The sequence below is a fragment of the Ranitomeya variabilis genome, chromosome 2 (genome assembly GCF_051348905.1).
Source record: "Ranitomeya variabilis isolate aRanVar5 chromosome 2, aRanVar5.hap1, whole genome shotgun sequence".
Lineage (NCBI taxonomy): Eukaryota > Metazoa > Chordata > Amphibia > Anura > Dendrobatidae > Ranitomeya > Ranitomeya variabilis.
In genome coordinates this window covers 28,573,412-28,861,769 of record NC_135233.1, presented here as the reverse complement: position 1 = coordinate 28,861,769, position 288,358 = coordinate 28,573,412, and the positions used below count along the sequence as shown (strand labels likewise).

Here is a 288,358-nt window from a genome sequence, read left to right as displayed (position 1 = left end):
GAAGTGAAGCTGTGTGCTGCCTCCCTTGTGTAGCTCCCTGCCCTCCTGCCAATATGGATGGGCTGCTTGTTGTCTTCCTCATATCCCTGGGCATGTTCCTGGGCTGCTTTCTCTTGGGTCTGATCCCTTTAGCGGTGAAACTCTCCGAGGTGAGTGCTGTGGTTTGTGCAGGGTGCTGGCAGTGAGGGGTTAATAACTAGTGCAGAGGTTGTGGAATGTTGCCCTGCTGCGGATACAATGTATCTGTGTGTGAAGCTACAATGTGGCAATGTTATTGTAAATAGTAGACCTTGGGATGTGCCAGTCTGTGTGCCCGCCATCATTAGCATCATAGTGAATCAGTCACATTCAGGGCCACCTACTGCTTTCTGGCAATGGATAATGACTAGTGATGAGCGAATATACTCGTTACTCGAGATTTCTCGATCACGCTCGGGGGTCCTCCGAGTGTTTTTAGTGCTCGGAGATTTAGTTTTCTTGCCGCAGCTGAATGATTTACATCTGATAGCCAGCATAAGTACATGTGGGGGTTGCCTGGTTGCTAGGGAATAGTAATGATGCATTTGGGGGGTAAAAAAGTGCCAACAAACTCTATTTATTTCATGCAATTGTTTTTTGGGGATTTTTTTGCAGCATTTTTTATGCAAATTTTCAGCTGCACTTCACAGTACCACCAAAGTCTATATATATAGAAATCTCGTGCACACAGCTCGTTTTTCTTGTCATCAGTATTTTGTACTTTGCAGCGTTTTTTGGACATAGAGCACGTCACGTCTTTCAGCGTTTTTCACCCATTGAAATGAATGGGTGGTGAACAACCACTAAAACGAAAACACCAAAAAACGCAGGCATCAGGTGTTGCTGAGTTTTTTCTGCCAAATCCTGATTCTGTGGAATAGGACTTTTTTTTTTTTCCAACACTAAACTTTATCAGTATGCACAAGAGACAAATCTAGCATGCCAAAACCCAGCAAAAAAAAATAATAACCCAAGAAAAAAACAAGGAAAACCTGCTTCTTTCCTGCCAAGAAATCTGGTTTTGCTGCAGAAAAAAAAAAAGCCGAAAAAAACGCTTAGTGGCTATATTCAGACGTTGAGGCTTTTTTTGTTTGTTTTGTTTTTTTAATGCAAATTTTAAGCTGAGTTTTACAGTATCAGCAAAGTCTCTGAGATGTCAGAAATCTCACGCACACACATTGGTTTTATTTTACTGGCTGATTTGGAAAGCTGCTGCGTTTTCGTGAACTGCAGCATGTCTGGGCACAGGACAGCATGGACGTGATGTGATGAAAACAAAATCGTAGTAATAAGACTACGTTCACACTGTCAGCAGTTTCCATCAGTATTTGTAGCCAAAACCAGGAGTGGGAGATAATTCAGAAGTGGTGACGGGTCTCTATTAGGGTATGTGTCCACGTGCAGGAAACTCTGCGTGTTTGACGCTGCGCAGAGCTGCCGCGTCAAACACGCAGCGTCCAGATGTTACAGCATAGTGGAGGGGATTTTATGAAATCCCGTCTCCACTATGCATGGAAACACACACGCGGCGGCCCTGCGATTCCGGACATGTGGCGCGTCTTTTAAGATCGCAGCATGTCCGTTTACCTTGCGGCGACGCTGCGCCGCCGCAAGTAATAACACAGGGCCCTATGTGTGGGGTGCGATGATGCCGGATGTGTGCAATGAACACATCCGGCATCATCGTGTCACAGAAGGGGGTGGAGCTTAGGTCGGAGGGAGTTTGCCGCTCCGTCCAAACCGCCGGCCATCCTGACCGTGGACACGTACCCTTAGGGTATGTGCACACGTTGCGGATTTCCTGCAGATCTGCAGCGTTTCTGCACAGAAAAAAACGCATATCATTTACAGTACAATGTAAATCAATGGGAAAATAAAAATGCTGTGCAGAAAATTCCTCATGGAATCCGCAGCGGAATAAAAAGAGGACCATGTCACTTCTTTGTGCGTTTCTGCACCCATTCCATAATAGGAGAACACAGGGGTAAAAACGCATGAAATCCACAGGAAAAATGCAAAAAAATCAGCATAAAAAAACGCGCAGATTTTGACCTGCGTTTTCTGCCAAGAGGTTTAGAATCAGCATGGAAAATTCCACAGGCAAATCCGCAATGTGTGCAGATAGGGCCTAAGACTTTTCCTCTGATTGTTCCACTCCTGGTTTTGGCCACAAATACCGCTGTAAAATACTGACCGTGGCCTAAGATTGCACGGCATCATGTGTCTCGCGATATTGAGAATGCGGTATTGCATGCGACGTCGCAGTTATTGATTTGCTGTAGTGGCACATTGCGAGTTGCAAAAGTTTCTAAATATGTTGGATTTTCCGTTGCCACTTGCTCGTGATTCTCACCGTGGACTTTAATGCACAGGTCCCTAAGAAAAGCCCTATAGACTAGAGTATGAGGAGTCCGTGGAAAAAAAAGGGTAGCGACCAAAGCTGACGTGTGACTAAGGCTTAAGCCCCTTTACATAGGCCGACAACAGGGCGTTCGTAATTTGTCTTGTTCCCAATAACAGTGACCATGTGTGAACTGTATGGGGACCAATTACATTAGGGACCGCTCTTCCCCATACGGTTTCTGCGACCTGTGTAAAAGAGTCTCCACGATGGCTTCATCAGCTTCAGTCACGTGAATGTCTCTGTCCAGATTCCCAGCAGAATAGATTGCCTAACAACCAGACAATCCCTGCCTGTGTTGTGGCTGTTTAACAGACGGAAATCATGGAGACTCGAACATATTATTCGAGCACGCCGAAGACACTCGGATAACACACGAGCATGCTCAGATAACACCTGATCCCAGCACACTCGCTCATCACTATCAGGGGGGGAATGACTGCGCTCATAGAGGTCACGACCGGGCCCCTGCAGGTGAGGGCCCTGCCAAAGCCAGTGCAAACTTCAACTGGATGCGCGTCTGCCAGGTGTGTGCGCTGCAATACCCGCTGACGGCCAAGCAGCAGCCAACAGCTGACAATGGGACCCAGGATAAGGGACATATACCAGGAGGAGGGGGGGACATATATACCAGGATAGGCCCTGAATAAAGGATATATATACCAGGATGGGGAACATATGTATTAGAATGGACATATATATCAGGAAGGAGCCCAAGATGGGGGACATTACTACATGGGGGAGGGGTGACACTTGGATTTAGAATACCACAAGGACCCATACATCTGATCAACATGCAACAGTAGGGGGTCCAGGTCCAAATTTTGCACAGGGACCTCTTGGACTCTACACCACTGCCTGGAGTGTAAATTAAATGTAAAAAAAAACCAAATATTTGGTATCACTGCGAATTGAAAAAAATGTGATATTTTCCATAAACTGGAATATCCCTTTAAGTTTGAGTCTTTCATTTTGGGGGTTGCTGCATTGAATTGCGTAGTATCTAAATGAATGTGCCTCTCGGCCAGATGATTGCGGCCAAGAGTCTCAGCCATAACCATGCTTTGGCCTCTCAGGCCCTGTACACTCGAAAACCCACAATTTGGGGAAAATGTATCAAAACTGTCTGTTAATAATAGCAACCAATCACAGCTCGGCTTACATTTTACCAGCATTTTCTAAGAAATGAAAGATGAGATCTGATTGGTTGCTATGGATGACGTTTTTTCTTGTTATTTTAGATGGCTTTGATGACTGAGGCCTATAAGGGCCTAGAGCCTGTTTAGCAGTGAACTGTCTTTGTCGCCCATAGCAACCAATTAGAGCGCAGCTTTCAAATCTTAAATTGCTCTGGTAAAATGAAAGCTGTTCTCTGATTGGTTGCTACAGGCAATAATGACAGTTTTGCTATTACATTTGATAACGATTTATAAAGTTTCTCTAAATGATCATATGTTAGAAGTGTATAATAAACCCATCCGTAGCGCGCAGTGCCCTGTACACCGCCATCTGTCCATAAGGTGGTCAGGGAGCTGGAAGCATCTGTAAAACGACAAGGGGATTATTATAAAGGGCGCTGGTGGTGTATAATCCCATAATCCAGACAGAACAGGTGATGTCCACCCTCCACAGACACCGGTTGCTTATTAGCCAGGACCTCAGGGGAATATTTCACCCTGTGGGACCAAATGTTTGTTCCAAGGTTTATGTCACATTGGAACAGGTGTTATCCCGCCTGTTGTGAATTTAAAGGGAACCTATCACCCCGTTTTTTTCGGTATGAGATAAAAATACTGTTAAATATGGCCTGAGCTGTGCATTACAATAGTGTAGTTTGTGGACCCCGATTCCCTACCTATGCTGCCGAAATACGTTACCAAAGTAGTCATTTTCGCCTGTCAATCAGGCTGGTCAGGTCGGATGGGCGTGGCTTCTTCCCCCAGATATTGCGTAGTTTTCCGTTGGTGGCGTAGTGGTGTGCGCATGTCCAACGTCCCCAATCCTGCACGGGGGGGTGAAAATAGCAGCGATGTCCGTTATTCCATTGGTGGTCGGTGGGCGCGGCCATCTTCCTTTGGCCGCGCGTGCGCAGAAGCGGCGCTCTGCTGGCCGCGGCTTCAGGAAAATGGCCGCGGGATGCCGCGCGTGCGCAGATGGAGATCGCGGCGGCCATTTTCCTGAAGCCGCGGCCAGCAGAGCGCCGCTTCTGCGCACGCGCGGCCAAAGGAAGATGGCCGCGCCCACCGACCACCAATGGAATAACGGACATCGCTGCTATTTTCACCCCCCCGTGCAGGATTGGGGACGTTGGACATGCGCACACCACTACGCCACCAACGGAAAACTACGCAATATCTGGGGGAAGAAGCCACGCCCATCCGACCTGACCAGCCTGATTGACAGGCGAAAATGACTACTTTGGTAACGTATTTCGGCAGCATAGGTGGGGAATCGGGGTCCACAAACTACACTATTGTAATGCACAGCTCAGGCCCTATTTAACAGTATTTTTATCTCATACCGAAAAAAACGGGGTGATAGGTTCCCTTTAAATAAAGGGTGTGTATAATTTTGCAACCGTTTTTTTTTTTTTTAATACTACTGCAATACATCTAAACTGACAAAAAAAAAAAAAAAACCATGACCTTGAAAATATGTATTTTTTTTAACTGAAAGTCTCTCGTTTTGTGTACACAGCTCCTATGCAGCCCCATGTCGCAGAATCACTTCACCTGCCTACTAACAGGGGGTGAGTGTGAAAGTGCGCCCCCAATTTCACAATGACATCTGTTCCCTTACTATAAGAATGAACCCGGGAACGTTGCGGGAGAGACGACCAGGAGATATTTGCTTGTGTAATAGTGGAGTGTGACAGGCGGATTAACGGGTTTGTGTACAGTAATCAGTGGAGCGCGGATGTCAGGCCGGGCAGCGGCTCCTCATGTATACCATCCTGGGTGATTGCCAGGCCATGACACGTGGATGGGGGCATCGACGGACATGGCTGCTGGATCAGACTACTCAAAGTTGTAGTCTGTAACTATAGCGACACACAGTTCTGCAAAAATAGTTGTAAATTTGCGGTTTTTCTTTTTTCTTTTGTTTTATGCACCGGACACATAATAAGGGAGTTGAAAAAGTATATTAAATATTTTAAGGGTACATTTGCACAGTTTTTGGCCGGAATTCCAAGCCAAGATCCACATTTAAAAAAAAAAAAAAAAGCATTTGAATGGGTGAAGCATGTCTATAGTGCACGTTGTATTTTTATTTCCTGCTCAATGTAGAAAAAGCATCATGTCAATTCTTTAGCACGTTTTTGCATGTAAATCGCATCAACGCGCACATTTTAATTGTTTTTTTTGTGCATTTTGGGGCAAGGTTTTTGCCACAGACACAGCAAAAAACTCCCTTTTAGTACACTTCATAGTAGTAGCTTTTATAATGTGTGGGGGTTTTTGTTTTGTTTTGTATACATCATGTTATTGCAGAAAGTTTTCAGCTTTCTCATTACCATTACAGGCAGGATTACAATGACAACTGATAACACAGGATCCACCATTCATACTAGGTGATGTCACAGCTCGCCTCCTCCTCCCCCTGTACAATGACTGATGACACCTCTATATACAGTAGATAACACAGGATTCACCATTCACAATAGGTGATATCACAGCTCACCTCCTCCTCCTGTACAATGACTGATGACACCTCTATATACAGTAGATAACACAGGATCCACCATTCACAATAGGTGAAGTCACAGCTCACCTCCTCCTCCTATACAATGACTGGTAACTCCTCTATATACAGTAGATAACACAGGATCCACCATTCACAATAGGTGATATCACAGCTCACCTCCTCCTGTACAATGACTGATAACACCTCTATATACAGTAGATAACACAGGATCCACCATTCACAATAGGTGATATCACAGCTCACCTCCTCCTCCTGTACAATGACTGATAACACCTCTATATACAGTAGATAACACAGGATCCACCATTCACAATAGGTGATGTCACAGCTCACCTCCTCCTCCTGTACAATGACTGATAACACCTCTGTATACAGTAGATAACACAGGACCCACCATTCACAATAGGTGATGTCACAGCTCACCTTCTCCTCCTGTACAATGACTGATAACACCTCTATATACAGAAGATAACACAGGATCCCCCATTCACAATAGGTGATGTCACAGCTCACCTCTTCCTGTACAATGACTGATAACACCTCTATATACAGTAAATAACACAGGATCTACTATTCACAATAGGTGATGTCACAGCTCACCTCCTCCTCCTGTACAAATACTGATAACACCTCTATATACAGTAGATATATACAGTAGATAATGCAGCATCCACCATTCACAATAGGTGATATCACAGCTCACCTCCTCCTCCTCCTGTAAAATGACTGATAACACCTCTATATACAGTAGATAACACAGGATCCACCATTCACAATAGGTGATGTCACAGCTCACCTCCTCCTCCTCCTGTACAATGACTGATAACACCTCTATATACAGAGCCGTTCTGTCCAGCGTGTCCACATGGACATTCCTTTTCTGAATCCTGCTCATAGAGGTACATATGACCAGGTTTTAAATACATCAGATAGGGATTACATACATTAGCTAGGACTGCTCTGATATGGGTATACCTTGACGTTTGGTAGAGCGGCTTAATATACATTTTTTGCAAAAAACGTATCAACCAAATACCCTGTTTTTTCCATCTTTTTACCAGCACTTGCTGTCTACTGTGATTTTTTTTGCAACAGAGTGTTTTTGGTTTTACTGTGCTTTTTTGTGTTTTCACCTCTATATAGAGTAGATAACACAGGATCCACCATTCACAATAGGTGATGTCACAGCTCACCTCCTCCTCCTGTACAATGACTGATAACACCTCTATATACAGTAGATAACACAGGATCCACCATTCACAATATGTGATGTCACAGCTCACCTCCTCCTCCTGTACAATACCTGATAAACACCTCTATATACAGTAGATAACATAGGATCCACCATTCACTATAGGTGATGTCACAGCTCACCTCCTCCTCCTGTACAATGACTGATAACACAACTATATACAGTAGATAACACAGGATCCGCCATTCACAATAGGTGATATCACAGCTCACCTCCTCCTCCTGTACAATGACTGATAACACCTCTATATACAGCAGATAACACAGGATCCACCATTCACAATAGGTGATATCACAGCTCACCTCCTCCTCCTGTACAATGACTGATAACACCTCTATATACAGTAGATAACACAGGATCCACCATTCACAATAGGTGATATCACAGCTCACCTCCTCCTGTATAATGACTGATAACACCTCTATATACAGCAGATAACACAGGATCCACCATTCACAATAGGTGATATCACAGCTCACCTCCTCCTCCTCCTGTACAATGATTGATAACACACCTTTATAGGCAACTGATAACACAATATCCACAAATCATAATAGATGTCACAGCTCTCCTGCTCCCCCATCCCTTCACAATGACCTTTGCAGTGATTAGATGCTTTAATACAAAAGATAAGGTCAAGAACTGACTATTGTGGCTATCTACATGTGTTGTTTCCTGAAATGCAACCATTGAGGTTAAATATATCGGATTAGTGCATGCTGTTTGTGTTGTATATACACACAAGTGTTCATGTGAACTACACTATTGACTTGCATTGGATCTTGTGCCATCTGTTATGTGAGATTCCTTGTAATTGCTTCTCAATTGATCAGTCTGTAATTTCCCACCCTTCCTTGTTTAGATCCTGAAGTCTTAGCTAATTACTTAGGCGTCTGTATACAATAAATAAACTGGTTTAACCACTGGAAACCAGCTTCCTGGATGAGTGTGATGCATAACGTACATATAATTGGTCTCCGAGCATTTTTTACCATGTGATCACGATGTCGGACCTACAGTCATGCCCGGAGCCGTCTATTTGTCCTGACATCATCTCTGGACTCTGCTGTAAAAATCGGCATATGGCCAGAAGTTGTCCTATCTGGTCAGCTGTGATCTGCTGGCACTGAAAACTCCGGCATCGCAGTTGAGACTGAGCAAGCGATACCTCTGATTTGCTGTAAGTTCTATGCCGTGACTTCTAGTGGGAGATAATGAGCGGGGACCCTCCTCCGGTATGTGAGATGCAGTCATTAGAATGTGTCATTTTATATATAACTAGCAGGAAATGGAATTGCTCATGAATTGCAGGTGATGTCAGGCAGCTGCTGTAAAGCCTGTGTCAATAATTGTACTTTGGAGTTGGCACCTTACAACTAGTCATAAATGTGATCTGTGTCCTGGTAGGTTGTGCCCGCTCCCTCTACACCCCTTCCGCTGCTTTAAAACTGTAACCAAGCAAACATGGAAGGCTGCAAAATATTTGTGCAGGAACACTTTGCACAAAATTCAGCCGCTCTACCTTGCTGTGGTCGCGCAAACAAGTGGGAAACTGGGCTCTGGCGATCCCAATAGTCAGACCCGCACCGATCAAATAAAAAGCATATAATTTGTGTAATCTAGAGTAACCCTTTAGATTCCTCATTATTGAGCACATTATCCTAATTAATAGGTGCCGTGGGTCAATCACCCAGAGCCGCCGTAATAATATAATATTGAATGACCCAGGGCGTCGTATCTATGAAAAGCATCAAAGCTTCATTGTAAAGTCTGTTCTGAAGGTCCGGACTTTGAAGGCGACAAATGAGGAAATCGTCCTTGTGATTATAATATAAAAACGATTTCTATAGAACAAAGCTCAAACCCGACCCTTTTGTTCTCTTCGCCGCACGGACGTACGAGATCTATCAATGGGATTCTGAACATTTCTGACTCTTGCGTCTTTAATTTTTCTCACCATTGCATATAACTACTGCAAGGGCCAATTTACCATAGCTGTCTTCACCCACTTCAGTAGAAATTCGGAGATGAGCGGCTGCCATACTGCCTGGTGCAATTTTTCAGTAGCCGGTAAACTTTTCATCTCCAAGATATCTACAGTAATTTTTTTGTATTGATCTTTTATTTGCTCCAATCTCTGATTTTCTGTCCTAATCTCTTGCAGAAAAAGCTGCAGTTTGTGAGCGTCCTGGGCGCTGGGTTACTCTGTGGGACCGCGCTGGCCATCATCATACCAGAAGGGATTGAACTGCTTGACGGCTCCTCCAAAGGTTAGAAAAACGAATGCTCTGAACTCTTTTGTTGTATCTGGGCAGGATGTTTTATACTTCACTTGGCTGCATCCAACCACCACTAATCTTTCGAGATGTCGGAGTCAGCGCCAGCACAAACAGTCCCCGGGCCGAATCTGTGATGTGAAATATATGCAATTTTTATTTTTTTTAAGCTTTCTCACCGGATAAGAACGAGCATTAGATAACTTCTATACAAATGATAAATCGAGGTTCTAAGTTTCAGCAGTGATCTGATAAGCGGTGCCTGATGAGATTTCTCTTTCTGATTCCGCTGAATTTCGCAGGTTCCCCGGAGAAATGTCTAAATATTGCGCAGAATATGAACCTGACGGAGACTGTGGAGGAGGAGGTAGCCGAGATCAGTTCTGTGCCCCCGCACTTCTTCATCGGGGTCTTCCTGGTCACTGGATTTGTCCTTATGTTCATTGTGGATCAGATCAGCAGCTACTGCTCCTATCATGGTGAGATGATGATGGTGGATTTTGTTGGGAATGAGAAGGTCCCTTATATAGTCCTTGGCGGAGGGGGGGTTCTCCATTTACATGAATGGGAGATACACATATGTCGCCATATTTGGGGTTAAATGTGTCTTGGATCGGGGGACCCTGACTGCTCCATATTGAAATCTTGTTTGTTTTCTTTGTGTAGATCCCCGGACAGGAATGTCGGCCGGTACCAGTATAACAGCCACACTGGGCCTGGTGATCCACGCAGCAGGTGACACATAGTTATGACATGCTTCACATATAATATTCACCTCGTTTAATGCTGCGCCATACATGTCTGAGATGGGAATGCCACTTAAGACATGGACACCTTCAGAGGAAGAGGCATAACTGCAATAGATGCCTAGGGGGCCCAAAAAGTCCCTTTTGGGCTATTTAAAAAGACCAATACTATTAAAGACTTGCTATAATTGGGGACCCCGTGATAACTTTTGCACTGGGGCCTATGAGTTTCAAGTTACGCCACTGTTCAGAGGCTTTTGTTTTCCATAAATGCGTATATTTTAGCCTAAAAATCTAGCCTAAAAATCTTTTTTGCAATTGGATCTCATTTTTAAAAATGTTCAGTTTGCCGTCTATGGTCTCTGTGTTGCACCATCTCTTGCTGGCTACAGAATGAGTCTTCTGAGAATCAGCCAGTGCGTTCATCCTGATGGAGTATTTATCACTGTTTTCTGAAATCCTTTGAGCTGATTTAAGACCTCAGGCTACATGATGGTTAAAGGAGTTCTCCAAGTATGAGATTATATGGAGTTCCTGATATATTTCATACTGCAGCCTGTCAGTACAGGCTGAAGACATACAGCTCCCGAGACCTGTGTCTCAACTGACATGAGCTGTATCACACATACCTCAGTCGGAGGCCTTCAGCACGGCTGTGATATGTGAAGAAATATGTTTTAACCCACGTTGTGCTCAGCAAGGAAATCTCTAGCTTCATCCTCTTTCAGTCTGACCACATTATAGCAGTGCACAGAGACTGACTGCTTCCCAACTAAAAAAAATAGACGTTCAGGAGGATGAAGCTGGAGATAACATCACCCTTTGAGATCAGTAAGGAATAGATATATTTCTTCGCATATAGCAGCCCTGCTTCCAGCTGACTGAGGTATGTGTGATACAACTCATGGCAGTTGAGACACAGGTCTCAGGAGCTGTATGTCTTCAGTCTAACACGTGACTAGGACAGGTTTCAGTTTGAATCATGTAATGTACTCCATTTTATCTCCTTCTCTGAGGACCTCTTTAAGCTGAATCTTGATGTGGCCATAAATCAGCTTAGAGGAGACTCAGAAAACGACAGATAAGAGTTACAAGCGTTCTGTCAGTATGAGTTCATTGATGGATTCTCAGATGATGTACTCGACAGTCTCACTAATTATCATCATCATCCTCAAGGGCCCGAACCCACTCTTTCCTCTTATAACATTTCTTTATTTTTGGCTAATTTTATATATTATGTTTTTTTCATATTGAAATGAATTTATTATGCCTTTTGAAGGAGGTTCCCGCAGCCCTAAAAATGGCTGCCTCATATAATCGAGATCCTGCTGGTACCAATAAAATTTGAAAAATCTCCTAAATTTCTCTAAATCATACGAGACGACAGAAACGGAGAAGTCAAGTCATCATTTAGGGGAAAACTTGTGACAAAAGTGTCCTCTCTACTTCTCTATTCCCATGGCTGTCTTTTGCGATTTAACTCCTCAAGGACAGGATATCCTTTATTTTATGGGTTACTAAACTAAAAAAAATAGTATCCCTGTTTCGGAAGTCTGGAATTACTTAATAATATTATTATTATTATATATTTTTTTTTGTCCCATGGGCAAAATTAAAACAATTAGAAACCCTATAAGGGAATCGGAAATCAGCAGAAGGGGGTCACTCTTATGGAAACTCCATGAATCAGCCAGAGAAGTGAGTGGCTACAAAGAGCATCGGTCACTAGGTGTAATGCTTCATTTCCCCCTGTGGTGGCGCTGCAAGGAATTTTAAATAGATTTTTGTCAGGTTTTCCTTGCAAATTACAACTTTACAAAGTCCTATACGGCCCAAATTAATGTCTATATGCGTCCTTAGAGACATAAAGAGTAACCGTAAAGGCGCCATGCTCCTCTACGACTTCCCTATTATGAACCTGTACAAGATAGGTCTAATAACAGCCAAGGCTTTAATTCTAGATAGGGCCATCCTCAAAAATGAGTGACTGCCCTAGGAGGGCACTAGTGAGGGAGTCAACTTAAAGGCTTCTGAGGTTTCTCCGCAGATTGCCATGGGATTGTATGACTCACTACACTAGAACCACGTAGTCTCCGTGAGTTTCCAAGCTATGTCAGGTGCCATATTTACGTAGCTATTTGGCATCCAAGTGTACCATAACTTGACTTCTTCATGCCCTCAAAGGAATAAAGGCTCCATGCTCCCCTCTGTGTGTGTCATTAAGTCTATACAAAACAGAAGTGTAATATGGCCAAGGTGCGAAAGCCTAAATCTGCTGACTTCAAAAATGACGGACTGTCCTTGGAGGGCACTAGTGAGGAAGCCCTTTATTTTGAGGATTTTTAAAGCTGGATATGGAAGATGCTTCAATACAAAAGCGTAGATACGATTTTGTGTGTTCTGAATGTTGTATATATCTACAGTTTAACTCTAAATCCAATCCTGTACCCAACAGAAACTACCATAATTAACCCAACCAGACCATACTCTGATATTAACAGGAATGGCCTGTTCTTCATAAATTAGGAACAATTACGTGATTAATTCACCTTTATCAGGACCGGATCCTGGTAAATAGGATTATGAGAGTGGATTAATTCGGTAATGACTGCACTTGTTATTATCCCAGGGCCAGGACTCGTATCTTATTATAGCTGCCTGGGACTTACACCTTAAATCAGCCTATTTATCTCCCTCCACACCTGAGGCTTCTACAAAGCTCTTTTGATGGACGTTTTGGCTTCTGTCTGTACTAAAAAAGCGTACTTCTATGCCACATACAAAACATAATTCTCATACAAAAGAGAAGTATTATAGCGGTTATATTCTTGTACATGGGAGCAGTATTATAGTAGTTATATTCTTGTACATAGGAGCAGTATTATAGTAGTTATATTCTTGTACATAGGAGCAGTATTATAGCGGTTATATTCCTGTACATAGGAGCAGTATTATAGTAGTTATATTCTTGTACATAGGGAGCAGTATTATAGTAGTTATATTCTTGTACATAGGAGCAGTATTATAGTAGTTATATTCTTGTACGTAGGAGCAGTATTATAGTAGTTATATTCTTGTACATAGGAGCAGTATTATAGCGGTTATATTCCTGTACATAGGAGCAGTATTATAGTAGTTATATTCTTGTACATAGGGGCAGTATTATAGTAGTTATATTCTTGTACATAGGGGCAGTATTATAGTAGTTATATTCTTGTACATAGGAGCAGTATTATAGTAGTTATATTCTTGTACATAGGAGCAGTATTATAGTAGTTATATTCTTGTACATAGGGGCAGTATTATAGTAGTTATATTCTTGTACATAGGAGCAGTATTATAGTAGTTATATTCTTGTACATAGGGGCAGTATTATAGTAGTTATATTCTTGTACATAGGGGCAGTATTATAGTAGTTATATTCTTGTACATAGGAGCAGTATTATAGTAGTTATATTCTTGTACATAGGAGCAGTATTATAGTAGTTACATTCTTGTACTTAGGGGCAGTATTATAGTAGTTATATTCTTGTATATAGGGGGCAGTATTATAGTAGTTATATTCTTGTACATAGGAGGCAGTATTATAGTAGTTATATTCTTGTACATAGGGGCAGTATTATAGTAGTTATATTCTTGTATATAGGGGGCAGTATTATAGTAGTTATATTCTTGTACATAGGAGCAGTATTATAGTAGTTATATTCTTGTACATAGGAGCAGTATTATAGTAGTTATATTCTTGTACATAGGGGCAGTATTATAGTAGTTATATTCTACACATAGAGGCAGTATTATAGTAGTTATATTCCTGTACATAGGGGGCAGTATTATAGTAGTTATATTCTTGTACATAGGAGCAGTATTATAGTAGTTATATTCTTGTACATAGGGGCAGTATTATAGTAGTTATATTCTACACATAGAGGCAGTATTATAGTAGTTATATTCTTGTACATAGGGGGCAGTATTATAGTAGTTATATTCTTGTACATAGGAGCAGTATTATAGTAGTTATATTCTTGTACATAGGGGCAGTATTATAGTAGTTATATTCTACACATAGAGGCAGTATTATAGTAGTTATATTCTTGTACATAGGGGGCAGTATTATAGTAGTTATATTCTTGTACATAGGAGCAGTATTATAGTAGTTATGTTCTTGTACATAGGAGCAGTATTATAGTAGTTATATTCTTGTACATAGGAGCAGTATTATAGTAGTTACATTCTTGTACTTAGGGGCAGTATTATAGTAGTTATATTCTACACATAGAGGCAGTATTATAGTAGTTATATTCTTGTACATAGGGGGCAGTATTATAGTAGTTATATTCTTGTTCATAGGAGCAGTATTATAGTAGTTATATTCTTGTACATAGGGGCAGTATTATAGTAGTTATATTCTTGTACATAGGAGCAATAGTATAGTAGTTATATTCTTGTACATAGGAGCAGTATTATAGTAGTTATAGTCTTGTACATAGGGGCAGTATTATAGTAATTATATTCTTGTACATAGGAGCAGTATTATAGTAGTTATATTCTTGTACATAGGGGCAGTATTATAGTAGTTATATTCTTGTACATAGGGGCAGTATTATAGTAGTTATATTCTTGTACATAGGGGCAGCATTATAGTAGTTATATTCTTGTACATAGGGGCAGTATTTTTGTAGTAAAATATCTACTGTGTTAGAGTATTACTTAACACAAGATGTTGCAATGCATCTCGCCCTTTTAATCTGTTACCCTTTTTCATCATGATTAACCCATGTGAACATTTTGTAGAATCTTCGGATTTCCCAGAAATAAATTTGAGAAGCATGTCTTCATTATGTACCTAAGCGCTTTTCATTTTGCTCCACAGCTGATGGTGTTGCTCTTGGAGCCGCAGTTGCATCTTCCCAGGTGTCGGTACAAGTCATAGTCTTCTTTGCAGTAATATTACACAAGGTAACCAAAACTTAATTGTAAAAGGTGACTTATAAATAAATAGCTGGCACAATAATCCATGTTGATGTCCCTTTCTTCAGCTTGTTCTAGTGTGTTGTGTATGCCCTGCTTATCTTGGCCTCATCCTTTGCGTTCACCATGCATTAGGTTCTTATGTGGCACAGGCGGGGGTTACTTTTGCTGTAATGGATGTAGTTTATAGTAAGGCATAAAACCTCACCGTGTGTAAATGTTCACTTATTGCACGAATGACCCTAAAACAAGCTAATACGACAAATTAAATATTTCTCATGACTGCATCCAGACGAGTCCTTGGAGTTAGACTGCAATTGATCAAAAACACCCAATGAGTAGGATGCCAACACTTTCTAACAAAGGAAACCATGCGGTTATAGGTATAACGGTTTATACACTACTATAAAGATGGAGTTTTCTGCGAGTAACCATAAATTACTTAATTTTTATTGCCTGAACCAAGATAGGCAGCTTACAGTTTGAAAATACCAAAGGAAAAATGTAGAAATCCAGTGCAGAGCACCGTGCGTGTGAAGCTAGCCTTAGATAACGGTTACCTGATTAAGAGATCGTCCGCCGGCTGTCCCTCCCGAATTCCCTACACACATGAAAGCTCAGCTTGGCCGAATGCTCCTGTGTCCTGTAAGGGGAGAGCGGATTAAGTCACTGCCAAGCCAATGTCCTAATAAATGATTATTATTATTATATGTATACCTAATAAAGATGGCAGTCAAGAACAAGTCTCTTGTACTGCCTGGACCAAGATAAGCAGCAGCAACAGCATCTAAAAGCTTGTAGAAATCCAATGTTGAGCTGAATGGGATGCAATGTATACCTTCTCGCTCTGGGAATAAAGGGTGAGGAGCGGTTCCCTTAAGGACAGCCCCCGAGGATACACAAATGTACTACATGAGAGATTACCCATTCCGTTGTGACGTTTCCTCTGCAGGCGCCAGCGGCCTTTGGCCTGGTCTCGTTTCTCATGCATGCTGGATTGGAGAAAAAGCAAATTCAGAAGCATCTCTTGGCGTTTTCAATAGCCGCTCCGCTCCTTACCATCACGACTTATTTAATTCTTAGTATGGTAAGTGGAAATTGAAGAAGTGAAGACCGATCGGTGACAAGGCAGTAGTAGTAACATCCATCTCGAAGGACGTCCAGGGACTACGCTGAGAACATAAATGATAAGTTGCTGATCACTGGTGGTCCAGCTGCTGGGATCATCCAAGAATGGGACACTGAAGTCTATCTACGGAGCAATGGTCACCCATGTGCATCACCACTCCATGTATTCTGTGTGGACGCTGACCTCAGTCCTACAGGCAACAAATGGAGCGGTGGCCTCAATGTCCGACCATCACTTCAGAGTCGCGTTCTTAAGATGGAATCTCAGCAGATGGATCCTCAGCGATCATCACCTATTCAGCAGTGTGGCTGCGATACTGCTCCAAGCTTGGTGTCCTAAATCCTCCAAACGGCCGCTGTAATCGGTCATGGTCTGACCATATCTCGTTCTAGTGATACGTTCTCTGTAGATGGTTTCTTATCTTAACAGGGAATAGAAACTAGTGATGAGCGAGCATGCAGGGATAAGGTGTTATCTGAGCATGCTTGAGTGCTAACGGAGTGTCTTCAGCATGCTCAAAAAATATGTTTGAGTCCCCACGGCTGATCGGCAGCCACAACACATGCAGAGATTGTCTGTTTGTTAGGTAATCCCTGCATGTGTTATGGCTGTCGAAAAGCCGCAGGGACTCAAACATATCATTCGAGCACCCCGAAGACCCTCGGTTAGCACCAGAGCATGCTCAGATAACACCTCATCCGAGCACATTCGCTCATCACTAATAGAAGAGTAACAAAGTTGATGAAGGTGTATCCCAAGGAGACCTTATCACAGGCCAGTCCTCCAATGTTAACCTTCCCCTAGACCACCACAAACAACAAGACCTCTATTAAAGGCAATTTGTCATCCTAAAATGATCTGCAGTTTTAAAAGATTTTTATGCTAATTTTTTTTTTTCTATTTTGGTAATGTTTTTTTTTTTTTCATATCACAATTTGTTTTATAAAGAAAAACAAAACAGAAGTCTTGCAATTTTCACAATGGCCACTGAACATTAGCAGCAATAGACTGACTCTGATCCTACTTTTTGTATTGAAGCAACTACTGAGCGTGTGCAAAGGTCATTGTGAAGGGAGGAGGAGGAGGTGAGCTATGACATCACCTATTGTGAATGGTGGATCCTGTGTTATCTACTGTATATAGAGGTGTTATCAAGTCATTGTACAGGAGGAGGTGAGCTGTGACATCACCTATTGTGAATGGTGGATCCTGTGTTATCTACTGTATATAGAGGTGTTATCAGTCATTGTACAGGAGTAGGAGGTGAGCTGTGACATCACCTATTGTGAATGGTGGATCCTGTGTTATCTACTGTATATAGAGGTGTTATCAGTCATTGTACAGGAGGAGGAGGAGGTGAGCTGTGACATCACCTATTGTGAATGGTGGATCCTGTGTTATCTACTGTATATAGAGGTGTTATCAGTCATTGTACAGGAGGAGGAGGTGAGCTGTGACATCACCTATTGTGAATGGTGGATCCTGTGTTATCTACTGTATACAGAGGTGTTATCAGTCATTGTACAGGAGGAGGAGGTGAGCTGTGACATCACCTATTGTGAATGGTGGATCCTGTGTTATCTACTGTATACAGAGGTGTTATCAGTCATTGTACAGGAGGAGGAGGTGAGCTGTGACATCACCTATTGTGAATGGTGGATCCTGTGTTATCTACTGTATACAGAGGTGTTATCAGTCATTGTACAGGAGGAGGAGGTGAGCTGTGACATCACCTATTGGGAATGGTGGATCTTGTGTTATATACTGTATATAGAGGTGTTATTGGTCATTGTACAGGAGGAGGAGGTGAGCTGTGACATCACCTATTGTGAATGGTGGATCCTGTGTTAGTTACTGTATATAGAGGAGTTAGCAGTTGTTCTACAGGAGGGGGACGAGTTGTGTTAATAGTCATTGTAATCCTTCCTGTGATGATTATGAGACTTCTGCAAAATCTTCCGTAATGAACAGGAAGTATGAATCTAAAATGACGCCAGTGTGACAATTGCAAGATTTGGCAAACATTTTTTAAAAATACATTGAAGCACAGGTCATTTTTTGATGATATATTCCTTTTTAATATCCCCCAGATGTCCACATATTGCTAAGGGAAGGGATAAGTAAACAAAAAAATACTATTAACTGAGTAAATCACTGGTTGGAATGTGCAGATCTTGACTAATAGGAGATAAAATATTGGGGCCACCAGGGACGACGTATGACGCGGCCAATAGATTGGTCATCAGTGTATAAGGACTGAATAACAGGTTTATTATATACCAGTTTTGGATGAACCGTGAATGACTAATTCTTGTTTTTTCCCCTTTTTGTCACAGACAGGGGGCTCCCTTCAGCACAGACTAAGTGCGACGGGAAACGGAATGTTGTTCTCTGCCGGAACTTTCCTTTACGTGGCGACTGTCCATGTGTTACCAGAGATTAGCGGCAGGGGGCAGCATCAGCACCATGAAACCTCAGAGTACAGACCCCAAGGCCTGGGACTGTTGGAGAGCCTGACGCTGGTGGTCGGAGCCTTTCTCCCGGTGCTGCTTTCCTTAGGACTTCACGACGGATGAAAATGTCTGCGGTGCCTTCCGTCATGTCTCTAGTAGATACTGCACGATAGTGACCGGTGAATGAAGTCTTCAGTCCACGGGGATGAACTTTTTGAATGATGGATTCTATTTTTTTTTTCTAAGCTGTACACGTGGGGAGTTGTAGTGTAATAATGACATGAGAGGCAGTAATCCTAAACCTGACCTTATGGGATAGCCAGGATGTGAGGACAGGCTCTAGAATGATGAGCGAGGACCAATACATATTGTTATTACTTTTATTGAATTTTTTCAGACTAAGTGTGGAAAGTTTATCAAAATGAATACGAGGGAGAAAATTGGAGGAGTTATCCATAACAATTGAGAGGCTGGAAAATTAAAGGGGGTGTCGTAGGGCGATTTTACTCCTGGAATTAGTGGCACAGATGTATAGGTCATGGAACAACAATAAAAATGATACCTGTCTTGTAGTAATCAAATGTACCAGTGCTGAGAAAATCAAACTTTGAATCCACATGCAAATTATCTTTGAAGTGCTTCAGGGCGCGTCGATGCACTTCCAGGTTTATTTGCATGTGCTTAAAAGCTTGATTTCTCCGCAATGGTACATCGGATTTCTACAAGACGCGTATCATTTTTATCGTTGTGCTAGGACGTATACAGCCAGACCACTAGTTTCAGTAGTAAAATAGGCCTGAAGGGTTCCTTTTAAAGGGACCTCCCAGAATTACTGTTTAAGCCATGGCACTCAGTGCTTCATGAAGGGGCCAATCATTTATATACACCTTCCTACCTGCTTGGTTCCCATCTATAGCCACCCTTCTCTGGCTCTATGAAGCCAGAGCTGTCAATCAAAGAAGAAAGGGTGGATAAGTGTATTTAAATCCCTTTAAATTTGTCTCTTTAAGAGCAGAAACTAGATCAATAACAATCAGTAGTAACTGCTGTTCATCAGTGCTCACCTATGATAAGATCAGTAATTCATGTAGAAATGATGGTAAGTGCCGATCTGATGTACTTTGGGTATAAAGATGCATCTTGTCTATTGTTCTCCTCCCTGTATGTTGGTCATAGTAGTGATGGGACAGCAATCTACACTTATACAGGTTTAGGGCTGTCCAGATACTGGATATTTCAACTACAGACTTTGCTGCAAATCCGCAACTAAGTTTTGCTACAGGCTTCACTCCATACATTTCGGGTGCATGCTCATATATTTCTGCACCGATTTCTTTGCCTAGATGTGAAAACTTCATTCACAGTACTGTAAATTGTCTTAGATATGTGGAGTTCTCACGGCTGCTTTGTAGATCCTATTACCCCGCCAACCTCCATGGCTGCTAACTACACTGTATAATACCCAACAGCATGATGCCCTTAATATGCCTCTCTATAGTATGATGTCTCCACAGTCCTCTACTCAGTAGAAGGTCCCTCCCATAGTATGAAGGCCATCACAGCCCCCACACAGAATGAGGGCACCAAAACGGTATATTGGTCTCCTTAGTCCCCCCCTCCCCACAGTCCTCTACTCAGTATAGGGACCCCCATATAGTATGAGGCTCCAATGCAGTATATTGGCCACAACAGCCCCCACACAGAATGAGGACACTCACAGCATACCACTCAGTACGGGGATCCTCACAGTCCCCAACTTAGTATGGGGGTCCTCACAGTTCCCCACAGCCTCCCATACATTATATGGCCCCCCACTCACTATAATGGCCCCAACAACCCTTCGTTCAGTATGATTGGCCCCCACCTTTCACTCATTCAGTATGATTGACCCACCCACAATTACTGACATTTAAAAAAAAGAAATCACTACTCGCTGTGTGAATACAGAGGGTTAAGCGTAGCAGGCGCAATGGAGTGACGTCATCCCACCTGCAGTGCAGTCTCGGACTGACACGCGCATGCTGAATGATTGATGATAGCTCCCTGATCCACCATACTATTCAATGGTATCGGCGTCCTGAGGATGAAGATATTGATGAAATTGTGATGATGGGAGGAGAGAGGGGCCTAGTGCAAAGCGTCAGCTGGCCCTCCAACTCGTGGGCCCCATTGATGTATCATGGAGGAAGTTATACAGCAGTACTGAGCAGTGTAACTGTGAATTCAGCTGTAGAGTGAGGTAAAAGACTTTTTGGAAAGCTCAGCACTGTCTCTGACAGCTTCTGCCTATTTTCACACGCTGCTCCTCACCTCTCCTTCCTCATCCCCTCATTACAGGTTACACCTCCTGTTGTACTCTAACACCTCGCTGGGCTGATAGTCCATCTTGTCCTGCACAAGAAGGATTTGAGCTGTTTTTTTGCAGAGTGAATGGTGAGTTCAGGAGGAAAGGTTGGATGGTGAGAAGACACACAGGTGGAGAAAGAAGCAGGATCCTCTGATAAAATATATTATAAAGTTTCCTTGTACTATTGATTTATGCAAAGTTTTTGGACAGCACAGTTCCTATTTAAAGAGAGTCTGCCAGCACAAAATGTCTGTTCAAACTAAGCAAAGCTGCACCCTTGGCGTCTCCCAGCAGTTCTGTGCACCTTCCCGCCAACTAGTTTTCCATTTATTTGTGTCCTTGTCTGTAAAACCAGAGCTGTCAATCAAGAAAATGGAGGGCCGAGAAAGTCTAAAAGCAAGAGTATGGGAAGCTGCACTCAAATGCTTGGCCACCACAGGGGTGCACCGAGCGTCTGTACTCGTTTAGAACAGTAATTTTGATCTTACAATCTCCCGTTGAATCATATGTGTGCTCATGGACAGTCTCATTTTTTCCAGTTGGAGCGGTGTACTACTTCGTTTCTCCTGTGGAGGCACTGCAGGGAAATCTAACATTTCCTACCAGGTTCATGCTCCGTGATCTCTGATCGGTGGGATTTCCAGTAGCAGGACATCTCGTAGTCAGCTAAGTGTTGGGTTGCCAAAAAAATCACACCCTATCCTCTAAGGCCTTAATTGGTCAAATGGTGCATCCAAAGCCAAATTTCTCAGCAGAAATAATGTTGGCCTTCTAAATGGCGGTCTTGGTCTCTTTGATTACTGATACGAGTATTAGGAGAAAACTAATTTTACGCACAAGATAGAATATGTCAAGTGTACAACTTATAAATTGCCTAACACTTCTGTACTGACTACATGTGATCTCATTAGTTTTATTACATATCTTTGTGTATTATCTACTTCTGGGACCGCCTGTAGGCATTAAACATCTGGGTGGTCCACACTTTACTCTGCACTGACGTTGTCAAATGTCAGTGCAGAGTAAGCAGTTTGTAAGAAGTTGTGGAGGTGTGAGCCAGCTTTCATACTACCCATAGAGAAGGCAAACATGATTTATTAACATCTTTACCTTCATGATTGCTGTGTCCACAATACTAAACTAGCGTTTGTGTATATAAATTGGGTAGCACTGACAGTGCTTCCACCTCCCAACCCAGTGATTGCGATTGCTGGATGTAGGAGCTGCCGGGTTTTGGGATAACTGTGACTGTTATGCTATATTATATATAATAAACATAATGTCTAAATTTGTTCTAATACCACCCCAAAAGTCTAAGACCTTATGAAGGGGAGTTAAAGTGTGTAAAATTAAATAAAAAAAAATCACAAAAAAAAGTCCTATGTATAAAATAAATTAAACATAAAGGCAAACTTTTTTTAGCAGTCCATTGTGGTCGTAAAAAAACCTTAAAAAATATTTTCTATTTTCTACATTTTTACCTGATATCAGCAAAAAAGAATAGAAAAATTAAGCCTTATATATCACAAAAAAGGATATTCAATTAAATGTTGCCCTCAAAGGGAAAAAAATAGATTACCGTAATACCCAAAAATGTGTCTGGTCAGGAATGGGGGGGAAATGGCCGATCCTGAACTTGTTAAAGCTCCCATTTGCTTTGCAAGTTGTGTGAGCTCAGGTTTCCCAGTGATCGCTTCCTTCTTGTCTGGGTGACTACCGTCTGAGTGCATGAGCTGAAGTGACAAAAGGAAGTTACTGCACTTATATTTAAGGCCTTAGGGTGCAATTTGCGGCTCGCAGGGCCCTGGAGCTACCAAGACTGTGTTTCGGGACGGAGGCGTCTCTTTCCCACGCTGCTGAATAGATGATGGTAGGGGAGTATGGAGAGGTGTTTTTTTATTTTTTTTTTATTTTAACCCCTTTCTGACATCTGTCATACATACACGGTGCAATCATGGCGCCTGGTCTAGCATCATCCTGCGGCACAGAAGTATTGGAAGATATTGGATCAGCAATGAGGCAAATAAAAGTTAGTCCTAAATAGGGAAGTAGTTACAAAAAAAAAAAATAATAATAATGTAAAAAATATTTTGCCGCTAAAATCGCTGTTTTGTATCAAATTAAACAAAAAAGTACACGTTTCTTATTGGCACTTCCAAAACGACCCAGGCTATGAAACTGGACCATAACCCATACGATGAATACTGTAAAAAAATAAAAATGACAAAAATGGGCTAAAAATGTGGCCGGTCAATTTTTTTTCTATGTGCGGCCTATTTACCGTGACAAGTTTAGGACCCCGGCTGTTTAGTGATCTCAATAAGAAGTGTGTAATACCTCATTTCCCCTGTGGAGGTGCTGCAGAGGAATAAAGTGCCTTCTACCAGGTTAAAGCCGACGCTGAGGATCTCTGCAGCCAGCACCCTTGTCATTAGCATTTACTCTAGGGATGATCCTAACCATAAGGCATTTCCAAAACGGACAGCCCATTACACTAGGAATCATTTAGTGGTGGCCCTCATTGGTCATGGTATAACGCGGGTAGCCACTTTACGGATTGAGCCACAGAGCCTAAGATGGTGCCCTGCACGGTCAGGGGTCTGACCCCTAAACTTGGAATCATTTAGCTTTGGCTTCTGTGGGCATCCAAGATATAAGACTCCTTACCAATACGACCTTTAGGAGATATTTGTGTCCATTACTGATTTATCTCAGGAGAAATAACCAGAATCGGCTAAAAAAGGTCAAACCACCCGATCACTGAAGACCACCTAGTAATAATAAATTGGTCCAGATTGACAAACAATCATGACGCCGTGCGTTTTATCTTTATTGATATTTATTGATGTTCATCAATGTCCTCATGACTCCAGTTCATAGTCTGTGTTAGGCCAACCTGTCAAAAATTGCTTCTGGGGGCAGCTGAACCCAAAACCCAATTCTAGACTTAGACTTTCTGTTCTTTCAGAAAATCTACATGTACATTAGAAGCATCTAATGAGTGTATGCAAAGTTCATTGTGCGAGGGGGAGGAGGTGAGCTGCGACATCACCTATTGTGAATGGTGGATCCTGTTATCCACTGTATATAGAGGTTTTATCAGTCATTGTACAGGAGGAGGAGGTGAGCTGTGACATCACCTATTGTGAATGGTGAATCCTGTGTTATCTACTGTATATAGAGGTGTCATCAGTCATTGTACAGGAGGAGGTGAGCTGTGATATCACCTATTGTGAATGGTGGATCCTGTGTTATCTACTGTATATAGAGGTGTTATCAGTCATTGTACAGGAGGAGGAGGTGAGCTGCGACATCACCTATTGTGAATGGTGGATCCTGTTATCCACTGTATATAGAGGTGTTATCAGTCATTGTACAGGAGGAGGAGGTGAGCTGTGATATCACCTATTGTGAATGGTGAATCCTGTGTTATCTACTGTATATAGAGGTGTCATCAGTCATTGTACAGGAGGAGGTGAGCTGTGATATCACCTATTGTGAATGGTGGATCCTGTGTTATCTACTGTATATAGAGGTGTTATCAGTCATTGTACAGGAGGAGGAGGTGAGCTGCGACATCACCTATTGTGAATGGTGGATCCTGTTATCCACTGTATATAGAGGTGTTATCAGTCATTGTACAGGAGGAGGAGGTGAGCTGCGACATCACCTATTGTGAATGGTGGATCCTGTGTTATCTACTGTATATAGAGGTGTTATCAGTCATTGTACAGGAGGAGGTGAGCTGTGATATCACCTATTGTGAATGGTGGATCCTGTGTTATCTATTGTATATAGAGGTGTTATCTGTCATTGTACAGGAGGAGGAGGAGGTGAGCTGTGACATCATCTATTGTGAATAGTGGATCCTGTGTTATCTACTGTATATAGAGGTTATCAGTCATTGTACAGGAGGAGGAGGTGAGCTGTGACATCACCTATTGTGAATGGTGGATCCTGTGTTATCTACTGTATATAGAGGTGTTATCAGTCATATTGAGGAGGAGGTGAGCTGTGACATCAGCTCCCTCAATGTCTGTCCACTATTTCATCCTTCTTCTCCGCTAGATTTCTAAAACTTAACATGGACAAAACAGAATTCATCATCTTTCCCCCATCTCACGCGACCCCCCCAACGAACCTATCCATTACAGTAAACGGCTGCCCACTCTCCCCAGTCCCACAAGCTCGCTGCCTCGGGGTAATCCTTGACGCTGATCTCTCCTTCAAACCACATACCCAAGCCCTTTCCACTTCCTGCCGACTTCAACTCAAAAATATTTCACGAATTCGTACATTCCTCAACCAAGAATCTGCAAAAACCCTAGTCCATGCCCTCATCATCTTCCTCCTTGACTACTGTAACCTCCTGCTCTGTGGCCTCCCCTCTAACACTCTCGCACCCCTCCAATCTATTCTAAACTCTGCTGCCCGACTAATCCACCTGTCCCCCGGCTATTCCCCGGCCTCTCCCCTCTGTCAATCCCTTCACTCGCTCCCCATTGCCCAGAGACTCCAGTACAAAACCCTAACCATGACGTACAAAGCCATCCACAACCTGTCTCCTCCATACATCTGTGACCTCGTCTCCCGGTACTTTCCTGCACGCAACCTCCGATCCTCACAAGATCTCCTTCTCTACTCCCCTCTTATCTCCTCTTCCCACAATCGTATACAAGATTTCTTTCGCGTATCACCCCTACTCTGGAACGCTCTACCACAACATATCAGACTCTCTCCTACCATCGAAACCTTCAAAAAGAACCTGAAGACCCACCTCTTCCGACAAGCCTACAACCTGCAGTAACCACCGATCAACCAAACCGCTGCATGACCAGCTCTATCCTCACCTACTGTATTCTCACCCATCCCTTGTAGATTGTGAGCCCTCGCGGGCAGGGTCCTCTCTCCTCCTGTACCAGTTGTGACTTGTATTGATTAAAATTATTGTACTTGTTTTTATTATGTATACCCCCCCCCCTCACATGTAAAGCGCCATGGAATAAATGGCGCTATGACAATAAAAAAAAAATAATAATTATAATAATAATAATAAAAATAATCACCTATTGTGAACGGTGGATCCTGTGTTATCTACTGTATATAGAGGTTATCAGTCATTGTACAGGAGGAGGAGGTGAGCTGTGACATCGCCTATTGTGAATGGTGGATCCTGTGTTATCTACTGTATATAGAGGTATTATCAGTCATTATACAGGAGGAGGAGGAGGAGAGCTATGACATCACCTATTGTTAATGGTGGATCCTGTGTTATCTACTGTAATTATCAGTCATTGTACAGGAGGAGGAGGTGAGCTGTGACATCACCTATTGTGAATGGTGGATCCTGTGTTATCTGTTGTGAATTCTGCTCTTGGGCTCCCTCCGGTGGTTATAAGTGGTAGCGCTGCTGTCTTTGGATCGCAGCATTCATCAGGTGTGTCCACTTATTGCAATTCTGACTGGGCTATTTAGTCTTGCTTGACCCTTTAGTTAGTGCCAGTTGTCCATTGTTTCCTGGAGGATTCACTTCCCTGCCTGGTCTCTCTTGCTTGCTGTTCATTTCAACAAAGATAAGTTCTGGCCTTGTTTTTTGCAGTCCACATGCTGTGGGCCTGATCGTTCAAGTTATTTTCCATGTTTTGTCCAGCTTGGTCTGTATAAGGATTTGTTCAGCCAAGCTGGTGTCTCTGGAGATGCAGATATACCCTCCATGTCTTCAGTTAGATGTGGAGATTTTGTATTTTCTGTGGTGGATATTTTCTAGTGTTTTAATACTGACCGCATAGTACTCTGTCCTATCCTTTCTATTTAGCTAGAAGTGGCCTCCTTTGCTAAATTCTGATTTCAGTCTGCGTATGTTATTTCCCTCTCCTCTCACAGTCAATATTTGGGGGGGGGCTGTCTATCCTTTGGGGATTTTCTCTGAGGCAAGATAGTTTTCCCTTTTCTATCTCTAGGGGTAATTAGTCCTCCGGCTGTGTCGAGATGTCCAGGGAGTGTTAGGTACATTCCACGGCTACTTCTAGTTGCGGTGTTAAGTTCAGGGTCTGCGGTCAGTACAGGTTCCACCTTCTCCAGAGTACGTCTCATGCTGCTCCTAGGCCACCAGATCATAACAGTTATCTACTGTATATAGAGGTGTTATCACTTATCAGTCATTGTACAGGAGGAGGAGGTGAGCTAAAATGCTGGTATCTGCAGTAAACCTTAATAACCCTCTAATATCAAAGCCACATCCATAACTGCCCTGGAGGATGAGAGATGAGGAGCGGTTTGTGGGGGTCCTTGTAGCAAAGAGGTCACAGAAAAAGCTAAAGCACCATTAAATATGAGTGTGACGTGATGTGTGTGCAGCACGGTGGCACAGTGGTTAGCAGTGCAGCCTTGCAGCGCTGGAGTCCTGGGTTCTAATCCCACCCAGGACAACATCTGCAAAGAGTTTGTATGTTCTCTCCGTGTTTGCGTGGGTTTCCTCCGGGTTCTCTGGTTTCCTCCCACATTCCAAAGACATACCGATAGGGAATGTAGATTGTGAGCCCCATTGGGGACAGCGATGATAATGTGTGCAAACTGTAAAGCGCTGCAGAATATGTTGTAATATGTTAGCGCTATATAAAAATAAAGATTATTATTATTATGAGCTGGCGATAGTTGGGGCTCCACTGATAAGCCGCCCGTCCATCCATGTCGTATTTTGCCTTTTGAGATATCTCAGAATTAAAATATTGGATGTGTCTCGCCACTAAAATGTATTTTTCTAATAAAATGTATTATATCATCATCGCCAGAGTCACAGATGTCTGTAGAAAAACGGCACTGTGAACATTATAGCCCCCAAGCCTGTGCCAAGTTCCCCCTATCTTTAGGTACCACATGCTGGGTTTTTTCCCTTCCCTTTACCTAAGTACCAGTAAAATAGTGGTCACCAGTGCTTGCAAAATTCTAGTTACATAGGAGTGTAGAAAATTTAGAAATTGGTCTGTGAGGTTTTTTGTTTTTTTTTTGCACCCATGGGTATAGTGGGAACTTAGTTTACAGTGGGATAAAAAAAAGTATTTAGTCAGCCACCAATTGTGCAAGTTCTCAGACTTAAAAAAATGAGAGAGGCTTGTAATTGACATCATAGGTAGACCACAACTATGAAAGTCAAAATGAGAAAACAAATCCAGAAAATCACCTTGTCTGATTTGGCAAGATTTAATTTTCAAATTGTGGAAAATAAGTATTTGGTCACCTAAAAACATGCTAGACTTCTGGCTCTCACAGACCTGTAACTTCTTCTTTAAGAGGCTCCTCTGTCCTCCACTCATTACCTGTAGTAATGGCTCCTGTTAGAACTTATCAGTATAAAAGACTCCTGTCCACAACCTCAAATAGTCACACTCCAAACTCCACTATGGTGAAGACCAAAGAGCTGTCGAAGGACACCAGAAACAAAATTGTAGCCCTGCACCAGGCTGGGAAGACTGAATCTGCAATAGGCAAGCAGCATGGTGTGATGAAATCAACCGTGGGAGCAATAATAAGAAAATGGAAGACATACAAGACCACTGATAATCTCCCACGATCTGGGGCTCCATGCAAGATTTCATCCTGTGAGGTCAAAATGATCACAAGAACAGTGAGCAAAAATCCCAGAACCACATGGGGGACCTAGTGAATGACCTGCATAGAGCTGGGACTACCGGAACAAAGGCTACCATCAGTAACACACTGCGCCGCCAGGGGCTCAGATCCTGCAGTGCCAGACGTGTCCCCCTGCTTAAGCCGGTACATGTCGGGGCCCATCTGAAGTTTGCTAGAGAGCATTTGGATTATCCAGAAGAGTATTGGGAGAATGTCATATGGTCTGATGAAACCAAAGTAGAACTGTTTGGTAGAAAAAAAACTTGTCGTGTTTGGGGGAGACAGAATGCTGAGTTGCATGAAAAGAACACCATACCTACTGTGAAGCATGAGGGTGGCAACATCATGCTTTGGGGCTGTTTCTCTGCAAGGGACCAGGACGACTGATCCGTGGACATGAAAGAATTAATGAATTAATCAGGCCGTGTATCGTGAGATTTTGAGTGTAGACCTCTTTCCATCAGCAAGGGCATTGAAGATGAAACGTGGATGGGTCTTTCAGCATGATAATGATCCCAAGCACACCGCCAGGGCAACAAAGATGTGGCTTCGTAAGAAGCATATGAAGGTCCTGGAGTGGCCTAGCCAGTCTCCAGATCTCAACCCCATCGAAAACCTTTGGAGGGCGTTGAAAGTCCGTGTTGGCCAGTGACAGGCCCAAAACATCACTGCTCTAGAGGAGATCTGCATGGAGGAATGGGCCAACATACCACCAACAATGTGTGCCAACCTGGTGAAGACTTACAGAAAACGTTTGACCTCTGTCATTGCCAACAAAGGATATATTACAAAACATTGAGATGAACTTTAGTTAACGATCCAAATACTTATTTTCCACCATAATTTGCAAAATCTTGCCAAATCAGACAAGGTGATTTTCTCTCATCTTTTTAAGTGGGGAACTTGAACAATTGATGGCTGACTAAATACTTTCCCCCCCCCCACTGTATATTATAATGTCTTTTCGTTCAGTGGAGCTGTATGATAATATAGAAGGAATTGTAATGACTGCTGCACGCCCAGGGTGGGTCTGGTGAGCCCTTTACTTTTCTTCCTGGTTAAAGGGAACCGGTCATGAAATCTGTTTTATTCTGAAACGCTGCGGTGGTTCAAGGAACATTATACCTTGAAAAGCCATTCAGAGACTGTGTGCCTGAAATGTCCAGTCCAAGATACCGGTCCACTAGGGGATCCCTAGACTGACAGGTATGTGCGTCTGTCTAGTGGAGCAGGGTGCGGAGAAGCCGCCGGGAATCGGCCTTGGAACTAGTCATCCAAGTTGCATAGATCCAAAATGGTCTCTGAAAACCTACGCAGAAGCATTGCGGCAGTCAGTGTCTGACAAGTGGTGGTTCAGGCTCCATGAATCTCAGGACAGGTTGGTTACCTTGAAATAACCTCAGAAAAACTTTCTACATAGGAGCAGAGAACCATGAAAGACCATGTAATCCCCGCAGCCGGGGGCACGTTCCACCTTCCGGCCTTACAGTAGAAACTATCTGGACTATATCAGGGGTTACAGGCTTTTTGTTTTACAGCTGCAAGACCCAAACTCACACGTTTCCACTGAACCAAAATGAGGTTTATATGGTTATATTTTCACTTTAAGGGCAAAGCATGGTCTTCACTAAATGCGACAATGTTATGGATGCTTGCATGTGACAAAATTATTTAACCTATTGAGAGATGGGGGGCTAAACCAGCTACGAGAGGGCTCCGCTGCCAGCTTCATCCATACAGTGAAATTACGTCTTGATATATGCGTTGGCAAGGGTGTACATACTATTGAGACCGCTCTTATGGGGGTCCAGTGAGAAGAGAGTTCCTGCTCTGGTTTCCCAAATCATATGGTGTGAGGTTGTCCAACTCCATAGACCTCTCACGGCTGACATAATTTTGGACATTTATTTTTGGACCCTTATAATGCATCAAAGTCTCGTCAAGCATCCACAGTTTTTGTCTGATTTGCAATAGTATACAGTGGAGAAAATAAGTATTTGATACTCTGCTGATTTTTCAAGTTTTCCCACCTATAAAGAATGGAGAGGTCTTTTAATATTCATGGAAAGTAGACGTCCACTGTGAGACAATCTTAAAAAAAAATTCCTGAAAATCACATTCTAGGATTTTTACATAATTTGCATTTTATTGTATGAAATAAGTATTTGATACAATAAAAAAACCTTAATATTTGTACAGAAACCTTTGTTTGGAATTACAGAGGTCAGATGTTTCCCGTAGTTCCCGTAGAAGTTTGCTCACACTGCAGCAGGGATTTTGGCCCCCTCCTCCATACAGATCTTCTCCAGATCTTTCAGGTTTCGGGGCTGTCGCTGGGCAACATTGCGTTTCTGCCCCTCCAAAGATTTTCTATAGGGTTCAGGTCTGTAGACTGGCTAGGCCACTCCAGAACCTTGAAATGCTTCTTACGGAGCCGCTCCTTAGTTGCCCTGGCTGTGTGTTTTGGGTCATTGTCTTGCTGGAAGACCCATCTTCAAAGCTCTTACTGAAGGAAAGAGGTTGTTAGCCAAAATCTCGCAATACATGACCCCATCCATCCCTCCCTTCAATACGGTGCAGTCGCCCTGTCTCCTTTGCAGAAAAGCATCCCAAAGTATGATTTTTTTTCCCTCCACCATGCTTCACGGTTGGGACGGTGTTCTTGCGGTTGTACTCATGCTTCTTTCTCCAAAAACGGTGAGTGGAGTTGATACCAAAAAGTTCTAGTTTAGTCTCATCTGACCACATGACCTTCTCCCATGCCTCCTCTGGATCATCCAGATGGTCATTGGTGAACTTCAAATGGGCCTAGACATCTGCTGGTGTGAGCAGGGGGACCTTCCGTGCCGTGCAGGATTTTAATCCATGATGGCATAGTGTGTTGCTAACAGTAGTGGTCCCATCTCTCTTACGGTCATTGACTATGTCCTCCAATGTAGTTCTGGGCTGATTCCTGACCTGAAAAATATGCAGTTGGTCTCTGAGGGGTTTTTCTTGCACCCATGGATATAGTGGGAACTTAGTATATATAATAACGTGGTTTCATTCAGTGGAGCTGTATGATAATATAGAGGGGATTGTAATGACTGCTGCACGCCCAGGGTGGGTCTGAGGAGCCCCTCTGCTTCAGATTGTCACCATAAACCTTTTAACTAGTGATGAGCGAATATACTCGTTACTTGAGATTTCTCGAGCACGCTCGGGGGTCCTCTGAGTATTTTTTAGTGCTCGGAGATTTAGTTTTTCTTGCCGCAGCTGAATGATTTACATCTGTTAGCCAGCATAAGTACATGTGGGGATTCTCTAGCAACCAGGCAACCCCCACATGTACTTACTGAAAACCTACGCGGAAGCATTGAGGCAGTCTGTGTCTGACAAGTGGTGCTTCAGGCTCCATGAATCTCATGATGGGTTACCTTGAAATAACCTCAGACTTTTCACATAGGAGCAGAGAACCATGTAAGATCATGGCCACAGCCGGGGGGCACGTTCCACTGATCTGGACTATATCGGAGGTTCCTGTATCTCCACAGGCCGCCACTTTTGTAGCCCCCAATATCCCATCTAACGCTCTGATGCCGGCAATCACTGGGATTTGTCTGCTACTGCAGCGAAACATCTGCTCAGCGGTCACATTACAACGCGGAGATGTGAAATTCAGCACTGTCTTGTGGCAGGTCTTTAAATAATTGAGTCAGGAAACCACAAGATGATGGGGTTTTTCAAGGCCTGGGAAATACACTGACATTTCATCACTTATAGGTGTTTTTTTAATAAATATTTAAAAAGGGTTTCCATTGGCCTGAAATAGGAAAAAAAAAATGAACAAAAAAAAATGTAAACTTTTCACCTTTTCCATAGTCACTAGACCCGACTGTAGACCACAGTGATCGTCTTTAATTAAGGTCTCGCAGCAGCCATTGGACCATGTGGTCACGTGACAGGACATCACTGTGGATCCAATCCTTTTCCAAAAATGATTATTTTTATATCTTTACATTTCAGAGGTTTTTTAGAAAATTATAGGAATCCTGGTTCACCCCTGTACAGGATCTCAGAAAAGAGCAGCAGATGATTCCGGCAATGATACCGTGTGCCGGTGCTGAAGGCCGACCATTGTCCTCCGGCTCTATAAATGTCCGCACCAGTCTCTCTTCTACACAGCTGCTCGTCCAGGGAAAAAATAAGAAAAATCAAACAAAAAAATTCTAGATGAAACTTCTTATTCTTTGATCCCACATTGTCTCATATTAGAATCAAAAGTGGAAGAAACATAGTATTTTTTGGTATCAGACCCCTTTAGCTTTCGACCGTACGGATTTCTGTAAGGCTGCTGTCAATCCCTGACAGCGGCATTTAAGCTGCACAGTCCTGGACGTATGCCGTTCTGGGCAACCAATGGATTGCCACCTGCTGTATGGAAATGGGCAGTATTAATAAATCTGCCCCACTGTTATCAGAAGCAATATAGAATGTGTCCAGCAGATGGCAGTACAGCATTACTATCATTCAGCAGCTGCATGAAAACAAATCAGCAACTCAAATCTTGGAAAGAAAAAAAAATCAAAAAACCGCAGTGTAAGTTACTGTACATAGCAGCACGGAGTCTGTGGTCTGGAAAATCTCCTGCAATAGCAAAGTATATTAACTGTGCAAGTAGAGCGCACAGCAGCGAACCCACACAGAGAGCAACTACCCCTCTGGTGACAGCTGTGCGGACACTGAACAAGCAGGGACTACTGAGAGATTACACTCTAAAGCCAGCAGAATAGTGAGTGCAGCTCTGGAGTATAATACAGGATGTAACTCAGGATCAGTAATGTAATGTATGTACACAGTGACTGCACCAGCAGAATAGTGAGTGCAGCTCTGGGGTATAATATAGGATGTAACTCAGGATCAGTAATGTAATGTATGTACACAGTGACTGCACCAGCAGAATAGTGAGTGCAGCTCTGGGGTATAATACAGGATGTAACTCAGGATCAGCAATGTAATGTATGTACACAGTGACTGCACCAGCAGAATAGTGAGTGCAGCTCTGGAGTATAATACAGGATGTAACTCAGGATCAGTAATGTAATGTATGTACACAGTGACTGCACCAGCAGAATAGTGAGTGCAGCTCTGGAGTATAATACAGGAGGTAACTCAGGATCAGCAATGTAATGTATGTACACAGTGACCGCACCAGCAGAATAGTGAGTGCAGCTCTAGAGTATAATACAGGATGTAACTCAGGACCAGTAATGTAATGTATGTACACAGTGACTGCACCAGCAGAATAGTGAGTGCAGCTCTGGGGTATAATACAGGACGTAACTCAGGATCAGTAATGTATGTACACAGTGACTGCACCAGCAGAATAGTGAGTGCAGCTCTAGAGTATAATACAGGATGTAACTCAGGATCAGTAATGTAATGTATGTACACAGTGACTGCACCAGCAGAATAGTGAGTACAGCTCTGGAGTATAATACAGGATGTAACTCAGGATCAGTAATGTAATGTATGTACACAGTGACTGCACCAGCAGAATAGTGAGTGCAGCTCTGGGGTATAATACAGGATGTAACTCAGGATCAGTAATGTAATGTATGTACACAGTGACTGCACCAGCAGAATAGTGAGTGCAGCTCTGGGGTATAATACAGGACGTAACTCAGGATCAGTAATGTAATGTATGTACACAGTGACTGCACCAGCAGAATAGTGAGTGCAGCTCTGGGGTATAATACAGGATGCAACTCAGGATCAGTAATGTAATGTATGTACACAGTGACTGCACCAGCAGAATAGTGAGTGCATCTCTGGAGTATAATACAGGATGTAACTCAGGATCAGTAATGTAATGTATGTACACAGTGACTGCACCAGCAGAATAGTGAGTGCAGCTCTAGAGTATAATACAGGATGTAACTCAGGATCAGTAATGTATGTACACAGTGACTGCACCAGCAGAATAGTGAGTGCAGCTCTGAAGTATAATACAGGATGTAACTCAGGATCAGTACTGTAATGTATGTACACAGTGACTGCACCAGCAGACTAGTGAGTGCAGCTCTGGAGTATAACACAGGACGTAACTCAGGATCAGTAATGTAATGTATGTACACAGTGACTGCACCAGCAGAATAGTGAGTGCAGCTCTGGGGTATAATACAGGACGTAACTCAGGATCAGTAATGTAATGTATGTACACAGTGACTGCACCAGCAGAATAGTGAGTGCAGCTCTGGGGTATAATACAGGACGTAACTCAGGATCAGTAATGTAATGTATGTACACAGTGACTGCACCAGCAGAATAGTGAGTGCAGCTCTGGGGTATAATACAGGACGTAACTCAGGATCTGTAATGTAATGTATGTACACAGTGACTGCACCAGCAGAATAGTGAGTGCAGCTCTGGGGTATAATACAGGATGCAACTCAGGATCAGTAATGTAATGTATGTACACAGTGACTGCACCAGCAGAATAGTGAGTGCAGCTCTAGAGTATAATACAGGATGTAACTCAGGATCAGTAATGTAATGTATGTACACAGTGACTGCACCAGCAGAATAGTGAGCGCAGCTCTGGGGTATAATACAGGATGTAACTAGGATCAGTAATGTAATGTATGTACACAGTGACTGCAGCAGCAGAATAGTGAGCGCAGCTCTGGAGCATAATACAGGAGGTAACTCAGGAACAGTAATGTAATGTATGTACACAGTGACTGCACCAGCAGAATAGTGAGTGCAGCTCTGGGGTATAATACAGGATGTAACTCAGGATCAGTAATGTAATGTATGTACACAATGACTGCACCAGCAGAATAGTGAGTGCTGCTCTGGGGTATAATACAGGATGTAGCTCAGGATCAGTGTTGTAATGTATGTACACAGTGACTGCACCAGAAGAATAGTGAGTGCAGCTCTGGAGTATAATACAGGATGTAACTCAGGATCAGTACAGGATCAGTAATGTATGTACACAGTGACTGCACCAGCAGAATAGTGAGTGCAGCTCTGGAGTATAATACAGGAGGTAACTCAGGATCAGTAATGTAATGTATGTACACAGTGACTGCACCAGCAGAATAGTGAGCGCAGCTCTGGGGTATAATACAGGATGTAACTCAGGATCAGTAATGTAATGTATGTACACAGTGACTGCACCAGCAGAATAGTGAGTGCAGCTCTAGAGTATAATACAGGATGTAACTCAGGATCAGTAATGTAATGTATGTACACAGTGACTGCACCAGCAGAATAGTGAGTGCAGCTCTAGAGTATAATACAGGATGTAACTCAGGATCAGTAATGTAATGTATGTACACAGTGACTGCACCAGCAGAATAGTGAGCGCAGCTCTGGGGTATAATACAGGATGTAACTAGGATCAGTAATGTAATGTATGTACACAGTGACTGCAGCAGCAGAATAGTGAGCGCAGCTCTGGAGCATAATACAGGAGGTAACTCAGGATCAGTAATGTAATGTATGTACACAGTGACTGCACCAGCAGAATAGAGAGTGCAGCTCTGGAGTATAATACAGGATGTAACTCAGGATCAGTAATGTAATGTATGTACACAGTGACTGCACCAGCAGAATAGAGAGTGCAGCTCTGGAGTATAATACAGGATGTAACTCAGGATCAGTAATGTAATGTATGTACACAGTGACTGCACCAGCAGAATAGTAAGTGCAGCTCTGGGGTGTAATACAGGATGTAACTCAGGATCAGTAATGTATGTACACAGTGACTGCACCAGCAGAATAGTGAGTGCAGCTCTACAGTAAAATGACACAGATTTCACTTTATGCTGATAACAGCAGAACATTTATTGGTTGGATAATTATAAAATAAAGATCTGTAAAATCATCTCTTCTGTTATAATTTCCTAAAGAAATATTAATACAAAATCACAATTCACAATCCTGTATCAAAGTCCATAATGTAATAAATCAGACATTTACTAATGGTTCAGATAACTTTATATCTACATTACTGTGCTGTGGGATAGTCTGTGCAAACCCAGGACGGCTGCATAAGATAACAGTAGATGGCGTCACTGAACCCCAATAATCATATTCCTAGTACAAGATGCTGCTCACCGTTCACCCTCTGGGATCCCCACGGATCTGGAGAAAGAAGGGGCCGCAGCGCTCTCTCCCCTGAACTGTTGTACCCCAGGCAGGTGCTGTGAAGCGTCTCCTCTGCAGAGGATAGACTGGGATGGAGGCAGAGCGCTGCAGATCCGTCCATTCTCAGGTCCTGGAGATCAGATCCCTGACCATCATTTATTGATCCTAACACTATGTCCTGTCTCACTACCTCTTTAATTGTAGTTACACCTTATTTCAGGTTATATTATCATAGTACTGTGCCTCGGGAATACTGATCAATTCAGTGCAGATGAAATAAAAAAAATCTAATTAATTAATTTACTAATATTTAGCTCATTTCAATAGTGCATACAAAATGTCTAAAAACATCTAAACCTTCATGTGTGCCATATATATGTGTTATTTACTACAAATATAAATAGGAAATATAATGTACTGCAGTGCTCATTATTGTCCACTAGATGTCACTATATCAAACTATTGACTAAAACAGAACTGTCTCACTTTACAGCCTGCAGTGAAACGGAAGAATACTTCTAGAAGGGATTGTAGATTCACTAATTATATATCTAATTATTGCAGTACTCACCATTGTCCACTAGATGTCAGTATATAAGGTTATAGCCTAAAACAGAACAGTCTCACTTTACAGCCTACAGTGAAACAGAATTATTTCTTAAAACAGTGCAGATTATAATTATTGCAGTGCTCATTATTGTCCACTAGATGTCAGATTAGGCTATAAACTAAAGAGAACCACCTCCCTTTACAGCCTGCAGTGAAACGGAATAATATCACTAGAAGGGAATGTAGACATGGAATCGCTGCGGTGCCCATGACAGTACTGTGCTCACATACATGTATATGGCTCGTCGATATGTTTGGCTCCGGCTTGCAATAATTACTGCTCTTATTTGTTGGGTTTTGCTTGTGCTGAAAACACAAATCAATGGTCACGGCGGCTCATACGGTAAATAAGAGCATAGAAGCCATTATAATAGAACACAGGATGAAAACATTAAAGAGGCTCTCTAGGAAAACTAAAGCCTATCAGTATCCTATGTGTAGGGGGGAGTCCGACCTGCTGATTAAAGGGCTGCATCTCCTACACTCATTACCAACCACAGCGCCAAACTTTTAGTAGTGGTCATCCATGGTACTGCAACCTGGGACACAATAGTCCCATTCCAGTTACAGGGACTGAGCTGCTGTGAAAAATGGGATAAGGCTTCGATACACCACTAATGTAAGGTGAGGATCTGACCATTCCTCCAACAAGGTCCAATCCGGTCCTCCATGGGAGCCAGTCTCCCCTTCACGTCCGGCATCCTGTGCGCCTCCTAGACCGCAAGATGTCACATGACATCTACTGACTAGGCCTCACGTGACCTCATGATATCAAGGGTCCAAGGAAAGCGCCAGAAGCACCCAGTGTGCCAAGAAAAGTGAAGACCAGCTGCCACGGATGACCGGATTGTACCACGGACCAGGACAGCACAAATCAAATTGCCCAGATAAGGTGTTATCTGAGCATGCTCAGGTGCTAACCGAGTGACTTCTGGGTGGTTGAAAAATATGTTTGAGCCCCTGTGGCTGTTCAACAGCCACAACACATACAGGGATTTCCTAACAAACAGGATGTTGAACAGCCGCAAGACATGCAGCCGCGGGGATTCGAACATATTTTTCAAGCACGGTAAAGTCACTCGATTAGCACCCGAGCATGCTCAGATAACACCTCATCTGAGCGCGTTCGCTCATCACTATTGGCTTTAGTTGGAATTCCCCTTTAACATTCATAACAATTAAAGTCATATAAATGTCTCTCCTTCCAAAACACTCTTTGATGTTGTCAGTTGGAATGCTATTGTTCTGAGGTATCAGCCACTTACACAAGTTCAAAGCCACGTTTTTATACACCAACCGGTCTCTGAGAGCCATTCGCCGGATCGGAGTGGAGCTGAAGTACCTTACACAGCCACAATTAAGTAGGTGGCGCTGTGTCTTTAACTGAAGTGAACCGGCTGCAGTTTTTTTTAAAAGGAGCTGTGTGAATTCAGCCTAAAAGGGTTTCTTCAATTATGTAAATCAGAAGGCCTGTAATTAGGATTACTAGGGGTCCAACCCCCAGAGATGATACATTCATGACTAATCCGAAGGAAATGCCTCAATCTTAACATTCGGCCGTCTCGACTAATCCTAAAAGTCAGGGAGTCAATTTACGTAAAAATTTTCAGCTCTGGGTCTAAAAAAAAAGGTTGGTGCTCGATGTGCATGGAAGTCTAAGATCCGACTATTAAAAGATGAAAATGACTTGTCGGGGCTCTCTCCACCTGCAAAGTTGGATCCATTTCCCGACCTCGTCACCCTTCTCTCCTTTAAGGGAGGCTTTTCATAAAGCTGGCACTTAGCTGGGCCTGCAGGGCCATCTGGTCGAATGTCCTGCTCTTGGTCTGCTCTCGGATTTTATCTCGCATGTGGAAGGAGGCCCTGGCGATCTTCTTCCCCTCCTGGACGGTGGCTTCCTTCTCCTTGAGGAGCTTATCACTTTTCCGGTCTTTGATCCTGATCTGATGCGCTATTTGTTTGCGTTGGTTTTCTTCGTCTTCTTCCAGTTTTTGTTTTAGGATCTGGTGGGCTTTCTCCTTGACGATGTTCAGTTCATGCGTCCGCTCGGATTTACTCTGTAGACTTTTTCCCAAGGAGTCTTTCGCCTGTCGAGTCTTTTGGTTGCTTATCTGGAGCAGCATCTTCTTGTGATTTATTTGCTCTTTTTCCTGCCGTTCTGCCCGGAGTTTCGCCATGACGATCATCGCTTCTTCTCTAGACGCTTTATTTTGGATTTCCTTAAGACGTTCCTCCTGGATCTGCTCGTATATATCCTGGAACCTGCGCTCCTTCTGCCGCATGGACATCCTCTTAGACAGCTCCTCAGCTTTCACCTGGTTGTCCGCCACCTCCTTCAGCCGAGAATGTCGAAGTTTTTCATAATCATTCTTGATTTGGATGTTTTTCTTGTCCTGAAGGTCTTTGATCATCTTAGCCTTGAAGGCTTGCAGCATCCTTTCCTCAAGTAGACGCCCGCCAGTTTCTCTGATGTCTTGCTGTCGCCTCTTCGACTGTAGATCTTCTTGCACTTTCTTCATGCCATCTTTGAGAAGAATCCTCTCTTCAGGAGTCAACATCTTCCAATCCTTGTTATTCTGAGCAGTCAGATAACGGACGGCATCAAGTTGCCAATCGAGCTTAGAGCTTCTCGGGCTTCGTCTATGGTTCTGTGGTCGATCTGTCCAGTCGCGTTTGATCAGAGCATCTCGGATCACTTTCTCTTTGCTCCGGAGGTCGTCCCAGGCTTGCTGGGCTTGTAGCTTCCTCTGCTTTGCCATCTCCTCCTCTTGGTGTTTGAGTAACATCAGGGCGGCGATCTTCTTATCTCTATAGGGCACGGATACCTTGATTTCTTTTCCTACCTTACGGGTAAGATGGCGGATTTGCTCTTCCTGGTAAACCAGGTTTCCATGGCTCATGCTTCTTCGCATATCTCCTTCACCTCTGTGGCCCGTGGTTGCGGGGTTTGGGGAGGTAGCAAAGTTGTAGGAGTCCCAACGATTTGGAGAAGTAACAAGGTTGTAGGGGTCCCAGCGGCTCGGAGAGGAAGCCAAGGTGTAGGGGTCCCGGCGGCTGGTGGTTCTTGTGACCTCCAAGTAGTCCCAGTGATCTGGGGAAGTTGTGGTGCCTCGGTGGTTCCAGGGCTTATGGGCTGTGATGTCTCGGTGATGCCACAGCTTATGGGTTATGGGGTCTCTGTTCTGGGTTCTGGTGTCTCGGTGGCTCGGGGTTGAGTGGTCTTGCTGGTCCCGAGGACTATGGATTGCAGGGTCTTGATGGTTCCAGGGGTTCTGTGAGGTGGAGTCTTTGGGGTCCCAGGGATTATGGATTGTGGGGTCTTGGTAGTGCTGGATTGTGGGGTCTCTGTGATTCGGGGGATTCTGTCCTGTGGGGTCTCTGTGGTTCTGGGTAGAGTGGTCTTGCTGGTCCCGGGGACTATGGATTGCAGGGTCTTGATGGTTTCGGTTTGTGGGGTCTCTGTGATTCAGGGAATTCTGACCTGCGGGGTCTCTGTGGTTCTGTGCATTGGAGGTTGTGGGGTCTTTGTGATTCCGGGTTGCGGGGTCTCGGGGGTCCTGACAGGCAGTGGAGGGCTGAACATGCTGCTCCTGGCTCCTAGCACTTTCCATCAGACTTTTCCTCAGCTCCTGGCACTGCCTCATCTTCCTCTGCCTCTCCATCTCATGAGCCTCATACATCTCTCTGACCTCATGACTGGAGGCCCCGGGCTTTTCGTCCCTCACCTCTCCATAGGACTTGTGCAGCAAATCCACAGGCCGCACTCCAAGCCGAGCACAGGCCTCGAGAGAGTGGGGGCTGGTGAGTACATACCGGCTGTCACCACCGTCCTCGAAATTAGTCAGGTCTAGATGCAGAGAGGGAGATCGTCTGCCGCCCTCCATCACCGCTCGGTCCCCTGTTACTACGACGCCTCAAACGGTTGCCCGGGGTGATAAGGCGACCGTAGGAAGCTTTACTGACGTATGTGGGATACACGTTTGAAAGGCACAGCGCGCCCTCTAGTGGAAGTTGCTAAGAGCGTCGCTTTGGGTGAAGCCTTACTGCGCTTGCGTACAAGTAGATTTTCGAACGATAGAGGGAGAAAGTGTTATAGACTACGTGTAACAGTTGTCTTCTACTATGGGTGACGTAGTCGCCGCCATTTTGCGTGTCTCTTTAGGGATTAACGTAGCCAAAGTAATCTTCTTTGTATTTTTTATATTAATTATATCAAAATGGACATTTTTTTTTCAAGATTCATTTTTATCAATGCAAATACAGCATTCTCTTGGAGCAGCTGCAATCATAGACTTGAATGACATTAGTTGCCAGAGTGATTTGTGTTCAGTAGGCAAAAGAAGCTTTTCTACATATGCCCCACTCCTAAATACTGACCAGGACCCAGCCGGAGGACCCTCATTACCAGTGTCAGGGCGCCCCCATAAATTATGCCGAAGAGCGCCCTCATTAACAGTGTCTGAAGCTCTTAACCCCTTCATGACCAGAGGTATTTTTGCGTTTTCGTTTTTTGCTCCCCTTCTTCCCAGAGCCATAACTTTCTTTCTTTTTCCACCGCCAATATCGCCATGTGAGGGCTTACTTTTTTGCAAGACGAGTTGTACTTTTGAACGACATCATTGGTTTTACCATGTCGTGTACTAGAAAACAGGAGAAAAAATTCCAAGTGCAGTGAAATTGCAAAAAAAAATGCAATCCCACACTTGTTTTGCTTTTTTGCTAGGTTCACGAAATGCTAAAACTGAGCTGCCATTATGATTCTCCAGGTGATTACGAGTTCAGAGACACCAAACATGTCTAGGTTCTTTTTTTCTCTAAGTGGTGAAAAAAAAATTCCAAAAAATTACGCCACTTTCTGATACCCACAGCGTCTCCATTTTTTTGTGATCTCTTTATTGTTTTATTTTGAATGAGGCAAAAGGGGGGTGATTTGAACTTTTACATATTTTATTTTTTTTTACATTTTTAAAAACATTTTTTTTTTCACTTTTGACATGCTTCAATAGTCTCCATGGGAGACTAGAAGCTGCCATAACCCGATCGGCTCTGCTACATACAGGCGATAATCAGATCACCTGCATGTAGCAGAATACCTCACTTGCTATGAGGGCCGACCACCGGGTGGCGCTCAGAGCAATCCGGCAGTTACAACCATAGAGGTCTCCAGGAGACCTCTGGTTGTCATGCCAACCCATCCGTGATCCACGATCACGTGACAGGGGTCAACGATGTGCGGATTTCCGGCGCGATTGCCGGAAATGCATGTTAAATGCCTCTGTCAGTGATTGACAGTGGCATTTAACAGGATAACAGCTGTGGGAGGATCGCAATTCCTCCCGCGGCTGTTAGTGGCACATGTCAGCTGATCAGATCAGCTGTCATGTGCAGGACACTGTGCAGGGTCTTCGCCGGAGCCTGCACCAAACGGGGAAGCGTCCAATGACTGCTGGATCCGTCATTGGTTGTTAAGGGGTTAAAGGGATAATAATAAATTAGGAAAAAAAGGCTGCTTTCTTTTGCTAGTAAGGCTATGTGTGTATGCTGAGTATTTGCTTCCAGAAATTTCTGCAAGGTTTCTGCATCTCTTGGTAGTAAAAATGCACATTGTTTTGTAATGTAATCTTTTGGTTCAGCACCTTTTTTGTCATTCTGATGTAGTGGCATTGGGGTAATGGGATTAGGGCTTGGTGTCAGCATCTCTCATTTACACCAAGCCTTAGATTTAGTAATGAGGAGATGTCAGCCAGACACCCTCTTTACTAGATCGGTAAGTAAAGAGTTAAATAAACACCCGCACACACACACGCCTATGTAGGACCATTAACAGAATCAACCTACTGGCAGAAATCAGCGTGCACCGCGACACCTGTTCATTTTTACAAAAAAAATGAAAACAAAAATGGCGTGGGCTCCAGCGTAATTTTCATAACCAGCAGAGGGCAAGCTGACAGCTGAGGGCTGATGTTAATATTCTGGGAAAGAGCCAATAGCCATAAAGGTTCCCAGGCTATTAATATCAGCACACAGATGTTTGCTTAGCCTTTACTGGCTAGTTTACAGGGGGATCCTAGAAAAAAAAATGTAGGGTCCCCCTTTAAAATTTAACCAGCAAAGGATAGGCAGACACCTGTGGACTGATATTAACAGCCTAGGAAGGAGCCCCCTCCCAGACTAAAAACATCAGCTCTCAGCTGCCCCAGAAATGGCGCATCCATAAGATGCGCTAATTCTGTCACTTATCCTCGCTCTACCCTCTTGCCCTGGTGTGGTGGCAAGTGGGGTGGTAGTTGGTGGGGTTGATGTAACTTTTATATAGTCAGGTGACATCAAGCCCAGAGGTTAGTAATGGAGAGGCGTCTATAAGAATCTCCCATTACTAACCCCATAGTGATATAAAAACACACACTCAGAATAAAGTCCTTTAATTGAAATAATGACACAGACTCCTTTATTGAATCTAAATTAAACCGTACGTCATCGCGCAATGCAGTGACGCCATTGTCTCCTGTAAATCAATTAAAATAATAAACCACAATATTCCTCACCTATCAGGTGAGAAGAAAATAATCCATAACGTCCCACGACGATCCTGATGGCTTTGAGAGCAGTTACTGATGTTACACACAGACACAGGATGTAATCACTCCCGCAGTGTGTAGCACTGAGCTGCCAAGAGAGAGGTCACACATGTTCATCAGCTCCAGTGATCGCATGGCATCAGCTGATGAACTCTATTACCTTTGTGTGCAGCCTGAGGCTGGCTAGAGCAGTCACATCTCCCGATGTGACTGTTCAACAAGTGAGATCGCTGTGGGACACTCTGGATTACGTGGACTATGGCGGATAGGAGAGTATATGGTTGTTAATTATTTTTGATTGTTTACAGGGGACAAGGGCTTCGGGGATTTGTTTTTAGGTAAGTATAATGTGTTTTTTATTTTTATCTGAATATGTATTTAATTATTTCAGATGTTTTATTTATTTATTTATTTTTTTAAGTTTGAGCACAGGCGCCGGCTGTCGAGAGACTACTCCCATCAGCGGTCCTGTATTAACTGTTACCAGTGACAGTAGACGTAGACTGATTGGAGTAATAGTCTCTCATCAGTAGATGTCTGCTGACCTGTGGTAAGCTTTTTACTGCGAGTCACAGTGACATCTGCGGGGTCAAGCTAACATTTGATAGCATGACCCCGCAGCGCTCTGACCGTCGGTACCATTACCACCGATCAGAACCGATGCGCTGGTGTTTCCCACGCTGTCATACAGAAGACAGCATTGGAAACACCATAGGAAGTCCATAAAAACGCAAGCAAAAAACTCAGCAAATCCACAAACATTTTTATACCTGTGTTTTTGCTTCGGATTTGACTGACTCAATTGAAATCAATGGGTGAAAAAAGCTAAAAATCCGCACAAAGAATTGACATGCTGCAGAAAAAACGCACTGCAAATACTCAAAGGAAAATTACTGATCATTTGCACAACAATTCAGGATTCTCATTGAATCAACAATTTTGTTGAAACAGAAGGGGTGTACGGACACCTGACGGGATGTGTGCGGATACCTGTCGGGAGGTGTACAGGTAAATGCCGAGACGTGTATGGACACCTGTCGGGAGGTGTACAAATAAATGCTGAGACGTGTATGGACACCTGTTGGGATATGTACAGGTAAATGCCGAGACGTGTATGGACACCTGTTGAGATGTGTACAGGTACATGCCGAGACGTGTATGGACACCTGTTGGGATGTCTACAGGTAAATGCCGAGACGTGTATGGACACCTGTTGAGATGTGTACAGGTAAATGCAGAGACGTGTATGGACACCTGTTGAGATGTGTACAGGTAAATGCCGAGACGTGTATGGACACCTGTTGAGATGTGTACAGGTAAACGCCGAGACGTGTATGAACACCTGTCGGGATGTGTACAGGTAAATGCCGAGACGTGTATGGACACCTGTCGGGATGTGTACAGGTAAATGCCGAGACGTGTATGGACATCTGTCGGGATGTGTACAGGTAAATGCCGAGACGTGTATGGACATCTGTTGGGATGTGTACAGGTAAATGCCGAGATGTGTATGGACACCTGTCGGGATGTGTACAGGTAAATGCCGAGACGTGTATGGACACCTGTCGAGATGTGTACAGGTAGATGCTGGGACGTGTATGGACACCTGTCGGGATTTGTACAGGTAGATGTCGGGACGTGTATGGACACCTGTCGGGATTTGTACAGGTAGATGTCGGGACGTGTACGGATACCAGTTGGGATGTGTACAGGTAGATGCCGGGACCTGTATGGATACCAGTTGGGATGTGTACAGGTAGATGCCGGGACCTGTATGGATACCAGTTGGGATGTGTACAGGTAGATGCCGGGACCTGTATGGATACCAGTTGGGATGTGTACAGGTAGATGTCTTAATTTGTACGGATACCAGTCGGGATGTGTACAGGTAGATGCCGGAACCTGTACGGATACCAGTCGGGATGTGTACAGGTAGATGCCGGGACCTGTACGGATACCAGTCGGGATGTGTACAGGTAGATGCCGGGACCTGTACGGATACCAGTCGGGATGTGTACAGGTAGATGCCGGAACCTGTACGGATACCAGTCGGGATGTGTACAGGTAGATGCCGGAACCTGTACGGATACCAGTCGGGATGTGTACAGGTAGATGCCGGGACCTGTATGGATACCAGTTGGGATGTGTACAGGTAGATGCCGGGACCTGTATGGATACCAGTTGGGATGTGTACAGGTAGATGTCTTAATTTGTACGGATACCAGTCGGGATGTGTACAGGTAGATGCCGGGACCTGTATGGATACCAGTTGGGATGTGTACAGGTAGATGCCGGGACCTGTACGGATACCAGTTGGGATGTGTACAGGTAGATGTCTTAATTTGTACGGATACCAGTCGGGATGTGTACAGGTAGATGCCGGAACCTGTACGGATACCAGTTGGGATGTGTACAGGTAGATGCCGGGACCTGTACAGATACCAGTCGGGATGTGTACAGGTAGATGCCGGAACCTGTACGGATACCAGTTGGGATGTGTACAGGTAGATGCCGGGATGTGTATGGATACCTGCTGGGGTATCTCTGGTTACCTGCCGGGACGCCTACAGAGAGATGCTGGGAAATGTACAGTTACCTGCAGCCTCATCTTTCAAGGTCATACCCACACAAAAAGGAGTAGCTATTGTTTACCCTGTTCGGAGTCATCTGAATTTCTGCAATGAAACCTATTATTGAATATAAGTGGGGAAACACATCAGTACAGGTGCCGACATACCCAGAGTTGTGGGATCTGTATCTTCACTCCAGGACGAGTTAATGGGAGCATCTTTTGTCTTATTTCCATACACTATGATTGTATTACCACCAGGCTCATTCTGTTATTTTTAGTGATTAGCTGACCTCATTTCTGTATCTCTCCCTGGTACTGTTGTATTGTGTTTATTTTAGGGTCTTCATAGAGTTTTGGTTTTTTAGAGGCAGCCATTGGGGAGCGGGGGTGCCAAACTCCACAGTTAGTAACGGATACGATTATGAGGTTCTTGACAGGGAGCGACCCCATTGAGATCCGGAGGCCGGGTGTACGGAGGCAGCTGAAGACCTGATTAACATTAACACCAGGGGTGGGTTTTTTTTAGCGTCTTTAGTATTTTATTTAGATATTTTATGGGATCACAAATTGATGCTGATTTTCATCTGCAGAAGAAATTTTACAACAGCACATCCGGAACGTGCAAACGTACCCCAACAATGTACAACAGGGAGATCCCTGTCGTGAAGGAACCATCTCATTTCTGAGCGACCCATCGCTACATTTTGTGTGTGCTGTATTCCTGGCAGGACATAATATTATATATAATTGGTAGTGTCCAGCATTTTACTATCCTGTAAGTGCATTATAAAGTGGACGTATACTGCAGAGAACAGTAAGAGGATGAGTAAAAGTACAGAAAGCTTTAGGCCAAGTGAAGCTCAGATGCATCAGCCGCAACAAAGCGCCTTTATCCAGAATTTCTGGACCATAAAATGTCCATGAAAGCTTTTTTTTGCTATTGTCGAGCATTTATCTATGCTAATCGGTGTTATGGCTGTATACCTCTAGGCCGAGGGCGGTACTGCTGGAAAAATCTGCAGCAGAGCCCTAAAAATGATGCACGTATTTCTGCATACGTCTACATACTTTTGGCTTTTGCCATAAATTCCTCTCATTAATCTTCAGTAGACCCACGGAGGCCATGACACCCAACCAGCCTGTGACTCCCTAGCTATTGATAAACTAGATGGGTGACAATTGAGTTGATGGTGATGTTGCCAATTACGTCCTCCTTACACCTCCTGAAAAATAATCCACCTCCAAGAATGTATATGGCAACCCATGTGCAGAGCGGTAGTCGCGACCGAACTGGTGTTCGATTGTGCTCTGGCACTTTACAGACAAGGGGTGTCCCATTCCCAGTGTGCTGTAGGGTGCTGAGTCCGTCTCCCCCGTTCCCCATTTGCTTGTTGCAACAGGCATGGTTTCTTTTACTTCCGTCGCACCCATTGGGGGCGCTATCTGTACTACTGCCCACCCACTGGGCTAATCCTAACCTTAACCACTTCCTATCCCTATGCCATCCTGGTCTATACCCTATGCTGTCCTGAGCTTATCCTTATGCTGTATTCACATTATGCTCTAACACCATAATACATTAGACACACTTCACTTCTAATATAAAAGCGCAATAGAGTAATCGCTCAGTGCGTCTGTTGTCTTCAGGGGCAGAAACGGTACGACAGTCCACAGCCCTACACATGAGCACAGAGGACATTTGCCATCTCTGCTGTAGACACAAATACACACAAAGTTTATTGGGGGGTTTATTTTTGGGGGCGTATTTTAGACCCAACAGCATTGTCATGTGACTAACAAGCAGGACCAGACACAATGAAGGCAGCAGCCGCAAAAGATCAATCATGGTGCCGAAGAATAAGACCCCATAGGTTAGTTTCACACTAGCGTTTGTAGCAGCTGCGGAGGGCTGCGGACTTCCACTCTGAAGCCCCGCCCTCGGCCGCACCTCTACCGCTAGCTCCGCCTATTTCTGCATGCGGCCGGCATGCGGCCTGTGTACCTATCTTTAGCATTAGGTACGCAGGTCGTGCCGCTGTATGCGTTTTGACGATGCGGAAAAAAATGAAATTGCTACAAGCTGCGTTCTACGCTGGTCGCCGCATCGTCAAAACAACGCATGCGGAAGCATCCGCATACAGCGGCACGACCTGCGTACCTAATGTTAAAGATAGGTACACAGGCCGCATGCCGGCCGCATGCAGAAATAGGCGGAGCTAGCGGTGGAGGTGCGGCCAAGGGCGGGGCTTCACGGAGGAAGTCTGCAGCCCTCTGCAGCTGCTACAAACACTAATGTGAAACCGGCCTTAGTGATGCCATATTGGTATGAGAAAAGCCAATTAGGGATTAGGGATTGTGTTATTTGTAAATCACTATATAGAGTAAAGTATGTGCCCCTCCATATTCACTGTTATGATCTGGTGACCTTGGAGCCGCATGAAACTTTCTCTGGAGTCGGTGGAACCTGTACTGACCGCAAATCCTGAACTAACACCGCAACTAGAAGTAGCCGTGGGGTGTGCCTAACAAACCCTAGACACCTCGACACAGCCGGAGGACTAAATACCCCTATAGATGGAAATAGGAATGCTACCTTGCCTCAGAGCAGACCCCCAAAGGATAGGCAGCCCCCCACGAATAATGACTGTGAGTAGGAGAAGAATAGACACACGCAGGTAGAAAACAGGATTTAGCAAAAGAGGCCACTCTAGCTAAATAGGAAAGGATAGGACAGATTACTAGGCGGTCAGTATTAAAACCCTTCCAAAAATATCCACAGCAGATAATACAAAAAGTTCCACAATCTAACTAAAGACATGGAATGTATATCTGCCACTCCAGAGAATCCAACAAGACTGAGAAAATACTGACACAATCTAAGCTGGACAAGAAAACACAAAGAATAGCACTGAATTGTGAAGCACACAGCATGTGTGCCACAGGAAAAAAAAAAAACAGACACTTATCTTTGCTGATTTGGCAGAAAGGTAGGAGGAACCAGGCAGAGGTCAAACACCTCCCAACAACAATTGACAACTGGCAAGGACTAATGAATCCTGCACACCTAAATACCCCAGTCAGAACTGCAATCAGCAGACACACCTGACCAGGACTGCAACCCAGGGACAACTGCATTACCACCTACTACCCCCGGAGGGAACCCAAAAGCAGAATTCACAACAGTACCCTCCCCTTGAGGAGGGGTCACCAAACCCTCACCAGCGCCCCCAGGCCGATCAGGACGAGCCAGATGAAAGGCACGGACCAGATCAGCAGCATGGACATCAGAAGCAAAAACCCAAGAATTATCCTCCTGGCCATAACCCTTCCATTTGACAAGGTACTGAAGCCTCCGCCTCGAAAAACGAGAATCCAAAATCTTCTCAACCACATACTCCAACTCCCCATCAACCAAAACAGGGGCCGGAGGATCAACAGAGGGAACAACTGGCACCACATATTTCCGCAATAAAGACCTATGGAAGACATTATGGATAGCAAAAGAGGCCGGAAGCGCCATCGAAAAGACACCGGATTAATAATCTCAGAAATCCTATAAGGACCAATAAACCGAGGCTTAAACTTAGGGGAAGAGACCTTCATAGGAACATGACGGGAAGACAACCAAACCAAATCCCGAACCCGAAGCCGGGAACCAACACACCGACGACGGTTAGCAAAACATTGAGCCTCCTCCTGAGACAACACCAAATTGTCCACCACATGAGCCCAAATCTGCTGCAACCTGTCAACCACAGAATCCACACCAGTACAGTCAGAAGGCTCAACCTGCCCAGAAGAAAAACGAGGATGAAAACCAAAATTACAAAAAAAAGGCGAAACCAAAGTAGCCGAACTAGCCCGATTATTAAGGGCAAACTCGGCCAATGGCAAAAAGGCCACCCAATCATCCTGATCAGCAGACACAAAGCATCTCAAATAAGTCTCCAAAGTCTGATTAGTTCGCTCGGTCTGGCCATTTGTCTGAGGATGAAATGCAGAAGAAAAAGACAAATCAATGCCCAGCCTAGCACAAAAGGCCCGCCAAAACCTAGAAACAAACTGGCAACCTCTGTCGGACACAATATTCTCCGAAATGCCATGCAAACGAACCACATGCTGAAAAAACAACGGAACCAACTCTGAAGAGGAAGGCAATTTAGGCAAAGGCACCAAATGAACCATCTTAGAAAACCGGTCATAAACAACCCAGATAACCGACATCCTCTGGGAAACCGGAAGATCAGAAATAAAATCCATAGAAATATGCGTCCAGGGCCTCTCAGGGACCGGCAATGGCAAAAGTAACCCACTAGCACGGGAACAACAAGGCTTGGCCCGCGCACAAGTCCCACAGGACTGCACAAAAGAACGCACATCACGTGACAACGAAGGCCACCAAAAGGACATACCAACCAAATCTCTGGTACCAAAAATACCAGGATGACCAGCCAACACAGAACAGTGAACCTGTTGTGAATTCTGTTCTTCGGCTCCCTCCGGTGGTTATAAGTGGTAGCGCTGCTGTCTGTCCTTCACAGCAGTTATCAGGTGTGTCCACTCTGGACTGGGCTATTTAGTCTGGCCTCACCCTTTAGTCAGTGCCAGTTGTCCATTGTATTCTGGAGGATTCACATCCCTTCATGGTTTCTCCTGCTTCCTGGTCATTTCACCAAGATAAGTTCTGCTTGTTTTGCAGCCCACATGTTGTGGGCCTCATTGTTCAGTGTTTTCCATGTTCTTTTGTCTTGTCCAGCTTAATCTGTGTAAGGATTTATGCAGTCAAGCTGGAATCTCTGGAGAGGCAGATATACCCTCCATATCTCTAGTTAGATGTGGAGTTTTTGTATTTTCTGTGGTGGATATTTCCTAGTATTTTAATACTGACCGCATAGTTCTCTGTCCTATCTTTCCTATTTAGTTAGATTGGCCTCCTTTGCTAAATCCTGTTTTCAGCCTGTGTATGTTTTTTCCTCTCCTCTCACAGTCAATATTTGTGGGGGGCTGCCTATCCTTTGGGAATTTTCTCTGAGGCGAGATAGCTTTCCCTTTTCTATCTATAGGGTTAATTAGTCCTCCGGCTGTGTCGAGGTGTCTAGGATCAGTAGGTACATCCCACGGCTACTTCCAGTTGCGGTGTTAGGTTCAGGGTCCGCGGTCAGTATAGATACCACCTTCTCCAGAGTACGTCCAATGCTACTCCTGGGCCACCAGATCATAACAGTACAACTGGCCAACAATGAGTTAATCGCATCTCAGAAGAAGGGAAAGAAAGTGCTGAGTCATTTTTTTTTCTGTACTCTGTTGTGTTTTTTTTTCCCTCTTTACCTCTGGTTGGTTCAGGATTTTGGCGCTGACATGGATGTTCAGGGACTTGCTTCTCGTGTGGATCAACTTGCTGCTAGAGTACAGGGTATTTCCGATTATATCGTTCAGACTCCAGCTTTGGAGCCTAGAATTCCAACTCCTGTTCTGTTTTTTGGGGACAGGTCTAAATTTCTGAGCTTTAAAAATAACTGTAAATTGTTTTTTGCTCTGAAGCCTCGTTCCTCTGGTGTTCCCATCCAGCAGGTTAAAATTGTCATATCTCTGTTGCGTGGCGACCCCCAGGATTGGGCATTTGCCCTGGAACCTGGGAATCCGGCGTTGTTTAATGTAGAAGCCTTTTTTCAGGCGCTTGGGTTATTGTATGATGAACCTAACTCTGTAGAGCATGCTGAGAAAACCTTGTTGGCCCTGTGTCAGGGTCAAGAAGCGGCAGAATCATATTGCCAGAAATTTAGAAAATGGTCTGTACTGACTAAATGGAATGAGGATGCCTTGGCGGCAATCTTCAGAAAGGGTCTTTCTGAATCTGTTAAAGATGTTATGGTGGGGTTCCCCACGCCTGCTGGTCTGAGTGATTCTATGTCTCTGGCCATTCAGATTGATCGGCGCTTGCGCGAGCGCAGAGTTGTGCACACTATGGCATTGTCTTCCGAGCGGAGTCCTGAGCCTATACAATGTGATAGGATTGTGTCTAGAGCTGAACGACAAGGATTCAGACGTCAGAATAGGTTGTGCTTTTACTGCGGCGATTCTGCTCATGTTATTTCTGATTGCCCTAAGCGTGCCAAGAGAATCGCTAATTCCGTTACCATCAGTACTGTACAACCTAAATTTCTGTTATCTGTGACCCTGATCTGCTCATTATCGTCATTCTCTGTCATGGCATTTGTGGATTCAGGCGCCGCTTTAAATTTAATGGACTTAGAATTTGCCAGACGTTGTGGGTTTCCCTTACAGCCTTTGCAGAGTCCTATCCCTTTGAGGGGCATTGATGCTATACCATTGGCTAAAAATAAACCTCAGTTTTGGACACAGTTAACCATGTGCATGGCGCCAGCCCATCAGGAAGATTGTCGTTTTCTGGTGTTGCATAATCTGCATGATGTTATTGTGCTGGGGTTTCCATGGTTACAGGTGCATAATCCGGTGTTAGATTGGAAATCTATGTCTGTGACTAGTTGGGGTTGTCAGGGGGTTCATGATGACGTTTCTTTGATGTCAATTTCCTCCTCCCCCTCTTCTGAGGTTCCAGAGTTTTTGTCAGATTTCCAGGATGTTTTTGATGAGCCCAAGTCCAGTTCCCTTCCACCGCATAGGGACTGTGATTGTGCTATTGACTTGATTCCAGGCTGTAAGTTCCCTAAGGGCCGACTTTTCAACCTGTCTGTGCCAGAACATGCCGCCATGCGGAGTTATGTTAAGGAGTCTTTGGAGAAGGGGCATATTCGGCCATCTTCTTCTCCATTGGGAGCAGGTTTCTTTTTTGTTGCCAAGAAGGATGGCTCCTTGAGACCCTGTATTGATTATCGCCTCTTGAATAAGATCATGGTCAAATTCCAATACCCTTTGCCTTTGCTCTCTGATTTGTTTGCCAGGATTAAGGGTGCTAGTTGGTTTACTAAGATTGACCTTCGAGGGGCATATAATCTTGTTCATATTAAGCAGGGCGACGAATGTTAAACTGCGTTCAATACGCCCGAGGGCCATTTTGAATATCTTGTGATGCCTTTCGGACTCTCTAATGCTCCATCTGTGTTTCAGTCCTTCATGCATGATATATTTCGGAATTATCTTGATAAAATCATGATTGTATATTTGGATGATATTTTGATTTTTTCGGATGATTGGGAGTCTCATGTGAAACAAGTCAGGATGGTATTTCAGATCCTTCGTGATAATGCCTTGTTTGTGAAGGGGTCTAAGTGCCTCTTTGGAGTACAGAAGGTTTCTTTTTTGGGCTTCATTTTTTCTCCCTCATCTATAGAAATGGATCCGGTTAAGGTTCAGGCCATTCATGATTGGATCCAGCCCACTTCTGTGAAGAGCCTTCAGAAATTTTTGGGCTTTGCTAATTTTTATCGCCGTTTCATTGCCAACTCCTCCAGTGTGGTTAAACCCCTGACCAATTTGACGAAGAAAGGCGCTGATGTGACGAATTGGTCCTCTGCGGCCGTTTCTGCCTTTCAGGAGCTTAAACGCCGATTTACTTCTGCCCCTGTGTTGCGTCAGCCGGATGTTTCTCTTCCTTTTCAGGTTGAGGTTGACGCTTCTGAGATTGGGGCAGGGGCCGTTTTGTCTCAGAGGAATTCTGATGGTTCCTTGATGAAACCGTGTGCCTTCTTCTCTCGAAAATTTTCGCCTGCGGAACGCAATTATGATGTCGGTAATCGTGAGTTGTTGGCTATGAAGTGGGCATTTGAGGAGTGGCGACATTGGCTTGAGGGGGCTAAACATCGTATTGTGGTCTTGACCGATCATAAGAATTTGATTTACCTCGAGTCTGCCAAACGGCTGAATCCTAGACAGGCCCGATGGTCCCTGTTTTTCTCCCATTTTGATTTTGTTGTCTCGTATCTTCCCGGTTTCTAAGAATGTTAAGGCTGATGCCCTCTCTAGGAGTTTTTTGCCTGATTCCCCTGGGGTCCTTGAGCCGGTCGGCATTCTGAAGGAGGGGGTGATTCTTTCTGCCATCTCCCCTGATTTACGACGGGTTCTTCAGGAATTTCAGGCTGATAAACCTGACCGCTGTCCAGTGGGGAAACTGTTTGTTCCTGATAGATGGACTAGCAAAGTGATTTCTGAGGTTCACTGTTCTGTGTTGGCTGGCCATCCTGGGATTTTTGGTACCAGAGATTTGGTTAGTAGGTCCTTTTGGTGGCCTTCTTTGTCACGGGATGTGCGCTCCTTTGTGCAGTCCTGTGGGACTTGTGCGCGGGCCAAACCTTGCTGCTCACGCGCCAGTGGGTTGATTTTGCCTTTGCCGGTCCCTGAGAGGCCTTGGACGCATATTTCTATGGATTTTATTTCAGATCTTCCGGTTTCCCAGAGGATGTCTGTTATCTGGGTGGTTTGTGACCGGTTTTCTAAGATGGTTCATTTGGTACCTTTGCCTAAGTTACCTTCCTCTTCTGAGTTGGTTCCGTTGTTTTTTCAGCATGTGGTTCGTTTGCATGGCATTCCGGAGAATATTGTGTCCGATAGAGGTTCCCAGTTTGTTTCCAGGTTTTGGCGAGCCTTTTGTGCTAGGCTGGGCATTGATTTGTCTTTTTCTTCCGCATTTCATCCTCAGACAAATGGCCAAACCGAGCGAACTAACCAGACTTTGGAAACTTATTTGAGATGCTTTGTGTCTGCCGATCAGGATGATTGGGTGGCTTTCTTGCCATTGGCCGAGTTTGCCCTTAATAATCGGGCTAGTTCTGCTACCTTGGTTTCACCTTTTTTTTGTAATTCTGGGTTTCATCCTCGTTTTTCTTCGGGGCAGGTTGAGCCTTCTGATTGTCCTGGGGTGGACTCTGTGGTTGACAGGTTGCAGTGAATTTGGGCTCATGTTGTGGACAATTTGGTCTTGTCTCAGGAGGAGGCTCAGCGTTTTGCTAACCGTCGGCGGCGTGTGGGTTCCCGGCTTCGGGTTGGGGATTTGGTCTGGTTGTCTTCCCGTCATGTTCCTATGAAGGTTTCTTCCCCTAAGTTCAAGCCTCGGTTTATTGGTCCTTATAGGATTTCTGAGATTATCAATCCAGTGTCTTTTCGTTTGGCCCTTCCAGCCTCTTTTTCCATCCACAATGTTTTTCATAGATCTTTGTTGCGGAAATATGTGGTACCCGTCGTTCTCTCTGTTGATCCTCCTGCCCCGGTGTTGATTGATGGGGAGTTGGAGTATGTTGTTGAGAAGATCTTGGATTCTCGTTTTTCAAGGCGGAGGCTTCAGTATCTTGTCAAGTGGAAGGGTTATGGTCAGGAGGATAATTCTTGGGTTGTTGCCTCTGATGTTCATGCTGACGATTTGGTTCGTGCCTTCCATTTGGCTCATCCTGATCAGCCTGGGGGCTCTGGTGAGGGTTCGGTGACCCCTCCTCAAGGGGGGGGTACTGTTGTGAATTCTGTTCTTGGGCTCCCTCCGGTGGTTATAAGTGGTAGCGCTGCTGTCTGTCCTTCACAGCAGTTATCAGGTGTGTCCTCTCTGGACTGGGCTATTTAGTCTGGCCTCACCCTTTAGTCAGTGCCAGTTGTCCATTGTATTCTGGAGGATTCACATCCCTTCATGGTTTCTCCTGATTCCTGGTCTTTTCACCAAGATAAGTTCTGCTTGTTTTGCAGCCCACATGTTGTAGGCCTCATTGTTCAGTGCATTTCATGTTTTTTCTTGTCCAGTTTAATCTGTGTAAGGATTTATGCAGTCAAGCTGGAATCTCTGGAGAGGCAGATCTACCCTCCATATCTTTAGTTAGATGTGGAGTTTTTGTATTTTCTGTGGTGGATATTTCCTAGTATTTTAATACTGACCGCATAGTTTTCTGTCCTATCTTTCCTATTTAGTTAGATTGGCCTCCTTTGCTAAATCCTGTTTTCAGCCTGTGTATGTTTTTTCCTCTCCTCTCACAGTCAATATTTGTGGGGGGCTGCCTATCCTTTGGGAATTTTCTCTGAGGCGAGATAGTTTTCCCTTTTCTATCTATAGGGTTAATTAGTCCTCCGGCTGTGTCGAGGTGTCTAGGATCAGTAGGTACATCCCACGGCTACTTCTAGTTGCGGTGTTAGGTTCAGGGTCCGCGGTCAGTATAGATACCACCTTCTCCAGAGTACGACCAATGCTACTCCTGGGCCACCAGATCATAACAGAACCTCAGAAATCACTCTACTAGTCCATCTGTCAGGAACAAACAATTTCCCCACAGGACAGCGGTCAGGTCTATCAGCCTGAAATTCCTGAAGAACCCGCCGTAAATCAGGGGAAATGGCAGAAAGGACCACCCCTTCTTTCAGAATGCCGACCGGTTCAAGGACCTCAGGAGAATCAGGCAAAAAACTCCTAGAAAGGGCATCAGCATTAATATTCTTAGAACCCGGAAGATACGAAACCACGAAATCAAAACGGGAAAAAAAACAAGGACCATCGAGCCTGTCTAGGACTCAGCCGTTTGGCAGACTCGAGGTAAATCAAATTCTTATGATCGGTCAGGACCACAATACGGTGCTTAGCTCCCTCAAGCCAATGTCGCCACTCCTCAAATGCCCACTTCATAGCCAACAACTCACGATTGCCGACATCATAATTGCATTCAGCAGGCGAAAACTTGCGGGAGAAGAAGGCACACGGTTTCATCAAAGAACCAACAGAATCCCTCTGAGACAAAACGGCCCCTGCCCCAATCTCAGAAGCATCAATCTCAACCTGAAACGGAAGAGAAACATCTGGTTGGCGCAACACCGGAGCAGAAGTAAATCGGCATTTAAGCTCCTGAAAGGCAGAGACAGCCGCAGAGGACCAATTCGCCACATCAGCGCCTTTTTTCGTCAAATCAGTCAAGGGTTTAACCACGCTGGAGAAGTTAGCAATGAAACGGTGATAAAAATTTGCAAAACCCAAAAATTTGGACCTATCACCAAAAAAAAAATCAGGAGTAGAAATCTTCGGCTCTAAAACAGGAGTCTGAACAATATAATCAGAAATACCCTGTACCCTAGCAGCAAGCTGGTCTACACAAGAAGCTAATTCCTGAACATCCATGCTGGCACAAGACTCCTCAGCCACCCATAAATAAATTGGGAAAAGAAGACAAAACAGACTGCAGAAAAAAAAATGGCTCAACACCTTTCTTCCCTTCTTCTGAGATGCATTTAACTCATTATGGGCCAGTTGTACTGTTATGATCTGGTGACCTTGGAGCCGCATGAAACTTTCTCTGGAGTCGGTGGAACCTGTACTGACCGCAAATCCTGAACTAACAACGCAACTAGAAGTAGCCGTGGGGTGTGCCTAACAAACCCTAGACACCTCGACACAGCCGGAGGACTAAATACCCCTATAGATGGAAATAGGAATGCTACCTTGCCTCAGAGCAGACCCCCAAAGGATAGGCAGCCTCCTACGAATAATGACTGTGAGTAGGAGAAGAATAGACACATGCAGGTAGAAAACAGGATTTAGCAAAAGAGGCTACTCTAACTAAATAGGAAAGGATAGGACAGATTACTAGGCGGTCAGTTTTAAAACCCTTCCAAAAATATCCACAGCAGATAATACAAAAAGTTCCACAATCTAACTAAAGACATGGAATGTATATCTGCCACTCCAGAGAATCCAACAAGACTGAGAAAATACTGACACAATCTTAGCTGGACAAGAAAACACAAAGAATAGCACTGAATTGTGAAGCACACAGCATGTGTGCCACAGGAAAAAAAAACCCAGACACTTATCTTTGCTGATTTGGCAGAAAGGCAGGAGGAACCAGGCAGAGGTCAAACACCTCCCAACAACAATTGACAACTGGCAAGGACTAATGAATCCTGCACACCTAAATACCCCAGTCAGAACTGCAATCAGCAGACACACCTGACCAGGACTGCAACCCAGGGACAACTGCATTACCACCTACTACCACCGGAGGGAACCCAAAAGCAGAATTCACAACAATTCACCTCCAGGGGCTTTTCTCACCTCCCATTCTTCACCCATAGACATTAATATGGAGTCGCCAATCTGCAAATATATAACGGCCCCCGCTCTTCTGGGAACGATTTCTATAAGATTTTGGAGGCATCTATGGGAATTTTTGCCCCTTCATCCAGAGGAAAATTTGTGAGGTCAGACCCTGATGTTGGGGGGAGGCCGGGATCACAATCTCCGGTCTAGGTGTTGGATGGGGCTGAGGTCCGGGCTCTGTGCGGCCGCTCATTTTCCCCCTCCATGTCTGTATGGAGCTTGTGCGCTGGGCGCAATCATGGGGAACAGAAAAGGGCGAACCCCAAACTGTTCCCACAAAGCTGAAGCTACAATTGTCCACAATGTCTTGTGCTGACGATTAAGATTTCCCATCAATGGGTCTAAGGGCCCAATGCTGACCCCTGATAACAATCCATAGCATTATCCTCCTCCACAAACTGTACAGGGGGCACAATGCAGTCAGGGGGTAACTTTGTCCATCAAACGCAGATAGAGAAGTGTGATCCATCACTGCACAGAACACGTCTCCTCCAGAGTCCAGTGGTGGCGGCTTTACACCACTCCATCCAATGCTCGGCATTGTGCTTGGTGATGTACGGCTGCATGCAGCTGCTCGGCCATGAAGCTCCCGGCGGGGGTGCAGTGTTTGTGCTGATATTATACCAGAGGAGGTCTGGACTCTGCAGTTCTGGAGAGGGTGATGGGGCTGAATGTTATATACCAGGGGAGATGCGACTGAAGGAAAGAAAAACGGAATTCAGTGATTAAGGCGCGAGTCCAATATTTTTCTCCATATTATGTATATTCATAATAGATGAGGATGATGGGATTAGCATAATGAATCTATACATACTCATACATACTTTATTATATGACTCTTCCCGGCTTTCTACATGTTTCATCCATATATTTCCAGACAAAATGAATTCTACCCATAGAAATGATTAATAAATAATGAGCTGATGTGTCCGGGAGGAAAATGTGGCCAATTGATAATGCAGCGCCCCAGAGTCCTGGTCGTTGCAGTGCTGTGGCTTCGCCGCTAAGGGGAGCCATGGTACGTTCGATGGCACCGAAGGAGTTCCTCCAATCAGGTATCACAGACACCAATATGTTTCACAGCTGGGCCTCCGGGGGGAGCTAAGGGTGCTATTCATTAGGCCACTCCCCACCATAGTGGGTAAACTGGGGGTCAGGCAGGAAGTTAGAGAGAACGCTGACGGGATTGAACGGAGCAACACCCTGTGGCAGGGGGTGTTGTGAAGGGAGAGACTGTAGGGTCTCTGCCAGGGGTGGGATCCTGGCAGAGGCTTGGCATTGAAAGAACGTAATGGGTCCGCGCAGGCTCCTGGAAGCGGCGGGACTCAAGAAAGGACTAGAAGCGAGATAGATTGTGCTGAGTGAGAAACGAGATCAAGCAGAAGGAGAATACCAGCAGGGGTTTTGTTGAAAGAGGCAGCACCCTGCTGAGGCGCAATACCGGTGGCCGGAACGCCGAGGGAGTGGATTAGAATACAGCTTCAAGCCATACTCCAAACAGCGGCAGGACAGTCGGTCTCAGGCGGGCTGTCTACCACATATCACCTATGAAGTCTTGGGGGGCAATTGCGGGAGAGGGGCGACTCTAGGGTCCCGGAAGAACTCCAGGCCTACCTGACAAACGGGTGCCATTCCAACCTGAATACAGGGAAGGGGTGGATTACAGAGGAACATCTAATCGAGTTGTGAGGGAACTTAAGAAACAGACACAACCGTTGTGGGGTTACTTTCCGTGAGCACAGCAGGGAAGGACTACAACACATAGCGCCAGAAGGAAGGCACAGATCTCCACCTGAGAGGAGAACTCTGGAGGTGCCATTGGACCGGCCGGACTTGCGTAGCCTGGTGAACCGTGTTCTGGACTGAGGACTCAGAGATCTCCAGTAAAGAGGTAAAGAGACTGCAACCTGGTGTCCTCGTTATTTACCGCGACTTACACCCCACAACCGCACCGCTACATCGCTACCATTACTACCACCTATTTCACCGGACGTCCCCCACTGACGGACAGGGCCACGGACCGGGTCTAGCCACCGTGACAATCCCGAGACTGAGAACTAGAGGCCCGGCTCCGGGTACCCCCTCGGCCCTGCGGCGGTGTGGGGGCGCGCCGCAGACTTGGCGTCACGAACAGGATCTACTTAAGCCTGAAGAATCAGGTCATGTGTGCCTAGAGACTGTGATTTGTTGTGCTTGGACTGTACTTTATTACAAAGACTGTGCTGCGCCAGTTGCCGCCAAAATCCGCCGCCATTGCAGCGCTGAGGAGAGCGCAGGAAGAGAAGAGGGGCGTGGAGTGGGCGTAGACGAGCTGGAGAGCGCGAAGAATAATGGCCGCCCAGTCTAAATATTTCTGTGCAGTGAGGACGTGTCCGTCAGCAGCAGAGATCCGCCTCCTAATCCTTAATGGGGGGCGGAGGCAGAGAAAACGAAACTGCTCACGCAGGAGAGAGCGGAAAAAAGACCAGGAAGCGACCCACGTGGAGGACGCTATGGCCAGCAGCTCCGAACCCGACAGCGGGGTTGAAGTGGAAGTCTCCCCTGACTACCCGGATGAGCCCAGCAGCCTGTCCTCCGTGGATAACACCAAATTCCTGAGAGCCGAGATGGAGGATTTATATAACCAGCTCCTCCAACTGCATGTAAGAGTCCAGGCCCCGCATCAGGTGGGACCGGCAGTGGATTCCCGGACATCGGAAGAACCAGCGGGACCTGTTGCGGAAAGTGGAATCGTACCAGTGGGTGAGTCCGCCGATCCTGCCCCACCAGCAGAGGGTGTGTTAGTGGGTCCCGTAGCAGCACCACCTCTCCCGGGGACCCATAGACTTCAGCGTCTGTTACCATGGGAGGAAGCCACGGGCATGGAACACCGTATGCGAGCCCCAATCACCCCTACTCCCTTGCCGTGTGAGGTCAGCGCGGAGCGCACGGTGTGCCGCTGGGTGAACCCTGGATCCAATCTCATGGGGTTCCCCGGGGTGGAGACCCAGAAGGGAGAAATGGTACAGGCCCTAAGCTGGGAAGAATACCAGATCCAGCTAGAACAGCGGTGGCGAGAGGAAGAGGAAACACATCAGGCTAAACGGGAGGCCTACCATCAAAAAGATTTGGCGGTCAAGGATCGGGCCCGTAAGGACCCCACCACTCACCAGGCCCCGCGCAGGCAGGGCATCATCACCGTCTTTAAACTCCAAAGAGGCTGGGGCTTCATTAAAGAACCGGGGCTATACGCGGAGGTCTTTGTTAACCGACGGGATGTCGAGTCACACCTTAGAGAGGGTCACCCCGATCGAGACCTCTATCCGGGAGACAGTGTTACCTACACCCGGCATCTTGGGGAAAAGGGGTGGTTCGCTCTGAACGTCTACAAGAAAGAGAAACCAGCCCCTGTGGCCAAAGTGCCGCCGTGTGACCGATCTGTAACTACCCTGGTCGGCCCCACCTGCCTGACCACAGAACTTGCGATCTGCCACCCGATCGCCGCCACCACCGTCGTGCCTAAGGAGGTGCCCCTTCGAGTGACCGATGTTCCGGATGTACCAGCACAGAGAGAAGTGGGGACACAGACCTTGATCGCCGCGCACGACCTGGTCGTGCAACAGACCCGAACCCATGGGGTGTATCTGGCAGCGGGAGTGGACCTGAAACCTGAATTGCAGGGGTCCGCCCGCCAGGTGGCGCCTCATGGAAACTTCTGAAAGAAGAGTAAGATTTCGCTTTGTGAAAATGTAAATAGTTATTGTTTGTTCTTTTAAGTTGCTGCTAAACCTGTCCAGGGTTAATGGATCCCTCTGTTGACCCGGGATCCCCTTTGGTTGTTTTCCTTTTCCTGAAGTTTATACAAGTTTTAAAGTTACATAAACTGCAGTAATCATGGACTGTGCATGATTCGAACTTTCTTTTGTAAATAGTTTGCACCTTCTTAAAGGTGCTCCCTACTGGTTTTAACCAAAGACACTTTGCGAAGATATTTGCCCTATTGGTTTGAGCCAAAGACACTTTGTGAAGATCCCTTTCCTACCGGTTCTAGTTAAAGACACTTTGCGAAGATACCATACCGGAACCTTTGCGTGGGCTGGTAGGCTGAGGAGACGAGCTACCTCAGAAAGACTTGGTCCCCTCTTAAAGGGGATGTGTGAAATTGAACTTGAGAAAGATACTGTTGCAGAACAGTAGTGTGATAATGAAGCTTGAAAAAGAAATGTAACTGTTTTACATGCTAAGTTATATGTGTTGAATTTGTTGAAATGTGAAATCTAAATAATGTTTTGCAAAAAGAAAAGATGCAGAGAGCCCGTAGGGGTAGAGATAGAGATCTGCATAGCTGAAAGTAAGGAAGTAATGATGAAGGTGAGGATAGAAGGTCAACCCTGCGTCCCCATAGAAAGTTACTTTGTTACTAAGGACAGAAGGCGAACCCGTAGGGGTTAGAGAGTGAGTCCTTAAAGGAGCCGAGTAGAGCGGGCTCAGAGTTCTTGAAACGAAAGGAATGTTATGTCTATACTATGTATAGTAGCGAAAGGCAGTAGGCCCTGGCTGAACGGGGCGGTCCTGTAAAAGAAAGGAGAGGCAGTAGGTCTGGTGCCATAGGGACAGGCGGTCCTGCAGGTTCAAAGTAGGAGAATGTGAAGTTACCTTACCCTGTAATGTGATTATAGGAAGGCCTTTGGTAAACTAAGAGTGTATGTTTCTTAAAGGCAATGTTAATTTATTGTTCCAGAATTTGCACTAAGTAGAATACCCGGTTGGGTAACAGGAGTTATGCATAGCCTGTAATTTATAATGTTGACCATGTTTGTAACGTTACAAGTGTCCTCACCTCCCATAAAGGGAAGCCTGTTCAAGTATACTTATCGTTTAGCACTCAACAAAATTGTATGTCTTTTTGCTAATCTGTATTGTTGTTTTTCTTCCCAGTCCCGGAGTACTGTGTTTAACCAGGGGGGAGTGCAGCGCCCCAGAGTCCTGGTCGTTGCAGTGCTGTGGCTTCGCCGCTAAGGGGAGCCATGGTACGTTCGATGGCACCGAAGGAGTTCCTCCAATCAGGTATCACAGACACCAATATGTTTCACAGCTGGGCCTCCGGGGGGAGCTAAGGGTGCTATTCATTAGGCCACTCCCCACCATAGTGGGTAAACTGGGGGTCAGGCAGGAAGTTAGACAGAACGCTGACGGGATTGAACGGAGCAACACCCTGTGGCAGGGGGTGTTGTGAAGGGAGAGACTGTAGGGTCTCTGCCAGGGGTGGGATCCTGGCAGAGGCTTGGCATTGAAAGAACGTAATGGGTCCGCGCAGGCTCCTGGAAGCGGCGGGACTCAAGAAAGGACTAGAAGCGAGATAGATTGTGCTGAGTGAGAAACGAGATCAAGCAGAAGGAGAATACCAGCAGGGGTTTTGTTGAAAGAGGCAGCACCCTGCTGAGGCGCAATACCGGTGGCCGGAACGCCGAGGGAGTGGATTAGAATACAGCTTCAAGCCATACTCCAAACAGCGGCAGGACAGTCGGTCTCAGGCGGGCTGTCTACCACATATCACCTATGAAGTCTTGGGGGGCAATTGCGGGAGAGGGGCGACTCTAGGGTCCCGGAAGAACTCCAGGCCTACCTGACAAACGGGTGCCATTCCAACCTGAATACAGGGAAGGGGTGGATTACAGAGGAACATCTAATCGAGTTGTGAGGGAACTTAAGAAACAGACACAACCGTTGTGGGGTTACTTTCCGTGAGCACAGCAGGGAAGGACTACAACACATAGCGCCAGAAGGAAGGCACAGATCTCCACCTGAGAGGAGAACTCTGGAGGTGCCATTGGACCGGCCGGACTTGCGTAGCCTGGTGAACCGTGTTCTGGACTGAGGACTCAGAGATCTCCAGTAAAGAGGTAAAGAGACTGCAACCTGGTGTCCTCGTTATTTACCGCGACTTACACCCCACAACCGCACCGCTACATCGCTACCATTACTACCACCTATTTCACCGGACGTCCCCCACTGACGGACAGGGCCACGGACCGGGTCTAGCCACCGTGACAACCCCGAGACTGAGAACTAGAGGCCCGGCTCCGGGTACCCCCTCGGCCCTGCGGCGGTGTGGGGGCGCGCCGCAATAAGAAAGCAAAAACATCTATAAGGGCTTGTTTCCACTTGCGAGATACACGTCCATGTCTCGCATGTGAAAACCAAGCTCTGGAGCCGGCACTTAGGAGCGGAGCATGCAGCTCCATGTGTTGCTATGCAGCCGCACGCTCCGCTCCGGAGTGCCAGCGCCACAGCTTGGTTTTCACATGCGAGACACGGACGTATATCTCTCAAGTGGAAACAAGCCCTAATAGGAAGACTGAACCAAAATAATCCAAATTTACCAACATTAGAATCTGAATATTTATAAGTTGCACCCTATCACACCTGGGATTGCACCATTTCAGAGCAAAATTTGCATAAACCCCCTTGAGTAGTCAGGTTGTCAGTTGCGGAGTCTTTTATAACACTTATAGCACATTGTTACACTTGTTTGGGACAAGACAAACCTAACACTTTATCACGACAAGCTACAAAAACCCTCGAAAAGCTGCAATACACATCCAGACCACTAGATGGCCACATAAGACACTTATAGCACAAACATCTCCCAGCAGAGTATCATGAAATTGTGTTTTGTTTTTGTTTCCTTTTCAAATCTTGGGATAAGTTGAGCCAAGAGAAAAGACAAGAAGGACAGGAGTTTCCCTCATTTTGTCTCTTCTCTGATCCATTAGGGAACCATTCTATGAGCGTACACGCCGTCTATAGAAAGTGATTTCCTCTTAACATCAAGGCTCCTTTGTGACCAGTTTTAGTAAGAATATTCTGCAGCATGAGAAGGGCTGTCCAATCCTAAAATTAAATTGAAACGTTTGTAAACTTTTGCAGCCATTTTTATCCCACCGGACCGGTGCATAAAACTTAAGCAACGCCTGGTTTTTTTGCCCCTTGATTGGGCATCTGGACATCAGGACACTTTCTGATAACAATGGTGCACGTGACATTTGGGCAGGGTCGGGTTTGTTATTTTTTTAGATCCCGGAAAGGCTTTTTCAAAGATTTGCCAACTCTTCCCAGAATTTGGAAGGTCTCTCATTTTTCCCGCAGCTCCCTGACGTTCTGGTCGAGTTGGCGACTATGTTGATGTCGGCTCTTCATTGCAACCCCCCATCCATGTCCCTTGCCACAAGCCGTGTTTGTTTTCCTGGACTAGCTGTGATATTGATCTGTGTGATTGCCGCCCTGAGATGAGCAGCCAGAGCTCAATAGGCAGGCAGGGATGGCTGCTCTATCTGCGGATCTCCCCCTGCTGAGAGTTTCTTACTGAGACAGTGTTTTTCATTACATACAAAGCCAAGGGACTTCAATCACTTCTACAATATTCTATCTACAGGGACCACAGAGTCTGAAGTCTAAACCTGATCATCAAATGTTGCCACGCAACATCTAGCAGATGTTTTAATGTGCATTTTTTTGTGCATGTGTTGAAAAGTTCCGCACAATAAGAAGCTTTTAAAAATACAAGTGTTTATAGTTCACATTTTGTTAATTGATAAAAATAAATTAAAATCTAAATCACAGTAAAATTTGATGCCTCCATGATCTCCATCACTTCTTCTCGGTCACTTGTGTAAGAGGGTGGTGCTGTTATGGACAGTAAGGAACACGCTGTCACTTTAAGAGGCTGCACCCCCTTGTCTGGCGTGATGGAATGTTCTGCTTCTCCCCTGCAATAGTCGGTGTGATGAACTGGTCTGGCAGAGTGCAGGTGTGGAGCTGGAGCAGCGTGTGTGAGCTGAGGCTGCTGCAGAGAGGACTTTTTGTGCTGAAAGCTGAAAGAGAGAAGAACTGTGTCCTGACATAGCTGCAAGAGAGCCACGAAGATACAGAGAAAGGGATTTACAGTTTCCAGGAGTATCCCTAGGATCCAGAAGCAAGGAGAAGACCACGCTTCACAGAGCTGACAGAAAGCCATGCGCACCACCATATTAGACTGCTGGGGGCCCCCCTGGGATTGGAGCTGATTCTCCAACATCACCGTGAGTCTGTTCCTGTTTGGTGCACCTGTTAGGGCCTAGTATAGGCTTCAATAGTCAGTACACAGGAGCCATGTGGCCTGCTTAGTAAAGGCCAGGGAGGTTATATGTAGAGTAGCATCATCACTTGTTTATTGTTTACATTTGCTGGTTAGACTTATTTTGAGTCTGTAATAGTTGGAGCACCGTGCTATTTTACGGGAAAGATAATGTTTATAACTCTTGTAAATTGTCTTTTACCATTGTATACCCCTGTTTGCATCTTCCTCATCCACTTCATTACTTGCCTTCCAATAAATCTACCCTTTGTTGTTTGCACCTCATCTTGTGTACAGTAGTCTTCCTACACCGTGGTGGTCCCCTGGCCATCGCTTCAAGTGGCGCTGCGAGCAGGGTACTGTCACCAAGATGGAGGCAGCAGACAGCAATGTCGGGAATGCTAATGTTAATGGAGATGCTGTGGGCATTGGAGGAACCCCTGCAAGGACACTCCCTATGGGCACCATATTTAGTGTGCTACCAAAGTTTGACGGCAAGAATATGCCACTGTCCGACTGGGTGTCCCGGCTGCAAAGCACCCTGAAGATTTATAACATCAGCCCAGACCTCGAAGTGGACATTGCGTTAACTGCCCTAGAGGGGGAAGCCCGTAGAAACGTCTGCCTACAACCAGAACTCACCCGCAGTACCCTGAAGGAGCTAGTGAAGTTCCTGGAAGAGATCTACAGCGAGACTGCTAGCGCCGGACGCCTTCGCGCCAAATTTTTCTCTAGGCTGCAGTGGGAAGAAGAAGGAATTTCTCAGTATGCAACAGCACTGCAAGAAGTGTTAGCAGAGGTGCAGAGAAAGGAGGCGGATGGATTTGGCGGCATGGGCTCTAAAGACCGGATACTCCGGGAGCAATTCATTCTGGGACTGCACAGCACATCCTTGAGGCGAGCACTGTCAGAACGGGTCCGGGCAGATCCGGCTCTTACGTTTCGTCAAATCCTGGCGGAAACAGTGGCCCGAAGTAAGGAAGAGAGCTATGCGTCTGGGGTGATGCGTGTCCAGGGCGCCAATACCAGAGGGGACATAAACCATCAGGAGGTGCTGGTCCAGGTGGTGCAGGACTTGTAGTGGTCCCTTGTCAACGTGCAAGAGAAACTGACCCAGATGGAGAGAAGAGTGGGGGAACTACAACAGTCTGACCCACCGTACTCATGCAACCATTCTTCAGCCCGACCGATAAGGGATCAGTGCGAGCAAGCCCCCTCCCATCAGGCATCGGAGGCACGAGGACAGGCTCGAGGTGCCCCCCGGCGAGGAAGCATACAATGCTGGGAATGTGGAGGACGGAGCACCTTGCCAGAGACTGTCGGAACTATACTCAAGGTCAGCGGAAGCCGCCGTTAAACTACCAACCCCCGCAGTAGTGCGGCACTCTGTGGGGGAGGCGAGAAGAGAGGCCGCTCCATATCATAACGAACACTTGATTGCTGGGAGCCCCATCCTACGTGCTGAATTCGAAGGAGTTCTGGTGGATTGCCTGATAGATACCGGGTCACAAGTGACAACGATGCCTAAAGCGTATTTCAAGCAGCATTTCCAGGACCTGGCCAAGCCAGAAAAAGAGCCATTGATCCGGTTGTTTGCTGCCAACCAACAACCGATCCCGGTCACAGGGGTCGTGTAGATAAATATTCGAATCTGTGGGCAAGAAGTTGGGAGAAAAGGGATCCTGCTAGTCCCTGAGCCTATCAAGGAAGATGTGCCTGTAGTACTGGGAATGAACATCCTACGTGAACTGGATCAGATTATGTTTACCAAACGGGGACCTGGATATTGGAAGAAGGCTACTACACATCAGCCCACTCAAGAAGCCCTTCAACGACTGATCCGCATCTGTGGGACGCAGAAGAGTGTGCCATCTTATCAGACGGTAGGGGACATCAGGGCCCCTGGCAAAGAACCTGTAATCCTACCTCCTGAGCGAGAACCGATAGTATACCTTCCAGTGGGGACTCACCGCAACCTTGACGGGTTGGAAGTGGTTGTTCTGCCTGTGGTAGGCGGAGGGGTGGACCAAGAAGTCATGATAGCTTGTACGATAGCTGTGATCCAGCGAGGACATGTCCCCATAAGAGCTTTGAATGTGGGCCCAGGGGAGGTTACCTTGCCATGAGGGACAGATCTGGCCCTGGTGTACCTACATAAGGGTGAAGTGGTGAGTCAGAAGGAGATGTCTTTATCACCGAAAGAAGGTGCGGGGTGGAACCTAGCAGTTGCTGCAGGGGACGAAGAGATGCCATCCCCGGAGTGGAGTGGACGGGTCATCCTTGACCTAATGGAAGTGGATGTGAAGGCTCTGGGCCTGAGCGTGTGAAAGCAATAGAAACTACGTTGTGGGAAATTCAGGCCGCATTCGCCCGCCATGCTGAAGATTTCGGCTGTACTGAAGCCATCACGCATGAGATACCGACTGGGGAAGCTCGTCCAATTCGAGAACGATACCGGCAGATCCCGCCCAAGATGTATCAAGAGGTGAAAACATTACTGAGGCAGATGCTGGATTCAGGAGTGGTGCAGAGTAGTCAGAGCCCTTGGGCAGCCCCGGTGGTGCTCGTCAAGAAAAAGGATGGGACCATCAGGTTCTGTGTAGATTACAGGAAACTCAATGCCTGCACTGTTCGAGACTCGTACCCGTTGCCCCGCGTCGAGGAATCCTTGACAGCGTTGGGGAAAGCCAAGTACTTCTCCACCCTGGACCTAGCAAGCGGATACTGGCAAGTAGCCGTGGCAGAGAAAGACAAAGAGAAAACCGTCTTCATCCTCCCTATGGGGCTGTTCGAGTTTAACCGGATGCCCTTCGGCCTCTCCAATGCTCCAGGCACATTTCAACAGCTGATGGAAAAGTGTTTGGGAGACTTAAATTTTGAGGCTACCCTGATCTATCTGGATGACATCATTGTGTTTTCGGCCTCATTCGAAGAACACCTTGCCCGGCTTTGACAGGTACTTGGAAGACTGCGGGCTCATAACCTGAAGGTGAAGCCAAAGAAGTGCCACCTCTTCAAGAGAGAGATCGAGTAGCTGGGCCACATAGTCACAAGATGGAGTTCTACCCTCGCCAGAAAAAGTGGCTGCTATCCAGAAGTGGCAAGTCCCTCGAACAGTGAGAGAACTCAAGGCTTTCCTGTGACTCGCTGGGTACTACCGCCGGTTTGATAAAGACTTCGCGAAGGTGGTGGGTCCTCTTAATGAGTTGTTGAGGGGGACCGCTGGAGTGCCGAAGACCCAGCGCATCCTCTGGGCACAGGGACAAGACGAGGCCTTCCAGGCTATAAAGAATGCCCTTATCTCAGCCCCGATTTTGGCTTACGCAGACTTCGATCAACCATTCCTGTTGTACACAGATGGTAGCCTTCATGGACTCGGTGCAGTACTTTCTCAGATACAGGATGGACATCAGAGTCATCGGGTATGCTAGCAGGTCCCTGCGAGACACCGAAAGAAACCCTCACAATTACAGCTCCTTCCGGTTAGAGCTCCTGGCCCTGGTGTGGGCCATGACAGAAAAGTTTTCAGGCTTCCTGACAGGTGCCAAAGTTCAAGTTCGATCAGACAATAATCCCCTGGCCCACCTTGAGAATGCTAAATTGGGGGCCTTGGAACAACGGTGGGTAGCTTGCCTAGCCAAATTCGACTTTACCATCTGTTATCGCTCTGCTACCGAAAACGAAAATGCTGATGGGCTGTCAAGAGTGACTGTGGAGACTACAGTGGGAGATCTTGATGAGCAACTCGAAGAGGAAGAAACCCCAGACTTTCGTAAGTTTAAGCCCCCAATGGTTGCGGCCCAGTCAAGAAGGGAGGCCTGCGCATTACCCCGGTCCCTGGTGAGAACCAATGAGGAATGGGAACACGTTCAGGATGAAGACGAAGGGCTGAGACAGATGAAATGGTGGGTAACTCAAAAGCGTAAGCCTGGCAAACAAGAGAGAGATGATCTGGACTCTGAAATGAGGAGTGTGTTACTCCAGTGGGATAGGCTGTAAGTGCAAGAGTCAGTGCTATATCGTAAGAGGCAACAGCCAAAAGATATGGAAGTAAGGTGGCAAGTGGTCATCCCAGGAAGAATGGCTCAAGAAGTAGCTAAAGAAGCCCACGAATTTGGAGCACACTTCGGCCCCACAAAGACCTACCAATGGTTACAGTGGTATGTGTATTGCCCCCAGTTGGAGTTTGTGGTGGAAGAGGTTTGCCGGCAATGTCGAGTATGTGACCTCCTTAAAAGTACCGAACAGAGGGCACCCATCCAAACCATACAAACTAAGGAACCGCTAGAAGTCTCGATGATCGACTATCTCCTCATGGGACACTCGGCCCGGGGGCTGCAATACTTTTTGGTGATGACCGATCATTTCTCTAAGTTCGCAGTAGTCACTCCGACTAGAGATCAGACTGCGGAATCGGCGTCGCGAGCCATCTGTCAAGACTTCATCCGGGTGTATGGGTGCCCAAAGCGCATCCACTCCGACCAAGGTGCATGTTTCCAAGGCAAGGTGATGGAAGAATTGTATTGTATGTATGGCATCGAGCGGTCCCAGACCACCCCTTACCACCCTCAAGGCAACGGAGCTTGTGAACGCTTCAACCGAACCTTACTTCAAATGCTGACAACATTGGAGGAGGATAAGAAGGCGTGTTGACCAAACTATCTGCTGAAATTGTTCTGGACCTACAACAATCGGGTCCACTCCACCACGGGTTATACCCCCTATCTACTGTTGTTTGGAAGAGCTGGACGAGAGATTGAGCTGAATTTGGAACAGCCAGAGGAGCTGATGGAGCGAACTGTCACCTCATGGGTGAAAGAGCATCGGCAACGATTGCAAACTATACGGCGGTTGGCGGGTCAGCAGCTGCAAGAAAAAGAACATATGGGCCTCAAACTGACTCAAGAGTTACCCCTCCAACTTGGAGACCGAGTATTAGTCAGAGAGAAACGCCCCAAGGGAAAACTAAGTGAGAGATGGGAAGTACAGCCATACAAAGTTATCGAGCGAGTGTATGCTAATGGCCCTGTCTACAAGGTACAGACTGAGACTGGGGCATCCGACCCTAGAGTACTTCACAGAAATATGCTGCGGCCTTGCCGGTCTGAGGTCTGTTCTACGCCATTGTCGCCTGAAGGCGCTACTCCACTTCCTGAATCTGTCATGCCTGATGGTGAAATCGATGATGAGTGGTGGACCGTCCCTGACACAGGAGGGTGTCCTCAGCCGCACAGAGACGGTAATCCCATGGATGTACCAGTACCGCCATGCGAGGACAAGACCAGACAAAAGCTCACAATGTCTCCTGCAACAAGTGTTCCTCTGGAAGATAGTCAAGCCTTGCCTGACAGCCAAGAGCTTCGGAGATCCCAGAGGTCTAATGCAGGGGTTCCACCAGTCCGATATGTAGAACAGTGTGCTCTGTCTGTTTTTGCAACTTTATTGCCTCCTCTATAGGTGCTGTTTCTGCATTGAACGTTACTCCATTACACTTTGACCCTGATGCTGTGATGGCCGAGGACGACCATCATTAAGAAGGGAGACATGTAAGAGGGTGGTGCTGTTATGGACAGTAAGGAACACGCTGTCACTTTAAGAGACTGCACCCCCTTGTCTGGCGTGATGGAATGTTCTGCTTCTCCCCTGCAATAGTTGGTGTGATGAACTAGTCTGGCAGAGTGCAGGTGTGGAGCTGGAGCAGCGTGTGTGAACTGAGGCTGCTGCAAAGAGGACTTTTTGTGCTGAAAGCTGAAAGAGAGAAGAACTGTGTCCTGACATAGCTGCAAGAGAGCCACGAAGATACAGAGAAAGGGATTTACAGTTTCCAGGAGTATCCCTAGGATCCAGAAGCAAGGAGAAGACCACGCTTCACAGAGCTGACAGAAAGCCATGCGCACCACCATATTAGACTGCTGGGGGCCCCCCTGGGACTGGAGCTGATTCTCCAACATCACCGTGAGTTTGTTCCTGTTTGGTGCACCTGTCAGGGCCTAGTGTATGCTTCAATAGTCAGTACACGGGAGCCGTGTGGCCTGCTTATTAAAGGCCAGGGAGGTTATACGTAGAGTAGCATCATCACTTGTTTATTGTATACATTTGCTCGTTAGACATTTTGAGTCTGTAATAGTTGGAGCACCGTGCTATTTTACGGGAAAGATAACATTTATAACTCTTGTAAATTGTCTTTTACCATTGTATACCCCTGTTTGCATCTTCCTCATTCACTTCATCCCTTGCCTTCCAATAAATCTACCCTTTGTTGTTTGAACCTCATCTTGTGTACAGTAGTCTTCCTGCACCGTGGTGGTCCCCCGGCCATCGCTTCACTTGCACACAGGATCTCAGCTGGAGATTGTTCCAAACATCTTGGAGACCTGACCCCAGATCTTGTGTGTATGAGGCTTGTGCGGATCCTTCATGTGATCCCAGACAGACGGGATGATGTGAGATCAGGGCTTCACGATTGGGTCATCACCTCCAGGACTCCTCGTTCTTTATGACATTGGCTGGATGTTGGGGGTTGTTGTTCTGCTATAGAATAAACTTGTAGCCAATCAGACGTCTCCCTGATGATATTACGTGATGGTTAAGTATCTGCCTAGATTTCTCAGCACTGAGGACATCATCACTCATGACCAAATCACCAACTTAATTGTCTGAAATGCAGCCACAAAATGGAAGGACCCTTCATCCGCCGTGTTTCACCGCTGCCGGCAGACCCTCATTATTTTGCCTCTCTCCAGCCCTTAGAAATCAAACTTCCTCAGTCCAGAGACCTGCAGTCATTTTTCTGCACCCCAATTCCTGTGTTTTTGTGCATCGTTGCGTCGCTTGACCTTGTTTCCATGTCCTAGGTATGTGTTTTGAGCTACAATTCTTCCATGATGACGACTTCTGTACAGACGTCTCCAAACTGTAGACGGTGTAGCTTTTTCCTGGCAGCTCTGAGTTGATGGCACTGCTGGACATCTTCTGATTTCAAAAGGAAGGAGCACAATGTGTCTTTCATCTGCTGCACTAAAATTCCTCTGCTGACGATTGTATCTACAGTCCTCAACCGTTCCCATTTTTTGATGCTTCTTTAACCCCTTACCGACCGCCGCCGTACTAGTACGTCCGAGGTCAGAACCCCCGCTATGATGCGGGCTCCGCAGACGATCGAGTTGTGCCAGCTTCTAGCCTCCCATGTAGGTTATTGAAGCATGGCAAAAGTAAAAAAAATGTTTTAAAAAATATGAAAAAAATAAAAAAATATAAAAGTTTAAATCACCCCCCTTTCGCCCCATCCAAAATAAAACAATTAAAAAAAAATCAAATATACACATATTTGGTATCGCCGCGTTCAGAATAGCCCGATCTATCAATAAAAAAAAAAGATTAATCTGGTCGCTAAACGGCGTAGCGAGAAAAAAATTTGAAACGCCAGAATTACGTTTTTTTGGTCGCTGTGACATTGCATTAAAATGCAATAATGGGTGATCAAAAGAACATATATGCACCAAAATGGTATCATTAAAAACATCAGCTCGGCGTGCAAAAAATAAGCCCTCACCCAACCCGAGATCACGAAAAATGGAGGCGCTACATGTATCTGAAAATGGCGCAATTTTTTTTTTTTTTTAAGCAAAGTTTGGAATTTTTTTTCACCACTTAGATAAAAGAGAACCTAGACATGTTTGGTGTCTATGAACTCGTACTGACCTGGAGAATCATAGTGGCAGGTCAGTTTTAGCATTTATTGAATATTTACTTAATTTAGATTTCTTTTGTGGTCATTGGCATCTTGTCTCCTCCAGACCACCTTAACCTAACAAATCTGCCATTGTGTCCAGCTTTACTGATGTGATGGGTTGGTCTACAGGCCTCGGGGCTTGAGTTAGTCCCATGTCCACTGCCACCTCTAAAGCTTGATCATTGCAACCTGTGATTTTTGCATAGATGCCTCCATGATTACACTATTACTACTTTAGTAAAGTCCCTGTCCTGCAAAGCTGGTGAAAGTGGAAAGAAATCCATGGCAGAGAAGAGGTTAGTGGGGCAGAAGAAGTCAGCAATATCATGGAGCTCTGCTCTCCCACTCTTATCACTTATCTGTCCTCCGAAGCTTTGGCTTCCACCACTTGCAGGTCTTGAGCAGTCATTAAATTTGCATGTAATGGCGTGGCCTGGCATATAAATGCATTTTACTGCCAATCCTGATTACTGAGGAAGCTCACCCTGAGATATGAAGACACAAAAAAAGTTGCATGTAACTTTTTTTGCGCGTCGTGTCCGCCATTTTCGACCGCGCATGCGCGGCTGAAACTCCGCCCCCTCCTCCCCGGACATTACAATGGGGAAGCGGAAGCGTTGTAAAACTGCTTCCGCTGCCCACGTCGGGCATTACTTTCACAACGCGCGTCGGCACGTCGGGCCGACACTAGTGTGAAAGAAGCCTTACTTGTTCTCCAGCTTTCCCAAAACAGATGTAACTAAATGGCTGAAGAGCATCAGGTGCAGGTTCAGGTTGGGTACGGATATTGAAGAGTGGGCACGAATGCGCTGGTACAATCTTGCCCTGTGCCAAGGTGCAGTCCGGGCTGAGGGTCCAGTACTTCTTAGGGCCTTGTGCACATGGATTCATTCACTCCGCATCATAGTTATTCATCTCTAGATTCAATGGCGTTTTATATCTACATAACTGTGCAGCTTGATCCTTTAGACACTTTAACCCCGTCCCTGCAAGATCTGTGTGTTGTGGTGTCTGGTCCCATGAAATTAGCATATCTCCAGGCATGGGCGGACATACCGCCTGTTCAACCGGTGCGGCTGCATCGGGGCCCGGAGGCTCCGGTGGGGCCCCTGCAGGGTGGCTAATAATGAGGGCAATCTGGCCAGTTTTTCCGGCCAAGAGGCTCCGGGGGGCCCCTGGCCAGATTGCCCTCGTGCGGCGGGCAGGGAGCAATCCCTGCAGCTCCGCTGCCTGCAAGAGAAAATGGCACCAGAGCGGCTGCTGCAGTGTGAGACAGGAAGCGAGGGCAGGAAGCAGGATGGATCCATTCCCGGCAGCTCTGAATGACATCATCATTCAGCACCGCTGCTGTGCGAGGCAGGAAGCTGCCGGTGATGGTGCGGCTTCAGGATACCGTGCGCAGAAGTGAGGTGTGTGTGTGTGTGTAGAGAGGTGAATGGTGTTTTGCGTGCGTGTGTAGGTGGAGGAGAGGGCAATGATGGGGGTGGTGGGGGAGAAAGCAATGATGGGGGTGGTGGAAAAGGCAATTATGGGGTGGTGGGGGAGGAGGAAATGATGGAGGTGGTGAATGGGCAATAATGGGGGTGGTGGGGTAAAAGACAATGATGTTGGTGGTGAAATGGCAATGATGGGGATAGTGGGGGAGGAGGAAATGATGGAGGTCGTGGAATGGGTAATGATGGGCATATACCGGGGGACACCTCACAAGATTTACTGTATACTGTGAACACCCCACAAGACCTACCTTATACCGGGAACACCCCACAAGACTGTCCATATACCTAAAATACCCCACAAGACCTGCAGTATACGGGGAACACCCCACAAGAGCTGCTGTATACCGGGAACATCCCACAAGACCTGCTGTATACCGGGAACACCCCACAAGACCTGTATACCGGGAATGCCCCACAAGACCTGCTGTATACCGGGAATGCCCCACAAGACCTGCAGTATACCGGGAACATCCCACAAGACCTGCCGTATACCAGGAACACCTCACAAGACCTGCTGTATACCGGGAACACCCCACAAGACCTGCTGTATACCGGGAATGCACTGTAACAACTCTGCTGGCATCACGGCATGGCCTCACATGTCTCACACTATCTTACCCACTGCTCCAGGTCATGTTGTGGTTTCTGTTTCTTGCCAGCACCATGTTCTATGTCTCTGCTCTCCTGCATGCTTCATGGCTGTGTGTGTATAGGGGGCCGGCGCCTGAACTCTCTGGTTCTTATAGGAATCAGGTGCATCTGTCCAATCTGTTCCTGACCAATTACCAAGAGGCCTCCAGTATATAGTGCAGCTCCACCCAGTGGTCTGGGCCTGTGCAATGTGTTAGCTCAGTTAGTGTCTTGCTTCTGAGTTTGCCTGGCCTTTCTCTGAGTTACTCCCTCTCTGGAGGATTTTCTGTGTTATTTCCTTGGTCTTGTTGTCCGCCCACCAGGAGGCAGAATATCCTGGTCCCAGTGTCTTTGTCCTTGTGTCTTGTTCCATTGCCTTGTCTGTACTTAGTCTTACCCCGGTCTCCTAGTCTTTGGCTTCCTTCCCTGTTGTCTTTCCTTGTATTCTCAGTCTGCTTACACTCCGCACTCTTGCAGCTCTGCCTGCTCTGAACCTTTGTTACTTTACCTCTGCTCCTCACTTCTGCGTTTCTGCTCCTTTCTACTCAGCTTATCTTCTGCTGTTGCAGTTATCCCTTGCTGCAGCTTCTCTCCACATTCCTTGTGGCTCTGCTCAGCTTTGCTGCAGAGACCCCTCCCGCAGCTCCTCTCCGCTCCTTGCGGTTCTACCTGGCTCCGCTCCTTGCGGTTCTACCTGGCTCCGCTCCTTGCGGTTCTACCTGGCTCCGCTCCTTGCGGTTCTACCTGGCTCCGCTCCTTGCGGTTCTACCTGGCTCCGCTCCTTGCGGTTCTACCTGGCTCCGCTCCTTGCGGTTCTACCTGGCTCCGCTCCTTGCGGTTCTACCTCCAGCCTGTCTGCTCTTGGCTCCGCCTCCAGCTCTTGGCTCCGCCTCCAGCCTGCCTGCAATTGGCTCCGCCTCCAGCTCTTGGCTCCGCCTCCAGCCTGTCTGCACTTGGCTCCGCCTCCAGCTCTTGGCTCCGCCTCCTGCATTTCTGTTCTTGGCTCTAGCTCCTGTGCTTTCGCTCTGCATCCGCTCTTGCGGTCTTTATCTACTTATTCCTAGGTCCTCGTGTCTGAACAGGTTCTTACCCGTTCTACATACCTGCCTGCAGACCGGTCTCTACCGGTTCTTCCAGTGTACCAGCCGTGCCCGCCTACCTTTCCAGAGAGCCAGCCGTGCCCGCCTACCTTTCCAGAGAGCCAGCCGTGCCCGCCTGCCTGACAGTGTTCCTGTTGTACCCGTCTGCCTGCCTATGTGCCAGCCGTGCCCGCTTGCTTGTCTATGTTCCGTTCCCCGGTGGGATCAGCAGCCACAACCAGACTCCACCCTGGAGTGGTACCTGGTAGCTTCCTATTGCACAAGTCTGACCTCACCATCAGAGGCTCCAGCGAACACCTAGGAAGCTACTTAGTTACGCCCCTTCCAGGGAGGTTTGGTCTGTGGCACAGTGGGGCCACACACCTCCGCACGCCCGCGCCAACCAGTCTGGGCGCGAGTATGACATGCCCCACAAGACCTGCTGTATACCGGGAATGCCCCACAAGACCTGCTGTATACTGGGAACATCCCACAAGACCTGCCGTATACCGGGAACACCTCACAAGACCTGCCGTATACCGGGAACACCCCACAAAACCTGCTGTATACCGGGAAAGCCCCCACAAGACCTGCTGTATACCGGGAATGCCCACACAAGACCTGCCATATACCGGGAATACCTCACAAGACCAGCCGTATACTGGGAACACCCCATAAGATCTGTATACCAGGAACGCCCCACAAGACCTGCCGTATACCGGGAACATCCCACAAGACCTGCTGTATACCGGGAACATCCCACAAGACCTGCCGTATACTGGGAACATCCCACAAGAACTGCTGTATACCGGGAACATCCCACAAGAACTGCTGTATACCGGGAACATCCCACAAGAACTGCTGTATACCGGGAACATCCCACAAGAACTGCTGTATACCGGGACCATCCCACAAGACCTGCCGTATACCGGGAACATCCCACAAGAACTGCTGTATACCGGGAACACCCAACAAGACCTGCCATATACCGGGAACATCCCACAAGACCTGCTGTATACCGGGAACACCCCACAAGACCTGCCGTTTACTGGGAATGCCCCACAAGACCTGCCGTATAGCGGGAACACCCAAGACCTGCTGTATACCGGGAACACCCCACAAGACCTGCTGTATATCGAGAAAACCTCACAAGATTTACCGTATACTGGGAACACCCCACAAGACCTGCTGTATACCGGGAACACCCTACAAGACCTGCTGTATACCGGGAACACCCCACAAGACCTGCTGTATACCGGGAACACCCCACAAGACCTGCTGTATACCGGGAACACCCCACAAGACCTGCTGTATACTGGGAATGCCCCACAAGACCTGCTGTATATCGAGAAAACCTCACAAGATTTACCGTATACTGGGAACACCCCACAAGACCTGCTGTATATCGGGAACACCTCACTAAACCTGATGTTTTTCAGATGCTTTCATCCAGTCATCCAAAAATCACAACTTAACCTTTCACAGAGCCTCTCGGATCCTTCCTTTTACTCCTGCTCATTTTTCCTGCTTCCAACTCTAAGAACTAAGAACTAACTGTTCATTTTCTACCTGATATATCACAGTCCTTGGCAAGTGCCATTGTCATGAGATAATCAGTGGCTTTTATGTTATGATTGGTCTGTGTAGGGTAGACGTCTCTGGGGAGCAAAGGAATATGAGGAGTGCTGCAATGCTCTGCAGCTTGTATACATGTATATACTGCTCTGCACCTTGTATACATGTACAGTATGTAATGTAATGCTCTGCAGCTTGTATACATGTATGTAATGAAATGCTCGGCAGCTTGTATACATGTATGTATTGGAATGCTCGGCAGCTTGTATACAGTGGGTACAGAAAGTATTCAAACCCCTTTACATTTTTCACACTTTGTTTCATTGCAGCCATTGGGTAAATTCAAAAAAGTTAATTTTTTCTCATTAATGTACAGTCTGCACCCCATCTTGACTGAAAAAAAGAAACAGAAATGTAGAAATTTTTGCAAATTTATAAAAAAAAAAAGTAAAACTGAAATATCACATGGCCATAAGTATTCAGACCCTTTGCTCAGTATTGAGTAGAAGCACCTTTTGATCTAGTACAGCCATGAGTCTTCTTGGGAATGATGCCACAAGTTTTTCTCACCTGGATTTGGGGATCCTCTGCCATTCTTCCTTGCAGATCCTCTCCAGTTCCGTCAGGTTGGATGGTGAACGTTGGTGGACGGCCATTTTCAGGTCTCTCCAGAGAAGCTCAGTTGGGTTTAGGTCAGGGCTCTGGCTGGGCCAGTCAAGAATGGTCACAGAGTTGTTCTGAAGCCGCTCCTTTGTTATTTTAGCTGTGTGCTTAGGGTCATTGTCTTGTTGGAAGGTGAACCTTCGGCCAAGTCTGAGGTCCAGAGCACTCTGGAAGAGGTTTTCATCCAGGATATCTCTGTACTTGGCCGCATTCATGTTTCCTTCAATGACAACCAGTCGTCCTGTCCCTGCAGCTGAAAAACACCCCCATAGCATGATGCTGCCACCACCATGTTTCACTGTTGGGATTGTAATGGGCAGGTGATGAGCAGTGTTATGATCTGGTGGCCTAGGAGCGGCATGAGACGTACTCTGGAGAATGTGGTAACTGTACTGACCGCAGACCCTGGACTTAACACCGCAACTAGAAGTAGCCTTGGGATGTACCTACCAATCCTAGACACCTCGACACAGCTGGGGACTAATTAACCCTATAGATGGGAAAACTATCTTGCCTCAGAGAAAATTCCCAAAGGATAGGCAGCCCCCCACAAATATTGACTGTGAGAGGAGAGGAAAAAACATACACAGGCTGAAAACAGAATTTAGCAAAGGAGGCCAATCTAGCTAGATAGAAAAGATAGGACAGAGAACTATGCGGTCAGTATTAAAATACTATGAAATGTCCACCACAGATAATACAAAAAAAACTCCACATCTAACTAAAGATATGGAGGGTAAATCTGCCTCTCCAGAGTTTCCAGCTTGGCTGCATAAATCCTTACACAGATAAAGCTGGATAAGAAAAAACATGCAAAACACTGAACAATGAGGCCCACAACATGTGGGCAGAAAAACAAGCAGAACTTATCTTGTAGAAATGAACTGCAAGCAGGAGCGACCAGGAAGAGATGTGAATCCTCCAGAAACAATGAACAACTGGCACTCACTAAAGGGTGAAGCCAGACTAAATAGCCCCGTCCGAAGTGGACGCACCTGATGACTGCTGTGAAGGACAAACAGCAGCACTACCACTTATAACCACCGGAGGGAGCCCAAGAGCAGAACCCACAACAGAATTCACAACAGAGCAGTGCCTGGTTTTCTCCACACATACCGCTTAGAATTATCACCAAAAAAGGCTATCTTCATCTCATCAGACCAGAGAATCTTATTTCTCATAGTCTGGGAGTCCTTCATGTGTTTTTTAGCAAACTCTATGCGGCTTTCATAAGTCTTGCACTGAGGAGAGGCTTCAGTCGGGCCACTCTGCCATAAAGGCCCGACTGGTGGAGGGCTGCAGTAAGAGTTGACTTTGTGGAGCTTTCTCCCATCTCCCTACTGCATCTCTGGAGCTCAGCCACAGTGATCTTGGGGTTCTTCTTTACCTCTCTCACCAAGGCTCTTCTCCCACGATTGCTCAGTTTGGCTGGACGGCCAGGTCTAGGAAGACTTCTGGTGGTCCCAGACTTCTTCCATTTGAGGATTATGGAGGCCGCTGTGCTCTTAGGAACCTTGAGTACTGCAGAAATTCTGTTGTAACCTTGGCCAGATCTGTGCCTTGCCATAATTCTGTCTCTGAGCTCCTTGGCCAGCTCCTTTGACCTCATGATTCTCATTTGGTCTGACATGCACTGTGAGCTGTGAGGTCTTATACAGACAGGTGTGCGCCTTTCCTAATCAAGTCCTATCAGTTTAATTACACACAGCTGGACTCCAATGAAGGAATAGACCCATCTCAAGGAGGATCACAAGGAAATGGACAGCACATGACTTAAATATGAGTGTCTGAGCAAAGGGTCTGAATATTTATGACCAGTTTTTCAGTTTTTCTTTTTTATGAAATTTGCAAAAAAATTTATATTTCTGGAGGTTTTTTTCAGTCAAGATGGGGTGCAGAGTGTACATTAATGTGAAAAAATGAACTTTTTTGAATTTACCAAATGGCTGCAGTGAAACAAAGAGCGAAAAATGTAAAGGGGTCTGAATACTTTCCGTACCCACTGTATGTAATGCAATGCTCTGCAGCTTGTATACATGTATCTAAACACTGTCTGTATATAATATCTGTATATACTGTCTGTATATAATATCTGTATACACTGTATATATTTTCTGTATATTTTCTGTATATACTGTCTGTATACACTGTATATAATATCTGTATACACTGTATATAATGTCTGTATACACTGTATATACTGTCTGTATAGTTTCTGTATATACTGTCTGTATATAATATCTGTATACACCGTGCCCTGCAGCCATCACCGGCACCTGCACATTGTGGGACCACCAGGACCCTGGAGAGCGACCTGCCTGCGCGCTCCCGAGCGACCACGAGCCCCGGGGGCGCGCCTGCCAGGTGAGCCATAGCCGAGGATGTGACAGTCTGGGGGCAGCACTCACCTCTCCGAGGAGCCCCCGTCCTGAGCTGCTGCAGGTGAGGTGGGGGAGGGGGCTGAGCACTACTCCTGCTGCAGGTGAGATGGGGGAGGGGGCTGCTGGCTGGTGCTGGAGGGGTTAATCTCCCAGTGTCCCCAGTCTTCCCCTTGACCTTATCAGGATGCAATATCCATACAGAGGAGGCAAAGCCATGCATGCCTGATCAGGGAGAGGAGGACCAGCGGCAGCTCCAGTGTATCCCTGTGCATATAAAGAGCAGGCGCTGCATTGTGTCAGTGTGAGCGGAGCTGGGAGCCATGCACCTCTCCCCAATTCTGGAGGCTCATTAACCAGTGAGTGTCCATGCTGCACATGTGTGTTGTGGTGGGGTGGTGGATGGGTCAGTGTGCACCAATGCAGAAGATGAGCTGCTAATCCCCGTGTGTCCTCTGCAGGTCTCTTGCCTGGATGCCTCTGCTCCATGAAAGATGTGTTATGGAATGAGAGGAGGATGGAGAGCAGCAGATCCATTCCAGGGTCAACAGCAACCACAGGCTGTGCTGGCGCTGCTCCTCTGGGTCCAGGTCTCCCTCTGCTTCGGGCCAGTGCAGCTCTCAGTGGGTAAGTGAAGTACCAGCTTCTTATTTGGCCAAAACCTATGGTAGCAGCTGCTGAGATCAGGCACATGGATGCTCTGGGGGCTCTCAGCACATGGGGACAGCACTTTCCTTCACTTCTTATCAGACTACTACAGTTGGGGTGACGCCAGAGAGTAATAGATGGAATTGAAGAACACAGAGTATGCAATACAGAGGGTGCAGATGATGGCAGTGTGATGGTGAAGACCATAGAGTATGGAGAGAAAATACAGAGGGTGCAGATGATGGCAGTGTGAGGGTGTAGACCATAGAGTATGGAGATAAGATACAAAGGGTGCAGATGATGGCAGTGTGAGGGTGTAGACCATAGAGTATGGAGAGAAGATACAAAGGGTGCAGATGATGGCAGTGTGAGGGTGTAGACCATAGAGTATGGAGAGAAGATACATAGGGTGCAGATGATGGCAGTGTGAGGGTGTAGACCATAGAGTATGGAGAGAAGATACAGAGGGTGCAGATGATGGCAGTGTGATGTTGAAGACCATAGAGTATGGAGATAAGATACATAGGGTACAGATGATGGCAGTGTGATGTTGAAGACCATAGAGTATGGAGATAAGATACATAGGGTGCAGATGATGGCAGTGTGAGGGTGTAGACCATAGAGTATGGAGAGAAGATACAGAGGGTGCAGATGATAGCAGTGTGAGAGTGTAGACCATAGAGTATGGAGAGAAGATACAGAGGGTGCAGATGATGGCAGTGTGATGTTGAAGACCATAGAGTATGGAGATAAGATACATAGGGTGCAGATGATGGCAGTGTGAGGGTGTAGACCATAGAGTATGGAGAGAAGATAGAGAGGGTGCAGATGATGGCAGTGTGATGGTGAAGACCATAGAGTATGGAGAGAAGATACAGAGGGTGCAAATGATGGCAGTGTGATGGTGAAGACCACAGAGTGTGGAGAGAAGATACATAGGGTGCAGATGATGGCAGTGTGATGGTGAAGGCCATAGAGTATGGAGAGAAGACACAGAGGGTGCAGATGATGGCAGTGTGAGGGTGAAGACCACAGAGTATGGAGAGAAGACACAGAGGGTGCAGATGATGGCAGTGTGAGGGTGAAGACCACAGAGTATGGAGAGAAGACACAGAGGGTGCAGATGATGGCAGTGTGATGGTGAAGTACCTGCTCCTCTGCCATTGTCTTCTGTGGTCATGTAATGAAATAACATGAATAGGATAGAATGGATGTAACATCTGTATCTGATCAGTGGTAACTGGTGATATGTATTTGTTCTATTGTAACATTACACAGATTCACCCGGCACATGTCACACAATACTGTTCTCATATTATCTTACTATCTTCTATCTATCTATCTATCTATCTATCTATCTATCTATCTATCTATCTAATTATCTATCTATCTATTATCTATCTATTATCTATATAATCTATCTATGATCTATTATCTATCTATCTATTATCTATCTATCTATTATCTATCTATTATCTATTATCTATCTATGATCTATCTATGATCATCTATCTATCTATCTATCTATCTATCTATCTATCTATCTATATATCTATCTATCTATCTATCTATCTATCTGTTCTGTCTATCTAATAAGAAGGAGGAAAATATCAGCACAGTCCTACTGTTTTGGGTGCAATACTTCTGCAAGCAAGCAGCCAAGAAGTCTACACACACACACACACACACACACACACACACACACACACACACACACACACACACACACACACACACACACACACACACACTGTATATATACATACTTTATTTATATATATATATATATATATATATATATATATATATATATATATATATATATATATATATATATATATATATATACTGATAGAACAAAATGACCAGCACATCCAATCTGGTGTGTACTGGTGCCAAATAAAAAAATGTAACTGTAGGAAAAGATAAGGTTGCACCCTGAACTGCTAAGAATGATAACTTTAGAATACTGGAGCTGCATTGCTGCCATAGAAAATAGGAAATTTGTAAATTATGTACAAATGGATATTGGAACAATGAAACTGCAATATTGCTATGAAAAATTTACAGTATGTGTTATCTATCTATCTATCTATCTATCTATCTATCTATCTATCTATCTATCATCTATCTATCTATTATCTATCTATCTATCTATCATCTATGTATTATCTATCTATTATCGATCTATCATATCTATCTATCTATCTATGTATCTATCTATCTGTCTATCTGGTATGTATCTATTATCTTTCTATCTTTTTAGCTATTACAGGATTTAGCATTTTAAGAATTATATATAAAAAAATATATGATTTTATTCACACAGCAATATGTCAGTCCTTGTCTCTGGAACTTTTCTTAAAGGGAACCTGTCAGCAGGATTGTGCTCAGTGACCTACAGACAGTGTCAGGTCTGCGCTGTTATACTGATTACACTGATACCTGGTGATGAAATCCGTCTTGTGGTTGTTGTGTAATCTTTATTTCCAGTTTTGAGTTAATGATAAGCTCGTGCTCCGGGGGCAGCCTGTGGGGGTCTTCATGTGGTGCTCTGATTAGGTATTCATAATGAAGACTGCTGACAGGTCGCTGATCCCTCACTGACCTGCCCCCTAGTTTACATAATGAATATGTGTACATGCTAGAAACAAAACCCTTCTGCAGGCAGGTACTAGCAGTGACACCTGCCCTGTGGCATAATCGCATATGTACTGTGTTTATAATTAACCCCTTTCTGACATCGGACGTACTATCCCGTCGAGGTGGGGTGGGCCCCCATGACCACGGACGGGATAGTACGTCCAGCGCGATCGGCGGCGCTCACGGGGGGAGCGCGGCCGATCGCGGCCGGGTGTCAGCTGCCTATCGCAGCTGACATCCGGCACTATGTGCCAGGAGCGGTCACGGACCGCTCCCGGCACATTAACCCCCGGCACACCGCGATCAAACATGATCGCGATGTGCCGGCGGTGCAGGGAAGCATCGCGCAGGGAGGGGGCTCCCTGCGGGCTTCCCTGAGCCCCCCGCAGCAACGCGATGTGATCGCGTTGCTGCGAGGGTCTTACCTCCCTCCCTGCCTGCTCCAGACCCGGATCCAAGATGGCCGCGGATCCGGGTCCTGCAGGGAGGGAGGTGGCTTCACAGAAGCCTGCTCAGAGCAGGCACTGTGAAGCAGCCTGCACTTCTCTCAGATCGGTGATCTGTCAGAGTGCTATGCAAACTGACAGATCACCGATCTGTATTGTCCCCCCCTGGGGCAAAGTAAAAAAGTTTTAAAAAAAATTTCCAAATGTGTAAAAAAAAAATAAAAAAAAATATTCCAAAATAATGAAAAAAAATATATATATTATTCCCATAAATACATTTCTTTATCTAAATAAAAAAAAAAAAAAACAATAAAAGTACACATATTTAGTATCGCCGCGTCCGTAACGACCCGACCTATAAAACTGGCCCACTAGTTAACCCCTTCAGTAAACACCGTAGGGAAAAAAAAAAAAAACGAGGCAAAAAACAACGCTTTATTATCATACCGCCGAACAAAAAGTGGAATAACACGCGATCAAAAAGACAGATATAAATAACCATGGTACTGCTGAAAGCGTCATCCTGTCCCGCAAATAACGAGCCGCCATACAGCATGATCAGCAAAAAAATAAAAAAGTTATAGTCCTGAGAATAAAGCGATGCAAAAATAATTATTTTTTCCATAAAATAGTTTTTATCGTATAAAAGCGCCAAAACATAAAAAAATAATATAAATGAGGTATCGCTGTAATCGTACTGACCCGAAGAATAAAACTGCTTTATCAATTTTACCAAACGCGGAACAGTATAAACGCCTCCCCCAAAAGAAATTCATGAATAGCTGGTTTTTGGTCATTCTGCCTCACAAAAATCGGAATAAAAAGCGATCAAAAAATGTGACGTGCCCAAAAAGTTACCAATAAAAACGTCAACTCGTCCCGCAAAAAACAAGACCTCACATGACTCTGTGGACCAAAATATGGAAAATTTATAGCTCTCAAAATGTGGTAACGCAAAAAATATTTTTTGCAATAAAAAGCGTCTTTCAGTGTGTGACAGCTGCCAATCATAAAAATCCGTTAAAAAACTCGCTATAAAAGTAAATCAAACCCCCCTTCATCACCCCCTTAGTTAGGGAAAAATAAAAAAAATGTATTTATTTCCATTTTCCCATTAGGGTTAGGGTTAGGGCTAGGGTTGGGGCTAGGGTTAAGGCTACAGTTAGGGTTGGGGCTAAAGTTAGGGTTAGGGTTGGGGCTAAAGTTACGGTTAGAGTTTAGATTACATTTACGGTTGGGAATAGGGTTGGGATTAGGATTAGGGGTGTGTCAGGGTTAGAGGTGTGGTTAGGGTTACTGTTGGGATTAGGGTTAGGGGTGTGTTTGGATTAGGGTTTCAGTTATAATTGGGGGGTTTCCACTGTTTCGGCACATCAGGGGCTCTCCTAACGCGACATGGCGTCCGATCTCAATTCCAGCCAATTCTGCGTTGAAAAAGTAAAACAGTGCTCCTTCCCTTCCGAGCTCTCCCGTGTGCCCAAACAGGGGTTTACCCCAACATATGGGGTATCAGCGTACTCAGGACAAATAGGACAACAACCTTTGGGGTCCAATTTCTCCTGTTACCCCTGGGAAAATACAAAACTGGGAGCTAAAAAATAATTTTTGTGGGAAAAAAAAAGATTTTTTATTTTCACGGCTCTGCGTTATAAACTGTAGTGAAACACTTGGGGGTTCAAAGTTATTACAACACATCTAGATAAGTTCCTTGGGGGGTCTAGTTTCCAAAATGGGGTCACTTGTGCGGGGCTTCTACTGTTTAGGTACATTAGGGGCTCTGCAAACGCAATGTGACGCCTGCAGACCATTCCATCTAAGTCTGCATTCCAAATGGCGCTCCTTCACTTCCGAGCCCTTCCATGCGTCCAAACGGTGGTTCCCCCCACATATGGGGTATCAGCGCACTCAGGACAAATTGTACAACAACTTTTGGGGTCCAATTTCTTCTCTTACCCTTGGGAAAATATAAAATTGGGGGTGAAAAGATAATTTTTGTGAAAAAATATGATTTTTTATTTTTACGGTTCTGCATTATAAACTTCTGTGAAGCACTTGGTGGGTCAAAGTGCTCACCACACCTCTAGATAAGTTCCTTAGGGGGTCTACTTTCCAAAATGGTGTCACTTGTGGGGGGTTTCAATGTTTACGCACATCAAGGGCTCTCCAAACGCAACATGACGTCCCATCTCAATTCCTGTCAATTTTGCATTGAAAAGTCAAACGGCGCTCCTTCCCTTCCGAGGTCTCCCATGCGCCCAAACAGTGGTTTATCCCCACATATGGGGTATCAGCGTACTCAGGACAAATTGTACAACAACTTTTGGGGTCCAATTTCTTCTCTTACCCTTGGGAAAATAAAAAATTGGGGGGCGAAAAATAATTTTTGTGAAAAAATATGATTTTTTATTTTTACGGTTCTGCATTATAAACTTCTGTGAAGCACTTGGTGGGTCAAAGTGCTCACCACACCTCTAGATAAGTTCCTTAGGGGGTCTACTTTCCAAAATGGTGTCACTTGTGGGGGGTTTCAATGTTTAGGCACATCAGGGGCTCCCCAAACGCAACATGGCGTCCCATCTCAATTCCAGTCAATTTTGCATTGAAAAGTCAAATGGCACTCCTTCGCTTCCGAGCTCTGTCATGCGCCCAAACAGTGGTTTACCCCCACATATGGGGTATCGGCGTACTCAGGACAAATTGTACAACAACTTTTGGGGTCCATTTTCTCCTGTTACCCTTGGTAAAATAAAACAAATTGGAGCTGAAGTAAATTTTTTGTGAAAAAAAGTTAAATGTTCATTTTTATTTAAACATTCCAAAAATTCCTGTGAAGCACCAGAAGGGTTAATAAACTTCTTGAATATGGTTTTGAGCACCTTGAGGGGTGCAGTTTTTAGAATGGTGTCACACTTGGGTATTTTCTATCATATAGACCCCTCAAAATGATTTCAAATGAGATGTGGTCCCTAAAAAAAAATGGTGTTGTAAAAATGAGAAATTGCTGGTCAACTTTTAACCCTTATAACTCCCTAACAAAAAAAAATTTTGGTTCCAAAATTGTGCTGATGTAAAGTAGACATGTGGGAAATGTTACTTATTAAGTATTTTGTGTGACATATCTCTGTGATTTAAGGGCATAAAAATTCAAAGTTGGAAAATTGCAAAATTTTCAAAATTTTCGCCAAATTTCCATTTTTTTTGCAAATAAACGCAGGTAATATCAAAGAAATTTTACCACTATCATGAAGTACAATATGTCACGAGAAAACAGTGTCAGAATCGCCAAGATCCGTTGAAGCGTTCCAGAGTTATAACCTCATAAAGGGACAGTGGTCAGAATTGTAAAAATTGGCCCGGTCATTAACGTGCAAACCACCCTTGGGGGTGAAGGGGTTAATATCGTTGATGTTATTCTGATAGTAAAAAAAAATCCATTTGAAAATAGCGCCCGCAGCGCCTGTGCAGTAGCATCTATCGGTGTATATAGAGGTGATCTGAAAGCTGCTCCTGCACAGGCACCAGCGGCGCCATCTTGGAGGAGGAATTTTTTTTTTCCTGTCAGCAGTCTTCATTATGAATACCTAATCAGAGCACCACATGAAGACCCCCGCATGCCGCCCCGGAGCACGAGCCTATCATTAACACAAAACTGAAAATAAAGATTACACAACAACCACAAGACGGATTTCATCATCAGGTATCAGTGTAATCAGTATAACGGTGCAGACCTGACACTGTCTGTAGGTCACTGAGCACAATTCTGCTGACAGGTTCCCTTTAAGCTTGCAAAAGTTCCCAAGATTCTGATCCTGGATGATACTTTTTATGTCAAGGAGCACTTGGTTATATTTCAGGGTCTTGTACACATCTGCATTGAATCTTTTATCTTTCTTTCTTTCTTTCTTTCTTTCTTTCTTTCTTTCTTTCTTTCTTTCTTTCTTTCTTTCTTATCACATCATTTAATAAGATCATTGGGTACTGCACCTTTGCTTGATGGGGGTCCTTAACCATGCTGGGGTGTTGATGTGTGGTTGTGCACACTGCATGTTCGCATTCGGCTTCGGATCGATTGTGTACATCCGGCACCCAAGGCTATTTGCAGATCTGATCACAGCAGTTAAACTTCTTAGATGCCGCTGTCAGTTTTGACAGTGGCATTGTAGAAAATGGAAATGGAGGGATGTGTCCCTTTCAACACCCTCCCCCCCATACTGAAGGCTTGCGCGTGTCTGCCATGTTCGTACACTATTGTATGGGGCTTCCTAGCAATTCGATAATCATTTTACAATATTCTGCAGTATTACAGTATTTAAGTGTATTGCACAAATGATCAAGTGATGTCACGACACAGCTGTCGGGTGACCGGGGACCAGGGGCTCCTTCCCTCACCCTACCACTAGGGGGTGCACTAGCGCGCACAGGGCCACCACCCTTGTCTTATCTCCTGAGTTAGCCCTCTGTTCTCTTCCCCCACCCAGGGAAGAGGGGCACTATTGTGCACCGCAGTACACCAACCTGACAAACAAGGCTACACAAACAAGGGTTCACCGAAAACTCCAAGCATACAAAATATTCACTCACATGTAACAGAGGATTGCACCGAGGCGTGGAGGGGAATAAACAAAAGTAGGGAAGAGAAGGGATTTACCATGCTTACAAATCATGCAACTGTCACAGATAACTCCTCCAAACTCCTTCTCATATCAACACCTCTCCTCCAAGCCATGCAGCAAATGCTAGCTCTGACAAGGATTTGCACCAGGCCCAGATTATAAATGGGAAGGGAGTGGCTAACTGAGCTCAGCTGCGAGCTCAGAGTTTTCTCACATGGCCAATTAACCCCTGTTCTGCCAAAAAGGAATAAACATCATTAAAATGAAGGAGAAGTGCTTCTTCTCAGTAATAGCAATTAGACTATGCGGTCTTCTGGCTCCACACTGTTGCGGTAACCCGTGACAAGTGATTTCAGCTTCACATCACCAATCCAAAACTGAAAAATAATGTATAAATATTTATTATTTATTATATTATTTTATTTATTATATAATTCGTAGCAACCAATCAGAACGCAACTTTCATTTCAGATTTTGCTCTGGAAAAATGAAAAATGAGCTTTGATTGGTTGCTATGGACAGTAAAAAAAGTTCTGATAAATTAGGCCTATTTGAGTTTTGATAGTATTAAATCCCTTAAATCTGAATAAATTATAATTATATGATGCTTGTTTAATAAATCTGCTCCATTTGTCTTCTTTTCCACCCGTTAAAGCGGTTCAGATACATGACCATTTTTGTCCATTAGTTTTGTTTCAGGCAAAAAACAAAAACAAAAAAACGCACCTTGTTTTTTAATCCTCCTGTTTAATTCTTCATTCATTAATTTTCACGGTAAAACCTCGATTCAATTTCAACGTAAAATGTACACGGTCCCAGTATGTTATAGTGTGAACAGATCCTGGGATTTTCCTTGTAACACATCAAATGATTTATTGAGTCGCTAATTAAAAAAACAGTGTGAGGAACGTCTCCAGAAAGTGATGAATCTCCTGGTGGTAATTTCTATGGGAAGACCCTCAGGTATAATGCAGATTATGGCCGCCTGTCAGCTACCAGGTGTGATCTCAATGAATGAATAAATGAACTCCTAGTGATCAGATCATTAACCAACAACTGGATGTATCACAAAAGGAAGGATACAAATGATACACACCAGGCAGCCAGAACATTAAAACTACTAACAGATGATCTGCATAACATTAACTATCTGGTGACTGGCACCAGTCGGAATTGTGAAATATCAGGATAAAAATCACTTTTTATAATCTGATGTGTTGGAAGCAGAAAATTTAGCAAGCGTGAGGATGTGAGTGACACTGACAACAGCCCAATTGTGATGGTGGAGTCAGAGCATGTCCAAAATGAATAGGCTTGTGGGGTCTTGAAGTCTTGTGAGGTGTTCCCGGTATAAAACAGGTCTTGTGGGGTGTTCCTGGTATACAGCAGGTCTTGTGGGGTGTACCTGGTATACAGCAGGTCTTGTGGGGTGTTCTCAGTATACATCAGGTCTTGTGGGGTGTTCCCGATATACAGCAGGTCTTGTGGGGTGTTCTCAGTATACAGCAGGTCTTGTGGGATGTTCCCGGTATACAGCAGGTCTTGTGGGGTGTTCCCGGTATACAGCAGGTCTTGTGAGGTGTTCCCGGTATACGACAGGTCTTGTGAGGTGTTCCCGGTATACAGCAGGTCTTGTGGGATGTTCCCGGTATACAGCAGGTCTTTTGGGGTGTTCCTGGTATACAGCAGGTCTTGTGATGTGTCCCCGGTATACAGCAGGTCTTGTGAGGTGTTCCCGGTATACGGCGGGTCTTGTGGGGTGTTCCCGGTTTACTGCAAGTATTTTTGGGTGTTCCCAGTCTACAGCAGGTCTTGTGAGGTGTTTCCGGTATACAGCAGGTCTTGTGAGGTATTCCAGGTATACAGCAGCTCTTCTGGGGCGTTCCGGTATACAGCAGGTCTTGTTGGGTGTTCCTGGTACACAGCAGGTCTTGTGGGGTGTTCCCAGTATACGGCAGGTCTTGTGGGGTGTTCTCGGTATACGGCAGGTCTTGTGGGGTGTTCCCCATATACAGCAGGTCTTGTGGGGTGTTCCCGGTATACAGCAGGTCCTGTGAGGTGTTCCCGGTATACAGCAGGTCTTGTGGGGTGTTCCGGGTATACAGCAGGTCTTGTGAGGTGCTCCCGGTATACAGCAGGTCTTGTGAGGTGCTCCCAGTATACGGCATGTCTTATGAGATGTTCACGGTATACAGCAGGTCTTTTGTGGTGTTCCCAGTATAAGGCAGGTCTTGTGAGATGTTCCCGGTATACAGCGGGTCTTGCGGGGTGTTCCCGGTATACAGCAGGTCTTGTGGGGTGTTTCCGGTATGCAGCAGGTCTTGTGGAATGTTCCTGGTATACAGCAGGTCTTGTGAGGTGTTCCCGGTATACAGCAGGTCTTGTGGAATGTTCCCGGTATACAGCAGGTCTTGTGAGGTGTTCCCGGTATACAGAAGGTCTTGTGGGGTGTTCCCGGTATACAGCAGGTCTTGTGGGGTGTTCCCGATATACAGCAGGTCTTGTGAGGTGTTCCCGGTATACAGCAGGTCTTGTGAGGTGTTCCCGGTATACAGCAGGTCTTGTGGGGTGTTCCGGGTATACAGCAGGTCTTGTGGGGTGTTCCCGATATACAGCAGGTCTTGTGAGGTGTTCCCGGTATACAGCAGGTCTTGTGAGGTGTTCCCGGTACACAGCAGGTCTTGTGAGGTGTTCCCGGTATACAGCAGGTCTTGTGAGGTGTTCCCGGTATACAGCAGGTCTTGTGGGGTGTTCCCGGTATACAGCAGGTCTTGTGAGGTGTTCCCGGTATACAGCAGGTCTTGTGAGGTGTTCCCGGTACACAGCAGGTCTTGTGAGGTGTTCCCGGTATACAGCAGGTCTTGTGAGGTGTTCCCGGTATGCGGCAGGTCTTGTGGGGTGTTCCCGGTATACAGCAGGTCTTGTGGGGTGTTCCCGATATACAGCAGGTCTTGTGAGGTGTTCCCGGTATACAGCAGGTCTTGTGGGGTGTTCCGGGTATACAGCAGGTCTTGTGGGGTGTTCCCGATATACAGCAGGTCTTGTGAGATGTTTCCGGTATACAGCGGGTCTTGTGAGATGTTCCCGGTATACGGCAGGTCTCAGTATGTCCTGGTTAGTGTGTACCAAAAGTGGTACAAGGAAGGACACCCAGTCAGTTGGTGACAGATCACCTAAGCATTATTCATGTATGTGGATAGTAAATATTCTTCTATTGCTCCTAATCCTAATTTCTTTCCTTCCCACTTATTGCCTCCCTATGACTCTATGATGGATGGTGTTGCCTTTTATATTATGTGCCCTGACATTCTCTTGTTTTGTTCCTTTATGGTAATACATACGTAATATGAGGTTTGTGTGGACGATTCAGCCACTGCAGCATTTTATAGACTATTTTCCTGCTGCTTATTGTTATCGTGGGCCCGGCTGCCCCGTCTCCTCCATGCACTGACTATGCTCCTGCTAATGTTTGCCTCTCTAGCGGTGCCAGCGTCTGATAATGCCACGTTTGATAATTTGCACAAGGGAATCTCCTTCTTACATTAATCTTCATAGAGTTAATTTCCTTCTTCTGCCTCTGAACTGTCGCTGCAGAGCAGATCGCTGCCAATTAGTGGAGAAACCTAATGATGAAAAACTGCCAAATTCTGCAAAAGGTTGGAGGATCAGCGAAATAATAAGGGGATGTGACGGTGGAGAGAAAACAACCATAAGCTTCTGCCTGATGTCCCTGTTGCTGTAGGGTGCACTTATTTTATGTAATGTGAAAGATGCAACAGTGTCTCAGAACCCCCAGCAGTCCAGAAGAGTCGTAGGTATAGGACATGGCGGAAAACAGTTTTAAATGGTCTGAAATGACCTCATGAAGATTGTAAAAGATTCAGATACCAAATGCAGGTTGCATTGTTGTGATCTCACAATTTTACTATGACTTGAGTCAAGTCACAAATCAATGTGTAAATACATATAGGCTGACTACTGTTAACCTTAATAGGGTTGTCTTAGACTAAAATATGTGAAGTGACCGAGGGCAAGTTCGCCCATGTATATCCATGATCTGGCTCAGCAAAACTTCCACACCCAGATTCCATTTTATCAAACATATCTTTACTGTTAAACATTTTCTTAACACAGCGGAACACAATTGTAGACAATACAAAAAATGCCTATTCACAGAATTAACGTGTAATAACAAACTTTCCCTCACTGTCCCTATCCACACGTTACCAGTCTCTTTACTCCAGGAGGTTATCTTCCCACGTCGCAGGCCTGTCTGTCACTGCAGGGATTAAACAAAGCTCCGTCTCTCAGGTCCAGACTGTAGTCCTTGGGGTACGGCAGGTAGGGGTGGAATATTCGGCCTCTGAACAGAGGACCCGCTTACAGTTCGTGGGTTCAGGATCTGTGGAGATGTCACCGCTGAGTGAATATTCGGCCTCTCAACAGAGGACCCGTTTACAGTTCGTGGGTTCAGGATCTGGAAGTCAGCTTTCAAGGGAGAGGGATCATCCAAACAATCTGTTATATCGCATTCACAGGAGGGCACCAGCATATACAGACTTCTCTCTGCACAGAAATTTCCCGGGCTCTCCTTCTCTCTCTCCTTCCTGGTCACATGACACAACAGGGGGGAGCTTAGCCAATACAGTTTGTTTCCCTGTAATCACATTCGGCATAGGTATAACTTCTGGCCACATGGGGGCAGTGTCTGTCACAGATTCTTCTATGTCAATGATAACAGAACAGTCAGAGCCGGCCAGCTCATTACACGCCCCCCCACTTGAAGGTTGGCAGTCCCTGTCAACGACTGACTCCAGGGCGGCGATGGCTGTGGAGGTTGCAGGACCCGGCTGTGAAGAGGGCCACACATATTGGTCTCTGTAGGACTGTCCCGGGGGCACTCCTGCGTTGGTCCTAGCTGTCCGCCTAACGGGTGCTAATCTCTCTCCCCGATCAGTCACTCCACTCTCCGCCCCAGTCGGTAAGTCAGTCGAGGAGGTAAGGGGTTCAGACGCGTCAGTCAGGCGAGCCGGGGTAGGTATGTCTTCTACCTCTACATCCCCGGTGTCGGTGTCTCCCACAGTATTAGTGATATCCATCTCTCTAGGTATCACAGGAGGGGAGTCAGGCTGAGAATGGCAGGGGCGCAACATGTTACGGTGCAGGGTGCGGAGGCTGCCGCTGTCTTCGCCTTGTACTTGATAGACGGGGCCATCAGGGTACGGGTGTCCAATTATTCGATAGACTTCGGTCTCCCACTTGGGCCGGAGTTTTCCTTGCGGTTTCTTTATACGAACTAGGACTAGTTGACCCACACTCAGTAGGTCTTCTTGTACTGGAAGTGGATCAGTGTGGACCTGGTCCTGGATCTGCTGTTCCACCAGCCGGTAGACAGTTTCCATCCTTTGACGGTGTGCTTGTAGCCAGGAAGGATAGGTACCACAGGTGTCTTCATCAGAGTTAGACAGGTGTAGCTCATGGATGCCTTTGCCTGGGCGGCCAAACAGGAGGGTGTAAGGCGTGTATCCGGTGACAGAATGGACTTGATTGTTATAGGCCCACAGCAGTTCTGGGAGGAATCGAGGCCAGTCGGGCTTTTTGTCTTCTGCTAAGGTTCGGATCAGTTGTAAGAGAGTCCGGTTGAAACGTTCACACGCGCCATTCCCTTGTGGATGATACGGGGTGGTCCTGGACTTCTTGATTCCATACATCTGCTGAAGTTCTTCAATGACTCGCCCTTCGAAACACGCCCCCTGATCCGAGTGCAGCCGCTCCGGACACCCGTAGACCCGAACGAAGTGTTGACAGATGGCCTGTGCAGCTGATTCGGCAGTCTGATCTCTGGTAGCAACAGCGACGGCGAATTTCGTGAAGTGGTCCACCATCACCAGACAGTACTGGTAGCCACTATTCGCCGTTCCGATCAACAGATAGTCCACCATCAACAACTCGAGGGGCCTGGATGTGCTAATGGTCTGGACAGGTGCACGCTGCTCAGTAGACTTGTGGAGTTCACATGTACGACAGCTCAGGCAGACGTTTTCAACCAGCTTACGGAGTCCTGAGCAAAAAATGAATTGCTGGGTCCACCGGAGGGTCTTGTCTATGCCGAAGTGGCCGTTCCTTCTGTGGGCTTCAGCCACCATCTCATGGGCTAGCTGCACCGGGACGACAATCTGCAAACATTCTTCCAGCATATGGGATAAAAGGGCCCTGCGATACAAGACTCCATCCTTCACGATCAGCCGATCCCATTGGGCAAGTAGGGCAGAGGCCCTGGTTGATAGTCGGGCTCTTACTTCGGAGGGTGGTTTCTCTTGTGTCTTCACGTACTGTTTCAGTAAGACGTGTTCAGGGTCTCGATCTTGAAGCTTGGCCCATTCTTGTTGGGACAGGGGGGACCCCACTACGGCTTCGATCCCGCCTACAGCATACTGGCGGCTATCTTCTATTTGTTTAGCTAGCCGGGCAAAGTCGGGCAGTTCATCTTCCTCCAACTCTTCATCCTGGTTCCCCACTGGTGGGGATGATGTCACTCTGGAAAGGCTGTCAGCATTCTGATTCTCCTTCCCCGCTCTGTATTTAATTTTGTATTGGAATCTAGAGAGCCTTGCCATCCAGCGCTGTTCCATTGCCCCTAGTTTGGCATTTTCTAGGTGGGCAAGAGGATTGTTGTCTGTCACGACCAGCACCTCCGCTCCTGTCAGGTAGCCAGCAAATTTCTCTGTCATAGCCCAGGTCAGGGCCAGGAGTTCCAGGCGGAAAGAGCTGTAGTTGACGGGGTTCTTTTCGGTATCCCGGAGGGATCTACTGGCATAGGCTATTACGCGTTCCTTGTTATCTTGGACTTGGGAGAGGACCGCCCCGAGACCTTGAAGGCTGGCGTCGGTGTATAACTGGAACGGCAAGGTGTAGTCTGCAAATGCCAGAATAGGGGGTGATGTCAGAGCAGCTTGAAGCGCCCGGAAGGATTTTTCTTGGTCGGGCCCCCAGCTGATGCGTCGTCCTCTGGAACTGTTCGCGGTTCCTCGGAGGGTCTCATGCAGTGGTTCCGCAAGCCGGGCAAAGTCCTTGACAAATCGGCGGTAATAGCCCGCTAGCCCCAGGAAAGCCTGGACTTCTTTGATGGTAGTTGGTTGTGGCCACTCTCGGACAGCTGCTATCTTCTCTGGAGAGGGTTGGACACCTTCGGCTGAGATCCGGTGTCCCAGGTAATCGATCTCCTGCTGGAATAGACGGCACTTGCTGGGCTTTAACTTCAAGCCGTGTTTCTTCAAGCGCTGGAACACTTTGCCAAGCTTGTGAAGGTGATCCTCAAAGGTGGCGGAGTATACCACGATGTCATCAAGGTATATCAGCGTGAATTCGAAGTTGAAATCTCCCAGATAGCGTTCCATCAGTCTCTGAAAGGTCCCTGGTGCGTTACTCAAGCCGAATGGCATCCGGTCAAACTCGTACAGGCCCATGGGAAGGATGAAGGCGGTCTTTTCTCTGTCCTTCTCACTCATGGGGACCTGCCAATATCCACTGGCCAAGTCTAGAGACGAAAAATATTTGGCCTTTTTCAGGGCGGTCAGTGACTCTTCGATCCGGGGGAGTGGATAGGAGTCCCGGATCGTGCAAGCGTTCAGCCGACGGTAGTCTACGCAAAATCTCAGGGATCCATCTTTCTTTTTGACTATCACCACGGGTGCAGCCCATGGGCTCTGGCTTTCCCGCACCACTCCGGCGTGTAGCATAGATTCTAAGAGGCTCTTCACCTCCTGGTATTGTTGAGGTGGTATTTGTCGGTACCTCTCGCGAATAGGGGCAGCATCACCCGTGGGAATCTCGTGTTGAATACTGGTGGTGTACCCGAAGTCAGTGTCATGCTTTGCAAAGGAGTCTTGGTGTTCTCGCAGTAGTTTCTCCATTTGAGACACTTCCTGTTTGGTGTACTGGGATGGGTCCAGTTGCACTTTTTCCAGTAGTTTTCGCCCAATGTCTTCATCATCTGCTTGAGCATTTATGGCTGAGACAGTTACCGTCCGGCCATCTTCTGTAGACGGGGTGAATTGTAAGGGTCCCATGGGGTTCACTTCTGTAGGTAGAGCATATACTCTGGCAAGTTGCGTTCCAGCTTCAAGGGCTACACCTACGTCTGCGGTGTTGTTTAGCCTGACAGGGACTCTTCCATTCCTCACGACGGCTAGGGTGCGGGCGACTAGTGGGTTTAGCTTACCCCCACTTGGAGCTCTCGGTTCGATTAACACTTCAACTCCTTCAAGTTGTCGGTTGGTGTTAAGAGGCAGGGAAATGACTGTCTCTTTTTCAGCGGGCAAAGTAATCCGAGTACAGCGGGGCACTTTAATGGCTGCTAGGGGTAGTTGTTCCTTTGCCATCTGTTGAAGTCCAACGGTCCGGATTACGCGCTGGAACGCCAGACGAGTCGGTTTATGTTTGGTAACTTTCTGCCAGTACTTGGGCCCTTTTCTTTTCAACAGCATAAGATCCAGGTCTTTCAAGATATTCATTCCGATTATTACTGGAGTCTCGGAGCCGAAGCCTTCCTTGACAATGACGATTCCTCGTTTCCCTAGGTCTTGTCCACAGGCCTTCGTATCCATCCAGGCGACTCCGGTTACTGGAATGGGTAGGTTATTAGCCGCAATTATCTTAATGGTGGTATCTGGATCACAAGCAGTTCTTGGTTTGAGGTACTTTTCATAAAACTGTTCAGAGATCGTGGTCACTTGCGACCCAGTGTCCATCAATCCTTGTACTGCAACTCCCTCCAGAATAACTTCAAGTGTAGGACTACTCGAGGCAAGAGTACTCCGTTGCTGGCTCTGTTTTTCTACACCCCATTCTCTGTCCCCCCCTGCTGCTCGAGCCTCAGCTGCAGGGGTGTCTAGTTTAACGGCGGCCATTGTGGTGAGACCTGGCGTGGCGGCTCTGCTCGTGGATGTAGCTGATATTCTGTTCGTCGTGGTAACTGATGGTTTGTTCGTTGAGGACAACGATTCGCCCTATGACGGGGGTCACCACATGACCAACACGGTCCCACGGGACGGCTAGGTTGCATCCGCTGGTCTCTCTGCCGTTCTAGTGTTAACTGTGACACCTGTTGCTGTAAATCTGCTACCATCTGTTTCAGCTCCTCGGTGTCACTGTTGGGCTGGTTACTGTTTAATATGGATCTGCACGCAGCGCTTTGAGTCCCCACATCCATGACGGGTCCCCTAGAACGTTCTATGGCTTCCTGCTTGACTTCAGCGAAGGTGAGAGTCGGCGTCATCCGAATCAAGTCCTGTAGCGTACGGTTAAGATACTGGTCTCTCAGCCCTATAACGAATTGGTCTCTCAGTACCAGGTCACGAGGAGCTATAGTAGCCAGTTGTTCCCCTCTTGCACAGACTTGTTCAAGGAGTACCTGAAGGGCATTTGCATATTGGGGAATGTCCTCCCATTCAAGCTGTGTCCGTCTAAAGAACAGGTATCGCAGTGTTCCCTGGTACGTAGTAGGTCCATAGGTCTTTTCCAGCACCTGCACCAAATCCTCCAACACACGCTGCCCCCTGACCGTCTCCAGTCTGACTGTCGTCCATGCCTCCCCCTCTAGTGTCAGTACCGCCATTTCTGCCAAGGTCTTAGGGTCAATATTATACATTTCTCCCAGTATCCGCACTTGTTCCGCCCACTCTGGTACGGGGTAGTTTCGCCCGCCAAATTTCCTGACCTGGTTTACAATGGACACCGGCGGCGGTTTCTGACTGTACACTGGGCCTGGGTGGGAATTTTGCTGAGCACAGATCCTGCCGACTACGCCAGATGAAGTGACCGAGGGCAAGTTCGCCCATGTATATCCATGATCTGGCTCAGCAAAACTTCCACACCCAGATTCCATTTTATCAAACATATCTTTACTGTTAAACATTTTCTTAACACAGCGGAACACAATTGTAGACAATACAAAAAATGCCTATTCACAGAATTAACGTGTAATAACGAACTATCCCTCACTGTCCCTATCCACACGTTACCAGTCTCTTTACTCCAGGAGGTAATCTTCCCACGTCGCAGGCCTGTCTGTCACTGCAGGGATTAAACAAAGCTCCGTCTCTCAGGTCCAGACTGTAGTCCTTGGGGTACGGCAGGTAGGGGTGGAATATTCGGCCTCTGAACAGAGGACCCGCTTACAGTTCGTGGGTTCAGGATCTGTGGAGATGTCACCGCTGAGTGAATATTCGGCCTCTCAACAGAGGACCCGCTTACAGTTCGTGGGTTCAGGATCTGGAAGTCAGCTTTCAAGGGAGAGGGATCATCCAGACAATCTGTTATATCGCATTCACAGGAGGGCACCAGCATATACAGACTTCTCTCTGCACAGAGAAATTTCCCGGGCTCTCCTTCTCTCTCTCCTTCCTGGTCACATGACACAACAGGGGGGAGCTTAGCCAATACAGTTTGTTTCCCTGTAATCACATTCGGCATAGGTATAACTTCTGGCCACACGGGGGCAGTGTCTGTCACAGATTCTTCTATGTCAATGATAACAGAACAGTCAGAGCCGGCCAGCTCATTACATATGGACGGTTCATCAATATCCTCTCTGTTGGGCTTTGACACTTGGTATCCCAACCGAGTAGTTGATACCTTGTGGATTGGGCGCCAGAGGTCCACAATATGCTGATTAGTGGGGGTGCCGATCATTGGACCGCCACTAGTGATGAGCGAGTATGCTCGTTATCTGAGTTTTCCAAGCATGCTCGGGTGGTCTCCAAGTATTTTGTTTTGTCGGAGATTTAGCTTTTGTCTCTGCAGCTGCATGATTTGCGGCTGCTAGACAGCCTAAACACATGCAGGGATTGCCTGTTTGTTAGGGAATCCCCACATGTACTCAGGCTGTCTAGCAGCCTCTAATCATGCAGCTGCGGAGAAAAAAAACTGAATCTCCGAGCACTCACAAAAAACCCGCGTAACGAGCATACTCGCTCATCACTAACCGCCACTGGTCTGATATTAATGAAACTGCTGTTTCTTGCATTAAAGTCTGCACCAAAATCAGACAGTTTAATGTGCATTAATCATGCAGATTTCCCTGCGAATTAACAAAGAAAATCCAATGCATGTGGATGTATTGCAGGGTCCTGTATTTATTTATTGGGGTGTTAAATGCCCACCAGTAACCAACTCCGGGGCCCCACTTTTCAACTACCTGCAAATGTGACATTATCCTCAATCACAGATTTCTATAGTATTGATTTGGGTAGATTGCCTTTGTCTGCACATAGTGATTCAAGTGTATAGTGCCAAGTACTGCGTGCCAAGTATTGCTCATATAAGAGGGTTGTGGCCCACTCTTGCACAGGGGCCTACCGGAGGATTCTCCTGCTCTCCTGTGGGCCAGTCCAAGCCTGCCCCTGTCCATTCCCGTCTACAAGTCCTGACGATAGATGCTGGGTGGACTACATGGGGGATCATATCACGGTTCCTCCAGGGTTATAGCAGCAGCTGATTACCAGTGGTCACCTTCACAGTAACACCGCCAGCTGTTGAGTGCTGTTATAACATTAGCCTTAGGACAGTGTGTCCTATGGAGACAGTATAGTAACATACAACAGATACATCGGAGCAAATGGATTCCGCTCTGCTGATTGCTGCACATAGCAAACAACAAACTGCACCAATTTTACAGTGCCAGATTTTGCGGCAGAACATAGTAGGGCCAGCTTACCCTTTGAGCCAATTTTCCACAACATGTTTGCAAGCAATGCAGACCCTCTAAAGAGTGGAGTCCTGCACAGGTTCTTGCCACCTCCAAGGTGTTTATGGCCTCCACATGGGCCAGCTATATATTCGTGTCCTTGCAATGGATGAAACAATATATTAATAGGGTGAACTAAGGGCATGGAAGCAGCTACCATCCGGTCTGGCAGGGTGGCCATAGATAGGGATATCAAGCTCCATGTCTGTTCTCTATGCTTAGGGATAATTTGGTCATATCTGGTCATTTCGACTTTTTGCTGCAATATATCGAAAGGAAGGAGTGAATCAAGTCCAGGCCATTATGTACAAGGATAGATAACAGTGATTGAAGGGGGACATTTTTGGTTTTGGTCCTATCGTATCATTCTGCCGGCATTGTGTATACTCCAGTGGCTGAAGAGCCAGGCACGTAGATAAATCTGGATACGCAAATCATGTAGCTAAGAATATATATGATGTATTTAGCACTGTAACTGCGCAGCATGTGGATGGTACTGCATTTGAGAGCTCTTTGCTAGTATTCTGTATAGTTGCTTATACTTATTACCATACGAGATACTTGCAATCTTAGAGGTGCAGAGCAGTTACTGCCTTTCTGAAGATTAGGGCAGTAAACGGTCACATTTTACCATTCTGCTACTTTATCTTCTCTACAACTGTGCCACAATACACTTGATGGTTACAGTTCACACTTGATATCACAACTTGATAGTTACAGACTACATAGAGTGGCACAATGCACTTGATAATTACATTGCTAAAAAAGTACACTTCCAATTCCTAGCAGTCCTCTACTGAGACCCCGGACTCCACAAATTAATTGAATTTCATCCAAACTGTGCCTAGATGTCCCAGAGAGGCTTTTTTCCTACTTTATCCTGCTCCAGTTAGTCTATCGCACAAGGTTGAGTGAAAAAGGATAAAAAAAAGAAACCAAGATTGCAGTTTGTAATAGCGGAAAAAATGATTTATTATAACACATAGTATGCAATGGTTATGCCACAAAGATACTAAAAACAGGAGGTGTGTATCATTGTGAGTATTATATTATTTGGTATGTATAATGTTAAAAAGCTGTTCAAGATGATACAAATGATGAAATATATAAATACACTGCTCAAAAAAATAAAGGGAACACTAAAATACCACATCCTACATGTCACCGAATGAAATAATCCAGTTGTAAATCTTTATTCATAACATATAGGAATGCGTTGAGAACAATAAAGCATAAAAATAATCAGTGTAAATAAGAATTAATATCCTATGGAGGTCTGGATTCGGAATGATACTCAAAATCAAAGTGGAAATTCAAATTACAGGGTGATCCAACTTCAGTGGAAATGCCTCAAAACAAGGAAATGATGCTCAGTATTGTGTGTGGCCTCCACGTGCCTGTATGACCTCCCTACAATGCCTAGCATGTTCCTGATGAGGAGGCGGGTGTTCTCCTGAGGGATCTCCTCCCAGACCTAGATTAAAGCATCAGACAACTCTCTTGCAGTCTGTGGTGCAATGTGGCGTAGGTGGCTGGAACGAGACATGATGTTCCAGATGTGCTTGATTGGATTTAAGACTGTTGAATGGGTGGGCCAGTCCATAGCATCATTGCCTTCATCATGCAGGAACTGCTTACACACTTCAGCCACGAGGTCTAGCATTGTCATGAATCAGAAGGAACCCAGGTCCAACTGCCCCAGCATATGGTCTCAAAATGGGTCTGATAATTTCATCCCGGTACCTAATGGCAGTCAGGCTACCTCTGGCTAGAACATGGAGGGCAGTTCGGCCCTCAAAAGAAATGCCACCCCACACCATTACTGACCCACTGCCAAACCGGTCATGCTGAAAGATGTTGTAGGCAGCAGAACATTCTCAATGGCGTCTCCAGACTGTCACGTCTGTCACATGTGCTCAGTGTGAACCTGCTCTCATCCGTGAAGAGCACAGGGCCCCAATGTTGAATCCGTCAATCTTGGTTTTATCTGGCAAATGTCAATCGCCCTGCGCGGTGTTGGACTGTAAGCACAACACCCACTTGTGGACGTCAGGCCCTCATACCACCCTCACGGAGTCTGATTCTGATAGTTTGGGCAGGCACATGGATGTTAGTGGCCTGCTGGAGGTAATTTAGCGAGGCTCTGGCACTGCTCCTCCTGTTCCTCCTTGCACAAAGGAGGAGGTAGCGGTCCTGCTGCTGGTTTGTTGCTCTCCTGCGGCCCCCACCATGTCTCCTGGTGTACTGGCCTGTCTCCTGTTATCTGCTCCGTGCTCTGGACACTGTGCTGACAAACAGAGCTGCCCTTCTTGCCACAGCTCGCATTGATGTGCCATCCTGGATGAACTTTACTACCTGAGCAACATCTGTGGGTTATAGACACCGCCTCATGCTACTGTACAGTACTTTTAGGGGTGAGAGTTATGACAAAATGCAAAAGTGACCAAAACAACAGACACAAAATATGAGAACAAAAAAATGGTCTGTGGACACCCCCTGGAGAACCACTCCTTTATAGGGGTTGTCTGGTTAATTGCCGATCATTTCTACCTGTTCTCTGTTCCATTTACACAACAGCAGGAGAAATTGATTCACAATCTGTGTTGCTTCACAACTGGACAGGCTGATTTCACAGAAGTATAAATGACTTGGAGTTACATTGTGTTGTTCAATTGTTCCCTTTTTTGAGCAGTGTATAAGAGAAAATATATAGTGCAACAAATTGTTAAAACCATTTACACTCACCGGCCACTTTATTAGGTACACCATGCTAGTAACGGGTTGGACCCCCTTTTGCCTTCAGAACTGCCTCAATTCTTCGTGGCATAGATTCAACAAGGTGCTGGAAGCATTCCTCAGAGATTTTGGTCCATATTGACATGATGGCATCACACAGTTGCCGCAGATTTGTCGGCTGCACATCCCAAAGATGCTCCATACAAGGCAGGATGGATCCATGCTTTCATGTTGTTTACGCCAAATTCTGACCCTACCATCCGAATGTCGCAGCAGAAATCGAGACTCATCAGACCAAGCAACGTTTTTCCAATCTTCTACTGTCCAATTTCGATGAGCTTGTACAAATTGTAGCCTCAGTTTCCTGTTCTTAGCTGAAAGGAGTGGTACCCGGTGTGGTCTTCTGCTGCTGTAGCCCATCTGCCTCAAAGTTCGACGCACTGTGCGTTCAGAGATGCTCTTAGGCCTACCTTGGTTGTAACGGGTGGCGATTTGAGTCACTGTTGCCTTTCTATCAGCTCGAACCAGTCTGCCCATTCTCCTCTGACCTCTGGCATCAACAAGGCATTTCCGCCCACAGAACTGCCGCTCACTGGATTTTTTTTCTTTTTCGGACCATTCTCTGTAAACCCTAGAGATGGTTGTGCGTGAAAATCCCAGTAGATCAGCAGTTTCTGAAATACTCAGACCAGCCCTTCTGGCACCAACAACCATGCCACGTTCAAAGGCACTCAAATCACCTTTCTTCCCCATACTGATGCTCGGTTTGAACTGCAGGAGATTGTCTTGACCATGTCTACATGCCTAAATGCACTGAGTTGCCGCCATGTGATTGGCTGATTAGAAATTAAGTGTAAACAAGAAGTTGGACAGGTGTACCTAATAAAGTGGCCAGTGAGTGTATATACATAGATAAATCCCAAAGATCCCAGAAAATCATGAAAATTATGAAAGAATTATGCATGAATTCTGGCCTCTTCTTGGGAATTTGATTTACTTCCGTTTTTCTGATTCTTACTAGTGGAGAATTATTGCATTTAGGGCTCATTTCCACTTGAGAGAAAAAAAACATTCCGGTTTAGGCCGGCCTCACACTAGCGAGTTTTACGGACGTATGAGCGCATAAACTACGCCCGTAAAATATGCATAACACACGGCCCAATGATTCCCTATGTCCCAGCTCCTATCAGCCGTATTTTACTAATCCATATTATACGGTCTTGTACGGCCGTCCAAAATCGCAGCATGCTGCGTTTGTCACCGTATTGCGCAAAAAAATCGCCAATGAAAGTCTATGGGGGCGAGAAAAATACGGATTACACACAGACCAGCAGTGTGACCTGCGAGAAATACGCATCGGTGTTAGTGGAAAGTCGGTAATTCAATTGCCGGCTTTTCATTTCTCCTTCCCAAACCCGACAGGATATGAGACATGATTACATACAGTAAACCATCTCATATCCCTTTTTTTTTTGCATATTCCACACTACTAATGTTAGTAGTGTGTATGTGCAAAATTTGGGCGCTGTAGCTGCTAAAAGGGTTAAATTGCGGAAAAAATTGGTGTGGGCTCCCACACAATTTTCTCCGCGAGTAGTAAAGCCAGTGACTGAGGGCAGATATTAATAGCCAGGAGAGGGTCCATGGTTATTGGCCCCCCCCTGGCTACAAACATCTGCCCCCAGCCACCCCAGAAAAGGCACATCTGGAAGATGCGCCTATTCTGGCACTTGGCCACTCTCTTCCCACTCCCGTGTAGCGGTGGGATATGGGGTAATGAAGGGTTAATGTCACCTTGCTATTGTAAGGTGACATTAAGCCAGATTAATAATGGAAAGGCGTCAATTATGACACCTATCCATTATTAATCCAATAGTACTAAACGGTTCCCACTGCTACACGGGAGTGGGAAGAGAGTGGCCAAGTGCCAGAATAGGCGCATCTTACAGATGTGCCTTTTCTGGGGTGGCTGGGGGCAGATGTTTGTAGCCAGGGGGGGCCAATAACCATGGACCCTCTCTAGGCTATTAATATCTGCCCTCAGTCACTGGCTTTACCACTCTGGCAGAGAAAATTGTGCGGGAGCCCACGCCAATTTTTTCCGCGATTTAACCCTTTATTTTACAAGCTACAGCGCCCAAATTTTGCACATACACACTACTAACATTAGTAGTGTGGAATATGCAAAAAAAAAAGGGATATGAGATGGTTTACTGTATGTAAACCATGTCTCATATCCTGTCGGGTTTGTGAAGGAGAAATGAAAAGCCGGCAATTCAATTACCGGCTTTTCACATATATCGCGCTGAATTAAATATAAATACAGAATATATATATATGTGTCTCAATGACATATATATGTATATATACTGTATATATGTTGTAACGAACATTTGAGCACATAAATCCATTAGATGTCGGTTTTGCAAGCCTGCGAGAAAATATCGCAGTACGGATGCCATACGGATTACATACGGAGGATGCCATGCGCAAAATACACTGACACACCCTGCCTACGGATGACATACGGATCACTATTTTGGGGACTTTTCTGCGTATTACCGCCGTAAAAAACGGACCGTATTTACATACGCTGAGTGTGAGGCCGGCCTTTCGGACCGAAAAAATGGAGGTAAATCATGCGATTGTCATGCGATGGTCATGCGAGTGTCATCCGAGTGTCATGCGACTTTTTTTTTATCGCAACATCCGTATGACATCCGTATTGCTGTCCAATTTTTACGCACCCGTGTCCTTTGAAAAGCCGGCAAATCAGTGCTGTGTATACACATAGACTCGGTATATATATATATATACGTCACTGAGACACCTATATATATACACTCACCGGCCACTTTATTAGGTACACCATGCTAGTAACGGGTTGGACCCCCTTTTGCCTTCAGAACTGCCTCAATTCTTCGTGGCATAGATTCAACAAGGTGCTGGAAGCATTCCTCAGAGATTTTGGTCCATATTGACATGATGGCATCACACAGTTGCCGCAGATTTGTCGGCTGCACATCCCAAAGATGCTCCATACAAGGCAGGATGGATCCATGCTTTCATGTTGTTTATGCCAAATTCTGACCCTACCATCCGAATGTCGCAGCAGAAATCGAGACTCATCAGACCAAGCAACGTTTTTCCAATCTTCTACTGTCCAATTTCGATGAGCTTGTACAAATTGTAGCCTCAGTTTCCTGTTCTTAGCTGAAAGGAGTGGTACCCGGTGTGGTCTTCTGCTGCTGTAGCCCATCTGCCTCAAAGTTCGACGCACTGTGCGTTCAGAGATGCTCTTAGGCCTACCTTGGTTGTAACGGGTGGCGATTTGAGTCACTGTTGCCTTTCTATCAGCTCGAACCAGTCTGCCCATTCTCCTCTGACCTCTGGCATCAACAAGGCATTTCCGCCCACAGAACTGCCGCTCACTGGATTTTTTTTCTTTTTCGGACCATTCTCTGTAAACCCTAGAGATGGTTGTGCGTGAAAATCCCAGTAGATCAGCAGTTTCTGAAATACTCAGACCAGCCCTTCTGGCACCAACAACCATGCCACGTTCAAAGGCACTCAAATCACCTTTCTTCCCCATACTGATGCTCGGTTTGAACTGCAGGAGATTGTCTTGACCATGTCTACATGCCTAAATGCACTGAGTTGCCGCCATGTGATTGGCTGATTAGAAATTAAGTGTTAACAAGAAGTTGGACAGGTGTACCTAATAAAGTGGCCAGTGAGTGTATATATATATATATATATTTATTTATATTTCATACAGCGCTAGATAGCAGAAAAGCCGGTAATTCAGTTGTCGGCTTTTGCTATCTGCTTCCTAAACCCGACAGGATATGAGACATGGTTTACATACAGTAAACTATTTCATATCCCTTATTTTATTACATATTCCTGGCAATTAATGTAAGAAGTGTCTGTGTGCAAAATTTGGTGGCTCTAGCTGTTAAAATAAAGGGTTAAATCACGGAAAACATTGGCGTGGGCTCCCGCGCAATTTTCTCCTCCAGAGTGGTAAAGCCAGTGACTGAGGTCAGATATTAACCCCTTTCTGACATTGGACGTACTATCCCGTCGAGGTGGGGTGGGCCCGTATGACCACCGACGGGATAGTACGTCCAGAGCGATCGGCGGCGCTCACAGGGGGAGCGCGGCCGATCGCGGCCGGGTGTCAGCTGCCTATCATAGCTGACATCCGGCACTATGTGCCAGGAGCGGTCACGGACCGCCCCCGGCACATTAACCCCCGGCACACCGCGATCAAACATGATCGCGGTGTGCCGGCAGTATAGGGAAGCATCACGCAGGGAGGGGGCTCCTTGCCGGCTTCCCTGAGACCCCCGGAGCAACGTGATCTGATCGCGTTGCTGCAAGGGTCTCTTACCTCCTCCTCCTCCTTGCAGGCCCGGATCCAAGATGGCCGCGGCATCCGGGTCCTGCAGGGAGGTGGCTTCACTGCGCCTGCTCAGAGCAGGCGCCGGGAAGCATAGAAAAAGTGCACGTCAGATCGGTGATCTGACACCGTGCACAGTAAAGTGTCAGATCACCGATCTTACACTATAACATGATGCCCCCCCCTGGGGCAATGTTATAGTGTAAAAAAAAAAAATATTCCAATGTGTAAAAAAAAAAAAAATAAAAAAAAAAAAAATATATATATATATATATTGTTCCTATAAATACATTTCTTAATCTAAATAAAAACAAACAAACAATAAAAGTACACATATTTAGTATCGCCGCGTCCGTAACAACCCCACCTATAAAACTAAATCACTAGTTAACCCCTTCAGTGAACACCGTGAAAAAAAAAAAAAAAACGAGGTAAAAAACAACGCTTTATTCTCATACCGCCAAACAAAATGTGGAATAACACGCGATCAAAAAGACGATTATAAATAACCATGGTACCGCTGAAAACGTCATCTTGTGCCGCAAAAAACGAGCCGCCATACAGCATCATCAGCAAAAAATTTAAAAAGTTATAGTCCTCAGAATAAAGCGATGCAAAAATAATTATTTTTTCTATAAAATAGTTTTTATCGTATAAAAGAGCCAAAACATAAAAAAATGATACAAATGAGGTATCGCTGTAATCGTACTGACCCGAAGAATAAAACTGCTTTATCAATTTTACCAAACGCGGAACGGTATAAATGCCTCCCCCAAAAGAAATTCATGAATAGCTGGTTTTTGGTCATTCTGCCTCACAAAAATCGGAATAAAAAGCGATCAAAAAATGTCACGTGCCCGAAAATGTTACCAATAAAAACGTCAACTCGTCCCGCAAAAAACAAGACCTCACATGACTCTGTGGACTCAAATATGGAAAGATTGTAGCTCTCAAAATGTGGTAATGCAAAAAATATTTTTTGCAATAAAAAGCGTCTTTCAGTGTGTGACGGCTGCCAATCATAAAAATCCGCTAAAAAAACCCCGCTATAAAAGTAAATCAAACCCCCCTTCATCACCCCCTTAGTTAGGGAAAAATTAAAAAATTTAAATAAAGTATTTATTTCCATTTTCCCATTAGGGTTAGGGTTAGGGCTAGGGTTAGGGTTAGGGCTGGGGCTAGGGTTAAGGCTACAGTTAGGGTTGGGGCTAAAGTTAGGGTTGGGGCTAAAGTTAGGGTTAGGGTTTGGATTACATTTACGGTTGGGAATAGGGTTGGGATTAGGGTTAGGGGTGTGTCTGGGATAGAGGTGAGGTTAGGGTTACCGTTGGGATTAGGGTTAGGGATGTGTTTGGATTAGGGTTTCAGTTATAATTGGGGGGTTTCCACTGTTTAGGCACATCAGGGGCTCTCCAAACGCGACATGGCGTCCGATCTCAATTCCAGCCAATTCTGCGTTGAAAAAGTAAAACAGTGCTCCCTCCTTTCCGAGCTCTCTCGTGTGCTCAAACAGGGGTTTTCCCCAACATATGGGGTATCAGCGTACTCAGGACAAATTGGACAACAACTTTTGGGGTCCAATTTCTCCTGTTACCCTTGGGAAAATACAAAACTGGGGGCTAAAAAATAATTTTTGTGGGAAAAAAAAGGATTTTTTATTTTCACGGCTCTGCGTTATAAACTGTAGTGAAACACTTGGGGGTTCAAAGCTCTCACGGCACATCTAGATGAGTTCCTTAGGGAGTTTACTTTCCAAAATGGTGTCACTTGTGGGGGGTTTCTACTGTTTAGGTACATTAGGGGCTCTGCAAACGCAGTGTGACTCCTGCAGACCATTCCATCTAAGTCTGCATTCCAAATATCGCTCCTTCCCTTCCGAGCCCTCCCATGCGCCCAAACGGTGGTCCCCCCCCCACATATGGGGTATCAGCGTACTCAGGACAAATTGGACAACAACTTTTGTGGTCCAATTTCTCCTGTTACCCTCGGGAAAATACAAAACTGGGGGCTAAAAAATAATTTTTGTGGGAAAAAAATTTTGTTTTATTTTTACGGCTCTGCATTATAAACTTCTGTGAAGCCCTTGGTGGATCAAAGTGCTCACCACACATCTAGATAAGTTCCTTAGGGGGTCTACTTTCCAAAATGGTGTCACTTGTGGGGGGTTTCTACTGTTTAGGTACATAAGGGGCTCTGCAAACGCAATGTGACTCCTGCAGACCATTCCATCTAAGTCTGCATTCCAAATGGCGCTCCTTCCCTTCCGAGCCCTCCCATGCGCCCAAACGGTGGTTCCCCCCCACATATGGGGTATCAAAGTACTCAGGACAAATTGGACAACAACTTTTGGGGTCCAATTTCTCCTGTTACCCTCGGGAAAATACAAAACTGGGGGCTAAAAAATAATTTTTGTGGGAAAAAATGTTTGTTTTATTTTTACGGCTCTGCATTATAAACTTTTGTGAAGCCCTTGGTGGGTCAAAGTGCTCACCACACCTCTAGATAAGTTCCTTAGGGGCTTTACTTTCCAAAATGGTGTCACTTGTGGGGGGTTTCAATGTTTAGGCACACCAGTGGCTCTCCAAACACAACATGGTGTCCCATCTCAATTCCTGTCAATTTTGCATTGAAAAGTCAAACGGCGCTCCTTCCTTTCCGAGCTCTCCCATGCGCCCAAACAGTGGTTTACCCCCACATATGGGGTATCAGCTTACTCAGAAGAAATTGGACCCCAAAAGATGTTGTACAATTTGTCCTCTTACCCTTGGGAAAATAAAAAATTGGGGGCGAAAAGATAATTTTTGTGAAAAAATATGATTTTTTATTTTTACGGTTCTGCATTATAAACTTCTGTGAAGCACTTGGTGGGTCAAAGTGCTCAACACCTCTAGATAAGTTCCTTAGGGGGTCTACTTTCCAAAATGGTGTCACTTGTGGGGGGTTTCAATGTTTAGGCACATCAGTGGCTCGCCAAACGCAACATGGCGTCCCATCTGAATTCCAGTCAATTTTGCATTGAAAGGTCAAATGGCGCTCCTTCGCTTCCGAGCTCTGTCATGCGCCCAAACAGTGGTTTACCCCCACATATGGGGTATCGGCGTACTCAGGACAAATTGTACAACAACTTTTTGGGTCTATTTTCTCCTGTTACCCTTGGTAAAATAAAACAAATTGGAGCTGAATAAATTTTTTGTGAAAAAAAGTTAAATGTTCATTTTTATTTAAACATTCCAAAAATTCCTGTGAAACACCTGAAGGGTTAATAAACTTCTTGAATGTGGTTTTGAGCACCTTGAAGGGTGCAGTTTTTAGAATGGTGTCATACTTGGGTATTTTCTATCATATAGACCCCTCAAAATGACTTCAAATGAGATGTGGTCCCTAAAAAAAATGGTGTTGTAAAAATGAGAAATTGCTGGTCAACTTTTAACCCTTATAACTCCCTAACAAAAAAAAAATGTTGGTTCCAAAATTGTGCTGATGTAAAGTAGACATGTGGGAAATGTTAGTTATTAAGTATTTTGTGTGACATATCTCTGTGATTTAATTGCATAAAAATACAAAGTTGGAAAATTGCGAAATTTTCCAAATTTTCACCAAATTTCCATTTTTTTCACAATTAAACGCAGGTAATATCAAAGAAATTTTACCACTATCATGAAGTACAATTTTGTCACGAGAAAACAATGTCAGAATCACTGGGATCCGTTGAAGCGTTCCAGAGTTATAACCTCATAAAGGGACAGTGGTCAGAATTGTAAAAATTGGCCCAGTCATTAACGTGCAAACCACCCTTGGGGGTGAAGGGGTTAATAGCCTAGAGAGGGACCATGGTTATTGCCCCCCCCCCCCCCCCCGGCTAAAACATCTGCCCCCAGCCACCCCAGAAAAGGCACATCTGTAAGATGCGCCTATTCTGGCACTTAGCCTCTCTCTTCCCACTGCCCTGTAGCGGTGGGATATGGGGTAATAAAGGGTTAATGTCATCTTGCTATTGTAAGGTGACATTAAGCCAGGTTAATAATGGAGAGGTGTCAATAAGACACCTATCCATTATTAAACCAATACTAGTAAAGGGTTAATAAAACACACACACAATAGGAAAAAAGTAATTTAATGAAATTAAAGACACAAGGTGTAGTAATAGTTTTTTATACGCTCAATCCAATTGAAGCCCCTTGTCACCTGAAACAAAGTTAAAATAAAAAATCAACAGTATCCCATACCTCTCCGGCATTACAGTTATGTCTCACGCTGTAAATCCATCTGAAGGGGTTAAATAATTTTACAGCCAGGAGCCTGCTAATGCAGCTATTGCCCCTGCCTGTAAAAACTGGGGAATGAATGGGAAGCAGGGGAAGGTATCTACCTAGGCTTGCGATGCTGCGCCCCCTGCTGGCATAAGCTCACATGAACTCTAGCGTGAGAAAATATTCAGAAAAATTCCCGCGCTAGAGTTCATATGAGGTTATGCCAGCAGGGGGCGCAGCACCGCAAGTCTAGGTAGCTACGTTCCCCTGCTTCCCATTCATTCCCCAGCTTTTACAGGCAGGAGCACAGCTGCATTAGCAGGCTCCTGGCTGTAAAAAACATTAACCCCTTCAGATGGATTTACAGCGTGGGACATGACTGTAACGCCGGAGAGGTATGGGATATTGTTGTTTTGTTATTTTAACTTTGTTTCAGGTGACAAGGGTCTTCAGTTGGATTGAGCGTATAATAATCTATTACAATACCCTGTGTCTTTATTTCATTAAAATACTTTTTTCCTAATGTGTGTGTTTTATTAACCATTTACTAGTATTGGATTAATAATGGATAGGTGTCATATTGACATCTCTCCATTATTAACCTGGCTTAATGTCACCTTACAATAGCAAGGTGACATTAACCCTTTATTACCCCATATCCCACCGCTACACGGGAGTGGGAAGAGAGTGGCCAAGTGCCAGAATAGGCGCATCTTACAGATGTGCCTTTTCTGGGGTGGCTGGGGGCAGATGTTTTTAGCAGGGGGGGTCCTATAACCATGGTCCCTCTCTAGGCTATTAATATCTGCCCTCAGTCACTGGCTTTCCCACTCTGGCGGAGAAAATTGCGCGGGAGCCCACGCCAATTTTTTCCGTGATTTAACCCTTTATTTTAACAGCTAGAGCCACCAAATTTTACACAAAGACACTTCTTACATTAGTAGTGAGGAATATGTAATAAAAAAGGGGGATATGAGATGGTTTACTGTATGTAAACCATGTCTCATATCCTGTCGGGTTTGGGAATGAGATAGCAAAAGCCGGCAATTCAATTACCTGCTTTTCTGCTATCTAGCGCTGCATTAAATATAAATATATATATATAGGTGTCTCACTGACATCTATATGTGTATATATACCTATTCTATGTGTATATATATATTCTATTCTAACCTGTCAGTGTGATTTTACTGTACACCGCACTGAATTACCGGCTTTTCAAAGGACAGCGGTGCGTAAAAATCGGACAGAACTCGCATGGTGCGAGTGCTGTGCGATTTTTTTTTTTCTCGCGCCCATTGACTTACATTGGCGAGTCTCGTCCAAGAATCGCAGCAATACGCAGCATGCTGCGATTTTTTTCTCAGTCCGATTTCGGCTGAGAAAAAAAAATCGCAAATGAGATGACACCTATTGAAGAACATTGGTCCGAGTGCAATCCGATTTTTTATCGGATTGCACTCGTCCGTTTTCCTCGCAAGTGGAAAAGAACCCTAAGACTTTGAGTCACGTAATCAGTGCTATGAACATTCACCAGTGTAAACCGTATCCTGTTGCTCGGTGCAGTTTGTTCCTATGTTGAGCTCTGTGTTATGACAGGGAACGCCTGCAGCAGATTCATCTAAGTGGGTTAAGTGCAGATTACTATGACGTACATATGAGATAAATCCACAATGTAGATTCCACGTTATAAAATATAAATCTACATATTAACAAACCCCATTTTCATAGATCTCCACTGGTTTATAATGTGCAGTTATTCTTCTATGCATACCCTGTAGAAATGCATGGTTTTGCCGTCCTTATACACCACAATAAGATAAAGGTGTTCTTGGTGCACACAGCAGTTTAGTATTTCCAGGATCTGTCCCAGCTCTCCTGCTTTGTATCTTGTCATTCACTCTTTTTGAGTGAGCTGTTCCTTTTCTGCAGCATTCTGCCAGCACTATTTGTGCTGAAACTTCCCTTACTTCACAGAAAGTATTACTTCTACCATGGTCAAATTATTGGCTTGCCCTGAACTTCCTACAGAGGGACAAAGGCTCGCCTTCCCGCCTATGACTCATCTCACTTCCGGTAGGGAGACAAAGATCCCCCCCTACTTCCTGTAGAAAGACAGAGCACTGCCTCACTTCCTGTAGAAAGACTTAGGTCCCTCTCCCTTCCTGTAGAAAGACAAAGACCCGCCCCTATTTCCTGTAAATCCACCTCACTTCTTGTAGAGAGACATAGACCTGCCCCGACTTCCTGTAGGGATAGATAGATCTGCTTTACTTCCTATAGAGAGACATAGATCCACTTTCACTTCCTGTAGAGAGACATATATCCACCTCACTTCCTGTAGAGAGACATGGATCCGCCTCACTTCCTATAGAGAGACATATATCCGCCTCACTTCCTGTAGAGAGACATAGATCCGCCTCACTTCCTGTAGAGAGATATATATCCACCTCACTTTCTGTAGAGAGACATAGACCCACCTCACTTCCTGTAGAGAGACATATATCAACCTCACTTCCTGTAGAGACATATATCCACCTCACTTCCTGTAGAGAGACATATATCCGCCTCACTTCCTGTAGAGAGACATAGATCCACCTCACTTCCTGTAGAGAGACATAGACCCACCTCACTTCCTGTAGAGAGACATATATCAACCTCACTTCCTGTAGAGAGACATAGACCCACCTCACTTCCTGTAGAGAGACATATATCCACCTCACTTTCTGTAGAGAGACATAGATCCACCTCACTTCCTGTAGAGAGACATAGACCCACCTCACTTCCTGTAGAGACATAGACCCACCTCACTTCCTGTAGAGAGACATAGATCCGCCTCACTTCCTGTAGAGAGACATATATCCACCTCACTTTCTGTAGAGAGACATAGATCCACCTCACTTCCTGTAGAGAGACATAGATCCACCTCACTTCCTGTAGAGAGACATAGACCCACCTCACTTCCTGTAGAGAGACATAGATCCACCTCACTTCCTGTAGAGAGACATAGACCCGCCTCACTTCCTGTAGAGAGACATAGATCCGCCTCACTTCCTGTAGAGAGACATAGACCCACCTCACTTCCTGTAGAGAGACATAGACCCACCTCACTTCCTGTAGAGAGACATAGACCCACCTCACTTCCTGTAGAGAGACATAGATCCACCTCACTTCCTGTAGAGAGACATAGACCCACCTCACTTCCTGTAGAGAGACATAGACCCACCTCACTTCCTGTAGAGAGACATAGACCCACCTCACTTCCTGTAGAGAGACATAGATCCACCTCACTTCCTGTAGAGAGACATAGACCCACCTCACTTCCTGTAGAGAGACATAGATCCGCCTCACTTCCTGTAGAGAGACAAAGATTACCCTTGACAGCAGTCAGTGGACCGCACCTAGAGGCCGGCACTTTGGAGTGATATTTCGGTGGTGAAAAACCATAATTATTATTTTAATTTGCAGATTGTCTATCGTATTATCTATCAATTGATATGAAGTTGTGTGAAAGTGCATGGAGCATTTATCCATATGCTCCTATCCCCAAAGTTTGTAGTTAAAAATATATTGATTAGCTGACACTGATATTGTGGAAACAATCTACAAGGATCAAGATTCACAATATAATTTGCACTTTGGAAAACCCACAGAGGAGAACGGTCAGTCCAGTCTGAGCCGCAGTCCTGGCAGAGCCCATGGATGAGAGTGGCGCTGTTTCTTTTTTTCTAGTCTCCTAAAAGGCAAACTAGGAAATCATAGGATTCCATATCAAGTTGAAGTAAGTAATTTGGGACTTAAAGTCAATACCTTATATTACTGCCTCTGATATGTAACTGTGGCCTCTTGGCATAGAGTAATGCGCCCTTAAACACTTTAAAGGGATTTTTCAGGACTTTTCAAAAGTTTGGTAAAGTAAAGGGATCGCTATAAAATAAAGAAAGAAGTGTTACTTACGACTCCATTCCCGAACTGCTCAGCTCCCGCTCTGGTGGTGTCCTCCAGCACCATAAGTGTTGTCACGTCCATCAGTCACATGACCACTTAGGCTAGAGATTGTCTGCAGGGTCAGGTGACTGGACGGACATCATCACTTCTCGTCCCTCTCTAGAGCGGTGGGGGGGATTTCAGTGTTTTTTAGTTTTTCCAATTTTTGGTAAATTTTCTTCTGTCCATTATTTGTATCATAATTCCTCCTGAACGTCCTTAGCGTTTATACTCAGGTTTGCGTGTGAGGACCCTGGACCGGACCCCATGAACACCGAGTTATATAATGGAAGAGAAATGAGAAACGTCTTCTACGTGTTGGAGGTACGGCAGAAAGGAAGGTCAACGGGGACAACTAAAAAATGACAACGCTGCAGTGAAGCGTAAAGTCAGGGCCGGCCAGAGAGGATCACAGCGATCAGTGAAATCAGGAAGACAGTCTGACCTATATCTACTGAACGCGGCACAAAAAATGTCCCATCCTGTCAACCGACATATTAACGAGTGTTCCGGCGAGGATTTACCACTGAAGGGGCCATGCTAGGACAGTCTACCTGATGAGCCATCAGTGGGACTCAACTCCCTGAAGAAGAGCATGCTCTGTTGGAAAGTTTCAGAAAAAGTACTATTTTCTTTAAATGCATGTATTTAGGGCTAAAAATTATTTTTTGCACCGTTTGGCTTTCACCTGCACTTTGTTTTCCTAAACATTCAGCTTCGATGTGATCTTAAATCAGCAGAGAGGAGCTCAGGAAAAGACAGATAATAGCGGTACAAACTTTAATGTCTGAATGTTTAAACAAGCTCGCTGATGGATTCTCAGTTTACTCATTCTGCAGTCATATGCATACATTCAAGGCAAAGATGTAAAATGTTTAATGAAACCCAATTGCAAAAAAAATATTGTTTTTTTAAGCACCAAATACATTCATTTAGGTGATAGCTATTGGCCGAAGTGGCGCCTCATAGACTTCCTGACGTGCCCGCCCCTCCACATATAACATTGCAACATTGCTCACAGTGAGAGATCTTTGCTCCCTCTTACATATTTTGTTTTTGCATTTTGGCACAATTGCAGAGGAACGCAGCTAAACCAGTACAGAGCTGTCACATGACCAGTGCCATATAGAGAGTCCTGGCATTGGGTGGGCAGCGCAGGGGCTCTGTAAGCTTCAGACAATATTTGCAGAACAGCAAGAGGTGTCATAGGTAAGGGGGCATTGTTTTTGGCACATTTTCAATTGGAGTCATGCAAAAAATAATTTACCCCATCGATTGCCTAATAAACATTTCGATAGCCAAATTCTATCCAAAATTACCGCAACTGTCAAAACACCCACTTTTTTGGTGAGGGTTGTATAAATCTGTGCCCCTTTTGCACTCCCGTCTGCAATGTTACATCTCCAGTGCTGGGCCCTCTTCTAGATCTGATTTTTATTGGCTAACTGCACCATAACAGAAATCAATCTGCAACTGAGCTACTGAGCATGTGCGACCACAGGCACTCGACACAGATGTACATTCTAATAAGGAGCCAAAAGAAAAGCACGGGGAGGGAACATAGCAAACGTATAACAGCAATATCTACATACAGAAGCATTTAAAAAAAAATGATCCTAAATGGAAAAATTGTTATATTTGCTCGGATCAAACAGAGAAGTGTAATATGTATCCATAGGACTACCCTTTTAACGACTTATATTATGTAGAGCACTGTGGAAACTTGCATTTAAGAGGCTAGACTGAAAAAAATAATGGCTTTGGTTTGCTATGTGGCCCTAGAAAATCATTTTGGCTAATTATTAAAATTTGCTCGGAGTGTCCCTTTAAATCCTGTTTACTGATCTGCCGGTTGGTTCACGTGGTTCCGTTACTGTTCTTTACCTGTATGGAATCTGCCGTTAACCATTTTTGTATGAAAGCTGCCCAGTAAGACGCAGACTTCGCTGCTTGGAGGTGTCAAATTGATTTTTCAACACGGAATTACAGAGTGAAAGGGTCTCAGCCAGCGGAGTATGTACTCTGCCTCGTCAGAGCGCTCGCCCAAAGTCCGCTGCGCTGAGAGGTTTAGTGCGCAGATACCCCAGGGTGAAACATCAGCCTCTGACTTACCATCATAGCGGGGACACTCTGCCCCGTGGGCCATGCTTTATAGAGTAAATCTAATATCTGAGCTCACATCCATATAATAGCTCAGTGTGCACACGTGCGTAAAAGAACCACAAGGGTTACAGCATAAGGAAAGCTATCAGATGCACATTTTGGTTGCCAAGTTGGTGGGGCTCTTCCTCTTGTCCCATGTGCTCTGATTCAATCATAAGTCTACCTCTTTTTTAATGCTTCCCCCATGTTGGTTCATTGAAATAGATTTTGAAACTGCAGCTGCATCCCCCTCCTCCCTCTCCTCCATATTTTCTATTTACTGTATTGCACTACATAGATTACTTTGGGGCTGCAGAAAGGGAAAGAAGGAACTATGAGCAGCTGTAGAATGATGATACGTGCCCTTATATCCTTAAGCACAATGTTTTATGTAAAAATATTAAGGGATGAGCAAATCATTTGAATTACGAATTGGCCTGCTTCTTCAAATTTTTCCCCAAAATTCAATTTGCAGAAAATCACAAATAAGAAAAAGCCTTGATTTGCCCTGAAAAGGTGTGTAACACAATTATTAATCACTTTTCAAGCTCTTTGACGCAAACATGGCCTTAGTAATGTCATGGCCTCAACATACATGGCTATGGGTATATAGGTGGTAGCTGTTTTTGACTGCTGTGCCTTCACACACAGTATCTGTAATGTCTAATCAATGTTTTATGGCTTTTAATTACTGATCTCTGAGTATATCTGCTGAGCTATGAATTGTGATGTTCTATCAATATCCAGAATCACTAAAAAGTGGCTGCTGCATTCCCTGCCTTGGCTTTTATACAGGCTATGATCGCCACTCCTGGTTGGTTGTTCTATACCATGTGATGTGTTAGGCTACTTTCACACTAGCGTCGGGAAAGACCCGTCGCTGTGCGTCGGGCCGACGTTCCCGACGCTAGCGTGGTCTCCGCCGCACAACGGGGGCAGCGGATGTATTTTTCCAACGCATCCGCTGCCCCATTGTGAGGTGCGGGGAAGTGCAGGGAGGTGGGGGCGGAGTTCCGGCCGCGCATGCGCGGTCGGAAAAAGCGGACCGTCGGGAGCAAAAAACGTTACATGTAACGTTTTTTTCTCCCGACGGTCCGCTACCACACGCCCAAGCGTCGCAAAACGGACGCCACGTTTGGCAATGCGTCGCAAATGCGTCGCTAATGTTAGTCTATGACGAAAAAACGTATCCAGCAAGAACTTTTGCTGGATGTGTATTTTCGGCAAAACGACGCATTTGCGACGTATTGCAGTTAACGCTAGTGTGAAAGTAGCCTTAGCTGCAAGGCATTATGAGGAAGCCCAGGCGGCCACCACTGAGATCTTGTGATTTTTCTCTTTCTCATGAAATCCTCTGCTTTGTGTAAACTGATTTGGACTTCTTTTTTTTTTAGATTCCCATTAATTAAATCATAAATTGTTTTTCCAGGTGCAGGAAATTTCTTTTAATTCTGCATGAATTCGATTTGCATTAAATCGCTCATCTCTGAAAAATGTGCTTGACATCTTTGACATGGAAAAAAATATATATCTTTCTCATATGTCGAGGGTAAACATAAAGCGTAACCGTAGTTTACATTTTTATCTCATAAATCAAGAGTACAGATGAAAAAAGGCAACTTTGTAATATATCTTATCAAAAAGATTTGCTTCTTTTTTTTACCAAAATTGATCAGTCGTTATCAAAATTCTAAATTTTTAGGTAAAATCTGTATTCAGCGGAGGATTCTTTCTGATAAGATATTACACAGTTGCTTATTTTCGTCTGTATTCTTCATTTATGAAATAAAAATTAAAACGACGGTTACGCTATTAAGTTGATGAAAACATCCAACTATATGCAGCAGATGCAAAGCAGCCGAGCAACCAGCGAAGGACATGAGGTAAGAAGAAAACTTGGACATTTGTAATGAAAACTTTTTCTTTTTAGAAAGTTGCTGTAACATCACAGGTGTCTTGTCCTGGGGCATTAAAGTTTACATCGCTGCTTAGCTTTTACTTTTCAGAGTAGATTATCTCTGTACTGTGACATCACTGTGTGTATTATCCCTGTACTGTGACTTCACTGTGTGTATTATCCCTGTACTGTGACATCACTGTGTGTATTATCCCTGTACTGTGACATCACTGTGTTTATTATCCCTGTACTGTGACATCACTGTGTGTATTATCCCTGTACTGTGACATCACTGTGTGCATTATCCCTGTACTGTGACATCACTGTGTGTATTATCCCTGTACTGTGACATCACTGTGTGTATTATCCCTGTACTGTGACATCACTGTGTGCATTATCCCTGTACTGTGACATCACTGTGTGTATTATCCCTGTACTGTGATATCGCTGTGTTTATTATCCCTGTACTGTGACATCACTGTGTGTATTATCCCTGTACTGTGACATCACTGTGTGTATTATCTCTGTACTGTGACATCACTGTGTATATTATCTCTGTACTGTGACATCACTGTGTATATTATCCCTGTACTGTGACATCACTGTGTGTATTATCCCTGTACTGTGACATCACTGTGTGTATTATCTCTGTACTGTGACATCACTGTGTGTATTATCCCTGTACTGTGACATCACTGTGTGAATTATCCCTGTACTGTGACTTCACTGTGTGCATTATCCCAATACTGTGAGATCACTGTTTATTATCCCAATACTGTGACATCACTGTGTGTATTATCCCTGTACTGTGACATCACTGTGTGTATTATCCCTGTACTGTGACATCACTGTGTGTATTATCTCTGTACTGTGACATCACTGTGTTTATTATCCCTGTACTGTGACATCACTGTTTATTATCCCAATAATGTGACATCACTGTTTATTATCCCAATACTGTGACATCACTGTGTGCATTATCCCTGTACTGTGACATCACTGTTTATTATCCCAATACTGTGACATCACTGTGTGCATTATCCCTGTACTGTGACATCACTGTGTGCATTATCCCTGTACTGTGACATCACTGTGTGTATTATCCCTGTACTGTGACATCACTGTGTGTATTATCCCTGTACTGTGACATCACTGTGTGTATTATCTCTGTACTGTGACATCACTGTGTATATTATCTCTGTACTGTGACATCACTGTGTGTATTATCCCTGTACTGTGACATCACTGTGTGTATTATCCCTGTACTGTGACTTCACTGTGTGCATTATCCCAATACTGTGAGATCACTGTTTATTATCCCAATACTGTGACATCACTGTTTATTATCCCAATACTGTGACATCACTGTGTGCATTATCCCTGTACTGTGACATCACTGTTTATTATCCCAATACTGTGACATCACTGTGTGCATTATCCCTGTACTGTGACATCACTGTGTGCATTATCCCTGTACTGTGACATCACTGTGTGTATTATCCCTGTACTGTGACATCACTGTGTGTATTATCTCTGTACTGTGACATCACTGTGTATATTATCTCTGTACTGTGACATCACTGTGTGCATTATCCCTGTACTGTGACATCACTGTGTGTATTATCCCTGTACTGTGACATCACTGTGTGTATTATCTCTGTACTGTGACATGACATCACTGTGTGTATTATCCCTGTACTGTGACATCACTGTGTGTATTATCCCTGTACTGTGACATCACTGTGTGTATTATCCCTGTACTGTGACATCACTGTGTTTATTATCCCTGTACTGTGACATCACTGTGTGTATTATCCCTGTACTGTGACATCACTGTGTGCATTATCCCTGTACTGTGATATCACTGTGTAACATCCCTGTACTGTGACATCACTATGTTTATTATCCCTGTACTGTGACATCACTGTGTATATTATCCCTGTACTGTGACATTACTGAGTTTATTATCTCTGTACTGTGACATCACTATGTTTATTATCCCTGTACTGTGACATCACTGATATTATCCCTGTATTATGACATCACTGTTTGCACTATCATTAATTCTATAAATTAGCTATGTGAGCTGCAAGCTGTTTGACTTGACAAATGTTAGAATATTGGCTTTCTACAGCCACCACTAGAGGGAGCTCACCCCATGTGGACGTGTACAGCTGGTAATGACCTTTGTGAGATTTGTGTACATCTGCTGTATTCAGTGAGCTCCCCCCGGTGGCAGCTGCAGGGAGCCATAATGAAAGCTGTCTTTCCCCTTCCCACCGCTGAATCCTTACAGTGTGCCAGCCTACTGGTCTAGCAGACTATGTCACCTTACACACAGAATAATAAGCGGCCAGCTGGGTCGAAGGTTGCATGTAACATATGTCTGATATTGCAGCATTGGTTTGTGCCACAGGTTTCCTCATTATTGGCCACCCGCTTAGAGCATGTCTCCATGCACAATCCTGAAGCCCCCGAGCCTGTGCACTGTAACATTCGGTATAATAATGCGCTCATAAATTTATTTTTCTTCTTCACTGCTGCCGCGTCCATTCGTCTTCCAGCAGACACCCAGGTGACTCTGCTGATTGTGTTCATCATTTATAATACAGCCGTGCAGCCAGAGCCGAGCAGCAACGGACATTGCAGGGAGGGGGATAATAAGCAGGAGGAAGTGTTCATTAAATCCTCGCTTTATTGCATCTTATAGTATATATTGAGTAACTTTTTTTTTTTTTACTTTGCTCCACTTTATTGATGTTTTCTTATCAAAAGTAACATTATGTTCCAGTAATTTACCACTCCAATGTCAATCGTGGCACCTAACAATGAAACCCTGAAAAGGGTGGTCCAAAGCTAACAATGATTTATTCCTAAATCTTGTCTATTTAATGTAATAATCTAATATACTTTAATTAAAAATTCCCTTGTCGCTGTGCAATATTATTTTTAATGCACAGTGACAGTGCGCTCCCTCGCCTGCTCTGATGACAAAAGAGCGCACTGTCAGTGCACATTGTAGGGAGATAATCTGGCATGCCGGAAAAGCAGAAAACAGACCCACCCCAAAACTGATTTCACTTTCCTTCTTATATAACTTAATCTTTAGTAGAGTTCATTAGTGTGTTTTTTTGTTTTGTTTCAGCAACCCCTTTCAAGCTTTTTCTCAAAATGTAAAGTTATCACCTATCCACGGGTGGGAGTATGATCCTTGTGACTAACGCTGGGCTCTGAAATGCCCTGTATCTGTTTTAGTAGATAATTGTATTCCCCATGATATAAAACATTCTAGAATGTGTACCTCTATTATTCCTCCTGGTGACAGGTACCCTTTAATAGTGTTGTCTGCGCTCCCCCAATTCGCCTCCTGGAGCCTGCAGAGGTCAGCTGTTATATTGTTGCTGCAGTTCTCAGGATGGTGGTAACTGCACTACATATACCAGCAAATGATGGAGAGGTTGATGCCAAAGACAGGTCATAGCAGTAACAGGGAGCAAAACAGAAGCAACAGGTTCTGAAAGAGACCTTTAAATGATCAGTGCACTTTCATATCACTTGATCTCATGTGATAATGTGTTAAATAGACAATCTGCAAATCACTTTATAAAATATGTAGTCTCGCCCCCCAAAAAATCACTGAATCCCTTCACTACTGCCTGTTGTCAGGTGTTATCTGACTCTAGTGCTGATACACCAAGACGGTTTATAAGAAGTAGTGGCAGGTCTTTGTCTCTGTACAGGAAGTGACAACGGGTCATTGTCTCTACAGGAAGAGGGGCTAAGACTTAATCTCTCTACAGGAAATGGGGGTGGGTCTTTGTACAGGAAGTGATAATGGGTCATTGTCTCTACAGGAAGTGGGGGCAAGACTTTGTCTCTCTACAGGAAGTGGGGGCAAGACTTTGTCTCTCTACATGAAGTGAGGGCAAGACTGTCTCTCTACAGGAAGTGGGGGCAAGACTTTGTCTCTCTACAGGAAGTGGGAGTGGGTCTTTGTACAGGAAGTGGCAATGGGTCATTATCTCTCTACAGGAAGTAGTGGGTCTTTAACTACAGGAAGTGGGGGTGGGTCTTTGTACATGAAGTGACAACGGGTCATTGTCTCTCTACAGGAAGTAACAACGGGTCATTGTCTGTCTACAGGAAGTAACAGCGGGTCATTGTCTCTCTACAGGAAGTGGGGGCAAGACTTTGTCTCTACAGGAAGTGGGAGTGGGTCTTTGTACAGGAAGTGGCAATGGTTCATTATCTCTCTACAGGAGGTAGTGGGTCTTTAACTACAGGAAGTAGTGGCGGGTCTTTGTCTCTGTACAGGAAGTGTCAACAGGTCATTGTCTCAGGAAGGGATTGTCAGGACTTTGTCTCTCTACATGAACTGGGGGCAGGATTTTGTCTCTCTACAGGAAGTGGGGGTGGGTCTTTGTACAGGAAGTGGGAGATGGTCATTGTCTCTACAGGAAGTAGTGGCGGGTCTTTGTCTATCTACAGGAAGTGGGGACATGCCTTTGTCTCCCTATAGGAATTGGGGCTGTTTTTTGTCTCTCTACAGGAAGTGGGATTGGGTGTTTGTCTCTCTACAGGAAGTGAGAGGGGGTATTTGTCTCTCAATAGGAAGTGGGTGCTTGTCTTTGTACCTACAGGAAGTGGGGGCATGCATTTTTTGCTCTACAGGAAGTGGGGGCGGATCTCTCTTAACAGGAAGTAAGGGCAGGTCTTTGTCTCTCTTTAGGAAGTGGGTGCTTGTCTTTGTACCTACAGGAAGTGGGGGCATGCATTTTTTGCTCTACAGGAAGTGGGGGCGGATCTCTCTTAACAGGAAGTGAGGTGGAGCTATGTCTATAGGAAGTTAGTCAGATGTTTATTTATCTGCAGGAAGTGGGGGTGAGGGCAGGTCTCTATACAGGAAGTGCGGGTGGGTCTTTATCTCTCTACAGGAAGCAGGCAGGGCTTTGTCTCCCTTTAAGAACTGGGGCAGGTCTGTTTTTCTACAGGAAATGGGGCATGTTTTTGCCTCTGTACTGTAAGTGGGCAGGTGTTTGTCTCTGTATAGGAACTGGGGCGGGTCATGGTCATTATGTGGGAGGTAGGTACAAATATTTGTCTTTTTATAAAAAGTTGAATGTTTTTTTTTTTTTTTTCTTCTGTTCTCTTGTCTGTCAAAGTGAATACAGGCGTAACAGACAAGGAAGGCAAGACATTGGACAGTGTCAAAATCAGTGCATAATGGGAAATCAAGGAAAATAAGTTCCAGGCCCTATAGTGCTGGCAGAAAGCTGATTTAAAAAAAACCCAGAAAAAACTAGGTAAAAAGTTACAGACCCAGAGGATATGGACAATTCCTAGACATATTAGACTGATACGTGAATGGAAAATAATATGTACCAGCCATGAAATCCTATTTTCTCCCTAGAGTTCCCACAGTGCAGGTTTGCGGTGGAGATAATATACTGGAGTGCAGTAATGAGCCGCTTCTCCTCCTCTTGTTTTACGGTCCCACTTCAGATCTATTACAGGAAATTAATTGCTGAAGAGCGTGATGCATAATCCCGGCTTATACTGGAGCTGGTGATGGAAATAAATGTGCGGAATATAGAGATGTGTCCCTTATTGCTATACGTGGACCCCAGCTGCACCAGAGCAGATCTCTTTGGTAGGTTTAGGCCAGTATATGAGGAAAACCACAATTCCTTAAAGTGGACATCCCCTTTAACAAGCTCAGGCCTAGGTTACAACTGCAAAGGTAATTACGTATTGATCATGTGATCGCCAGGAGGAGCCTTTTTTTCTTCATCGCCATTTATGCTGTTTTCACTAACAAGATTGGAAACCGTCAGCAATTTGCTATTGACGGATCTTAGCGCACATCTACATGGGACTTACTTATCTTTTTCAGAATCAAATCTTAACGTTGAAGATTATGGTGCTGCATCGCTTCTAATGACTGACAATGGGGTCCCTTAGTGACCTGAGACCATCACAGAAACCTCCACTCCTGCTAGATTACATGTGACCTTGCCTTCAAAGACACGTAGTAGAATGGCAAACTCTCTGGTCAGAAGTGAGCTCACTGATAGATTCTCAGTTGGCTCATTCTGCAGCAAGCAACATTTTTTTAGCCCCAAATACTGACCCCTTTAAAGAAGACATACTGGGCGGTAGCTGTATCTCAGCCAATACTGAACTTTGCATTAGGACAGTGATGTAGTTTTTTACTCTAAACCTCATTATTCAGCTCCTTCTTGTGCATCCATTAATCACTGCTCCGCGGGCACGGCTTAATTATTTGGAGGGGGTGCAGAAAGCAGAGACTAATCCGTACCCCCCTGTAGATCATTGACTGAATTGCTGGGATTTGTGCTGAATGTTTCTCTGAGACTTCTCCCATCTGATTCCATTCGGATAAGGCGCCGTTACTGTCTAATAACCTGCAGGTAATATCGGAAATTGATGGTCCGGATGAGAGGCTTTTCTTTAGTGCTCCGTTTGCTTCTATTACTAAAGGAAAACTGCTGAGGTATGTCAAGCGAGCGTCGTAGCATAATTTGGCGTCATCAGTAAACGGAACGTTATTGTCACCTTGTGCGTCCCAACGCTTCCTATATTGGCCTTAAAGGAACATGGCTGCTTGTTAGTTGCTTATTATTCACTTCCAATGGTAAAATGTGTATTCAGTGAATGCATCTAAAACTGCATTACAGATATGCATGGAATGCATCATACATGGCGTAGCTACTGCCTCTCATACAAAGATCTCCCCCCAGAGACCAGGGAGTGAACGGAGCTGCATACAGAGCCTTAGCTATATACTGTATATTGTGTTACCGTCCTCAGTTATCTAGGCCTCAATCAGGACAATGGAACGGACATTCAACCTCTGTCGCCTGTTTATTCTGTCCCAATCTACATGGCAAAGCTGAATTGTGAGCATCAAAAAGCACAAGGTATATTTTGAACCCTCTAGTGGCCAGTATGAAAACCTCTGACCATGTCCAGATCTACACAGTAAAGCTGAAAAATGAGTTTTAAGAAGCCTAATTGTATCCTAAACCCTCTAGTGGCCGGTATGAAAACCTCTGACCATGTCCCAATCTATAAAATTGAAAAAACAGCTGTACTCAAGATAATGTTTTTCAAATGCGTAACATAGATCAGGTTTAATGGAGTCACCACAGTAGTAATAAAGTGTCAAGGTTGACACTTTATTACTACTGTGGTGACTCCATTAAAGCCCCCGTCTCACGAGATCGCTGCTGAGTCACAAGTTTTGTGACGCAACAGCGACCTCAGTTGCGATCTCGCTATGTGTGACACGTAGCAGCGACCAGGCCCCTGCTGTGAGATCGCTGGTCGTGTCGGAATGGCCTGGGCCGTTTTTTGATCGTTGAGGTCCCGCTGGGTAGCACACATCGCTGTGTTTGACACCTTACCAACGACCTCGTTGACGACTCAGACACTGAATCGTCATAATAGCTCCCATGTGACATCGTTGTACAGGTCGCTACAGGTCGCTGGTGAGATGTCAAACAGTGAGATCGCAGCTGCGATCGTTAGTAAGATCTCACTGTTTGACATCTCACCAGCGACCACATAGCGACGCAGCAACGATCCCTGACAGGTCGTATCGTTGTCGGGATCGCTTTAGCGTCGCTAAGTGAGACGGGGCCTTAAGCCTGATCTGTGTGACACATTTGAAAATCCTTATCTTGAGTGCGTCTGATTTCGACTGGATCAGCTCCAGGTTCAAACTGCACCTGCCTTATATCTAGCAGAGCGCATGCCATTTTTCTAGAACCATGTCCCAGACATCTAGACAGCAAAGTTGAAAAATGAACTTCAGCTTTTCATGAGCCCTCCAGTAGCCACAATGAAAACTTCTGAAGATATACCAATCTACACAGCAAAGCTGAAAAGTGAGAGCAGGAAAGAGGAGCTATGTAGTGGCCAATATGAAAACCTGTTACCCTGTCCCAATCCACTGCATGGAACATTATATCGGGCCCAATATTCTGTATGGAACATTATATGGGGCCCAATATCCTCTATGGAGCATTATATGGGGCCCATTATACTGTATGGAGCATTATATGGGGCCCATTATACTGTATGGAGCATTATATGGGGCCCATTATACTGTATGGAGCATTATATGGGGCCCGTTATACTGTATGGAGCATTATATAGGGCCCATAATACTGTATGGAGCACTATGTGGGGCCCATTATAGTTTATGGAGCTATATATGAGGTCCATATACTGTATGGAGCAATATATGGGGCCATTATACTGTATGGAGCACTATCTGGTGCCCATACTGTGTAGAGGACTATGTGGTGCACATAATACTGTATGGAGGAATATGCAGTGCACATAATACTGTATGGAGGTCTATGTTGTGCAAATAAAACTGTATGGTGCACATAATATTGTATGGAGTGCTATGTGGTGCACATAATACTGTATGGAGGTCTATGTGGTGCACATAATACTGTATTGAGGACTATCTCGTGCACATAATACTGTATGGAGCGCTATGTGGTGCACATAATACTGTATGGAGGACTACACTGTCTGGTCTAAAATGTAAACTTTTGGATCCCCCAAGGCATGCACTGTGCACTGCGATGATTCGCCGGTTTCTAAGCTATTGTAAATTCAATAGATATCACTCATGTAATGTAAGAAGTGAAATCTTTGGCATTGTACTATCCCTATATTTCTCTGCCGTATCTGTGCATCATGAATTGTGATATGTGTTAGAGGGGCCACTGAGACTCTTTCGCCCGGGGCCCACGAAAACCTGGAGCCGACCCTGTTCATGTCCTAATCTAAACAGCAAAGCTGAAAGGTGAGCTGTAGGAAACAGGAAACATCAGCATGTCGTGAGCTCTCTGGTGGCCTGTATGAAAACCTGTGACCCTGTTCCAGTCTACACAGCAAAGCTGAAAATTGAAGAGCGCATCTTTTATTGACCAGTATTAATACTTGATGGGATTTCAGCACCTATTGATAACGGGAGCTCTATAAGAAGAATGATATATGGGATCATCGTTTCTTCTGGGCTTGAGGAACCCTATGGAGATGGGTCCAGGTTCGGCCTGTAGTTGATACTTTTATTATATGCTCATCCTTGTAATCTGTACTCCTTTCACAACGAGCAGAAGATAATATGGCAGACACAAAGCTTCCAGCCAATACAAAGCTGCATGGGACATTCCTGATGCCAGTTACATAATGTTCCATGCTGTGGCGCTGGCATTGATTAAGGGCTATTGTCTAGTAAGCAGGGCCCGCTGATTTCCCAGAACTTGGCCTCCAGCAGCACTCCTCCAGCTTACAATGCAGAATTTCTTTCCTTATTCTCCTCTTTCTGCAACCGATAAATCTTTTGCGGATGCAGAATGTTATGGCCAAATAAGCAGAAGAGACGTCTCAGTTCTGTAGACTTTAGGAAATGTTACTTTTTTATATCTGCATTGTTTAACTCAACGTTACGGACATTCTGGTAATGGACATTTTCCATTTGAGGGGATAGACTTCGTAGATCGGGGGTCTCATATTCTGAATCCCCATCTATTAGCCAGGGCAGAGCTCGTCTACAAAGGGATCTCTCCTCTGGAGGTCCCAAGGTTACATAGACAATCCAATGATTTCTAAGAGAACTATGTAATCCTTCATTGCTCCTGAGATGGCGCTGTGGGAAATCTGTTCACTCGATTCGGGCCTCGATCGTGGATTATAGATGATTTTTGGAAATCTTGGTAGCAGGATACACAGTGATCAGCTTATTGTTTGAGATTCTACTAATAAAGAGGGAATTATCAAAATATCTACTCAAATAAAAAAATTCATACATAGATTGTGACTGCCCAGTCTTAGTTAAATCTTATAAGCGCAAAACCTTAACAAAGCTTCTACGTGGGGGTGTACTTACTATATGTCACAATATGTCATAATATTAGCTGTCGGATCTGTGAAAGATCTGTTAAAGATTAAAATGAACTGAAAAGATTGATATATAGGTTTATGGGGGGAAAAATTTGTATAATTTGCCATTCATTATGCTTATTCCTCATTCTAGGAGTCCAGTGGGCATTTCTGCTAACACAGGTAGAGCTATCACTGAGTATGGAACGCCCACTGGACTCTTAGGTGTAAGGCTCACCTGGTGAAGTCGTTCCTCCAAGGTTCTTGTGGGCACAAGGATCATGAGCATGGATGCAGTAGGCAGTTGAGGCACAGAGGAAACCAGTAGCAGAGGTATGGAGACCACAGGTGGATAGGAGACTGGGAACAAGTAGCAGAGGTCCTAGGGAATGCAGGCAGACGAGACCGAGAACAGGTATCAGAGGTCCTGGAGATTGCAGGCAGACAAGACACCGAGAACAGGTATCATGGGTCCTGGAGATTGCAGGCAGACAAAAGTCCGAGAAAAGGTAGCACAGGTCCTGGAGAACGCGGGTGTACAGGAGACCAGGAACAGATAGCACATGTCCTAGAGACCGTGGGTGGACAGGAGACCGGGAACAGATAGCAGAGGTCCTGGAGACTGCAGACTGACAGGACACTGGGAAAAGGTGGCAGATGTCCTGGAGACCGCGAGCAGACAGGAGACCGAGAACGGGTAGCAGAGGTCCTGGAGACTGCGGGCAGACAGGAGACCGAGAATGGGTAGCAGAGGTCTTGGAGAATGTGGGTGGACAGAAAACCGGGAATGGGTAGCAGAGGTCCTGGAAAACTCGGATGGACAGGAGACCGGGAACAGGTAGCAGTGGTCCTGGAGAAAGCGGGTGGACAGGAGACGAGGAACGGGTAGCAGTGGTCCTGGAGACCGCGGGCAGACAGGAGACCGAGAACGGGTAGCAGAGGTCCTGGAGACCGCGGGCAGACAGGAGACCGAGAATGGGTAGCAGAGGTCTTGGAGAATGTGGGTGGACAGAAAACCGGGAATGGGTAGCAGAGGTCCTGGAAAACTCGGATGGACAGGAGATCGGGAACAGGTAACAGAGTCCTGGAGACCACAGGCAGACAGAAGACCGGGTACGGGTAGCAGATGTCCTGAAGACCGCAGTCAGACAGGAGGCCAGGAGAAGGTAGCAGAGGTCCTGGAGACAGCAAGTAGACAGCAGCCCGGGAACAGGTAGCAGAGTAATGGAGACCGCACGTGGACAGGAGACTGGGAACAGGTAGCAGAGGTCTTGGAGACCACAGGCAGACAGTAGACTGGCAACAGGTAGCAGAGGTCCTGGAGACCGCAAGTAGACAGGAGCCCACAAACAGAAGAGTCCTGGAGACCACAGGTGGACAGGAGACCGGGAGCAGATAGCAGAGGTCCTGGAGACCACAGGTGGACAGGACTCTGAAGCATCTAAAAAGTCATAATACTAAGACGCAGGTGTGTGTCTTGGTAGGCCTTACGTAGGCCCAGGGAGATTATCACATGGGATCACACCTGGCCATCTACATCTACAAAGCCTGATGTGGCGCACAACAGAGTTCAATGGACTGGGGTGAAGGGAGCAAAGCCCTGATCTGGGAGATGTGCGCAACATTAAGAGTAGGAAGAGCAGAAATTTTCATTAATAACTTACAATTCATATTGAATCTTCCTCTCTATAACTTACCACCAAGATTTCAGGCATCTTTTTCAATTTACCCAAATTCCCTTTAAGTCATTTTTTTCAAAAAACAAACACAAACTTGTAAAAGAACAAAAAGACAATGAAAAATGATGAATTCTTTTTGGTTCACCCACTGATATACTCATGACTATTTTTTTCCCACATTTCTCACGGATAATTTTTTTTTCCTAAATAAAGTTATTCTTTTGTCCAAAAATGTACAAGTTCTTATGGCCGTCAGCCATCATTCCCATGCGACACACATTGGGGATTGAGCTGAAGTGTTGGTGATGAGGTTTAATAGGCTCTTTTGCGCCATTTTACTGAGTGATCTGGATCTCCACCAAAATGCCCAGAACTGTAGTAGCATTGTCATCTGCAAATAGCGCCACGCTTGTCTGCAGGTTGTGTGTGGTATTGCAGCTGGAATATTATACAGAAGCCGATATCATTTCCGTTTCCTTCTGTCACAAGGCATCAGCAGATAGATAATTTACCTTATGTAGCTATTTATTACGAGGCCTTGAAGGGCCCGGAGCGCGTTGTCAGAGTCGGTCAATACTCTGTTATTGGAAATGCCTTTCTTCTCAGTCAACAGAATGTTGTCATTGGGGAAATCTCGCCTTTCAGGCTGCGCCTCCTTCACAACTCGACGATCGTTCAAACGCAGAGAGAGCGAAGCGTCCGGGGATTTGGCTGCAAATACGACTCCGGAGGATTGATGAAGCCGCAAGGCGTCTCGGAAATGACAGCTACGATTACGTGGAGTTTATGGAAGAGACCTTTACGTAGCAATTATAAGCTGTATGTGGACCTCAGGGCACGGAAAATTATTTTTTGGGTTAGGAAAAGGGAACCACAACATTTGCCACTAGGACTGGACGCCACGAGCCACTTTACCCCAGTGATGTATCTGTACCTGGTATTGGTGGTCTTCCTTACTTCCTATAATTAAGGGCGTCTTACTATGCCTGAAACGTGTCAGGTGTTGAAGTTTTTAACTTTTATGGACTCAATAAACTTACGTTTTTATCCAGTTGGTTGTGCCCGAAACTACCCTCGTTTTTTTTTTTGCTGGTTTCTAATTACAGCAACGGATCCGTCTATACTACCAGCATGAACATCTCCAACCTTCCCCCTCTCCCCTACTTCCTTCTATGATGGAAACCAGTTCTCCATGCAATGACTCCTGGTTCAGCTTGTGCTTATTATACACAGCAGCCAATCAGAGCGTGCCGAGCAGTGAAAAACTAGTAAAACTAGCCAATGAAGAGATAAGGGGTGTGACTCAGACCACCGCAGACTCCATAAGACAATGCAGCTCAGCTGAAGTCACTGATCGTAGCCGTGCACTAGTGAACCACAGGTAAAAGGAAACTAAATATTTAATAATGGAAATATAAGTAGCGAGAAAGGATTACTAATGGGATAAATAACTGGTGTAGCTAGGATTGTGGCTAGAATATAAATAGGTAATGCCACTGCTGCACAGCCGGCATTAATCTGTGCCATGCCGTAACTGCTCAATGACAGGATTAGGGAAAGGACTAGGAGGCATGTAATTGAGGGGACTTTATGATTTTACCCTCTAGTCCAAAATTCTCCCAAATTCTCCTTGTTGGTCAATAGTTTGTATAGATATTGATCTAAAAGCCACCACAATATTTTCCTTGGTTTAAAGAGTTATTCCCAGAAGTGCAAGATTCTATCCCCCATCCATGAATTGTAGGACCTCCGGCGTTCCCAAGAACGAGGCTCTCAAGTGACCCTTCTTAAATGGAGCGGAGGTGTATGGGACTGCCGGAGAAAGGATTCTGATATTTCTGGCAGTTCAATAGACAATGAATGGAGCGGAGGTCGGAAACGTGTTCTGTGCAGTGACGGATCGCACTTCTCTGATGGAGGAGTCTGGGTTTGGTGATTCCAGGAGGACGTTACCCCCTGACTGCACTGTGCCCCCTGTACAGATGGTGGAGGAGGATAATACTATGGGCTATTATTGGGGGCGGCCTCGGACCCTCAGCTCCACTGATGGGAAATCTTAATCTTCAGCACAAGACATTGAGGACAATTGTAGCTTCAGTGGGGACAGTTTGGGGTTCGCCCTTTTCTGTCCCCCATGATAGTCCCCAGTGCACAAGCTCCATACAGACATGGGGGAGAACATGAGCGGCCGCACAGAGCCCGGACCCCAATAGAAATTGTGATCCCAACCTCTCCCCAACATCAATATCTGACCTGACAAATGATCTTCTGGACAAAGGGGCAAAATTTGGTAGAAATCCTCCCCAGAAGAGCGAGAGCCTTTATATCTGCAGAGAGTCCGATTCCATGTTATGTCTATGGGTGAAGAATGGGAGGTGAGAAAAGCTCTGGGAGGTGAATGTGTAGGGGGCACTTACTTTTCTCCTTTAGTGAATGTATAATGGATGGTTGTATACTGTATGATGTCTGGTGTATATATAGTGGGTTTATCTTGTGTATATTTATGATCTTCCGGAGCCATTTCTGTTTTACAGCTTCTCGTCCCCGGAAAGTATCATTGCTGCTGACATTTCCCTGGCCGTTCCCACGTGTAATCCGGCGTCCTCCTCTTGCTCTTGCGTTTACGCCGCTGCAGAAGGGCGAACAGGGTTCATTGCACAGACAGCGCTGCAGCCCATCACAACCGCCGCGTCCCGCGCAGTCGGTGCGTTCTGCCTTCTGATCATTGTATCAGCGCAGCAGACGGAGAAGAGGCCGAGCGCGACATTCACCAGTATATCACATCGTGGTCACACGCGAACAGTAAACCCTTTATCCACCGCCGCTGTCAAATCTTCCGATTTTAGTGAAGACATAAAATAAATAAATACTTTTTTTTCTTGAAGATAATGTTGCCATTTTTCTGAGACATCTCCATGAATTGGATCACAAAAAAGTTGGACTTTTTCAGATTGAAGTAAAAATTTCCATTTGTGCCCCTCCTTGATAATGTTTGTATTCTGCCCTCCATACATGATTATTGGGCTGCCATCTTTACATCAGCTACTCGGAGTGTAGGAAATATTACCCTGGAGATGACTATTCATCCCTATGGGAGAATGTAGTGGGTGTGATCTGTACAGGGGGAGGAGGAAGTGAGCTGTGACCATCACCCATTATAAATCATATGTGATCTACTGTATATAGAGGTGTTATCAGTCATTGTACAGGGGGGGGTGAGCTGTGACGTCACCTATTGTGAATGGTGGATCCTGTGTTATCTACTGTATATAGAGGTGTTATCAGTCATTGTACAGGAGGAGGAGGTGAGCTGTGATATCACCTATTGTGAATGGTGGATCCTGTGTTATCTACTGTATATAGAGGTGTTATCAGTCATTGTACAGGAGGAGGAGGTGAGCTGTGACATCATCTATTGTGAATGGTGGATCCTGTGTTATCTACTGTATATAGAGGTGTTAGTCATTGTAGAGGAGGAGGAGGTGAGCTGTGACATCATCTATTGTGAATGGTGGATCCTGTGTTATCTACTGTATATAGAGGTGTTATCAGTCATTGTGCAGGAGGAGGAGGTGAGCTGTGATATCACCTATTGTGAATGGTGGATCCTGTGTTATCTACTGTATATAGAGGTGTTATCAGTCATTGTACAGGAGGAGGAGGTGAGCTGTGATATCACCTATTGTGAATGGTGGATCCTGTGTTATCTACTGTATATAGAGGTGTTATCAGTCATTGTACAGGAGGAGGAGGTGAGCTGTGATATCACCTATTGTGAATGGTGGATCCTGTGTTATCTACTGTATATAGAGGTGTTATCAGTCATTGTACAGGAGGAGGAGGTGAGCTGTGACATCATCTATTGTGAATGGTGGATCCTGTGTTATCTACTGTATATAGAGGTGTTATCAGTCTTTGTACAGGAGGAGGAGGTGAGCTGTGACATCACCTATTGTGAATGGTGGATCCTGTGTTATCTACTGTATATAAAGGTGTTATCAGTCATTGTATAGGGGGAGGAGGTGAGCTGTGACATCACCTATTGTGAATGGTAGATCCTGTGTTATCTACTGTATATAGAGGTGTTATCAGTCATTGTACAGGAGGAGGAGGTGAGCTGTGACATCATCTATTGTGAATGGTGGATCCTGTGTTATCTACTGTATATAGAGGTGTTATCAGTCATTACACAGGAGGAGGAGGAGGTGAGCTGTGACATCACCTTGTCATGAATCCCAATGGCTAGGGATAGCAAGGGACAAGCAAAGTAATACAAAATATCGGACGAGCTCTAGGGTGATGGAACCTGGGCTGACCGCTGCCCTACGCCTGACAAATGCAACTAGAGATAGCCAGGGAGCGTGCCTACGTTGGTTCTAGACGCCACGCACCAGCCTAAGAGCTAACTAGTACTGCAGAGAAAATAAGACCTCACTTGCCTCCAGAGGAATGAACCCCAAAAGGTATAGTTGCCCCCCACATGTATTGACGGTGAAATGAGAGGAAGGCACACACATAGAGATGATATATATAGGTTCAGCAAATTGAGGCCCGCTGTAAACTAGAAAGCAGAACGATACAAAAGGGGTCTGAGCGGTCAGCAAAAAACCCTAATCAAAAAACCATCTTGAGATTACAAGAACCCATGTGCCAACTCATGGCACATGGGGAGAACCTCAGTCCACTAGAGCTACCAGCTAGCATAGAGACATAATAAGCAAGCTGGACAAAAAAAACAACAACTGAAAATCAGCACTTAGCTTATCCTGAAAGATCTGAGAGCAGGTAGGCAGGAACCAAACAGAGCACATCTGAATACATTGATAGCCGGCAAGGGAATGACAGAAAGGCCAGGTAAAATAGGAAACACCCAGCCTCTGATGGACAGGTGGAAACCAAAGGCCGCAACCCACCAAAGTCACCCAGTACCAGCAGTAACCACCAGAGGGAGCCCACAAACAGAATCCACAACAGTACCCCCCCCCTTGAGGAGGGGTCACCGAACCCTCACGAGAACCCCCAGGGCGATCAGGGTGAGCTCTATGGAAGGCGTGGACCAAATCAGTCGCATGAACATCGGAGGCGACCACCCAGGAATTATCCTCCTGACCATAACCCTTCCACTTAACCAAATACTGGAGTTTGCGTCTGGAAACACGAGAATCCAAGATCTTCTCAACAACATACTCCAATTCTCCCTCCACCAGCACCGGAGCAGGAGGCTCAACCGAAGGAACAACGGGCACCTCATACCTCCGCAACAACGACCGATGGAACACATTATGAATAGCAAACGATGCTGGGAGATCCAAACGAAAAGATACAGGGTTAAGAATCTCCGAGATCCTATAAGGACCGATGAACCGAGGCTTGAACTTAGGAGAAGAGACCTTCATAGGGACAAAACGAGAAGACAACCACACCAAATCCCCAACAAGAAGTCGGGGACCCACGCGGCGACGGCGATTAGCAAACTGCTGAGTCTTCTCCTGAGATAACTTCAAATTGTCCACCACCTGGTTCCAAATCTGATGCAGCCTGTCCACCACCATGTCCACTCCAGGACAATCCGAAGACTCCACCTGACCAGAGGAAAAACGAGGATGAAACCCCGAATTACAAAAAAAAGGAGAGACCAACGTGGCAGAACTAGCCCGATTATTAAGAGCAAATTCGGCCAGTGGCAAAAAAGCAACCCAGTCATCTTGATCAGCAGAAACAAAACACCTCAAATAAGTTTCCAAGGTCTGATTAGTTCGCTCCGTCTGGCCATTCGTCTGAGGATGGAATGCAGACGAGAAAGACAAATCAATGCCCATCTTGGCACAAAACGTCCGCCAAAATCTAGACACAAACTGGGATCCCCTGTCAGAAACGATATTCTCCGGAATCCCATGCAAACGAACCACGTTCTGAAAAAATAAAGGGACCAACTCAGAGGAGGAAGGCAACTTAGGCAAGGGCACCAAATGAACCATCTTAGAAAAGCGGTCACACACAACCCAGATAACGGACATTTTCTGTGAAACCGGGAGATCAGAAATAAAATCCATGGAGATGTGCGTCCAAGGCCTCTTCGGGATGGGCAAGGATAACAACAACCCACTGGCCCGAGAACAGCAAGGCTTAGCTCGAGCACACACTTCACAAGACTGCACAAAGGTACGCACATCCCTAGACAAGGAAGGCCACCAAAAAGACCTGGCCACCAAGTCTCTAGTACCAAATATTCCAGGATGACCAGCCAACACAGAAGAATGGACCTCGGAGATGACTCTACTGGTCCAATCATCCGGAACAAACAGTCTTTCTGGTGGACAACGATCCGGTTTATCCACCTGAAACTCCTGCAATGCACGTCGCAAGTCTGGGGATACGGCGGACAATATTACCCCATCCCTAAGGATACCAGTAGGCCCAGAGTCTCCAGGAGAGTCAGGCACAAAACTCCTGGAAAGAGCATCTGCCTTCACATTCTTTGAACCTGGCAGGTATGAAACCACGAAATTGAAACGAGAAAAAAACAACGACCAACGAGCCTGTCTAGGATTCAAACGCCTGGCAGACTCAAGGTAAATGAGATTCTTGTGATCAGTCAAGACCACCACACGATGTTTAGCACCCTCAAGCCAATGACGCCACTCCTCAAATGCCCACTTCATGGCCAAAAGCTCCTGATTACCCACATCATAATTGCGCTCGGCGGGCGAGAATTTTCTAGAGAAGAAAGCACATGGCTTCATCACCGAGCCATTAGAACTTCTCTGTGACAAAACCGCCCCCGCTCCAATCTCGGAAGCATCAACCTCAACCTGAAAAGGAAGTGAAACATCTGGTTGACACAACACAGGAGCAGAAGAAAACCGGCGCTTAAGTTCCTGAAAGGCCTCCACGGCCGCAGGAGACCAATCAGCAACATCAGCACCCTTTTTAGTCAAATCAGTCAAAGGTTTAACAATACTGGAAAAATTAGCAATGAACCGACGATAAAAATTAGCAAACCCCAAGAACTTCTGAAGGCTCTTAACAGATGTAGGTTGTGTCCAGTCACAAATCGCCTGAACCTTGACGGGATCCATCTCAATAGTAGAAGGAGAAAAAATGTACCCCAAAAAAGAAATCTTCTGGACTCCGAAGAGACACTTTGAGCCCTTCACAAACAGAGAATTGGCCCGCAGAACCTGAAACACCTTCCTGACCTGTAGAACATGAGACTCCCAGTCATCAGAAAACACCAAAATATCATCCAAATACACAATCATAAACTTATCCAGATATTCACGGAAAATATTGTGCATAAAGGACTGAAAGACTGACGGAGCATTGGAGAGTCCAAAAGGCATTACCAAATACTCAAAATGGCCCTCAGGCGTATTAAATGCGGTTTTCCACTCATCACCCTGTTTTATCCGCACCAGATTATACGCACCGCGAAGATCTATCTTAGTGAACCACCTAGCCCCCTTAATGCGAGCAAACAAATCAGTCAATAATGGCAATGGATACTGATACTTGACTGTAATCTTATTCAGAAGGCGATAATCTATACAAGGCCTTAGGGAACCATCTTTTTTTGCCACGAAAAAAAAACCTGCTCCCAGAGGGGACGAAGATGGACGAATATGTCCCTTTTCCAAGGACTCCTTAATATAATTCCGCATAGCAGTATGCTCTGGCAGTGACAGATTAAATAAACGACCCTTAGGGAACTTACTGCCAGGAATCAATTCTATAGCACAGTCACAATCTCTATGCGGAGGGAGCGAATTGAGCTTAGGCTCCTCAAAAACATCCCTATAGTCAGACAAAAACGCAGGGATCTCAGAAGGAGTAGATGAAGCGATTGAAATCGGAGGTGCATAATCATGAACCCCCTGACATCCCCAGCTTAACACAGACATTGTTTTCCAGTCCAGGACAGGATTATGAGTTTGTAACCATGGCAGACCAAGCACTAGTACATCATGTAAATTATACAGTACAAGGAAGCGAATCACCTCCTGATGAACGGGAGTCATGCGCATGGTCACTTGTGTCCAATACTGCAGTTTATTCATAGCCAATGGTGTAGAGTCAATTCCCTTCAGAGGAATAGGAACTTCCAGAGGTTCCAGACTAAAACCGCAGCGTTTAGCAAATGACCAATCCATAAGTCTCAGGGCAGCGCCCGAATCCACATAGGCATCGACGGAAATGGAAGACAGTGAAAAAATCAGAGTCACAGACAAAATGAACTTAGGCTGCAGAGTACCAATGGCAAAAGATTTATCAACCCTTTTTGTGCGTTTAGAGCATGCTGATATAACATGAGCTGAATCACCACAATAAAAACACAATCCATTTTTCCGCCTATAATTTTGCCGTTCACTTCTGGACTGAATTCTATCACATTGCATAGTCTCAGGTGCCTGTTCAAAAGACACCGCCAACTGGTGCACGGGTTTGCGCTCCCGTAAACGCCTATCAATCTGAATGGCCATAGCCATCGACTCATTCAGACCTGTAGGCGTAGGGAACCCCACCATAATATCCTTAATGGCCTCGGAAAGACCATTTCTGAAGTTTGCAGCCAGGGCGCACTCATTCCACTGAGTAAGCACCGACCATTTCCGAAATTTTTGACAATATATTTCCGCTTCATCATACCCCTGAGAGAGGGCTAATAAAGCCTTTTCAGCCTGAATCTCCAGGTTGGGTTCCTCATAGAGCAATCCCAATGCCAGAAAAAACGCATCCACATTGAGCAATGCAGGATCCCCTGGTGCCAATGCAAATGCCCAATTCTGAGGGTCGCCCCGTAGGAACGATATAACAATCTTGACCTGTTGAGCAGGGTCTCCAGAGGAGCGAGATTTTAAAGAAAGAAACAATTTACAATTGTTCCTGAAATTCAGGAAGGTAGATCTATCTCCAGAAAAGAACTCTGGAATAGGAATTCTAGGTTCAGACATGGGAGTGTGAACAACAAAATCCTGTATGTTTTGAACTTTTGCCGCGAGATTACTCAGGCTGGAAGCCAAACTCTGGACATCCATGTTAAACAGCTAATATCAGAGCCATTCAAGGGTTAAGAGGAGGTAAGAAGCAGCTAGACAGCAATTAAGGGCTAGGCAGCAAAACTCTGAAGGAAAAAAATAAAATAAAAAAAAAATAAAAAATTTCCCTTAAACACTTCTTTTTCTCCTGCTTCAGCCCAAACAATTAACACTTTGTGGGCCGGCTATACTGTCATGAATCCCAATGGCTAGGGATAGCAAGGGACAAGCAAAGTAATACAAAATATCGGACGAGCTCTAGGGTGATGGAACCTGGGCTGACCGCTGCCCTACGCCTGACAAACGCAACTAGAGATAGCCAGGGAGCGTGCCTACGTTGGTTCTAGACGCCACGCACCAGCCTAAGAGCTAACTAGTACTGCAGAGAAAATAAGACCTCACTTGCCTCCAGAGGAATGAACCCCAAAAGGTATAGTTGCCCACCACATGTATTGACGGTGAAATGAGAGGAAGGCACACACATAGAGATGATATATATAGGTTCAGCAAATTGAGGCCCACTGTAAACTAGAAAGCAGAACGATACAAAAGGGGTCTGAGCGGTCAGCAAAAAACCCTAATCAAAAAACCATCCTGAGATTACAAGAACCCATGTGCCAACTCATGGCACATGGGGAGAACCTCAGTCCACTAGAGCTACCAGCTAGCATAGAGACATAATAAGCAAGCTGGACAAAAAAACCAACAACTGAAAATCAGCACTTAGCTTATCCTGAAAGATCTGGGAGCAGGTAGGCATGAACCAAACAGAGCACATCTGAATACATTGATAGCCGGCAAGGAAATGACAGAAAGGCCAGGTAAAATAGGAAACACCCAGCCTCTGATGGACAGGTGGAAACCAAAGGCCGCAACCCACCAAAGTCACCCAGTACCAGCAGTAACCACCAGAGGGAGCCCACAAACAGAATCCACAACATCACCTATTGTGAATGGTGGATCCTGGGTTATCTACTTTATATAGAGGTGTTATTAGTCATTGTACATGAGGAGGAGGTGAGCTGTGACATCACCTGTTGTGAATGGTGGATCCTGTGTTATCTACTGTATATAGAAGTGTTATCAGTCATTGTACAGGAGGAGGAGGTGAGCTGTGACATCACCTATTCTGAATGGTGGATCCTGTGTTATCTACTGTATATAGAGGTGTTATCAGTCATTGTACAGGAGGAGAAGGTGAGCTGTCATATCACCTATTGTGAATGGTGGATCCTGTGTTATCTACTGTATATAGAGGTATTATCAGTAATTGTTAAGGAGGAGGAGGTGAGCTGTGACATCACCTATTGTGAATGGTGGATCCTGTGTTATCTACTGTATATAGAGGTGTTATCAGTCATTGTACAGGAGGAGGAGGTGAGCTGTGACATCGCCTGTTTTAAATGGTGGATCCTGGGTTACCAAATATATAAAGGTTTTATAGAGGTACTGTATTAGAGGTATTATAATTCTGCCTGTGATGATAATGAGACTGCTGAGAAGTGATCTTTACAGAACAGGAAGTGTCAGCCCGTATCGAGTCTTCTCCCCACATGTCGCAGAACATGCCCACAACACTCTTATTTTTTACAGAAGTTAATAGGTTGTTTCATTGGTCACTATGATTTCTCCTATAATCAAACATAAAAATATACAATCCAAAAATACAGCAATTAGAAACAAAAAGTAAATTTCTTATTCAGCCTTTTCTATCCTTTTCTTACATCCTATCCTAATTTCAATATTTTGTTTATTATTTCTGTTAGGGTTTGATGATATCAGCTCCTGCCCTGTACTGGACGTTCCAGAAAATGGTTACAGGACTCAGATCAAGAGTGTCTCTGAAATTGCTATCGTCCGGTTCCACTGTCAGAATGGATATAGACTCAAGGGTCCTTTGAAGAAGACGTGCGTGCTGCTCAATAACGGCTCGCTGTCATGGCGGCCGAGCGACACACCAGTGTGCCTAGAACAAGGTGAGACCAGGAGCCTTCATTACAGACTCCTACATTTACAGCTATCATTAATGTTACTGATATTTTCTGCCTCTGCGTCACCGTCGTCACTGAATTCTGAGCACAATCACAGAACTTTTAGACAAGAGAGAAAGACATGGATTGCCACATCCTCAACCTCCAGTTCTTTCCATGCGCCCACACAGAAATAGCGCTGTTAGTGAAGCTACTTAGTGTTCCGTCCCACTGAGACCCCCGTCACCACGCAGAATGACGCTGCACAACGCCCCTCAACACAGTATGATGTCCCCAGCACAGTATGAAGCCTCCACACACAATATGATGGCTCCCAAGCTCAGCGTGATGCCCCCACAGATCTCCCCACGCAGTATGATGCCCCCAGCACAGTATGAAGCCCCACTCACAATATGATGGCTCCCATTCACAGTATGATGCCCCCAGCACAGTATGAAGCCGCACTCACAATATGATGGCTCCCATTCACAGTATGATGCCCCCAGCACAGTATGAAGCCCCCACACACAATATGATGGCTCCCATTCACAGTGTGATGCCCCCACAGATCTCCCCACACAGTATGATGCCCCCAGCACAGTATGAAGCCCCCACACAATATGATGTCTCCCATGCACAGTGTGATGCCCCCACAGATCTCCCCACACAGTATGATGCCCCCAGCACAGTATGAAGCATCCACACACAATATGATGGCTCCCGTGCACAGTGTGATGCTGCCACAGATCTCCCCACACAGTATGATGCCCCCAGCACAGTATGAAGCCTCCACACATAATGATGGCTACCATGCACAGTGTGATGCCCCCACAGATCTCCCCACAAAGTACGATGCCCCCAGCACAGTATGAAGCCTTCTCACGCAATATGATGGCTCCCAAGCTCAGCGTGATGCCCCCACAGATCTCCCCACACAGTATGATGCCCCCAGCACAGTATAAAGCCTTCTCATACAATATGATGGCTCCCATGCACAGTTTGATGCTCCCACAGATCTCCCCACACAGTATGATGCCCCCAGCACAGTATGAAGCCTCCACACACAGTATGATGGCTCCAATGCACAGTGTGATGCCCCCACAGATCTCCCCACACAGTATGATGCCCCCAGCACAGTATGAAGCCTCCACACATAATATGATGGCTCCCATGGACAGTGTGATGCTCCCACAGATCTCCCCACGCAGTATGATGCCCGCAGCACAGTATGAAGCCATCTCACACAATAAGATGGCTCCCAAGCTCAGCGTGATGCCCCCACAGATCTCCCCACACAGTATGATGCCCCCACACACAATATGATGGCTCCTATGCACAGTGTGATGCCCCACAGATCTCCCCACACAGTATGATGCCCCCCAGCACAGTATTAAGCCCCCCCACACAATGTGATGGCTCCAAAGCTCAGTGTGATGCCCCCACAGATTTCCCCACACAATATGATGCCCCCTGCACAGTATCAATCCCCACACACAATATGATAGCTCCCATGTACAGTGTGATGCCCCCACAGATCTCCCCACACAGTATGATGGCCCCCAAAAGCCCCCCCACACACAGTATGCATCCCCTCTAGCCCCCCCCCAGCAATAATGTAATGTAATGTAATACACCTGTCCTCGGTATCACAAGCTATGCTTCCTTCATTTCGGTTCACTTCCATCTGTTGCGCTCCACGTCAGGTTTTGCAGGTTGCCCAATGTGTCTCAGTGATGTCATCCTCCTAATCCTATTTAACGCCAATTAGGACACAAACCAGGTCTTAAGATTGAGACTCTAGACTTCGGTTTGGTTTGCTCCACCTTCTGTGGTTTACTTGCTTTCATCCCTGCTAGGTTCCTCTAAGTACGTTTTGCTGCTCCTAAGATTCCTTAGAGGGCCAAGTCCTCGCTTCCCACATGCATTCCTGTTTACTGCCCCAATGCTTAGGGTCCAGACATGAAGTTGAGGCTATGTGCACACAGTTCGGTTTTTTTTTTTGCATTTTCGTGGAATTTTTTTCTGCGCAGAAATGGGCCAAAAACGCTATGGAATCCTTATGCAAGCTAATTCAATGTCAATCCAGCAGTGCGTTTTTTTCTGCAGCATGTCAATTTGTGCGTTTCTGCAACGTTTTTCACCCATTGACTTCAATTGAGTCAGTCTAATCCGCAGCAAAAACGCAGGTCTAAAAATGTTTGCAGATTTGCTAAGTTTTTGTTTTGCGTTTTACCGGCTTCCTATGGTGCCATCTGTGTGACAGCGTGGGAAACACCGATGCGGTGGTTCTTATATTCCGTAACGCAACCACCGGTAAGACCGTCGGTCAGAGCACTGCGGGGTCATGCTGTCGGATGTCAGCGTGACCCCACAGCTCTGACTGTGACCCACAGCGGTGACCTGCGGTAAAAAGCTTATCACAGGCCAGCAGGAGTGGACTGATTAGACTACTCCTCCAATCGGGCTACGTCTGCTGTCACTGATAACTGATGGCAGTTGTCTCATCTGCCAGCGCCTATGCTCAGAGTAAAAAAAAATAAAAAAGCCAAATCTACAATGCCCTCATCTACTAGAAATAATTAACAATAATAAACCACCATATATTCACCTGTCAGCCATAGTCCATGTAATCCAGAGTGTCCCACAGCGATCTCACGTGTACAACTGTCACATCGGGAGCTCTTACGGCACCGCTGCGTGAGAACTTTTTCACGCAGCAGTGGTTACGTAAGGGAGATCACCGCTCCTCCTTCATGTTTCGGAGGCTTTGAATTTGGACTTTTCACGGCTTTTTAGAAAGTATTTCCCTAAATCCCGAAGTATGTGAGACTTCAAGACTTTACCAGCCGGCGCTGGAGCTCCACAAGGACACATCAGGAGACACCGAAGCCACGTGGAGAGCTGAAACCAATGTAAGGAAGTTTGCTTTCAGTAATGTTTAAATTTCGTTTGACCCATATTGGCACGTTGGCTCGGCCTCTGCTAAGAGCATCACCCTTGTTCTCTGGTCCTATAGGTGTATGGCTCTTATAAAACATTACAAACAATAAAAAAAAACCTTCACAAACTCCGCACAAACTGAACTGTGGCCTCCACACCTTCCACAGCCGCTAATGGGAGAGTCCTGGCGCATTAATCTTAATTAAGTTTAAATAGATTTTAATTATAAACATGTATTATCTCCGCTGTGATCTCCTACCAAATCCAAGTGAAATTTGCATTCTATTATCTTGTGAGGAAAATAATGTTCTCCTTGTGCCAAGAAAGGAAAATAGGTTTTATTGATCAGAGAAAAAAGCAGAACAATAAAGTAGCCCGAGCCCCATGGTCTAAAAATATCTATCACCACAAGGAGAAATCTTGCTTACCATGGATAGATAAAGAGATAGATAGATGCATCCATATAGTAATAGTGCCCCCATTGTACCTCCATATAGTAGTATTGCCCCCATTGTGCCTCCATATAGTAATAGTGCCGTCATTGTGCCTCCATATAGTAATAGTGCCCCCATTGCGCTTCTACATAGTAATAGTACCCCCTCTATGCGTCCATTTAGTAATTGTGCGCCCATATAGTAATAGTGCCCCCATTGTGCCTCCATATAGTAATAGTGCCCCCATTGTGCCTCCATATAGTAATAGTGCCCCCTTTGTGCCTCCATATAGCAATAGTGCGCCCTCTATGCATCGATTTAGTAATTGTGCTCCCATATAGTAATAGTGCCCTTGCTGTTTAGAAATAGTGCCTCCTTTTGCTTCCATTTAGAAGTAGCACCCCCTCTGTGACTCAGTGTGGTAAGAGCACCCCTCCCTAGGTCTTCACACAGTAATTGTGTCCTCACTGTGTCTCCAGATATGATAACTGCCCTCTCTATGCCTCCATATATTAACAGCACCCCCCTTTTGCCTCCATATAGTAATCGTGACCTCTCTGTGTCTACAAATAGTAGTAGTACCCCTTTTTGTGGCACTGTATAGTAATGATACCTGCCATTGTGCCTCTGTATCATAATTGTACCCCCATTGTGCTTCCATATAGTCATAGCACCCCTTTCTGCCTCCGTATAGTAATAATATTCTCTCTGCTTCTCCATATAGTAAGAGTACCCCTCCCTGTGTTTCCACATAGTAAGAGTGCACTTGCTTTGCCTCCACATAATAATGATTCCCCGTCGATTCCTCCATATAATAATGATGCCCCATGGGTTCCATATAGTACTAGTGCCCCCCCTCTGTGCCGCCATATAGTTATATTGCCCCCTACATTCTTCCATATAGTAATAGCGCCCCCTCTATGACTCTATATAGTAATGGTGCCGCCATTATGCCCTCATACAGTTATAGAGCCTCCATTTAGTTATAGTGCCCCCTGTATGCCTCCATTTAGAGACCAAAACATCCAACACTGCGGAGACACCATCACGTGCTTCTCAACGCAGTGATCCAGAACACTGCCCCCATCCCTTATGGGAAATATGCAAACGCATGTAAAGTAAGCTGCGGAGACACCATCACGTGTTTCTCAACACAAGCAATGAATAGCCAGGCCTTTCTCCGGGAAGGAACAACCACGGGAAGGGCAGCATCCAATAAAGGAGGATATCCAATAAAGGAAGACCACCTATGCCAAGCATGGTATCCATCCACAAACAGCTGTTTCGGGCTTTTTGCCCCTCATCAGTGTGGAGTAGGAAACTGGCTATTATGAACAGTGCCTGGTGAAAGGCTATGAAGGAACAGATGAATGACCTCGGGGAGACCAAAACATCCAACACTGCGGAGACACCATCACGTGCTTCTCAACGCAGTGATCCAGAACACTGCCCCCATCCCTTATGGGAAATATGCAAACGCATGTAAAGTAAGCTGCGGAGACACCATCCCGTGTTTCTGAACGCAAGCAATGAATAGCCAGGCCTTTCTCCGGGAAGGAACAACCACGGGAAGGACAGCATCCAATAAAGGAGAATATCCAATAAAGGAAGACCACCTATGCAAAGCATGGTATCCATCCACAAACAGCTGTTTCAGGGTTTTTGCCCCTCATCAGTGTGGAGTAGGAAACTGGCTATTATGAGCAGTGCCTGGTGAAAGGCTATGAAGGAACAGATGAATGACCTCGGGGAGACCAAAACATCCAACACTGCGGAGACAACATCACGTGTTTCTCAACGCAGTGATCCAGAACACTGCCCCCATCCCTTATGGGAAATATGCAAACGCATGTAAAGTAAGCTGCGGAGACACCATCACGCTTTTCTGAACGCAAGCAATGAATAGCCAGGACTTTCTCCGGGAAGGAACAACCACGGGAAGGGCAGCATCCAATAAAGGAGAATATCCAATAAAGGAAGACCACCTGTGCCAAGCATGGTATCCATCCACAAACAGCTGTTTCGGGGGTTTTGCCCCTCATCAGTGTGGAGTAGGAAACTGGCTATTATGAGCAGTGCCTGGTGAAAGGCTATGAAGGAACAGATGAATGACCTCGGGGAGACCAAAACATCCAACACTGCGGAGACACCATCACGTGTTTCTCAACGCAGTGATCCAGAACACTGCCCCCATCCCTTATGGGAAATATGCAAACGCATGTAAAGTAAGCTGCGGAGACACCATCACGTGTTTCTGAACGCAAGCAGAAACCAGGGATTCAAGCTTGAGGAGGATAATTTGCATATTCCAGGTGCCTTTTGGGAAAAGCGAAGAGTCTCCCTCAGCAAGAAGATCGTTGGGTACAGCCGGGACCAGCTGCTTGGAAAGCATCACCAAACCAGGGATTCAAGCTTGAGGAGGATAATTTGCATATTCCAGGTGCCTTCTGGGAAAAGCGAAGAGTCTCCCTCAGCAAGAAGATCGTTGGGTACAGCCGGGACCAGCTGCTTGGAAAGCATCACCAAACCAGGGATTCAAGCTTGAGGAGGATAATTTGCATATTCCAGGTGCCTTCTGGGAAAAGCGAAGAGTCTCCCTCAGCAAGAAGATCGTTGGGTACAGCCGGGACCAGCTGCTTCGAAAGCATCACCAAACCAGGGATTCAAGCTTGAGGAGGATAATTTGCATATTCCAGGTGCCTTCTGGGAAAAGCGAAGAGTCTCCCTCAGGAAGAGTCTCCCTCAGTAAGAAGATCGTTGGGTACAGCCGGGACCAGCTGTTTGGAAAGCATCACCAAAGAATTTTTGCCTGTAGGACATTATTGCAAGAAAGCTTGGCTGAGTAGATTACACAAGAAGGAAAACACACAGCAAGTCAGCAGGATCTAGGAGCAACATGGCAGATGTGACAACCTACATGGTGAGCTGCAGCATGTGCTACATGTTCGCAGATCGACCAGAAGAATCCAATTTCACCTGTCAGAAGTGTAGACTAGTGGCCCTATTAGAAGAAAAGGTGCGGGGTCTGGAAGAAAGAATAGCAACTTTGAAACTCATCAAAGAGAATGAAGACTTCCTAGACAGAACAGAAGCATCTCTACTGGTCACAGAAGGTGAAAAAAGTGTCAGAGAACCTCCAAAAGCAGATGAGTGGAAGCATGTGACCAAAAGAAGCAAGAAGACCATGGAGAAATCACCAACCACACAACTGAAGAACCGATATCAAATCTTTGTAGAGGTTGAAGATGGCACACCTAAGGATGAAGCACTACCAGCAAGCAAAAAAGAAAAGGGTACGCAGCAACAAGTGACAGCAAAAAGTACAGCCAAGAAGCAACGAAGAGTGGTGGTGGTGGGAGACTCACTACTGAGAGGCACAGAAGCAGCCATCTGCAGACCGGACATAACCGCAAGAGAAGTATGCTGCCTTCCAGGTGCGATGATCAAGGATGTGACTGATAGGATACCAAAGCTCTTCAGCTCCAAGGACGTCCACCCATTTCTTCTGATACATGTTGGCACCAATGACACTGCAAGGAAGGACCTACCGACAATCTGCAAGGACTTTGAAGAGTTGGGGAAGAAAGTAAAGGAACTGGATGCACAGGTAGTTTTTTCTTCTATCCTTCCAGTAGACGGGCATGGCACCAGGAGATGGAACAGGATCCTTGATGCGAACAACTGGCTAAGACGATGGTGCAGACAACAAGGATTCGGATTCCTGGACCACGGTGTGAATTACTTGTACGATGGACTCCTCGCCAGAGACGGACTACACCTCAACAAACCTGGGAAACACACATTCGCCAGAAGACTCGCTACACTCATCAGGAGGGCGTTAAACTAGAAGAAGAGGGGACGGGAAGAAAAACATTAGACTCGAACAAAGAAGACCCAGGAAAACATACTCAGAAGGGAGGTAAGAACATTTCTAAAACAATCCACAGCGAGGAGATTGGAACAAAACAAAATCCTCTAAACTGCATGCTCGCAAACGCCAGAAGCCTGACAAACAAGATGGAAGAACTAGAAGCAGAAATATCTACAGGTAACTTTGACATAGTGGGAATAACCGAGACATGGTTAGATGAAAGCTATGACTGGGCAGTTAACTTACAGGGTTACAGTCTGTTTAGAAAGGATCGTAAAAATCGGAGAGGAGGAGGGGTTTGTCTCTATGTAAAGTCTTGTCTAAAGTCCACTTTAAGGGAGGATATTAGCGAAGGGAATGAGGATGTCGAGTCCATATGGGTCGAAATTCATGGAGGGAAAAATGGTAACAAAATTCTCATTGGGGTCTGTTACAAACCCCCAAATATAACAGAAATCATGGAAAGTCTACTTCTAAAGCAGATAGATGAAGCTGCAACCCATAATGAGGTCCTGGTTATGGGGGACTTTAACTACCCGGATATTAACTGGGAAACAGAAACCTGTGAAACCCATAAAGGCAACAGGTTTCTGCTAATAACCAAGAAAAATTATCTTTCACAATTGGTGCAGAATCCAACCAGAGGAGCAGCACTTTTAGACCTAATACTATCTAATAGACCTGACAGAATAACAAATCTGCAGGTGGTCGGGCATCTAGGAAATAGCGACCACAATATTGTACAGTTTCACCTGTCTTTCACTAGGGGGACTTGTCAGGGAGTCACAAAAACACTGAACTTTAGGAAGGCAAAGTTTGACCAGCTTAGAGATGCCCTTAATCTGGTAGACTGGGACAATATCCTCAGAAATAAGAATACAGATAATAAATGGAAAATGTTTAAGAACATCCTAAATAGGCACTGTAAGCGGTTTATACCTTGTGGGAATAAAAGGACTAGAAATAGGAAAAACCCAATGTGGCTAAACAAAGAAGTAAGACAGGCAATTAACAGTAAAAAGAAAGCATTTGCACTACTAAAGCAGGATGGCACCATTGAAGCTCTTAAAAACTATAGGGAGAAAAATACTTTATCTAAAAAACTAACTAAAGCTGCCAAAAAGGAAACAGAGAAGCACATTGCTAAGGAGAGTAAAACTAATCCCAAACTGTTCTTCAACTATATCAATAGTAAAAGAATAAAAACTGAAAATGTAGGCCCCTTAAAAAATAGCGAGGAAAGAATGGTTGCAGATGACGAGGAAAAAGCTAACATATTAAACACCTTCTTCTCCACGGTATTCATGGTGGAAAATGAAATGCTAGGTGAAATCCCAAGAAACAATGAAAACCCTATATTAAGGGTCACCAATCTAACCCAAGAAGAGGTGCGAAACCGGCTAAATAAGATTAAAATAGATAAATCTCCGGGTCCGGATGGCATACACCCACGAGTACTAAGAGAACTAAGTAATGTAATAGACAAGCCATTATTTCTTATTTCTAGGGACTCTATAGCGACGGGGTCTGTTCCGCAGGACTGGCGCATAGCAAATGTGGTGCCAATATTCAAAAAGGGCTCTAAAAGTGAACCTGGAAATTATAGGCCAGTAAGTCTAACCTCTACTGTTGGTAAAATATTTGAAGGGTTTCTGAGGGATGTTATTCTGGATTATCTCAATGAGAATAACTGTTTAACTCCATATCAGCATGGGTTTATGAGAAATCGCTCATGTCAAACCAATCTAATCAGTTTTTATGAAGAGATAAGCTATAGGCTGGACCACGGTGAGTCATTGGACGTGGTATATCTCGATTTTTCCAAAGCGTTTGATACCGTGCCGCACAAGAGGTTGGTACACAAAATGAGAATGCTTGGTCTGGGGGAAAATGCGTGTAAATGGGTTAGTAACTGGCTTAGTGATAGAAAGCAGAGGGTGGTTATAAATGGTATAGTCTCTAACTGGGTCACTGTGACCAGTGGGGTACCGCAGGGGTCGGTATTGGGACCTGTTCTCTTCAACATATTCATTAATGATCTGGTAGAAGGTTTACACAGTAAAATATTGATATTTGCAGATGATACAAAACTATGTAAAGCAGTTAATACAAGAGAAGATAGTATTCTGCTACAGATGGATCTGGATAAGTTGGAAACTTGGGCTGAAAGGTGGCAGATGAGGTTTAACAATGATAAATGTAAGGTTATACACATGGGAAGAAGGAATCAATATCACCATTACACACTGAACGGGAAACCACTGGGTAAATCTGACAGGGAGAAGGACTTGGGGATCCTAGTTAATGATAAACTTACCTGGAGCAGCCAGTGCCAGGCAGCAGCTGCCAAGGCAAACAGGATCATGGGGTGCATTAAAAGAGGTCTGGATACACATGATGAGAGCATTATACTGCCTCTGTACAAATCCCTAGTTAGACTGCACATGGAGTACTGTGTCCAGTTTTGGGCACCGGTGCTCAGGAAGGATATAATGGAACTAGAGAGAGTACAAAGGAGGGCAACAAAGTTAATAAAGGGGATGGGAGAACTACAATACCCAGATAGATTAGCGAAATTAGGATTATTTAGTCTAGAAAAAAGACGACTGAGGGGCGATCTAATAACCATGTATAAGTATGTAAGGGGACAATACAAATATCTCGCTGAGGATCTGTTTATACCAAGGAAGGTGACGGGCACAAGGGGGCATTCTTTGCGTCTGGAGGAGAGAAGGTTTTTCCACCAACATAGAAGAGGATTCTTTACTGTTAGGGCAGTGAGAATCTGGAATTGCTTGCCTGAGGAGGTGGTGATGGCGAACTCAGTCGAGGGGTTCAAGAGAGGCCTGGATGTCTTCCTGGAGCAGAACAATATTGTATCATACAATTATTAGGTTCTGTAGAAGGATGTAGATCTGGGGATTTATTATGATGGAATATAGGAATATAGGCTGAACTGGATGGACAAATGTCTTTTTTCGGCCTTACTAACTATGTTACTATGTTACAATGAATAGCCAGGCCTTTCTCCGGGAAGGAACAACCACGGGAAGGGCAGCATCCAATAAAGGAAGACCACCTGTGCCGAACATAGTATCCATCCACAAACAGCTTTTTTTTTTTTTTTTTTTTTTTTTTCCCCTCAGATGGGAAGTTCCACAGTCAGGTAACCAAAACTATAAGGAACTCATCTCCCAAAACAGCGTGCCACACACTTAGTGCCACCGCCATTCCCATCATCATTGGAAAACACACAAAAAATGTTTTAATTAACAACCAAAAACCACTTCAAGATACATTAACAAAATGTTTCCACTTTTTAGTCTTCCAAATTCCCTCTGCATCCACCTCCCCTCTCCTCCTCTGATCACACACAAAGCAAAAATACAATTTTCCCAAAATAATTTTTATACAGTTTTTAACCTCAATATCCTTCCTTTTAAACACATACACATTCCTCACATCCCACAAAACCTCTTTTATACATGCCATCATCAACCACAATACTCTCTCCTTCTCCCCACACATACCCAATCCAAACATAAAGAGCTCAAAAGACAACAGATTTACCTCACACAGCTCCTTACACAAACGACCCAGACCTGCAATCACACTTCTAGCATACTGACAATTCCAAAACAAATGCACCACACTCTCACTCCCACCACATCCACTCCTCGGACACCTCTCACTCCTCACTAAACCCCGATTTTTCAGAAACTCCCTCACTGGCAACACCCCATGCAATGACTGCCATACAATCTCACTCTGCCTATTTGTCATACCATTCACACGTACCTTCTTCCATACTTTCTGCACATCATCCCCTCTTACCATTTTAAAATCTGGCAAGAACAGCCTATGGGCTCGTCCTACAATAATGTCACATTCCATCTCTCTACACTCAATCATCTTATATACAGCTTTCTTCTTTTCTAACAATCTCACATCCACATCACACAGTTCATACTTCACTAGAAATTTGTAAACCCACACATACCACACAGGAACCTCAAAAGCCACTGGGCTCCTAAGATCTCTTTCACGCCATTTCAAACGAAACAAGAAATTTCCAAACAAAAACCTGCACATACACGCATACTTCCCATCCATCCTAATCACACCTAGTACAAACACCATAATATTCACGCCGAAAAAAACATTCAAATTTGGGAAACCCAGTCCCCCCTTATCCAAACTCTTCATAACAATCTCTCTCCTTGCACGCTCCATACATGAACCCCAAAAAAAGACAAACAAAACCCTATTTAATCTTCTAATACACATGTGGCTTGGTGGAAACACCATCGCAACATACAAAAAAATAGGTAACACAACACTCTTAATAACTAAAATTTTACCAAAAAACGTAAGATCCCTCAAACTCCAAAAATTAAACTTACGCTCCACTCTCTCTCTCACATCCACCCAGCTTTCCTCTCCATCCAATTTCTCTGAAAATTTCACACCCAAAACCTTTATCGATCCACTCACCACATTCACTCCAACATCATCGCTCAGACTCCTTCCCCCAAAATTCTTACACTCACTCTTCTCCCAATTCACTTTAAAAGCAGATGCTCCACAAAAAATAGAAACCAACAACTTCACACGCCGTACTGAACACTCTGAATCACACAGCACACACACATCATCCATATAGCCACTCATCTTCCATTCTCTCCCCCCACCCCCGGGTACTTGCACACCCCGAATCACCTTATCTTTTCTTAACAAACATAACAAAGGCTCAATTGCGCAAATAAAAACGATAGGGGACAAAGGACACCCCTGCCGAACACCCGAAAATACATTTACTCTCCTCCCCACATTTCCATTCAACAACACACAACTGTAAATATTCTTATACAAACTTCTCACTCTCTCAACAAACTCAGAAGGAAAACCCATCTTCACCAACACACTAAACAAAAAACCATGCGCCAATCTATCATACGCCTTCTCAAAATCCAAACTCAACACATACACCCCTTTCTTACGATTCATGCAGTCCCACAAACAATCTCTCAACATACACAAACTTCCATGTATTCGTCTTCCAGGTACCGCACAACATTGCTCCTCACCCACCACACTCCCAACCACGCCACGCATCCTGTTAGCCAAAAGTTTCGCATAAATCTTATAATCACAATTCAGCAATGTGATCGGCCTCCAATTTTTTAGATTTTTCAAATCACCTTTTTTTGGCAATAACACAACCACCCCTGCACGCATACCATTTGCCACCTCTGCGTTCGCCCACATATACTTACATACATCCACAAAATCCTTCCCAATCACATCCCACATCACACGATAAAATTCCACCGGTAGACCATCCTCCCCCGGTGTTTTATTCAGTGCCATACTGCACACCACCTTCCATACTTCTTCACCCGTCACCTCACCCATCAAACTTTCCCTTTCTATCCTATTCAAACTATTTTCCAAAACACTCAACACCTCACCCTCCAAACCTTCATCCCTCCATTTCACAGCATACAAATCATCATAAAACTTTGCCACTTCCTCACACAAGTCCGCGCCACTAACCTCATTTCCATCCATCCCATCCAAAACACTCATACTCTGTCTCTTCCCAAAAACTTTCTTAAAGAAAAACCGCGAACACTTCTCATTCTTCTCCAAATTCTCTAATTTGGCCCTATACACAATACTCCTCCCTCTTTCTAACAAAAAATCATTCACTTCTTTTTTCACTTTCACTAAATCTTCACTCACATCCATCCCTCCCGCCCTCAACTTATACAACAAACTCAATCTTGCATTTAAAAAAACAAACCTTTCTCTCTTTGCAGCCGCACACTTGTACCCGAGTTTTTTAAAAAAACTCTTGGTTTTCCATTTAACCCAATCCCACCATTCACACACATTTCTGAAAACACTCCTGCACCCACACCACTCTGCATAATGTCTTTCATATTCCTCTCTCACCCCCCCTCCTTCCAGCAAACTCACATTCAACTTCCACACACCTTTCCCAGCCACCTCATTAACATGCAAATCCAATTCACACTTCATACACACATGATCCGAAAAAAACACCCTCTCCTGTGCATAACTAACAGGAATCAGATTTTTTGAAACAAAACAATAGTCCAATCTAGACTCCACCCTCCCACTGTCAGAAAAAAATGTATTTAACAACGGAGTTATCTTGCATGCCCGCTGCATATCTTTTAAACCAAAATCACTCACCATATCCATTAACACTTTCCCTGATGCATCGACATTCACACTTCCCACATCACAGTTCATATCACCCACTATCACAACAGGCACTCTTCCTGGAATAAAAAACTTAATTTTTTCAAATAAAACTCTACGCTCCTGTTTATCCACAGGCGCATATACATTAATAACGCAAAAACGAACATTTCTAAACTCAAAATTAGCCAACACACACCTTCCAACCTCAATCACCATATAGTCACACAAACTCACATCATTTCCCTTCACCAAAAAACCCACACCATCATTTTTATTACAGGCACTCCCTGACCACACAGACGCACCATGAGGCCATTCACTCCCCTTCACACCATCCACAATCCCACACTCCTGCAGACAAAAAATTCCTGCATTCTGGGTTGCAAAAAAATCCAAAATGGCTGCCCGCCGCCACCTGCTTTTAAAGACCCTCACATTTTGTGATATGAGTACAAAACCCATCACATACACAAAAAAATACTAAAAAAAATAACCTACGAACATGACATTACTCAACTTACATGAAAAACAAACCAAAAGGAGAAAAAAAAAAAAAAAAAAAAAAAAAAAAATTTAAAGGCAAATGCTATATACAAAATCACCTAGCTACTGAAATAATAGCACATATCTACACAGCACCGCCACTGTCCTCCTCCACCATCTGCGCTGAGCAGCTTTCAGAGCCGCTGACCTCCATACACTCCTCCACACGCGCCTTCTTCTGCCCAGCCTTCCTCTGGGGCCCTCCACCTTCATCACAGATTTCCCCACCACCCTCCCTGGGACACTTTCGACCTCCAGGCTCCTCTTCTGAGGAAAAAACGCCAATGCTTTCTGGATCAGAATCAACAATCAATGACGCAGCCATCTCCTCCGCCCCAGAAGTGTCAAAATCCATCAAACCACCCAACTCCTCATCTTTGGTAACTGGGGCCTCCTTTTTTTTCTTTTTATTTTTAACCATAGCACGCTCTTCTTGCTTTGCAGCTCTCCAGAATAACTTGTCCTCCAGCTCCTCCTTCCTCCTTTCAGCCTCCTTGTCCTCCTGCCGTCTATCCCGCCGTCTCTCAACCATGGAGGGCGGAATTACCTCAGCGCTTTGCTGCGCAGATGCCTCGCTTTCCTCCCGCTTCCTCTCCTCCTCCCGTTTCTTAACCTCCTCCTCTCTCTTTTTTTCCTCCTCCTGCCTCCGCTCCTCCCTACGTTTCTTTTCTTCCTCCTCCCGCCTCTCCTCCTCTCTAGTTGGCCTCCTTGGCACACCATATGGACAGTCCTTATACAGGTGCCCTGTATTACCACACTGGTCACATTCACGTGGCATCGGACACTGAGCCGCTGTATGGCCTTCTTGCTTGCAGTTACGACAAACCATGCTCTTCTCACATGTGTTCTGTAAGTGCCCAAATTGAAAACACTTCCTGCAGTATAGAGGCTGCCCTGCATACGACAGAAAGCCCCTATGACCCGCCACTGAAAAGTTCGCCGGGGGATGGGTAAAGCCTCCCAAACAGCTTGGGTCTTTCCTCAGTTTCACACGAAACACATATTTACAATTAAAAATGCCCAAACAATTTCTCTGTTTCTCTCCACTTTTTACATATTCGCAGTACCGAGCCAGGAACTGCTCCAGCAGCCTTACTTCTGTGTAAGGATTGTACACGGTTACAGTCACTACTTTCTCCATGAGCCCAAACAAAGGCTCCACCCGCACTCCCCCCAGGCAGGGGTCACCATCATGGCTTCTTAACCACTCGAAGACAGTTAGACAGCAAGGCTCACTCACAAAGGTTACATCATATATACCTTGGTTGTGAAATTCATTCACACTGAAAATGTCAGTCCGATGAGCTCCAGCCTTTCCCTCCAGCAGGTCACGAACCACATATACCACGTTGTTTTTGGCACCATCCTCCACGACCAAACGAATCGTATTCTTGACAAACATCTTCAGTCTTCACTGCCGATACGAATATCGCAGACGAAAATTAGCAGCACGCTGCAAAGAAACACTCGCACCCTCTGACTGCGACACAAGATCGCAGCCAAAAGGCCGAGAGGCACTCCTACCCACAGACAGCTGTTTCGGGGTGTTTGCCCCTCATCAGTGTGGAGTAGGAAACTGGCTATTATGAGCAGTGCCTGGTGAAAGGCTATGAAGGAACAGATGAATGACCTCGGGGAGACCAAAACATCCAACACTGCGGAGACACCATCACGTGTTTCTCAACGCAGTGATCCAGAACACTGCCCCCATCCCCTATGGGAAATATGCAAACGCATGTAAAGTAAGCTGCGGAGACACCATCACGTGTTTCTGAACGCAAGCAATGAATAGCCAGGCCTTTCTCCGGGAAGGAACAACCACGGGAAGGGCAGCATCCAATAAAGGAGAATATCCAATAAAGGAAGACCACCTATGCCAAGCATGGTATCCATCCACAAACAGCTGTTTCGGGGTTTTTGCCCCTCATCAGTGTGGAGTAGGAAACTGGCTATTATGAGCAGTGCCTGGTTAAAGGCTATGAATAGTGTTGAGCATTCCGATACCGCAAGTATCGGGTATCGGCCGATACTTGCGGGTATCGGAATTCCGATACCGAGATCCGATACTTTTGTGGTATCGGGTATCGGTATCGAAACAACATTAATGTAAAAATGTGTAAAAGAGAGAATTAAAATAAAAAATATTGCTATACTCACCTCTCCGACGCAGCCTGGACCTCACCGAGGGAACCGGCAGCGTTGTTTGCTTAAAATTCGCGCGTTTACTTCCTTACGTGAAGTCCCGGCTTGTGATTGGTCGCGTGCCGCCCATGTGGCCGCGACGCGACCAATCACAGCAAGCCGTGACGTAATTTCAGGTCCTTCAGGATTTTAAAATTACGTTCTGGCTTATGATTGGTCGCGTCGCGGTCACATGGGCGACGCGACCAATCACAAGCCGGGACTTCACGTAAGGAAGTAAACGCGCGAATTTTAAGCAAACAACGCTGCCGGTTCCCTCGGTGAGGTCCAGGCTGCGTCGGAGAGGTGAGTATAGCAATATTTTTTATTTTAATTCTTTCTTTTACACATTAATATGGATCCCAGGGCCTGAAGGAGAGTTTCCTCTCCTTCAGACCCTGGGAACCATCAGGGATACCGTCCGATACTTGAGTCCCATTGACTTGTATCGGTATCGGATTAGATCCGATACTTTGCCGGTATCGGCCGATACTTTCCGATACCGATACTTTCAAGTATCGGACGGTATCGCTCAACACTAGCTATGAAGGAACACATGAATGACCTCGGGGAGACCAAAACATCCAACACTGCGGAGACACCATCACGTGTTTCTCAACGCAGTGATCCAGAACACTGCCCCCATCCCTTATGGGAAATATGCAAACGCATATAGTTATAGTGCCTCCATTTAGTTATAGTGTCCCCCTCTATGCCTACATATAATAATTGTGGCCTCATTTTGCCTCCTTATAGTAATTATGCCCCCATTGTGAATTTATAAAGTAATTGTGCCCCACTGTGCCCCAATATACTAATAATGCCCCCTCTGTGCCTCCACATAGTAATAGTGCCCCCTTCTTGACAGCCCTGCTTACTAGTCTAGGGTCCACAATAGGAAGCTGGAGGACTCAAAGTAAATTACATGACATGACTGGCTAACAAGCATGTAGAGTTTATTTGTGGGAATAAAATGGCAATTGACGGGGGCAACGCGTGCCTTTATCTTCCGGGCCCTCTTAGCTCTTGGGCCCCATAGCAGTCACATGACCATCTTTCTGATCATTGCTCTGTAGCCTCTCGGCCTACACAGTGCTCTTACACTGATTTTCCTATTACTGCTCCCTGCTGTCACATCGCCAGGCTCATATCTATGTAAAGGCGAGATTATAGAAGAGGGGCTTATAAATAATCATTCACAAAGGGGAACCAATCCAATTAAATTCTATTTCGGCGCATTACCTGCGTGACCGGGCCGAGGATCACATCTGAGAACGGAATGAACTTTCTGCAGATTATATTATCATGTTATCCACGCACTGCAGCAGCAAATGGTCCCTCAGTCACCGCCAAGGAAAAGCCTGTAAATATCAGCAAAATCACAGAAATCTGTAAAGAGCTTATGTGCAAGAATATAGAGATGATGTCTACAGTAGATAGACAGATAGATAATAGATAGAGGAATAACTCTACATCTATCCACAACGTGACTTGTATCTTGCATTTTTTTCACCAGTTTTCCCATCTGCAGGTTCCATCTCTAATTTTCAGTTGTCTCTGAGCTTTTAGGTGAAGACTAGTTACTATAATGTCTCCAATACACAGCACACACAGACATGAGGGGTTCCTGCTCTCCTGTCTCTGTCTACCACATGTTTAAAAGTTGCAGCAGCATGGATGACATTAAACAACTGTACTAAGCAGTGTAGTGGTGAATCCATCACTGTGGAGAGCTAAAACACTTACTGATGCATAGAAGACAAAGCACAGTATTACTGAGCAGAATAACTGTTAATCCAAAACTGAGGATGAGAATAAACACTTACTAGAAAACAGCAGCAGGATGTGGTTCTCTCTCTCAGCCATGAAAGATGTTATAGAGAATTAGTGAGCAGTGCAGATGTGAATTCAGCTCCGAGATAGCAATAAACACTTGCTAGAAAACAGCAGCCGGATCTGACTCTCTGCTTCTGTCACTTATGGAAGATATTATAAAGCATTAGTGAGCAGTGCAGACGTGAATTCAGCTCTGGGATAAGAATAAACACTTACTAGAAAACTGCAAGTTCTGACTTTCTTCTTCTCTCACCAATGAAAGACATTATAAAGCAGTAGTGTATGGACATGGGGGGTCAGCGGGTGGCCTTGTCCACTAGCAGAAACCTCATTGACCAGGGATCATCCCACCAAATGACCGTTCTCCTTTCACCATGGGTGTAATACTACTCAGACAACACAGAGTAAGGGTAAAATAGTGTGGCAATACTTTATTGAACCACAAAACAGGCAAATACATAGAATAAGACCAGCTGTTACTTCAGAGCTTCCAGGGCCGACTACCCCACCTGTTGTATGCACACAGAGGAGTTAACAACAAGCTTAGGAAGATGACAGTTCATTGGGCTACAAGGCCAGGTGACCGGAGGGTCATAACCTGGCTTCTCCGAACATCTACATGGAGTCAGGTGACCATTGGGTCTCATCCCTGACATTCACAAATGTATCCATGGGACTTAGGTGACATGTGGGTTCAAATCCTGACTAACCCAAACGTATCCAAGGTTCAGCAATGGTCAATGGAGCAGATCTTTATTCTTTCAGCCGGGGCCATAGCCCCCAAAGCTGGCATCCTTTAAAATGACAAAACTGTGTCCCTCGTGATGGAACCATGATGTCTTGGCTGCTGTCCTGTAGATAGTGTCTGGTTCTTTGGATGTTTCGATATCTGGGTGTATATCTGTATATGGAAGTATCTGTTACAGAGGTGCATATATCCTTACAGTTAACAACTGTCCTTTAAGCCAGCATACAGAGTTAAAGGGGAAATGGTGACTAGATCAACTTGCATTGTTTAATTATTTAATCTGTTTGCATAGTTTTTACTTCTCTGTTTTGCAAGTCAACAAGCTAGTTGGCCTGGACAATGTGTAATCAACACATGCGCAAACATCATTGTTCAATTTTCCTGCGTCTCTAGTCATCCAGGATAACAGAACAATATGTTACATCAAAGGTCAACTGACATGTCAATATTATACAAACAAAAGTCTGTGTTTTCTTGACCAAACAGAAAGAAACACATACATTCAAAAGTCAAGATATAAATAACAGTCAATGACTCCTGGCTTACTGAAAATAGACGTCTGGTTAATTAAGATAAAATACTGTGTTGTCACAGGTAATGAGCAGTGCAGATGTGAATTCAGCAATGGGATAAGAATTAGCTCTTACTAGGAAGCAGGAGCGAACTCTCCTCTCACTCATGGAAGACATTATGAAGCAGTACTGATCAGTGCAGATTCAGGTCTTAGATGAGATTAAACACTTACTAGAAAGCAGCAGCATGATCTGACTCTCTACTTCTCTCACTCCGATCTTTCTTTTTTTTTCCATGGACTTCAAATGGCAGCTATAAACAAAGTAGTCAGTTGTGGATGGCACAAGGAAAAATAGCCAGGTGAAGCATTAAGTGCCACAAAAAACAGACTGAAGCCATAGGGCGCGGACACAACCAATTACTCCATTTTCATCCAAAGATCCTCGTTTTATTACTATGCAGTCGACTGGTAATAATTAATACAGACGACAGACTCTGAAGGAGGTCAACTGTGTGATATCCATTTTTTTATCCCTTTCTTCAAAACGCTTTATGAATCCTTCTGCCATGCCGTCGAGTCTCAACTTGGAGATTACCCATTGTATCCAGACATTGAGACCGCGGGGACTGCGGATACATCCGACTCTTAGCACAATGAGATTCACGCTGTTGTGTCTCGGAATTAGCGAAAGTCGTTTTCATCCGTCCAGTCATCCGATAGAGGGATTATCATCATCGGAATGCTGTAATTAGCATGTAAATTATCCGCGGACTCTAATCACTGTCTGCTAATCTGAGGATTCAATACCGCGCACAAGCTTTAATTCATCTTGTGACGCTGGAACAATGCGGTGAATCAACAGGTTAAATTAACAAGTGGGGGGGGCGGCCAATTTTCTTTGCCGTTAACCCCTTCCTCCCTGATGCGATACCGCAAATTGGCAAATTTCATGTTATGATGGAAGGGTTTTCGAAGATGTGCACCACCGATCCGTTAATTGTCGACAGGTCAACAGGACTTCTGGAAACTGCTGAGTACAGCAGCTATTGATATGTTCATTGTCTGTAGACAACGCGACACCCTTGCCGATCGGTTGTTCCCGGTGTCGGCCGGAACTGCTCAGTTGTGGAGCTGCACAGCGCACCTCCGTCAACTGTATAGTGGCCACGGCCGGGTACTGCACATCCGCCAACTATTCAAATCAACAGGGGGTGGATGTGCAGTACGCGGCAATCATTCCATCCACAGAGCTGTGCTGCGCAGCTCTACAACGGAGAAGTTCTGGCCGATGCCGACAACGGGAAGATCTGATCGGGGATGTTGAATGTGGCACCCCCACCGATCAGACCTATCCTAAGGATACGCCAGTCCCAGACAAACTCTATAATTTAAAGGGATTTTCTACTTTAAGGAAAGTGGGCCCAAAATGTTCTGATATACCTAAAATAACAAACAGACAGGTACTAATCCTCCCCAGGTCCAGCCCTGACTCACCACTGCTGTCCGAGCTTTGGTTGCAGCAGTGATGCGTTCCGTCATTGTGACGTCACTGCTGTAGACCAGACACTGTACAGCGGCAGTGACTCAGGATTGGACCTGGGAAGGGTGAGAACTAGTGATGAGGGAATATACTCGTTGCTCGGGTGGTCCTCCGAGTATTTGTTTGTGTTCGGAGATTTAGTTTTCATCGCCTCAGCTGAATGATTTACAGCTACTATCCAGGCTGAGTACATGTGGGGGTTGCCTGGTTGCTAGGGAATCCCCCTATGTAATCAAGCTGGCTAGTAGCTGTAAATCATTCAGCTGGCGCGATGAAAACTTAATCTCCGAACAGCGAACACTACCAAATACTCGGAGACCACCCGAGCAACAAGTATATTCGCTCATCACTAGTGAGAACCTGCCTTGTTGTTATTTTCGGGAATATAAGAGCATTTTGTGTTCACTTTCCCTAAAGTGGAAAACTCCTTTAAAAATGTTAATATATTAACACTATATTATAATGTATTTTTAATAAATAATAATATTTTATTATGTTTAGTTAATATACTGTACGTAGTTCTAAAAATCAAATGCAAAGCAAAAACTAAACTAAAATGTTTGTTGGATGATATTCGTCATCCCTTTGTGCCCACAGATTGACACCAATTTATTTTTTGAATTATTAGTTTTGCCCCGTGAATAAGGCAGCAGATTTAGCGGAAAATCCTACGAGATTCTCGTTTACTCAGTTGTAAGAAAACCGTGAAATAATTTCATGTGCAAATTGAAGTCACGGTGGAAAAGTCTCCAGGCCCGGAGGAAAAGTTATCAGTTCCCTCCACACTATAACCAAGAAATGACATTTTTTTTAGAATTCCTTCCTGGACTCCTATATAAGATTGTGTCCTGAAGTTTAGGAAAACTGAAAAATAATAGTTGATGGATTATAAAGGTGTAATTCGATTTTGTTTTTAGCTTCTCTTATTTCTATTTAGATGTGTGAAAAAGTAAATATGGAGTGAAAGAACCAATCATCTCAAAATGAAATTAATGTTAAAAAATAAATTATAAAATAACAACACAAAAAAAACCAGAATAAACATAGGACCCTGCTGTGCTGGATATTATAATGCAAAGATTTGAACCAAAAAGTCTCCTGTATCTGTATCTCTAGGTGTCAGTCAGTGCCCAAAAATTACATGTACAGCATTGGGCAAGCGTTTTAGGCAGGAGGGGAAAATGCTGCAAAGTAAGAATCTTCCATAAAATAGCAGTGATGATATTTTATTTTTATCCATTAACAGTAAGAAGAGAAATGTAAATCTCATCAGTATCTGGTGACCGGCCGTCACCTCCATCATCAGTATCTGGTTACCGCCCGTCACCTCCATCATCAGTATCTGGTGACCATCCGTCACCTCCATCATCAGTATCTGGTTACCGCCTGTCGCCTCCATCATCAGTATCTGGTGACCGGCCGTCACTTCCATCATCAGTATCTGGTGACCGGCCGTCACTTCCATCATCAGTATCTGGTGACCGGCCGTCACCTCCTTCATCAGTATATGGTGACCGGCCGTCACTTCCATCATCAGTATCTGGTGACCATCCGTCACTTCCATCATCAGTATCTGGTGACCGGCCGTCACCTCCTTCATCAGTATATGGTGACCGCCCGTCGCCTCCATCATCAATATCTGGTGACCGGCCGTTGCCTCCATCATCAGTATCTGGTGACCGCCCGTCAACTCCATCATCAGTATCTCGTGACCGCCCGTCGACTCCATCATCAGTATCTGGTGACTATCTGTCACCTCTATCATCAGTATCTGTGACCGGCCGTTGCCTCCATCATCAGTATCTGGTGGCCATCTGTCATCTCTATCATATCATATCTTAGCACAAAAAGTCCGCCAAAACCTGGACACAAACTGGGATCCTCTATCAGACACAATATTTTCAGGAATGCCGTGCAAGCGAACCACATTCTGAAAAAATAGAGGAACCAAATCGGAGGAAGAAGGCAACTTAGGCAAGGGCACCAAATGGACCATCTTGGAAAAACGATCACACACCACCCAGATGACAGACATTTTCTGAGATACTGGAAGATCCGAAATAAAATCCATGGAAATGTGTGTCCAAGGCCTTTTCGGAACAGGCAAAGGCAAAAGCAAACCGCTGGCACGAGAACAGCAAGGCTTAGCCCGAGCACAAATCCCACAAGACTGCACAAAAGAACGCACATCCCGTGACAAGGAAGGCCACCAGAAGGACCTAGCCACCAAATCTCTGGTACCAAAAATCCCAGGATGACCCGCCAACACCGAAGAATGAACCTCGGAAATAACTCTGCTGGTCCATCTATCCGGGACAAACAGTCTCTCTGGTGGACAACGGTCAGGTCTATCCGCCTGAAATTTCTGCAGCACTCATCGCAAATCTGGGGAAATGGCAGACAAAATCACTCCCTCTCTGAGAATACCAGCCGGCTCAGAAACTCCCGGAGAGTCAGGCACAAAACTCCTAGAAAGTGCATCAGCTTTCACGTTCTTCGGACCAGGCAGGTATGAGACCACGAAGTTGAAACGGGAGAAAAACAACGACCAACGAGCCTGTCTAGGATTCAGGCGCTTGGCAGATTCAAGGTAAATCAGATTTTTGTGATCAGTCAAGACCACCACACGATGTTTAGCTCCTTCGAGCCAATGTCGCCACTCCTCAAATGCCCACTTCATAGCCAACAACTCCCGATTACCAACATCATAATTCCGCTCGGCAGGCGAAAACTTTCTTGAAAAGAAAGCACATGGCTTCATCACAGAGCCATCAGAGCTTCTCTGCGACAAAACAGCCCCTGCTCCAATCTCAGAAGCATCAACCTCGACCTGGAAGGGGAGAGAGACATCTGGCTGACATAAGACTGGAGCTGAAGAAAACCGGTTTTTCAGCTCCCGAAAGGCCTCCACGGCCGCAGGAAACCAATTAGTCACATCAGAACCCTTCTTGGTCAAATCCGTCAAAGGTTTAACCACGCTAGAAAAATTAGCGATGAAACGACGGTAAAAATTAGCAAACCCCAAGAACTTCTGAAGACTCTTAACAGACGTGGGCTGAGTCCAGTCATGAATAGCCTGGACCTTGACTGGGTCCATCTCCACAGTAGAAGGAGAAAAAATAAAACCCAAAAGGAGACCTTCTGTACTCCGAAGAGGCATTTTGAGCCCTTCACAAATAAAGCATTAGCACGCAGGACCTGAAACACCATCCTGACCTGCTTCACATGGGACTCCCAATCATCAGAAAAGACCAAAATGTCATCCAAGTAAACAATCATAAATTTATCCAGATATTCTCGGAAGATGTCATGCATGAAGGACTGAAACACAGAAGGAGCATTAGAGAGTCCAAAAGGCATCACCAAGTACTCAAAATGGCCTTCGGGCGTATTAAATGCTGTTTTCCATTCATCTCCCTGCTTAATGCGCACAAGGTTATACGCACCACGGAGATCTATCTTGGTGAACCAACTGGCACCCTTAATCCGAGCAAACAAATCAGACAATAGTGGCAAAGGATACTGAAATTTGACTGTAATTTTATCCAGAAGACGATAATCTATACAAGGTCTCAAAGAACCGTCCTTCTTGGCCACAAAAAAAAAATCCTGCACCAAGAGGGGAAGAGGATGGGCGAATATGTCCCTTCTCCAAAGACTCCTTTGTATAACTCCGCATCGCGGCATGCTCTGGTATAGACAAATTAAAAAGTCGTCCCCTAGGGAATTTACTACCAGGAATTAAATTTATAGCACAGTCACAATCCCTATGAGGGGGCAGGGCACTGGACCTGGGCTCATCAAATACATCCTGGTAGTCAGACAAAAACTCAGGGACCTCAGAAGGAGTGGAAGAAGCAATAGACACCAACGGAGAATCGCCATGAATTCCCTGACAACCCCAACTTGAAACAGACATAGCTTTCCAATCCAGAACTGGATTATGGGCCTGCAGCCATGGCAGACCCAAAACGACAACATCATGCAAATTATGCAGAACGAGAAAGCGAATCACCTCCTGATGTACGGGAGTCATGCACATGGTCATTTGCGTCCAATACTGAGGCTTATTCTCAGCCAATGGCGTAGCATCAATTCCCCTCAGAGGAATAGGAAATTCCAAAGGCTCCAGGACAAAACCACAGCGCCTGGCAAACGACAAATCCATCAGATTCAGGGCAGCACCCGAATCCACAAAAGCCATAACCGGGTAGGACGACAAAGAACAAATCAAAGTGACAGACAAAATAAATTTAGGCTGTATAGTACCAATGGTGACAGGTTTAGCGATTTTTTTTTAAGCGTTTAGAGCATGCTGAGATAACATGAGTAGAATCACCACAGTAGAAGCACAACCCATTTTGACGTCTATGACTTTGTCGCTCAATTCTGGTCAGAGTTCGGTCACATTGCATAGACTCAGGTCTCTGTCCAGAAAATACCGCCAAAGGATGAGCAGATTTGCGCTCCCGCAAACGCCGATCAACCTGAATGGCTAAAGCCATTGAATCACTCAGACTTGTAGGGGTGGGAAACCCCACCATAACATTCTTAACGGCCTCAGAAAGACCTTCTCTGAAATTTGCAGCCAGGGCACACTCATTCCACTGAGTAAGCACCGACCATTTCCGAAATTTTTGACAATACACCTCTGTTTCATCCTGACCTTGAGAGATAGCCAGCAACGCTTTTTCTGCCTGATTCTCAAGATTAGGCTCCTCATAAAGCAGTCCAAGAGCCAGAAAAAATGCATCTACATTAAGCAAAGCAGGATCTCCTGGCGCCAGAGAGAAAGCCCAATCTTGAGGGTCGCCATGCAGCAAGGAGATAACAATTTTAACTTGCTGAGCGGAATCACCAGAGGAACGAGGTCTCAGAGATAGAAATAACTTACAATTCTTCTTAAAATTTTGAAACCTAGATCTATCTCCAGAAAACAACTCAGGAATGGGGTATCTTCGGTTCTGACACAAGGCTACGAATAACAAAATCCTGAATACTTTGCACCCGTGCAGTAAGATGATCCACACTAGAAGTCAGAGTCTGAACATTCATGTCTGCAGCTGAGCTAAAAACCACCCAGAGTTCAAGGGGATGAAAGAAGCTAAACAGACTGCAGCAAAGGAAAAGCGGGAGGAAAAAGAAAAAAAAAAATGTACTCAGGTCTTCTTTTTATCCCACTTCTGCGATGCATTAAACACTTTTTGGCCTGCTATACTGTTATGATCCTTAGTGGTTGAGGATCACAAATTACTCCAGCTAAGTAACCAACATAGGACAAGCTCTAGGGAGGTGGCAAACTGGACTGACCGCAAATCTGAACCTATCCAAACACACTAGAAGTGGCCGGTGAACGTGCCTAAAAATCCTAGACATCACGAGCCAGCCTGAGGAACTAACTACCCCTAGAGAGAAAGAAAGACCTCTCTTGCCTCCAGTGAAATAATCCCCAAAGATATAGAAGCCCCCAACAGATAATAACGGTGAGGTAAGAGGAAGGCACATACACAGGGGTGAAAGCAGATTCAGCAAATGAGGCCCACTAATACTAAATAGCAGAAAATAGAAAAGGGAATCTATGCGGTCAGTAAAAAACCCTTACAAAATATCCACTCTGAGATTTCAAGAACCCCCACACCAACTAACGGTGTGGGGGGAGAAACTCAGTCCCCTAGAGCAACCAGCAAGCGAGGAAATCACATTTTAGCGAGCTGGACTAAAAACATAATGAACACTGATAATCAAAAAATGATCAAACAAAAACTTAGCTTGTCTTGGAGAGACTGAGAGCAAGGTAGCCACAAGGAATCTGAAGAGCACTGAATACATTGATAGCAGGCAAAGAACTGAGTCTCCAGGTGAGCTAAATAGGAAACCAACCAAGGATAACGAACCAGCTGATGCAGCCAACCTGCAGAAAGACAACACTACACAGTACCGCTTGTGACCACTAGAGGGAGCCCAAAAATAGAATTCACAACACATCAGTATCTGGTGACTATCTGTCACCTCTATCATCAGTATCTGTGACCGGCCGTTGCCTCCATCATCAGTATCTGGTGACCATCTGTCACCTCTATCATCAGTATCTGGTGACCATCTGTCACCTCTATCATAAGTATCTGGTGACCATCTGTCACCTCTATCATCAGTATCTGGTAACCGGCCGTTGCCTCCATCATCAGTATCTGGTGACCATCTGTCACCTCTATCATCAGTATCTGGTAACCGGCCGTTGCCTCCATCATCAGTATCTGGTGACCATCTGTCACCTCCATCATCAGTATCTGGTGACCGCCAGTCGCCTCCATCATCAGTACCTGGTGACCGGCCATCGCCTCCATCGTCAGTATCTGGTGACCTCCCGTTCCCGTTGCCTCCATTATCAGTATCTGGTGACCTCCTGTTGCCTCCATCATCAGTATCTGGTGACCTCCCATTGCCTCCATCACTGCTTCTCAGTCACTTGTACATAGTTTATCAAGGATCTCGGCAGGAGATTGTTCCAAACATCTTGAAGACCTGACCCCAGATCTTCTGTGTATGAGGCTTGTGCTGATCCTTCCGTCTCTTCATGTGACCCCAGACAGGCTGGATGATGTGATATCAGGACTCTGTTGGGCTGATCATCACCCCCAGGACGCCTTGTTCTTAACTACATTGGCTGGATGTTGGGAGTCGTCTGGCTGCAGAATAAATTTGGAGCCGATCTTGATGGCATTACGGTATTAGATAATTCTGCAGAAGTTGATGCCACACGATATCGATCTCAATGACTGGCTGGTTACAGTGGTGATGTCACCTCTGTAGCGAATCAAAGCTCTCAGTGTCTAGAGCGGTGACGCGCGCTGTGGATGTGACGTCACCGCTTTAGTCACAACACCAGGACCACAGCAGCAGAGGGAAACTGGACCTAAGGAGCGGACATCCTCTTTAATGTATCAATTGGGTGTCTTTATGGCACAGTGTCAGACATACTTGCAAAGTCCAAAAACACTATATCCGATCTTCAAAGATATTTCTCTGAAATGCCACAGCGTCTCCAATTCAAACACACACGGCTGCAATAACAGAGCCAGTGTCGGAATCATGCCAGCATTAATCTCCAGTCAGGATCCCTTTAAAAGACTTCACTTTTGAGTATAATTCAGGGTCTTGGGTTTGTATGTTTTTTACAATTTTTTTCTGCTCCTTAGACCAGAATATCAGACTGCAATAAAATGAGTTTCCTCTACCGCATCCGAATGGGGGTAAGATAGGAAACCCTGGAGCTTGGCATACTACCTTGGTGTGATTTCACTGGAAAACTTTTGTCTGTCATTATACCGATAATAGGGGTCTCTGGGTGTCACTACTGTGAGTGTGGCTGGAGCTGGAAATGGCTCTCGACCCTATCTCAGTGCTGGGTGTAGCTCGAGACCCTCTATCAGAGCTGGATATGGCTCTCGACCTTCTCTCAGTGCTGGGTGTAGCTCGCAACCCTCTCTCAGAACTAGATGTGACTTTCGACCCTCTCAGTGCTGGATGTCGCTGGTGAGCCTCTCTCAAAGCTGGATGTGGCCCGTGATACTCTCTTAGAGATGGATGTGACCCTCGACCCTCTCTCAGAGCTGGATGTGGCTCTTGACCCACTCTCAGAGCTGAATGTGGCTCTTGACCCTCTCTCCGTGCTGGATGTGGCTCGTGACCCTCTCTCAGAGATGGATGTGACTCTCCACCTTCTCTCAGGGCTGGATGTGACTCTCGACCTTCTCTCAGAGCTGGATGTTGCTCTCAGCCCTCTCTGAGAGCTGGATGTGGCTCTTGACCTTCTCTCAGTGTTGGATGTCGCTAGCGACCCTCTCTCAGAGTTGGATGTTGCTCTCAGCCCTCTCTCAAAGCTGGATGTTGCTCTCGGCCCTCTCTCAGAGCTGGATGTTGCTCTTGACCCTCTCAGTGCTGGATGTCGCTAGCGACACTCTCTCAGAGATGGATGTGAATCTCGACCATCTCTCAGAGCTGGATGTTGCTCTTGGCCCTCTCTCAGCTGGATGTGGCTCTTGACCCTCTCTCGGTGCTGGATGACGCTAGCGACCCTCTGTCACAGATGGATGTGACTCGACTTTCTCTTAGGGCTGGACGAGACTCTTGACCCTCTCTCGGTGCTGGATGTGGCTCACAACCCTCTCTCAGAGCTGGATGTGGCTCACGACCCTCTCTCAGAGCTGGATGTGGCCCTCGATCCTTTCTCAGAGCTGGATGTGGCTCGCGACCCTAACTCAGAGCTGGATGTGGCTCACGATACTCTCTCAGAGCTGGATGTGGCTCTTGGCCCTCACTCAGTGCTGGATGTGGCTCGCGACCCTCTCTCAGAGCTGGATGTGGCTCTCGACCCTCTCGGAGCTGGATGTGGCTCTCAACCCTCTCTCAGTGGTGGATGTATCTCTCTATCCTTTCTCAGAGCTGGATGTGGCTCTCTACCTTATCTCAGAGCTGGATATGGCTCAAAACCCTCTGTTAGATCTAGATGTGGTTTGCGACCTTCTCAGTGCTGGATGTGGCTCGCGACCCTCTCTCAGTGCTGGATGTGGCTCACAACCCTCTTTCAGAGCTAGATGTGGCTCTCGACACTCTCTCAGTGCTGGATGTGGCTCTCAACCCTTTTTCAGAGGTAGATGTGGCTCTCGACCCTCTCTCAGAGATGGATGTGGCTCTTGACCCTCTCTCAGTGTTGGATGTGGCTCGCGACCATCTCTCAGAGCTGGATGTTGCTCTCGGCCCTCTCTCAGTGCTAAATGTGGCTCTCGACTCTGTCTGAGAGCTGGATGTGGCTCACAACTTTCAGTGTTGGATGTGGCTCGCAGCCGTCTTTCAGAGCTGGATGTGGCTGTAGACCCTCTCTTAGTGCTGGATGTGGCTCTAGACTCTCTCTCAGAGATGGATGTGACTCGCGACCGTCTCTCAGTGCTAGATGTGGCTCTTGACCCTCTCTGTGTTGGATGTGGCTCTAGACCCTCTTTCATAGCTGGATGTGACTCGCGACCCTCTCTCAGTGCTGGATGTGGCTCAATACCCTCTCAGTGCTGGATGTGGCTCTAGACCCTCTCTCATAGCTGGATGTGACTCGCGACCCTCTCTCAGTGCTGGATGTGACTCGCGACCCTCTCTCAGTGCTGGATGTGGCTCTAGACCCTCTCTCATAGCTGGATGTGACTCGCGACCCTCTCTCAGAGCTGGATGTGGCTCTAGACCCTCTCTCAGCAGAGCTGGATGTGGCTCTTGAGGTCAGAAAGGTTGGGGAACTCTTCTCTACCATATAGCAGACTTCAGTCCGCAGGTCTGTAGCGATCGGCTTTGTATGGAAAGCTGCATTAAGGAAGGATATTGACAAGGAAATTTAGTTGCATTTCGCTACCTTTTCCCAGTGCAGCAGAGAACTCTGCGCTGCTCATTAGCTGATGATCGACTGTGCACATTAATGGGCGACCTGAAAGTGAATTATTGTAAAGGTGATTTAGCGCAGAAAGTTCCAGGATCATTGAAAACTATAGAACGCAGCAGAAACTAACTTAATAGTAAAAGTGCATTTATTGCTAGGATAACTCCCTAAAAACACTGCGAGAAAAGATTCCACCATAAACAATAGTGCCAGCAGAGTGCCTCCAAAAACGGTTATTAGAAGTGTGTCTCTTTAACCCCTTCACGACGGGGTCAATTTCCATCTTTGCATCTTCGTATTTTCCTTCCCTCATCATTTGTGTGATTAATTGTACTTTTGAATGACACTATTCATTTTACCACGTACTGTGCTGGAAAATGGGAAAAAATCACAAGTGGGGAGAAAATTGTGAAAAAAAACCCACAATTCTGACATTGTTTTTTGGAATAGTTTTTATGAGGCACGTTTTGTGGTAAAAAAAAAAAAGAAAAAAAAAAAAAGGACCTACAATATGATTCTGGCGATACCAAACAAGTCCATTTTTTTATTATTTTAGTGGTGAAAATAAAATCAGAAATTTGCAAAAAAATAGTTTTGTGTCGGCTTTTTATGAGACCCTGTCATGGGTTCCTTCTCCGGTATCACACAATCAACAGAGCAAGAGAATAGTGAACAATTCCAAGACCTTTATTTAGGCAAAACACGAAAGGTCTATATATATACGATCCATCACACAAAGGATTAAATATTCCAGAACGCGAATACAGTTCAGTTACAGAATAAAAGTCCAACAATCCAGCACACAGGATAACAGTCCATATTCCCTTCTTTCTCTCTCTGAAGTGCTGTCTTCACCTCATGGGTCCACACAGGATCTGAAACCCCCTAGCTCCTGTCCTCCCCTTATGTCCAGGAGTAGTCAAACAGGTTGGGGTGGTTTTCAGGCCTTCCCCACCTGCCAAAGGTGCCTGGTGGGTTAAGGCACTACAGGGGTCATTGTTTCAACAAGCTAGTTCAATATGGCATTAGCATATTAGCAAACAACATTATTCACTGACCCTGTGGAGAGATAACAATACAGAACTGTGGGGAGAATATCAGATGGCAAATAACAACTCATCCTACAAGATGCAGTAACACCATGATAATCAGTAAAATAGAAATATACACAAAAATGATACCCACATAGCATATCACACCATCACAACCTCTCCCCCCTCATAATAAGTGAGCACGCCATTAGGTCTACACAGACCTCTGGCCTGCTCACTTTAGTCCACTTTGCTCCACTGTTTATAGTTCATTGTACAGTGGCAGGGGCTGCAATAATCATGACCACTTGTCCATAAATTTCCAGGTCCTGGCTTTATGGTCGTACCAGGCTTTTTGACTGGACTGGGCCATTCGCTGATGTTCATTAGCCAAGGTAGCTAGCTGGGCGAGACAGTCTCTGAACTCTAGAACGTAGGGAATGATAAGCATTACGGTATCTGCGATATCTCCCTCCAATTGTTCTTTCAGAAGAAGGAGAGGCCCACGGACCTTCTGCTCCCACAAAATGAATTTGCAACTCCCCAATGTCATTTCCAAGGAGGATATCTGCAGGAAGTCCTCCCATAACGCCAATCCAACACAGTTTTTCTCCAAAACCGAAATCCAAAAGTACCAAAGCTCTCTGTATATATTTGCGGACACCCCCCGCCAGGACAATGGGAATTCCTGGGCCCTGATGAATTTCCTCGGGTCGAACCACACGGGGGTCAGCGATAGTCAGGAATGCCCCCGTGTCTCCTGACACTTTGTATCCATCAATTAAGACATCCTGCAGGTGGCAATGCCGTTGTTCTGTATTTCTGTAGGACAAAGGCCCGGAGTCCGTACACTCCAGCAGGGGTATCTATGGTGCCGTGGTCGGTGGTCCACTCTGGTGGGGGGGGTGGTAGCTCTTCCTCAGGCAAGATGGAGTGCACAAGATGCACTGGACGAGGTGGGGCTGCGTGGGGCTCCCTCCGAATCCTTGAGGGACAGCTAGACTGCAAATGTCGAGGTTGCCCACACCTGTAACATCTCTCTGTGATACCCCCAGGTCGTGGTCGGAACTGTTGGGGCCCAGGATTGTGAGCTGTGATTGTCATCGGCCTGCGGCTGGGTGGAGGGGCAGATATAATCGGAGGGGGACGGGGTGCGGTCGAAGGCCATGGTTCATTATCCAGAAGCCTCCTCCATTGCGGTCGGATAGCAAGGGCTTCATCGGCCAGGGCTGCAGCTCTATCCACGGTGCATGGCGTGCACTCCCGGACCCATTCCCGTACCTCTGCGGTGCACTTGGCAAGAAATTGTTCTATAAGGAACGCCTGTATAACATCTTCCACAGTAAAGGCGTTTTCTGCTTCCAGCCATCTCCGACATGCCTGGGACATCTTATGTGCATACATCCTAAACGATCCCCCCGTAGTGCAATGGGAGGTCTCGGAACTTGGCCCTATATGAGTCTGGGGGATAGCATGGTAATCCAGGATAGTCTTCTTTACAATGTTTTAATCCTGATTCCGCTGTGAGTCAATGGTTTGGTAAGCCTCTGCCAGGCTACCGTTCAGGAGTCCCACTAACAAACGCATCCAGCCAGAGTAAGGCACCTCCATTACAGCACACTGCTGCTCAAAGTCCTTGAAGAATCCCTCAACATCTCCGGAAACCTCATCAAATGGCTTAAAGTCTGTCCGGGTGATCCGTACAGGCTCCCGGATCGTTGGGTTTACATTCCACATTGTGTTACTCCCTCTTTCAAGCTCCATTGCTTCTTGTCTCAGCTGTGCCCGGCGGGCAGCCTCCTCCTTGTACTCCTGAGAGACGCCTGGGCCCAGAACCGCCATCTCTTCTTCGTACCACACCACCCACTGGCTTTTTGGGGTGGGGTCCTCGTCTCCAGTGCTCGTCCTTCAGACATATGGGAGGAGGTGGCCGGGCTGGCACCCACCAGTAGATCAATTAAGGCCTCTTTAGTCAGTCCCTGGTAGTTCAGGCCCAAGTCTCTGGCTCTCTCCTGTAAACTGGATACAGTCCAATTTCTATACTCACTCTGTTTGTGGTTCTCCATTAGGTTATGCTCTGTTGATCCCGCTGCTTGCCACCAGTTGTCACGGGTTCCTTCTCCGGTATCACACAATCAACAGAGCAAGAGAATAGTGAACAATTCCAAGACCTTTATTTAGGCAAAACACGAAAGGTCCATATATACGATCCATCACACAAAGGATTAAATATTCCAGAACGCGAATACAGTTCAGTTACAGAATAAAAGTCCAACAATCCAGCACACAGGATAACAGTCCATATTCCCTTCTTTCTCTCTCTGAAGTGCTGTCTTCACCTCATGGGTCCACACAGGATCTGAATCCCCCCAGCTCCTGTCCTCCCCTTATGTCCAGGAGTAGTCAAACAGGTTGGGGTCGTTTTCAGGCCTCCCACACCTGACAAAGGTGCCTGGTGGGTTAAGGCACTACAGGTGGTCATTGTTTCAACAAGCTAGTTCAATATGGCATTAGCATATTAGCAAACAACATTATTCACTGACCCTGTGGAGAGATAACAGTACAGAACTGTGGGGAGAATATCAGATGGCAAATAACAACTCATCCTACAAGATGCAGTAACACCATGATAATCAGTAAAATAGAAATATACACAAAAATGATACCCACATAGCATATCACACCATCACAGACCCGTAACGTTTTTATTTTTTAGTCGATAGGACTGTGTGACGGAACAAGATGACATTTTTATGGATACCATTTGGGGATAGACTTGGCGTTTTGATCGCTTGTTACAGCAGTTTTTATGGAATCGCTGCAACCAAAAAAGCATAATTTTGGCGTTCTTGTTTTTTTTTTTCTGTTTATGATGTTTAACGAGCGGGTTAATTATTTTTAGATTTGATTTTGATAGATTGGAGGGAGAGTGATTTCAACTTTCACCTCCAGGAAACCATCGTGACCCACGTCAACTCTCCAGTGCCGGACACAGCGGGCACAATGATGTGACCAATAGGACATGGAAACGTCGCAAAAAAAACACCAGGAGGAATGGAAAATGTCATTACATTAGAAGCCCTTTAAAAAAAACCAAATACTGCACATAGGATTTCTCCATAAGACCAGTATATGGGCACCATATAGCGGTTTTATAAATCCTTAAAATTACAAAAAAACATTAGCGAGGATCAGTGTTTTTTTATTACTATTATAAATAGGAAATTAATAATTGTATGGAAATTTAATGGATTTATAAAACCTAATATAAATTTAAAAAAAACAATGAAGGCGAGTGATTAACTGAGCTGGTAATGTTCTGCCCTGCAGTGACTGTCAGCGGTACAATCCAAGGTCTGTATGCGGTGGGCGGACAGGAGAAAGACTCATTATGTTAGAGAGGCTTGACGTCGGCTTCCATTTTTTTTTCTCGCATTTCTTTTTTTTATTCATTAAGCAGCAGTAACTCGGAGGCTCGTTCCGTGCAGAGCGGCATAAATAAACGCACGACTTCTGTAGGAATTCGCCAATTATTAACTTAGTATCGATTTCATTTTCATTTGTTCGGCTCTATTTCTGTAACAATCCATCTTTCGCTCACCGAGAACCCGAGATACAAAGTTTCCTTCCCTCTAATCTTCCTGACAATTTATTTGGCTCAAATTGGTCCATTCTGCAGGAGTCCTTCTAGCAAATGGAAGAAAACGCTAAAGAACAAAGGTATTAATTAGAGTCCGGAGTGAGACTGTTTTTATTTTTACATTAAGGGCCTAATTTGGTAAAATAAGACAAAAAATATTAAAGGGACATGAAATATAGAAAACCCACACAGATCATATAAACTATCCAGAAACCTCCTTCCATATGTCTAATGAAAGCTCTCACTTACTGTAAGGCAAAGGACTGTAGCAGGAGCCCTCCCCCACGTCTCTATCTGCAGTGTGAACCCGGCACGTTGAGCTTTCGCTTCATGTGTGCATGAAATGTAGAAAGTGCATAATTATCACAAAAAATGTCTGGAAATGTTCTCCAAGCCATTTTCTCCCCTCCTCCTCCTCACAACTGTTAAGTCAAACCTCTCTCTTTCTGTAAGACAACTGACTTTGAGAAGGAGGAGGGGGCTGCAGCTGCAGTTTCTCGCTTTGTGCCTGTGACTGCTGGCTGTGAGAGGGGAGGAAGGGGCTGAGGCTGCAGTTTCTTTATTTGTGTCTGTGATTGCCAGCTGTGAGAGGGGAGGAGGGGGTTGAAGCTGCAGTTTCTTTCTTTGTGACTGTTGGCTGTGAGAGGGGAAGAGGGGGCTGCAGCTGCAGTTTCTTTGTGTCTGTGATTGTTGGTTGTGAGAGAAGAGGAGGGGGCTGCAGCTGCAGTTTCTTTATTTGTGCATGTGACAGCAGGCTGTGAGAAGGGAGGAGGGGTTGAAGATGCAGTTTCTTTCTTTGTGACTGTTACTGCTGGCTGTCAGAGGGGAGGAGGGGGCTGAGGCTGCAGTTTCTTTCTTTGTGTCTGTGACTGCTGGCTGTGAGAGGAGGGGGCTGAGGCTGCAGTTTCTTTGTGTCTGTGACTTTCAGCTGTGAGAGGGGAAGAGGGGGCTGCGCTGCAGTTTCTTTGTGTCTGTGACTGTCCGCTGTGAGAAGGGAGGAGGGGGCTGCAGCTGCAGTTTCTTTCTTTGTGTCTGTGACTGCTGGCTGTGAGAGGAGGGGAGGAGGGGGCTGAGGCTGCAGTTTCTTTCTTTGTGTCTGTGACTGCTGGCTGTGAGAGGAGGGGAGGAGGGGGCTGAGGCTGCAGTTTCTTTCTTTGTGTCTGTGACTGCTGGCTGTGAGAGGAGGGGAGGAGGGGGCTGAGGCTGCAGTTTCTTTCTTTGTGTCTGTGACTGCTGGCTGTCAGAGGGGAGGAGGGGGCTGAGGCTGCAGTTTCTTTCTTTGTGTCTGTGACTGCTGGCTGTGAGAGGAGGGGGCTGAGGCTGCAGTTTCTTTGTGTCTGTGACTTTCAGCTGTGAGAGGGGAAGAGGGGGCTGCGCTGCAGTTTCTTTGTGTCTGTGACTGTCCGCTGTGAGAAGGGAGGAGGGGGCTGCAGCTGCAGTTTCTTTCTTTGTGTCTGTGACTGCTGGCTGTGAGAGGAGGGGAGGAGGGGGCTGAGGCTGCAGTTTCTTTCTTTGTGTCTGTGACTGCTGGCTGTGACAGGAGGGGAGGAGGGGGCTGAGGCTGCAGTTTCTTTCTTTGTGTCTGTGACTGCTGGCTGTGAGAGGAGGGGAGGAGGGGGCTGAGGCTGCAGTTTCTTTCTTTGTGTCTGTTACTGTCAGCAGTGAGAGGGGAAGAGGGGGCTGCACTGCAGTTTCTTTGTGTCCGTGACTGTCGGCTGTGAGAGGGGAGAGGGGGCTGCAGTTTCTTTCTTTGTGTCTGTGACTGCTGGCTGTGAGAGGAGGGGAGGAGGGGGCTGAGGCTGCAGTTTCTTTCTTTGTGTCTGTGACTGTCAGCAGTGAGAGGGGAAGAGGGGGCTGCACTGCAGTTTCTTTGTGTCTGTGAACTGTGAGAGGGGAGGAGGGGGTTGCAGCTGCAGTTTCATTCTTTGTGTCTGTGACTGCCAGCTGTGAGAGAGGAGGAGGGGGTTGAAGCTGCAGTTTCTTTCTTTGTGTCTGTGACTTACAGCTGTGAAAGGGAAGGAGATGGTTGAAGCTGCAGTTTATTTCTTTGTGCTTGTGACTGCTGGCTGTGAGAAGGGAGGAGGGGGTTGAAGCTGCAGTTTCTTTCTTTAAGTCTGTGACTGCTGATTGAGAGAGGAGAGTAGGGGGTTGAAGGTGCAGTTTCTTTCTTTGTGCTTGTGACTGCTGGCTGTAAGAGGGGAGGAGGGGGCTGCAGCTGCAGTTTTGCTATGTCTGTGGATGCTGGCTGTGAGAAGTGAGCTGGAGATTCAGCCTCTTTGTGTCTGTGACTGCCGGCTGTGAGAGGGATGAAGGGCTGCAGCTGAGGTTTCTTTCACTTTATCTGTGACTGCTGGCTGTGAGAGGGGAGGAGAGAGCTGAAGTGGAAATACATTGGTGCACAGAACGAGCATAAGGAAGGATGGAATCTTTTGGCGGCCTTAGAAGGCCTAAGTGAGAATGAAAACAAGTTATATAATGGTAATATAATAAATATGGCAGTAACGGCCTAGGTGTTGAAATGTACAGTGGAGAACATGGAGTACTAGCGTTACCTTTCTCCTCCACAGTCACAGATTGCCTTGCTCCTTATATTGAAGATGCTGATGTTTTCAACAAGACCTACAAGACCGGAGACAAGTTGGTGATGAGCTGTCGAGAAGGCTTCCAGACTCGCTATCCTGACTTTGACAATATGGCTTCAATTTGTCAAGATGACGGAACGTGGGAAAATCTTCCTCTGTGTCAAGGTGCGGTAATGTACCCTCTGATGTTACCCAAATTGTGGCTTCACTCAGTGGTAATTGTGATATTGAGCTGAATTACTTATCCTACAAGTGACACTATTAGATATTCGCCCATCTAGGAGAGCAAACTAGAGATGAGCGAATCTGTAAAAATTTGTTTTGGTCAGATTCGCTCACATTGACTAGCATACTTTATTTAGTCCAAATAAAATCTAAGCCAAATTGAAAATGCCCTTAAAAAAGACATTTATTATTCTCTAAGGTCTGTCCAGATCACAAAGCGTCATAGACGGAGGGGAAGAAAGACATTAAAAATAATTTGTTTATAGTCACTTGTCCTAATTCCGCCACTCGACTTGTCCTGCATCCACAGCTCCTCCCCGGTCCGGTCCAGATGCTCCAGCATTGACCGGGCCTCACAGCGACACCTGGGATGCGATGCCTGTCAGTTATGTGTGTTGCTCCATGGGGTCCAGTAGGGCGCGAGGTTCGTCATTGATGATGAGTGTTGCGTCCTACTTGACGACATGAGGTCAAGTCAACGCCAGAAGATTCGGATTAAGGAACAAATAGAGGACTGGACAGAGAGCGCCATTCAGTATAATTTTTTATTATTTTTAACCCCTTACCAGCACTATGGAGAATTAAAAAAAATGGTGGCCAGCTGACCTTTATTTTTCTTGATTTGTGCAAATCGAATACCCCTAAAATTTTCACTGTAGTTAATCCACATTTTTTTCAGCAATGCCTAACATATTTATTAGTTATGAATCAATTCACTGATCGCTACTGGAGACACAAGTTTATGGGTGCACATAGTTAACAGAAGGCCCCTATCCACAGATATGTGGGCCTCTTGATTTTTCACTGATATGGGCTCTTTTTTTTTTTAGGGATATGTGAATTTAAAGGTTAGACACATGATGGCACATATCTTAATGAATGGCAAAACTTACTGTTGGAAATTATTTTAAATTACAAAAACACGGATCCCTGTATACACCACTAGGGAGGTTTAATACATGCAAGTTTATCCAGCTTCCATTTCCACTGCATAAATTTATAGGTAGTGAGCTCCCTCTAGTGGCTTCTGTCTAAATCTGCATGTAGTGAGCTCCCTCTAGTGGTGTCTGTATAAATCTGTATGTAGTGCGCTCCCCTAGTGGTGGCTGTAAAAATCTGTATGTAATGAGCTCCCCCTAGTGGTGTCTGTATAAATCTGTATGCAGTGAACTCTTTTATTATAAAAATACAAAACTTACAATCAATAAATAGCAAAAATCAAAACCCCAGCAAAAGCAACTGTCCAAGTCCAACATTACCCCCCCCCCAGTCCAAAGCAAAGTCCGAGTCCAGCATAACTGCCCCCAGTCAAAGCAACCCCGCAAAAGAAAACAAACTGCCTTCTTCTTTATCAGAGAAGCTTCCTCCATCTTTCTTTCTTATGTTGTTTTCTGTCTTTTACTCGTCTTTTCACTTTTTGATCCATCCAGATCTCCTCCTCCCCAGGTTACCTCACCCAAGGAGAGAAGAAACATTTTATTAATACACACGCACATACACACTTCATACCAAACCTGACAAAGAAAACTCTGGTCCATCGCCCAAAAAGAAACATTATAGCCACCTGGCTTAAACACACCTATCTAAATCACACAAACTTTTTTTTTTTTTTTTATAATTTTTTTATTTCATATAATATATATATATATATACAGTGGGGCAAAAAAGTATTTAGTCAGTCAGCAATAGTGCAAGTTCCACCACTTAAAAAGATGAGAGGCGTCTGTAATTTACATCATAGGTAGACCTCAACTATGGGAGACAAACTGAGAAAAAAAAATCCAGAAAATCACATTGTCTGTTTTTTTATCATTTTATTTGAATATTATGGTGGAAAATAAGTATTTGGTCAGAAACAAACAATCAAGATTTCTGGCTCTCACAGACCTGTAACTTCTTCTTTAAGAGTCTCCTCTTTCCTCCACTCATTACCTGTAGTAATGGCACCTGTTTAAACTTGTTATCAGTATAAAAAGACACCTGCGCACACCCTCAAACAGTCTGACTCCAAACTCCACTATGGTGAAGACCAAAGAGCTGTCAAAGGACACCAGAAACAAAATTGTAGCCCTGCACCAGGCTGGGAAGACTGAATCTGCAATAGCCAACCAGCTTGGAGTGAAGAAATCAACAGTGGGAGCAATAATTAGAAAATGGAAGACATTCAAGACCACTGATAATCTCCCTCGATCTGGGGCTCCACACAAAATCCCACCCCGTGGGGTCAGAATGATCACAAGAACGGTGAGCAAAAATCCCAGAACCACGCGGGGGGACCTAGTGAATGAACTGCAGAGAGCTGGGACCAATGTAACAAGGCCTACCATAAGTAACACACTACGCCACCATGGACTCAGATCCTGCAGTGCCAGACGTGTCCCACTGCTTAAGCCAGTACATGTCCGGGCCCGTCTGAAGTTTGCTAGAGAGCATTTGGATGATCCAGAGGAGTTTTGGGAGAATGTCCCATGGTCTGATGAAACCAAACTGGAACTGTTTGGTAGAAACACAACTTGTCGTGTTTGGAGGAAAAAGAATACTGGGTTGCATCCATCAAACACCATACCTACTGTAAAGCATGGTGGTGGAAACATCATGCTTTGGGGCTGTTTCTCTGCAAAGGGGCCAGGACGACTGATCCGGGTACATGAAAGAATGAATGGGGCCATGTATCGTGAGATTTTGAGTGCAAACCTCCTTCCATCAGCAAGGGCATTGAAGATGAAACGTGGCTGGGTCTTTCAACATGACAATGATCCAAAGCACACCGCCAGGGCAACGAAGGAGTGGCTTCGTAAGAAGCAGTTCAAGGTCCTGGAGTGGCATAGCCAGTCTCCAGATCTCAACCCTATAGAAAACCTTTGGAGGGAGTTGAAAGTCCGTGTTGCCAAGCGAAAAGCCAAAAACATCACTGCTCTAGAGGAGATCTGCATGGAGGAATGGGCCAACATACCAACAACAGTGTGTGGCAACCTTGTGAAGACTTACAGAAAACGTTTGACCTCTGTCATTGCCAACAAAGGATATATTACAAAGTATTGAGATGAAATTTTGTTTCTGACCAAATACTTATTTTCCACCATAATATGCAAATAAAATGATAAAAAAACAGACAATGTGATTTTCTGGATTTTTTTTTCTCAGTTTGTCTCCCATAGTTGAGGTCTACCTATGATGTAAATTACAGACGCCTCTCATCTTTTTAAGTGGTGGAACTTGCATTATTGCTGACTGACTAAATACTTTTTTGCCCCACTGTATATATATATATATACACACTCACTGGCCACTTTATTAGGTACACCTGTCCAACTTCTTGTTAACACTTAATTTCTAATCAGCCAATCACATGGCGGCAACTCAGTGCATTTAGGCATGTAGACATGGTCAAGACAATCTCCTGCAGTTCAAACCGAGCATCAGTATGGGGAAGAAAGGTGATTTGAGTGCCTTTGAACGTGGCATGGTTGTTGGTGCCAGAAGGGCTGGTCTGAGTATTTCAGAAACTGCTGATCTACTGGGATTTTCACGCACAACCATCTCTAGGGTTTACAGAGAATGGTCCGAAAAAGAAAAAAAATCCAGTGAGCGGCAGTTCTGTGGGCGGAAATGCCTTGTTGATGCCAGAGGTCAGAGGAGAATGGGCAGACTGGTTCGAGCTGATAGAAAGGCAACAGTGACTCAAATCACCACCCGTTACAACCAAGGTAGGCCTAAGAGCATCTCTGAACGCACAGTGCGTCGAACTTTGAGGCAGATGGGCTACAGCAGCAGAAGACCACACCGGGTACCACTCCTTTCAGCTAAGAACAGGAAACTGAGGCTACAATTTGTACAAGCTCATCGAAATTGGACAGTAGAAGATTGGAAAAACGTTGCTTGGTCTGATGAGTCTCGATTTCTGCTGCGACATTCGGATGGTAGGGTCAGAATTTGGCGTAAACAACATGAAAGCATGGATCCATCCTGCCTTGTATGGAGCATCTTTGGGATGTGCAGCCGACAAATCTGCGGCAACTGTGTGATGCCATCATGTCAATATGGACCAAAATCTCTGAGGAATGCTTCCAGCACCTTGTTGAATCTATGCCACGAAGAATTGAGGCAGTTCTGAAGGCAAAAGGGGGTCCAACCCGTTACTAGCATGGTGTACCTAATAAAGTGGCCGGTGAGTGTATATACACACATATATATATATACACACACACATATATACATATATATATATACATATACACATATACACACACTTTTTTTTTTTTAACACAGCAAACAACTATAAACAACCTACCACCAAACCCACACAATACAAAAATAAGCTCACCGAGTAACTCATAACCTCTTGCTTACAAGACACTGTGCATTAACCCTGAAAGCCACAGGATCATCACCTTACAATACAATGCTACATAACTCTATATTACAACACTTACCCAGAGCCAGGATTGGTGCCTGTAAGCCCTATATCAATAATTCACTTCTGCAAAACAAAAATCTGATAGTGAAAAGCCCCAGCCCGCCACCAGGAAACCGGAGATGACAGGCTTCTACCCTAGCAATCCTTACCCTACCAGCCGTCCCTACCTGTCTAGACATCTGCCCCTATTCATCTACCTACCTTTCCCTGTCTCTCCCTGCCTGACCCTACTACCCTACCTAATTCACCGCGTGCCTACCTAACTGTCCCTAGGCTGTCCCTATCCTGTCCCTAACTATCTACCTGTCCCTACTGAAGCTATCTACCTGTCCCTATCATTTACCTGCTTATCTAAGCCCTAGGTACATTAAATGAGAACCCTCTCCAGAGAAGAGAGGCCCTCGCTGCACCTAGCCTGTCATACTCCAGAGAGCGCACCTTCACCAGGCCACCCAGAATGTTCCTAACAACCTCGTCCCTGGGGAGGGTTTTCTGCTGAGTTGACACTAAGCACCGTGCGTTCCACGTGTAAAACCTGACGACTAAACTTACTAGAAATAAAGTGCCCCGATCTCGGCCACCCAGGGATCCGAAGGCCCCATATGCCCACTCCGCATAGGAAAGGTGTGCCAGCCGAGGCCAGCCTATGGAAGCACCCACCCTGTTGTAGACCCCTGTATTAAAAGGACACTGAAGGAGGAAGTGCTCCATGCTTTCCAGCGTGTCGCAACACCCCTCACGGGGACAACCCCGATCATCGGAGTTCCTACACTTCAGGTTGTCCCTTACATACAGTTTCCCATGGAAGCAGCGCCAAGCCAAGTCCCAAAACTTCAAGGGGACCCGTGTAGAATTCAATAACCTCAGCCCACCCTCCAGATCCCGACTTGGGCAATCTTTGAGCACCAGAGGCTTCTGGAAATGGGTCAACAGGACCCTCCTGACAAGGAATTTCCTCGACATGGTCCTGATCTCCCACATTCCCAGACCCCACCGGCGGATCACCTTCAGAACCGGGGTAGCGTAAGCCGGGAGATGCCCGTGCAGTGTGCGCAGGTCCTTCACTTGCCCTCCTGTCTCCCATTCCTGGAAAAAGGGTCGAAGCCATCCCCTGCAGGAGAATACCCACGGAGGAGCCCTCTCTGACCAGAGGTTGGCGATGTTAGTCTTGACAAAAGTGTTTATTAGAAACACCACTGGGTTGACCATACCCAACCCTCCTAGTCTCCTTGTGCGATATGTGACCTCCCGCTTGACTAGGTTCAGCCTATTTCCCCATAACATCTGGAAAAACAGGCTGTAGGCCCGTGTCCAGAGCGGCTCTGGCAACATGCAGACACTGCCCAGGTATATTAACAAGGGTAGCAAAAAACCCTTAACCAGGCTAACCCTTTCCCTCAGGGTCAAAGACCAACCCTTCCATTGGTCCACCTTCTGGGCGGCGATCTTAAGTCTGCCCTCCCAATTTTGCTGGGGGTAGTCCCCAGGGCCAAATTCGATGCCTAGGATTTTTGCCGATGCCTGGGGCTCTGGAAGAGTGTCTGGGAGACCAAAACTAGGGTCTCCCCCTCCCAGCCAGAGACTCTCACACTTTTCCTGATTAATTCTGGACCCAGAAGCCTCCGAGTAGCGATCAACCTCAGACATGACCCACTCCGCCTCCTCACCCGAGGACACGAAAAGGGAGACGTCATCGGCATACGCTACCACCCTCAGAGTGGCTTCCGGGGCCACCTGGTCCATCCTGACTCCCGCCAACGGCCCACGCTCAATCCTCCTTAAAAGGGGATCTATCGCGAACACGTATAACAGCGGGCTCAATGGACAGCCCTGGCGGACCCCAGACCCAACCTCAAAAGGGCGGCCAGACCAACCATTCACGAGCGGGAAAGTCTCTGCCCCCGCGTACAAGATCTTTAGCCAATTTACAAACCCCCCAGGCAAACCGTACCTCAGAAGGACGGACCAGAGGTACTCATGGTTAACCCGATCAAAAGCCTTCGCCTGGTCTAAGGACAGCAAGTACCCCTTCCAGTGACCTGCCCTGCCCTGCTCCACTGCCTCTCGGACACCGAGCACAGCACTAAACGTACTGCGGCCTGGAACAGAGCAGTGCTGGGCCCCCGAAAGGAGCTGGGGTGCAAACTTCACCAACCGTTTGAACAGCACCTTTGCCAGAACCTTCCGGTCCGTATTGAGAAGCGCTATGGGACGCCAATTCTCAATACGGGACGGGTCCTTACCCTTTGACAGGATAATCAGGGCAGACTGCCTCATTGACCGGGAAAGAGCGCCCGAGGAGAGACACTCGTTAAACACTTCAGTCAAGAGAGGGACCAAGGAGTCCCTAAAGGTCTTATAAAACTCGGATGTTAAGCCATCCGGACCTGGCGATTTCTTAGGCCGAAGCCCATCAATGGCCAGTCGCACTTCCTCTTCCCTGATTGGTTCTGTCAAAACGTGAAGCGAGGGGTCATCCCCTGGCTCAGGGATGGCCTCGGCCAGGAAAGCCGACATCACGTTCCGATCCAGATCCCTCTTCCCCAAGAGGTGTGAGTAGAAAGATCTGATCACCTCCAGGATCCCTGATTTGGATCTGTTCAGGGAACCCGTATTGTCGACCAAACCTGTCACCACCTTAAAACTCACTGACATCTTACAGTTTCTGTAGGGGTCAGGCGAGCGGTACCTCCCGAAATCCCTCTCAAAAACCAAAGATGTGTGCCTATCGTACTGACACCTCTTGAGTAAAGACTTCACTCTGGAGATCTCCTCACGGTCACCTCCAGCCGAGACGAGATGTTCGAGTTTCCTCCTCAGTTCCTGATACAGGCGGTACCTGCTCAGGCTCCTGAGGCTCGAAAGCTGGTGGAAGAAACTCGCAACCCGATCCTTGAACATCTCCCACCACTCTGACTTATCGCTACAGAGATCCAAAAGCGGTACCTGGCTCTGAAGAAAGTCCTCAAAGGATTGTCTTATCTCTGCTTCTTCCAAGAGGGACGAATTCAGCTTCCATAGTCCCCTTCCCATCCGAGGGGTTTCTGAAACATTCAGAGAAAAAGAAATCAGACAGTGATCGGAGAACTCCACCTCAACAACGGACACTGCTGAAGAGATGGCTTCCTCCTTTAAAAAAAACCTGTCTATCCTAGACCTACAATTACCTCTATGAAAGGTGAAACCACAGTGACCTGGGGTGTGCCGGATGTGGACATCCACCAGGCGAGCGTCACTAGCTATGCTATTAAGAGTATTACTATCATAAGCCAGCCGGTCAATGGAGCCTCCCCTATCACGAAGCCTTGTGACAGTGTTAAAGTCACCTCCAAAGACCACCTGCCGACTCGTAAAAAGATAGGGCTTAATCTTCAGGAAGAGACATTTACGGTCCCACTTTGACTGTGGACCATAGATGTTAATGAGCCGAAGCTCCTGTCCCCTCATGAAGACGTCTAAGACTAGGCACCTCCCCATTTCTACCTCGATAACTCTCCGGCATTCAACCGATGCAGTCTTAAAAAGGACTGCCACCCCGCTACACGGCTCGGCCGCAAGAGACCAGTATGAAGACCCGCACCTCCACTCGCTCTCCGCCTTGCGTATGGCCCCCATATCCGTAAGCCTGGTCTCCTGCAAAAACAAAATTTCAGCCTCAAATCCGGTGAGAAAATCAAAGGCCGCAAATCTAGCCGCATCAGACTTTATACTAGCGACATTAATGGTCGCTAGAGTCAACGGGGTGGGTGCCGCCATCATGAGTGATCGAGTTAGATGGCCTTTTTCTTCCCCCCACCCATTTTCCTAGCCCGCTCATCTCCGGACGATGAAGCCCCCCCTCTTCTTTTCAGAGAGACAGAGGTATCCATCCCTCCCACCTCTTTCTCATCTCTGGACCCAGGGTCGTCCCCAACTCCCGAGGAAGACACACCCCCTGGAGAAGGGACTCCCCCGCCTCCTAAAAGCCCTCCCGATGTTACCTCCGGAACCTCACCCCCAACTCCCGTCTCAGCAGGATCGTCAAGGGCTTGGAACCGGTTGGAGAGGGGGATCAGAGGGGAGTCGGTGGGACCTTCCTTAGGCACCTTGGTCAGGGAAGAAGATTTTCCACCTTTTTTCTTCTTTTTTTTACTTTTGGCACTCTTGGCACTCTTGTTACCCTTGTCACCAATTTCTTTTGGCTGTTCCCCACCATCCTCATCAAAACTTTCATATTGAGAGGCATCTGAGAGATCAGCCACTTCCTCATTCTCCATCCGTCTGATCTCCTCATTCACCGCTTCCTCCCCCGGGGCCTCAGTGACATGAGCCGTCGCCTCGGAGGAGGGGGCAGCCATTACCCCAGTTTCCCGAGGCTCCTCCTGCCCCCTGACCTCCTGACGCCTTGCCTGCCTCCGCTGGTAAGAGGGGCCCCTAGCCCTGACATTCCTCATTGGCCCCTCAGCTCCTCCCCCGCTACCACCTCCAACCTCTGCAGAAGTTGCACCGCCAGGAACTTCCTCGCGGCTCCCCTCCGCACGGCCGGCCATGGCATTAGAGAAGGAACGAGGGCAGCGGCTGAACGGGTGACCTAGATCACCACACAGGTGACATCGAATGACACCACAGGATGCGGCGAGGTGACCCACCTCGCCACACAAGGCACATTTCTGCACCTTGCAGCCCGCGCTAAAGTGGCGAGGATCACCGCACCTGTGGCATACCTTCGGCTGCCCCTGGTAGAAGACCAGAATCCGATCCCTTCCCAGGAAAGCCGAGGAAGGGATGTGGGTGACAGTACCACCTGAACGCTTCAACTTTACCATGAAGGTCCAGCCTCCTGACCAGATACCAAAATCGTCCCGGTTCTTCTTAGGGACGTCCACAACCTCGCCGTAGCGGCTCAACCAGGTCATTATGTCAACGCCAGAAAGAGACTCATTACATGTTAAAACGGTCACTTTCTTTGGCCCACTTTGGCGAGAAATTGCTTCCACGGCGAACCCTCGCCAGCCGGGCTCCTCTTTTACCAGCTCATAATTCGACCAAAAGAGCTCCAAGCCCTCTGGCCGAACAAAGCTGATATCAAAGGTGGAGGTCCCAAAAGGATGTATCAGAGCAAAGATGTCAATAGCCCTGAAGTCCATCTTCATGAGGAGCTTCACTACATTTGTCCTGGATGGACATGCCTCATCGCCCCTCCAGCGAAGACGAACCACATTTCTCCTGGAGACCCCCTGCCCGGCTGTCGGGAGGGACCACACGGTCTCCCCCCCCCCCTTTTCTCTTGGAAGGCAGCTAGACCAAACTTATCTAGCCAGTAGGACAACGACACCTCTCTTCCCTCTACATTGATCGTCCGCTCCCCTTTTTTGAGGGCCTCCAGGAAACGGCGGCGAAAAGCCTCATTCCCTGGGTCCGGAGATGAGGATGACCCCTGTGGAACCACACTGGCAGCAGCCGCATAACTAATGGCGGCTGCAGGTAAGGGGGACGATGGACCAGCCCCTATATTCCCTGAACCCTCAACCTCACAGTCAACCATCTCCACCTCACTTACCTCAGCCTCACCATTTTCATTTTCACTAGCAGCCGCAAATCATGCAGCTCCGACGACTCAAACATAATCTATGAGCATGACCAAGATACTCGGAGAAAACCCGAGCATGCTCGGAAAACTCGAGTAACGAGCACACTCACTCATCACTTGTGGCTGTATAAATCTGTATGTATGAAGCTCCACCTAGTACCTTCTGTATAAATCTGTATGCAGTGAGCTCCCCTAGTGATGACTGTATAAATCTGTATGTAGTGAACTCTTTTATTATAAAAATACAAAACTTACAATCAATAAATAGCAAAAATCAAAACCCCAGCAAAAGCAACTGTCCGAGTCCAACATTACCACCCCCCCCAGTCCAAAGCAAAGTCCGAGTCCAGCATAACTGCCCCCAGTCAAAACAACCCCGCAAAAGAAAACAAACTGCCGCCTTCTTTCTCAGAGAAGCTTCCTCCATCTTTCCTTCTTATGCTGTTTCTGTCCTTTACTCGTCTTTTCACTTTTGATTCCTCCAGATCTCCTCCTCCCCAGGTTACATCACCCAAGGAGAGAAGAAACATTTTATTAATACACACGCACATACACACTTCATACCAAACCTGATAAAGAAAAACCCTGGTCCATCGCCCAAAAAGAAACATTATAGCCACCTGGCTTAAACACATCTATGTAAATCACACAAACATTTTTTTCCTTTTTATCTATTTTATAATTTTTTTTTTTATTATTTATTTATTTTTTTTAATATATACATTTTTTTTTATTTTTTATTTTTTTTCCCCACAGCAAACAACTATAAACAACCTACCACCAAACCCACACAATACAAAAATAAGCTCACCGAGGAACTCATAACCTCTTGCTTACAAGACAGGATCATCACCGTACAATACAATGCTACATAACTCTATATTACAACACTTACCCAAAGCCAGGATTGGTGCCTGTGAGCCCTATATCAGTAATTCACTTCTGCAAAACAAAAATCTGATAGTGAAAAGCCCCAGCCCGCCACCGGGAAACCGGAGATGACAGGCTTCTACCCTAACAATCCTTACCCTACCAGCCGTCCCTACCTATCTAGACATCTGCCCCTATTTATCTACCTACCTTTCCCTGTCTCTCCCTGCCTGACCCTACTACCCTACCTAACTCACCGCGTGCCTACCTAACTGTCCCTGGGCTGTCCCTATCCTGTCCCTAACTATCTACCTGTCCCTACTGAAGCTATCTACCTGTCCCTATCATTTACCTGCTTATCTAAGCCCTAGGTACATTGAATGAGAACCCTCTCCAGAGAAGAGAGGCCCTCGCTGCACCCAGCCTGTCATACTCCAGAGAGCGCACCTTCACCAGGCCACCCAGAATGTTCCTAACAACCTCGTCCCGGGGGAGGATTTTCTGCTGAGTTGACACTAAGCACCGTGCGTTCCACGTGTAAAACCTGACGACTAAACTGACTAGAAATAAAGTGCCCCGATCTCGGCCACCCAGGGATCCGAATGCCCCATACGCCCACTCCGCATAGGAAAGGTGTGCCAGCCGAGGCCAGCCTATGGAAGCACCCACCCTGTTGTAGACCCCTGTATTAAAAGGACACTGAAGGAGGAAGTGCTCCATGCTTTCCAGCGTGTCGCAGCACCCCTCACGGGGACAACCCCAATCATCGGAGTTCCTACACTTCAGGTTGTCCCTTACATACAGTTTCCCATGGAAGCAGCGCCAAGCCAAGTCCCAAAACTTCAAGGGGACCCGGGTAGAATTCAATAACCTCAGCCCACCCTCCAGATCCCGACTTGGGCAATCTTTGAGCACCAGAGGCTTCTGGAAATGGGTCAACAGGACCCTCCTGTCAAGGAATTTCCTCGACATGGTCCTGATCTCCCACATTCCCAGACCCCACCGGCGGATCACCTTAAGAACCGGGGTAGCGTAAGCCGGGAGATGCCCGTGCGGTGTGCGCAGGTCCTTCACTTGCCCTCCTGTCTCCCATTCCTGGAAGAAGGGTCGAAGCCATCCCCTGCAGGAGAATACCCACGGAGGAGCCCTCTCTGACCAGAGGTTGGCGATGTTAGTCTTGACAAAAGTGTTTATTAGAAACACCACCGGGTTGACCATACCCAACCCTCCTAGTCTCATCGTGCGGTACGTGACCTCCCGCTTGACTAGGTTCAGCCTATTTCCCCATAACATCTGGAAAAACAGGCTGTAGACCCGTGTCCAGAGCGGCTCTGGCAGCATGCAGACACTGCCCAGGTATATTAACAAGGGTAGCAAAAAACCCTTAACCAGGCTAACCCTTTCCCTCAGGGTCAAAGACCAACCCTTCCATTGGTCCACCTTCTGGGCGGCGATCTTAAGTCTGCCCTCCCAATTTTGCTGGGGGTAGTCCCCAGGGCCAAATTCGATGCCTAGGATTTTTGCCGATGCCTGAGGCTCTGGAAGAGTGTCCGGGAGACCAAAACTAGGGTTTCCCCCTCCCAGCCAGAGACTCTCACACTTTTCCTGATTAATTCTGGACCCAGAAGCCTCCGAGTAGCGATCAACCTCAGACATGACCCACTCCGCCTCCTCACCCGAGGACACGAAAAGGGAGACATCATCGGCATACGCTACCACCCTCAGAGTGGCTTCCGAGGCCACCTGGTCCATCCTGACTCCCGCCAACGGTCCACGCTCAATCCTCCTTAAAAGGGGATCTATCGCGAACACGTATAACAGCGGGCTCAATGGACAGCCCTGGCGGACCCCAGACCCAACCTCAAAAGGGCGGCCAGACCAACCATTCACGAGCGGGAAAGTCTCTGCCCCCGCGTACAAGATCTTTAGCCAATTTACAAACCCCCCAGGCAGACCGTACCTCAGAAGGACGGACAAGAGGTACTCATGGTTAACCCGATCAAAAGCCTTCGCCTGGTCTAAGGACAGCAAGTACCCCTTCCAGTGACCTGCCCTGCTCCACTGCCTCTCGGACACCGAGCACAGCACTAAACGTACTGCGGCCTGGAACAGAGCAGTGCTGGGCCCCCGAAAGGAGCCGGGGTGCAAACTTCACCAGCCGTTTGAACAGCACCTTTGCCAGAACCTTCCGGTCCGTATTGAGAAGCGCTATGGGACGCCAATTCTCAATACGGGACGGGTCCTTACCCTTTGACAGGATAATCAGGGCAGACTGCCTCATTGACTGGGAAAGAGCGCCCGAGGAGAGACACTCGTTAAACACCTCAGTCAAGAGAGGGACCAAGGAGTCCCTAAAGGTCTTATAAAACTCGGATGTTAAGCCATCCGGACCTGGCGATTTCTTAGGCCGAAGCCCATCAATGGCCAGTCGCACTTCCTCTTCCCTGATTGGTTCTGTCAAAACGTGAAGCGAGGGGTCATCTCCTGGCTCAGGGATGGCCTCAGCCAGGAAAGCCGACATCACGTTCCGATCCAGATCCCTCTTCCCCAAGAGGTGTGAGTAGAAAGATCTGATCACCTCCAGGATCCCTGATTTGGATCTGTTCAGGGAACCCGTATCGTCGACCAAACCTGTCACCACCTTACAACTCACTGACATCTTACAGTTTCTGTAGGGGTCAGGCGAGCAGTACCTCCCGAAATCCCTCTCAAAAACCAAAGATGTGTGCCTATCGTACTGACACCTCTTGAGTAAAGACTTCACTCTGGAGATCTCCTCACGGTCACCTCCAGCCGAGACGAGATGTTCGAGTTTCCTCCTCAGTTCCCGATACAGGCGGTACCTGCTCAGGCTCCTGAGGCTCGAGAGCTGGCGGAAGAAACTCGCAACCCGATCCTTGAACATCTCCCACCACTCTGACTTATCGCTACAGAGATCCAAAAGCGGTACCTGGCTCTGAAGAAAGTCCTCAAAGGATTGTCTTATCTCTGCTTCTTCCAAGAGGGACGAATTCAGCTTCCATAGTCCCCTTCCCATCCGAGGGGTTTCTGAAACATTCAGAGAAAAAGAAATCAGACAGTGATCGGAGAACTCCACCTCAACAACGGACACTGCTGAAGAGATGGCTTCCTCCTTTAAAAAAAACCTGTCTATCCTAGACCTACAATTACCTCTATGAAAGGTGAAACCACAGTGACCTGGGGTGTGCCGGATGTGGACATCCACCAGGCGAGCGTCACTAGCTATGCTATTAAGAGTATTACTATCATAAGCCAGCCGGTCAATGGAGCCTCCCCTATCACGAAGCCTTGTGACAGTGTTAAAGTCACCTCCAAAGACCACCTGCCGACTCGTAAAAAGATAGGGCTTAATCTTCAGGAAGAGACATTTAGGGTATGTGCACACGTTGCGGATTTCTTGCAGAAAATTCCTGAAGAAAACCTGAAATTTTCTGCAAGAAATCCGCATTTTTTTTTTTGCGTTTTTTTTCCGTTTTTTTCGCGTTTTTTTAGCATTCTGCAAGCGTAATTAGCTTGCAGAATGCTAAAGTTTTCCAAGCGATCTGTAGCATCGCTTGGAAAACTGACTGACAGGTTGGTCACACTTGTCAAACATAGCGTTTGACAAGTGTGACCAACTTTTTACTATAGATGCAGCTTATGCAGCATCTATAGTAAAAGATAGAATGTTAAAAATAATAAAAAAAATAAAAAAATGCTTATACTCACCCAGACATCTCCTCAGCGGCGTCCGTTCCTCTTTCTCTAGCTGGCGTGTGCGCACAGGACCTTCCGTGACGTCACGGTCCGGTCACGTGAGCGGTCACATGACCGCTCACGACCAATCACAGGACAGTGACGTCATTCGGCGAGGTCCTTCAGCGCACACCAGCTACAGGAACCAGCCAGCGTGCAGCACAGAGGCGGGAACACAGCGCCGGACATCGAGGGTGAGTATAGGACTGTTTTTTATTTTATTTCTTATTTTTTTACCAATTATATGGTGCCCAGTGCGTGGAGGAGAGTTTCCTCTCCTCCACCCTGGGTACCAACCGCACATAATCTGCTTACTTCCCGCATCGTGGGCACAGCCCCGTGCGGGAAGTAAGCAGATCAATGGACCCCTAGGTGTGCGGAATCCCCGCAATTCCGCATTTTTAATGAACATGTTGCTTTTTTTTCCGCTATGCGATTTTTTCGCGGAAAAAATCGCAACATTTGCACAAAAAATGCGGAATACCTTGTAAATAATAGGAGGCATATGTTAGCGTTTTTTTCGCGTTTTTATCACGTTTTTATAGCGAAAAAAACGCGAAAAAAACGCTAACAATCCTGAACGTGTGCACATGGCCTTACGGTCCCACTTTGACTGCGGACCATAGATGTTAATGAGCCGAAGCTCCTGTCCCCTCATGAAGACGTCTAAGACCAGGCACCTCCCCATTTCTACCTCGATAACTCTCCGGCATTCAACCGATGCAGTCTTAAAAAGGACTGCCACCCCGCTACACGGCTCGGCCGCAAGAGACCAGTACGAAGACCCGCACCTCCACTCGCTCTCCGCCTTGCGTATGGCCCCCATATCCGTAAGCCTGGTCTCCTGCAAAAACAAAATTTCAGCCTCAAATCGGGTGAGAAAATCAAAGGCCGCAAATCTAGCCGCATCAGACTTTATACTAGCGACATTAATGGTCGCTAGAGTCAACGGGGTGGGTGCCGCCATCATGAGTGATCGAGTTAGATGGCCTTTTTCTTCCCCCCACCCTTTTTCTTAGCCCGCTCATCTCCGGATGATGAAGCCCCCCCTCTTCTTTTCAGAGAGACAGAGGTATCCATCCCTCCCACCTCTTTCTCATCTCCGGACCCAGGGTCGTCCCCACCTCCAGAGGAAGACACACCCCCTGGAGAAGGGACTCCCCCGCCTCCCAAAGGCCCTCCCGATGTTACCTCCGGAACCTCACCCCCGACTCCCGTCTCAGCAGGATCGTCAAGGGCTTGGAACCGGTTGGAGAGGGGGATCAGAGGGGAGTCGGTGGGACCTTCCTTAGGCACCTTGGTCAGGGAAGAAGATTTTCCACCTTTTTTATTCTTCTTTTTTTTACTTTTAGCACACTTGGCACTCTTGGTACCCTTGTCACCCATTTCTTTTTGCTGGTCCCCTCCATCCTCATCAAAACTTTCATATTGAGAGGCATCTGAGAGATCAGCCGCTTCCTCATTCTCCATCCGTCTGATCTCCTCATTCACCGCTTCCTCCCCCGGGGCCTCAGTGACATGGGCCGTCGCGTCGGAGGAGGGGGCAGCCATTACCTCAGTTTCCCGAGGCTCCTCCTGCCCCCTGCCCTCCTGACGTCTTGCCTGCCTCCGCTGGTAAGAGGGGCCCCTAGCCCTGCCATTCCTCATCGGCCCCTCAGCTCCTCCCCCGCTGCCACCTCCAACCTCTGCAGAAGTTGCACCGCCAGTAACTTCCTCACGGCTTCCCTCCGCCCGGCCGGCCATGGCATTAGAGAAGGAACGAGGGCAGCGGCTGAACGGGTGACCTAGATCACCACACAGGTGACATCGAATGACACCACAGGATGCGGCGAGGTGACCCACCTCGCCACACAAGGCACATTTCTGCACCTTGCAGCCCGCGCTGAAGTGGCGAGGATCACCGCACCTGTGGCATACCTTCGGCTGCCCCTGGTAGAAGACCAGAATCCGATCCCTTCCCAGGAAAGCCGAGGAAGGGATGTGGGTGACAGTGCCACCTGAACGCTTCAACTTTACCATGAAGGTCCAGCCTCCTGACCAGATACCAAAATCGTCCCGGTTCTTCTTAGGGACCTCCACAACCTCGCCGTAGCGGCTCAACCAGGTCATTATGTCAACGCCAGAAAGAGACTCATTACATGTTAAAACGGTCACTTTCTTCGGCCCACTTTGGCGAGAAATTGCTTCCACAGCGAACCCTCGCCAGCCGGGCTCCTCTTTTACCAGCTCATAATTCGACCAAAAGAGCTCCAAGCCCTCCGGCCGAACAAAGCTGATATCAAAGGTGGAGGTCCCAAAAGGATGTTTCAGAGCAAAGATGTCAATAGCCCTGAAGTCCATCTTCATGAGGAGCTTCACTACATTTGTCCTGGATGGACATGCCTCATCGCCCCTCCAGCGAAGACGAACCACATTTCTCCTGGAGACCCCCCGCCCGGCTGTCGGGAGGGACCACACGGTCTCCCCCCCCCCCTTTTCTCTTGGAAGGCAGCTAGACCAAACTTATCTAGCCAGTAGGACAACGCCACCTCTCTTCCCTCTACATTGATCGTCCGCTCCCCTTTTTTGAGGGCCTCCAGGAAACGGCGGCGAAAAGCCTCATTCCCTGGGTCCGGAGATGAGGAAGACCCCTGTGGAACCCCAGCGGCAGCAGTCGCATAACTAATGGCGGCTGCAGGTGAGGGGGACGATGGACCAGCCCCTATATTCCCTGAACCCTCAACCTCACAGTCAACCATCTCCACCTCATTTACCTCAGCCTCACCATTTTCACTGGTAGAAATCACCGCACTGGCACCATTCACACCAACCATACCTCCAGCAGAAACCGCCCCTGACCCGTCACCATTATCACTGACAATATTCACACCACTTGCACCACTTCCATTCTTATTTACATTTTTATTTGTATTTTTTTTTCTGCTTTCTGCTGGGGTTGTTACTATTTGCAGTGCAGCTGCCCCTTTAAGATCCATACTGCAGGGTTTGATCACCACACCCTGCTTTTCAGCAGAGCATGTGCTGGCAGCTGCAGACTGTTGCTCCAGCCTCTCCTGCAGACCATCTCCACGCTCCTGTGTGCACTTCACCGCCGGGTCCCCCACAGATACAGGTGACACACATGCAGAGAACCCCGGCGGTGCGACCCCCTCCGGTGAGGGTGTGATCCGGACCGGCATTACCGCAGCCATTACAGCTGCACCCGAGATGATAAGCGGTGCCGGGGTCCCGGATTTTGACCCAGCATCGGATCTGCATGTGGGGGACCCCGACACCACAGCACACGCCGCCGATGATGCGGCCCCGGCTGACAGCGCACCGCCAACACTGGGGGAGCGGTGACCACCGGCAAGGTACCCACAGCCTCCACCCCCCGAGCGTCAGCGGGTGCAGCAGGCACCAGGCCGTCCCCCGTTTCCACAGAGGATCGGGCCTGGACACCTCCACAGATCTTATTACTGCCCGCCACAGGGCCACACTCCAGACCATGCACACTGTCCGGCTCTGCAGCCGCATGCCCACTCTCGCCCCCTCTGCTACCGCCAGCAGAGACGGCGACCTGCGCCATACGACTTGTACTCTCCCCGCTCCCTCGCACCGGACCCACTGCAGGTCCCGGGCCGGGGTGGGTAGCGGGCTCCACACAGCGGGACCTGGGGGGGCCCAGGAAGGGGGACAAACACCAACCTCTCCGCCGATGTTTTCTTCCTTTTTTTGCTTTTCTTTTTCCCCCTCCTGGTTGCCTCGTCCCCGCAGACCTCATCCCCAAACTTCAGGTGGGCATAATTTACTGGGGACTCTAGCTGACGGATCTGCTGCAAGACGAGGCAACCCCCACTACTGCTGTTATCGCTGCTGCTATCATCCGCATCTCCCCCATCATCCTCTGAAATACTATTGTCTGATGGGAGTGGGACCTGCACTGGATCTATCCCGCTGTGTGTGGCCTGGAGATCACTTACCAAGCCCCCAGGTGGGTACGGTGCCTCCTCCATCTCCTCATGGTCCACCTCCTCCACCTGGGTCGGACGCCGAGACCCCTCTGGCTCCTTCGCAGCAGCCATGTTGTGGAATCGGTCCTCATTTTCCAGTTTTTCCCGGAAGGGCCCGCTGTTATCCAATATAGCCGCTCTCCGGGCTTCCATGCCCTCAATGCAGATCCCCAGGCTGGATATCCTGGCTGTTAGGGCAGACTTCTCTGTGCGGAAGGCTCTGCTTGCAGCTTGCCTCACCTCCTTCAGCTCCTCCCGGAGTCTCCTGATGGTCTTCCCAGCCTCCTCATACTCGCCGAGGTACGTATGGACACGGGAGCCATAGCTGGTAACCGGCTCCCGTGCGGCCCTAGTGCCCCAATCCTTCTGCACCGCCGCCGCTGCACCTCTGCGAGTACTCCGCTCACCTCCGGGAGGAGACACCACAGTGGCCCTCGCCTCAGCCTTAGGGGCTTTGCAGCCCTCCTGGGTCTTCCTGGGCTCCTCCATGTTTTGGGCCTTGCCAGATCTGGTGACCCTCTTTGCCGGTAGCAATGAGCTCCCACCCCTCGCCGGCTTAGACCGAGGGGTGGGAGACGGGGACTCAGCCCCACAGTCCATCCACTACACCCCTCTCTTTCCTAGATCAGAGAGGGGGGGGGAATTACTGGGTGGAAAAAAAAACAAAAAAAAACTGGTTACTCTCCTGGAGCAAACAGACCAGCACCTTCCTCCACAGACTACAAGCTCCTAGTGGTGCCTGTATAAATCTGTATGCAGTGAGCTCCCCCTAGTGGTGGCTGTATAAATCTGTATGTAGTGAGCTCCCCCTAGTGGCTTTTGTATAATTCGGTATATAGAGAGTTCTTCCTAGTGGCAGCTGCAGGGAGAAAGAAACTTTTAAAATGGTGTAAGCTGTATGTAATTGGCCTGTGATCCCCACTAGGAGCCACAGTGGTGTATACATGCTGCCATTCACTAGAACCCAGGGGACACAGCACTACTGGGACCACGGTGGTCCCTTCTGAACATTTTCACTTGATGGAGCCTAAGTTGTAGATCTCTCAACATAACCAGGGGCCACATCCATGTTCCAGGGTCCATTTTTGGCACCAGTGTCCAGGATCCCATCAGTTAGTAAGTGATGGCTGCCAGATGATTGTTTCTGCTGTCTGGCCCTTTTCATATAGTTAGTTGGTTGCAGGATGGTTTCCACATTGTTGCACCTAGAGGCTATGTTCCCATTCAGATGAAGTCACACATTGTATCTGTGCAGAGCTTTTGAAGACCAGCACTCTGCTTTCCTAATGCTGCTTCCACCTCTAGGAATTGACATGGGGTCACACCTCTTGCACCCCACCTAACAGATAATGTAAAAAGGAAGAAAAAATACTGACTTTTTTTCCCCACAAACAGCGCCTCTGTGGTCCTTCGGCTGCCCCTGGTATTGCAGCTTAGTCCCAATAATCTGAATTGAGCTAAGCTGCAATACCAGAACTGGCCAGTACACAACAGTGGCGCTGTTTTTGAAAAAAAACAAAAAACAGTCACATAAATAAATAGAAAAATAAAACAAATCCTTTAAAGGGGTTATCCAACTCTTTTTCTAACTTAAATGAATGTGTTTGGGACCTAAGAACATTGTTGCAGTTGGGTTTCATTACAAAATTGGCACCGTTTTGCTTTTACAGACTCATTGTGTCCTTTGATGTTGTCTTGTGTCGTAAATCAGGTGAGAGGAGCTCAGGAAAAGATGGATAAAGAGTTACAAAATCACCCATCAGAACGAGCTCACTGACGAATTCTCTGTTTACTCATTCTGCATCCAGCATTAGGCAGTGCTATACATCGGCTGTAGAAGGCAAACAATGCAACACTGTGACAAGTGCATGCATTTAAATAAAAGTGGACAACCCCTTTAAATATTCTGCATGCGGGTCATAAAAATGCAAATCACCACTGAGGAGCTAGAAAATGGCCTTGTTTTGACTTTCATTAAACTGCAATCCATCTAAAATGAAAACTGAAGTCACTTCTAAATAGTCTTGATTAAATATCTCCTACCGTTTTTGTGTGTCCAGCTCCTACGCAGAACTATGCGTCTCCACGGTTACAGACTACAAATAGACCCTGTGTGTAGCCTGATCCTGTTGTACAGAAAACGGGAGGAGATTTTTCAATGAAGACAACTTGCAAAGTTGTTTTTTTGTTTTTTTTTGATGTGTTGGGTGTCAATACCTCCTTTATTAATGAAGGGTTTTTCCACCTTAAAGGGGTTTATTGGGATTGTATGATTTTGTTTGTGTAATGCCTGCAGCAATGCAGTAGCACACAACCTCCACCAGAGGGTGCGGGTGAAGGAAAATAGGTACACTCACAGAGAAACCACAGAGCAGCAGGCAGGAGCCACTAGGTGGCGGAAGAGTAGTCATAAAAGTCGGGTCAGCGACAGAGAGGGAACGAAGTACCAGAGGTCACATCAATACATGTGGTCAGAAACAAGCCAAAGAAGTCAGAGCCGGACGGGAGCAGGAAAGCCAGAGATGGAAGACAACCAAACAGGTCAGGGGACAAGCCGAGTCAAATACCAAGAGGTCACAACACGGAGAGCGAATACTACGACGAGCGAAGTCACAGGGGAGAACAGGAATGGGACCTAGGTAAATGGGCAGAGGATGAATCAGGGTGTAACGGAGTCAGCTGCTCAAGCCAGAGACTGGAACTATAACTGACACAGCTGGCAGGTAACAGCAAACTGAAATAGCCAGACAGATACCAAAACGAGGCAGGGAAAATTAACCCCCGCTTGACCATCCCGGGGAGAAAATAATCAGAACCAAACCCCGGACTGGATCATGACAGTTAGACCATAGGATCAGTCCGTAGAGTCTCGGGATATATGCACACAGTGCAACACTCGGATGTCTTTTTCACTTATTTTGTGCGCTGCTGTAAATCCTCCTGTCGATAAGGCAACGTGGTATTGAGCACAGGAGTTTCCGGTGTGTACAGGAGAAGACCGATGCTGGTCGGGTTATTGATCAGACAGGGATTTATTGTGCTCGTCTTACTCTGGTCTTCTGCTTTCCTTTGGATCAATACAAATGTTCTCCATTTAGAAGCTGCAATACAATCCAGTACAAGTGAAAACCTCAGCTTGTATCTAAGATGGATATTAAGTGCAAATTAATCGGTGGATTTTGCCCTTCATGGGGGGGTATTCTCGTATTCTCATATTCCCATCTTCAAGTTTCACTAATATTTACTAAATGTCATTACTTTTCATATTGCCCAATCCCACTGCTATAGTTTCCTCCTTTTTCATTTCTTAATGATCATGGAGCATGCACAGCAGCTCCCAGTCCGGCCATGTCTGCGGCCCTATTTAGGTAGAAGAGCTTGAGGATGTTTTCGTTAGTCAGGGATCTGTTTTATAGAGGTGATGATCACACGCTCAGACCAGTGACATCCCAGTGCTGCTGTCCTGAACTGCCCAGGGGATCCAGGAAGTAGCCGGCAGAGGGACCAGGGTGAACGGTAAACCAGCAAGATGGGAATACCTCTTAACAAACGCATACTTTGTTCAGTTGACCATGCGTCTGTTCTCGATGACAAGAAGAAGAGAATAAGCTGTTGCCTGAGCAAATGATTGGGCATATTGAAATCCAGCATGCCCTATCCTTCCTTTCCTTTACATTTCCTATCGAGGGAGGATGTACCTCCATGCACTTTGGATGGTTGGTTGGTTCCACTAAAATTTGCGAGTTCATCCAACATGTGTATGGGCACCTATACTGAGAGTAGGCACTAGACGAAATTATAGGGGCTGTCATGTTGTTTAGAAGAGAAACCGCTATACTGTACCAGATCATTCTATGGATCCTATTCACTTCTACAGGGGTCGATTCCTTCTGTCACGGTTTCTGTTGATTGGTTGCCCATAATAAGATAGTTACTAACTTGCCGACTGTTTCGTTTCTGACCATTGGGACCCCACCGATCCACCAAAAATAGGCTTTCAATTACCGCTTCGGAGTAGAACCATAGCTATACATGCGCTGTACCACTCCATCCATTCTCTAGTAGTACCACTCCATCCATTCTCTAGTAGTAAGACTCCATCCATTCTCTAGTAGTACCACTCCATCCATTCTCTAGTAGTACCACTCCATCCATTCTCTAGTAGTACCACTCCATTCATTCTCTAGTAATACCACTCCATCCATTCTCTAGTAGTACCACTCCATTCATTCTCTAGTAATACCACTCCATTCATTCTCTAGTAGTACCACTCCATTCATTCTCTAGTAGTAAGACTCCATTCATTCTCTAGTAATACCACTACATCCATTCTCTAGTAGTACCACTCCATCCATTCTCTAGTAGTACCACTCCATTCATTCTCTAGTAGTACCACTCCATCCATTCTCTAGTAGTACCACTCCATTCATTCTCTAGTAGTAAGACTCCATTCATTCTCTAGTAATACCACTCCATCCATTCTCTAGTAGTACCACTCCATTCATTCTCTAATACTACCACTACATCCATTCTCTAGTAGTACCACTCCATCCATTCTCTAGTAGTACCACTCCATCCATTCTCTAGTAGTACCACTCCATCCATTCTCTAGTAGTACCACTCCATCCATTCTCTAGTAGTACCACTCCATCCATTCTCTAGTAGTACCACTCCATTCATTCTCTAGTAGTACCACTCCATCCATTCTCTAGTAGTACCACTCCATTCATTCACTAGTAATACCACTCCATCCATTCTCTAGTAGTACCACTCCATCCATTCTCTAGTAGTACCACTCCATCCATTCTCTAGTAGTACCACTCCATCCATTCTCTAGTAGTACCACTCCATTCATTCTCTAGTAGTACTCCATTCATTCTCTAGTAATACCACTCCATCCATTCTCTAGTAGTACCACTCCATTCATTCTCTAGTAGTACCACTCCATCCATTCTCTAGTAGTACCACTCCATCCATTCTCTAGTAATACCACTCCATCCATTCTCTAGTAGTACCACTCCATTCATTCTCTAGTAATACCACTCCATCCATTCTCTAGTAGTACCACTCCATCCATTCTCTAGTAATACCACTCCATCCATTCTCTAGTAGTACCACTCCATCCATTCTCTAGTAGTACCACTCCATCCATTCTCTAGTAATACCACTCCATCCATTCTCTAGTAGTACCACTCCATTCATTCTCTAGTAGTACCACTCCATCCATTCTCTAGTAGTACCACTCCATCCATTCTCTAGTAATACCACTCCATTCATTCTCTAGTAATACCACTCCATCCATTCTCTAGTAGTACCACTCCATTCATTCTCTAGTAATACCACTCCATCCATTCTCTAGTAGTACCACTCCATTCATTCTCTAGTAGTACCACTCCATCCATTCTCTAGTAGTACCACTCCATTCATTCTCTAGTAGTACCACTCCATCCATTCTCTAGTAGTACCACTCCATTCATTCTCTAGTAGCACCACTCCATTCATTCTCTAGTAATATGACTCCATTCATTCTCTAGTAGTACCACTCCATTCATTCTCTAGTAGCACCACTCCATTCATTCTCTAGTAATACCACTCCATCCATTCTCTAGTAGTACCACTCCATTCATTCTCTAGTAGTACCACTCCATCCATTCTCTAGTAGTACCACTCCATTCATTCTCTAGTAATATGACTCCATTCATTCTCTAGTAGTACCACTCCATTCATTCTCTAGTAGCACCACTCCATTCATTCTCTAGTAATACCACTCCATCCATTCTCTAGTAGTACCACTCCATTCATTCTCTAGTAGTACCACTCCATCCATTCTCTAGTAGTACCACTCCATTCATTCTCTAGTAATATGACTCCATTCATTCTCTAGTAGTACCACTCCATCCATTCTCTAGTAGCACCACTCCATCCATTCTCTAGTAGTACCACTCCATTCATTCTCTAGTAGTACTCCATTCATTCTCTACTAATACCACTCCATCCATTCTCTAGTAGTACCACTCCATTCATTCTCTAGTAGTACCACTCCATCCATTCTCTAGTAGTACCACTCCATCCATTCTCTAGTAGTACCACTCCATTCATTCTCTAGTAGTACCACTCCATCCATTCTCTAGTAGTACCACTCCATTCATTCTCTAGTAGTACCACTCCATCCATTCTCTAGTAGTACCACTCCATCCATTCTCTAGTAATACCACTCCATTCATTCTCTAGTAATACCACTCCATCCATTCTCTAGTAGTACCACTCCATTCATTCTCTAGTAATACCACTCCATCCATTCTCTAGTAGTACCACTCCATTCATTCTCTAGTAGCACCACTCCATCCATTCTCTAGTAGTACCACTCCATCCATTCTCTAGTAGTACCACTCCATCCATTCTCTAGTAGTACCACTCCATTCATTTTCTAGTAGTACCACTCCATTCATTTTCTAGTAGTACCACTCCATTCATTCTATAGTAGTACCACTCCATTCATTCTCTAGTAGTACCACTCCATTCATTCTCTAGTAGTACCACTCCATCCATTCTCTAGTAGTACCACTCCATTCATTCTCTAGTAGTACCACTCCATCCATTCTCTAGTAGTACCACTCCATCCATTCTCTAGTAGTACCACTCCATCCATTCTCTAGTAATACCACTCCATCCATTCTCTAGTAGTACCACTCCATCCATTCTCTAGTAGTACCACTCCATTCATTTTCTAGTAGTACCACTCCATTCATTTTCTAGTAGTACCACTCCATTCATTCTATAGTAGTACCACTCCATTCATTCTCTAGTAGTACCACTCCATTCATTCTATAGTAGTACCACTCCATTCATTCTCTAGTAGTACCACTCCATGCATTCTCTAGTAAAGTGTTCGCTATTTCCGGCAATACCACGGAGAAAGAAATGAGTGGCACACACATTCTTTATTCTGATGTGGCATTTCTGATCTCTGTTTTAGGATTGATAGGTTGGACCAGTGGTCAGTTCCCAACCTATCCGCAGGTTATCTTCTTCCCTATTCATGCAGAGTAAGAATGTGAACTATAAACCATGACCTGATCTGTCCTAAATCTGAAAAATTTCCTTTGTGATCCAAAGTGAGGATCAAACAGGATCAACCACCAAAGGAGCATATCCATTGGTGATCGGTTTGCTTCAAGCACACCATTTGGGGGTCCTCTTGTTGCAGCCATAATGCAGACCCTACATTTGTCTATTTTTATATGTGTGAGCAGCTTAGAGATGTTGCTTTTATATCTTACGGTGTTGGTAACTTTTCCTCTATTTGATAACTTTTCCCTTTGGTCTCGGACTCTCCAGGTTGCCTCCGGCCTTTGGTTCTTCCTCACAGTTACGTAAACATCTCGGACTTTGACTCCTCGTTCCCCGTGGGTCGGGTGGTTTCTTATCAGTGTTTTCCTGGGTATAAGCTGGAGGGGGCAGAATATCTGGAGTGCATGTACAACCTCATCTGGTCCGATGAACCTCCCAGGTGCCTTGATGTGGAAGGTAAACCTTTTTAAAACTTATTATGTGCAGTTTTGACGTTTTTGTAAATTTCCCACCTTCTCTTTGCTCTGTCTGGAAATACCCTCTAAATATAATAGACACACCTCATTGAATCCAAGCCACTCTAAGTCCTTCCCCTTCTCCCATGTTCAGGAGAGTCCTGTTCAAAAACCAGAAAGTATAAAGTTCTTTCTAGTAAAGATCATTCAAAAAAGGAAAATCCAGCGTCACATAATGTGTCTCCTGTATTTTTGGCTAATTTTTGAAAACCTCATAAAGAGTACCTGTCACTTTCTCAAATAAAATGAGTTAAATACCTTGTAAAAATCCCTGCGTTCCCCTGATTCTGTTGCTTTTTTCTGTTTTGAGCTGCGTCGCTCCATTGCCGAGATATTTACATTTGCTGCTTTTGGAGCTTAGTATATGAAATCTCTGCTTGCAAACCAACTGGATATTTCTTCATAGTCTTCTCTGGGGCATGTCCTTTCACCTCTCCCTACCAGATGCTGCCAATCACAGCTTTGCAACTGAACTGTGGTTGGTGGTGTCTTAGAAGGAGGGGTGAAAGCACACGCCCCTAAAGAAGACTCTCAAGAAACGCCCAGTTTGTCTACAAAAAGAGATTTCACATGCTGTGCTCCAAAAGCAACAAATGTGAATATTTCGGCAATGGAGCGATGCAGCGCGAAATGGAAAAAGGTGTCAGAATCAGGGGAACTCAGGGATTTTTACAAGGTATTTAGCTCAATTATTTTTGAGCAAGTGACAGGACCCCTTTAAAATATTGTCCACACCTCTTAATCACCCCAATCGCTCTTGATCAGATAGAGTATACATAAACTGTATCGGGAGTCAGTTTGGAACATGGCACAAGACTAAGGGTACCGTCACACATTGAAATTTCCATCGCTACGACGTTACGATTCGTGACGTTCTAGCGATATCGTTACGATATCGCTGTGTCTGACACGCTACTGCGATCAGACACCCTGCTGAGAATCGTACGTCGTAGCAGATCGTTTGGAACTTTCTTTCGTCGCTTGATCACCCGCTGACATCGCTGGATCGTTGTGTGTGACAGCGATCCAGCGATGTCTTCGCTTGTAACCAGGGTAAACATCGGGTAACTAAGCGCAGGGCCGCGCTTAGTAACCCGATGTTTACCCTGGTTACAAGCGTAAACGTAAAAAAACAAACCGTGCATACTCACCCGTCGGTGTCCTTCAGGTCCCTTGCCGTCTGCTTCCTGCTCTGAGTGCCGGCCGGAAAGTGAGAGCAGAGCGCAGCGGTGCTGCGCTCTGCTCACTGTACGGCTGCACTCAGAGCAGGAAGCAGACGGCAAGGGACCTGAAGGACACCGACGAGTGAGTATGTACTGTTTGTTTTTTTACGTTTACGCTGGTAACCAGGGTAAACATCGGGTTACTAAGCGCGGCCCTGCGCTTAGTTACCCGATGTTTACCCTGGTTACCGGGGACTTCGGCATCGCTCCAGCGCCGTGATTGCAACGTGTGACCGCAGTCTACGACGCTGGAGCGATATTCATACGACGCTGCGACGTCACGAATCGTGCCGTCGCAGCGATGAAAATTTCAATGTGTGACGGTACCCTTACAATGCTAGATCTCGCCATCAGCACTCAGGACACTAAACTCCTCAGACCGATCCTGCTGAGTCAATTGCATAATCTTGGCATGTAGGAGTCTTTATGGTCGGCAAAAGGAAAAGGTCCCATTGCTTGAGGCCTCCCCTACTCTCCATATTATGTACCAGGTTACCTGTAGGAAATGTAATATGAATATATAAATTAGTGATTCGCTCTTGGAGCCTGAGGATCGTGTTTAATGCTAAGTTAATGGATTTCTGAAATCTGATGACTAATTGGATGTAATGCGACAATTAGATTTCAGCACCTGCTGTACTATCATAGGAACATTCTCCGAAGAACATTAAGTGAGATCATCTGTATCATCCTGCACCTATTGTAACTCCATCATCAGCATAGAAGAATGCAGAGAAATGGAGGAGAAAAATGTAAATCACTAATGCAAATCAGTGCCCCAAAAATACATATTCATAATAATAAAATCCTATTGCAACTTTTCCAAGTCTCCCATATGTAGAGAACGTTTATCCATACAGTGACTTAAAAAAGTATTCATACCCCGTGAACTTTTCCACATTTTTTCATATTACACCGATAGACTTAATTGTAGTTTATTGGGATTTTGTATGATACCAAAACAAGTGTAAAAGAAATGATACATGGTTTTATAATTTTATAATTAGTTTTAATATATATATATATATATATATATATATATATATATATATATATATATATATATATATATATATTGTGATGCAGCGGCAGGACCATACACAGTGAAATGGCAGTGACCCAAGCAAGTTCAAACAAAACGTTCTTTTATTGTGTTACTTCACACTGTCAATATAGTATATGGCTTCTTCATACAGTCCATTAATAATGCATGGCTATATGATGCAGTCAATACACAGGCCGAACTTCCCTCCGTCCAGTTTCCCTAGGTGAACGCACGCCGGTAACAAGTCTCTGTACTCACTCAGCGCACTGCACTCTTTATCCTCCGGAGTGCAGCTGGGTACACATAAGACAGTCCAAGACGCAGGGTGTCAGTCTCTCTGGTTCCTTTAGCCTCTGTGTTGCTCCACACAGAGAGAGCTCTGCAGACAACTGCCCTGCCTGCTTCCAAGAACACACTGACACACCTCCCCCACTACTACAGGGCTTTTAAATCAGTCACTGCTTCACTATACTAATTACAGCCACACCTGTGTCTGTAGTACGCCCTCATGGCCTCACTACGCTTCCATGCACATTCTGCAGAGCACATACAGCGCCACCTGGCTGTACCAGGGGTCACTGCCTCACAATATGTATTCAGCCCTCTGTAGTGTGATACCCCTAAATAAAATCCTGAGTGACTAATCGCCTCCATTAGGGTTGAGCGACTTTTGCTTTTTTAGGATCGAGTCGGGTTTCGTGAAACCCGACTGTCTCGAAAGTCGGATCGTGTGAAATCTGCCGATTATTGTGAAAAGTCGGGGGGCCGACCGAAACACGAAACCCAATGCAAGTCTATGAGGATATATATTTTTTTTCTCTCTCTCTCTCTCTCTCTCTCTCCTCCGTCCCTGCAAAGTTTGTGTTTCACTGTGCAAATCGCTATATCCCAAACGTTAACATGGCGGCTTTACCCCCTGTGACGCCGCACAAAGCAAGCCAGAACCTATGTCATCACGCTGCCAACACTCCTTCATTGGCTGAAAAAATGGCGGGGAAAGCGTCATATGAAACGCGACTTTGGCGCGAAGATCGCCGACCGCATGGCCGATCCCACAGTGGGATCGGGTCGGGTTTCATGAAACCCGACTTTGCTGAAAGTCGGCGACTTTTGAAAATGTCCGATCCGTTTCGCTCAACCCTAGCCTCCATAAGTAACATAATTAGTAAATTGTGTGTAATTTAGTCTTAGTATAACTACATCTATTCTGTGAAGGCCTGAGAGGTTTGTGTGAGAACATTAGGGATCAAACAGCATCATAAAAACCAAGGAGCCCACCAGACAGGTCAGGGATAAAGTTCTGGAGAAGAGTAAAGCAGGGTTAGGTTATAAAAAAAAAATAGCACAAGCTCTGAAGACCACACAGACGCTATGCAATCCATCGTCAAAAAATGGAAGGAGTACCTACAGAGACATGGCCTTCCACCTAAACTGACATCCCAAGCAAGGAGAGCACTAATTAGAGATTTGGACTAATTTGGACTAAATGCAGAAACCTGTGTGTGGTGGAAAACTAACACTGCACATCACCTTGAAAACACCATCCCCACCGTCACACATGGTGGTGGCAGCATCCTGCTGTGGAGAGGCTTTCCTTCAGCAGGGGCAGGGAAGCTGATCAGAGGTGATTGGAAGATGGATGAAACAATGTACAGGGCAATTCTGGAGGAAAATGTGTTAGAGGCTGCAAAAGTCTTGAGACTGGGGCGTATGTTCACTTTCCAGCAGGACAACGACCTTAAACATCCTGCCAGAGCTATAGTGGATGGTTTAGATCAAAGCATATTCTGTGTGTGAATGGCCTAGTCACAGTCCAGACCTGAATCCCATTGAGAATCTGTGACAAGATTGCTGTTCACAGACGTCTCCATCCAGTCTCACTGAGCGAGAGCGAGTGTGCAAAGAAGAAGGGGCAAAATGTCACCTCTAGATGTGCAAAGCTGGTAAGACAGACCCAGAGAGACTACAGCAGCAATTGTAGCGGAAGGTGGTCCTTGACTGAGGGGGTCTGAATACAAGTGAAAGGCACAATTTCCAGATTTATATTTAGAAAGTCCTGTATCCTGTACTTTGTGTTGATATGACATGAAATCCCAATAAAATACATTTAAGTTTGTGGGTGTAACGTGAAAAAATGTGTAACATGTAATGTATGTACATAGCGTTATTTTGTGTAGAAAAACTAAAGTGAAAAACTGATGTGCAGAGCTGTACGTACCCTATAAGAAGAGCATGGAATTGTAGCCATGAAGCTACCAGAGAGGGCGCTAGACTGTATGACAGCAGATTGTACCTCGCCCCGCCGTGATTGCCGAGAGTTAATGCGACGGCACATGTAAATCCCATCCACGTGGCTCCATATGGCCACTAATAATAAACTACTTGTTTTTGAAGCCGCGTTATTTAGCAGGAGAATAAACAAATCGAGAACAACAAATCTTACACACAGCAGCATCTGTGGCGACACAATGTGAAGAAGGTTTATAAGGACGCTGCTAATATCACGGTAACGTGTTCAAAAATGATCCCAAAATGGAGCACAAGGCACGTGGCATATGTAATGCCTGCTTTCATACTTACTTTGACCCCTTGACCTTCATTGAAGGGTTCCTATCATTCTCAAAAAAACTTTTTACCTGTCTTAGTGAAATGTCAGAAGTTTTGACCAATGAGGGTCCTACTTCTAAGACCCCTATTTCTGGCTAAAATGAAGGTACAAGCGCTCAGCCTCTTCGGTTTACTAGGGCCTTCTAGGAGACCTATATATGGGATCATATAAATGTCTATATAATTAGTGCCATTAATAGATGACAGGGTGGAGGGAGATGCTGCTGCAGTTCTTCTCTGTGTATGGTAGCCTGCATGCTGTGAGAGGGGAGAGGCAGCTGCAGTTCTTCTGTGTATAGGAGCCTGCATGCTGTGAGAGGAGAGAGGGAGCTGCAGTTCTTCTTCTGCGTGCTGTGGGAGGGGAGATGCAGCTGCAGTTCCTCTGTATGGGAGCCTGCATACTGTGAGAGGGGAGAGGGAGCTGCAGTTCTTCTGTGTATGGGAGCCTGCATGCTGTGAGAGGGGAGAGGGAGATGCAGTTCTTCTTCTGCGTGCTGTGGGAGGGGAGATGCAGCTGCAGTTCCTCTGTATGGGAGCCTGCATACTGTGAGAGGGGAGAGGGAGCTGCAGTTCTTCTGTGTATGGGAGCCTGCATGCTGTGAGAGGGGAGAGGGAGCTGCAGTTCTTCTGCTTGCTGTGGGAGGGGAGATGCAGCTGCAGTTCTTCTCTGTATGGGAGCCTGCATGCTGGGAGGGGGAGCTGTAGTTCTTCTGCATGCTATGGGAGGGGAGATGCAGCTTTAGTTCTTCAGTGTTTAGCAGCCTGCATGCTGCGAGAGGGGAGAGGCAGCTGCAGTTCTTCTTCTGTGTATAGGAGCCTGCATGCTGTGAGAGGGGAGAGGGAGCTGCAGTTCTTCTGCATACTGTGAGGGGGGAGAGGGAGCTGCAGTTCTTCTGCATACTGTGAGAGGAGAGAGGGAGCTGCAGTTCTGCATGCTGCGAGAGGGGAGATGCAGCTGCAGTTCTTCTTCTGCATACTGTGAGATGGGAGAGGCAGCTGCAGACTGGGCACAGAAGTAACATTACACTTAGAGGACTGAATCAAAACATCGGGTGTAGAGAGAATAAGTATTTTTAAAAGTCAGAGGAAAAAGAAAAAAATACAAAGAATACATGTTACATAGAGAAATCCGAAGGAGCAACTGCAAAGGTCTTGACGCTTGGACGGGCACCAACAACACCAACATTTTCATATTGAAACGGCAGCGTTGAAATATAGTAATTCTATGTACCGCTTGCCATTGACTGTGCCATCTGCACGAGGCATTGTCTGTAGTCTGGAGCGCTTGGCAGCAGCAGGCGGTATTATACATGGAGTGAGCGGTGTAATGATATTATACCATGCTTGCCAGTCACTTCACATCTGCTGACTTTGACCGGCGGCCAAGAAACGCCCAGGTAAGAGCTCCGCAGATATCTCCAATACCGCACTTGTCTTACTCTCTTTCATGACATTTGCATTTTTCAAAAGAAAAAAAATTATATATACATTTTTTTTAAATAACCTATGAAGACATTCCAGGACCCTCATCCAGTCCAGGACCCCCTCCAGTTAGCCGGAGTGTCTCATGCTGGGACATTACACCCTCACATGTTGTCATCAAAACGAGACACCGTAACCAGTTCTGCCTCATGTCTCCGCTGCTCTCCTGAGACACCATAGATGATTTTGGCTGTTTTTTAAGCACTATATGGCAGTATTTAGTAATGCCCCTTGTGGCTCTGTGCGGTGTATTATTTTTGCTGTTTTGGTGATGGCAGCACTTTATTGCATCACTATTTAGAAGGCTTCCAACATGTTGCCGTTACTTGCTCACTGTATGTTGATATTATTTCAGCACTGCATAGCAGTATTTTTTCTTGGCACTGTGTGCACCAAACATTATATTTTCTGGCGGCAGCACGGTATTGCATTGATATTTTGGCCAACGTATGGCACTATTAATTGAACAAATATATTTCGGCACTGTGGCCTTTTACCTTATGTGATAAATATTATATTATATTAGTTCAGATAGTTATGATAGAAAACACTCAATGCTAAATAATATACTTTTATTTTTTAAGATTTTATTTACATTCTGGAACGAGCTTTTAGATTTTATTTTTTTCAAAGTAGTTTTTAGTGATGAGCGAGTATGCTCGTTACTCGAGTTTCTCCAAGCATGCTCTGGTGGTCTCCGAGTATTTCGGCGTGCTCGGAGATTTAGTTTATGTCGACTCAGCTGCATGATTTGCGGCTGCTGGATAGCCTGAATACATGTGGAGGTTGTCTGTTTGTTATGGATTGATCCGTTACATATTATTTGGGTCAATAGCAAAATCCCTCTGCCTTCCCACTCATTGAAGCCCTCTAGTTTGACAGATTCCCTTGAAATCTATGGCTGTCTATAGTAAGTGATCACATACAATTGCACCAAATTTATTAGGAGGGATGTATCTCTAGGTTTGGTGCACCTTCTGTTTGAGGCTGCACATAGAACACCAATATTAATAAATTCCCCCCATTATGAGATGTTTTTGTCACTTAGACCAATTATTGAGACATATAAAACTTGAGCCGATTATGAGGCACAATAAGTTTATAACGATGCCCGTGTATCATCATATATTCTGCCTCTATCCACGGTCCCAGGTAAACACTCGGTACGTAAGATACACGTGGAGGCATAACCAGCATCCGACCAGTGTCACCACTGACAGAGGAGACCAAGAGTCGATCTCAGATATAACAACACAAGATGCTATAGTCAGGACAGGAGTATGGCGCCCACAACTCCAGTGGCGAAATACGTAACACAGTAGCGGATGGCTTCTATCACCCTGTGTCATCTGTACCAAGACACGGCGAGGGGCGTCCATCTTTCTCTCGGAAGGACGTAGCTCGTAGCTGTATACACTGTTGGCACTTCCATGTAAACAGTAAGAAGTAGTAGAAAGTGAGGTAAGTAAATGAATGAGCTGGCAGCGTTCTATGATTCTAACGCAGCAGGGTTATATGAGTATAATGCAGCAGAGTTCTAGGTTTCTATGATTCTAATGCAGCAGAGTTCTATGGTTCTAAGATAGTAGGGTACTATGTTCTATGGTTCTACGACAGCAAGGTTCTATGGTTCTAAGGCAACAGGGTTCTATGGTTCTAAGGCAACAAGGTTCTAGATTCTTTGATAAGGAGGTAGCAGGGTTCTAGGTTTTATGTGAACCTGTCTTGGCTCCAGGGCTGGGCACTGCTTCCTTCTCCAGCCCTTTGCTGTGGTCCACACTAGGCTTTAGAAGTTGCCTGGCGAACTACAGTGACATCATCACCCAAGGCCTTTTAAAGCTGGCTCCGACGCACTTGTGTGCCTGGTTATTAAGTGTGCTTTGTGCTCAGTTACCTTGTGCCTTGGAGTTTGTGCCACTTAGCCCGAATCTTCTCATCAAACTTCAGTCTGTTTCTACAATCTATATTTACTTCCCGGCTCAGACCTGCCACTAACCCTACGTCTGCTGTAAGCATAACGAACTTACTCTTCTAACGATCCAGTGTATCTTCTCTACAAACAAGTTTGCCTGTTGTCTCTGCTGCCAGCCATTAGCCATTTATCTGCTTGTTAACTCTTTGTCTGCTGTAAGCATAACGAACTTACTCTTCTAACGATCCAGTGTATCTTCTCTACAAACAAGTTCGCCCGTTGTCTCTGCTGCCAGCCATTAGCCATTTATCTGTTTGTTAACTCTTCGTCTGCTGTAAGCATAACAAAATGTTTTCTGGACTTACTCACACTACAAACACTGCTGCAAGTCCTGAAATGATGATACATCTTCAGTTCATGTGTGTGTGAGTCCTGCCTCTGTGTCTTCTGGTGTTCCGCTGTCCTGGTCCTTGTTGAACCATGTGCTGTCCGACAAGTCCTGCCCGCTGTACCGTTGCCTTTGGTCCGTGTTTTTCACCCTGACCTGTGGCTTAGAGAATCCATCTAACCACCCATCTCCTGATTTTGAGGCCGCAGGCTTCTAGGTTGCACGATTAGATATCTGACAGCGTTTGCAACTGGTCCCTCAACCAACCAATGATGTCACCAAATCTCTTGGTCAAATGACGTTTCGGATCTACAGTGCACACTGGCTGCCCAACCTTCACCGCCGGTTAAAAGAAACCCGCCACACCACAATAATAAAATAACCGCACTCTCTTCTGGATACATATAAATATGTTTTAATCCTTGGTGTCGCCACTCCCCACTCGTACATAACATCGGATAATGGTCTGGAACGGGAGACGTCTCCACATCAATCAGCGGCACCATCGCCTCCTCCGACATCCCATGATTGCTTCCCATTTTCACAGCTTGTCGTTGGACGCGTCCTGTCGTTTTTGCAACGCGCTATAAAGATTTACAAAGTGAATGTTGCATCCCGATGCGGCTTGTTTAACGGAGCGCGGAGGCTCATCTGTGTTTATTGTGGAGAACAGATGCCTATTTTCTTATCGGAGCTTGTCCTCATTTTACACACAGTAAAATCTCCGGCCAAGCGCGGTGACTTTTTATTATTTTTTTTTTCTAATCACGACAATCTCTTTGCTGCCTTTTCTGCCTATTCGCTAAGCCGTGGCAAGAACCCATCTGGCAAGGATGAGAAAGTGGATTTGGCACGAGGTACGAAACTCTCGGTGCTGAGTCGTCCCCGCCGGATGAGTCTCAATCTTCGAGTTGACTCTTGATTTTCTGTAACAGGCACTTTTCTATCAGGAGCAGATGCTTCTTGTCCGATAAAGCAGACTGCAGAGAAGGGATCCTGTGTAATGGCCCCCGGAGCCCGGGTACCACCAGCTAAACATGTCCAGGTCGTCGGAGTGCCAGCTGTCTGGTGTCCAGGATATTTACAGCACACCAAGGAAATGTGCATTTCTGTAGTGTCTTTGTGTTTTACAGGGCCTCATTATGGAAGTGCTGCGGAGAGCAGATTAGGGGGCTGCCATCAGCCAGATTAATCGTGTCAGTTGGAAAATACAATATGCCAGCGAGTGCATAATTCATGGCGGGGACTGAGCCTTATAAATCTACTGTACAGCTTGGGAACATTTCACTTTGAGATTTGCTTTAAAAAAAAAATAATCTAATTTAAATAGCAGGCCGGCGTCACACTCAGTGTAAGACAATACGGTCCGTTTTTTACGGCCGTAATACGGAGAAATGTTCCCAAAATAGTGATCCGTATGTCATCCGTAGGCAGGGTGTGTCAGCGTATTTTGCGCATGGCATCCTCCGTATGTAATCCGTATGGCATCCGTACTGCGATATTTTCTCGCAGGCTTGCAAAACCGACATCTAATGGATTTATGTGCTCAAATGTCCGTTAAAAAATATATACAGTATATATATATATATATATATATATATATATATATATTATTGAGACACATACAGTTAGGTCCATATATATTTGGACAGAGACAACATTTTTCTCATTTTGGTTATAGACATTACCACAATGAATTTTAAACAAAACAATTCAGATGCAGTTGAAGTTCAGACTTTCAGCTTTCATTTGAGTGTATCCACATTAAAATTGGATGAAGGGTTTAGGAGTTTCAGCTCCTTAACATGTGCCACCCTGTTTTTAAAGGGACCAAAAGTAATTGGACAGATTCAATAATTTTAAATAAAATGTTCATTTCTAGTACTTGGTTGAAAACCCTTGGCTGGCAATGACTGCCTGAAGTCTTGAACTCATGGACATCACCAGACGCTGTGTTTCCTCCTTTTTGATGCTCTGCCAGGCCTTCACTGCGGTGGTTTTCAGTTGCTGTTTGTTTGTGGCCTTTCTGTCTGAAGTTTAGTCTTTAACAAGTGAAATGCTGCTCAGTTGGGTTGAGATCAGGTGACTGACTTGGCCATTCAAGAATATTCCACTTCTTTGCTTTAATAAACTCCTGGGTTGCTTTGGCTTTATGTTTTGGGTCGTTGTCCATCTGTAGTATGAAACGACGACCAATCAGTTTGGCTGCATTTGGCTGGATCTGAGCACACAGTATGGCGGCTCTGAATACCTCAGAATTCATTCCTGTGTCACATCATCAATAAACACTAGTGACCCAGTGCCACTGGCAGCCATGCATGCCCAAGCCATCACACTGCCTCCGCCGTGGTTTACAGATGATGTGGTATGCTTTGGATCATGAGCTGGACCACGCCTTCGCCATACTTTTCTCTTTCCATCATTCTGGTAGAGGATGATCTTGGTTTCATCTGTCCAAAGAATGTTCTTCCAGAACTGTGCTGGCTTTTTTAGATGTTTTTAGCCTTTTTATTCTTGATGCTTATGAGTGGCTTGCACCGTGCAGTGGACCCTCTGTAGTTACTTTCATGCAGTCTTCTCTTTATGGTAGATTTGGATATTGATGCGCCGACCTCCTGGAGAGTGTTGGTCACTTGGTTGGCTGTTGTGAAGGGGTTTCTCTTCACCATGGAGATTATTCTGCGATCATCCACCACTGTTGTCTTCCGTGGGCGCCCAGGTCTTTTTGCATTGAGGAGTTCACCAGTGCTTTCTTTCCTTCTCAGGATGTACCAAACTGTACATTTTGCCACTCCTAATATTGTAGCAATTTCTCGGATGGGTTTTTTCTCTGTTTTCACAGCTTAAGAATGGCTTGTTTCACCTTCATGGAGAGCACTTTTGACCGCACGTTTACTTCATAGGAAAACCTTCCAAATGCAAGCACCACACCTCAAATCAACTCCAGGCCTTCTGCACTATAATATCCCTAATTCTCGTGCTCCTTCTATTAGAAATCAGGGGGCCCCTGGCTACTATCTCTGTGAGGTCCCTATCGCTCTCAAGTAGATGCCAATTACTTCTGATTGCTGTTCTTATCTGCCTGTCCATTGGACCATACTGGAAACAAAAAGTAAATTTTTTGCCTACTAATCTCCTCTCGTTCTCCATATGGCTAGATCTCTATGTCTCTATACTAATTTGTTGGACAGGGGGTTTGTTGGACAATACTTATTCCATGTTTATATCATGCCCCGCTATGCTTCTTGTTTTTCTTTCAAGTGATGTGTTCCTAAGCATTACGTGGATGTATAGCCATATTTAGGATAACTTACGGAGATAAGCGTAGCAGAACGATCGCTAGTTTTGGTAGCGCAAGCATAATATATGATTGCTAATTATAACCAGACAATATAGGGGGCGACCACGATAAGGAGTAATTTGTACATTTATATGCATAAGGTTTGTACTAGGGTTGGTTTTGTATTACTGTTTTTAATTTTTGTATTGATTTTAAATGTGTTTATGTCTGTTGCCGAGAGTGGACGGCGTGACGCAGAGGGAGGAGCAGTGCACACGCACCTGTCTTTAGGCGTCATGTCCGTCCACTCGGTGAACCCGTAGAAGCACCTGGTCGGTGCGAAACGGCCGTCGTTCGGCTCTCACATGTCCTGTAATATACACCCCCGTGCCGTGAAGATGGACTTCCAATAAAGTTACCTGCAAAGAGACCGGTGAGTGCGGCCATCATTTCTTCTTTAGTTATACCGTTATGCAAGTTTTTTTCTGGCTGATGCACCCGAGATCAGAGGCTGATGGGCGTACCAGTCCACACTTCGGAGCTCAACCCATGAAAGTGGGCAGTGCGGGTTGCTTTTTTCTGTGCATTTGAACTATATACGATTGCTTTATAACCCAGCACGCCACACTTAAGAGGACTGGGCTGTAGTGGATGTGGACGCGTGACCCAGGAAAATTATATGTGAAATGGAGTCAGAAGCTTTATCAGCCAGTGCAGGACTGCAAGCCGGCCGGGTGGATGTTAACCAGTATTTTAAGGACTGTGAGCAAGCCGATGAGGTGCAGACATTGAGTACTAAAGCCCTAGAGTACAAATTACTCAATTTATCTGAACGTGAGGTCAAGTTGTTTTGGACAAATAATTCATTAACCTCGTATGTTGAGAGTGGCAGAGTCCCACGAGGTCTAAGGGTGTGGAAGGAAATATCACACTTCTCACAAGACCCTAGCTTTCGCACCAAATGGGAGCAGATTATGCTCAAGTGTTCGCAAGAACTGCTACAATTAGTCCTGACATCCAACGTTCAGAATTATGAAATCATTAGGTACAGGATGCCAGCTTCCCTTTAGGCGGAGGCGGACGCGCCGAGGAGGCAAAAAGAGGAGGATTCGTCCAGGACCGCAAACGGAAACAAGTCTCGTGGAGGCAAAAACACTAAGAGAACTCCACGAGTTACATGTGTTGAATTTGACTGACCACACATTAAATAATGCCCATTTATCATTATTAGCAAAGGGCCTCAATTATTGTATCCCTAACGATTTTGACTTTGCCGAATTCAGGGTAGAGCTGTTTAAATCCATACGTAAAATTCATTTATTTAAACATTTCTTGAAAACACCAGAGGTACAGACTAAATTGGAAGGTGAACGTCCATGCACAGTAGGACCATTGGGCTTTATGGCGGGAGCAGGTTTTGAAGTATTAGCGGATATCCGCAATGACGCGGAATTATTACTAAGCATCACAGAAGATCCCTTAGACACTTCATCAGATTCCTCAGTGTCCGTAGCTCCGTTCACAGGAGGGGTAGCTTCTAGATACACTCACCGGCCACTTTATTAGGTACACCAGTCTAACTTCTTGTTAACACTTAATTTCTAATCAGCCAATCACATGGCGGCAACTCAGTGCATTTAGGCATGTAGACATGGTCAAGACAATCTCCTGCAGTTCAAACCGAGCATCAGTATGGGGAAGAAAGGTGATTTGAGTGCCTTTGAACGTGGCATGGTTGTTGGTGCCAGAAGGGCTGGTCTGAGTATTTCAGAAACTGCTGATCTACTGGGATTTTCACGCACAACCATCTCTAGGATTTACAGAGAATGGTCCGAAAAAGAAAAAAAATCCAGTAAGCGGCAGTTCTGTGGGCGGAAATGCCTTGTTGATGCCAGAGGTCAGAGGAGAATGGGCAGACTGGTTCGAGCTGATAGAAAGGCAACAGTGACTCAAATCGCCACCCGTTACAACCAAGGTAGGCCTAAGAGCATCTCTGAACGCACAGTGCGTCGAACTTTGAGGCAGATGGGCTACAGCAGCAGAAGACCACACCGGGTACCACTCCTTTCAGCTAAGAACAGGAAACTGAGGCTACAATTTGCACAAGCTCATCGAAATTGGACAGTAGAAGATTGGAAAAACGTTGCTTGGTCTGATGAGTCTCGATTTCTGCTGCGACATTCGGATGGTAGGGTCAGAATTTGGCGTAAACAACATGAAAGCATGGATCCATCCTGCCTTGTATGGAGCATCTTTGGGATGTGCAGCCGACAAATCTGCGGCAACTGTGTGATGCCATCATGTCAATATGGACCAAAATCTCTGAGGAATGCTTCCAGCACCTTGTTGAATCTATGCCACGAAGAATTGAGGCAGTTCTGAAGGCAAAAGGGGGTCCAACCCGTTACTAGCATGGTGTACCTAATAAAGTGGCCGGTGAGTGTATATGCCCCCCGTGTCACCAGGGAACGCCATAGATCTATTTGAAGCCCAGGTACTGAAGGACGTAGAGGCCCTTATCTATCCCAAAGCTCCATCCAACCTTACACTTGAAGAACATAAGGCCCTAAAAGAAATTAAAGGGTGGAAGGATACCATAATTCGCCCCGCGGATAAGGGGGGCAAAGCGGTTCTCATTCCCAAAGAGGCGTATATTAAAGAGTCCCTGAGGCAGTTAGAGGATAGAGCCACTTATGTCAGACTATCAAAAGATCCCACCAATAAATTCATGAACGAATTACGCTCACTACTGAGACAGGCAGTAGAGGTAGGAGTGCTATCATCAAAAGTTGCCGAAAAACTGCTGCCGGAGTTCCCTAGGAGGCCACATTGGTACTACGTCCCTAAAATTCATAAATCAGAGAGGGACCCACCGGGACGACCCATAGTCTCGGGGGTGGGATCCCTCACAGAGCCACTCTCCAAGTATGTAGATTGGCTACTTAGACCATTGCTGGTACACATTCCCTCATACATCAAAGACACGGGTTCCTTTTTGAAACAAATACAGCAGTTTACATGGCAGTCAAGCTTTAGCTTGGCATCAATTGATGTGACTAGCCTGTACACACGCATTCCACAGGAACAGGGGGTAGATTCGGTACGTCAAATTCTGAACACTACACATAAGAGTATGGGGGTTGTAGATTTTATTTGCAATAGTCTCAAATTTATTTTGACCCACAATGCATTTACATTTCTGGACCTCTGGTACCTACAGGTGGTCGGCACCGCCATGGGGACTCCGGCAGCTTGCACTTTTGCAAACCTCTATTTGGGACATTTCGAAGAACTGTATATATATTCCACCAGGAATGTGTTCTCTAAACATATAAAAATGTATTTACGCTATATCGATGATATGTTTATAGTGTGGGATGGGTCAGAGGAGAGTTTTTGCCAATTTGTCACACTATTGAACAACAATGACATGGGGATGGCTTTTACCTCAGTTTTCGGAGGGTTCCATCTCGATTTTCTGGATGTGAGCGTAGATATAGTTGATGGGGCCATTAATACGTCATTGTACCGAAAAGCTGTAGCCACAAATGCACTGTTGCACTTTGACAGTTACCATCCGTATCATACTAAACAGAGTCTCCCGTATGGACAACTAGTCAGAACTAAAAGGACTAATAACACTCATAGTGGTTTCTGCAAACAATCAAGAGAGCTAGGAGAGAGACTCAAATATAGGGGGTACCCTGATCAAATATGGCAGAATGCACATGATAAGATGGAGATACGATCTAGCCATATGGAGAACGAGAGGAGATTAGTAGGCAAAAAATTTACTTTTTGTTTCCAGTATGGTCCAATGGACAGGCAGATAAGAACAGCAATCAGAAGTAATTGGCATCTACTTGAGAGCGATAGGGACCTCACAGAGATAGTAGCCAGGGGCCCCCTGATTTCTAATAGAAGGAGCACGAGAATTAGGGATATTATAGTGCAGAATCAGGTTACAGAGGACAAATCTAAAAGCTGGCTGGAAAATAGTATCCCTCAGGGTAATTATAGATGTGGGCGCTGCACTCTATGTAAGCAACATACGATAGATAAGGTGCTACGAATTGGACCTATACAATATGAAGGAAGAGATTTGATCACGTGCCAAACTAAGTACGTAGTATATGTCCTTTGGTGCCCGTGTGGACGCTATTATATCGGTAAGACGATAAGGTGCCTGTATATAAGGATCAGGGAGCACTGTAGGTCAATTAGTACCGGGAAAGGATCACCGAGACTGATAGATCATGTCCGTGAGACCCATGATGGTAATTCAGGGATCTTGACCTTCGCCGGTATCGAGCAGGTTAGACCACCCAAAAGAGGGGGAGATCGGAATAACATACTACTGAGGCGAGAGGCGTCCTGGATCATACGCACAGGAGCTATGGGTCCGGCTGGACTCAACGACAAAGTAGACTTGTCCATATTTTTATAAACAGCATTAGTCCTTACGGGGATTTCAGGATACGCTCACAGGTCAGAATAGGCGATCCTGTAGAGATTTGATATATCTATAGAATGACATGTAGATGAATGGTATCTCTATGTCTCTATACTAATTTGTTGGACAGGGGGTTTGTTGGACAATACTTATTCCATGTTTATATCATGCCCCGCTATGCTTCTTGTTTTTCTTTCAAGTGATGTGTTCCTAAGCATTACGTGGATGTATAGCCATATTTAGGATAACTTACGGAGATAAGCGTAGCAGAACGATCGCTAGTTTTGGTAGCGCAAGCATAATAAATGATTGCTAATTATAACCAGACAATATAGGGGGCGACCACGATAAGGAGTAATTTGTACATTTATATGCATAAGGTTTGTACTAGGGTTGGTTTTGTATTACTGTTTTTAATTTTTGTATTGATTTTAAATGTGTTTATGTCTGTTGCCGAGAGTGGACGGCGTGACGCAGAGGGAGGAGCAGTGCACACGCACCTGTCTTTAGGCGTCATGTCCGTCCACTCGGTGAACCCGTAGAAGCACCTGGTCGGTGCGAAACGGCCGTCGTTCGGCTCTCACATGTCCTGTAATATACACCCCCGTGCCGTGAAGATGGACTTCCAATAAAGTTACCTGCAAAGAGATCGGTGAGTGCGGCCATCATTTCTTCTTTAGTTATACCGTTATGCAAGTTTTTTTCTGGCTGATGCACCCGAGATCAGAGGCTGATGGGCGTACCAGTCCACACTTCGGAGCTCAACCCATGAAAGCGGGCAGTGCGGGTTGCTTTTTTCTGTGCATTTGAACATTTATACAGTCACCACTAGGGGGAGCTCACTGCATGCAGATTTATACAGCCACCACTAGGGGGAGCTCACTGCATGCAGATTTATACAGTCACCACTAGACGGAGCTCATTACATACAGATTTATACAGCCACCACTAGGAGGAGCTCACTACATACAGATTTATACAGTCACCACTAGGGGGCGCTCACTACATACAGATTTACACAGCCACCACTAGGAGGAGCTCACTACATACACATTTATACAGTCACCACTAGAGGCAGCCCATTACATATATATTTATACAGCCACCACTAGAGGGAGCTCACCACATACAGTTTTATACAGTCACCAATAAGAGGAGCACACTGCATACAGATTTATACAGCCTCCAGAAGGGGGAGATCACTACATACAGATTTTTGCAGCTGCCACTAGATTGAGCTCACTACATACAGAATTATACAGCCGCCACTAGAGGGAGCTCACTACATACAGATTTATACAGCCACCACTAGGAGGAGCTCACTACATACAAATTTATACAGTTACCACTAGGGAGAGCTCACTACATACAGATTTATACAGTCACCACTAGGAGGAGCTCACTAAATACAAATTTATACAGTTACCACTAGGGAGAGCTCACTGCACACTGCAGCGCTGAAACATGCAAACATGAAACATGAAAACTGAACTGCATTACTGCACTAGAAATATGAAAAATGAGAGCGTTTAGCGCATAAAAATGGCCAATTTTATGTGTACCTGGTAGCCACTTTAGGGCATCTCTCGTATACCAGGTCCTACGCTTTCCTTTCCTCGCTGAGAATAAATGTCTCCATCTGAATGGATACCAGTGAAACCTCTTCTTAGGGTATGTGTCCACGTTCAGGATTGCTTCAGGATTTGGTCAGGATTTTATGCAGGTAAAATCCTGACCAAATCTGCACCTGAGGTCACTGGCAGGTCACCTGCGTTGTCCTTGAGTTTTTTCTGCAATGTAAGGACATGCTGCGTTCTTAAAAGATGCGCCGCATGTGAGTTTTCTCGGGTGTGCCGCATGCGTCTTTTACTGCATAGTGGAGACAGGATTTCATGAAATCCCCTCCACTATGCTGTAACATCTGGACGCTGCGTTTTTTATGCATGCTGTTCAACGCTGCGTCAAAAACTCAGTGTTTCCTGAACGTGGACACATACCCTTAGGCTATGTCTCCACGTTCAGGATGGCCGGCGGTATCGCCGCTCGGCGCTAAGCCCCGCCCCCTTTCTGGGACGCGATCATGCCGGATGTGTTAACTCTTCACATCCGGGATGATCGCTCTGTCCCATAGGGCCCTGTGATATGCCTTGCGGGGACGCTGCGTCCCCGCAAGGTGTACGGACATGCTGCGATCTGAAAAGACGCGCAGCATGTGCGTAGTCGCAGGGCCGCCGCGTGCGGGTTTCCACGCATAGTGGACACGGGATTTCATAAAATCCCCTCCACTATGCTGGAACATCTGGACGCTGCTTTTTTGACGCTGCAGCTCTGCGCAGCGTCAAAAACGCAGCGTTTCCTGACCGTGGAGACATACCCTTAGACTAACATTCTCTCTCTCTGTGGAGGGGTAATGGACCTGTTGCGTTTAAAACACCTGTGACTAAGAGGCGGAGTGCTCAGTCAGAAGGCTAAAGAATACATTTAAAAAAACTGACCGTCACATCCAAACATAGACTAAGTGTGAACAGGTGCTGAACCTACAGTCACCAACTCATATACAGTCAAGTAAATAAGGCAGCACACTGCAGCGCTGAAACATGCAAACATGAAACATGAAAACTGAACTGCATTACTGCACTAGAAATATGAAAAATGAGAGCGTTTAGCGCATAAAAATGGCCAATTTTATGTGTTGTGAATTTGGATTCTGGGCTCCCCCGGTGGCTACTGGTGGAATTGAACTGGTGTCTTCATCTTCTCTGTTCACCTGTTCCCATCAAGATGTGGGAGTCGCTATATAACCTTGCTGCTCTGTTAGTTGCTTGCCGGTCAACAATGTTATCAGAAGCCTCTCTGTGCTTGTTCCTGCTCCTAGACAACTACTAGATAAGTTGGACTCTTGTCCATGTTTGTTTTTGCATTTTTGTTCCAGTTCACAGCTGTAGTTTCGTTACTGTGTCTGGAAAGCTCTTGTGAACAGGAATTGCCACTCTGGTGTTATGAGTTAATGCCAGAGTTTTAAAGTAATTTCTGGATGGTGTTTTGATAGGGTTTTCAGCTGACCATGAAAGTGTCCTTTCTGTCTTCTGCTATGTAGTAAGTGGACCTCAAATTTGCTAAACCTATTTTCATACTACGTTTGTTATTTCATCTTAATTCACCGCCAATACATGTGGGGGGCCTCTGTCTCCTTTCGGGGTATTTCTCTAGAGGTGAGCTAGGACTAATATTTTCCTCTGCTAGCATTATTTAGTCCTCCGGCTGGTGCTGGGCATCTAGAATCAACGTAGGCATGCTACCCGGCCACTGCTAGTTGTGCGTTAGGTTTAGTTCATGGTCAGCTCAGTTCCCATCTTCCAAGAGCTAGTTCCTATATATGCTGATGCTATGTTCTCTTGCCATTGAGAACATGACAGTTTGACCGGCCCACTAAAGGGTTAAAATCCTTGGCTGAGAAAGGAGAGAAATAAGAAGTCTGCTGAGATTTTTTTTTTTTTTTTTTTTCCTTCTAATCTTTGAATGGCTCTGTGTCCACCTGTTTGTAATGGATCTTCAGAGTGTAACTGCAGGTTTGAATAATCTCGCCACGAAGGTACAAAATTTGCAAGACTTTGTTTGTCATGCACCTGTATCTGAGCCGAGAATTCCTTTGCCGGAATTTTTCTCGGGGAATAGATCTGGGTTTCAGAATTTTCGAAATAATTGCAAATTATTTTTGTCCCTGAAATTTCGCTCTGCCGGAGACCCTGCACAGCAGGTCAGGATTGTGATTTCCTTGCTCCGGGGCGAACCTCAAGACTGGGCTTTCTCATTGACACCAGGGGATCCTGCGTTGCTCAATGTGGATGCGTTTTTTCTGGCCTTGGGGTTGCTTTATGACGAACCTCATTTGGAGCTTCAGGCAGAAAAAACTTTGATGTCCCTATCTCAGGGGCAAGATGAAGCGGAAATTTACTGCCAAAGATTCCGTAAATGGTCTGTGCTTACTCAGTGGAATGAGTGCGCCCTGGCGGCGACTTTCAGAGAGGGTCTCTCTGATGCCATTAAGGATGTTATGGTGGGGTTCCCTGTGCCTGCGGGTCTGAATGAGTCCATGACAATGGCTATTCAGATCGATAGGCGTTTGCGGGAGCGCAAACCAGTGCACCATCTGGCGGTGTCCACTGAGAAGTCGCCAGAGAGTATGCAGTGTGATAGAATTCTGTCCCGAAGCGAGCGGCAGAATTTTAGACGGAAAAATGGGTTGTGTTTCTATTGTGGTGATTCTACTCATGTTATATCAGCATGCTCTAAGCGCACTAAAAAGCTTGATAAATCTGTTTCCATTTGCACCTTACCGTCTAAGTTTATTCTATCTGTGACCCTGATTTGCTCTTTGTCATCTATTACCACGGACGCCTATGTCGACTCTGGCGCCGCTTTGAGTCTTATGGATTGGTCCTTTGCCAAACGCTGTGGGTATGATTTAGAGCCTTTGGAGACTCCTATTCCTCTGAAGGGGATTGACTCCACCCCATTGGCTAATAATAAACCACAATACTGGACACAAGTAACTATGCGTATTAATCCGGATCACCAGGAGATTATTCGCTTTCTGGTGCTGTATAATCTACATGATGATTTGGTGCTAGGATTGCCTTGGCTGCAATCTCACAACCCAGTCCTCGACTGGAGAGCTATGTCTGTGTTGAGCTGGGGATGTAAGGGGGCTCATGGGGATGTACCTGTGGTTTCCATTTCATCATCTATTCCCTCTGAAATTCCTGAGTTCCTGTCTGACTATCGTGACGTCTTTGAAGAATCCAAGCTTGGTTCGTTACCTCCGCACCGAGAGTGCGATTGTGCCATAGATTTAATCCCGGTAGTAAATACCCAAAGGGTCGTTTGTTTAATCTGTCTGTGCCTGAACACGCGGCTATGCGAGAATATATAAAGGAGTCCTTGGAAAAGGGACATATTCGTCCATCGTCATCTCCCTTAGGAGCCGGTTTTTTCTTTGTGTCAAAAAAAGACGGCTCTTTGAGACCATGTATCGATTATCGGCTTTTGAACAAAATCACTGTTAAATATCAATACCCATTGCCGTTGCTGACTGATTTGTTTGCTCGCATAAAGGGGGCCAAGTGGTTCTCTAAGATTGACCTTCGTGGGGCGTATAATTTGGTGCGAATCAGGCAGGGGGATGAGTGGAAGACCGCATTTAATACGCCCGAGGGCCACTTTGAGTATTTAGTGATGCCTTTTGGTCTTTCAAATGCTCCGTCAGTTTTCCAGTCCTTTATGCATGATATTTTTCGCGATTATTTGGATAAATTTATGATTGTGTATCTGGATGATATTCTGATTTTTTCGGATGACTGGGACTCTCATGTCCAGCAAGTCAGGAGGGTTTTCCAGGTTTTGCGGTCTAATTCTTTGTGTGTGAAGGGTTCTAAGTGTGTTTTTGGGGTACAGAGGATTTCCTTTTTGGGATATATTTTTTCTCCCTCTTCCATTGAAATGGATCCTGTCAAGGTTCAAGCTATTTGTGATTGGACGCAGCCCTCTTCTCTTAAGAGTCTTCAGAAATTTTTGGGCTTTGCTAACTTTTATCGTCGATTTATTGCTGGTTTTTCGGATATTGCTAAGCCATTGACTGATTTGACTAAGAAGGGTGCTGATGTTGCTGATTGGTCCCCTGACGCTGTGGAGGCCTTTCGGGAGCTTAAGCGCCGTTTTTCCTCTGCCCCTGTGTTGCGTCAGCCTGATGTTGCTCTACCTTTTCAGGTTGAGGTCGACGCTTCTGAGATCGGAGCTGGGGCAGTGTTGTCGCAGAAAAGTTCTGACTGCTCCGTGATGAGGCCTTGTGCCTTCTTTTCCCGTAAATTTTCGCCCGCTGAGCGGAATTATGATGTTGGGAATCGGGAGCTTTTGGCCATGAAGTGGGCTTTTGAGGAGTGGCGCCATTGGCTTGAGGGGGCCAGACATCAGGTGGTGGTATTGACTGACCACAAAAATTTGATTTATCTTGAGACCGCCAGGCGCCTGAATCCTAGACAGGCGCGCTGGTCATTATTTTTCTCTCGGTTTAATTTTGTGGTGTCATACCTACCGGGTTCTAAGAATGTTAAGGCGGATGCCTTTTCTAGGAGTTTGGAGCCTGACTCGCCTGGTAACTCTGAGCCCACAGGTATCCTTAAGGATGGAGTGGTATTGTCAGCCGTTTCTCCAGACCTGCGGCGGGCCTTGCAGGAGTTTCAGGCGGATAGACCGGATCGTTGCCCACCTGATAAACTGTTTGTTCCTGATGATTGGACCAGTAGAGTCATCTCTGAGGTTCATTCTTCTGCGTTGGCAGGTCATCCTGGCATTTTTGGTACCAGGGATTTGGTGGCAAGGTCCTTCTGGTGGCCTTCCCTGTCACGAGATGTGCGAGGCTTTGTGCAGTCTTGTGACGTTTGTGCTCGGGCCAAGCCTTGTTGTTCTCGGGCTAGTGGATTATTGTTGCCCTTGCCTATTCCTAAGAGGCCTTGGACGCACATCTCGATGGATTTTATTTCAGATCTGCCTGTTTCTCAGAAGATGTCTGTCATCTGGGTGGTGTGTGACCGTTTCTCTAAGATGGTCCATTTGGTTCCTCTGCCCAAGTTGCCTTCTTCTTCCGAGTTGGTTCCTCTGTTTTTTCAAAATGTTGTTCGTTTGCATGGTATTCCTGAGAATATCATTTCTGACAGAGGGACCCAATTCGTGTCTAGATTTTGGCGGGCATTCTGTGCTAGGATGGGCATAGATTTATCTTTTTCGTCCGCTTTCCATCCTCAGACGAATGGCCAGACCGAGCGGACTAATCAGACCCTGGAGACATATCTGAGGTGTTTTGTGTCTGCTGACCAGGATGATTGGGTTGCTTTTTTGCCATTGGCAGAGTTCGCTCTCAATAATCGGGCCAGCTCTGCCACTTTGGTGTCCCCGTTTTTCTGTAATTCGGGGTTTCATCCTCGATTTTCCTCTGGTCAGGTGGAATCTTCGGATTGTCCTGGAGTGGATGCTGTGGTGGAGAGATTGCATCAGATCTGGGGGCAGGTGGTGGACAATTTGAGGTTGTCCCAGGAGAAGACTCAGCTTTTTGCCAACCGCCACCGTCGTGTTGGTCCTCGGCTTTGTGTTGGGGATTTGGTGTGGTTGTCTTCTCGTTTTGTCCCTATGAGGGTCTCTTCTCCTAAGTTTAAGCCTCGGTTCATCGGCCCGTATAAGATATTGGAGATTCTTAACCCTGTTTCCTTCCGTTTGGACCTCCCTGCATCCTTTTCTATTCATAACGTTTTTCATCAGTCATTATTGCGCAGGTATGAGGTACCGGTTGTGCCTTCCGTTGAGCCTCCTGCTCCGGTGTTGGTTGAGGGTGAGTTGGAGTACGTTGTGGAGAAAATCTTAGACTCTCGTGTTTCCAGACGGAGACTCCAGTATCTGGTCAAGTGGAAGGGATACGGCCAGGAGGATAATTCTTGGGTGAATGCATCTGATGTTCATGCCTCTGATTTGGTTCGTGCCTTTCATAGGGCCCATCCTGATCGCCCTGGTGGTTCTGGTGAGGGTTCGGTGCCCCCTCCTTGAGGGGGGGGTACTGTTGTGAATTTGGATTCTGGGCTCCCCCGGTGGCTACTGGTGGAATTGAACTGGTGTCTTCATCTTCTCTGTTCACCTGTTCCCATCAAGATGTGGGAGTCGCTATATAACCTTGCTGCTCTGTTAGTTGCTTGCCGGTCAACAATGTTATCAGAAGCCTCTCTGTGCTTGTTCCTGCTCCTAGACAACTACTAGATAAGTTGGACTCTTGTCCATGTTTGTTTTTGCATTTTTGTTCCAGTTCACAGCTGTAGTTTCGTTACTGTGTCTGGAAAGCTCTTGTGAACAGGAATTGCCACTCTGGTGTTATGAGTTAATGCCAGAGTTTTAAAGTAATTTCTGGATGGTGTTTTGATAGGGTTTTCAGCTGACCATGAAAGTGTCCTTTCTGTCTTCTGCTATGTAGTAAGTGGACCTCAAATTTGCTAAACCTATTTTCATACTACGTTTGTTATTTCATCTTAATTCACCGCCAATACATGTGGGGGGCCTCTGTCTCCTTTCGGGGTATTTCTCTAGAGGTGAGCTAGGACTAATATTTTCCTCTGCTAGCATTATTTAGTCCTCCGGCTGGTGCTGGGCATCTAGAATCAACGTAGGCATGCTACCCGGCCACTGCTAGTTGTGCGTTAGGTTTAGTTCATGGTCAGCTCAGTTCCCATCTTCCAAGAGCTAGTTCCTATATATGCTGATGCTATGTTCTCTTGCCATTGAGAACATGACATTTATGTGTACCTGGTAGCCACTTTAGGGCATCTCTCGTATACCAGGTCCTACGCTTTCCTTTCCTCGCTGAGAATAAACGTCTCCATCTGAATGGGTACTGTGAAACCTCTTCTTAGACTAACATTCTCTCTCTCTGTGGAGTTAGTGACTAGGTTCAGCACCTGTTCACACTTAGTCTATGTTTGGATGTGACGGTCAGTTTTTTGAAAAATATACAGATTTATACAGCCACCACTAGAGGGAGCTCACTACATACAGATTTATAGTCACCACTAGGGGGAGCTCACTACATACATATTTATACAGTCACCACTAGGAGGAGCTCACTACATACAGATTTATACAGCCACCACTAGGAGGAGCTCACTACATACAGATTTATACAGTCACCACTAGGGGGAGCTCACTACATAGAGACTTATACAGCCACCACTAGAGGGAAATCGATACATACAGATTTTTGCAGCTGTCACTAGACGGCGCTCACTACATACATCTTTATTGACATGTAGCTAAAGAGAGAGATGAGTGCATGTCACAATTCTCCTCCCATAACAGAGTAAATTATAATGCTGTGGCATACAATTACAGCCAGTTTGCAACAGCACAAAAATTGCAAACCTCAAACAAGTATAATTGGGCCAGTCTGAAAAACTACATATAGGATACATATAATAGGGCCAGCCTTAACCAGTGCAACTATAGCATCGCAGTTGTGAGGGCAGAAGATGATTCATGGCTTTTCATGTCATCTCCCAGTGACGTGTTCTTCTTCCTGCGCAGAATGCAATACATCGCTGTCTGTGTGATACACTATAGGGCGATTAGTGCTGTGTGGGGGGTGATGGAGCCGTCTGTCAGTCACTGGGTTTCTTGGCAGCAGGTTTCTTGGAGTCTCAAGTTCACACGTCTTGAGTTGCGGAGGGTCCTCATGTTGTGGGATCGGGGAGGTGCTGCGGAGCGGAGGGGAAGGTGCTGCAGACGCCAGCTCTGGTCACGGCCACGTCACTAATCTGGAGATCATTAATACACAGCGAGATGCAATGTTTTTGCTTCTGATTCTAGAAGGACGGGAAACGGGAATTTATTATTTAGGGAAAATGTTCACAGACGACACAAACATTTCTGTTGGTCATTTAAGCGATTTCCATCTGCGATAAGAAGTGCGGCCACCTCTGCTCATTTTAGGAATCATTGGGGTGTCCTATTTTACATGTCTTTGCTATCATAAAAACACATCAGACAACAAAAAACAGTAGGATGCTAAAAGAAAGGTATCAAAACCCATATTTAAATGTCCTATTAAGGGGGATCCAACATTCAGGACCCATATCTATAAGAGCAAAGAGGATCTACTGAGGAGGACCTTGCGTGTATTGTCCATTGGTTTCAGTACGAGCTGTGTAATTCCTCGTTTATCCTGTGGGGGCGCTGTAGGAATATTGAACACTTACTGCCTGGTTCCTTCACAGATCGCAGGTGATCACTGGGGGTCCTAGTAGCAGGATAAGCTTATCATTGGAGATCATTCTGACAAACTAGGTGTCACAGGTTTACAGTGACAGAGAGGAGCCAGAAGACCACTGTGTCTGAATTCTCCTACTTCTGTACTGATTAGAAGCACTTCACCTTCATAATAAACAGTGTAGGTTTCTTTTAGCAGTGCAGGGGTTAATCTGCTCAGTTGAGAGCTCCTGGAAGCTTTCCTGCATTAAGGCTCTCAGCTGTTCACTGTTAGTCACTCCCATCTCCTATATACTGTATTCTGGGCTCTGGCTAGCACTCATTGTCAGTGCTAGTTTATGCTGCCTAGTTAGGGGAAGGTGGTTTGTGGTTGCTATTGGAGAAGGTGGTTGTTGCATTTATCTGTGACTATTGCTAGGTTTTGGGTGTGTGCTAATTCCCACCCTTCTCCTACTTTTTTGTTTAACCCCATCCTCCACTCCCAGGTGTTTACCTCTGTTGTTTGTGTGAGTATATTTGTATGATTTTTATTTTTCTTTATCCCTATTCGTATTGCCTTGTTAGTCTGGTTGGTGTATTACGGTTGCACTACTACTCCTCTCTTCCCTGGGTGGGGGAAGGGTACAGACTGAGGGTGGATTCAGGAGCTAAGACAAGGTATGTGGCCCTGGCATCTTCACCATTAGAAGTAATCCGGGGAACAGGGCGAGCAAGAGTGCCCCTAGCGTTAGGGACAGGGAAGGAGCCCATGGTCCCGGGACACCCAACAATAGAGTCATAACACTAGGATTATCCAATGTAGAGAGCCTAAAGTCTAGGACCCTGCGTAAGTTTTATCTAGATAATCTATTGTAGTTTTTTGGAGATGAAGAATACCCTACATTATCAGATGCTATCTGTCTTGAGAATATCTCACGTTTGGGACTCCTAAAGATCACCTAGTAATCTGTTAGGGTGTCAAGTAATAGATTTAATTCTCCTGCAGCGCCACCACAGGGTAAATAAGGCATTACAACGTCTCCAATGTAATTATATAATGCATGAACTTGCCGAGTCCTCCAGAGAGGGAGACGCTGTATGTAGCCACTTTGTAGCCTGGCTTTTCAATGGAGGTTCTGACCCAGAGATCCTCCTATATTAAAGCCAAATTCCCTATCAGGGTATTTGCAACCCAAACTCTTTAATATATTCTGGTGCTTTTTTGTCACGTTGGTTAAGGTTGTCACAGTACCCTTCTTGCCAGTAAATGCTTTACTCGTTTAACTGGTTTTAAAGCGATAGTCTCCTTAAAACAAATTGTTTGTGGTGGGTATCACCACTAAGAGACATTATGAGGTTATCCTGAAAGAAAATTAAAGGGGTAGCTCATATTGTGCAGAGGAAAGCCTACTGGCGATTAGGTGGTGGTACACAGCACCTATCCTAATTAGTAAGAAATTTTAGGAGGTACAAGGTTATAAGTAAAGGAGGGGTGGACCCATTAGGACACCACCAGTCCATGTGGACGTTACAGAAGGAGATGCTTCACTCAGTCGCTCCTCTTTGGACTCTCTCTCCACTCTGCCATGTCAGGTTCTTTCTATGACCTATTGTGAAAAAATCTTCGGTACTACTACACTGCGCCCACTGAAATCAATGACCACCCATGGACGAACACAACTTTCTAAAATGGACTAAAAGCGTACTGGGTCCTGTCTATGAATTTTTGGCCAATACCCTAAAAGTCAAATGGTCGGTCCACAACTTGATCTTGATGTTAAATTTGCTTCTGTTTTCTTTTAGTTTGCCCCCTTCCTCCGATGGTGGCACATGGAGATTACATTTGTCACCCTCAGCCCTGTGAACGGTACATACATGGGACTGTGATTGAGTTTTACTGTGACCCTGGGTACATTCTGTCCAACGATTACAAGTACTTCACGTGCCAGTCTGGAGAGTGGTTCCCATCGTCTCCGCTCTACTGTGAGAAGACGGGTAAGTCGTCACTCCCTGACATATTGGATGTATATGGTGCTTCTTATAGGTTCAGATCTATTACCTTCATTAATGTCCCACTGCACTATAATATGGACTTATGCCAATGTCCCTGGCATCAGATCACTAGTGATTTGGAATATGTGGCACCTCAACGAGCCTTTAGTCATAGGAATGCACCACCAGCCATAACAATAAAACCACTGACAGGTGAAGTGAGAACATGTGGTGAGAATGGCGACTGTCAGGGGTGAGATATATAAAGGAACGAACAGACAGTTATAAAAGATGATGTTTTCGAAGCTGAAAATAAGCAAACGTAAGGTTCCACGTGATTGTGACGAGGGCTAAGTTGTGATGGATAGCGACTTGGAGAATCTCCAAACTGAGAGTCTTACGAGGTGTTTCCGGTATACATCAGGTCTTATGGTCGTTCCTAGTACCGTGTAAGTCTTGGGGGTATTCCAGTCATACGGCAGGTCTTGTGGGGTGGTCCTGGTATGTGAGGGTTAGTACCTACCAAAAGTGGTCCAAGGAAGGACAACTGGTTAATGCCCATGCTGACCTTGTCTACTGCCTACTTAGTAGTGGACCGTGGAGCCAAAGAAGAAAAGAACATGTTGGCCTGGTCTGAGGAATCAGGTGGGCATCCTGAAACGCATGGGTCACTTACCTGGGGAAGAGATAGCACTATGGGAAAAAGACAAGCCAGTGTGAGGGGTAAATTTTCTACTGGTATTCTTGGGTCTTGGCACTGTATGGATATAACACTACCACCTACCTAAACATTGTGCAGATCATGTGCCCACATGAGGACCCTTTTCAGCAGATATCAGTTGGTCAGTAATGGTCTGAGATCAAGGTGACGGCTTGTATCCAAATCCCTAAATCTGCATCCGATCAATCATCTGTGGGACCTGTTGGGAAAACAAGTCAAATTCATAGAGGCCACAATGAGAAATGCACAGGACAAGGTTCCACTGCTATTATTGTGCCAGATCCCACCCAACCCCTCAGAGATCTGTGCAGTCCGGGCTTCTATGGGCAGTGATGTCCTAGTGACGTGAGGAACCTATATAACATTGGGCAGGTGGTTTTATTGTTATGGCTGATGTGTCTCCTGGCTCATACATGACTGATATTCCCCATTTCTTTTACGCTTTCCAGCTTTCAAAGATCTTCACAAAAATTATAATTATTGATCTTTTTTTACACTTTTTTTTTTTTACTTTGAGTAGAAAAATCCTGGCCTAACAGCCAAGAGACGATGCTGACAACATGGAAGATTGTGGCTTTCACCGCAAGCAGCGTCCTCCTGGTCCTTCTGTTTGTCATCATCGCCAGAAGTTTCCAGACCAAGTTCAAGACACATTTCCTCCCGAGGTGCGAACCCGGCACCACACTGTGAGGTTTCTGTATGGGTGATGCGGCAATGATGGAGGCCGATATCTTACACATCGGACATATGTTTAATGATTTACAAAAATTTCTACCAGCATCGTGCACAAAGCACTAAAAAGAGCTGGAGCGGCGTAGGTCCTACACAGACCGGCTCTTCTTTGTGCATTGTGGACAGTCAGAAGTGATATCAATTTTATAGGTTCAAGACTGGTGTATAACACCTATTCCTGCCCCAAAAATGTAGTAGCTAGATCAATGGATGGATGGATAGTTCTGCTATATTGATTCTGTAGCTAAACTATCCAATATCTGTTTCACTCCTCCCTCTAGAAGTCCCCAGGACAGCTCGGCAGAGCCGGACTTTGTGGTGGTGGACGGCGTCCTGGTTATGCTTCCTTCCTATGATGAAGCGGTCAGCAGCGGCGTGAACGTCACCCCTCCTGGCTATATGTCCTCTGCTGGCCAGAGGAGTCCGTCTCACACAGAAGAATCCCACCCTCCCGCCTATCCTGGTAACCCCAACACGGACAGTTTATGCGAGGAGTCGGAGACCTTCGACAGCTTGTTGGAATCCCCCGACCTTCATCACACGTTACAGTCTTCTTCCATGACACACATGAGGACGCCGGGCACACAGAACATGAACAGCGAAACGGCGACCACAAGTCCGAGCATCGACATTGCAGACGGTAAGAAAAGCAAGCTGCGCAGGAGGTAAAGTCTGCCGTCTCTCTTGTGCGTTTCACCCGTAACCGTCTTTCACCGGATTACCGCTCATTATTTGAAATACATTTTATACCTAGATCTTCTAATAGATAAGATCTGACCACCGCGCCCATCATCTCAATAACAATGTCTGTTTTCCTCCTAACAGAAATCCCACTGATGGACGAAGAGGAGGTGGAGACATAAGGACGGCATTAACGACAGTATCTTGACTCTTGTTTTCCATCGTGTTGATTTCTCCTAATCTTAGCTCGGATATTTTGGTAACTATTTCTTCCATTAAATTTGCAATAATACGAGACGTGAATCGAGACCTCGAGGAAAAAAAAAACCACATAATGGATTCCAAAACTGGATGGGCCAAAGATTGGAGACGGGACACTTTCCCGATGCTCATGAGGACTGTTTTCTACTTCCATTTCACCAAGGAACTTATGTAGTGAATGTGTTCCCCTGATGTACGGAGATAAAGGCAATAAGGATCTGTCTGAAACCAACATCGTCCTTTCCATACTTGGTTCTTTAGAGCAGATACAGGGATACAAATAGAGTTTTTACCATGTAGATTCAAAGTGACGGAGACCTTGATATAGTGCACCGGTACCTGTAACTACATATGTGCCTTCCCCCCACCAATCCCCTGCAACCAAATCATCAGATCTGCTCAATGCCGTTGTCACTTTGCAAATAAACACTGAAATGGGATGACACCAGGTCACTGCGCCGGCGTCCTCTCGGGAGCAGGGTTTCTTGGATCTTGGCCATAGGTTTACCCTCGAGATACCCAGGATGTATTATTTTAGTCCAGGGCAGGTGTCATTACCAAACACATCAGGGCCGGTCATCCAGGTGCATCTCACAAAATTATAATATCGGATGAGAGCCAAGAGTGCTTCGCAGAACAAAGGTACCAAGACTTGGCTCGTCTCTCGCTAGCTTGATCTACAGTGCGTAACGCACCATGGTTCACAGGTAGGTTCAGGTCTACGTGATGGAGATGGATGGATAAATATTAGGCAGGTGGATAGATAAATAGGTAAATGTGAGACAGAGTTGGAATCAAAATTATTAATCCCCCATTGAAATATTCTGTAAGAATTAGTGATGAGCGAATATACTCGTTACTCGAGATTTCTCGAGCATGCTCGGGTGTCCTCCGAGTATTTTTTAGTGCTCGGAGATTTAGTTTTTCTTGCCGCAGCTGAATGATTTACATCTGTTAGCCAGCATAAGTACATGTGGGGATTCCCTAGTAACCAGGCAACCCCCACATGTACTTATGCTGGCTAACAGATGTAAATCATTCAGCTGCGGCAAGAAAAACTAAATATCCGAGCTCTAAAAAATACTCGGAGGACCCCCGAGCATGCTCGAGAAATCTCGAGTAACGAGTATATTCGCTCATCACTAGTAAGAATGTTAAAATCACAACTAGTATAACCAGTGGTTAATCTTCCAGGACGTCTTTGAGACCAAACCTTGGTGGACAGTGAAGTATGCTGAGGATCTTGGTTCTGTTGGAAAGTCATATGATGCTCGAGCGTCACCTCCTCACAGAAGACATGACGTTTTCTCCTAGGATTTGCCAATACTTCATTGAATCCAGCTTGGCCTTTACACATTATCGGTTTCCAGTGCCAGAGGAAGTAAAGCGGCCCCAGAGCATACACTGCTGTGCTTTACTGTAGATATCACTGAGCCACCGCTGTGTGCTTCACTGTAGACATCATCGAGCCACCAGCATGCTTCACTAAAATATCATTGAGCCACCACCATGCTTCACTGTAGACAACACCAAACCACCGCCATGCTTCACTAAAGACTTCACTGAGCCACTGCCATTCTTCACTGTAGGCATCACTGAGCAATCTCTATGCTTCATTGGAGAAATCACTGAGCCACCACCATGCTCCACTGTATGCACAATGTTCCTTTCTGCTTTTGCTTCATTCCTCCTCTTCCAGACATTCCTCTGACCTATTGGATGGAAAAGTTCCAGTTTTGTTTATTGCACCAAAAAAAAGAAACCAAGAACTTCTGTGACATATTTATATGGTTTTGGACATATTAGAGACAACTTTTCTTGTGCTTTGGTTGAGGTGACGTGTTAGAGTACAGACATGGACATCTTCAGCATTTAGTATGCACCTACAGCGCCTGCTGCCGCTAAATCTCACTGTTGGCCTTTTGCAGCCACTCAACGGTTTTTCACCACCTGTCTCCTCAGGAGTCCTGTGGCAGTCGGCGCCAGTTTCCACTTTTTGCCACGTCCATGAAGTGTAGCCGGTGCTCCTATGTGAACTCGACTTCTTGCTGTATCTCCATGAACGTCCAATGTCATTTGTATCTTTTTGAATCCCTCTCTTTTTTTCTGTTCAGGCAATGATCTTCTATTCACTTATTGGATCACTCACTTGACAATCCAAGATTATTAGTGAACTGAAAGCCATTGACCATGAGGAATAGGCTAAGATTCCTCAGGAACACTGCATCGCCTCTCCAGTGGGTCATAACAGCCAGAAGAGTAGGAGGTTATAACAGCCAGAGGAGCAGCAGGTTATAACAGCCAGAGGAACAGCAAGTTATAACAGCCAGAGGGGCAGCAGGTTACAACAGCCAGAGGAGCAGCAGGTTACAACAGCCAGAGGAGCAGCAGGTTACAACAGCCAGAGGAGCAGCAGGTTATAACAGCCAGAGGAACAGCAAGTTATAACAGCCAGAGGGGCAGCAGGTTATAACAGCTAGAGGAGCAGCAGGTTACAACAGCCAGAGGAGCAGCAGGTTACAACAGCCAGAGGAGCAGCAGGTTACAACAGCCAGAGGAGCAGCAGGTTACAACAGCCAGAGGAGCAGCAGGTTACAACAGCCAGAGGAGCAGCAGGTTACAACAGCCAGAGGAGCAGCAGGTTACAACAGCCAGAGGAGCAGCAGGTTACAACAGCCAGAGGAGCAGCAGGTTACAACAGCCAGAGGAACAGCAGGTTATAATAGCCAGAGGAGCAGCAGTAGAGGGGCTTTACTACTTACTGAAAATATATGTGGCGAAGGGGTGAATACACACATGGGCAAAATTGTTGGTACCTTCTGTTGAAGTAAGAAAAGCCCATAATGGTCACAGAAATAAATTGATTCTGACAAAAATAATTTTCAATTTATATTTGCTGAATATTAACTAGTATCACTCAGACTTTGCTTTCTGGCTTTTAAATTTTGGTTTAATAAAAAATAAAACCTAATGAAGCCGGCCTGGACAAAAATGATGGTTCCCTTAACTTAATGTTTTGTTTCATGACCTTTTGAGGGGATCACTGCAGATAAACGATTTCTGTAACTCTCAGTGAGACTTCTGCCCCCGTCCTCAGGTATTTTGTCTGACTCCTTGTGAGGAGATGGCTCCTTGTGTCTCAGGTGTGAAGGCATCTTCTCCAGACTCCAGCTCTGTGGATGTTCTGTAGGATTTAGATCAGAGCTCTTAGAAGCCTCTACAGAAGACTCTGATACTTTGTTCTTGGCCATTCTTGGACAGTTTTAGCTGTTTTGGGTCATTATCCTGTTGGAGGACCCATGACCTGCCGCTCAGACCGAGCTTCCTGACACTCGGCAGCACATTTTACTCCAGAATGTCTTGAGATTTCATTGAACCCTGCACAGATCTAAGACCCCCAGAACATAACCGAGGCTCCTCCATGTGTCACTGAAGGTACAATTTTTTTTGCTTCATTTTTGCATCTGTGAACATACTTTAGAGCACCAGTCTCCTCATCTGCCCACAGGACATTTTCCCAGAAGCTTTGTGGCTTGTCAGTAGACATCTTGGCAAATTCCAGTCTTGCTTTTTTAGGAGTGGTTTCCATGAAGGCCACATAATTAAGACAGAAATGGACAGTGTGATCTGAGACTGATGGACCATGACCTCAGGGTTCATCTCTAATCTCTTCGGCAGGTCTCTGTTAGGAGACTTTACCTGTATCATGTTTGTCTATGACTTTCTCTCTGATCTCCTGAGATATCTCTCTCTTGAACTTTCTTTGCTCCATATTCAGTGTAATATTCCCTGATTCCAAACAGCACAATGACTACTTTTCACCCTGTAAATAGGCGACTGACTGATTACAAGCTTGTAGACGCCTGTGATGCAAATTACAAGACAGCCCTTAGTTTCACATGTCCCAAATCCAAATTATTTTTAGCCTTTTCTAGGGGTGCCATCATTTTTGTCCAAACTAGTTTTTTTTTTGTTTAATTTTTTTATACAGTTTTCTGTTTAACTACAATTCAAAAGCAAAGTCTGATTGTCATTAGTTGATATTTAGTAAATGTAAATTGAAAGTTCCTTTTGTCAGTTTCAAGGTTTGTTTTTACTGACCGTTGTTGGTTTTTCTTACTTTACCAGGAGGGTAACAAAAATGTGGTTTACAAATGTGGTTTGTAAGTTTCAGACTGGAGTAGTGAGTGGCATGCTGTGCTGCATTAGTCGTGTTCAGCTATTTACACTGTCACAAGTAGCCACCACTAGGGGGAGCTCACTGCACACTGATTTATGAAGCTCTCATTGTACTGTAGGGTGTGAGCTCCCCCTGGTGGTGGCTACAGGTGAGCAGCATTTTACCTGTTAACTAGACTCATGACCCAGTGTCGGGAGGCCGGGGGCAGATTACAGCCGGGCCCCCTCTCCCCATGGGCCCTGTACCAGAGGCATCGTATTTCTCTATGGTAAGATCAGCATTGTACATTTCACCATGTTAACAGACCGTACACCCATACATACATTGGCTCAATGGGATAAAGTCTTTTATTCTCTGGTATCAGCCATTTCTGGCTGACTGTCCAGTTCTACACTGGGATGAGTGACCAGGATCCTCCGCCTCCATCATGGCTGTATATCCGCTGTTGTGTCTGCTGCCGTCCTTCGTTCCAGGAGCTTCACAAGTCAGTTATCCTGCAATCATCGTGGTAAATAATTGATGTGTGAACAGCGGCTGAGCGCTCCGGAGCGTGGCATGGACACCGCTTAGGCCAGAGATTCCCAATAGGGAGGCCCCGAAACCTGCAGCTCTGAGGACCATGGGCCGGTAATCTGACAAGAACGGTGGTAGAAAATGTATATACCGTGTATGTATATATATATATATATATATATATATATATATATACATACTGCAAACCTGATCCACAGAGGTAAAGCTAGTGAGTGCAGCTCCAGAGTATAATACAGAGGTAATGCTAGTGAGTGCAACTCCGGATTATAGTACAGAGTTAATGCTGGTGAGTGCAGCTCCAGAGTGTAATACGGAGGTAACACTAGTGAGCGCATCTCCGGAGTATAATACCGAGGTAATGCTAGTGAGCGCAGCTCCGGAGTATAATACAGAGGTAATGCTAGTAGTATAATACAGAGGTAACGCTAGTGAGCGAAGCTCCGGAGTATAAAACAGAGGTAAAGCTAGTGAGCGCAGCTCCGGAGTATAATTCAGAGGTAATGCTAGTGAGCGCAGCTCCGGAGTATAATACGGAGGTAACACTAGTGAGCGCAGCTCCGGAGTATAATACAGAGGTAAAGTTAGTGAGCGCATCTCCGGAGAATAATACCGAGGTAATGCTAGTGAGCGCAGCTTTGGAGTATAATACAGAGGTAATGCTAGTAGTATAATACAGAGGTAACGCTAGTGAGCGAAGCTCCGGAGTATAATACAGAGGTAAAGCTAGTGAGCGCAGCTCCGGAGTATAATACAGAGGTAATGCTAGTGAGCGCAGCTCCGGAGTATAATACAGAGGTAATGCTAGTGAGCGCAGCTCCAGAGTATAATACAGAGGTAATGCTAGTGAGCGCAGCTCCGGAGTATAATACAGAGGTAATGCTAGTGAGCGCAGCTCCGGAGTATAATACAGAGGTAAAGCTAGTGAGCGCAGCTCCGGCGTATAATACAGAGGTAAAGCTAGCGAGCGCAGCTCCAGAGTATAATACAGAGGTAATGCTAGTGAGCGCAGCTCCGGAGTATAATACAGAGGTAATGCTAGTGAGCGCAGCTCCGGAGTATAATACAGAGGTAAAGCTAGTGAGCGCAGCTCCGGAGTATAATACAGAGGTAACACTAGTGAGCGCAGCTCCGGAGTATAATACAGAGGTAAAGCTAGCGAGCGCAGCTCCAGAGTATAATACAGAGGTAATGCTAGTGAGCGCAGCTCCGGAGTATAATACAGAGGTAAAGCTAGTGAGCGCAGCTCCGGAGTATAATACAGAGGAAAAGCTAGTGAGTGCAGCTCCGGAGTATAATTCAGAGGTAAAGCTAGTGAGCGCAGCTCCGGAGTATACTGCAGGATGTAACTTATGATCACAGTCAGTAGCGACAGCCACAATTTTGTGGTTTGGCAGAGGGAGGTTTAATTGAGTAATAATAATTAGTACATGATATCGCGGTGTGATGGAGCCATCATGTTATTTACGCAGCTTTATTGCTGACATAGAAGATATCCGGTTTCAGGCTTTCTAGCCCCTGCTGCACATTCAGTTATAATAAATCTCTACCACAAGCCCCGCTGTGATGAAATAGAATTATGTCGGCAGCAGAAGTGGACGGCGCTGATGTTATGGGGGGTAATGGCCGGAGCACTGGTGCAGGAGCACAAGGACATAAGGGGGCTTAGACTCTCCCTTCATAGACTTGGGGGCCGCAGCTTCAGGCTCAGCCTCTCCTAGTAATGATGTACGCACAGGGCTCTGCTGCCATCTCCTGGTAGCTTGTTATAATACAGGAGGGGTCTGTATTTACAGGTATAGAATGTGGACTAATTACAAAGTTTTTTTTTCTGGGGGCTGCATTTATTTTGGGTACGTAGTTCAAATTCAGGCCGCACAATTCCTTAGTAGTGTATGGGATAATTGTAGTTACTTACCGATAACGGTATTTCTCTGATCCCATGATGGCACCACGGAGAGAGGGGTCCGCCCCCAGGGACAGGAAACCTACAGGTGAAAAAGGGCGTACCTCTCTCCCACATCAGTTGGTTTACAGAGCCTTATACAGAACTTCAGCTGCAACTCAATATTTACACAAATTAAGCTTAACAATTTAACTTAACAGAGGCACCGTGACTAAAGGTAACTAACTATACATTATAGTGTGCACACCTGTGTGTGAAAAGGGAGGGAATATACGGGTGCCATCATGGGATCAGAGAAATACCGTTATCGGTAAGTAACTACAATTTTCTCTATCCCTATGATGGCACCACGGAGAGATTTGCATAGATTGTAACTTTTAGGGAGGGACCACTGCCTCTAGAACCCTTCGACCAAAGGTGAGATCAGAGGAGGTCAAGTCTAAGGCTACTTTCACACTAGCGTCGGGAACAACCCGTCGCTGCGCGTCGGGCCGACGTTCCCGACGCTAGTGTGGTCTCCGCCGCACAACGGGGGCAGCGGATGCATATTTCCCACGCATCCGCTGCCCCATTGTGATGTGCGGGGAAGTGCGGGGAGGTGGGGGCGGAGTTCCGACTGCGCATGCGCGGTCGGAAAAAGCGGACCGTCGGGAGCAAAAAACGTTACATGTAACGTTTTTTTCTCCCGACGGACCGCTACCATACGCCCAAACGCCGCCAAACGCATTCACCGTTTGGAAATGCGTCGCAAATGCGTCGCTAATGTTACTCTATGACGAAACAACGTATCCAGCAAAAACTTTTGCTGGATGCGGCGTTTCGCAAAAACGACGCATTTGCGACATATTGCAGTTAACGCTAGTGTGAAACTAGCCTAAGCGGTAGTGTTTGAAAAATGTAGACTGGGAAGACCAAGTGGCCGCTCTACATATCTGTTGTATTGAATAGGAAACCTCTGCTTTTGTTTCTTTTGTCCTCCCATGTTTCTTTGTTTCCTTTCGGCGGTTTTCTTCGCATACATTTTTTATTCCGAAAGGAACGTCTGTAAGACTGGTTGGGGAAACCAGGGAAAGATTTTTTCTTGTCCTCAGCCTTATCGAGGATATCATCTAGCGTTGCGCCGAACAAGAATTCGCCTTCGCAGGGTATTGAACACAGTCTCGTTTTTGTTTGAAGGTCCCCTGGCCAACATTTTAGCCACAGGGCACGTCTTGCGGCGTTTGAGAAGGCGGCAGACCTGGCTGCTAGTCTGGCCGAATCTACCGATGCATCAGCCAAGAAGGCTGCTGCACCTTTCATTACGGACACCGATTTTTGAATTGTGTCTCTTGAGATTTTCTCCTTTAATTGGGAATCCAAGTGCTCGAGCCACACCATTAGCGCGCGGGCCGTGCAAGTGGCCGCGACAGCTGGTTTCAGTCCGCCTCCTGCCGCTTCCCAGGAGTTTTTTAAGAAAATCTCGGCTTTTTTGTCCATCGGGTCTTTTAAGGTACCCATGTCCTCAAATGGCAGGGCATACTTTTTTGAGGCGTTTGCTATGGCCACATCTAACTTTGGTGCCTTACTCCAGGACGAGCAGGCTGGGTCATCAAAAGGGTATTTCCTCTTGGGGGTCAGGAGAGCTTTCTTGTCTGGCTTTTTCCATTCTCTCTTAATTAGAGAGTGAATTTTCTCATTTACTGGAAATGCTCTTCTTTTCTTTTGTTCCAGACCGCTGAACATTATGTCCTGCGCTGTTCTTTTAGGTCACTCATCTACTAGCCCCATTGTTGCTCTGACCGCTTTCACTAAAGCGTCTGTTTCCTCGATAGGGAAGCAACTGCGCCCCCCCTCTGAGGATACTGAAGAGGTGTCCGAGGCTGACGAATCATTTGAGTCGGATAACTCGCTTTCTGACTCGTCCGCACTAGACTCAGGGAACTCAGGACTTTTTTTATGTTTTTTCTTTGTGGTTTTAATGCCTTTAATGGCACTTTCCAGCTGGCTTTTTATCAATGACTTTAATTCTGAGGCAAATGATGGGGTTTCCTCCTGAATCGTCTTTTTTATACAAACGCTGCACAGTCTCTTCTCCCAGGAGGAAGGCAGCTCGTCTGAACATATGGCACATTCCTTGTGCTTAGTTTTGCCTGTACTTTTTCTCCCCGTCTCGGGCCTGGGAACTGTATCCGCTGGAACCGTCGCCGGCCGTGTGGTTTTTGCAGACCCCCGACTGCGTTGAGACTCTGATCGTCCGCTGCTACTGCGCTGTACAGAGGGAGTGTTTCCTTTGCGCTGATGCTGTAAGTGCAGACGCCGCTGCACTTGTGCCTGCTCAGGAGATCGCTGGACAGCTTCCTGCATAACCTGCTGCTCGTTTTCGCTCATAGTGGCCTCCGCACTGTCTGGTGCACTGGAGTTTTCAATTTGCCACACTTTCCCGTTTACTGGGCGTTCTTTTATTGTATTGTGCCGGCGACACCGGAAGTGACGGTCTGCGCATGCGCCCGCCCAACTTCCGGTTCCCTAGTTCGCCGGCCTCACATGAGGGAATGTAAGCGCTGGGGTGCCGGCGCCGCCTGCATCGACTTGGCGGTAATGGCGCCGGCGTCTCTGCCCACGGGTGTGCCCCGATCTTTACCTGGGCTTATGGAAAGATAGCCGCCGCTACCTCCATGTTATTGTGTAGAGCCCTTCGGTGACCGCCGTCACCCGCTCCTTCATACCCCCCTTTTTTTTTTTTTTCGAGGAAGGCAGACTTGATCCTTTCACTGCCTTCCCCCCACTCACCCATGAGGCCCGCCGACCCCTGTGGTGGTGCTTCAGGAAAGGGAGAAAAAAAGGGGAAAAAAACGCTTGATCCAGCCGTAACAGGGCGCCCCCTGTCAAGAAGTCGACTGCACCAGCCCCTGGAATCCCACGAAGAATCCTTCAGGTACGTGCTGTAGGTTCCCCGTCAGGGACAGGAAACCAACTGATGTGGGAGAGAGGTACGCCCTTTTTAACCTGTAGGTTTCCTGTCCCTGGGGGCGGACCCCTCTCTCCGTGGTGCCATCATGGGGATAGAGAAATATATGCATTTGTTTTAGTGGTCTGAATTTATCTGGCCTGAGGTCAGTATGTATTTAGCTGTTCGGTCAGGGGTCTATAATTATATAGGGGCTCTCGTCTGGAGTCTTTTTTTTTAGGTGGTCTTTTTTTAGGTTTAGATTTAGGGGCTCATATTTTGTTTATTTAGGGGCTTTGTATTTCTTTAGGGCTGTTCATCGGGGAAGGCCTCCAATCCTGTAGGTAGGAACAAGTAAACTTCAGAGAGGGGGAAATCTTCTATTGCATCTAGGGAGAGAGTGTTGAGATCTATTTGGTCTGTGGTTGTGACAGGACCATGAGGGTTTGGGATGTACTTATTAGGGGCACTGCTTGTGGTGGGGTCCCTGGATGGATATTACTATTGATATAAAACCCATTGCTACAGAACATACATTCATAGATCCAAAACCTCTGCCCTAGATCACCCAATCATGGCCAGCCTCCTCCAGAAGACCACCCTCATCTAATACGGTGGACCTGAATTTCGCAGGACACCAGAACAAGCAGTTGTATGTGACAGGGACAAGATGGGAAAGGATGATTTGCTCCTCAGAAAAAGGGTGAGACGTTGGGAATCACAACGTTTGGAGTCCGTATCACCCATGTACGCCACTGACCATCATCTTCCCAGCACCATCTACAACCACGGGATCTGAACCAGAGGAATCACCATTGATTTTCCAGTCTAGAAAAGCCATTGAAGGGTTTATGCATTGGAGCATACGCGGGACCCACAGCGGTGCCCTGTGATATCATGCACCAGAGCATATTTGGGACCCATAGCGGTACCCTACGGTGTGGAGCGTAAATAAGCTGAGCAAGGACGGGGTGTTGTGCTGCTGGGATACCCCAACGATCTGCTGGGAATCTGGCAGCAAGTGTTCAATTTCCTTGCAGTGCCCCTACAGGGGAAATAAAGTATGCACTGTAGTGAAATCAGTGGTCTCTCCATGTAATACAGGGCAACTGAGTCCTCGAGACAGAGACCAAGAAATGGACAGACAGACATCCAGATGCTTTGTCATTACTTGGGCTATGTAATGAATGGACCCCTAAAATTCTGAAAGTCCTGAGTGTTTGAAAAGTGTTTTAATTTTCCAAAAAGGATTAGCAAATAATCCACACAGCCCCCAAATAAGGAATCTCTGTGACAAGGGTCGGAATTTTACCAGTTTTTATTACTAAAGCGGAAAAAGAATTTAATAATTGTATTTGCAAAAATGATTATTTCAGAATACACAATATCAGCAAAGTAGAACAGTGATTATAAGGCACTCGGATACATAAGAATATAGGAATTCTGGAAAAAAACAAACAAAACTTATTTTGGTTTTTATATTGTTTCAATGAAATGGAATGTAAGTTCCCACGAATGAAGAGGGGAAGGAGACGCGTCAACTATGGGAACGGATTTGCTTCACGTAACACAAGGAAAAGGGATTAGTGTTCAGTATTTCCTCTGCCATCGTCTAATATGTAGGAAGCATAAAAAAAAGTGGTAATGGGCGGTCTGCGGTGCAGGCATGTGGGGTGCGTCATGTGTGTATAGCGGGCATGTGGCGTGCGTCATGTGTGTATAGCGGGCATGTGGGGTGCGTCACGTGTGTATAGCGGGCATATGGGGTGCGTCACGTGTGTGTATAGCGGGCATATGGGGTGCGTCACGTGTGTATAGCGGGCATGTGGGGTGCGTCACGTGTGTATAGCGGGCATGTGGGGTTCGTCACGTGTGTATAGCGGGCATATGGGGTGCGTCACGTGTGTATAGCGGGCATATGGGGTGCGTCACGTGTGTATAGCGGGCATGTGGCGTGCGTCACGTGTGTATAGCGGGCATGTGGCGTGCGTCACGTGTGTATAGCGGGCATGTGGCGTGCGTCACGTGTGTATAGCGGGAATATGGCGTGCGTCACGTGTGCGCAGTAGGCATGTGGCGTGGCACTGGCTCACCCTATGTTGAATAGCATATGGCCAGTACTGTATATGGCAGCCTGCTGCAGGTAATTTGTGAAGCAGGGCAAGCAGCCTGTCGGTAAAATCCAAACCTCTGAATTTCAGACCATGCAAGTGCAGTGTGTGGGGGGAGACAATCTTGGGGGCTTCTTTTCCAGGAATGTTATTATAAAACAATTACACAAAAATCATCAGAGACATTTCTATAAAATGCTACAAAGCTCAGCCGGCTCTGCGCGCTATAAGGGCCATGCGGAGGGCTATGATCTGTGCTTGGTGTACAGCCGGCGATGGCTATGATCTGTGCTTGGTGTACAGCCGGCGATGGCTGAGACTGTGCAGATATTCGGTCCCCCTCATCAGTCACCCAGGACTCCGTTACTTCTGTTCCACTTTCCCCACAAATTGCCGTATGTCTTTAGCCATAAGCTCCGGCTCTTCAAAGGCTCCAAAATGGCCTCCACGGGGCATGTAACTAAAGGAGAGGATATTGAGGAATTTCTGCTTGGCCCAGAGGAGGGGACAATGCACTAGCTCATTGGGGAAGGAAGCGATTCCAGTAGGGACCTTGACGGGTAACCTGGAAGACAATAGACAGGAGCTAGTGAAGACAGCGGACGGGAAAGAGGGTGGAGATTTGGTTAAAAAAAAAAAAAAAAAAATTTCAGGTAAAATTCCCTTCCTTTTAATCTGCATGTGGAGCTACAGACAAGTAGTTAGTGACGGATAGTCGAGGACCGGTGTGAAGTGCTGATACCACCAACAAGAGACACCTACACAGTTACCAAAAAATCCAGAAACAGTGATAGGAGGAGAGGTGGGGGGGGGGGGGGGGGTAGGGAGATGCAGCAGCAGCTGCTCATTCAGTGTGTCACAGGGACATTATGACGGCGAGAAGGAATGTGCAGCACCAGGAGCAACATCTACAGTTCCTTATGGAGAGTTTATCATTTGTTTTCTTTAAGATGTAACGACTAATATGCTTTATGAATAATGTATGCAGTGAGGACACAGGGGAAAGTGAGGGGTACACAGCGTCGGACTGGAGCACCTTGGGCCCACCAGAGAAAATTATTCTTGGGGCCCGCTATGTAGCTACATAGAAATAAATACAAGACCACCAATTGTGTGGTAAAACACGCCAATATCGGGTTATAATATAAGGTAGTACACGTCTTAATTATGTAGCAAGGGTTTGGGGTAGCCCCCTCATAGAATATAATGTAGCCTCCCTCATACAATATAATGCAGCCCCCTCTCATAGAATATAATGCAGCCCACGCTCATAGAATATAATGCAGCCCACGCTCATAGAATATAATGTAGCCTACTCTCATAGAATATAATGCAGTCCACCTCAAAATAATGTAGCCCCCCACATAGAATATAATGCAACCCACTCTCATAGAATATAAAGCAGCCCTCCTCATAAAATAAAATGCAGCACCCCACAAAATATATTGCAACCCCCTCATAAGGTATAATGCAGTCCCCACCATAGAATATTATGTAGCACCCTCACAGGGTATAATGTAGCCCTACTCATTGTATAATGCAGCCCCTCCACAGAATATAATGCAGCCCCCCATAGAGTATACTGTAGCCCCCTCATATAATATGATTTAGCCCCCTCCAGAATATAATGTAGTCCCGAGAGAATAATGCAGCCCCACCACAGAATATAATGCGCCCCCCATAGAGTATACTGTAGCCCCCTCATATAGTATGATGTAGCCCCCAGATTATAATGTAGTCCCGATATAATAATGCAGTCCCCCCACAGAATATAATGTAGCCCCCTATAAAGTATAATGCAGCCCCCCTCTTAGGGTATAATGCATCCCCTCTCCACCTCCATCATTGTCCTCATCACCACCTCCTCCATCATTGCCTATCATTCTCCCCCACCACCCCCATCATTGCCCATTCCACCGCCTCAATCATTGCCTCCCCCCACCACCATCAGTCCTTCCCCACCACCCCATCATTGCCAATCTCTAATACACACACACAGCACCACACCACTCTCACTCACTCACACACAAAGCACCGCACCACATACACGCAGGCAGGCAGACACACAATACTCACCTCTCTGCAAGTTCAGCACAGCACATCCTGGCAGTCTATTCCTCGTCGGCAGCTTTCCATCTGAAACAGCGCACTGGATGATGACGTCATTCATCTGGGCTGTCTCAGACAGGGTGTCAGGCAGGAAGCAGGACGCCGGGATGTGCTGTGGTGAACTTGTGGAGAGGTGAGTATTGTGTGTCTGCCTGCGTGTATGTGGTGCGGTGTGGTGGTGGTGGCACTTTACATGCGGGCAGCGTTAGCCTCACCCTGCGGCTAACGCTGCCCGCTATTAAAGAGAAATGGTATTCGCTCCTCTCCACGCCCATGGGGGCGTGGGGAAGCGTGAATATTCATTTCCCTTTAGAAGCGGGGACAGGTGTGGCTTCTGTCATCCTCTGCTGGCACAGGGCGGGCCCCCTTGACTCAGGGGCCCCATAGCCACTGGCTGGGGGCCCTAGGCAGCTGCTGGCCAGTATGCCAGCAGGTGTCAGTGCCTGGGCCCACCGGAGAATCCTCCAGTTCTCCGGTGGGCCAGTACGACCCTGGGGGGTACATACTTGTCATGGTCGGCAGTGCCCAATCCTCCGCCCACGTTTTCTCTATAAAACCTCATGGACGACACGATGGAGCCGGTCAGCCAGTAGATCATGATGTTGGTTAAAAGATCATCCAAGGTGAATTTTCTGGAAAAAAAAAACAAAAAACAAGAACCTAAGTGTTAGCGAAGCCTAAAAAAACAACAATAATCATCGTAATCTTTGGAACGAGACCGGCAAGAACAAACATGGCGGCTACTGCGACGTTCGGAGTTACTAAAGTGGCGGGCATTGCGGTCCACCCACTTCCTTAACCCTTTCAAGACAAGGCAATTTGTTATTTATTTTATTTTTTTAAACGTGCACTATTTCTTCTTCCAAGAGACATAACTTTTTTCCCCCCCATCCGCATTGCCGTACGACGACTTGTTATGTATGGGACGAGTTTTATTTTTGATTGACACCATTTATTTTACCATATCTTGGACTGAAAAAAAAAATAAAATACATGTGGGGTGAAAATCATCGATTTTTTTTTTTTTTTTTGGGGGGGGGGGGGGTGGTTTGTTTTTTTTATGCGTTCAACGTGAAGTAATAATGATCTGACAAGAGGATTCTCCATATGAGGGCAAATCCGGAAATACCAAAATAGTGTTCTTTTATTAGTATTATTTTAGTGGTTAAAAAATATATATATATAAAAAAAAAAGTTTGGTGTGTGTGTCGTCATTTTATGACACCCGTATCTTTTTATTCCAATAAGTCTTTTTAATAAACAAAGAATAAATAAGACATAAACCATCACGCAGATTAGCCGTGTACACACAAGCGCTTAAACAACAGGGACACCTAAAATTTAGGAAATACGGAAAAGGGGAAAGATGGGGTTGGCATGAAATCAATCAAGTCAATAGTGTATAAAATTTATGGAGAGACAAATATACTGTATAGAAACAAGATATTAAAAAAAAAACAAAAAAAAAAAACACCGTATCGGATAAAGTTGATGAGCACAAGTGGATCACTCGGTTTTAAAGGAAATCAACCTAAAGACTACGGACCAACAGATCCCAACCTTTCGGCAAAACCCCCAAGCATGACCGCGTGCCTTTTTGGGAACCGCGGCCTTATGGTAAGCCATAATATTGGGGGCACCCAGGCCTCCTAGCCTAAAAGGACAGGACATATTTTTCAGAGAGACATTTCATTTTTTTTTTTTAATTAGTCAAAATGAATTTCCCAACTAATGCTTAAAACATAACAATAAACATGTATGGAATTAAAGGGATACATGTAAAAAATAATAATTTGGGAAGGATGATCATTTTAAAAAGTGATTTATTCTAGCTATCCAAGACAGAGCAAGGTGGGATTTCTCATGTACAGCACCATGGAATCAATGGTGCGCTATAAATAAATAATAATAATAATATCTCTCCAACTTGAGAGAATGGTATATGATATACAGATTTTTTTTGTAATATTAAATAGGAAGCTATGAGAATAGTTCCCCATTTGAACGCCATCATCACAAAGTGCCATGGCATTTAATGGGTTAAACAGCAGCAATCTGAGCAATCTCCAGTTGCAGCGTGTGACTCCTGAGCTCCCTCCACACACCCTATGGAGGGGGATAGAGAACCCGTCACCACCCCTGACCCCTCCATTTTAGTACATTGTATTCCCCATTATATAGTAGTTCTGCAGCGTCTCATTGCTGCATCGTTCTTCCTTTATCCCTCCTGGAATCCAGAAGACGGCACAGAGGCTTTCATAGTGATATCAGCATTAAGACATGTCACCATGATTCTAGCACAGACCCACGGGGGGATAATGGCGGCCATCGCTCCCCCACAGATAACCCTCCCCGTACCTCTCCAAGCCTCCATCCTCGTAATCCCGGAAGTCAGGGTCGGTCCAGGTGGAAAACTTCTCCAGGATATAAGCACAAAGTCCCACCGGAGAGCTGTTTAAGCCACATCCTGCAAGACAGAGACAGATTTTAAAGAGTTAATTCAAGTATCTCAGTATCAGGTGTGCAAATGTGCTGACAGTGATTGGTTATGGGGTGAGAAGGGGTTAAAGTACATTAGTAACCGCACTCTAAGGCAATTAAAAACTCCTCAAAATCATAAAAATTTCCACAAAAAATAAAGAAAAAAAGGCAAGAGGGGGAATGTGCAGCAGTATGGCGAGAGGAGGGGGATGCAGCTGCAGCTTCTCTCTGGCTCATCATGGTGAAAGGAGGGGGACACAGCTTCACTCTGTGCCTAAATCAGCATGGTGGAGAGGAGATATGAAGCTGCAGCTTGTCTCTGTGTCGGAGTCAGCATGGTGAAAGGAGGGCGATGCAGCTGCAGATTCTCTCTCTGTGAGTTAGTATGGTGAGAAGAGGGGGATGCAGCTGCAGCTTCTCTCTGTGTGAGTCAGTATAGTGAGAAGAGGGGGATGCAGCTGCAGCTTCTCTCTGTGTGAGTCAGTATGGTGAGAAGAGAGGGATGCAGCTGCAGCTTCTCTCTGTGCGAGTCAGTATGGTGAGAAGAGAGGGATGCAGCTGCAGCTTCTCTCTGTGCGAGTCAGTATAGTGAGAAGAGGGGGATGCAGCTGCAGCTTCTCTCTGTGTGAGTTAGTATGGTGAGAAGAGGGGGATGCAGCTGCAGCTTCTCTCTGTGTGAGTCAGTATAGTGAGAAGAGGGGGATGCAGCTGCAGCTTCTCTCTGTGTGAGTCAGTATGGTGAGAAGAGAGGGATGCAGCTGCAGCTTCTCTCTTTGTTTGAGTCAGTACTGTGAAAGGAGGGGGATGCAGCTTCTCTCTGTGTGAGTCAGTATGGTGAGAAGCGGGGGATGCAGCTGCAGCTTCTTTCTGTGTGAGTCAGTATGGTGAGAAGAGGGGGATGCAGCTGCAGCTTCTCTCTGTGTGAGTTAGTATGGTGAGAAGAGGGGGATGCAGCTGCAGCTTCTCTCTGTGTGAGTCAGTATAGTGAGAAGAGGGGGATGCAGCTGCAGCTTCTCTCTGTGTGAGTCAGTATGGTGAGAAGAGAGGGATGCAGCTGCAGCTTCTCTCTTTGAGTCAGTACTGTGAAAGGAGGGGGATGCAGCTTCTCTCTGTGTGAGTCAGTATGGTGAGAAGCGGGGGATGCAGCTGCAGCTTCTTTCTGTGTGAGTCAGTATGGTGAGAAGAGGGGGATGCAGCTGCAGCTTCTCTCTGTGTGAGTCAGTATGGTGAGAAGAGGGCGATGCAGCTGCAGATTCTCTCTCTGAGTTAGTATGGTGAGAAGAGGGGGATGCAGCTGCAGATTCTCTCTCTGTGAGTCAGTATGGTGAGAAGAGGGGGATGCAGCTGCAGCTTCTCTCTGTGTGAGTCAGTATAGTGAGAAGAGGGGGATGCAGCTGCAGCTTCTCTCTGTGTGAGTCAGTATGGTGAGAAGAGGGGGATGCAGATGCAGCTTCTCTCTGTGTGAGTCAGTATAGTGAGAAGAGGGGGATGCAGCTGCAGCTTCTCTCTGTGTGAGTCAGTATAGTGAGAAGAGGGGGATGCAGCTGCAGCTTCTCTCTGTGTGAGTCAATATGGTGAGAAGAGAGGGATGCAGCTGCAGCTTCTCTCTTTGTTTGAGTCAGTACTGTGAAAGGAGGGGGATGCAGCTTCTCTCTGTGTGAGTCAGTATGGTGAGAAGAGGGGGATGCAGCTGCAGTTTCTGTTGTCTCTAACATACCGAGCTGAGAGAGGGTCGGGAGGGAGATGCAGCTGCAGTTTCCCTGGAGTATAGACATTTTATTGATTCTGAGTGCATCAGGAAGAGCCCACTCAGCAGGCTGCAGTGGGGGGGGGGGGGGGGGAATGAAGAAGGACCCCCTCCTGGACCACCATCAGCCAGTGTATGATCGGTGCTGGCCTCAGAGACCACGTAATCATCTTGTTGGTGACGGTTTGTGAAGCAGATTATGAGTAGGCACGAGCTGCACATTAAGGCAGCGAGGGACTTGGCGCAGCGCCCGGTTATTTCATTAATAATTGCCTTTAAACAGGAGCAGATGTCGCTTGAGAAAGATCAAAGTCTGATCCAGAAACATATCTGCAATTAGGTGAAAGAGCGGCGGCTGAGATCACAGATCACCGGCCTTCATTCATGAAAGTGACAGCCGGAGACGTGTCTGGTTATGTACGGCGCCGACGTCACTGAGCCGCTCTGCCGCCGGCCACCGAGGATACAACAAAGGTTTCTAGAGGAACTATCCGCTCCTTAAAGGAAACCCGTCACTGACTTTGCTCCGACAGCCAACTATACATCTGTAGTCTCCAAGTTGTGGCCTTGACTGCTGCACCCTGCAGGGAAACTACAAGTCCCAGCATGAAGAAATAGCAGCATTATGATGTGGGGATGTTTTTCAACAGCAGGGACAGGGAAAATGGTCCGAATCGAGGGGAAGATGATGGATGGTGAGAAATACAAGGATGCTCTTGAGCAAAACCTGTGTCAGTCTTGTCAGTGATTTGAGACTGGGACGGAGGTTCACCGTCCAACAAGACAATGACCCAAAGCTACTGCTAAAGGAACGCACGAGTGGTGCAAGGGGAGACGTGTAAATGTCCTGGAGCGGCCGAGTCACAGCCCAGACCTTAATTCAATGGACGACCTGTCATCTAACGTGAAGAAGCTGGGGCAGATTTGCCATGAGGAATGGGAAAAACTCTCAGTGAGAGGATGTGGAAAACTCAGAGACCTATCCGAAGCGAATTGTAGCTGTAGCCGGAAAAGGAGGCTCTACAAAGTACTGACTTTAGGGGGGTGAATAGCTCTGCACACTGAAATCTGCAGTTATTTTTTCCTATTTGTTGTTTACTTCACAATAAAATGTTCACAGTTGTCGGCATGTTCTTTACATGAACTGATGCAAACCCTCAAAATAAATTGTGAAATTCCAGGTTTTGATGTAGCAAAACACGGAAATAGCCAATGCAGTATTCCTGCATCCGTAAACCTCCAATATCTGGAAATATAAAGTAAAATGAACCCACGCAGTAAATACTTTAATGAGAAAAAATGCCAGAATTGGCATTTTAATCACTGTACCTCGAAAAAAAAAGTTAAGTAAAAGAACAAGGACGCTTGATGATTGATTTACATAGATAAAGTGGCGCTGCGCCTCCTCACCTGCGGTATCGGGCTTGGTGGACTGGATGTGCATGTAGCCGCTCTCCTTCATCATATAGTAGAAATACTTCTTCATAAAGGGAAACATCCTCCTGACGTCCTCCTCCTGAAAACCAAAAAGCCCTGGGAACCGCTGACCGAAAAATATGGACAGCACCACCGGCAGCTTAGCGCTCATCACAAACACCATGTTCAGATGTAATCCCTTGACATTGCTAAAGAAAAAAATATATATATAAATGTATTTTTTATTATTATTTATATATTTTTCAGGACACATTTTTGACAACCATTGACAAAATGCCAGATTTTTCACCTGAACCAATGTCAATAAAAACGTAAGAAGAATTGGTGCCTATAGGTTAGAATGGCTGAATGTTAATTTTTAGCCTATAATTGCTCACATGACTATTAGCTGGGCTGATTTATTTCATAGCATCTCTATATAATAATCAGAACTCCATTTTTCTGATACAAAGTTCCAAATCCAGTGAAAATTTTTTTTTTACTTGCAACCACCACTAGAGGGAGCATTCTGCATACAGTGTTATGATTAAGCTCAATGTATAAACAGTCTGCGGTGAGCTCCCCCTAGTGGTGGCTGCAGGGAGACAATTGATTTAACTCTATAGTTATGCAGCGGATTATTATCCCTGGAATAAAAAAAAAAAAAAGTCTGGACTTTTTTCGATGAAAGTTTATAAAATGATTTAATATGTTCCCTCACCTGGGTGCAATCTGTGCAAGAATCGTGCAGATCATTGATCCCCAGTCTCCTCCTTGCGCGTAGAACTCTCGGAAGCCCAACCTCCGCATCAACTTGTAAAAGATGCGAGCAGTAGCTATGCCGTCACATCCTGTAAGAACGAGACATGGCAACCTTTATAGAAAACACCTGGGAACATTATTTTCAAGTATTCTCATGGGCTGTACGATGCATTAATTACAATATGGAGGGAATATCAGGAGATCATAATTACAGAGGTCCTTTACTTTCTCCCTGCAGATTGATGTCAGTTGCAAGAGCAGGTGTAAAGTGAAAGAAAAAGATAGAATGCTGAATTTATATTCCTTCTTTATCTAACCTGGGTATCACAAGCAGTAAAGGCCCATTTACACAGGCCAACAATCAGCAAGCTTGAGTTCATAAGACCCTTGTTCTAGCTCATCACCCCATTAAAACAAGCCACCGATCAGCAGTCGAATGAGCTAAGCTTTGGTTTTATCGATCACTTTTGGAAAACTCAAGCCAACTGGATGCTGAACATCGGTTTCAATATTACTCGCAGGATGTACAACACATTGATTTCCATATGGTCACAAAAGGAAGACAATGGGGTTACTGCAGTCCTTTAACTTTCTCCCTGTTACTGATCACAATAGGAAGAGAATGGAATTACTGCAGTCCTTTACTTTCTCCCTGTTGATGGTCATAACAGGAAGAGAATGGAATTACTGCAGTCCTTTACTTTCTCCCTGTTGATGGTCATAACAGGAAGAGAATGGAATTACTGCAGTCCTTTACTTTCTCCCTGTTGATGGTCACAATAGGAAGAGAATGGAATTACTGCAGTCCTTTACTTTCTCCCTGTTGATGTTATTTGAAGGACCAGATGAATAGTGAGAGAAAAGAGATAAAGCAAGAACATAACTATCATAGTATCTAAACTTGGAATTAAAATCCATTAAAGGTCCATATACCATTTACATGGGCCAATAATCAGCAATTCTGTTCCCACGTATCGGCCAGTGTAAGTACACCACAAAACATTGGTTCTTCAGCTAGTCCTGTACATTTCATTACCGTAAATTAAATTATTGTTTATACAGAAGAACGTCCTGACTACAATATGCATGCGGTAAAAGTAGAGAACAATAATATTGACTGTCTTTCTGTTTGTATACAGTTGGCACCATACCCCGATAAAAGGGTCATAAACGAGCGCCAATCAACTTGTATATAGTTTATTGGCACCTGTTTATGGCCAGAAATTGGCCTGTGTACATACAGTAAAGAACGCTAATTAATAGAGTCCTGTGATTACAGCAGCCTCTGCGCATATTCAAATATCTGCAAATAGAAAATGACCACATGGCACCAGGGAAAGAAAAAATGGCAATTGTGACATAAGCAAGCAGGCTTGTAGACACAGTGACCGTGACTGGTCGACAAATCTACCGAGTTAATCAAATCAACAAAAACAAATGGTGGATATCAAAGGGGAACAGCGCAAATTACAGAGCAAGGGGGGTATTTCAGTTTGAGCAAATGTACCTGCTATAGCTTCAATACAGTGAATAAAGCTGAGCGCCCTGCACCTCGCCATATTGGACCGCAGTGGATGTCACCCGGTGGGGGGACGTCCATAGTACCTCACTAATCTCACTGTACCTTGCTTGTGAGAGGCCTCGGAGTATCCATATCCAGGAATGGATGGACAGATCACCTCAAAGATGTGCTCATCGCTGAGACCGTGGCTGGTGGGATCCGTCAGGAGGGGGATGATTTTGTAGAATTCATAGAAAGATCCGGGCCAGCCGTGAACCATGAGGATCGGTTTGGCTTTCCTACCTGCGGGGAGGTTTTTGGGTTTCGCATGGAGAAAATGGATATCAAGACCTAGAGGAAAAATGCCAAAAAATAAAAATCCAACATTGGTGAAATTATATGACATGCAAGACTCCGGAAATCGGCTACATGAATAATGTGACGTCACAGCCGCAGGACCGGCGGGCACGTAAAAATCCCTTTAATCTCAGACTCCGATTAAAAAAAAAAAGCCTTTACAGGCTTTACCCTTTGATTTTCCAAAGAGTTTGCGACAAATATAAACATCAAAGGAGGCGACAGGGAAATGTGCCCGGTGTAATCTTAATTAAGTCTCATTTCTAGGAGTCGAGTCCTTCTCTAATTCTGGGGGAAATCATATTTAATTAATAACCTACACATTTCCCACGTGTGATATTCCCGCTGGACGAAGGGAAGAAAGTAGGGCAGAAATGACAGATAATTAAGGAGAGGGCTGATTACACTGCGCTCATTAACTGCGGTGTAGATGATGGATCTGCGGCATGATACAACGCCATTCACACAAGGAGTTAGTGCAGGTTACGTGCAAGCTGATCGGTGCTTGACTAACAGCCTATTCGGATTGGTCGACCGGATCGTTCTGCATGCGCAGAATATTGTTATCGGCAGCACACCGGATAACGTGCTGCCGAGAACAATGATTTTACCAAGTGTAAAAATCATTTTTCCCATGATGCAGATACTCAGCCGGCCCCAAGCAACTAACGATGATGCGCCATACTTACTGGCATTACCGCTGAGTGTGCGCGACACGTAGCCGCTGAAGTCACCGAGTGGTTACAACAGCCATGTACATGAACGGCGATCCCTGGCGTGCCCGTACCTTCAATTTTGGTCTTGAAATGGGGGTACTGGTTCAAGATTTCCAACTGCTTCTTCCAGTTGAACCCTTCCTTCCAGTAGGCCACCACCTTCCTGAGATGTTTGGAGTTGAAGCCATAGTTAAAGCGGCTACCCTCCAGAGGCTCTGCGTAACGGGTTTCATCAATCCGGCGGAACAGATCCTGCAATGAAGGAAAATGGGGTAGCATGATGGCTCAGTGGTTAAGACTGTATGGTGGCTCAATGGTTACGGAAACCAGGATGGATGAACACAGAACTTAAACACATGCTAAAAAGGAAGAAAGAAATGTATATCAAATGGAAAGAGGGAGGCATATCTAAAGAAGAATATAATGCTACCTGCAGGGCACGAATCAGATTAGCTAAAGCTGACAATGAATTAAGGCTATTAAGAGATGTCAAACGCAAAGGATTTTGGCGATATGTCAAAAGTAAAAGAAAAGTTAAAGATGCTATAGGATTTTTACAGGATGAAAATGATGAAATGGTAAGAAAGGATGTTAAGAAGGCCGAACTTTAAAATTCCTATTTTGCATCTGTTTTTCTCTCAGAAAGGAAATGTAACATCAACTGATCTTCACTGTCCTATTAAAGGAATAGAAGAATCCAAGATATCTATAAAACAGAAGGCTAGTGAGGGAATATTTAGCTAACATAAATGAATTCAAGTCTCCAGGTCTAGAGGAATTACACCCCAGATTACTGAAGGAGATTGAAGAAATTTTTGAACCACTTCATAATCTTTGAAAACTCTTGGAGAACAAAAGAGCAAATGTTGTTCCTATCTTCAAAAAGGGGCTGAAGGTGGACCCAGGGAACTATAGGCCGGTGAGTCTGACGTCTATACCAGGAAAGTTCTTTGAACAAATTATTAAACATGTATGTAAGTACCTGGATAAGAATGAAGTGATTAACCAGAGTCAGCATGGGTTTGTAACTAATAAGTCATGTCAGACTAACTTAATTTCCTTCTATGACAGAATCACTGACTGGGTGGATCAGGGAAATGCTGTAGACATAGTATATCTTGATTTCAGCAAAGCATTTGACAAAGTATCTCACACAGTCCTTATTGAAAAAATGACTAAGTATGGAATGGACGAGGCAACTGTTAGGTGGATTCATAACTGGTTTAGCGATCGGACCCAAAGAGTGGTCATAAATGGCTGCACATCCAGTTGGAAGAATGTCTCAAGAGGGGCACTACAGGGCTCTGTCCTGGGCCATTTATTGTTCAACATCTTTATCAATGATTTAGATGAAGGAATTGAGGGTACACTGATTAAATTTGCTGATGACACAAAGCTAGGAGGGATAGCTAATACTAGAGAAGAGAGAGGGGATTCAGAAAGATATAAATAAACTGGAGCAGTGAAAAGCAACTAACAGAATGTTTTTTAACAGGGAAAAATGCAAAGTCCTACATCTGGGCAATGCAAATGAAAAAAGCATATACAGAATGGGAGGAATAGGGCTAAGCAACAGCACATGTGAAACAGACTTGGGTATACTAATAGATCACAGACTGAACATGTGTCAACAGTGTGATGCAGCAGCAAAAAAGGCAAATACAATTCTGGGATGTATTAACAGAAGCATACAGTCTAGATCACGTGAAGTCATTATTGCCCTCTACTCCTCCTTGGTCAGACCTCATCTGGTATACTGTGACCAGTTTTGGGCACCACATTTTAAGTTAAGACATCAACAAACTGGAGCAAGTTCAGAGAAGAGCGACCAGAATGGTGACCGGTCTGCAAACCATGTCCTATGAGGAACGGTTACAGGATTTGGGAATGTTTAGCTTGCAAAAAAGAAGACTGAGAGGAGACTTAATAGCTGTCTACAAATATCTCCAGGGCTGTCACATTGTAGAAGGATCATCTTTATTCTCATTTGCACAAGGAAAGACTAGAAGCAATGGGATGAAACTGAATGGGAGGAGACATTAGATATTAGGAAAAACGTTTTCACAGTGAGGGTGATCAATGAATGGAACAGGCAGCCACGAGAGATGGTGAGTTCTCCTTCAATGGAAGTCTTCACACAGAGGCTGGACAGACATCTGTCTGGGATGATTTAGTGAATCCTGCATTGAGAAGAGGGATAGATACGATGACCCAGGAGGTCCCTTCCAACTCTACCATTCTATGATCCTATAAGACTTATTTTACAGCACTGGGGTCCTGGGTTCAAATCCAACCGAAGACAATATCTGCAAAGTGTTTGTACGTTCTCCCGGTGTTTGCGTGGGTTCCTCCGGTTTCCTCCCACACTCCAAAGTCATACTGATAGGGAATCTAGATTGGGAGCCACGATGGGGACAGCAATGATAAAGTTTGTAAAGCGCCACTGACTATGATGGCGCTATATAGGATAACTAAATAAAAGTTAAATAGAGAAGCATATATGGAAAATTCCTGTGCATGCTTAATCTCCAGACTATGAACTAATATCTGAATACATCCTTATAGAGCTCCAATCCCCTCCTAAAGGCTTAGAGATAAATGATAAAACTTTACCTGCTTGCAGCCACCACTAGAGGGAGCTACCTGAACACATTTTAACCCCTAATGCACCACCCGCATGGTGCTGCAGTTTTTCATCGCCATACAACACCCATCACCATCCAAAGAACCATAACTATTATATTATTTAAAAAAAAAAAGGGTTTTTTTTGTTTTTTCTTTGTTGGATGAGTGATATCTTTTTGATGGAACATTTTCTAAATAATTACAACTTTGTCATTGTTGGAGATGTAGAAGAGGTTGAGGGAAGACTGGACTTTTTCACTGATATTTTGGGGTTTGTATACAACATTTTGATCACTATATGAAAGGCAGGATAAAAAAAAACAAAAAAACACAGAAGTTCTACCGTCGTTCTTTTATTCGTTACGTCGAGCCGGTTAAACAACGGGATATTTTTACAGCTCAGGACAATCCGGATGTGTTGATACCAAATTATGAGTAGTTTTAGTTTTAAAGTTTTATTGTAGGTTTTGTTTTTTTTTTTATTTATTTTGTATTTTTTTAGTCCCAATAGGGGACTCTCAATTCATTCCATAACACACGATTAAACTCCTGGCTATAAGTGTGAGGGTGTACCAAGATGGCAGACGACTGGAGCAGCTCATCATCACCTTGCTCCTTCTGCTAACCGTTTAGATGCCATGGTTGATACTGACCCTTGCATTCACGGGGCTAAAAAAAATATCTGGATTGAAGTTCTCTGATCCCAGACGTGGCAACAACTGAATATTCCCGCAGACACTCGGACCCGGTCAGGAAGGGGTTATCTGAAACAAAACTGTCAAGGACGATCAAACATCTGACCCGTCTCACCTTCAATTCTTCATCAGACGTTTCGATTGTGAAAGGGCGGATTTCTTCATTCTCCTCATCTGGCCTTTGCCCCGCGCCCCACCAACCGTCTCCCATGGACAAGGTCTCATCTTTTCCTTTAAACAGGAAGTGATAAAGGAGCGCCCCGAGAACGAGGGCCACCAGGATCTCAAGGATCATTATTCCTGCAAGAAAATAGAAGAAAACCTATGAGACAGAACGTGAACAATCACACAGGAGAAAATAAAAATCTCCATGAGACAACCCCTATAAAAATGTATCTTTGACCTCTCATCCTTCACAATGTTCCTGTGGTGGCTCCATGACCAATACTTCCAGGCCACAGTGATTTTTCGTGAGTATTGATGACGCAGCAGAGAACTGCCCGACAGATTTTAGAATTTTCTCAATAAAGCTCCTAAGGACCTAGTGCGTTTTGACTTTAAGAGGGACTGTCCAAAACCATGGCTGCTTTCTCCCGAAAACAGCACCACTCCCGCCCTCTGGTCTTAGGTGATCTTGGAACTCAGATATGTGGAACCAGACATCTGTGTCGCCGAGTTTTCTTTCTAAAATATCTGGGAGACTCCTTCCAATTTTTGGGTACCATATCAGTTCTAATCTCAGTTTGGATTATGGCAGCTGCGACCATGTTCCCAACATCCGAGCCTCTGTAGCCGCCGCTCTCTAAGTGCGACGCCACCTGACGGCCCTCTGTCGTGAGTCCTACTGGGACCATAAGACATCCTAATCTCAAAGACGACCATACACCTTTAAGAGCTGCCACCATTAAGCTGACATCTAGGCCCTTCCCCGATACATGAAATCTTGGTTGCACGCGTTTTCAATCAGAAGAGGAGATAAAACTACTGCCAGATACTCCAGGTGGCCTAAAAAAATAAAAAAATTAAAAAAAAAGATGGAGCATGTTGAAATTCAATATGTACAATCCTTCTCTTTGGAAGCCTCGTTCTGTAAGAATCTTCACGCAAGCTACCACGTTTCTCTGTCATAGCCTTTGAGACTAATTTAAAAAGGCTCCTCACCAATGTGGCGAGTGATGAAACCGGACGCCCACTTCCCCCACATTCGCCTTCGGCCTTGGACTGACTTGGACTTCGTTCAATAACCCAAGTAGATAACGCTCTAGACATGTGGGAAGAGAGGGCTCCTGGTATTGTGCGCGGATATCTGCGAGGCCATTACTTTCTAGCACACTTTGTGTTACATAAGGTACAATGTGCTATTGAGACCGACTAAGGGGAGAAGACCGGTCTTGTATATTAATGTCCTAAACTCAGGAGCGCTGGAGTACAAAATTAGGATCAGATTTTAGGGCGTCTGGGGTAGCGGTGTGCTATAATTTAGGGTTAGTAAATCCGCCAGGTCAGCCCTTCCAGCTAAGCCCTACTTATGAACCAAATAGCGGCAAATTTTTGTCTTAAGGCTGTGTGCACACGTTGCGGATTTTTCGCTATAAGAACCATATAAAAACGCATAAAAAATGCATAATTATGCATCCATCATTTAGAATGCATTCCGCAATTTTAGTGCACGATGCGTTTTTTTCCGCAAAAAAAGCATCGTGGTAAAAAACGCAGCATGTTCATTAATTTTGCGGATTTTTCGCGTTTTTCCCGCTATTTAATGCATTGGGAAGCTCCGGGAAAAAACGCGTCAAAAACGCAATAAAAACGCATGCAGATTTCTTGCAGAAAATGTCCGGTTTTGCTCAGGAAATTTCTGCAAGAAATCCTGAACGTGTGCACATAGCCCTAAGGTTTTGTACAGAGATCAGGGTTGTGGAATCGATAAGCCAAACCTCAGACTCTGACTCCTCAGTTTCCATGACACCGACTCCATCAAAATGGGCTCCGACTGACCCCACGACTCCACAGCCCTGCCATTCTAAATGAGCACTCAGCTTTCTCCAGCAGTCACATTGAGAACAATTGGAGCGGAGGTCTTCGTACTGCCCCTCCGCTGCTTTCAGACGGGGATTTTCATAGCGCTTTTCTTGGATCGTGATAATAGATAACTCTTTAAATTCGAGCTCTGATTGTCAAGTTTTAATCCCTCCAGGACCTGTCTATTTTTCATTTTTTGCATTTTAGTTTTTTTCTCCCCTCCTTCCAAGCGTTATAACGTTTATATTTTTCCATCAACATCAATGTATGAAGGTGTGGAAAAAAAAAATCCAAATTGGGTGAAATGATTATATAAAGAGCATTTCCAATATTGGCAACGTGATTCTTGAGGTCAGAATGAGTACAGCGATACCAAACTTGTATAGATTTTTTACTATTATTACTTTAGTGACTAGTGGGGAAAAAAAAAAATCTAAATTTTGGAAAGATAGATATATATATATATATTTTATTTTATTTTCTGCTGATGGACCTGTGTGAAGGCTTATTTTTTGTGTGGCGAACTTTGTCTTTTTTTTTTTTTTATATTGGTACCATTTTGGAGTACGTGCTTCCGCATAGTATTAATGACATACAGTGATAGCGCCCCCTTAGAGCCACCACACAGTGATAGCGCCCCCTTAGAGCCACCACATACTGATAGCGCCCCCCTTAGAGCCACCACACAGTGATAGCGCCCCCCTTAGAGCCACCACACAGTGATAGCGCCCCCCTTAGAGCCACCACACAGTGATAGCGCCCCCCTAAAGGCCCCGTCTCACTAAGGCTACGTTCACATTTGCGGTGTGCGCCGCAGCGTCGCCGCCGCAACGCACAGCGCAAATGTGAACACATGCACAACGCTGCTTTTTGCGCCGCATGCGTCCTTTTTTCCATTGATTTTGGACGCAGCAAAAATGCAACTTGCTGCGTCCTCTGCGCCCCGACGCGGGCGCCGCAGGGACGCATGCGGCGCAAAAAGCAAGTGCACCGCATGTCCATGCGCCCCCATGTTAAATATAGGGGCGCATGATGCATGCGGCGACGCTGCGGCGCCCGACGCTGCGGCGCTAGCCGCAAATGTGAACGTAGCCTAAGCGATTTACCAACGATCACGACCAGCGATACGACCTGGCCGTGATCGTTGGTAAGTCGCTGTGTGGTCGCTGGGGAGCTGTCACACAGACCGCTCTCTCCAGCGACCAACGATCAGGGGAACGACTTCGGCATCGTTGAAACTGTCTTCAACGATGCCGAAGTCCCCCTGCAGCACCCGGGTAACCAGGGTAAACATCGGGTTACTAAGCGCAGGGCCGCGCTTAGTAACCCGATGTTTACCCTGGTTACCAAAAAAAACAAACAGTACATACTCGCCTTTCGGTGTCCAGGTCCCTTGCCGTCTGCTTCCTGCTCTGACTGAGATCCGGCCGTACAGTGAGAGCAGAGCGCAGCGGTGACGTCACTGCTGTGCTCTCACTTCTCACTGTACGGCCGGCAGTCAGTGAGAGCAGGAAGCAGACGGCAAGGGACCCGGACACCGAAAGGCGAGTATGTAGTGTTTGTTTTTTTTGGTAACCAGGGTAAACATCGGGTTACTAAGCGCGGCCCTGCGCTTAGTAACCCGATGTTTACCCTGGTTACCAGTGAAGACATCGCTGGATCGGTGTCACACACACCGATTCAGCGATGTCAGCGGGGCCTCAACGACCAAAAAAAGGTCCAGGCCATTCTGACACGACCAGCGATCTCGCAGCAGGGGCCTGATCGCTGGTACGTGTCACACATAGCGAGATCGCTATGGAGGTCGCTGTTGCGTCACAAAACTTGTGACTCAGCAGCGATCTCGCTAGCGATCTCGCTATGTGAGACGGGGCCTTTAGAGCCACCACACAGTGATAGCGCCCCCCTTAGAGCCACCACAGTGATAGCGCCCCCCTTAGAGCCACCACAGTGATAGCGCCCCCCTTAGAGCCACCACAGTGATAGCGCCCCCCTTAGAGCCACCACAGTGATAGCGCCCCCCTTAGAGCCACCACAGTGATAGCGCCCCCCTTAGAGCCACCACAGTGATAGCGCCCCCCTTAGAGCCACCACACAGTGATAGCGCCCCCTAAGAGCCACCACACAGTGATAGCGCCCCCTAAGAGCCACCACACAGTGATAGCGCCCCCTAAGAGCCACCACACAGTGATAGCGCCCCCTAAGAGCCACCACACAGTGATAGCGCCCCCTAAGAGCCACCACACAGTGATAGCGCCCCCTAAGAGCCACCCTCAACTCAGAGATGATCCAAGTGCTCCCTCATAAAGTAATAATGCCATGAGTGCCACCTCATAAAGTAGTATTGCCCTGAGTGCCCTTACAAAGTAATAATGATTCTTTAGGGACTCCTCAAAAAGTAATAATGCTTATTAAAGGGCCACTGTCACCCCCCCTCCAGCCGTTATAAACTAAAAGAGCCACCTTGTGCAGCAGTAATGCTGCATTCTAACAAGGTGGCTCTTTTAGTTTTTGGTTCAAGTATTCCGAAAATAAAGCGTTTTGAAACTTAGTCAAAATATCTGTCTTTACACAGGTAGGCGGGTCCTCACTCCCCAGCTTCAACCGCTACTCTGCCGTCACTCCAATCTTCAGTGGCTTTCGGTGCCGCCCCCTCAGCGCTGTTTACGCTTCAAAACCGGCACCTGCGCTGTGTACTACTGTGCTGCGCAGGCGCAGTAAGCTCTGGCCGTCTGACGTCCCAGCCAGGCTTGCAGACTGCGCCTGCATGGGCAGTGTTGCCACCACTGGCGTAGCTAGAGCTTTTGCCGCCCGGGGCTGTTTCCGAGTTTGGCGCCCCCCCCCCCCCATTGCCGTCACTCAACGCCGGGCACCGCCCCCACAGCACTGTTTACCCATGAAATCCAGTGCCTGCGCTGTGTATCGGTGTTTGGTGCAGGCGCAGAGAGCTCTAGCCGTCTGACTTCACAGCCAGGCTTGCAGACTGCGCCTGTGCGGCCACCCACCTTGGTAATCCCAGCCCCGCAGTGTGTTATGCATTATGCAGAGTGCGGGGCTGGGATTCACAAGCAGGGCGGCCGCACAGGCGCAGTGTCCAGCATGTTGCCCCCAGTCTGTCTCCAGCATGTTGCCCCCAGTCTGTCTCCAGCATGTTGCCCCCAGTCTGTCTCCAGCATGTTGCCCCCAGTCTGTCTCCAGCATGTTGCCCCCAGTCTGTCTCCAGCATGTTGCCCCCAGTCTGTCTCCAGCATGTTGCCCCCAGTCTGTCTCCAGCATGTTGCCCCCAGTCTGTCTCCAGCATGTTGCCCCCAGTCTGTCTCCAGCATGTTGCCCCCAGTCTGTCTCCAGCATGTTGCCCCCAGTCTGTCTCCAGCATGTTGCCCCCAGTCTGTCTCCAGCATGTTGCCCCCAGTCTGTCTCCAGCATGTTGCCCCCAGTCTGTCTCCAGCATGTTGCCCCCAGTCTGTCTCCAGCATGTTGCCCCCAGTCTGTCTCCAGCATGTTGCCCCCAGTCTGTCTCCAGCAATCTGCCCCCAGTCTGTCTCCAGCATGTTGCCCCCAGTCTGTCTCCAGCATGTTGCCCCCAGTCTGTCTCCAGCATGTTGCCCCCAGTCTGTCTCCAGCATGTTGCCCCCAGTCTGTCTCCAGCATGTTGCCCCCAGTCTGTCTCCAGCAATCTGCCCCCAGTCTGTCTCCAGCAATCTGCCCCCAGTTTGTCTCCAGCAATCTGCCCCCAGTCTGTCTCCAGCATATTGCCCCAAGTCTGTCTGAGTCAGACATAAAGGGAAAAAAAAAAAAAAAAAAGTAAAATCCTCACCTCTCCCGTTCCCAGCACAGGTCCCGTGCACTCAGCGTCTCTCCGGCTCTGCAACGCTCAGGACAGAGAGGCTGAGCGCGCAGTGATGACGTCATCGCACCCTCTGCCCTGAGACGTCGCAGAGTCAGAGGGCGCCGAAGACGCTGCAGCTGCCGCAGGAACCAGGAGAGGTGAGTATTAGAAGGGGGGGGCCCAATGCCAACGCTCAGAGGCGTAGCTAGGGTTTCAGCTTAGGGGGGCAAAAAATCTGAGTGGGCCCCTAACCAGGTACCCCTGACTACAGCGACGTGGTGCACCCTAATTGTGAGCCTGGGGGAACATCAGCAGATGACCGCACTGTGACTGAAAATAAATCTATATACAAAACCGAACAATGATATTACTATATGAGGACCATATATTGGTAGATACCAGTCGTGCAGACCATATAAGAGATCGCAGCACAGTTATAGACAATAATTTACAGAGGACATTCTTTCTGATGGAGTCATTCATTTTTCTCATCTTTTCCATCTGGCCCAGACCGACATGACATCTTCTCCACCCAGGACTCGTCTGCAGATATTATGAGGACACATTAGACTTCTCACATTTCCAGCCCCGTCCCCATCTATCCCCAACCTGCACAAACTCCTCATTCTGCTGATACCCCAATACTGAGCCGCTGCTTCCATATGTGTCCTACAGCACCTGCAGTATGGTACAATAATGGTGCCGCCCCACATAGTAATGCCACCACTGTGTCCCTTACATAGTAATAATGACTCCTTTGTGCTCTCTAGATGATAAAATTCACCCCTAGAAAACATTAATGCCCTGTGCTAGTGCCCTTCACATTTTGTCCCTAAAAAGTAATAATACCACATATGAAATTTTGATGGTCTCAGTACTCTGAGTGCCCCTATAGCAATGTTTAAGTGCCCACTTAACATTTAATTATGTCCCCTAAGTAGCCTCCATGAACAGCTTGACTATACACAGTATGGTGGGCCCACAGCTTTCCTATACACAGTACAATGCCCCCACAGCTCCCCAATACACAATATGATGATCCCACAGCTCCCCTATACACAGTATGATGTCCCCACTGCTCCCCTATACACAGTATGATGTCCCCACTGCTCCCCTATACACAGTATGATGTCCCCACTGCTCCCCTATACACAGTATGATGTCCCCACTGCTCCCCTATACACAGTATGATATCAGCACTGCCCCCTATACACAGTACGATGAACCCACAGCTCCCTTATACACAGTATGATTGGCCCACAGCTCCCGTACATACAGTATGATGTCCAATAGAGCTCCCTTATACATAGAATGATGTTCCCATTGGTCCCTCAAAACACAGTATAATAGTTAATAGTGTCCTGACACTGTCGCCTGCACTGAAAGTCACACTGCCAGGAGGAAATTAACTTTATTCCTCACTGCAGCCAGGGGGGCGGCGCTGGCATGGTTTCAGTCACCGCTCTGTGTATAGAGCGCAGCAGCTGTAACTGCACCTCTTAGGCTATGTGCACACGTTGTGGATTCCATTGTGGATTTTTCCATGCAGATCCTGCAAGATCCGCAGGTAAAATGCCCTGCGTTTTACCTGCGGATTTACTGCGGATTTTGTGCAGTTTTTGTACGGATTTCACCTGTGGTTTTACACCTGCGGATTCCTATTAAGGAGCAGGTGTAAAACATTGTGGAATCCGCACAGAGAATTGACATGCTGCGGAAAATATAACGCAGCATTTCCACGTGGAATTTTCCGCAGCATGTGCACTGCGGATTTGGTTTTCCATAGGTTTACATGGTACTGTACAACACATGGAAAACTGCTGCAGATCCGCAGCCAAATCCGCAATGCGTGCACATACCCTTACTTCGACTGACAGCCAGCTCAGCAGCCTCTACCACCCAGTAGTTGCGCACTGATGCCCCTATAAATAATAATGCTTCTTAAGTGCCCACTTGACATTTAATAATGTCCCCTGAGTCCCCCCATGTACAGTGATAGTGGCCCCAGCATCACAGAGGTTAGCAGGCGGTCAAGTGACGACTTTTTCGGCTTCTCTCAATTCTCTTCTATTGAAAGAAACCAAACCTTTCTAGTCGACACAAGCACATAGTAAACATGTGGTCGCATGACCGCCTGATGACGCCAGTGATATTGGGGCTCATGGCAGCAGGAGCTCCGTGTCATGATTTGGCAGTCTGCTTATTATTAAATTATTAAAGCACCACTCTATCAGGGTTTTTTTTTCACTGCTGGAGGTGCTTTAAGCACAAGTCCCCTGCCCCGGCCATATACTCATCTTCCGCCATATTGACCGCTTTTTGGCATCGCTCCAGTCCCGCAGCTCCATCTTGTAAGCACAGCTTCTGATTGGCCAGAAGTTAGAAGCTGCATCACAAGCGCTCAATGTAAGTCTATGAGGGCCAGGAAGAGGCAAGAAAGAGGCCAGAACGAGGCTCTCATAGACTCACATTGATACCGTACCGCTCCATGAAACGCTAGGGCAGAGGACAGGTCACAAACTGCAGGAGACGAACCCAAACGGTGCGGTGGCGAAAACTGATAAAAACGCCGGAAGGTGAGTATCAGACAGTTGGTCTTAGATTGAGACTATGTGCCCACGTTGCGGATTTGTGTGAGGATTTTTCCATGCAGATTTTGAAAAATCCGCATGTAAAACGCACTGCGTTTTACAAGCGGATTTCCAGCATTTTTTGTGCGGATTTCCCCTGCGGTGTTACACCTACGGATTCCTATTAAGTAACAGGTGTAAAACGCTGCGGAATCCGCACAAAGAACTGACATGCTGCGGAAAATACAGTGCAGCGTTTCCGTGTGGTATTTTCCACAGCATGTGCACTGTGAATTTTGTTTTCTATAGGTTTACATGGTAGAGTCAAATCCGCAACGTGTGCATACCCTTAAAGTGCCACTCCAGAGGTGAAATAAAAAAAATGCTGGAATGATGCTTTAAGGGTATGTGCACACGCTGCAGATTTCGCTGCGGAACTGCAACGCTTCCGCAGCTGCGGGTCTGCAGCGGTTTCCCATAAGTTTACAGTACAATGTAAACCTATGGGAAACGAAATCCGCAGGGCACATGCTGCGGAAAAAAACACGCGGAAACACAGCGGTTTATATTCCACAGCATGTCAATTCTTTGTGCGGATTCCGCTGCGGGTTTACACCTGCTCCAATAGAAAACTGCAGGTGTAAACCCGCAGCAGAAACCGCGATAAATCCGCAGTAAAAACCGCAGCGTGTGCACATGCCCTAAATGTGATGCAGCTCATGGCTTACCCAGCTGGTAAGTATAATAAGCCCCCTACCTCCCCATCCCAGAGAACAACTATTACATGTGATGGAGTGCATAAAATCTCATAACAAAACCGTATAATAATCAGCCCCCCAGTGCCGTCGCCCTTCACCCACCTCAGCCCTCACAATACCCTTATCTTCTCACATTCACCTCCTCAGTGCCCTGTCCCCCTCCCCCTCAACACCCCCCATCCTCACATTCACCCCCCAGCCCTGTCCCCCTCCCCCACCTAAGCCCCCACAACACCCCCATAATTTCAGATTCACCCCCCAGTGCCCTGTCCCCCTCCCCCACAACACCCCATCCTCTCACATTTACCCCCCAGTGACTATGACATGCATATCAATCTAATGTATCTTATCCCCACTTACCGATGAAGTTTGCAGCAGGACCAGGAAGTATCTGAGTGATATGGAGGTGGGCACTAGGACCCAGCGTGCCTGCCCTGGGCCAATTCCAGCACAGGGAGAGGGAGGGAAGAAACCTGCAGCCTGGAGAAGCTCCTGAGGTCGGTCAGCACATAATACAGTTCAGGAGGGACGAGCGTGCAGAATCGCCGTCTGACAGGGTAGCAGGCTTTTTGCTGTGCTCCTCCTGTATTGTGCCTCATCACGGAAGTGGCAGTGCCGGCTCCCAGTCGGCCCCTTCATGTGGCAGGGCCCGGGGAGAAGGCCCCCTCTGCCCCCCCAGTAGCTAAGCTACTGCCAACGCCGGTATGGCGGCCCTGGTCCTGGCGGCGGCGTCAGCGCCGCCCGAAGATTTAAAGGGCCCGCGTCTCAATTTTTTTTTTTTTTCTTCCTCCTCTCTGGGTCGGAGCCGCCCCCGGCATTGTGCCGCCCGGGGCGGCCCGCCCCCCCCGCACCCCCCTTCCTACGCCACTGGTTGCCACCCACCTTGGGAATCCCAGCCCCGCACTGTGTGTTATGCATTATGCCAGAGCTTACTGCGCCTGCGCAGCACAGTAGTACACAGCGCAGGCGCCGGTTTTGAAGCGTAAACAGCGCTGAGGGGGCGGCGCCGAAAGCGACTGAAGATGGAGTGACGGCAGAGTAGCGGTTCAAGCTGGGGAGTGAGGACCCGCCTCCCTGGCTAAAGACAGGTATTTTGACTAAGTTTCAAAACGCTTTATTTTCGGAATACTTGAACCAAAAACTAAAAGAGCCACCTTGTTAGAATGCAGCATTACTGCTGCACAAGGTGGCTCTTTTAGTTTATAACGGCGGGAGAGGGGTGACAGTGGCCCTTTAAGTTCTCCCTTGACAACTTCCCAGGTCTCTCCCTCAATTAATGTCCCGATTGCCCCTCAAAAAGCAATAATGCCCCCAGAGTTCTTTGGCGCAGGTACGCCGATGTCCTATTTGTGTCCTCTCCCATTAATTGATCAGTCATGCGCAGACCATACACACGTACATGACAGAAATCAGACTGGTCATGTGCATCTCTCAGTGGTGCAGCCTCAGGCTTTGGGCCTGTACCTTCCAGCATGATATTTATATTTATTTTGCTAGAGCTCCTACACAAAATGCCCAGGAAATATCACACATCACTCACAGCACAAAGCAAGGAAATCAGATGAAATGTTAACTGATGAAACAAGGTTCAGCCAACACTGGGGAAACCGACAAAACTAGTGCTAAGGAAAAGGGCAGCCATTGCCCATAGCAACCAATCAAATTTCAGCTCTCATTTCTCAGATGGCCTTTTGTAGATTAAAGCAGCAATCTGATTGGTTGTTAGGGGCAACTACTCCATTTTACCCTTATACCAGTTTAACGAAATCTGCCATTATAGTCCATGAGCCGGGCCAGATATCGGTACCACCCGGAGTGACTAATTTTCTTTGGTATTTTTAGGTAGATGCATGTCTGTAGTTTATTTTTTGATATGATAGCCCTTACATATACGTAGCTTATTAACCCCTTCAGCCCTAGGCCTATTTGTACCCAAGTGCCTAAGCCAATCTGACCTGTGCCACTTCATGGGCTAATAACTTTGGAACGCTTTCACCTATCCAAGCCATTCTGAGATTGTTTTCTCGTGACATATTGTACTTCACGTCAGTGCTAAATGGGAGTCAATATATTTTACCTTTCTATATAAAAAAATGCTAAATATTCGGAAATTTTGGAAAAATCGGCAATTTTTTAACTTTGAAATTCTCTGCTTTTTACAAAAATACTGATACCCCCCATAATAGTTATTAATTTACACTCCCCACATGTTTACTTCATATTGGCATCATTTTGAAAATGAAACCTTATTGTTTTACGACGTAATAGGGCTTATAGTTTTATGCGCAATTTTTCACATTTACAGCAAAACCCACTTTTCAAAGGACCAAGTCACTTCTGAAGTCACTTTAAGGGGCTTACATAACAGAAACCACCCATAAATTACCCCATTTTGCAAACTACACCCCTCAAGCTGTTCAAAACTCATTTTTAAAAACTGTTAACCCTTTAGGTGTTCCACAGGAATTTTAGCAGAATGAAGGCGAAATTTCAAAATTTCATTTTTTTTCCAGATATTACATTGTAATCCAATTTTACCTGCAACCTAGCAAGGGTTAACGGCAAACCCAAACTTGGTTACCCTAATTCTGCAGTTTATAGAAACACCCCACATGTACTCGTAAACTAAAGTATGGGCACACAGCACAGCTCAACACGGAAGGAGCGCTATGTGGTTTTTGGGTGGCGGATTCACTGGAAGAAATCTAGGGGGCCATGTCACATTTGAAGGCTGCCTGAGGTACCCCCACAGTGGAAACCCCAAAAAGTGACCCTATTTTGGAAACTACACCCCCAAGGAATCTTTTAGGGGGTATAGTGACCACTTTGACCCAACCAGTGTTTCACAGTAGTTGGAAACACTTGGTTGAGAAAATGGAAAAAGTGCATTTTTTACATGAAGGTGTCATTTTAGGCTCATTTTTTTATTTTTAAGAGGTGTACCAGCAAAAAATGCACCCCACTATTTGTTCACCAATCTCTCCCGAACACAACAACACCCGATATGTTGTCGTACACTGCAGTATTGGGGAACGGCAGGCCTCGGAAGGGAAGGAGCGCCAAATGACTTTTGGAGTGCAAATTTTACTGGAAGAAATCTAGGGGGCTATGTCACATTTGAAGACACCCTGAGGTGCCCCAACACACGCACACACACTGACACATACACGTTCTGTGCTGAACAGGACTCTCCGGTCTTCTCTGCAGAGCTCCTATCTCCCTCTGTAGAGGCTGACACCTCCCAGGCTTGTGACTGATCACATGGCCGTGACATCACCACAGGTCCTGTAGTCCTGTACTGTGTGCTGCTGCTGGTAAGGAACTTGTGGAGAGAGGGGGAACAGTCACCTAGCACCAGCGCTCCCAGCTCTAAGAACGAGCGCCTCATGAAGGTGGGCCCCTGCCTCCTCCTTCCCTGCGCGGCGGCCTTTCCCCCCGGCGGCTGTATTCGGCGTATAAGACAACCGCCCTCTTGGAGCCATGTTTTTCATGGCTAAAAAGTCGTCTTATACGCCAGGAAATACGGTAAATAAAATTTTAATGTTTTTCTTTGTGTTTGCAGGTGTTTACTGACTATCTAACGGCATGATGGAAGTACCAGCAAGGAAGAAATCACGGATCGACTGTATCATACACTGCTCTAATGATGACAGCGATGATCTGGCGTCCCTTAAGGATTTGGACTCCTGGAAAACATTGCTTAGGGCTGCAGAGATCAGGCAGCATGAATCAGTCCTGGTAGCAGCTAAGGGCCTTGAAGAAGGAGAAATACCACACATACAATATCACCGTAAATGTCGTAGTATCTTTACAATGAAGAAGTCACTGGATTCTATCCTTGGCAAGGGTGTCAATGTCGAAACAGCAAGCAAAATCTCCATGAGGAAGCTACCGAGGGGTGCCCCCAGTGATAGCAGGGTGTATGCCAAAGTATGTATCTTCTGTGAGAAGTCAAGCAAGTACCTAAAAGGAAAACAAACAAGGGAGCCAATTGTCCAGTGTGTTGAGCTACGAGCAGATGAGACGATCCGCAGAGCAGCGATAAGGAAAGGCACACAGAGAATACTTGGTTTACTTAGCAGAGACCTTGTTGCTGCAGAGGGGCACTACCACAAGTCGTGCTACAAACTATTCACAAAAGATGATTCCCAAGTGGCCTGTAGGTCTAGTGCAGCTGAAAATCAGGTCGAAAGCGAGGAAGTACGCTACGAAGAGGCAGAGAAAGAGGCCCTTGAAGAACTCTTCTTGTATATAAGGACTAAATTGTTCCCAAACCCAGAAGTACTGCCTATGATAAACCTCACATCTAGGCTTGAGAGATTAATGATATCCCGTGGTATCATCCAACTGAAACCATCGACAAAGAAACATGTTCGACGAAAACTTGAAACAGAGATTGGGGAATCACTCCGCTTTCTCTCAGATGAGAAAGGTAAGCTTCTAGTCTATCCATGTAGCCTATCAATGGACGACCTTGTCCGGCAAGTACACAGCATGACAAAAGATCTGCAAGAAGCAAGAGCTGCTAACTCTGGAGATATCGTAACCAAAGCAGCAATGCAGCTAAGGAATGAGATCAAGAAGCAAGATGTGAGTCAGCCATGGCCTCCCAATACAGATCAGAATGTCGTTCCTGCATTAGTCACTCAATTCCTGCAAACCCTGCTTACAGGAGATTGTGAGTGCCAAACTACCTGTGAAAGAGCTCAACGTCTTGCCACATCCTTCGGCAGTGACTTGGTTTTTGCTGTTACCAATGGAAAGACAAAGCCACCAAAGCACGTACTGCTATCCTTTGCAGTTAAGTCTTTGACCGGCAATACAGAACTGATTCGAACTCTGAATCGTCTTGGCCACTGTGTGTCATATTCAATGGCTGAGGAGATCGATACAGCCCTTTGTATCCATAAGTTGGAATGTTCAAAGGATGACATCCCAATGCCAGCAAGTATCTACCCAGGTGTGTTCACAACCCTGGCCTGGGATAACATTGACAGACTTGAGGAGACACTAAGTGGAGCAGGTACATCTCATAGAGTCAATGGCATTGCTGTTCAGTCCAATGTTGCATGCTCTGTGACAAAGAAAGTCCTGCCAGATGTAACCAAGTCGAAGAAAAGAAGCATAACTCTGACAGAATTAATGCTACCGATATACAATGTTGGGCAGCGGGGAGAGCCACCCAGGATTGAGACTTCGAATGTTAACACTACCAAGGAGGTCCAGGATTCAAAAACCAAAAACCATATCTGGCTTCTGGCTAGAATGTCAGACCATGAGGATCAGACCACCAGCAGTTGGACTGGGTTCAACATAAAAATCCGCAGCGACATTGTAGTGGCCCAGGACACTGTAAGCTACCTGCCCACTATCAATGCTCCTGCAACAGCCATGTCCACTGTGAATGAAGTCTTGGAGCAAACACATGCCATCATGCAGACCCTGAAGCTTAACAGAATTGTGTGTGTGTTTGATCAAGCACTCTATGCCAAAGCTGCCGAGGTTATCTGGAAACAGGAGAAGTTCAAGAACATTATAATTAGAATGGGTGTCTTCCACACAATCTGTAATCTCCTCTCTATCATAGGGAACAGATTTCAGGATGCAGGCCTTAGAGATCTGTGTGTTGAATCCGGTGTAATCGCTGAAGGATCAGTGTCTGGAGTGATGGACGGCCGGAGGTACAACAGAGCAGTGAGACTACACAAGCTGGTCTATGAAGCACTTATGAGGCTTGCATGGAAAAACTTCCTTCCATGGCTAGAAGAAAACCATGCAAGGGACCTTCACCATCTGGATGAAACACTGAAGAACATCACAAACTTTCGCATCAGTGTGTCGCAGGGATCCTTCGAAAAGCTCTTGGATAATGAATCTTGCACACTTACCCTGAAGCTCTTTCAAGTTTATCTTGAGACCCTCAGAAATGAACAACTCTCAGCATTCTGGATGTCATACTTGGACATGGTCGAGACCATGCTGGCCCTGGTTCGAGCTTCAAGAGAAGGCAACTGGATGCTTCACCTAGGAGCAATCCGACAGATGATACCATGGTGTTTTGCCTATGACAAGGTCAACTATGCCCGATACCTAACCTATTACTATGCCACAATGTCTCGGCTGCCCATAGAACACCCAGAGGTCCATGAATACTTCATGCAAGGTGGCTTTTCGGTCCAGATCGGTAGCAAGAATCCTTTTGGACGAATTCCTGTGGACCAGACCATTGAAGAGACAATCAACAAAGACACCCAGACACCAGGGGGCACAAAAGGCTTCAGCCTCAAAGTTGGAGCTGTTTCCAGGTTCTACCTGACATCAGAGTACCGCAGTATGTACTTGAGGCAGCTGAGGGCCCTGGTAGGCCAACAATATACTGACTTCAGCCATTCAGACCTACAGGTGTCTAGGATTAGAAGAGATGAAGCCGATGTCCAATCTTTCGTTCAACTGCTGGAGACAGGTTGGGTGAACCCCTTCAACAAAGAGCATAATGGTGAACTTATCAGTTTGTCAACAGCGACTGTAGCACCACCAGATGTAGCCAAAGACCTTCAAGGGGCATACAGTATAGGAGAGGATGCATATCAAACATTCAAGGATGAGCGTTTGGGTACCGATAAGCCAACTACATTGTTTCATGACAAGATGACGAAGAACAAACTTAAAACGTTCTCTAACATCCAAATGAAGACACGCAGACAAGGTCTTGGCAAGGAGGTAATTTTGAAGGCTGACAGAAACCTATTTGGCCAGATGATACTTGTAGCTGAGAACAGAAAGCTACAAATGAGTGATGTCTTGACTCATCCCCTGGGTCCATTGCCATGGGCACTTGCCAATGGTGATGGGTCTATCCGCAAGACCAACAAGGCTGCCCTCGCAAGGGAGTTGGAGAGGAATGCTCGTCCTGCAGAAGTGATCCCCGAGCCCTCTGCAACCATCATTGATGGGATGAGCCTGGTTCAGAAACTGAAGGGAAACAATGCAACATTTGGCCAGCTAGCAGGCACAGCAATGAGTCGCGCTATCCATGAGGGTGCTAAGAGCAAGCGCATTGATATTGTCTTTGACGTCTACAAGGAGACATCCATCAAAGATACAGAAAGAGTCAACAGATATGAAGGCACAGGGATCCATTTCAAGAACATTCAACATGGGCACAACATCCAGCAGTGGAAAAAGCTTCTAAGTAGTTCCTCCAACAAGGCAAGTCTCATAAAGTTTCTGGTAGAAGAATGGAAGGCGAAACACCACAGGGAGAAGCTTGAGGAGAAGGAGCTGTATGTCACATGTGAGCAGCTCTGCTTTAAGATCACCAAAGAACAGTGGGAAGAGGCTGCTGACCTTAAGTCAAATCAAGAAGAAGCAGACACACGCCTCCTTCTCCATGCTCTTCATGCAGCAGAATCTGGTTACAAGTCGGTCATCATCACTTCGGAGGATACTGATGTCATGGTCCTGTGTCTGGGCATGTGCCACAAAATCCCATCCCACCTGTTCCAGAAATGCGGTACACAGAACCGGACAAGATTCCTGGATATCACCACTCTGAGCCGAACATTGGGAGGCAGCGTATGTGATTCATTGATTGGTATGCATGCATTTACAGGCTGTGACACCGTCAGTGCATTCGCTGGCCGTGGGAAGATGACGACACTCAAGCAGTTGAAGATGAACAAGACATACCAGGATGCCTTTCAGGAAGTTGGTCGTTCATGGGAAGTGTCTACCGAACTTTTTGAGAAGTTACAGGAAATCACCTGCCACATGTACCTGCCAACTACCCAAACAACTGAGGTAAACAGGCTCCGTTATCAGCTGTTCTGTGCCAGACGTGGAGTGGTAGAGTCAAGTCAACTCCCTCCTTGCCAGGACTGCCTTTTCATGCATGCACTGCGTGCAAACTACCAGGCTGCGATCTGGAGGAGAAGTCTGCAGAGCCAGCCATGGGTTGCAAACCCAACAGACTGCGGTTGGATGATAGATAACGACGGAAAGCTTGTTGTCAAGTGGATGCAAGGGGCACCAGCACCAGAAGCTATTATACAGCTACTGTCCTGCAAGTGTGTGCGGTCATGTGAACTTCCTCAGTGTACTTGCCTCAGCAATGGCCTGAAGTGCACAGACATGTGCAGATTACAGACATGCCAGAACAAGGGTACTGAAGACGAGCCAGTAGAACAACAGTCAGATTCAGAGTCCGATGTTGAAGATATTATGGAGTAACATATATATATATATATATATATATATATATATATATGCACATGACATGTTCAGTGTGTATTTACATAACTTGGATTAAATTTTGTTACAAATACTACATCTAGTCACTCCGGGTGGTACCGATATCGTCATATTTGGTTCTTGGCTCATGCTAAAATTCCTGTGGAACACCTAAAGGGTTAACAGTTTTTAAAAATGAGTTTTGAACAGCTTGAGGGGTGTAGTTTGCAAAATGGGGTAATTTATGGGTGGTTTCTGTTATGTAAGCCCCTTAAAGTGACTTCAGAAGTGACTTGGTCCTTTGAAAAGTGGGTTTTGCTGTAAATGTGAAAAATTGCGCATAAAACTATAAGCCCTATTACGTCGTAAAACAATAAGGTTTCATTTTCAAAATGATGCCAATATGAAGTAAACATGTGGGGAGTGTAAATTAATAACTATTATGGGGGGTATCAGTATTTTTGTAAAAAGCAGAGAATTTCAAAGTTAAAAAATTGCCGATTTTTCCAAAATTTCCGAATATTTAGCATTTTTTTATATAGAAAGGTAAAATATATTGACTCCCATTTAGCACTGACGTGAAGTACAATATGTCACGAGAAAACAATCTCAGAATGGCTTGGATAGGTGAAAGCGTTCCAAAGTTATTAGCCCATGAAGTGGCACAGGTCAGATTGGCTTAGGCACTTGGGTACAAATAGGCCTAGGGCTGAAGGGGTTAATAAGCTACGTATATGTAAGGGCTATCATATCAAAAAATAAACTACAGACATGCATCTACCTAAAAATACCAAAGAGAATTAGTCACTCCGCTTGGTACCGATATCGTCAAATTTGGTTCTTGGCTCATGGACTATTATAATTAGTAGAAGCTATAAAATATAATCCAGGCCAAACGGTGACAAGTTTGGGCCTGAAGGGTCGCTGCATGACTGGCATTTTCTCTCTGGCTCCATTCCGACAAACTAGGGCACAGTTTATCAGCATGCGGCTTATCTGCTACCTGGACGTGAGCCAGGACATTGTCCCCGGGGCGGGGGAATTATATACAAAGTGGACAATGATCGCTGCTGAGGAGAAAAGCAAATAACAGACGTCTAAAAAAAGCCGCCATATTTCACTTCTACAAATAAACTGAATGGTGTACAGTGGAATATTAGGCTATATTCACACGCAGAGTTTTTTGGGGTTTTTTTTTTTGCCAAAATGTCCATTTTGTTGTTTTATCAGTGTGTTTTTTGGGTGCAGGTGTGTCATTTGTCTACAGTACGTTTAATAAAGTTAGTTTTATTCAACAAAAAAAGCAGCAAAAATGCACGATTGTGGGTTTTTTGCTACTTTTTTTATATATTGTTTTCTATGGTGAACTATTGCTGCAACAACGGTGAAAGAAGCGACATGCTGCAGTTTTCCAATTCGGGCAGGAAAACACAAACAAAAAACCTGAAACCTCACAGCTTTTGCTAGAAATGTGAAAAACTGCTTTTATTTTGCATAAAAAAAAAAAGAAAAAAGAATAAAAAAAAGCATTGTGTGTTATCAGAGTATGCTCGTGTCCTAATCAAGTATTTTTGGCGTGCTCGAAAAAAAAAATGCTCAAGTTGCCGTGGCTGCACATGCAGGGGTTCTGTTTGTTAGGCAATTCCTGCATGAGCTGCGGCTCGAAGAGTCATGAGACACGCAGCCGCAGGCACGCGATCATTTTTTTTCAAGCATGCCAAAAATACTCAATTAGGACACGAGCATGCTGAGATCACACCTTATATGAGCACGCTTGTGTATCACTAGTTATAGTGCGCTGTACAAGCAGTACCAGTCCCTTTAAGTAAGAAAAATATTAAAAATAAAAAATAAACACAAAAATATGTAAATGTCCCATTACACCCCTTTTCCCATCAAGTTAACAAAATGAAAAAATATACATTTAAAAGAATATATTTGCTATCATCATGTTCGCAACTGTCCGAACTAATACAATTCACGGTATTTATACCATAAGATAGCAACGAAAAAAATATAAATAATAAATATATATATACATTATTTTTTTTATTTTTTTTGTTTTTTTTTTTGCATCACTTCACCTTCCAAAAAAAAAAGAAATTAAAAAGTTGTACAGAATCCAAGAGGGTAATGATAAAAAAAAAAAACACATAAAAAAAAAAAAACACATAAAAAAAAAAAAACAACAACTCTATAGACCAAGAAACAAAAGGGACATAGCACAGGAAAGGCGTGGGGCAAAAATGGAAGGCGAGAGGAAGCCCACTGGGCCTGTCACCCACGGGCCCGTATACACCTGGAGGCAGCACTGTGCACTTAGCTCCCCCTAGAGGTGGCTGCAGGCGCCCAGACACTTCATACTGAGCGCCCTCACTCTGGAGGACTCGGCCCATACAGGTCATACACACTACTGCTCTTCACCAGTGGAGGCGCTGTGGGGGAAGAGCACTTACTGCCAGCTTCTCATCCTGCGATCAGCCGATTATTCGCCGATCTTTCTAGGGAAATGACCAATTATTGAACAGAATTTGCTGACGGCTTCACACCTTTTGTCATAAAAAAAAGCATAAATTTGGATAAATGCAATCTTTTGCAACATTTCACCTCTGATGGAAAAAGAGGGTGAGGTGCAGCCACTAAATTTACAGCAGAAACGTACAGAGACGGCAGCAGTATATAGTATATGTATAGACCGTGCATCTGGTGACGTCTGCACTGCATATCAGCCGGCAGATATTTGTCGGCCGATATCTGTGGTTTATAGATCCCCCTCGTTCTCCCTAGACGGTGCCCGGGCATGTCGGCTCCTCTCCCGCACTATTGCAGCAGCTACACCCGAATGCGGTGGCTCAGACATACAGGTGCATGCCATGCGGAGGACGGGCGTATAGTCACCTGTGGGTGCGGGCTGCAGGCAGTCGGTGCGGGCTGCAGGCAGTCGGTGCGGGCTGCAGGCAGTCGGTCAGTCCGGACGGATCGCTCTCCTGCAGCGTCCGCAGATCAGATCACTCCCCTGTATCTGCTGCATCCAGCAGGCAGCGCGCGGGCAGCAGGCAGGCAGGCGCGGGGCATGCCGGGACATGTAGTCCAGGAAGGGTCACACACAGCTGTGTACAGAGGTCACACACAGCAGAGAGCAGGAGGCGGAGACAGACACCACAAGTCCCAGCAAGACGAAGCTCAGACACACAGCTCAGCAGCATCACATGATGGGACTATATACACAGCTCAGAAACAGTTTACATTTGCCGTGTTCTTTTGCAGACCGTATCGCCTTAATTTTCACGGTCTGACGCAAAAAACGGGCCTCACAAATATCGCGGATCGCCGATTTTCTGGTTTAGAATAGTAGGGGAAAATAACAGCGTTCTGCAAATACAGTCTTCACCGTGCACCACAGAAACAAGCTTCCGTTCTTTTTGCGGCCCCATTGAAAATCAGTGGGGGCCGTGTCCGTTAGCCGTGATAGATATCGCGCCGCTCAATATTTTCTCACAGCCGTAAATACGGAGTACGGTGCTCCGATGAATTTTAACGGCCCAATAGAAATCTATTGGGGCCACAAAAACGGGCCTGCAAAAACACGGCAAGTGTAAAAGAAGCCTTAATGTTGATGATTATGGCTTACAGCCAATGAAACCCCAAAAGTCATTATCTCAGTAAATTAGAATACTTTATAACACCAGCCTGAACAATGATTGTAAAATCCGGAATGTTGGCCTACTGAATGTATGTTCAGTAACTGCACTCAGTACTTGGCCGGGCTCCTTTGCATCAATTACTGCATCAGTGCGGCGTGGCCTGGAGGTGATGCAGACGAGCTGAAGGCGGCTATCAAAGCAACCTGGGCTTCCATAACCCCTCAGCAGTGCCACAGGCTGATCGCCTCCATGCCACGCCGCACTGATGCAGTAATTGATGCAAAAGGAGCCCGACCAAGTACTGAGTGCATTTACTGAATATACATTCAGTAGGCCAACATTTCGGATTTTACAATCATTTTTCAAGCTGGTGTTATAAAGTATTCTAATTTACTGAGATAATGACTTTTGGGTTTTCATTGGCTGCAAGCTATAATCATCAACATTAACAGAAATAAACACGTGAAATACATCACTCTGTAATGAATCTATAGAATATACAAGATTCATTTCTTGTATTGAAGAACTGAAATAAATTCACTTCACTTTTTGATGATATTCTAATTTTGTGAGAAGCACACTGCTCAGCAGTGTAACATGATGGGATTAGATACACGGCTCAGCAGTGTCACATGATGGGATTAGATACACAGCTCAGCAGTGTCACATGATGGGATTAGATACACGGCTCAGCAGTGTCACATGATGGGATTAGATACACAGCTCAGCAGTGTCACATGATGGGATTAGATACACGGCTCAGCAGTGTCACATGATGGGATTAGATACACACAGCTCAGCAGTCACATGATGGGATTAGATACACAGCTCAGCAGTGTCACATGATGGGATTAGATACACAGCTCAGCAGTGTCACATGATGGGATTAGCTACACACAGCTCAGCAGTGTCACATGATGGGATTAGATACACAGCTCAGCAGTGTCACATGATGGGATTAGACACACAGCTCAGCAGTGTCACATGATGGGATTAGATACACAGCTCAGCAGTGTCACATGATGGGATTAGATACACAGCTCAGCAGTGTCACATGATGGGATTAGATACACAGCTCAGCAGTGTCACATGATGGGATTAGATACACACAGCTCAGCAGTGTCACATGATGGGATTAGATACACAGCTCAGCAGTGTCACATGATGGGATTAGATACACAGCTCAGCAGTGTCATATGATGGGATTAGATACACAGCTCAGCAGTGTCACATGATGGGATTAGATACACGGCTCAGCAGTGTCATATGATGGGATTAGATACACGGCTCAGCAGTGTCATGATGGGATTAGATACACGGCTCAGCAGTGTCACATGATGGGATTAGATACACGGCTCAGCAGTGTCACATGATGGGATTAGATACACAGCTCAGCAGTGTCATATGATGGGATTAGATACACAGCTCAGCAGTGTCACATGATGGGATTAGATACACGGCTCAGCAGTGTCATATGATGGGATTAGATACACAGCTCAGCAGTGTCATATGATGGGATTAGATACACAGCTCAGCAGTGTCACATGATGGGATTAGATACACGGCTCAGCAGTGTCATATGATGGGATTAGATACACGGCTCAGCAGTGTCATGATGGGATTAGATACACGGCTCAGCAGTGTCACATGATGGGATTAGATACACGGCTCAGCAGTGTCACATGATGGGATTAGATACACGGCTCAGCAGTGTCATATGATGGGATTAGATACACGGCTCAGCAGTGTCACACTATACTGACAGTTGAAGTCTCATTAGTACAGAGGCCATGTTGGGGTGCACAAACATTTCGCTTGGCTTCAGGCCTTATTTTGGTTGGCAGTGCACCGCGCTCAGCTGCCATTTCTCCAGCTCCCGGTGTCACCCATCCACACGCTCGTTATTTCACATTCACTCTCGTCACATGCGCAGCCTGATATCTTATAAGACAAGCGTTTCATTACAGGGACATGTAGCGTTCCCTACCGAGTATACAGCACCTCTGCAGACCCATGGATCTCCATGGTTACAGACTACAAAAAAAAAAAATTTGCAGGTGTGTTACCCCCTCCCCTTTCCTCCACAACTTACAGTCAAAGAAGTAGGGACAGATTTACACGCAGCTGCATGTGTTCCTAT

The 288,358-nt window shown here is 45.9% G+C and overlaps 4 protein-coding genes and 1 long non-coding RNA gene across 7 annotated transcripts in view; 2 read left to right on the top strand and 3 right to left on the bottom strand.

The window, feature by feature from the left end:
* The window catches only part of LOC143804270 (zinc transporter ZIP9-like), a 20,257-nt gene extending 160 nt beyond the window's left edge, over nucleotides 1-20,097 (top strand). Inside the window, exons 1-7 of the mRNA XM_077282204.1 lie at nucleotides 1-149; nucleotides 9,541-9,646; nucleotides 9,955-10,131; nucleotides 10,319-10,387; nucleotides 15,269-15,354; nucleotides 16,319-16,453; nucleotides 18,832-20,097. The exon at nucleotides 1-149 is cut by the window's left edge and continues 160 nt beyond it. Coding sequence (XP_077138319.1) covers nucleotides 54-149; nucleotides 9,541-9,646; nucleotides 9,955-10,131; nucleotides 10,319-10,387; nucleotides 15,269-15,354; nucleotides 16,319-16,453; nucleotides 18,832-19,071 — 909 coding nt within the window. The 5' untranslated portion in view covers nucleotides 1-53 and the 3' untranslated portion in view covers nucleotides 19,072-20,097. The remainder of the gene's footprint in view (nucleotides 150-9,540; nucleotides 9,647-9,954; nucleotides 10,132-10,318; nucleotides 10,388-15,268; nucleotides 15,355-16,318; nucleotides 16,454-18,831) is intronic.
* A 16,615-nt stretch (nucleotides 20,098-36,712) lies between these two features.
* CCDC185 (coiled-coil domain containing 185) lies at nucleotides 36,713-41,651 on the bottom strand. The gene has a single exon (XM_077282203.1). The coding sequence runs from the start codon at nucleotides 41,551-41,553 to the stop codon at nucleotides 39,421-39,423; it is 2,133 nt and encodes a 710-aa protein (XP_077138318.1). The 5' UTR covers nucleotides 41,554-41,651; the 3' UTR covers nucleotides 36,713-39,420.
* Nucleotides 41,652-82,448: 40,797 nt separating this feature from the next.
* On the top strand, nucleotides 82,449-239,547 carry SUSD4 (sushi domain containing 4). Of its 3 annotated transcripts, none has more exons than XM_077282200.1 (9): nucleotides 82,449-82,568; nucleotides 82,966-83,131; nucleotides 144,422-144,631; nucleotides 182,123-182,302; nucleotides 208,305-208,493; nucleotides 236,520-236,711; nucleotides 237,950-238,094; nucleotides 238,443-238,801; nucleotides 238,987-239,547. In XM_077282200.1, the coding sequence occupies exons 2-9, from the start codon at nucleotides 82,999-83,001 to the stop codon at nucleotides 239,022-239,024; spliced, it is 1,446 nt and encodes a 481-aa protein (XP_077138315.1). In that variant the 5' UTR covers nucleotides 82,449-82,568; nucleotides 82,966-82,998; the 3' UTR covers nucleotides 239,025-239,547. The 3 variants fall into 3 exon arrangements, with proteins under 3 accessions (XP_077138315.1, XP_077138317.1, XP_077138316.1); XM_077282201.1 differs by lacking the exon at nucleotides 82,449-82,568 and adding an exon at nucleotides 82,728-82,863; XM_077282202.1 differs by lacking the exon at nucleotides 182,123-182,302.
* Nucleotides 161,842-162,882, bottom strand: LOC143809048 (uncharacterized). Its single transcript, XR_013222044.1, has 3 exons — nucleotides 162,655-162,882; nucleotides 162,071-162,189; nucleotides 161,842-161,979 (listed from the first exon to the last, which is right to left on the bottom strand). It is a non-coding gene; the product is annotated as an uncharacterized LOC143809048 (long non-coding RNA).
* A 10,401-nt stretch (nucleotides 239,548-249,948) lies between the features above and the next one.
* Nucleotides 249,949-285,610, bottom strand: EPHX1 (epoxide hydrolase 1). The gene is made up of 9 exons (XM_077282199.1): nucleotides 285,473-285,610; nucleotides 265,282-265,466; nucleotides 261,918-262,098; nucleotides 260,897-261,124; nucleotides 259,232-259,361; nucleotides 258,505-258,719; nucleotides 255,225-255,333; nucleotides 253,373-253,498; nucleotides 249,949-251,322 (listed from the first exon to the last, which is right to left on the bottom strand). Exons 2-9 carry the CDS (start codon nucleotides 265,459-265,461, stop codon nucleotides 251,121-251,123), a joined length of 1,371 nt encoding a protein of 456 aa, XP_077138314.1. The 5' UTR covers nucleotides 265,462-265,466; nucleotides 285,473-285,610; the 3' UTR covers nucleotides 249,949-251,120.
* Nucleotides 285,611-288,358: the final 2,748 nt, after the last annotated feature.

Coding starts and splice junctions, on each gene's coding strand:
- CCDC185 (XM_077282203.1), bottom strand. CDS start 41,553: ATGGAGGGCGGCAGACGATCTCCCTCTCTGCATCTAGACCTGACTAAT.
- SUSD4 (XM_077282200.1), top strand. CDS start 82,999: ATGTGTTATGGAATGAGAGGAGGATGGAGAGCAGCAGATCCATTCCAG. Junction 208,494..236,519: donor CAGGTGCCTTGATGTGGAAG/GTAAACCTTTTT, acceptor GTTTTCTTTTAG/TTTGCCCCCTTCCTCCGATG. Junction 238,095..238,442: donor AAGACACATTTCCTCCCGAG/GTGCGAACCCGG, acceptor TCCTCCCTCTAG/AAGTCCCCAGGACAGCTCGG.
- EPHX1 (XM_077282199.1), bottom strand. CDS start 265,461: ATGATCCTTGAGATCCTGGTGGCCCTCGTTCTCGGGGCGCTCCTTTAT. Junction 262,099..265,281: donor CGTCTGATGAAGAATTGAAG/GTGAGACGGGTC, acceptor CCTTCATTGCAG/GATCTGTTCCGCCGGATTGA. Junction 251,323..253,372: donor GGCACTGCCGACCATGACAA/GTATGTACCCCC, acceptor ATTGTCTTCCAG/GTTACCCGTCAAGGTCCCTA.